General features: G+C 39.1%; 2 protein-coding genes, 1 long non-coding RNA gene and 1 pseudogene across 10 annotated transcripts; 1 reads left to right on the top strand and 3 right to left on the bottom strand.

The window, feature by feature from the left end:
- Window positions 1-38,821: 38,821 nt before the first annotated feature.
- Window positions 38,822-95,612, bottom strand: LOC112587417. 4 transcript variants are annotated; one of them, XR_006542331.2, is made up of 5 exons: window positions 94,418-94,575; window positions 93,878-93,988; window positions 60,100-60,203; window positions 41,287-41,412; window positions 38,822-39,567 (listed from the first exon to the last, which is right to left on the bottom strand). It is a non-coding gene; the product is annotated as an uncharacterized LOC112587417 (long non-coding RNA). The 4 variants fall into 4 exon arrangements; XR_006542330.2 differs by having other exon boundaries at window positions 38,823-39,567; window positions 94,435-94,568; XR_006542329.2 differs by lacking the exon at window positions 94,418-94,575 and adding an exon at window positions 94,583-95,612 and having other exon boundaries at window positions 38,824-39,567.
- Window positions 61,773-63,420, top strand: LOC102404430 (annotated as a pseudogene).
- Window positions 95,613-102,027: 6,415 nt separating the features above from the next.
- On the bottom strand, window positions 102,028-127,314 carry ALDH8A1 (aldehyde dehydrogenase 8 family member A1). 2 transcript variants are annotated; one of them, XM_006059277.4, is made up of 7 exons: window positions 127,116-127,314; window positions 121,817-121,964; window positions 118,802-118,957; window positions 117,018-117,167; window positions 111,853-112,109; window positions 109,658-109,819; window positions 102,028-103,315 (listed from the first exon to the last, which is right to left on the bottom strand). In XM_006059277.4, exons 1-7 carry the CDS (start codon window positions 127,251-127,253, stop codon window positions 102,863-102,865), a joined length of 1,464 nt encoding a protein of 487 aa, XP_006059339.3. In that variant the 5' UTR covers window positions 127,254-127,314; the 3' UTR covers window positions 102,028-102,862. The 2 variants fall into 2 exon arrangements, with proteins under 2 accessions (XP_006059339.3, XP_006059341.3); XM_006059279.4 differs by lacking the exon at window positions 109,658-109,819.
- An 8,958-nt stretch (window positions 127,315-136,272) lies between these two features.
- HBS1L (HBS1 like translational GTPase) lies at window positions 136,273-223,427 on the bottom strand. Of its 4 annotated transcripts, XM_006059276.4 has the most exons (18): window positions 223,246-223,423; window positions 217,625-217,690; window positions 207,422-207,550; window positions 204,432-204,626; window positions 167,332-167,440; window positions 160,452-160,714; window positions 159,829-159,994; window positions 156,676-156,793; window positions 155,614-155,760; window positions 153,692-153,766; window positions 152,884-153,001; window positions 152,427-152,495; window positions 149,186-149,290; window positions 146,110-146,200; window positions 145,586-145,694; window positions 141,543-141,643; window positions 138,850-138,994; window positions 136,273-136,932 (listed from the first exon to the last, which is right to left on the bottom strand). In XM_006059276.4, exons 1-18 carry the CDS (start codon window positions 223,286-223,288, stop codon window positions 136,921-136,923), a joined length of 2,061 nt encoding a protein of 686 aa, XP_006059338.1. In that variant the 5' UTR covers window positions 223,289-223,423; the 3' UTR covers window positions 136,273-136,920. The 4 variants fall into 4 exon arrangements, with proteins under 4 accessions (XP_006059338.1, XP_044780139.1, XP_025150285.1 ...); XM_025294500.3 differs by lacking the exon at window positions 136,273-136,932 and having other exon boundaries at window positions 146,110-146,217; XM_044924204.1 differs by lacking the exons at window positions 204,432-204,626; window positions 207,422-207,550; window positions 217,625-217,690; window positions 223,246-223,423 and adding an exon at window positions 202,988-203,011.
- Between the last annotated feature and the right edge of the window lie 64,931 nt (window positions 223,428-288,358).

Here is a 288,358-nt window from a genome sequence, read left to right as displayed (position 1 = left end):
AGAAATGCCTTACTGTCCCATGCTCTGAGGGCATGAAGACTTAGATTCCTTTCCCCCTTTAGCTTTCCTCAGTGAATTTTCCCAGTAATCCACAAAGAGAAGTAGGAGTCACTTTAAACAATTTTTTCAGTTTTCATCTCTCAGTGACCTTGAGCCGTAAAGTTAATCGTTACTATTAAAGAAGCTCTCTATCGCTTACAATTGAGAACAGAACTGAACTTTTTCTCAAAAGCATCTTCAAACCCAGCCAAGTTTTACAGAAATCAGAAAAAGCTTTCCCTTGGTCAGGGGAGAGGAATGGGCAGGCCCAGGCGAGGCAGGAAGCTAATGATGGGCCAAGCAATGTGGGGAAAAGCAGCACCACCATGATTCCAAGACGGGCCCCACTGGTTCTCGAGGCCAAATGCTACTGTGGCAGCAGCTCTGTATTTCCCCTTTGCTGCCATTCCTCTATCTTACCTCTTCTTCCTCTTCCTTGCCCTTTTTATACAGAAGAAAAACAGCAGTGATGAACCATCGCACAGCATCTTATCTTCAGTACTTTAGTTTGCTAACTATGTAGGCTGAGTGCCTGGTCAGCATCCTGTGTGTCGCATCTACTTCCCTCTCCCTGGTTTGGTCTCCCTGGACTTCTCTGATGGCTCAGCGGGTGAAGAATCCACCTGAAATATAGGAGACACAGGAGATCCACGTTTGATCCCTAGGTTGGAAAGATTCCCTGGAAAAGGGCATGGCAACCCACTCTAGTATTCTTGCCTGAAAAATCCCATGGATAGAGGAGCCTGGCAGGCTCGAGTCCTGGTGTCCCAAAGAATCAGACCCAACTGAGCAACTAAGCAAGCACAAAAACCTCAAATCTAATCTAACCTAGCCTTTTCCCTCCCAAATTCCTCATTTTCTGTCCTCCACAACATGGAGACCTACTTATCCAGGGTCTAATCACATAACCTCCTTGGTTCCTAAGAGGATGAGTCTCATGAGGCCACATCCAATAGTTTTTAATAGTTTCAGAGAATCTGCAAAACAAGGCTGTCTGATGCAAACAGGGAGCAATTTTATGAAGAAATGTGCTTATGGAGACAGAGAAATCAAGAAGATGTAGCCTTAGGCATCAATACGGGCAGAAGAGAAATCCAACTGTGAGAGCAAATGGCTACTGGAGCATTACCAGTCCACCTGCAGTTGTAAGATATTCAATAAAGAGCAAGGACACAAAAGGGGCCACCACCATAGGTCACACATGCACCAAGTATTTTAAATACATTAATTCAATTCCATTCCACAAATATTAAGAGCTGACAATGAACCAGGTGCTATGACACATGCCAGAGAAACAAAACATATGTTTCCTGTCTTCACAGAACCTGTAGCTTAATGGGCAAGAGACTTATTCTATGGAATGAAAAGTGATCTGATGGGAGAAATGGGTGAAATCAGGATCCCCAGGAGGATTCCTACGTAGCCAAGGTCCTGGAAGCTTCTGTATACATTAACATCTCGGCTGGGAACTGAAAGCTGAGCAGGAATTACCCAAGCAAAACTGAGAGTTTAGTCTTGGCCACAGCCCTGTGAGACGGGTTCTACTTTCCCAGGAAGATAATCAAGCCTTGCAGGGTAAATAGTTACTCGAGCTCCCAAATCCAGTCAGGGGTGGATAAGGGCTGGGTCCTCAGGACACTCGAAGCCCAAGGCTGGGCTGGATCCTTGTACCACACCACACCTCTCACCAGACCTCACTTCTTTATCTCTTCTAGCCACCTGTCAGGATGGGAATATCTGGCGAGAAAGGAAGGGAGGACGAGGCTGACCTGTGGGGATCTTATCACTAAGCAACCAGATTCCCCGAAACAGCATCCTTCCAATCACCTCAGAGTTCCTGAACATTCTCTCTCCCCAGGACAAGTTCGAGTGTTCAAGTAAACATGTTCCTGGAAAAAGGCATGCAGAGGGTTTCCAAAACCAAACAGAAGCTTTATGTGGAGCAGAATTATTCTGAGGCCCTTCAAAGCGAAGTCTTTTGCAAACACTGTAACATCCCTGTTCTTGTAAAAGGAGGTGCACCTGGATTATTGGGAACTGGCTTTTCATATCACAGCAAATCTCAGGAGGTCAGAGACTGTTCAGAGACCATAGGAGAAAAAAAAACTTTCTTAAAATGTTGGCTTTAACTCTGACCTCATTCATAGGCTCAAAATCCGCTGAGAAGAACATAATAAGGTAATTGACGTAAATGCCCACTACTAAGTATATTTATTTAAAACCTGAGTGGCAAAAGGTAAACATTGTAAGATATTAATGAAGAAATAAAATAAATATTTGACTTTTCTTATTCAGTGATATCAAGCTTGTTTGGAAACCTGCTTGCCAGATTTGAGCCCAACATCTTGTAGGTCACATGAAAGTCTGCTGAAGTAAAGAAAATTTTCTTTTGATGTGAAAGAAGGTGAGAGGCAGGTAGCCTGTGTTGGACACATAGATGTAGAGAAGTCATCGCCACTGGAAGTCTGTTTGCTGTGCAGGTGACGAAAAGAAACACAGGCTTTACTTTGCACTCAGAGACCAAGATAGAAATAAATATCCTTGCAACCAGTCTAGGCAAGGAAGTCTTCTGAGGATGCTAGCTGAGCCTTCAAGGAGATTCATGTAAGCTGAAAATGTGCACAAAGCTCACATACCTGCTGACTGGCCTGGATATCTCTGGCAGACACCTGAAAGCCTCATTTTGGTGAGCTGCGTTTCTTTCTCAGCTCTCTGCCCTTCTTCACACAGCAAAGTTCAAAAAGCCTTCTGTTGGGAGAAGCCTTTCTGGCTGTAGCCTTTTTAACTGTTAGCAGGTTGCTACTGGGAGCCTGGCGCCAGGTGAATGCCAACTGCCAGCTCTCTCTCTTTTCTAACACCAGACATTCACCCTGACCTAGTGCTCATCTCACACTTTACTATTCCGACCGAAATTATCTCAAGTCACCCAAAGATTAGTTCCAACTTTCTTAAATCTAAAAAATAAAGATGTTCTTTAGTTCTGCCATTCCACCAGGATTTCCCACATCTCCATTCTTGAAGAGACCTGATCTGAATTCATCCCAAAGTAAGCCAGAAAGAAAAACACCAATACAGTGTACTAATGCATATATATGGAATTTAGAAAGATGGTAACAATAACCCTGTGTACAAGACAGCAAAAGAGACACTGATGTATAGATCAGTCTTATGGACTCTGTGGGAGAGGGAGAGGGTGGGAAGATTTGGGAGAATGGCATTGAAACATGTATAATATCATGTATGAAACGAGTCGCCAGTCCAGGTTCAATGCACGATACTGGATGCTTGGGGCTGGTGCACTGGGACAACCCAGAGGGATGGTATAGGGAGGGAGGAGGGAGGAGGGTTCAGGATGGGGAACACATGTATACCTGTGGCGGATTCATTTCGATATTTGGCAAAACTAATACAATATTGTAAAGTTTAAACATAAAATAAAATTTAAAAAAAAAGAAAAGTAAGTGCTAGTCACTCAGTCATGTCTGACTCTTGGCAGCCCCATGGGCTATAGCACACCATGCTCCTCTGTCCAAGGAATTCTCCAGGCAAAAATACTGGAGTGGATAGCCATTCCCTTCTGCAGGGGATCTTCCCGACCCAGGGATAGAACCAGGGTCTCCTGCACTGCAGCAGATTCTTTACTGTTTGAGCCTCCAGGGGAGCCCCCAATATCAGATACCAGTTATTATTTCTCTCTCCCTCCCTCTCTCTCTCTCATTGCATCCCTCCCCGCCACCACCAGGGTGAACTTGGAAGTATTAATAAGTCAGAGATAAGTCAATGAGCTAAGAAGCCGGCCTGTAATTTATTACATTGAGAGAGCTCACATTTCTATTGTCATAATCTGGGGTTCCCACTGAGTTAAATAGCTTCCCGTTCTCTGCCTTCACCCTCTTTCTGCCTTTAGCTCCCAGTACACTCGCACCCTAGAGCCCCTGACCAGAGAATACTAAGAATGCTGTGTGTCATTTCGGTTCTTACATTTTGTCTATAACTTGCTTCTCATGTTCAACAAGGCTGAGATAGTGACTGGAAATAGATCAAGACTTGAGAGGCAGAAGCCAACTGGCTCATAACCACTCACTTTGGCCCTGTTGCTTCTTCTAACCTAGGGTAGTGGTCAAGAGCACGAATTCTGGAGCTGCATTATTCAAGTTCATATGCCAAAATTGCACTTGCAAGCTTTGAGACCTTGGTCACTTTACCTGTCCTCTATGCCTCTGGGTCCTCATCTGTAAAACAGGGAAAGAAACAGTGCTAATCTCTCAGGGTTGCTTCAAGGATTAAATGATTTAATAGGTGTGAAGCACTTAGCACCTTGTAAGCCACAATAAACTCTAGCGATTGCTACACCAGGCAAGACAAGCTCTGATCTTAGCCAGTAAAGGCTAAGATGCTTTCCAAATTTTTTTTCAAATTTGATGCTTTCCAAAATTTTTTTTTAAAGGAGACAGAATCTAAACAATTTGTTTTTTAAATTTTTCCTTGACACTGCTTTCAAGTGTTTAGCTTAATGTTACAAGGGAGGCCTGGGAGGTATTTTGAGGTAAAACTCATCATAGCATAGCGTAGATATAGAAAAGCTTTGCATGATTGAAAGATTTCACAAAGTAAATATAAAGTGAGATGGATCCTCCCTCTGTGGATGTGGATAAACTCAAAATGAGACAGATTCTTCTGAAATTTCTTTGTGAAAAGATGAATTGTGCAGCTGTATCATAAGCTCTGGTAACCTATAAATAGATCTCTTTCTTCAAATCACGTTGTTGGAAGACAGCTTTTTATGTTGTAGCTTTTCATAGAAATAATTGATGCTGTTATGTTTCTAAAATCCTGCATCCTAAAAAGAGAAGACTTCATCTCTAACTTGCCGTCATATTTACATTCTGTCCCTGTCTAGATGGTATTAAATGTCTAGTCACCAGGAAACAATCAGTGCAAATGCAATCTTCAAGCACATGAAGGCACCATGCCTGCTGAACACGGTTAAATGCTAAGTGAATGAATGAATGAAACAGTTCAACAGTGAAGCACTGAGCTGCTGTAGCAGAAAACCTATTTCTCTTGGGAATAATAAGAAATAATTTCCCAGATGACGCTTAACCTAAGAGTTACCATTTCCACCCTTAAAGCCTAGCAGTTATGGAAAACCTCTCCCCGCCACAGCCATAGTATAATTTCACAGACATTCACAGGCATTTTATAACAGATATCTGAGCAAACGTCTCCCATGGCACCAATTTGCATTGCAAAGAGTTGCCTTTGCAACCTTCCCAGTATTTGCTCAGTCAAGTGGTAGGACAACCATGGTCTTGTTTAATCAGTAATTCTTTTTTTCTAAAATCAAGAAAATTAAACCCTGACTTTTCTAAGCTAATGAGTATCTAAAAGCAAAACTCAAGGACTTCTTAGATATGCTTTCCTTTCATCTCCAATCTATGCTGTTAACCCTTGGGATGTGGATAACCTATAAGTGCCCCAGTTTTCACATTTTTTATGTCTAAGCCTGTCCCTGAAAAGTGCTTCTGCTATTCTGGCTACTGGCTAGGTCTATGGTTTGGCTCAACATATATTTATTCCCTTATGATGGGCTCAGTTTCCCTCAAGCTCTTTTCTTTGTATCCTCTCTGAGAAGCATTGCCTTTGGCTCTTTCCACCTAAAGACAAAATGTCAGGCTATCTGGTCAACCAAAGAGCCCCACCTTGGACTGGACTCCATAGGGTCAAAGTCTTCAGTGATCAACCTTCTCTTTCCTGTTGCTGACTCCCAGATATTCTGGCTGAAATACACAGAAACCACACATTGATCCATTTCATTCCAGGACTTATCTTACATTGTTACCTTCCTCTGGTCTTGCAATTCCAATGGTCACCACTGTCAGTAACAATTATTATCTTTCTGTAGAGTCTGGGTTCAATACTTGCTTGACCTTTGATAGCATAGGTAAAGGTGCTATTTATCTTGTCTCTGTGGATTTAAAGAGGGAAAAAACTGCTTCAGTTCAGAGTCTTATTACAAAGATTATCTGCTCCTTTCTCTGTGGGATTTTTTATTTCCCCATTTCTTTTTACGAAACTTCTCCCTTTACTCTTATCTACCAGTGTAAATAAAAGGCCATCTCTGTCTGTTTCTAACTGAAGTCTATCTCTAACTGACAGTCAGTCTCTAACTGAAGAAAAATCTAATGACACTTTTAATATCCATCAGCATAGTGCAGTCACATCCATTATTATGGATCACACATAAGAAGATGGAGCAGTTTTTGAAAGACATGCTTAGAACCAACCAATAAAAATAGAAGTATCTACAATATTTGACATTTTCCAGACAAATAATAATTGACTCACAATCAAGAATGAAACAGTTTCTAGTCCATGTTCTGGATACGCTTCCTGGTTTTTTGTGTGTGATTTTATGCAAGAGTGTAGAAGATCTCAAAAGTCAGAGAAATCTTCTAAAACCAGATGCTAACATCTGCCATTAATGTGCATGGAAGAAACTGAAATCAAACAGATTTTTTTTAGACTTGCAAATCAGACACCTCAAAGTGTACCTGAACTAGTTTGAAAAGAGACTAGATTCAGCAACTAAAAGGCTAATGCTGTCTCTAAGATGCAGTCAATTGCAAATGAATCTTGCCCTTCCACTCCATTTTCCACTATTTTTTTTTTGCCAGTTCTGAGAACTCTTAGGATACCAGTGTCAGTGTTGGAAGCCCAATACCATGAAGAGTCTAAAGAGGAAAGATAGGCCATTGATTAATAACAGTGACTCTTTAAAAGCCAAATGCTTACTTAAAACATTCCACAGGAATGCAGTGGAGTTCTCTTTTACATACTACTCGAATTTAATACTTAACCATATCATGGTCCGGTGCTTTCAGATCTGTCCTGCCCTGCAGCATGTACCCAAGCTTCACAAGTTAATGGGTCATTCATCACAATGGATTTTTCTTAGCTCACCCATTTGCTTAGAATTCAGGATATACTGCCAACTTTCACTCTTTCATAAAATTAATATAGTGCTATTAGGACTTGGTGTACTCTGAAAACATCTAGCAATCTTAATTCCACATTCAAACCTTTGAATCCAAGAAATTTATCAAAAAGATAAGAGGCAGAGCAAAGGAGAACACTGTGTATAGTTCCAGTTAATCAATTTTAACTGTTTTCCATTTACAGAAATTTAAAGATAGCGACTCAATATAAATTAAAATATTAGAAGACTAAGAAAGAAATGACCTTTTAATGAAGGCTTGTTTAATTCCAGTGGCTTTGCTAAGTTATCCAATTTAAATCTCCCAACAAAACTGCAAGAAAGGCATTATTATCCTCACTTTACAGATAATGAAATTGAAGCTCAGAAAGGTTACCTGCCCCAACTTACATTTATTAAGTGGCTATATAAGCATTAAAAATTATATATGGAATCAGAATTCAAATCCAGGAACACCCACTAAACACATACTGCCTTCCTAAAATCAATAGATGGTGCCATTATTAGAACCATCAATCAATATTTTCTCTTTCATGTGAATAACAAAGTTAAATATACATTATTGAGAGTGGTCACTCATAATGAAGAAATTTTCCAAGACTAGTAGTTCCAAATCTGGCTAATCACCTGGAAAGCATTAAAAGTAAATATTTCCTAGGTCCAGCTGCAGACCTACTGAGTTGGTAGTCTCCATAAACACCAAGTATGAGGCAATTTTTATAAGCAGCCCATCAGGGAACTATTGACTCTTATGACAGTAATAATAAAAAAGAAAACACTACCACCTGGAGACACAACATCAGTGTTTTCAAATTATAGCAACAACCTTTGTTTCATTTAATCCCCATGTCAGGTACACTTTCTGGGTTGGTTGTGGGGTTTTACCCTTTATGAATGTAAGCAGAAATCAAGTCTGATGGGGGAGGGGAACTTGAAGGAGCTTCCTGTACTTTCTTAGGTAAATATGAACCACCTAGGAAAATGAAACCAGGTTTCTATAAACACCATTAAGAATATACATTTCACTTACGAGATGTTCCTCCTTCCCCCCTTTCTCCAGGATCACTCTTTGGAGAGTTTTAGGAGATGAATTGTCTTCACACAAAATTCATATCCTGATGTCCTAACCCCAGACTTCAGAATGTGACCTTATAGGTTGTTGCAGATGTCGTTAGTAAGATGAAGTCACACTAGAGCAGGATGGACCCCTAATCGAATATGACTAGTGTTCTTACAGGAAGGAGAAATTCGGACACACATTCATGTACAGAAAATAACATATGAAGAGGAAGGCAGAGATTGGGGTTTTCCAATAAACCAAGGAAATGCCAAAGACTGCCAGCAAACCACCAGAAACACGAGGAGAGGCATGGAACAGAGACGCCCTCATTGCTTTCAGGAGGAACCGACTCTGCGGACACGTTGATATCAGACTTCTTCCCTCCAAAACTAAAAGACAATACGTTTCTGTTGTTTACACACCACCCTGTTTGCGGTACTTTGTTATGGTCGCCCTAGCAAACTAAGAGGTGGGAAACATCCCCCACCTGATGACTAGATTGCTTTTTAACATTTTCATCAGAGGAACAAAAAATTCAAAAAATCAATAAATACATTATTAATAGATTTCTGAAAGGCAGTTATGATAGTCATAGCTCTTAGGAGATACAAGTATCTTCTCTATAATGAATTAACTCAGAGAAATTGCTAACTTAGTCTAAATGTGTTTTTTGTGTGTTTTTTTTTGGGGGGGGAGGGTGTTTTGGTGTTTTGAGGAATAAAAATACTAGCCAAAAAATAATAAAATGGAAAAAAAATGTCCTCACCCATCCTACCTTTAGGCTTTATCTCCCCTCTAATTCGTAGATAAATACCAGTTTGTATGGCAGTCATATAAGATAATATACAACAAAGATAATCATGATCCAAAGCTTCATTCCACCTAGCCCCAAATGTTATGCCCTCACACTCCCAGGATTCTAGGATAAGGGGGCTTCACACCGTTTCCATCATCTTCATGGGGTGTAGAAGTAGTTACTTTTCAATTATTCAGTAAACATCATATGATGTCCCAAAGCCCATGTAGATATTTCAGAAAAAAAACTTGCTCCAAGATGCAAATAATTTAAGGAAATAAATTGAGCCTAACATGTCTTGGTCTTTCAAACAAAATCACTGCAGAGTAAGAGCTACAGGGCTTGGTCATGTATTTACCAAGTTCTACCTCAGATAGTTCATGATACATCCTGGCAGCCACACACCCTTTTTTTGGTGGACAAGTCCTTTGGACTAGTTTTTCTTCAACTAATAAGCACACTTTCTAGTTTTGAGTAAAAGATTTTGTAAAATCAGTCATGTATACATACTGTGATTGTTCATATTATATAACCTCTTTTAAAGGGCACATCTCATGGGTGATTTTTATGATGCAAAGATAGGGTATGTGACTAATTAAAAGGACTTACAAGAGTACAAGCATCATGTCAACATAACTAGTGTTCAGTCAGTTATGTAATATTTCCAAATATCTGAATATTAGGCCACATATTGACCAAATATACATGTGTCTTCTCTTAGTGTGACATATCAAGGTTATGCTGTATTTCAAAGGAACCCAACATGAGTTACTAAATCAAACACATGGTCCACGCAATTCAGCATTTGGTCTGAAATGGTAACCCTGAGAGAGGATACATAGGAGTCTGAGAGCTAAGCTGAAAGTCTGAACTCACTCTCCTATCTACTTCAGCCCAAAGTGCATGGATGGTACTTCATGCTTTACACTTACCTGTGTAACAACAGATCAAGCCCAAATTAGGAGAACATAGAGAGGAAAAAACCAAAGAAATACTCTGGAATTATGCCACAGATTTCACACGCAGTTGACTGAACAAGTAAAACTTTCCCATGGAGAAACGAAGGCTGTGTGTATACAAGTGCAGTTAAATCAAACAGAATTACATTTTTGGGTTTTGGCTGATTCACTACTGCTTATCTACAAAGCCACAGGATGGCAATAGAGAAATTCCTGTTGTGCAACTATTGTCCAAATGGTTTTATGGAAAAAAAAAGGGGGGCCAAGTGCTTTGGTTCCAGTCCAACTTGCCTGAGATCTGGGCATAAGTGCATTTTAGGGAAGCCCTTGCTCTTTCTGGCTAACATAGCCATGGTCTTTCATGATCTGACTCTATCTTTTCAGCCCCCACTGCCACACCGACAATCACCCCACTCCTGTTCCAATCTATGGTCTTCCAAAACTAAAGAAAAACAAATACAAATATTCATTGGAGACCTACCTGAAGCCAAAAACCATTGTTGGTCCCAAAGTTACAAGAGGGAAAGAAACAGAAAGAGATCCCTTTTCCACAGCACTTACATTCTAACAAACGGACACTGACACCAGACAAATAAATGGATAGTATGTGTGGCAGAGATGGCCTTCTGTCCAGCAATATTTCCACTGGCTGTTGATCCAAACGAGGATTATATTTCCTGGCTTCCCTTCACCCAGCGGTGTCCATGTGACTAACTCTTGCCAATGTCATGTGAGCAGAACTGATGTTTGGCACTCCCAGAACAGAATTTTTAAGAATCTGGCACACATTGGAAGGACTGATGCTGAAGTTGAAGCTCCAATACTTTGGCCACTTGATTCAAAGAGCCAACTCACTGGAAAAGCCCTTGATGCAGGGCAAGATTGAGAGCAGGAGAAGAGGGTGACAGAGGATGAGATGGTTGGATGGCATCACTGACTCAATGAACATGAATTTGAGCAGGCTCCAAGAGATGGTGAAGGACAGGGAAGCCTGGCATGCTGCAGTCCATGGGGTTGCAAAGAGTTGGACACAACTTAGTGACTGAACAACAACAATGCCTTCTCCACTTATTATTCTTCTTCTGGTTCCTGTTGGATGCAGAAGACCCTGAAGTTCCAAAGGCAAAGCCCCAGGATAGAAGGGTCTGGGTCCCTGCCTCCAACATGAAGGCGACTCTTTGCAGCTTCCTCTGATCCTCCAATTTAAGATTATTGCTTTATCTACTGTGTCCCTATAATGTGTCTTATTCACCTTTCATATGAAACTACCACATTGTATCATCATTCTCTGTTTACAAGTCTGACTCCCCACAGCATGTGCTCTTGAAGAGATGAGATAATATTCTACTCACCTCCATGTCCCCAATTTACAACCAAGAGACTGGCTCCTAGTAGTCTAATCACTGCCTCTCCAGGGCGGCAGGCACTCTTGCCTAATCTAATCCATTTTCCAGACTCCAGTCAAAGTAATTTTCTTAAAAGTGTAAATCGGATCATGTTATCCCCTGCTTAAAACCCTTAATAGACTTTCCAATTGCTCTTAAGATAAAGACCAAATTCTTTCCATGGACTCAGCTTGGGCTTTCCTCTCTACCTTCATGGCTCACCAGTCTCCCTCCACCCTTGACCCTCGAGCTACCTGGCCTCCCTGTCCTTCCAGAGTGCCAGTTTTCTCCTTGAAATCAAGCTCTTCTCTTTCCCTCATCTGACACTCTTCCTGACCTTCAGATATGAGCTCAAATATCATCTCCTCTGGGACACCTTCTTTGACCTCAAGCTACTTGGGAACAACTTATGAGATGCTCTCAAAGTACCCAATCTTTTTTTCATAGCACTTGTAGCATCTGTGATTACCGAGTCACATGCCTGGTTACTTAGTTAATGTTTGTTCCTATTTAATCTGGAAGGCCTACAAAGACACAGACCACCACATAGCTTTGTCTTTACTATATTCACAGTGCTGACCACAGCATCTGACTCATAAAAGTACTCCATAAATCTTTCTTCACTGAATGAATTTCTGAAATTAGTAGTTTGATGGTTCAAAAGTTTTACTTAATATTCTGTAAAATATAACCAGTTCGGTTCCTCCATATACTTATATTTCCTGCACAAAAAGAGAACACTAACAAAAAAACACAGAAACACACAAACATATATACACACAAAACCAGATGTAATGAGTTTTCATACAGATCTTTAAAATACATAACCAGACACATCAGGTTGTGGTTTGTAACTTCAAGCTATACCTAATCATTAAAAAGAAGAAGATGTATATGTAGCTAAGCCAAGGGCTATTCCCGCTTGAACATGAGTTATCAGGATATCTTGCTGCCTGAATATTTCAGAGTGCACTGTGGGGCTGGAATCGATGCTCATTGAAAATTTCACCAAGATAGTGAAAGGCAAGTGTGTGCAATTTTGTGTGTGTGGATTCAACTAAGAATCATTTCTTAAGCCTATCCCACAAAGTGAAAAATGAACTCTAGCTGTCTACTTGCTATATCTTAGTGGAATTTTTTTGACTATAAGTACCATGAACTTCCAGATGTTCAAGCTGGTTTTAGAAAAGGCAGAGGAACCAGAGATCAATTGCCAACATCTCCTGGATCATGGAAAAAGCAAGAGAGAGTTCCAGAAAGTCATCTATTTCTGCTTTATTGACTATGCCAAAGCCTTGGACTGTGTGGATCACAATAAACTGTGGGAAATTCTGAAAGAGATGGGCATACCAGACCATCTGATCTGCTTCTTGAGAAACCTGTATGCAGGTCAGGAAGCAACAGTTAGAACTGGACATGGAGCATCAGATTGGTTCCAAATAGGAAAAGGAGTATATCAAGGCTATATATTGTCACCCTGTTTATTTAACTTCTATGCAGAGTACATCGTGAGAAATGCTGGGCTGGAAGAAGCACAAGCTGGAATCAAGATTTCTGGGAGAAATATCAATAACCTCAAATATGCAGATGACACCACCCTTATGGCAGAAAGTGAAGAGGAACTAAAGAGCCTCTTGATGAAAGTGAAAGAGGAGAGTGAAAAAGTTGGCTTAAAGCTCAACATTCAGAAAACGAAGATCATGGCATCTGGTCCCATCACTTCATGGGAAATAGATGGGGAAACAGTGTCAGATTTTATTTTGGGGGGCTCCAAAATCACTGCAGATGGTGATTGCAGCCATGAAATTAAAAAACGCTTACTCCTTGGAAGGAAAGTTATGACCAACCTAGATAGCATATTCAAAAGCAGAGACATTACCTTGCCAACAAAGGTGCATCTAGTCAAGGTTATGGTTTTTCCAGTGGTCATGTATGGATGTGAGAGTTGGACTGTGAAGAAAGCTGAGCACCAAAGAATCGATGCTTTTGAACTGTGATGTTAGAAAAGACTCTTGAGAGTCCTTTGGACTGCAAGGAGATCCAACCAGTCCATCCTAAAGGAAATCAGTCCTGGGTGTTCATTGGAAGGACTGATACTAAAGCTGAAACTCCAATACTTTGGCCACCTCATGCGAAGAGTTGACTCATTGGAAAAGACCCTGATGCTGGGAGGGATTGGATGCAGGAGGAGAAGGGGATGACAGAGGATGAGATGATTGGATGGCCTCACCAACTCGATGGACATGAGTTTGAGTGAACTCCGGGAGTTGGTGATCGACAGGGAGGCCTGGCATGCTGAGATTCGTGGGGTCACAAAGAGTCGGACATGACTGAGCAACTGGACTGAACTGATTAGTGTGGTAAGGGAAAATATATAGTCTCTTTAGGGAAAACACCCACTTGCTCACTTTTCCTCTCTTACACTCTAGAGAAAAACAAATATAAATGGGCAAAATGGGCAAAATACTAGGCATATATAACTAAGCATGCATATTTCTCTTTTTAAAGTTGGTTTTCAGGAATTCCCTAGTGGTTCAGCTGTTAGGGCTCTGTGCTCTCACTGCCAAGGGCCTGGGTTCGATCCTCGGTTGGGGAACTAAAATCCCACAATCTCTATGGTGTGGCCCAAAAATAGTAATAATAATAATAAATTAATTAAATAAAGTTGGTTTTCATTAAGAAAACCAATAAGAATACAAAAATTCTTTACATTGTTTTCTTTTTATTAAAAAAAAGTATTTCTAGGATACACTTTGAAGAAGTATTTTAACTTTTATAATAGACAGTTTTAAACAAAAGTAAAGATAGTATAATGAACCCCCGTTTCTACCATCAAACTTCAATAACTGTCGCTATTCTACGTTATTCTTTCCTCAGAAGAAATTTCAGGAGGGTATAATACACGTCAAATTTAAGTTGTCCACCAGATTTGCCCCAGTTGCCTCACCATCGGCACTGTCCACTCCTAGCACTTCTCTGGTCCAACCAGAGATCACTTGCTTTTTGTGATCTAGGATAAGCTATACTGCCGTCATCATGGCAAATGGCAGAGAATTTTTCAGTGACCTACTCAAGAGGATTCCCTAATTAGAACATCTCCAAAGTAATCCCACTCTTTAGTACTAGGCTCACATCAGAAGCATCCTGAGATGACGCTGACATGAACATACTCAAGATCAATTTTTAGAAATCAATGTGCCACTCAGAATCTGACACAAACATGTTCATGACTCATAATCTCTTTTTGCACAGGCTGCTTTATAAATCATGCAAAATGTAGTTCAGTTGCAGCTATTAAAATTTACAATTAGACTTCTTTTTTATGATGCTGGGTTTGGACTTACACTGGTATACTCTCCTTGTTTTTCTATTCAAGGAGCAGTCTAATATTTTTATACTTTGTCTTGTATTTTAGAAATTACTCCGAACCTGGCTATCATCCTGGTTTTTCAATAGCTTTGAGCCAAGCACATGAAAAATTTGGCTTGACTAAAGGAAGACAGAAATGAATGTTTGAGTCATCCACCATTAAAGCAACCCAGGGAATAAATGGACTTTCTGCCTTGATCCAAGATAGAAGAGAGGTCTTTGGGTCTCATCTTGAACTTGGTCTAGTAACCTTGATAAAACACCAATGGCTTTGAACCCTGCACTCAATCTCCTAAGGAGTGATCTTGCTGGCAGAAACAAAGTTTCAGCTTGCTGCTGAAAGACTGGGAGCTGCATTCCAAACCCCACAGTCTCCCAGCCTCTCTGCCTCCTTCACTTTAAACACATTTACAGAGATGACCTCCACTGATTCGCACTTAGACATATCTTCAATTGGTACTATTACATCTGCTTTGCTTATGCACACATGTCCTTACCTATTAGAAAGTATTGATATGATATACACTCTCTTGAGGTGCTATCCAAATTTTCTACTTTTTAAAATACTACCACACACAAAGCTGAGCTTTATTACCTCTTGATGTCTCCTTGGACTTGACAGATACAGTCAATTCCACCAGCTTCCTAGTCTTGGATAACAGGAAGCTCAGAAAGTCCTAGGTCCTTATAAGGCCCTTCTAGTCTCTGCTCATTAATTAATTCAATTAATGGTAATATGTTCAAGGCACTAGATGTTAGCTGTTCTCCACCTGACTTTCCTTTAGTGACAAGGCCTCTTTCCCAAGGACCTTTCTTCCTGCAGCCTTCTGACTAAGGCCTGGCAGTGCCATTTTGTCTAGAAATAATTGACTGTTCCTGTTTCAGATATCTTTAACTCATCAAGTATAAAGCTCAAGAAATGACACCTGAAGTGGCAGGTGTCCCCTCCACCTGGCATCCCCAGGAATGTCATAAACACCCATCTTGCCCTGAAATCGCTCCTCCCAAGTGTTCAAATGTCCTCTTGTGCTGTGCTGTGCTTGGTCACTCAGTCATGTCTGACTTTTTGCAACCCCATGGACTGTAGCCCACCAGGCTCTTCTGTCCATGAGATTTTCCAGGCAAGAATACTGGATTGGGTTGCCATGCCCTCCTTCAGGGGATCTTCCCAACCCAGGGATCGAACTCAGGTCTCCCACATTGCAGGCAGATTCTTTACTGTCTCAGCCCACCAGAGAAGCTCAAAAATACTGGAGAGGGTAGCCTGTCTCTTCTCCTCATATGTCTGCTTAGTCATAGAGAACTCAGGCATATTCTTAATTTCCCTGAACCTCAGAAAGCAGGGACACATCTTCCCATACCTACAAGACAGGCGGGGTGTGATGAATGAACCAGCCAGTGCAGAGTGTCCCCTGGATTTCAGAGAGGCAGTGAAGCTGCCTTCCTGACAATGACCTTGGTCCTAGTGAGACAGGAACGTCAAAAGAAATTCAAGGCAGATTCTGAGAAGCACCGTTATTTAACCTCTACTCAAGACTGTGAAGGACGCACTAACCACACTAAACTCTGCACCTAGAATGTGAGTAGAAGACCAGCCTCTAAACCCTCTCCCCTTCTGGGCTTGAACTCTCCCCCAGCCATAGCAGTCATTGTCCCCAAAACTCCCTATGCTCCCTGTTGAGGCAGGGAACCAAGCAACAAGGCAAGTGACTAGTTTTCCAGAGCTGCTAGTTCAGTTCAGTTCAGTCGCTCAGTCATGTCCGACTCTTTTCGACCCCATGAATTGCAGCACGCCAGGCCTCCCTGTCCATCACCAACTCCTGGAGTTCACTCAGACTCACGTCCATTGAGTCAGTGATGCCATCCAGCCATCTCATCCTCTGTTGTCCCCTTCTCCTCCTGCCCCCAATCCCTCCCAGCATCAGAGTCTTTTCCAATGAGTCAGCTCTTCGCATGAACCTGGGCTAAAACAATCTCTGTCACCTTAAGAGCCCTCTCTAGTTCACACACTTAGAAAAACGCTGCCAAGTGCATACAGATCTCTTGGATCATTTTCAGTTACTAAGGGAAGGTAACAATAGTTAAAGAAAACTAAAAAATACCCAGGGCGACTGTGAAATCTTTTCCTTCCCCATTCTCTTGGTAATTTGTTCTGATTGCAACTATTTCAAAAGACAAGATTACACACCAGGGAATCAAAAAGATAAAAAAGAGAAAGCTGTTCCCTGCTGGAGCCCTATCAGAGCTCAACTCATGTTTGGAAGCAAAGGCAAAGTGTTTTTTCATCCCTAATGAAACCTTGTTAACTATGAACACAGAGCCTGAACTGATCTAGTAAGAGGACTTGCTGGGTCACAGGGAGGTTGTAAAGGGGGTCATTGGTAGATTCAGGAGTCACTGCATTCATGTCTATTTTTTATTAAATATTTACTAAGAACTTCTTCATTAAGACATATAAAAAATGGAAGAATAAAATTGAAATCCATCATCTTTCTCAGGTAGAAAGCTATTTCACTGATATTTATCAGACAGAGACTAAAACATCTGAGTTTTCAAACCTTGTTTCATTTGCCCTATTTCGCCAATTCTCTTTCACAGTCAGCAACTCCCTTGTCCTACTGGGATGATGTTTTGACAGTGGTATGTAGGTTAAGGGTATGCTATTTTGTTTACAAGAGATAAATTGTTGTTACAATTACTGTAGGAGACAGCAGACCAATGACCTTGAGGACTCACCAGGAAAAGTGAGCCCTTCTGTGCATTAAAATGATCTGGGTTCCACTTATGGTATCAGAGACAAAACCATGGAGCTGGGTACTTCCTCTGGGTTTGGGGGGAAGGGATGGACACAGTTATGGCACTTGACCCACCACAATCTTCTGGACTTGCAGTTTAATTTCCACCTAACTGAACACCTGTGAAGCAAACACAGAGCAAAGCACTGCTTTATAGAGCCCTGTTCCTAGAGTAGGCAAGGAAAGAAGCTCAAACACAATAGCTAGGTGTTCTGTGTCATTCATTTTATTCCATGATCCAGTAAGTCCTAGCAGAGCTTCAAAACCCATGTGCAATATTGAATAGACTACACAAGAGAATGAAGTTCAGAGCTGACCTGGAAAATAGGTACCTACATCCAGAGCTACGGCCCCTAAAAGGACTGATAATGGGAAAGATTACAATTCCACCATTCTCTCCCCCAGAGGAATTTATGCTTAGACATTAGATATGAAAAGTAAAGGCTAGAAATGTACACCCTCTAAGATTCTTTCTAGCTCTATAAGTCTTTGAGTACAGAAATAAGTTTCAACAGGAGAAATGTGGTCTGGGCCCAGGAAGGCTCCCAATCCACACAGGTGCACCATTGTTCATTTGATTCCTGCCCCATATCTTTTACCGAGTTTAAGCATATAAATGAGATTTAGTTAAAGAAGAACTGGTATGTCCGTTCAACGAGTATGTTTACATAAAGGCATTGCTGAGGCTTGAATTCTAAAAATGAAAAAATTTTTAAAGTAATTGGAGAGACTTCGGACATCATCCAATCCAGGATTTTTTTGTTTTACAAATGAGAGATCCTGGCCAGACTCAGAAGTCTTTTCCTTCCAGGCCTCATTCTCCTGCGAGACCGAGCTGGAAGCAGATTCCTGGCCCTAAGGCCCTAAGGCCTCTGTGGTGCAGGACACCCGAGTGACAAATCCCATTTGCCTAATGAGGAAACAGCGTCATCTAGTGGCAATTTATCCTTTTTCTAGGTGAGCTGCACTTCAGTTCTTATACAAGGGGATGAAAAAGTCTCCCTCTTCTGATTGCTGCTGTCCTTGATTGCCCAGGACAATATTTCTGGACCTTTTGCCTTCTCTATGTTTTCCAATACCCAAGAATTTCCCAGTGAACTGACATATATACACTATGCATTAATATAAGATAGATAACTAATGTTCTTTAGTTGCTAAGTTGTGTCCAACTCTTTGCAACTCCATGGACTGCAGCACGCCAGGCTTCCCTGTCCTTTCCCATCTCCTGGAGCTTACTCAAACTCATGTCCATTGAGTCGGTGATGCCATCCAACCATCTCATCCTCTGCCATCCCCTTCTCCTCCTGCCTTTAATCCTTCCAATCGTCAAGGTCTTTTCTAATGAGTCAGCTCTTCGCATCGAGTGGCGAAAGTATTGGAGCTTCAGCATCAGCATTCAGTCCTTCCAATGAATATTTAGGGTTGACTTCCTTTAGGATTGGTTAGATAGTTAATAAGAACGTACTATATAGCACAAGGGATTCTACTCAGCGCTCTGACCTTGCTGCTGCTGCTGCTAAGTCGCTTCAGTCGTGTCCGACTCTGTGCGACCCCATAGATGGCAGTCCACGAGGCTCCCCCGTCGCTGGGATTCTCCAGGCAAGAACACTGGAGTGGGTTGCCATTTCCTTCTCCAATGCAGGAAAGTGAAAAGTGAAAGTGAAGTCGCTCAGTAGTGTCCGACTCTTCGCGACCCCATGGACTGTAGCCTACCAGGCTCCTCTGTCCATGGGATTTTCCAGGCAGGAGTACTGGAGTGGGGTGCCATTGCCTTCTCCGGTAGTGACCTTAATGGAAAGGAAATATAAAGAAGAGTGGATGTATGCATATGTATGACTGATTTACTTTGCTGTACAGCAAGAAACTGACACAATATTGTAAAGCGACTATGCTCCAATAAAGTGCTCACTTTGGCAGCACATATACAATGCTCCAATAAAAATTAATTTTTAAGAATCTATACAAACAAGAAAACACTGGACTTGAGTTTTGAAGGTAGGTAGGCCTTTGGTTTGTGAAGAAAGAGAGGTGGGAATGGGAACAGCAAGAACAAGGGCCCAAAGTCAAGAAAGTACATGGTATGATAAAGGATCAGCAAAGAATCTACAGTATTCACAAAATAAAAGGTCCAAGAAGACAATGAGAAGTGATGTAGAAAGGCACTTTAGGATTAGAGTACAAAGATGCTTAAGATGCCATCCTAGAGAATTTGGACTTTATATGCAATAAGATACCATCAGAGTATCTGCTATATACAGCAAAGAGAGAGTGTTTTGCGAATCCCCAGGAAATAAAGTACTTTATTCATTCCAGCTATTTTGAAGCTGTTTTCCTCATAAAAAAATAAAGAGTTCCCTCACTGAACCACTGGTGGAATGGAAACCCTGTACATGAACTATTTGCCAGTGTTGGGACAAGAACTCAGATCTGTTGGCTCCTGATCTATTTCTTCGTAATAAAGACAGCTATAAGCATGAAGTATTTATCGAAAGGAAAAAATAATTTTAAATTAGAAACTTTGGGGGTTTTCTTTCTATTTTTTTCCTGTATAAATTCTCTTAAAAGTACATTTAAGTATTCACAATCATCCATTTTAATCACCTCATTCTCATTCAACAAGGGGCCTGCTTTGTAAATGGGGAAATAACTTGATACGCATTCTATTTCAAAGCACTCAGAAGAAATAGGCAGAAACCTTGCAGACTACAAGATGTAATAAAACAGAATAAGGCACATGTAAATCATCATAGGCTGAAGAATAAAGGAGTAAGAAAGGCCACCTTAAGAAGCATCAGAAAAACAGAGTGGTGAAAAGATTTCTAGAAAAGTCCATCAGCTTTGTGAGGACATCAGCCTCATTGGTATCAGAGAAGATAATATACTAGCAGGAGTTATTGAAAGACAACCTTGGCAACCCTTTCTAACTTGTAAGCTAGAGACCAACATTTCTTTTTAAGAACTTTCCGTTTCTGAACAATGGTCAGTGTTTTCTATTTCTGCATTGCTTATACAAGTAGAGAATCTACCTACCAAATATTGCTTCAAAAGATGCTACTGCTGTTATTTCTGCTTTGAACTACATTCATTCAAGTATCAGGTCTTACAAAGCTCTACCCCTTTATCCGTGCCTTTGCCTTAGATGATATAAGATATGTGTCTGAGCTGGCATTTCTCTCCCAGTGAATGTCAGACATTTCACATAGAGCTAAAAGCCAAAATCATATGATACAATGATTGGCCAATGCCATTATCATAGTATTTTATGTCAAGACTGACATTCCAGTCATCAGGTGGACAACCAATGGGATGGAGAACAAAACGGACAGTCATGCTTCGGGAGCTGCCAGACCACAAAGAGTAATTAGACGCGAACGCAGCTTCACCTTGGCCCAGCTCAAGTCAGCTTATAGATTGCGGTGTGTCATGTCTAAATTTCCCTCTCAGAAGAATGGTAACTGGGTGGAGCACAGAATGTGGGAATGACCCAGGGCCACCGAGAGCTGCCACCAAGACTTCCCTCTCTCACACAGCCAGCTCCCTTGGCACTCCGCTCCGCTAGGAGCTGCCTCTGAGGCCTGGAGCTTTCAGCAGGTGGATTATGGAGCTGTCAGCCTGAGGCCCTGTTGGCTTACCTCTGTCAGTGTAAACAGAGCCATATGTTCACTGATGCCTCAGCTGGACAATTTCCTATCCATGTCTAGCCTTCTGAAAAAGGATGGCTACTTTGTGGTTATCACTGCCTAACAATAAAAAATGAAAATTCTAAGCATTCAAAAAAGAGGGCGGAACTGAGGAGATTGAGATTCTGTGTCTGTGGAGAGCCCTGGCTCCTGATGCCATCACACCACAAGGCAGAGCCTCCAGACCTCAAGGGGGCCTGTGACAAGGTGGTTGCCATCCCTAAGTAGAATAGTTCACACTCATTGGGGCCAACAGTTGTGAGAAGAAAAAGTTCCCACAACTCTTTAGACTCTCTCTCTATATAGACAACTATGTCTCTCTATGTATAGACAACTCTCTATACATACTCTCACACGTATAGAGAAAGAGTTCAACTGAACAAATGTAAAAAATCTCAAAGCATAAATGGCCACCGACCACAAGCCTAGCACTGGGCTATGGAATGATCTAGTTCCCCTCTTATGGAACTTACAGGGACACAAAGCAAAGAGAGCTCATCAACCCTGGGTCTGAATCAGTAAGGGCCTCCCAGAAGAACTGGAATTTAAACAGAAATTAAGAGAAAGAGGTAAAGGAAACCAGAGAACTTAAGGCATAGAAGTAAAAAGATAAAGTTCAGAAACAATTGGATGTTTTTGATCTATGTAGGAAGGACTGTCCTTCTGAAGGGGCTTCCCAGGCAGTTCAGTTCAGCTGCTGAGTCGTGTCCAACTCTTTGCACCACATGGACTGCAGTGCGCCAGGCCTCCCTGTCCATCAGCAGCTCCTGGAGCTTACTCTAACTCATGTCCCTTGAGTTGGTGATGCCATCCAACCATCTCATCCTCTGTTGTCCCCTTCTCCTCCCACCTTCAATCTTTCTGAGCATCAGGGTCTTTTCAAATGAGTCAGCTCTTTGCACCAGGTAGCCAAAGTATTGGAGTTTCACCTTCAACATCGGTCCTTCCAATGAATATTTAAGACTGACTTCCTTTAGGATGGACTGGTTGGATCTCCTTGCTGTCCAAGGGACTCTCAAGAATCCTCTCCAACACCACAGTTCAAAAGCATCAATTCTTCAGCACTCAGCTTTCTTTATAGTCCAACTCTCACATCCGTACATGACTACTGGAAAAACCATAGCTTTGACTAAATGGACCTTTGTTGGCAAAGTAATATCTCTGCATTTTAATATGGTGTCTAGGTTGGTCATAACTTGTCTCCCAAGGAGCAAGCATCTTTTAATTTCATGGCTGCAGGCACCATCTACAGTGATTTTGGAGCCCAAAAAATTAAAGTCTGTCACTGGTTTGCATTGTTTCCCCATCTATTTGCCATGAAGTGATGGGACCAGATGCCATGATCATAGTTTTCTGAATGTTGAGCTTTAAACCAACTTTTTCACTCTCCTCTTTCACTTTCATCAAGAGGCTCTTTAGTTCTTCTTCGATTTCCACCATAAGGGTGGTGTCATCTGCACATCCAAGGTTATTGATATTTCTCCCAGCAATCTTGACTCCAGCTTGTGCTTCATTCAGCCTGGCATTTTGCATGATGTACTCTGCATATAAGTTAAATAAGTAGAGTGACAATATACAGCCTTGACCTTCTCCTTTCCTGATTTGGAACCAGTCTTTTGCTCCATGTCCAGTTTTAACTGTTGCTTCATGACCTGCATACAGATTTCTCAGGAGACAGGTAAGGTGATCTGGTATTCCCATCTCTTGAAGAATTTTCCACTATTGTGATCCTCCCAAAGGCTTTGGCGTAGTCAATAAAGCAGAAATAGATGTTTTTCTGGAACTCTCTTGCTGTTTCAATGATCCAAAGGATGTTGGCAATTTGATCTCTGGTTCCTCTGCCTTTTCTAAATCCAGCTTGAACATCTGGAAGTTCACAGTTCATGTACTGTTGAAAACTGGCTTGGAGAATTTTGAGCATTACTTTGCTAACCTGTGAGATGCATGCAATTGTGCAGTAGTTTGAGCGATCCTTGGCATTGCCTTTCTTTGGGATTGGAATGAAAACTGACCTTTTCCAGTCCTATGGCCACTGCTGAGTTTTCCAAATTTGCTGGCATATTGAGTGCAGCTCTTTTACAGCATTATCTTTCAGGATTTGAATAGCTCAACTGGAATTCCATCACCTCCACTAGCTTTGTTCCTAGTGATACCTCTTAAGGCCCACTTGACTTCGCATTCCAGGATGTCTGGCTCTAGATGACTTGATCACACCATCACAGTTATCTGGGTCATGAAGATCTTTTTGTATAGTTCTTCTGTGTATTCTTGCCACCTCTTCTTAATACTTCTGCTTCTTTATTATGCCCATCTTTGCATGAAATGTTCCCTTGGTATCTCTAATATTCTTGAAGAGATCTCTAGTCTTTCTCATTCTATTTTTTCCCTCTATTTCTTTGCATTGATCACTGAGGAAGACTTTCTTATCTCTCCTTGGTATTCTTTGGAACTCTGCATTCAAATGGGTATATCTTTCCTTTTCTCCTTTGCCTTTCACTTCTTTTCTTTCCACAGCTATTTCCCAGGCCACTGGAGAAGGGCTTGGCAACCCACTCCATTATTCTTGCCTGGAGAATCTCATGGACAGAGGAGCCTGGTGGGCTACGGTCCAAAGGGTGGGACAAAGTAGGACACAACTGAAGCAAGTTAGCACATACACCCTTCCAGAACAGTTGATGTCTTGTCTTTCTGCCATCATATGGCCTGTTTACCTTTACAAAACACAGCCTGAGACTCTACTCAAGCCTGACTAGCACATTTCTCAGAGCAGCCTGGAGTATCTCAGCAATCTGTAAACACTGGCTCACCACCTGAGTTTGTAAATAAGTTTTACAGGAACACAGCCACACCCAACTTTTCACATATGCTCTATGGCTGCTTCTGTTCTCTAGCATCAGAACCGAATAGTTGCAAGAGAGACAGAATGGCCCTTAAAGCCTAAAATATTTACTCTGGTTCTTTATAGAAAAAGTTTGCCAGTGCCTGCAATGGCTCATCCACACTGGGTGAACCAAATTTGTGAAATAATAGTCAGGGATTCCCAAGAAGACCACCACCTTTCAAACTGGGAGCTCACATGCCAAACATTAAGCTTAAAACAGTCAAGGATGAGCAAGAGTTGCATGTTGGCTCTAAGAGACAGACAGCCTGATGAACCCCCTCCATGAGCTGGCATACATATACCAGTGGAGGCCATTAGTATCAGATTTGGAAGAGTACATTCCACTCAGCAGAAAAATAGCCTATAACACCAGTGTGATTTCACAATAGCACTTCTGACAAGGAATCGATTTTCCTTCCTCTATAACAGGAAATGCTTTTTTGTGAGGGGCACGCTTAACTGGAATCCCTGGCATGATGGCTTCAGAAAGGCTGGACGTGGCCTGGAGACAGAAGCACCACTGATGACAAAAGGTGACAGTGTGATAAGACAGCTGGGTCATCAGAGGGATCAAAGAAATACATGGGCAGCTCGTGACAAAACACTGTGCTGTAGGCCTCCTGCAGGCCACGGCTTTCCTCAAGCAGGAAGCAATGGGGTCCATGCTGACCAGGAGCTAGGAAGCTGTCTGACTCAACAGACCTTGGTTGATGACACCACCCAAGTCTCACACTTCAGTGCAGTGGAACACAGTTTTCCCAGGTTAAGAACTAGAGTATGATCAGGACAGGAGCCAATGGGGTAGGGAAACTGCCGAGGGCTAAGCCATAAAGGAAGACCCCTTACCTAGCTGAGGCTGGCCACCCAGCATGGCGATGGGTCCATACAGTGGGTGTTGGAAGGCTGTGGACACTTAGAGCCAGGAAGAAATCCCCCCCTGTAAGAGGGAAAGGAGCAAGGAATCACCATGTCTGTAGAGGATAGATCAAGAGGGTCAAGTGGGGCCTTTATTCATTAAATATGAGCTTTGGAAAGGCTGCGAAGTCCACAGTGTTGGGCTACTCTCCAAATTTTTCTGAGGTCTTTCCAGGGTTTTCCCTGTGGTCCCAGCTTGTACTCTGTTTTTACTTCAAGGCTTGATGCCATGGTAGTGCATCCACGCAGCCCCTGATGGAGCCTGTGGATGATACTGTTGGCCTTCTCTTGCCAGGTGGAGCCATGGCATTTTGCAGTCCTAGGGAGAAGCTGGCTTCCCAGTAACTGAAGGCACTGGTAAACCCCTGACAGCATGAGTCCCATCCTCATCTCTGGCTGACAGTGGCTGCTATGAGGAAAGGACAGTGGGGACCATGCCCACCATGTTCCCTTGAGCTTAGAATACTCAGCCATGTGGGGAATCAGCCAGGGTGGCAGGTGGACCCCAGGGAAGGAATGCCATAGCAGCCCAGGGACAACATTCCAGCCACAGTCAAAACACGGACAGTAAGTTATAATAAATTCACAGAAATGGTGATTCAGGGGTTGACTGTCTTCCAAGACAAATAAGGATCTGGATTGTCTGACACAGGCCAGGTGGGGCTAGCAGTGATTTGGGATTAGCCCACAAATTGGGGAGCTGAGGATGACCCTGGGGTAAAATGAACACTAAGCAGATGGTTCACATGAAACAGCAACTGAAATAGACAAGGAAGAAGCATGACCCTTAAATATCCAAGGCCAAAGTTTAGAGCGCAGAGAAGCTAGACAAGTGCTAGAGGGGAGAACTGGGAGAGAGACCAAGGGCTGCAGTGCATACCTGTGGCCTTTGCTAGAGGTGAGTGGGCAGGCTTTAGAAGCAGGGCTAGTCAGAGACCTGGGTGAACCATGATCTGCTAATCCCACCTGACATCATGAGTGTTAGTGAGTGGTTAAACTACAGCTTACAGGTGAGTATGTTGGGCAATGTTGGACAGAGATCTGGGCTGGGAAGATCAGACGCACCTCAGGAGGAGGCCGGTCTCACCTTGAAACTCGAGAAGAACTCCAGGGGTCATGCCACTGTTCGAAAAGACCCCAATGTCCCCGTCCACTCGAGATAAGGCCTCATTCCCCAGAGACTGTGAGTGTGTCACTGAACAATTTCTGAACCCAATCTTAATGGTCTCTGACCTAGAGATTCAGCCTCATTGGTGAAACTTCATAGAAGATACTGCCAAGAATATCTGAAGGACACCTGTAGTGAGCTGCTTGGGGAAATGTTTTCTGTTATTGACCTGTCAGATTTTCACAGCTGTATCTAAGATACAGATTCTGTTGATGAAAGATTCCATATACGTTTAGTGGAAGGCTTTGCAGAAGGAGTCAGAACAACTGACCCTGGCTGTGCCACTGATGAGGTCCTCCAACTTCCAATCTGTGGTTACTTCCAAATCTATTATCCTACAATTATTCAGAAATCAAACAGTATATCATGATGAAGCATGCTGGCAAAAGACAGATCCATGTGGACTTGTACAACCCTGCTAAAATCAATTATTAATGAAGTCTTTGGCTTGCAGGCTCTGTATACAGGGATTGGTCTGGTGCCCACAATGTAATCATGTGTACCCATGTACAAATCAAGGCTATTGTGATCAATAAAGCCTTGTTAAACATTACTGAAGGAGTGGACAAATGGCACAAAATTAATAACCTATTACCCGTGCTATTGTTTTTCTCTTGATCCAAAGTGTCCCATTTCCTTTGTGCTTGTACTACAGGATTGCACTAAACATATTCTGATTCATTTAGCTCTAAAATCCAGCACTATTTATTTATTTATGTAAAAATTCAGACAGAGAGAGAGTCATTTCACACTGATTTCCTGAACTGGACCCACTAAAATTATAATGAGAGTTTAGCCAACATGAGTAAATTGGAAAGCCTGACATTTTAGTTAAGACCTAGAAATGCTAACTGAACTGCTTATGAGCTTCTTGTGAAAGCAATTTTTTGAGTAAAAACATCATATATTTTGATATTTGTTTAGTCAGAAAAATCACCATCAACTAATACTACAAAAAATTCTCACATTAGGTGTTCTGTATTCAGTCACAGACAGCTGAGGATTAACTTGGACCAGCCTTCACAGTAGACTCTCATTCATCAGGACTCCTCAGTATGAATATGTGGTTATTTTACTGCAGTTAAGATACTGTTAACTTAGCACCACGGGCTCTCTGCATCCGTGGATGCAAAACTCATGGATAAGGAGAACTGGCTGTATTGCACCATTTTACACAAAGGATATGAGCATCCCTGAGTACTGGTGTCCATGGGGTATGCTGGAGCTAATCCCCCGTGGATACTGAGGGATAACTGTCCAACCAAGTGCCCAGCTGATAAGAGTAACAGATAACCAAACTAGAGGGCTTACTTCTATCAGGCCCTGGTCTAACATCTTTACATTATTACCTCATTTAATCCTTATAATAACCCTATGAGATGCATTCTACTACACTCTACACATGTGAAAATTGAAAGCATATTGTCTCATAAATAGGAAATCCAGCCAGCCTAGTTCCAGAACCACAGAATTACTCCACGTGCCTCTGTTATGTGCACCTCAACTGTTTTTGTAAGGAGTCTATTATAAGTGAATCTTGGCATAATTAGAGATATAGAGGATGTATTCCTTTTTACTACCAGAAGCAGAGGATCTCGATGTTGAAAGGTTCTGCCAAGACTGTCCAGTTCAATCCCTATGGAATCTGCCAATGGGAGCAGCCACCCTCTCTCTGCTCACTCCCAGAGAAAGGGAGTCACCACACCTTGTAGCAGTCCCCTCCCACTTCAGAGAGTCTAGACCACTGGAAGGCTTCCTTTCCTTAAGGCCAAATGTACTTTTCTATAAATCCACCTGCTGCCCAGAACTCTGCTGTCTGAAGCCAAGGTAGCAACGTATATCCCCTTCTTCTCCCAGTAGGGCCGGCAAACATCTGGAAGAGTAACTGTGCACCAGCCCAGATGGCATCCTTCCTTCCCACCTTCTTGCTCAGCACTCAGGAGCCACTATTTCAAGTTCTCCTTCTCATTCAATCATCCTTCTCATTCAAGTTTTCTCCAATCATCGTTCTCATTCCACAGTGGGCTTTCTAAGTTTGGGGCAAATTCCATTTGAACTGTGTGTGTGTGTGTGTGTGTGTGTGTGTGCTCAGTTGTATCCAACTCTTTGCAACCCTGTGGACTGTAGCCCGCCAGGCTCCTCTGTCCATAGGATTTCCCAGTTAAGAATACTGGGGTGGGTTTCCGATTCTGTAAGACCTGGCAACAAAGACAGTTGCAAGAAAGCCTGAAGATGCCACAGTGATCTCCCCGAGACACCCCTGCACGCCAATAGGACCCCCAACAGTTCACTCACAACTGGCTCGTAGCCCACTGCAAGTCCAGAAGGACAATTTTTCCCTATGAAGTTCATTAAATCAAATCTTCCCCATTGTATACTTTTTGCTACTTTCTTAAACATAAACTTAGTATTTAATATTTTTCACTAATGAGTTGGACCCCTCCGCAAGTCCACAGACAGAGAGAAATAGAGATTACTTGGTATTCATTCCACCCCACAGATTATTTCTATGGACAGTAAAGAAATTCAAAAGGCCTGTTAATTAGCTCACTAGACATGAGTTATTTTAGAAGAAAAAAGAGGGGAAAAAGATGATATTAGCACAGAGCTAAGATAAAATATAAAAATATTTTATACTCTAAAATACATAAAAGCCAAACCAAAAAAAAAAAAAAAGAGAGAGAAAGCTTCAAGAGTGTTCATCCAGAGGCTACTGCTTCCCTTGATGGAAAAGTTACCAATCAAATGCTTTAATTTCATTTATTGAAGCAAGAGTCAGGCCAAACGTCATAGAGGCTGTTTGTGGCCTGTGGGTCATTGTTTCATCACATATGACACTGTTTTCATGAACAACGGGTTGAACCTGGGGAAACTTACTAATTGACTCTGTCAATTTCAGCCAAAATTCTAACCAAAAGGCAAAGCAGAACAATAGGTTTAAAGCAAATAAAGGATTCCTTCATAATATCCACAGTACCAGTGAATTTACAGCACCGAAGGAAGAAAATGATTATTTATATTTTTTGACAATTGTTCTTTATGTTGCATAAACTTTGTTTAAATAATTCATAACCACAGAATCAAGATCCCACACACAAACTCAATAGATTTTATCTGTGCATACCAAAGGGGTTTAAAATATTTGAAATAGTGTGTTCAAAGATGCTTTTCTTTTTCCTTCCAAATCTCTTCATATTCTTTGTCACAAAACAGATTTCAAGTTTAAAAGTCAACAAAGGAAAAATTGAACACAGACTTCGATAAGAAATAAACTGTCTAACATGGAGAACAGCACCCCCCATTTTTTGTTGCAGGATGGACCTGGTTTGTCACAAACTAGAGAGCAAATGATTAAATTATGGTGTTAGTGGGTCTTATTCGATGCTTTGAAATTCAATGAAATGATAGGAAAAGTGAAATAGACTTTATAGGAAAGATCTTACTATTGTGTTGACTGAGGTATCAAAGACATCTAGGTGGACCTTAGGTCTCCGTAACTCTTACTTTCCCCAAGCAAAAGGGAAACTGAGTCAAATACAATAACATTTTCCAAGGACATTTAAAAGGTTTGTGGAAGAATTATGAGAATCTATTATTTTCTGACACCTCGCTCCCTTTCTTCAAGGGCATTTTGAATAAGGAGTTAAGAAAACTTAACATTTCCTTGATATAATAATAAAAGAAATGAGATCACAACCACTGGTGAGCTGGTAATCAGGATGGAGTTGTGGGGCAGGGCAGAGGCAGTTTTTCCCATGTGTCCCACAGCGATATTGACTAAGACATCAATCTCCTTGGCAAAGATGGACAACCTCTGTTTTCTATTTCCCCAGGGCACAAAAGCATCCATATCTGTGCCATCCCATTGGTCACAGGAATAAAAGAAAGAAAATGAGATTAGTACTTAACACACATGATTTATTGTAATCAATTTTAATGCAGTACCCACAAATGGAAGGAGGAAAAAGGAAAACTGTCTTGGTATTATCTAGAGAATTTAATGATCATTACATGGGAGAAAAGACATGCTGAAAATTCATGGTATTCAACAAAAGGCATATAAGCAGACTTTTTTTCATGAATAATCTGTCCATGGACAATAAATATATCTACCAGCTAAACAGCAGTGTGTTTATGTGTGTACCTTCTATTTAAGGTTACCCAACCTTCTGTCCTGCTTTGTTCTATCCAACCTTTCCTCAACTTCTATATCTACTAATTCCACAGGGCTGTGATTTTCATTTTATATACATTTTGAGTATCCAAATACTATCCTAAAGATGCAAATCAGAAGTAGTCTACGAGTTCAACTAACACAGTCTTATTTTTTTAATGAGTTTGTAAACCCAAAAATAGTAAAAACATGTATTCTATTCATCTTCTTGTATTTAGCAAACATATCTCCTTGAGATTGATGACCTACAAGAAGTTTTGTTTGCTGTTCACGAGTTAGGAACCTAGGAAGGAATGCCGTTGGGGGAGGTTTTGGCAAGGATTTTTGAGTACAAAACATAAAAATACACAATGGAAGTCTGAAAATATTTAGAAAACTCAAAAACAACAGCTTGTGCTAATTCTCAGTTGATTTGTGGCTAGCGTTCACTTTTCACCTCATTGAGAATGATGGCAAACAAGCAAGCCAGACCCCGTGCAGCTTTGGCTGTGGACATTTTATTCTAATTCCATTGTTAAGAGGAACATAGACCATTATGGGTGTAATGTATGTTTCTTGGGAAACAGAAATATGTGGCAATTAAAACAATCCTATCTGCAATTAAAAACAATTGGGCTCAATATACTAGATTTATGAACAAGATTTATCCCCTGACATGATCTCCATTTTTCAAGATAGAAGCAAACAATAAACAAGAACAAAACAGAACAGAGAAACACCTTACAACACAGAACTGCAGCCAAGCACTCACATTTAAGAAAACAGATTGTATGAGTTACTGATCTTTATTTTTTTTTTCTTTTTTTTTTAATTTTATTTTATTTTTAAACTTTACATAACTGTATTAGATTTGCCAAATATCAAAATGAATCTTTAGACTTGAGATTTCAGTGGTAAGTAAAGCTCTTTCCCCAGTGGAAGTCCACTGTTAGGACAAGTAAGGGTGCTGCTGCTGCTTTGGGTGCAGCCGAGAGTTGGCCAGACATCTGCCAGCCCAGGCCTTCCTTGTTCCTAGGAGAGGACTCAGGCCATAAGACTCTGAAGAACCTGGGTCAAAGAAACAGAAGCTTGGAGAGTTCGACTCCATCAAAAGGATTTTTTGAAACATATCTCTGATGCCAAAGTATTTAAATATTTAAAAGGCAATACATGCAAAAAAAAAGAAATTTTTAAGGGAATGATTTTATTTAATTCAATGACTACATAAAAAGAAAATTCTTTTGCCTACTGTTGTATCCAGATCATTATTTCTCCAAAGGGGATAGAACTGTATACCCCAAGCTCAATCAATGGCACAAACCTTCACTTATCTTCTTCTGTATCTCTGTTCAGTGATGGCCTCTCATTTATTCAATTATGAAGTTCTGTCTGTTCTATCCTTGAGGATCTATCAGATCCATCCCTTCTTATTCATTCACTCAGCAGCTGTCTTAACTTAGTCTCTTATCAATTCTCTTCCTAAATCTTAAGGTAATCATTCTAAAAGCCAACAATACTGATGACTTTATTCATCTGCTCAAACTCATCTACTGGTGCTTCAGTGTTATGCAGTAAAGCCCACAACTTACTTTTGGAGTACCCCCAAATCTGTCCAGACCTGGACATTCACTGCTTCTCCAATTCTCCCCCACTGGGAACCGTCCCTAGCACACCTTGTTCCCCTGCCTCTGTGCCTTTGCACCTATGTGTTTGTTGCTTCAAATGCCCTTCATTCTAAACACTTACACAACTCTGAAATCATTCCCCACCTTACCTTTTCTGCTTGGCCTCTATGCTTCCTTCAAGATCCAGCTCCTATGTCCTCTTGTAGAAACTCCCTTCTTTATACTGCCTTCCTATATTACATAAAACACTTTTATAGCATATATCTCAACATATTATAATCATCTACTGATATGTATTCATTATACATCTATATTGTGACCTCTTCAAGGATAAGAATTATTTTTATTCACCTTTGCAGTCACGGAATTTAGCTGGGACTTAGTAGCAGTCAAGGCATGTTTAAAGAATGAATGAATGAGGGAATGAATGAATACATGTGCTGGGAAATCCAAGGAGGAAGTTTATCAGATAAGAGTTGAAGATTTGTGTCAACTCATTTTGGTGAAGCTGATGAGTCTGTTCAGCCCTGACCCTGTTCCCACACTTGATGTGTTCATTTGCGTACTCATTCATTGATTGAACAAACATTGGTTGAGCATCCGCCAGGTTTCAGGTACTAGACCAGGTACTGTAGGTCATAAATAATAAAACATACTTCTGCTTTCAAAAACTATATTGCCCAGAGCAGGCATCAGGTGTGTAAAACATAAGCACCATCAAGACCTGTAGGAGCTGCAACAGAAAGGTGGGGCAGGATAGAAGTTGAAAAAGTGCCTGGTGTATCTGACCGGGGCAGGTTTCCTCATGGAAGTGCTTCCTGAGAAGTGCCCTGAGAGGCAGGCATGAGGATGAGGTGGAAGACATAGCCAACAAAGGAAAACCGTTTGTGCAAATATCGGGGAGGTAAAGAAGGGTGATATAATTAAGTGAAATGGACAGAACGCAAGGCAAACCCAGACTCTAGAAAGCAACCTGTGAGAAAATTTCAATTCTGTACCTGTGTGACCTTGGGAACACTCCACCTGCCATCAAGTGAAATAGTAATAAGAGTATCTACCTGGTAGGAGAGCTGTGAAAATTAAGGCAAATCAAGCGAAAAGCAGGTGAAACAGTTGGCATGGTATCTGGGGCTTGATGACAAGGATGCTGATTGTTGGTGCTACAGCACAGAGGCATCAAGCAGGATGAGTCTGAACAGCAAGAAGGGCCCAACTAGAGGACAGTGGTCCACAACACACCACAGAGTGGACCTGAGTCCATAGTAGCTGACAGAAAACCATGGAAGAATTTTAAGTATTAAAGTACTTAATCATCAGATTTGCATTTTTTCTTTTTTTTTCTCTTTTCTTTTTTTAATATAAATGTATTTATTTTAATTGGAGGCTAATTACTTTACAATATTGTATTGGTTTTGCCATACATCAACATGAATCTGCCACGGGTGTTCACGTGTTCCCCATCCTGAACCCCCCTCCCACCCTCCCTCCCCATACCATCCCTCTGGGTCATCCCAGTGCACCATCCCCGAGCATCCTGTATCATGCATCGAACCTGGACTGGTGATTCGTTTCACATATGATATTATACATGTTTCAATGCCATTCTCCCAAATCATCCCACCCTTGCCCTCTCCTACAGAGTCCAAAAGACTGTTCTATACATCTATGTCTCTTTTGCTGTCTCCCATACAGGGTTATCATTACCATCTTTCTAAATTCAATATATATGTGTTAGTATACTGTATTTCATTTCAAGATTTCTTAAGTAGCTGTATGAAATGAAAGTGAAAGTGTTAGTCACTCAGTCCTGTCCCAACTCTTGCGACCCCATGGACTGTAGCCCGCCAGACTTCTCTGTCCATGGAATTCTCCAGGCAAGAATACTTGATTAGGTTGCCACTTCTTCCTCCAGGGGTCTTCCCAACCTAGGGATCGAATCTAGGTCTCCTACGTTACAGGCAGATTCTTTACCATCTAAGCCACCAGGGTAGCCCCCAGCTGTATGAAGACAAAATTAAAAGTAGCACAAGATGACCAGTGAGGGCTGGATTAAGACAATGGTTGGGGGTGGGGGGTGGATGGTGAAGAGAGGACAGACTATCAGATCAGATCAGTCGCTCAGTCGTGTCCGACTCTTTGTGACCCCATGAATCGCAGCACGCCAGGCCTCCCTGTCCATCACCAACTCCCAGAGTTCACTCAGACTCACGTCCATCGAGTCGGTGATGCCATCCAGCCATCTCATCCTCTGTCGTCTCCTTCTCTTGCCCCCAATGCCTCCCAGCATCAGAGTCTTTTCCAATGAGTCAACTCTTCGCATGAGGTGGCAAAGTACTGGAGTTTCAGCTTTAGCTTCATTCCTTCCAAAGAAATCCCAGGGCTGATCTCCTTCAGAATGGACTGGTTGGATCTCCTTGCAGTCCAAGGGACTCGCAAGAGTCTTCTCGAACACCACAGCTCAAAAGCATCAATTCTTTGGCACTCAGCCTTCTTCACAGTCCAACTCTCACATCCATACATGACCACAGAAAAACACCATAGCCTTGACTAGACGAACCTTTGTTGGCAAGGTAATGTCTCTGCTTTTGAACATGCTATCTAGGTTGGTCATAACTTTCCTTCCAAGGAGTAAGCATCTCTTAATTTCATGGCTGCAGTCACCATCTGTAGTGATTTTGGAGCCCACAAAAATCAAGTCTGCACTATTTCCACTGTTTCCCCATCTATTTCCCATGAAGTGATGGGACCAGATGCCATGATCTTCATTTTCTGAATGTTGAGCTTTAAGCCAACTTTTTCACTCACCACTTTCACTTTCATCAAGAGGCTTTTTAGTTCTTCACTTTCTGCCATAAGGGTGGTGTCATCTGCATATCTGAGGTTATTGAGATTTCTCCTGGCGATCTTGATTCCAGCTTGTGTTTCTTCCAGTCCAGCGTTTCTCATGATGTACTCTGCATATAAGTTAAATAAACAGGGTGACAATATACAGCCTTGACGAACTCCTTTTCCTATTTGGAACACTTGGTCACAGACAGCAGATGGGAAACAAGAAAGATAAAGGGTGGAAAATAACCCTTAGATTTATGGCTGAAGTAAACAAAGTGGAAGTGCCATTGGCCAAGAAAGGAAGCACAAGAATCAGAACCAAACTGAGGAGGAAGTACAAGTTCCACTTTAGATGTCAAGTCTCCCAGGATATGGAAGATCCAAGCGGAGCTGCACGACAGGCTATTTGGTAGACAAATCTGGTGCCGGCTGGACTTATCAATGAGAAAAGCAATAGCATATTATTAACTGCTACTTGGAGCTACAGAAATAGACATATTCATCTTAAAAAAAAAAAAGTAAAAAGCCTGAAGAGAGGAGAAGTTTAGTTTCCCAGTGAATAAAAGAAGTTTACATTATACTGTATTCTACTAATTATGCATTAGCACAATGTCTAAAAAACAATGTATGGACCTTAATTAAAAATACTTTATTGCTTAAAATTGTTCATCATCATAGGATGCTTCAGGAAATTGTAGTAGTAATGTCAAAAACCACAGACCACCATACCAAATATAATAACAATGGAGAAGTTTGAAATATTGTGAGAATTACCAAAATGAGACCCAGACACAAACTGAGTAAATGCTGTTGAGAAAATGGTGCTGGTAGACTGGCTGGATGAAGAACTGCCACAAAGCTTCAATTTATCATTTAAAAATGCAATATTTGCAAAGCACAATATCACAATATGTCTGTACTTTTATTGCCATTTATACGTCTTAACTATTTTTTCCATTCACCAGAAGATACAGATTTCAGAGACAGGATAAGGTTCCCATGAAATCCAGCCCAACACTATAGAGCCATCAGTTCTGATTTAACTGTATTCATGGAAGGTCTCGCTTTGTTGAAAAATTTTTTCAATCAGGCCTAATCAAAGAAGACTCAAGGAATAAGCAAAGTATTAGTGGCATTGGACCTTGCTTGTTTTGTCTTAAATGAAGGTTGTGTCTCCATAATATTCACCTGATATGTCCATTCTTAGCCAAATCTTTCATGTCCCAGAAGGGTAAACTTGTTCAGAAAAAAATAGACGTAACTTCTGAGATAACATTATTCAAGTACTATATGGTAAACAGCTCTCTTAAGTGTCAAAACACACTTTTGAGGTAGGTTCTTTAGGTTCTTATTTTTAATCCTTCGTTTTACAGATGAGGAAACTGAGGCTCAGAGAAATTAAATAACTTACCCCAGGTCACACTGCCAGTAAATATCAAGGTCAGGATTTGAACCCAATCAGTCTGATGGCATCAGAGTTGCAAATGTCAACTATCAAACTTAATACTTTGTGTAATATCATTAATGCTCATTGGTTAACAGTCATTTTGCCTTGTGCTCCCAATTTCTAACTGTCCCCTCTGTGGCTCTGATCGATCGGTAGGAATAGTAAGAGGATGGAAGGAAGAAGACAGCATGTGAAGTAATGAAATAAATTTCCCAGACTCCAGCTCCTGGATTTCCAAGAACTTGCACAACCTTGTATGCTTCAAAATGCAGAGTGGTTTATCTCCTAATTTACTTGCCCTTCACATTAGTAACTCACCTATTTTGTAAATATTATTGTTTTAAAGTGGCCACTGCAGATTAAGTCTCCTGAATGAGTCTGAGATAAAACTCAGTCACTCATCTCTAGAGAGACAGAAGGCAGTTGCAGCCGGGAACAGGTTCAGGATAAACTGATGAATTCACATACTTGGAATAGAAAACACATTTGTGCAGTGAGAGAAGAAACAGTCAGTTTGTTTCTCTGGAGAGACCTTGAACGACATTGTAGCCTCTGCCTGGACCTGCTGGCTGAGACTGAGATGTATCTGGACCAAACAAATGTAAGCAAACTCCTGGGGCCCTTGACACTGACGCATGAGGTCAGCCAAGCAGCCCCGCGGTACAGCTTTCTGGAGCCCCTTCTATGCACACAGCACTATGCTCAGAGTCGGGAACTCCATGGTGAACAAAAATAGACAAGAACTTCCCCCTTCTAGCATAACCATTTTGTGTCAGAGACAGAAATTTCATTAAATAATCTCACACATGAATGACTAATCCAAATAAGTGCTATGAGGCAAAGAAGCAGGGCTTTGTGAGAAAATGAAACAAAGACCCTATGAAAGAACTGACACTTTAATAGAAACATGAACAGAAATAAATCTGTCAAAGGGCATTGAACTTCCAGGAGGAGGGAACAGCATGTGCAAAAGCCTCATGACAATAAGGCTGCCACTGGCTGCAAAGCATTTTTGCACAAATTAGAAAAAAGACACCACTTCCTCCAGACCTTTGGCCGCAGTTAGAAAACTGTTCTAATTCACTGATTTTGTTAGAACAAGCCTCTTTATTGATCAACTTCCAGAAATCTTGTTTAAACAATGCTACATGATCTGGAATGCCAATGGTACAATTCCTAATATCATAGTAACTAGTCACATTTGACTACTGAGCACTTAAAATATAGCTAGTCTAAGTCAAGATGTGCTGTAAATACAAAATATTCTGGGTTTTGAAGAGTCCATGTGAAAATATATAGAGAGAGTACCTCAATTATTTTTATTTGATTATATTCAAATGGTACTATTTGGGCCTATTGGGTTCAATAAAATATTTGTATTAATTTCACTTGCTTCTTTTAATTTTTTAACATAGCCACAAAAAAATTTAGAATTCCATGTGTGACTCAAGCCTGTGGCTCGTGTGGCATTCTTACTGGCAGCGCTGGCAAAGCCTTTGGTGGAGTGGCCTTGTGTACAGCACAGCCTGGCAAACCGTATCATGTGCCCTGAGTGGCGGGAATGGACCTGATGAGCATGGGAAATGGAAAGACAGCAGGGTCATTGCCACCCAGAGGCCAAAGAGGAGTGACACAAGATAAGACAGAGGCCAAGTCATGCCAAATCCTGCCTTTAATGACTGGAAAGTTCAATAAGGTTCATCCTTTGCTTCATATTCATGGATGCCTCCTTTGCTATGAAGTTGATCTCAGTAGTAATTTATTTTAAAAGCATTTATTGAGCACCTATTGTGTCAGGAAGATCTCCCAGAGGAGGAAATGGCAACCCACACAAGTATTCTTGCCTGGGAAATCCCATAGACAGAGGAGCCTGGTGGGCTACAGCCCCTGGGGTTGCAAAGAGTCAGACATGACTGAACACACAATTGTGTGTGGTGCACTGGGATTGGAGTCATAGATGTAAAGGTAAACAATAAAACCTCTATTGACATGGGGCCTACATTTTATGGGAGACACAGGCAAGCAAGAAGACCATTCAGGAGTGTGGAAGTCTTGTTTACTGTGCTGAGCCCTGAATGCTACATAACTGGATGCTGCTGATGAAATGCTGGGCAAGCGAATGTGGAGAATTCATCCAAGACTGAGGAAAGCATATGCCCAACTGCTCATGCGCTCCACATCCAGAGTGCAGCTCAAGGAAGAGTGTGGCCCAGAGAAACAGAACCTTATCCTGTTCTGCTTCCTAGGGCTCTCTCAGTGTCCACATGGGGATGCTCCCTTTCAATAGGAAGCCTGCACAACTCTCTTTAGTATTCTAGATGAGTATAATTTATGCTTATCATTGTATTTTCTAACGAGAGAAAAAATGAAACCAGTAACTTTAGGAATTCAGCAAAAGGAAGCTAATGAAATTTTCGCCCGAGAATACTGAGGACTAGAGTTGGGCTGTATGTAGTCCATGGGGTCGCTAGAGTCGGACACGACTGAGCGACTTCACTTTCACTTTTCACTTTCATGCATTGGAGAAGGAAATGGCAACCCACTCCAGTGTTCCTGCCTGGAGAATCCCAGGGACCGGGAAGCCTGGTGGGCTGCCGTCTCTGGGGTCGCACAGAGTCGGACACAACTGAAGCGACTTAGCAGCAGCAGCAGCAGAGTTGGGTAAACCAGAAAGGAAGGATTCTGGAGACCCAAGACTATGGGATGTGGTGTCTGTGCATTCTCAGTCACTCAGTCACTCAGTCATGTCCAACTCATTGCGACCCCAAGGACTGTAGCCCACCAGGCTCCTCTGTCCATCAGATTTTCTGGGAAGCAAATCCTTTGTCCCCAGTGCTATCCCCAAGTGTTTCCACTCATATTAAAAGGAGTCCGGGGACTTTCCTAGTGGTCCAGTGGTTGAGAATCTGCTTTCCAACTCAGGGGACACAGGTTTGATCCCTGGTCAGGGGAACTAGATTCCACATGCCACCAAAACAGATTCTGCACACTGCAACTAAGATTTGATGCAGTCGGGGGGAAAAAACTGAAGAGCAGTAATAATAATAGCGTTATCAACTATACTAACTATACACCAGACATGAAATTAGATATATTTATATTTGCTCATTCCATCCTCTTAAAAACCTTATGAAATGGGTAGAATTGCACTTATTTTATAAGTGGGGGAGCTGATTCACAGAGAATTTAATGGATTTGCCTAGTCAGCTAGTAGATGGCAGAAAAGATGCAGCAAAAACTTGAATATAGCAGAGAGACAGCTTAGCTGTAATCCCAGAGAGGAGGGCATTTTGTGTGCTCTTTATGAACCTCTGGCTTTATATAGCACTGCAGGGGACTGCTGCTCCCCATACCTCCCTCCCCCATACCTGGAGAGGTCTTTCCAAGGGGCCACTTACAGATCAGGGAGAGGAATAATCTATTACTTGGTTCTCATATAGTCCTGGGAGCACTCGAAGTGAGTCTTCACCTGTGAAGTCGAATTGGTTCAAATAGAAAGATGACCAGACTTGGAACTAGACCAATATATTAGATTCTTAGGTTTTAAATTTACTTCTTTAGCAGAATTAATAAAGTCATACCAGCTCTCTGGAAATGTTTCCTAATCCATAAAATGAAGAATTAATATTGATTATCCTTAATATTGCTATTACTGCAAACAAAGGCTTCGCTTGTGGCTCAGATGGTATACAATCTGCTTGTAATGCAGGAGATTCGGATTTGATCCCTGGGTCAGAAAGATCCCCTGGAGAAGCGAATGGCTACCCACTCCAGTATTCTTGCCTAGAGAATCCCATGGATAGAGGAGCTTGTTGACCTACAGTCCATGGGATCGCAAAGAGTCAGACACGACTGAGTGGCTAACATACACTTTTTTTTTTACCTTAAACAATCTATAATCCACAAACAAACACAACAGAACAAGAGCTGGAAGCTGTGGAACTAACTAGAAGATGGGCTCTGGCCTCAGCTTCTTTTCCTCAAATAATGCATCTTTATTATTTTATCTTTAAATATTATTCAATCTAAAACATATCTTCATTTTTTAGAATTTCTCACTAAAAATTAGTGATAAATGATATAGAAAAATTATTTTCAAAAATACATAAAACTGGTTTAAGAATAAGGAGAATGAGCTCTAGACCAAGTTAAGACATTAATTCCTTGTGGAATCCTAAAGAGATACTTTGCATTTCCCCTTGTGTTAAATGGGGACCATCTTAGCATGCAAAAGACAGCAAAGGAAGCATGCTGTGAAGTTGGCCAGGACTGGTACAAATACATGACTTCCTGATGCCTTTTTAATCATTAATGTATCAGACTGAAGTTCCCAGATTTCATATAAGTAAGCACAGTGCACGCCTTGTGCTGTCTCCTCTCTACGTGCTTTCCACTGGTTAGGCCATTGAAACCTCATGCCACCAGTATGGGGTAGGTGTTACGATTGTCCCATTACATGCAGGAAACAGAAACACAGAGATGCTAAATATATCTCGGAGGGTGGCTGCTACAAGGCCAGGCAAGACTTCCAACCCAGATAGGGAGGTCTTATCCAAATCCACAAGTCTTAGAGCTCTAGGTGCCAAATACCTACCTGCTCTGCTCAGGTGCTCAGTCATGTCTGACTCTTTGTGATCCCATGGATTCTAGCCCTCCAGGTCCCTCTGTCCACGGAATTTTCCAGGCAAGAATACTGGAGTGGGTTGCCATTTCCTACTCCAAGGAATCTTCCCAACCCAGAGATCGAACTCCCATCTCCTGTGTCTCCTGCATTAGCAGACGGATTCATTACCACTGCATCACATATCTACCTATGTTTCACTTATTAGAAAAAAAATACTTCTAAAGATATATTAAAACAGCAAAATTACATGTTTTAAGTATTTAACAAAATAGAAATAACTAGATCCTTATGTCTAATGCATTATTGATTTAAAATGAGGATCATTCTAAGATATCCAAAGTGACTCATCTTTTTCTTCATTGAGAGATCAGTATGCTTGATTTTAAAAGCATAAAATAGCAGGGACTTCCCTGGTGGTCCTGTGGTTAAGACTCCGCACTTCCACTGCAGGGGATATGGGTTCAAGCACTGGTGGGGAAATTAAGATTCCGCATGCCACTCAGTAAGTGCAAAAAAAAAAAGCATAAGTCAGTATGCAAATTTGCTTTAAAAGTTATTTCTTACCAAAGACCTAAGTTGGATGTTATTGTGTGCACACATAACACACAGGGTCACAAGCTCTGAGACTGTTGACAGTATTGCATCAGAAGCGAGCTCCAAGCTTCCTCCATCTCGCCCATTGGGAGGCATCTGAAAGAGGACAGACAAGGTGTGTCCACACAGACCAATCTACAGCAAGTGACGCCTGTGTCCTTTGGGTCTGAACAAACAGAAGCCAGAGGGGGCTGACGTCAGTTCACAAGGTTGGCACGACAGCCAGGCGAACTAATCTGTTTGTGCAAATAACCTCTGCTGGAGGCCCATCTTGTGCCAACATTCAGACTGGGCCACCCTGGGCTCCTGCACATGCATGGCCTCTCTGACTGTTTGCTGATTCAGTGCCCTGCAGTGACTTCGCTAGAAACCAGGCAGGAGCAAAGCACTGGGATACAGGCTCCAGAGCCAGACTGTCTGGTGGGGAGACTGGCTCTGCCATGTGTGTGACCTTGAACAAGTCACCTGTCCTCCCTGCCCCTCCATCACCACATCTATAGAGTGTGAGTGACGACAGCACCATCTCAGGGCCTGCTGTGAGGATGACATGGGTGAGCAATCGTCGGGCCCTCAGAAGAGAGGCTAGTGCATGGCAAGCATGAGATGCAGGTGTCACCCAGACCTCGGCAGGATCTGCCCTTGTCACTTTCCACCAATCCTCATCTTAAGATGACACACTATATGCTTTTTAATTGAGACATAATTCCCATACCATACCATTTCAAAGTAGACAGTCAGTGTCTGTAGTATATTTGCCATGCTGTGCCGTTATCACCGCTACCCGATCTGGGATGTTTCTTATCAGCCCAGAAAGAAACCCTCCCCACGGGTTGTGTGTGTTCAGTCGCCTCAGTTGTGTGCGACTCTTTGCAACCCCATAGACTGTAGCCCGCCAGGCTCCTCTGTCCATAGCATTTCCCAAGCAAGAATACTGGACTGGGTTGCCATTTTCTCCTCCAGGGGATCTTCCCAACCCAGGGATTGAACTCGCGTCTCCTGTGTCTCCTGCATTGCAGGCAGATTCTTTACCCACTGCGCCACCTCTCCTTGAACCCCTTCCCCATCCCCTCACACCCACGAACCCACCTTCTGTCTCTCTGGATTTGCCTTTTCGTGATATTTCCTATAAAAGGAATCTTAAAATACGTGGCCCTTTGTGAAGATTACACACTCTAAAAGAAGCCCTTACACTTCAGGAGCAAAATAACAGGATCCTACCAACCTCCCTCCGCAAGACAATGCAGCATCAGCCTCATTTCCTTGTTGTAACAGCCTCTCAGTGGTCTGCCAGGAGGTGGCGCAGCTTGATGTGGGCTTTTGAAACGGTTTAACCTCTGAAGTTCGTTTTCTATTCCACATCACACAGCACAGACGCAGAGCAGTGGATCTATTGTTCCAGCCTCCTTTTTTCCTGGTTCCTCTACAAAGATCAGCAGGGTAGCCTAAGTGTCACTGCCAATCAATTACCTCGCCTGGCAGGAGACTTCAGACTTCCACACCTGACCAACAGGAGGAGACTGATGACAGTTTCTTAAGATGACAAATTCTTCCTTAAGCTCACAGAAGCCCAGGCTAAGAAGGCCTCTGGGCTTAAATCACACCAACAATGTCTCCTGCTTTAAAATATACTGAGGTCGCCCTTTGGCCTGAGAGGTGCTACTTAACTGTTTATGAGGAAGAAAACTCCGACACAGCTCTAGAGAGAAACAAATAATGCAGAATAGCTCATGCTGGCTGTCTCATACTCATTCCCAGTTTGAGAAGAAAACAAAGGTACATTTTATTCATTTCTCAAATCTCTTAGATTTTATGGCATATATTACTGGCAGGTGGAGAGGAGGAAGTAGATTAATACACTCAGCCATAACGTCACAGAAGAAGGCAGCATGAACCTCTGGACTCTCTTGGTGGCCAGTGAGCCTCAAAGAGCTGTGAGGAGCAGCCCACCAACCCAGGCATTGCAATCAACTAAGCGGTCTGGTTTGAGGAAAACCCATTAAAGATGTATGTTCATGGAAACCATGCTAAACTAAATTTCTATTTCGTAGCTGAGTCTTTTGGACACCTGGGTATAACTTACTGTTAATAATGACTGCATTATGATGATTGCATTATCCACGCATGGGACTAGATAATTTCGTTCAGAATAGCTTAGTAAAAAGAGCTGTGAACCTGGCCCTAAACACCTCAAGAGAATCTCTTTTTAAGTTGCTGTTCATCTCTGTTGTTATATCTCTTTCTCTGAAAGTATCTGTGCTTTTGCATATTTTAATGGACTGTATATCTTTTATTGTCGAATTGAAGGAGTTATTTATATATTCTGGATACAAATCTTCCGGCAAATATATTAATTGTAAATACAGTCTCTCAGTCAGTGCTCGTCTTTTTATTTCCTTTTTCTTTTTAAAGCTTTTATTGTTGTACACCTTAAATTTACACAATGTTATATGTCAAACAGATCTCAATAAAGCTGTGGGAAAAAAAGATTTTCTAAAAAGAAAGCATTGTTTGGAGAAACAGGAGGAAAAGGTTTATTGAGGTATGAAAGCAAAAGTGTTAGTCACTCAATTGTGTCTGACTCTTTGGTGACCCCATGGACTGAAACCCGCCAGGCTCCTCTGTCCATGGAATTCTCCAGGCAAGAATATTGGAGTGAGTTTCCATTTCCTTCTTCAGGGGATCTTCCCTACCCAGGAATCGAACTCTGGTCTCCTACATTGTAGGCAGATTGTTTACCATCTGACCCACCAAGGAAGCCCATTATTGATATATAACTGGTATACAAAATTTGCACACGTTTAATGTACACATCTTGATGAGTTTGGACTTTTGCATACTCCCATGATACTTTTCAAGGTACTAAATATCTCCATCAATCCAAAAATGTCCTTGTGTCATTTCATGAGTAGCTTGGTGCGGGTTGGGGTTTTTGTGGTCCTTTTTGTGTGTGGCTTGATGTGGGTTGGGTTTTTTGTGTGGTAAAAACACTTAAGATGAGCTCTATCCTCTTAACATATTTTAAACTGCAAATCTTACTTTCCTGCATTCAATATCCTTGTGAGTTTAGATAACGACTCCTATTTCTTTGTCTTGGACTTCTTCAAATGTAAAACAGTGGTGACCCCAAGACGTCTCCAGCTCTAAGGATCTGACAAAGTTTCTCTCAATAATCCATTAACATGAGAGTGAAGCACTGACACCACCAAGATAGCTCCCAGAACTAAGCGCTTTCTTGTAGTCAGACTGAATTTCAAGGAAAAGTAAGTGGTAACTTCTGGCTCACTGAGCTCCTGCTCATCGGTAAGGGGTTTGACAACTGATAAAAATTCTGGACCGTCACTGGTCTTCAGTCAAGCAAAGGTATGATTAAAACAGAAAGTACTGTTTTGAATGTCACAATGGGAATAAAGAACACAGGTGTACTTATCACCCTTACTTTTAAATTGTGGCTTGTGAAAATGTTCTAACATCTCTTATAGAAAAACCAACATCCTAGTGAAGGTGTTAAGCTCCAAGCTGGCTAACAGTCAAGCAGCAGGAAAGAGCACAGAACATCAGCTGGGGAATAAGGCCCTGAGTAACAGAGTGCTAATTATATAATACGCCCAGTGTTGGGCCCCACTGTTACGGGTTACTCGCTGCCTTCCCTATTGGATGACCTGGGAAAAGCTGCTTTGTTACCAGAGCAGGTTCTGCCTTCTGTGCCAGCAGCTAAGTGTCCTAGTGCCCATGTGGTTTCTCTGATTACTTGATTTCTCAAGCTGGCTGGGATTTCTTTCTTCTAGATCAGTTCTTTTCATCAAAGGACCCAATGATGATCTCTGAACATTCATTCCTTTAAGGTACCAAGGCTATCAAAGCAGTGAGATCACATTACACTCTGGCCAGTCTGAAATGAGATAAGAGGTCTACCATATGTACTGTACCTACTTCCGTGGCTGGGAGTTGTCTTATGAGTTCTCTAGAACTGAGACTCAAAAATGCACTGTAAAAATTCAGGAACAGATCTGTAAATCACACATGTGCTAAAACCACCTTTTGGAATTAAGGCAGCTTACATTTCCAGTTTATACACAGTTACCTGTATCAGTAGAACTCACAAATTAAAAGCACATCCTAATCCATTTGGACTTCTTTTCTAGCCCCAAGATTTTCACATGGTTTTATTTCCCAACCCACTTGAGCTAAACAGGGTAGATCAGCTTTCGCTGTAGTCAAAACATTTTGCAGGAACTGACAAAAAATTATCGTGAGGCAGATAAGAGGGTCCACAGGATGTCCAAACAAGGTCAAGCAAACTTCAAGTTAAGCACATATGCCTCCTGTTTTGAACATCCCTTCTTGCTAAGTTTAAGAAACAGTTTTCAGTGCTCTGTGACAGCCTAGAGGGGTGGGATGGGATGGGAGGTGGGAGGGAGCTTCAAGAGGGATGGGACATATGTATCCCTATGATTAATTAATTCCGATTTATGACAGAAACCAAAACAACATTTTAAAGCAATTATCCTTCAACTAAAAATAAATAAATTTTAAAAAAGAAACATGGTTTTTAATTTTCTAATTTTTAAATTGTTTTCTAACTTTCAGTTTTTAATTCTCCTCCTGAAAATTCCTCTAACCTGAATGTCTTCTTTTCTTTGTTTATGTTTATAAGCTTCTTGCTATTGGAGCAGCCCAGGTGGACCAGGAGAAAACACTGATCGTGGTTAGAGGAAAGGGAATGGCGGAGTCAGGGAAGAAAGTCTGCCTGAAGGCAGTCCTTCAATAATACTTACCAATCACCCACTAAATGACACCTTTTTTGCCACCTGCAGGGCGGCTGTGGCCACCGCTGCTGGAAAGACATAGCACAAAGGTTCTCCTTGAATCCCCGAAGGACAGGGCTTGTGGATGGGTGTTACCGTTTACACTGGAGCAGGTGGTGGGATTTTATGTAAACTGGTCTCTGTTTTTCAAAGAATCAAGGTGATCATTTTTTATTAAGTATCAGATGAGCACTGTCAACAGTGCCACAGTAAAGGTCGATGGAGGAAAAATGTGAAGCCCCAAATAGCCTTTTATCATGGTATCCATGAATCTGCCATTCTCACTGTTTAGACATTCCTTGATCAGTATTTTCTGCAGTCCATGGGGTCGCAAAGAGTCAGACATCACTGACCAACTGAACTGAACTGAACTGATCAGTATTTTCCCTTCCTGAGAAAAGTTATTTGCAAGGACTAGAGGGACTTGATTCCAATATTTTAAGAATATTTTCAAGAGGGGCAGCATTTATCATTTGAAACTAGCCTATATACTTGCCTGAAAATTTCTCTGCTGAGGTTGTGGAGGCTATTTCTCCTATTTTCAAAGCAAAGACGGCATTGAAAGATGGACAGTCCAACAGATACCAAATGCAAAATGAGCCCGGATAGATCTATTTAGAGCAGGATTTCTCAACCTCAGAACTGTTGTTATTTGTTGTTGCTCAGTCACTAAGTCATATCCGACTCTGCGACCCCAACGACTGCAGCACGCCAGTCTTCCCTGTCCTTCACTATCTCCCTGAGTTTGCTCAAACACACGTCCATTGAGTCAGTGATACTATACAACCATCTCATCCTCTGTTGCCTCCTTCTCCTCCTGCCTTCAGTCTTTCCCAGCATCAGGGTCTTTTCCAATGTGTCAGTTCTTCACATCAGGTGGCCAAAGTATTGGTGCTTCAGCTTCATTTGGGGCCAGACAATGTTTTGTTGAAGAGAAATCTCCTGTGCATTGTAAGCTATTTAGCAGCATCCCTATCTCTCCTCTAGATGCCAGGAGCACTCCCCCAGTTGTAACAAACAAATGTCTCCAGACACTGACAAATATTACCCAGGGGGCAAAATCACCCCTGGTTCACAGCTACTGACTGATCTAGATGAAAAAAGATTGGGGTTTTCTTTGTTAGTTTTTTCTGGCGAGGGGATGGGGGACAGTATGGTGATTAAGTCTGCTGCTGCTGCTGCTGCTAAGTCGCTTCAGTCGTGTCCGACTCTGTGCGACCCCATAGACGGCAGCCCATCAGGCTCCCCCGTCCCTGGGATTCTCCAGGCAAGAACACTGGAGTGGGTTGCCATTTCCTTCTCCAATGCATGAAAGTGAAAAGTGAAAGTGAAGTCGCTCAGTCGTGTCCGACTCTTAGCGACCCCATGGACTGCAGCCTACAAGGCTCCTCCGTCCATAGGATTTTCCAGGCAAGAGTACTGGAGTGGGTTGCCATTGCCTGCTAAAGGATCTAAAATGGATTTCTAGTAATCAAAATGACATTCTAAATTATACAAACAAAAGGATACTGAAGTTTGTATAGAAAGCTAGGCGTTTCCAACCTGAAGCCTCTGTTAACATACCTCAGTCTTGTTTGGCAAGCTCCTGAGGAAGCAACTGACTTATCCATAAGAGTGAAATAAATTGTACTTACTCTTTAGAAGATATAGTGTTTTCTAGACTAAAGAATCAAGTAAATAATAATTAAAACTAAATTATAAACTAGTCAAGCTGGTGCAACTTTTGCTCTGGTGTTCTAGATCATATTGCTGATAGAAATGAGAAAAATTAAAGCATTCATTTCTGAGGTTTCTGCTTTAAGCCCAACAAGTTGATGGCTAGTTTGTGACTTTCTGAGAATCTATACAATTTATACAACTGTGTTTCATTTTGTGAATTACAGATTTATAATAGATAAGATTCTATAAGCAGATATGTTGGCAAATCAAATGATCTTTTTATATCACCTCTCCCTCCTTCCTTCTTCCCCCACCCCCAAAACACAAGCGCACACACACATTCTGAGCTTTCTTAATCTAATTTGGATTTTCTCTCTGACTAGTCATTTTAACCTAAGACAGTAATTTTCTTTATTAAAAAAAAAAAATCAGGGAACCTCTTTCTTCCAACAATTTTTAGGCAGAAACTCAATTCATGAAACAAGACACCTCCCTTTCTCTCCCTCTGGAGCTATTCCTGAAGCTCCAAACTGACCTAGGGAAGGAAATTAAACTTGTCAGTTCTTAGTTATTATGGACAACGTGAGGCATAATTACATATGTAAGTTTCATAAGCATTTTAAGGTTATGAACTGCCTTTATATGTGGTAAATTTTCAATCAGCCTCAAAAAAAAATGTGTAGTTTCCAAAGACAGGCATAGATTAATGTTATAAAGGAAGAGCAATTCTCTCAAGTTCTTATAAGAGCAAAAAGTACTGCAGTGAAAATTCTGTTTATTGTACAAAGTTCTTGGTTCACGTATTCAGTTAAAAGTCTTCATTAAACACCAGTTCTCTGCCATGAGAAGGTGTCCCTCAATTCAAAACGTCACGAGGTTTTGAGCTGAATTAAGCTGAATTCATATTCTGCCATTCCACAATCCACTGACCTGTATTTCTGCAACTTCTCCGGCCTCAAATTGGTCCCACCTCTTTAAACAATCCAGCCACCACGCTTTGGACATCCTTACAGATGTTCCTGTCTAACAGAAGCCCCACTTCCTGATCTCCATCAAGTTAACTGCTTTGTTAACATCAACTTAACAAGTGTTGCTGTTGTTGTTGTTTTAATTTAGCTTCAGAATTCACCTGAAGCCTCTCCTAAGTGTTTGTTTCTAGAAAGAGCTCTGCCTCTCTTTAAGACTCCTTGGAATATCTGCATTTGAGTTCAGTCGTTGCTTGGCCTTTGAACTGTCCAATCTGGTGAATGAGTTCTTTCAATGAGTAAGTTAATCACAGGGTTACTCCTAAAGGACAAATTCTTCAAAGACAAGACCCTATTTCCTCCTTTTCTCTATTCCCTATCTTTTTTCCATAGGACATAAAACAGATTTTCAAAAATCTGTCCTAAAATGGAACTGCATATATAGTTTAAAAAAGGAAAAAACTATTAAGAACCCGGATATAAATAGGCCAGTCATGGAAATAACAGTTCACTGGTAAAACAGCTCAGCTGGTAAAGAATCCGCCTGCAATGTAGGAGACCCTGGTTTGATTCCTGGGTTGGGAAGTTCCCCTGGAGAAGGGTAGGCTACCCACCACAGTATTCTTGGGCTACCCTGGTGGCTCAGATGATAAGAATCCACCTGTAATGTGGGAGACCTGGATTCGATCCCTGGGTTAGAAGATCCCCTGGAGGGGGACATGGAAACCCACTCCAGTATTCTTGTCTGGAGAATCCCCATGGACAAAGGAGCCTGGGAGGCTATAGTCTGTGGGGTTGTGAGGAGGCAGACACAGACAGAGTATCTAAGCACACACAGCTAACAAAATGTGCTTAATTTTACATGCCAACTTGACTAAGTCGAAGGATACTCAGCTATTTGGCTGAATATTATTCTAGAGAATTCTGGGAGGATGTTTTGGGATGAAATTACTATTTAAACTGGTATACTGAGTAAAGCCAAATGCCCTCCAGAGTGTGGGTGGGTCTCATCCAATCAGGTGAAGGCCTGAATGAAACAAAATCAGACCTACCTCCAAATAAGAGAGAATTCTCCTGCCTGATGGTCTTTAAATGGAGATATCAGCTTTGCAGATTTAGGACCTGCTAGCCTCCAAAATGACATGAGCTAATTCCTTATAATCAACCAATTTCCTATTGGTCAGTTTCTCTGAAGAACACTGAGTAATACACAGAGAAAACTACAGAACTGTTAACAATTATCACAGGGCCCTATCTGAGCATGAAAGGTCTGTCAGCCTAACCCAGCTCCCAAGAAAGGAGCAAGACTAACAATGCACAACAGGTTTCAGCTTCCTAGGTCAAGGGAAGCTGGCAGTATTATGGAAGGAAAAATGACACACAGGTCCAGGGTCACCCACATAGCCACAGGGGCAGAGACAGACTCAGGGTTTGTGGGACTTGAATTTTAGATCATGGTGTGTTTTGGAAAAGAGGGAGGAAAGGATGCTTTTTAAGAAAAAGAATATGAAATTAGAAAAATTCAGAAATATATAAATTCAGGAGAACATGTGAACTTCTAACAACATTGGGAAGATTGGACCCTAAAGCTTAAGCTTCATTTACTTCTCGGTAATTTTTCCAGTAGTCTTATAGAGATGTGAGAGTTGGACCATAAAGAAGGCTGAGCACTAAAGATTGATGCTTTTGAACTGTGGTGCTGGAGAAGACTCTTGGGAGTCCCTTGGTCAGCAAGGAAATCAAACCAGTCAATTCTAAAGGAAATCAATCCTGAATATTCATTGGAAGGACTGATGCTGAAGCTGAAGCTCCAAAACTCTGGCCACCTGATGAAAAGAGCTGACTCATTGGGAAAGACTCAAGCTGGGAAAGATTGAAGGCAAGAAGAGAAGGAAATGACAGAGGATGAGATGGTTGGATGGCATCACTGACTCAATGGACATGAGTTTGAGCAAACTCCAGAAGACAGTGAAGGACAGGGAAGCCAGGCATGCTGCAGTCCATGGGGTCACAAAGAGTTGAACATGACTTAGCGACTGAACAAAACCCAAATCTGCAGCAGAAAACTCAGCTAAATGATCCAGAATCACCGTCTATCTGAAGGTTCTGGTTCAGTGCTCACCCAACTTTAAAAGTGTTGAGACAGGAAAAGAAAAATACAAACAGAAGGGAGAATGAGGGCTGCTGACAAATTTGACAGCTAACTTTTGAAATTATTTCCAGATTCGAATTAGCAGATGCCCTCCTAAAATAAAAACAAGTCAGAAGTAAAAAAGATGCAAGCATTTTACAAAGAAAAAAATCCCCCAGTAAATAAAATATGGTCAGTAGATACAAATGAAATAGCAGCTGCTTACAATCTTGGCACTGGGTCAGTCTGCAGTCAATTGAATGCTGAGGGTACACGGAGTGAGTGCATCTCAAATCTGAGACAAGGGCACTCAGATTGGCTCACTTCAGAGTTGCTCAAGCAAGCATAACCATTCATGCTGGCGGAGTGTTGATAGATGCAAGCTGCGTAGGGAGAGAATGCTAGCTTTTTTGTTTATAAAGCTTGTTTTCTGGAACATCTGCAGGGCTAATAAATTTCGTGTTTATACAAATGAAAGACAGTTTTACACTGGGAGTTAATTTTGGTGAAAATTGACAATACTTCTTCAAGAAGCAGCAAGCTTCCATCCAAATCTCTAACAACACAGGTTACTTAGTGTGAAGGGGAAACAGCTATTTTGACCTCTGCTACAGTCATACAGATTATATGATTACAGATTCCATTTCTTTATTTCAGTCTTCAGACTCTTACTGTATGAATAAAAAATTCACAGCTGCCAAACCCAGTCTTGATTCTTGACTTGATTCCTCTCAAAGATGAGGTACTCTGAGACAGATAGAAATGACAGCCTGGCTTATTCCCAGGGACCTGGCTCCCCTATCCTGGCTGCTGAGCTAATTCACAGAACCGAAGACCACCGGGCCCTCGGCTCATCTGCTCCCAACTAGCACAACCACAATTACTGAAAGAAGAGCAGGCAAGTCCTACCTTCTCCCTAGAGAATGTAAAAAAAGGCAGCACTCTGTTGGAAAAGGTTATACCATTGAAGAGTGATGTGTTTAGCTTTGTTATAAATCTCACTGGGGAACTTTCCTGGTGGTCCAGTAAGAATCCACTTTCCAATGCAGTTGACACAGGTTTGATCCCTAGTCTGGGAACCAAGATCCCACAGGCCTTGGGGCAACTAAGCCCACGCGCCACAACTACTGAGCCGGAATGCCACAACTAGAGGAGCCCACAAGCCACGATGAAGACGCATCAGAGGCATAATTTAAAAACAAATAAATCTCACTGGGATCAACCTGAATCACAGATGGCCTGCCGTGCTTCTGTATTTAGTAAGCACTCTCAGGCATACTTTCAAAGTGTACACTATCAGGGAATGTAAGAGAAAAGAAGTAGTGCTCAGAGCTAGAGCCCCAGAAGCCTGAAAGGAGAGAAGATATATACAAATGAAATTTACAGCAGTGACCACCGGCCAATAGAAAAGGTGACTTAACTTCCACTAGAATCTCCCCTCGCTTCAGTGTCACTACACATCGCCTACTAAAATCAGCCCTTCCCCTGCCTCAGATAGCAGGCATGGTGGACTTGTAAAGTGAAGAACTTGCTCATACACCACACAGATTTTGTATACACACATTCACAGATTTTACATACACATTCATGCATATATATATTCTACACATATGTGCAAGCATATGCAGTTGATTCCCATTATTCATGATAGTTATAGTCTATAAAGTCATAGTGAGCAATGAATTAGTGAATACTGAAGCACTGCTCCTGAGGAGAAATACAGAGTTTACAGGGTTGGGTTCCCGCAAGCCTCAGGTTACATTTTCATTGACTGATCAACATAGAACCTTGTTTTATGGTGTATTTATTTAAAGATGCCTTATTTAATATTAACTGTTGACTCATTAACATTGAACCCACAGCCAACAGCACCAATTGCATGAAGCTTATCTGACTCATGTATCTACTCTGTAAGGCACATTAGCCTTCTTGCACCTTAAAACACTAAATGTTTTAGCACTAATATTTCACTGTTTTAAACAGTGAAATCACCAACAAAAACATGAAAAATATAGCATTAAATAGACCAGGCAAAGGGCCCTGTATATAGCATGAGAGCTGAAGCCAGAAGGCAGAATTCAGGCTTGTTCCCTCTCAATGTGCATGATCCCTCTCAATGTGCATGATGGGCAATCTTAAATTTGTCACCATGCTCTGCAGTCCATAAATGACAACGGAAGCACTGGGAGTGTTGATCTGGGGATTACAAACAAATTTTAGTGAGTGGGTAAATTCATAAATATAGAGAATCTTCAAATAATGATTAAATATATAGTGTGTACGTGTGTGCATATGTGTGTGTATCAATGTCACTACTTTACAGGTTATGATTCAGTCAATATTTATTGATGCCTACTATTGGCTACACATACACATACATACACTGTGGTAGATGCTTAAAGAATGCAAAAAAATAGACGGCAGCCCACCAGGCTCCTCTGTCCCTGGGATTCTCCAGGCAAGAACACTGGAGTGGGTTGCCATTTCCTTCTCCAATGCATGAAAGTGAAAAGTGAAAGTGAAGTCACTCAGTCGTATTCCACTCTTAGCGACCCCATGGACTGCCGCCTACCAGGCTCCTCCGTCCATGGGATTTTCCAGGCAAGAGTACTGGAGTGGAGTGCCTTTGCCTTCTCCAATAAATTAACAATAGCTTCCCTCAAAGGAATCCATAGATTATTGGGAAATCAGATAATTTGCATATAAAATGATAACCACTAAAGCCAGGAGATCCAACCAGCCCATTCTAAACGAGATCGGCCCTGGGATTTCTTTGGAAGGAATGATGCTAAAGCTGAAACTCCAGTACTTTGGCCACCTCATGCGAAGAGTTGACTCTTTGGAAAAGACTCTGATGCTGGAAGGGATTGGGGGCAGGAGGAGAAGGGGACGACAGAGGATGAGATGGCTGGATGGCATCACTGACTCGATGGACATGAGTCTGAGTGAACTCCGGGAGTTGGTGATGGACGGGGAAGCCTGGCGTGCTGCGATTCATGGGGTCGCAAAGAGTCGGACACGACTGAGTGACTGAACTGAACTGAACTGAACTGAAAGCCAGGAGAAAGCCAGTGCTAACTGAGTGATGGAGATAGTGCATGTTATATAAAAGCTATTCAGATTTTATTCCTGTTGTGGATATTTCATGAGTTATTTTCTACATAGTTTTAGAAGGAAATAAATTGAGTTTAGACCTGCACTGTCCAACTGTTGTAGACACTAGCCACCGGTGGCGATAAAAATTAAATCAAACTAAATTAAAAATTCAGTCTCACAAGCCACATTTCAAGTGCTTAATAGTGACATGTGACTAGTGGTTACTAAACTGGACAGTATAGATATAGAACACTTCCATCAATGAGGAAAACTCCACTGGACAATGCCAATCTATATTCTATTTATATGTGTGGAAAACAGTGGCAAAAAAAATGAAAAGGAGAGTTTTAAGCTTATCATCTTTTATACGCTAACATTATTGTATGGTAACAGCCCCCAAACACCACAAACATTCCACAAGTTCTTCGGATAACAATGATATATGATAGACAGCAATCTTCTGACATTGTGTGCTCAATGAAGATTTATTACATCAAAAACATACATATTCTATTTTTCTATTTCCCCTCATTTATGCTCCTTAATTCTCTCAGAGAGGCACTAAAAGTTCACCTGTACTGATAAGCCCTGTAGAACGAAGCAGAAGAAGATGTGAACTTTGTCAGAAACCAGCTAGAACTCCAAACCATTATGAACTTACTATAGAAACAAGCATTTGTAGCTAAATCCACATGCATTAGAGCCAGGAAAATAACTGAGAATTCTCTACATTGATTTCTTTGTAAAATACAATGTCTATTAAAGGACAAGTAATAATAATATAAGCAAATTTGCAGCTAATATGTAATTAACACTTGGTTGTAACTATAAAAATTTAGAACTTAAATCAACAACTTTTTTTTAAGATTCATCATTGACATTGCTTAGAATTACTAGCACATGATTGTGATGAAAAGCAAATTAACCAGTAGTCATTTTAATTACTGTTTTTAAATTCTCTATAGATAATGCACTTCTGTACTGCTACACAGAGGGCTGTCTATTCCTAGCGACCCATCATCAGGACACTACTGACTTCTAATAAAGCATCTAAAATAGCATGTAATTGCAGAAACCCAATTTGCACACAAGTTTTAAAATATCAAAATAAATTCCCAATGTCCTATCCATTCTTCCTTTGGATTTTTGACAATTTCATGTAATGATACAACATGCAGGAGATCGAGGCTGGCACCTATTTCACTTCAAGATTTTTGGTCTTAACTTGAAAATACAGCTAGTTTTCCATAATAACTTTGGTACTCCCTTCATACCAGGATTTTTCTGAACATTTTTGAAACCTATTTATATTTTTATCATGGTCCATGTTAGGGGTTTATACATACTGTCACTTTAATACTTGCTATTTACTACTTCTATGTATTGTTCTCTTTAAAGTTATTCTTTTAAGCTTTAAAGGCTGTCACCTGGGTTCTGGATTCCAAGATTCAGTTATATAATTTTGGTCACATTTCCAGCATACGTTCAGAGAACTTCAAATGAAACCATGCTGGTTGTTCTATTATCTTCAGATAATTTTTCACCCTCCCACCTCATGTTGCTAATTAAAAATTAAACATAAAACTGGTTTAAGAAAGAAGACAACTAAACTCTCCAGCTATAACAGAAGCTTGATTTGCAATAGTAAGCCAACACATTCAATAGTTTAGAAACCATGACAATGTACCAGGATCCTGGAACCATGAGGCTGCCTTCATCTGCATTTGAAACCTGGAATGCTTGAATGGCACTGTACCCTCCATTGAGAGGGTACACAAACACACCTGTGCTTCCTATTTATATTCACCTGCTAGCTAATTAACACTCCCTTTTTGACTTACAATAACTTTCCCGAAAAACTACTTCACTATAGTGTTTTAATCTATTAAATTCCTGCTGTCATATAAATGTGTTCATCCCAATCTGCCTATGGCTGGATAGAAACAGTGGGGTGCTGGAGCTGGCTTCTGCCAGCTTGCTAGAGATGATATTTAGATGGCATGCATGCATGCTAAGTTCCTTCAGTGTGTCTGACTCTTTGCGACCTCATGGACTGTAGCCCGTCAGGCTCCTCTGTCCAAGGGATTCTCCAGGCAGGAATACTGGGTTGCCGTGCATGTCCTTCTCCAGGGGACCTTCCCCATGCACAGATTTCTTAAGTTTCCTGCATTCTCAGGCAGGTTCTTTACCACTAGCGCCACCTGGGAAACCTTACTGAGATGGCATCTCCTCCCAATTTTTATTCAACATTGTCACACTGGTGTTTTGAAACTGGCCCTGGCAGAAACATTTACACCACAGAAAATGGCAAATGCCACAAGTCTGGACTACCCCCAACAAGAGAGCTGGTTTTTAAACATTTCCCAGCACAACTAACTGTTATTACTTCACAGAGGTAACTTTGTCCTCTTTCCTTCTAGTCTGCATTTCCACCTCCAGGGGATCTTCCCACCCAGGGATTGAACCCAAGTCTCTTATGTCTCCTACTTTGACAAGTGGGTTCTTTACTACTAGAGCCACCTGGGAGACTCCAAAAATGCATGCATATACATGAATGACTAAAAAGGAACAAGCATTCACTTAGAGATCAATGAAGGTGTCCATCCCCTCTCAATACGGTATGCTGAAGGAAAAAGTATGCCACAGTTCATCAGAATACATGATACTGTTTTAAACATCTAATATAAGAAAGCAAATGTGCTCTGATCCATGAGTCTGTATCAGCCAGGGTCTTAGCACTGGCATACTTAAATGCTTACCTGAGAACAATGCAATGAAAAAGCTATTTGCTCGAAAGGGATATATGTATATTTATAGCTGATTCACATTATTGTACAGCAGAAACCAACACAACATTGTAAAGCAATTATCCTCCAATTAAAAATAAATTTAAAAAAGAAAGCTGTTTGTGGAGGGGTGGGCTCCACTCCTAGTTTATCTTGTCTTCTTCTGCTCTTTTCCTGGTGCTCTTTTTATCAGTGGGGTGTGGGTAATAGAACAGTCATAGGCTTTTGAAGACTTTTAACTGTTTTGTTAATTCCTTTTCATTTATAAAAACACTGAACATTCCATTTCAGAGAACAAATAATCCCATACTCTCAAATTCTTTCACACTCCTCCACTGGGAGTCACAGTCTGTGACTGCTTCAACCAATTGAGTATGACACAAGTGATGCTATATGATTTCTGAGGCAAGGCCAGAAAAGGCCATGAAGCTTCCTCCCAGTCCTCAGGATGTCTGCTGAGGGAGGGGGTGGGAGTAGGGGTATCAACCACCAAGTAAGAAGTTCAGCTTCTCCCAGACCACCATGCTCAGGTGCTTTGGTCAACAGTCCGGCTGAGTTCCTATCTGACAACCAGCCTCAACAGCCAGAATGTGAATGAGACATCGTAGACATTCAGCCTCAACCAGCTATTATGAGGTGAATAGTGTCCCTCCAAAAGGAATGTCAAGTCCTAACCTCTGGAACTGTGAATGTAACCATACTTGGAAAGATGGTCTTTGCAGACATAGCCAAGTTAAGGTGAAGTCATACTGAACCAGAATGGTTCCTCCCATCTAAGTACTAACCAGACCTGACCCTGCTTAACTTCTGAAATCAGACGAGATTGGGCATGTTCAGGGTGGTGTGGCTGTAGACCAGAGGGGTTCCTAATCTAATAACTGGTGTCTTCACTAGAAGAGGGAAATACGGACACAGTGACAAACAGAAGGAGAAGCCTACCCTGTGAAGAGACAGACAGGGAGAAGGTCACCTGACAAGAAAGGCAGCGACGGACGGGATTCATCTATGAAGCAAAGACTACCGGCAACCACTGGAGGAATCGGTGAAGAATCTGCCTGCCATGCAAGAGACTGCCTGCAACGCAGGAGACCGGGTTTCGATCCCTGAATTAGGAAGATCCCCTGGAGAAGATAATGGCAACCCACTACAGATTCTTGCCTGGGAAATCCCATGGAGAGGAGCCTGGCGGGCCACAGCCCATGGTATTACAATGGAGTCGGATAGGACTTAGCAACTAAACCACCACAGGAAGCTAGGAAGAATCAAGGAATGATCCGTTTTTAGAGTCTTCAAACAGAGTGTGACCCTGCTGACACCTTGATTTTGGACTTCTAGCTCCAAATTGGTGAGCCATAAATCTCTGTCCTTTAAAGCACCTAGTTTGTGATACATTGTTACAGAAACCCTGGAAAACTAAGGCAGCAGCCTTCAGGTGACTGCAGCCCAGTTGCTATCTGGCTGCAAACACAGGTGAACCTCCAAGTAAGAAATGCCCAACCAAGACCCTCCCCTGGTCCAGTGGTTAAGATGCCACACTCCCAGTGCAGGGGGCAGAAGTTTGATCCCCGGTGTGGGAAGACTTCACATGCCATGTAGTGTGGCCAAAAAAATAAAATTTAGAGTTAAAAAAAAAAGTCCCTGCTGATTTCCCAATTGTGAGCAAAATGAAATGGTTGTTTTAAGACTAAGTTTTGAGGTAATTGGTTACATAGTAATGATAATGGAATGCTTCAGTTCAATTAGTTCAGTCGCTCAGTCATGTCCGACTCTTTGCCACCCCATGAATTGCAGCACGCCAGCCTCCCTGTCCATCACCAACTCCCTGTTCACCCAAACTCATGTCCATCAAGTCGGTGATGCCATCCAGCCATCTCATCCTCTGTTGTCCCCTTCTCTTCCTGCCCTCAATCCCTCCCAGCATCAGAGTCTTTTCCAATGAGTCAACTCTTTGCACGAGGTGGCCAAAGTATTGGAGTTTCAGCTTTACCATCATTCCTTCCAAAGAACACCAAGGACTGATCTCCTTTAGAATGGACTGGTTGGATCTCCACAGTCCATGGGCCTCTCAAGAGTATTCTCCAAAACCACAGTTCAAAAGCATCATTTCTTCGGCGCTCAGCTTTCTTCAGAGTCCAACTCTCACATCCATACATGACTACTGGAAAAACCATACCCTTGACTAGACGGACCTTTGTTGGTAAAGTAATGTCTCTGCTTTTTAATATGCTATGTAGGTTGGTCATAACTTTCCTTCCAAGAAGTAAGCATCTTGGATCATTCCCATTCACCCTTCAAGTTTCAACTCAGCTTTCACAGTATAGGAAGCCTTCTCTGACCTCCTCCTATCTGCGTTGCATGTCCCTACTCCAAAATCCCACAGAATCTCTATTTACCCACCTTGTTACTCTGCACTGTCCATGGAACCCATATGTCAGTTCAGTTCAGTTAATTCGCTCAGTCATGTCTGATTCTTTGCGACCCCATGAATCGTAGCACGCCAGGCCTTCCTGTCCATCACCAACTCCCGGAGTTCACCCAAACCCATGTTCATTGAGTCGGTGATGCCATCCAACCATCTCATCCTCTGTCACCCCCTTCTCCTCCTGCCCTCAATCTTTCCCAGCATCAGGGTCTTTTCCAATGAGTCAGCTCTTCGCATCAGGTGGCCAAAGTATTGGAGTTTCAGCTTCAATATCAATCCTACCAAGGAACACCCAGGACTGATCTCCTTTAGGATGGACTAGGTGGGTCTCCTTGCAGTCCAAGGGACTCTTAAGAGTCTTCTCCAACACCACAGTTCAAAAGCATCAATTCTTCAGCACTCAGCTTTCTTTAGAGTCCAACTCTCAGATCCATACATGAGCACTGGAAAAACCATAGCCTTGACTAGACAGACCTTTGTTAACAAAGTAATGTCTCTGCTTTTTAATATGCTGTCTAGGTTGGTCATAACTTTCCTTCCAAGGAATAAGCGTCTTTTAATTTCATGGCTCTGATCACCACATGCAGTGATTTTGGAGCCCATAAAAATAAAGTCACCCACTGTTTCCACTGTTTTCCCATCTATTTGCCATGAAGTGATGGGACCAGATGCCATGATCTTAGTTTTCTGAATGTTGAGCTTTACCCACCTTGTTACTCTGCATTGTCTATGGAACCCATAGGTCGGCTATCACCCAAAGCCAGTCTTTCCTTTTGCCATACACCCAACCACTTCTTCACATTCACTCAAAACATGAACTCACCTTTTTCACCTCAGAGTTTTAGTAAGGGTTTTGTAGAGGAGATAGAAGATAAAAATGGTAATACACACTAACAAAGCAGATAACTGAAACACTCACCATTAGATATCTGTTTGTTTGTTGTGCTTGTTTGTTTAATCTGAAGTTTTCCAGGGGTTCTTTACTGCAGAAGTTCTCAGAACTCATCAGATATCAGTGACACCCTGTAAGGAAAAGAAAGTATTGAGAGTGGTCTCCTAAATTGATGAAATCACAGAACTCTTTCATGGAGTAGTTTCAAAGGCACGGGCTACTCCTAAACATGATTCAACTATAAACACTAATGGTTATTCTACATTCCTTCCAAATAATATATTATTCTTTCTTCAAAGTTATGGACTCTTTGAAAAAGGAGCATGACCCTGGGCATGTTACTTTGACTTCTTTACCATCATTAAGAAGTCTCAGAATAAGTTTCGGTAGAGATACTTGAAGATTCCCATCACTCTGGCTCGTGTTTAATGAACTTCATATCACGAGTTTTATAGAACAGCTAAAAATTCTCCCATCTCTGGTGTCCAAAGTCAAGTAGAAAGCCATCTGGGGCACACTGAATACTTAATTTTCTTGTTCTTTTTTATTTTTTTGAGTCATAATACTAACAGAGTATTAAGTTCATGGCTTCTACATACACGGCACAGAGAAGGTCAAATCAAGCCAGAAGTTTTGACGGTTCTGCAAACACCTTCAAATACAGTTCTTTCAGCTCCCAAATGACTGTAAGGGCCAAAGCCTTTGATTGTGTGGATCACAAAAAATTGTGGAAAACTCTTCAAGAGATGGTAATACCAAACCACTTTGCCTGCCTCCTTAGAAATTCAAGAAGCAATAGTTAGAACCGGACATGGAACAACAGACTGGTTCCAAATCAGGAAAGGAGTACGTCATGGATGTATATTGTCACCCTGCTTATTTAACTTATATGCAGAACACATCGTGCTAAATGCCAGGCTGGATGAAGTGTAAGCTGAAATCAATATTGCTGGGAGAAGTATCAATAATGTCAGATATGCAGATGACACCACCCTTATGGCAGAAAGTGAAGAAGAACTAAAAAGCCTCTTGATGAAAGTGAAAGTGGAGAGTGAAAAAGTTGGCTTAAAGCTCAACATTCAGAAAACGAAGATCATGGCATCTGGTCCCATCACCTCATGGGAAATAGATGGGGAAACAGTGGAAACAGTGACAGACTTTATTTTCTTGGGCTCCAAAATCACTGCAGATGGTGACTGCAACCATGAAATTAAAAGACACTTGCTCCTTGGAAGAAAAGCTATGACCAACCTAAACACCATATTAAAAAGCAAAGACATTACTTTGCCAACAAAGTTCTGTATAGTCAAAGCTATGGTTTTTCCAGTAGACATGTATGGATGTGAGAGTTGGACTTTTATAGTCCAACTGAAAGCTGAGCACTGAACAATTGATGGTTTTGAACTGTGGTGTTAGCTAAGACTCTTGAAAGTCCCTTGGACTGCAAGGAGATCAAACCAGTCAACCCTAAAGGAAATAAGTCCTGAATATTCATTGGAAGGACTGATGTTGAAGCTGAAACTCCAATACTTTGGCCACCTGATGCAATGAAGTCACTGACTGGAAAAGACCCTGATGCTGGCAAAGATTGAAGGCAGGAGGAGAAGGGGATGACAGAGGATGAGATGGTTGGATGGTATCACTGACTGGATGGATATGAATTTGAACAAGCTGTGAGAGTTGGTGATGGACATGGAAGCCTGACATGCTGCAGTCCATGGGGTCGCAAAGAGTTGGACGCAAGAAGTGACTGAACTGAACTGAACTAAGAGTTTTCTTGTGGAGAACAAAGCTGGTGACATCATTTTGTAGCCACTGACAAGCGCGGGTGAATTATGTATGCAAGCAGCAGCACAGCCTGTTTGTGAGCCCAGGGCCCAGGGATGGATGATGCCAAGGACAGAGGAAGGATCCTGATAGGCAACTCACATATCCTGTTACTCAGTGTTGCAGCTCCGCGTGATCCATGATCTCCGTCTGTACAGTTTTCCTTAATCATAAGAGCTTGAAATGCAAGAACTGTGCATACTTGACCTCTTATAGGATCGAAAGAAAATCAAGCACACCCTTTTAATAACTGAAATTTTGCAACGATAAATAAAGATTTTGGCATCCAGTCAACAAAGGCAGGCACAGTCAGGGGGCCTCAGTGCGCAGGCACCCTCAGCGCGCAGGCGCCGAAAGGCTGGGGGCAAGGCTGGGGCGGGGCTGTGCTTAGGGATTGGGCGTGGCTGGGCGTGGCTGGGGCGGGGGCATGGCCGGCCTGTGTCTTTTCCTGGGTTGCCAGTGCTGGGAGCGAGCAGCAGGACCGCGGGCTTCGGACATTGGCACCTGCGGCCCCGCAAAGTACTTAACTATTTCAAGCTTTTGCTGAACTTGTAAAAGAAGTACTTGGGTAATGGATTAATAAGAACACTGAAATTCCGTGGAAGGTTTCAAGTTGGAGAATCTTGAACTTTCATCCTCATCCAGCAGTTCCACTTTTCACGTAATTTCAGATGAAGACTTCATTAAGGAAGATAGCTGACCAGTGGTCCAGAGCTGATGCAGATATCACTGGTGTATCTGCTAGCATAATGAAGAAAAGGACGACTCACGCAAAACATCGGAGCAGTGTGGGATCCAGCTCACTTGTTTCTCAGCCAGAACAGAGTATCATAGGCTGCAGGATTCGCCATGGGTGGAAAGAAGGTAACAGCCCTGTCACCCAGTGGAAAGGAACCATTCTGGACCAGGTGCCTGTAAATCCTTCTTTGTATCTTATAAAATACGATGGATTTGACTGTGTCTATGAACTAGAACTTAATAAAGATGAAAGAATTTCTGCACTTGAAGTCCTCCCTGATAGAGTTGCAACCTCTTAAACCTGTGATGCACACCTAGCGGACATGATGAGTAGCAAAGCAGTGAAGCACCTGTTTGAAACAGAGGATGGCTCTAAAGATGAGTGGAGGGGAATGACCCTAGCACGCGTCCCTGTAATGAACACGGGTTTTTACATCACCTATGAAGAAGATCCTGTCTTGTATATGTACCAGCTCTTAGATGATTATAAAGAAGGTGACCTTCGCGCTATGCCTTATTCTATTGATTCACTCCCAGTACAAAGGGAACGAGGAGAAGTGGTAGACTTCTTGGTGGGTAAACAAGTGGAATACACCAAACAAGATGTCTCTGAAAGGAATGGCATGATCATCCATCAAGTAAAGGTCAAACTGTCCATCTGCTTCATCAAATTTGATGATGATTTCTATATTTATGTCTACGATTTGGTGAAAGCATTCTAGATGTCTTCATGAATTTTGTCAAATTTGTGAAACTATTAAATGTGTAATCTGTAGATGTAAAGGTTTGATTGCTTTCCATTTTAATGAGAGCTTAAATGTCCCTGGGAACCCACAATTTGCCAGCAGGTTTGATTTTGTTTTGAATAGTATAGATGTATGTGAAAACAAAGTGTTTTTTGTAAAGAACTCTTTCCTCTTAAAAGAAGTCTGTCTGTTTGGAGGGGAGTTATAGACAAGTTTGGTAAACAGTTGAGCTAGGATCACAGTTACATAAAACTAAAAGATTTTATCTGCTTTCCCCTTCACTCTTAACATCCTCTTATTGTGCTGTCACAATGCAAGCACAGTTTGGTGTTTTTGCCTCTCTATATCTCTACACAGATATACTGTGTATACACAGTATATACACAGATACCTCTCTATCTCTGTGTGATACATATATATATGCACGCACAGATCTGTACACACACACAGACACACACTTCATTGGCAGTACTTTATGGACTGGAGTGAGTGAGTGAGTGAAGTCGCTCAGTTGTGTCTGACTCTTTGCGACCCTGTGGAATGTAGCCTACCAGGCTTCTCTGTCCATAGGATTCTCCAGGCAAGAATCCTGGAGTGGGTTACCATTTCCTTCTCCAGAGGATCTTCCCGACCCAGGGATCGAACCTGTGTCTCCCGCATTGGAGGCAGACGCTTTAACCTCTGAGCCACCAGGGAAGATTTTATGGATTGGAGTGGGGGTTAAATAATTTTCTCCAGTTCAACAGGAATTTTTGAAGGAAGTCAGTCATATTTGTTACATGACTGCTGCTTGTTTAAAACTAAATTTGGGCACAGAAAGCACATCGGGACATTCAGCTTGGTTTGAAAGTCATAACTGCAAAGCACCTTTTCAGTCTGGAAGTCCAAACAAGAATAAATTGTGACCCATTAATGACCCACATTAGAATTTAACCATTAGAAATCTGGGTAAAATGTTGACTTTGATTCTAAGCTTTGCAAAATGTTTATTTACATTTTTGGTTACATTTTTTTAATATATTTTACTTTATTGGGGGATTGGGGGTCAAAGCCCAGGTATTTTAATTTGGTCCACACAGTGAAATGCAGGTGTATTTTGGTCAGTACTTTTCATCCATTATTTGTACAAATCAGTAATTTGAATTTTAGTACATGATTTAAAATTCAGTAGTACATCAGTGGTTTGTGTGTATGTGGTAAGTTCCTGGGAGAACACAAATATTAGAAATGTAACTTTAAGAATAGTTTTGTTGCTTTTTAACACATCTTCTGGGACACTTTTTTATTTTTATTCCTATTTTACTGATGGTATGATTATGGTCAGAAGGCTTTTTCTCCTGGGCTTGTCCTAACGAAGAGTGTCTGGGCAAGTAACAGCAGAAACCCTCTGCTATCTTAGTGGCACTGCGTCTTCTTGCTGCCTCTATGCGGCTGATGTGGATCCATTCCACAGAGTGGACCCTGCCCTGTCAGGGTCAGTCACCTGCGCTGGCTCATAGATGTAACTGACACCAGCCTCCAGCCGCAGGCTCCTTGTGTGGCTTATTCTGCAAGGTTGTTTTAATCAAAATAGAATCTCAAAAGTGGTTGGTCTCACAGCGAAATGGCCATCTGTCACTTTGTTTCGGAGGAGCCCTGGCATTTTGAAAGCTAAGAGAAAGGCATTATGTGGAACCAGTCTCCTGGGGAAATTAGAAATCCGACCTGAGATTTGGTTGGAAGATGAAATGCCTACGTAGGCTGTCAATCAAATATCAGAGGTCCCTACAACATCCACGGTGGCTGCTCTTGGTGTTAGAGATTCTGTAGTTTCAAGGCCTGGCTGTGAGTGGTTCGCATGATGCACATTTCTGCCTGCAGGAAAGCTGTGTCTTGAGCTTTTGGCTGGTAACCCCTTGCACCCCGTAAATACAGCACCCCATTTTCTGCAGTGTGCCCAGTGCCTCCTGGGTTTCAGCCAGGGGAGAGCTTCTCCACGCAGTGAGAACCCAACCTAGGTCTGAGATGCTCCTCCCTGCTTGAACAAGGTCATGCTGCATGTATGTCATCTGCTTTCCTGGTGGCCCTTGTAATAACCCCTCCATGAGAATCTCAAGGCTGAACTGGCTCCCGGAGCCCAAGTAGACATGTGACCCAGAGAGTGAGTGTCCTGCGTTCACTACACAAACACCATAGGGTGACTTCAGGATGAAAAATCAAGTTCTTTGGAAGCACACAGAAAGTTGTGTCAGTTAGAACATCTCTGTCATCACTGAGTGACTTGAACTGTGTGTGGTTTTTCTGCAAGGACCTTTAGCAAATTTAATACCTTGTAATTGGCCAGTCTCTCAAATGTGACATGTGATTATTATTATTATTTTAATCATTGTTCCTTTTCTTGCCTTTAGGGTAAAGGAAGGGGAAAGAGGGTGTTCCTTTTCCATTTTTTTCCCCATCTTTTATTCTTTTGGTGGATTAAACCACACTTCCTGACTCCATGACTAACTCTGCTCCACAGCAGAGTATTTCAGGCTTCATTTAGGCTTGTGTTTCAGATCTCCATGCATGGCTTGCCTTTTCCTGATATCTAAAAATTGGTTTCTTGTTCTTGGAATCCAATGTGAATTTCCAACATTATCATTGTGGGACTTAACAAAAGACATCTCTGCATAGAAGAATCTCTGTAAAAAATTTATCGGCCTTTCTCACTGACCTGCTAGAGTATTGTTGTATTGTGTGGTGTGTGTGCACGCCTGTCTGTGATGTCTGGGTGCTCATAAAGCTTCAAAGGAAAACCTTAAAAGCAGACCATCCTTTTTTGCATGCTATTCCAAGTAGAATGTTCAATGTAACTAGCTAAAATTACATGTTAAAGATATTTAGGGTTTTTTATCTTGCGTTCTTTGTTTTTCTTTGTTTTCAGTTTTCTGTCTATTTGCCTACCATGCAGTTTTAGTGGTTGTAAAATAAAATGCACTATTGAAGCAAACAGTACCAACAGAGGTGGTTTTCCAGTTGTATGTTCCATGCAGTATTTGAAGGGACTGCAAATTCTGAGAACAATCACAGTTACTTCTCAACCAGGTTTCAATCCTATTACTGTTTTACAGTAATTGTAAAATGCCAGGCTGGATGAAGCACAAGCTGGAATCAAGACTGCTGGGAGAAAGATCAATAACCTGAGATACGCAGATGACACCACCCTTATAGCAGAAAGTGAAGAAGAACTAAAGAGCCTTTTGATGAAAGTGACAGAGGAGAGAAAAGGTTGGCTTAAAGCTCAACATTCAGAAAGTTAAGATCATGGCATCCGGTCCCATCACTTCATGACTATAGGTGGAGAGACAACGAAAACAGTGGCTGACTTTATTTTGGGGGGGCTCAAAAATCACTGCAGATGGTGACTGCAGCCATGAAATTAAAAAACACTTGTTCCTTGGAAGAAAAGCTGTGACCAACCTAGAAACCATATTAAAAAGCAGAGACATTACTTTACCAACAAAGGTCTATGTAGTCAAAGCTATGGTTTTTCCAGTGGTCTTACATAGATGTGAGAGTTGGACTATAAAGAAAGCTGAGCGCTGAAGAATTGATGCTTTTGAACTGTGGTGTTGGAGAAGACTCTTGAGAGTCCCTTGGACTGCAAGGAGATAAAACCAATCAACTCTAAAGGAAATCTGTCCTGAATATTCGTTGGAAGGACTGTTGCTGAGACTGAAACTCCAATACTTTGGCCACCTAATGTAAAGAACTGACTCACTGGAAAAGACCCTGATGCTGGGAAAGATTGAAGGCAGGAGGAGAAGGGGATGACGGAAAATGAGATGGTTGGATGGCATCACTGACTGGATGGACATGAGTTTGAGCACGCTCTGGGAGTTGGTAATGCACAAGGAAGCCTGGAGTGCTGCAGACCATGTGGTCACAAAGAGTCAGACACAACTGAGTGACTGAACTGACTGACTGTTTTACATGCCAAACCCCAAAGTGTCTTGAGCTTGAATCTCTGAATGCTGTGGACCCATTAGAAGACTATCTTGATGGTCATAAATTGTAGTGCCTGAAAACATTCTTCATGACCAAGATAATCATGATGGTGTGATCACTCATCTAGAGCCAGACATCCTGGAATGTGAAGTCAAGTGGGCCTTAGAAAGCAGCACTACAAACAAAGCTATTGGAGGTGATGGAATTTCAGTTGAGCTATTTCAAATCCTGGAAGATGATGCTGTGAAAGTGTTGCACTCAATATGTCAGCAAATTTGGGAAACTCAGCAGTGGCCACAGGACTGGAAAAGGTCAATTTTCATTCCAATCCCAAAGAAAGGCAATGCCAAGGAATGCTCAAACTACCGCACAATTGCACTCATCTCACATGTTAGCAAAGTAATGCTCAAAATTCTCCAAGCCAGGCTTCAGCAATACATGAACTGTGAACTTCCAGATGTTCGAGCTGGTTTTAGAAAAGGCAGAGGAACCAGAGATCAAATTGCCAACATCCACTGGATCATGGAAAAAGGAAGAGAGTTCCAGAAAAACATCTATTTCTGCTTTATTGACTATGCCAAAGCCTTTGACTGTGTGGATCACAATAAACTGTGGGGAATTCTTCAAGAGATGGAAATACCAGATGACCTGACCTGCCTCTTGAGAAACCTATATGCAGGTCAGGAAGCAACAGTTAGAACTGGACATGGGACAACAGACTGGTTCCAAATAGGAAAAGGAGTACGTCAAGGCTGTATATTGTCACCCTGCTTATTTAACTTCTCTGCAGAGTACATCATGAGAAACGCTGGGCTGGAAGAAGCACAAGCTGGAATCAAGATTGCCGGGAGAAATATAAATAACCTCAGATATGCAGATGACACCACCCTTATGGCAGAAAGTGAAGAGGAACTCAAAAGCCTCTTGATGAAAGTGAAAGAGGAGAGTGAAAAAGTTGGCTTAAAGCTCAACATTCAGAAAACGAAGATCATGGCATCTGGTCCCATCACTTCATGGGAAATAGATGGGGAAACAGTGGAAACAGTGTCAGACTTTATTTTTTTGGACTCCAAAATCACTTCAGATGGTGCCATGAAATTAAAAGACACTTACTCCTTGGAAGGAAAATTATGACCAACCTAGATAGCATATTCAAAAGCAGAGACATTACTTTGCCAACAAAGGTCCGTCTAGTCAAGGCTACGGTTTTTCCAGTGGTCATGTATGGATGTGAGAGTTGGACTGTGAAGAAAGCTGAGCACTGAAGAATTGATGCCTTTGAACTGTGGTGTTGGAGAAGACTCTTGAGAGTCCCTTGGACTGCAAGGAGATCCAACCAGTCCATCCTAAAGGAGATCAGTCCTGGGTATTCTTTGGAAGGAATGATGCTAAAGCTGAAACTCCAGTACTTTGGCCACCTCATGCAAAGAGTTGACTCATTGGAAAAGACTCTGATGCTGGGAGGGATTGGGGGCCGGAGAAGAAGGGGACGACAGAGGATGAGATGGCTGGATGGTATCACTGACTCGATGAACATGAGTCTGGGTGAACTCTGCGGGTTGGTGCTGGACAGGGAGGCCTGGCGTGCTGCAATTCATGGAGTCGCAAAGAGTCGGACACGACTGAGCGACTGAAATGAACTGAACTGAAAACATTGTTACTAGTCTTTTAAAACATAAAAATTCTCAAAAATATAGGAACAATGATTATAACAAAATAATTATAGCCAATATGCTTGTGATTTTTTGGGAAGTGTTGCCGTGTTTATGTTTTCTATCATGAGTACAGTTTGAATGAATGTGTATAGCTCAAGAGGTCTTCATGCCTGCATTTTAAGATTAGGTAAATGACCTCATCTTTCAAGCTTGAATTCATTTTTAATTTTATTTTAATTTTAGACAATGTGTAAATGGTTCCTTGGTCTCTGCATTTAGAAGTATAAGTGATATAAATCTGTTGATTCTGTATGTCATTTTTATAATTATGGTGAAACTCTGTCCTTAAGATGTTTAAAATAAACCTTACGTGTGCCAGAAAAACAAATAAAAGTTGTAGCATGTATTGTATTCCTTGGTAACAGTGAGGTCACCTGAAGCTTGCCTGTCTTTAGGCTCAAAGCCCTTCATCCCCTACACTGAAAATATACCATCCTCATTCCTCAACACATTCAGATTTTCTTATACACACATTTTTGCATAACCGTGGCTCCCCTGTGACTACACTCCCTTGTACACTTCATTCTACCTACTGAGTTTCTAAAATAAAACTAGAAGCCACTTTTGATTCCTTCCCTTCTCTGTCGCTCAGCCTGGGCAGCTGCCACTGGCTGCAGTCTATCTTTTTACCAACCCTGAACACCACCCTCTCCCCTGCTGCCTCCCACAGATCTCCTGCAGCACTCAGTCCTTTGCACGTCATCAGGCAGAGGCAGAGACACAGACCGCTTGCCTGTGTCTTCTGTAAAGACACAGACACACCTTCCCATGGCCTTGTGACTTGGCCCATGACAACATCAGCTCAGTGCACTTCAGTCGCTCAGTCATGTCTGACTCTTTGTGACCCCATGGACAGCAGCACACCAGCTTCGCTGTCCATCACCAACTTACGGAGCCTGCTCAAATTCATGTCCATCAAGTTGGTGATGCCATCCAACCATCTCATCCTCTGTCGTCCCCCTCTCCTCTTGCCTTCAATCTTTCCCAGCATCAGAGTCTTTTCCAGTGAGTCAGTTCTTCGCATCAGGTGGCCAAAGTACTGGCGTTTCAGCTTCAGCATCAGTCCTTCCAATGAATAGTCAGTACCCATATCCTTTAGGATGGACTGGTTTGATCTCCTTACAGTCCAAGGGACTCCCAAGAGTCTTCTCCAACACCACAGTTCAAAAGCATCAATTCTTCAGCGCTGAGCTTTCTTTATAGCCCTACTCTCACATCCACACATGACCACAGGAAACACCAAAGCTTTGACTAGATGGACTTTTGTTGGCAAAGTAATGTCTTTGTTTTTTAATATGCTGCCTAGGTTGGGCTCCATGACATCATACTGCCTGGCAAATCACACCTTCCCATGGTCTTTGTGACTTAGTCCATGACAATATAGCGCCTGGCAAGTCACATTATTATATTAGGTGAAGTAAGTCCAACGGAGAAAGACAAATATCATATGATATTGCTTATATGTGGAAACTTAAAAAATGATACAAATGAATTTAGTGACAAAACAGACTTAGAAACATAGAAAACAAACTTATGGTTACCATAGGGGAAACAAGAAGGAGGGATAAATTAGGAGTTTGGTATTAAAATATACAAACTATTTTATGTAGAGTAGATAACAAAGACCTACTGTATAGCACAGGGAACTACATTCAATTATCTTGTAATAACCTATAATGGAAAAGAATCTGAAAAATAATATTAACTGATTCACTTATAATTGATTATACATAATTGATTCAGTTTATATTTGACATTGACATTGAAGTCACTCAGTCGTGTCTGACTCTTTGCGACCCCGTGGAGTGTAGGCTACCAGGCTCCTCCGTCCATGGAATTTTCCAGGCAAGAGTACTGGAGTGGGTTGCCATTTCCTTCTCCAGGAGATCTTCCCGATCCAGGGATTGAACCTGGGTCTCCCGCATTGTAGGCAGACGCTTTACCATCTGAGCCACCAGGTAAGTCCCAGTTTAAATCACTTTGGTGTGTTCCCAAAACTAACATAATATTGTAAACCACCTATATTTCAATAAAAATGGTTTTTTAAATGACATGTGTCCTCTAAGATAAGAATTATCACTTCAGATTAATTTGTTTAGTCAGCTAGCAAGATTAAGAATGGAATACAGAATAGATGAGTTTTGATGGCTAACCAGGTCAAGTGAGATATATATCATAAAACATAAAATCCCTAAGGAGGGGCTGGGTCTAAAGGAAAAAATCACAGAAATAAAATCCGAGACATTTGGGCTTTGCCTCTAGAATGAGATAAATCACAAGAAAGAAAAGCGAATACTTCGTGCTTGAGTCAGAAACAGGAGAGGCTGTGTTTCCTGTCTTGGGCCACAGCTCTTACGCTCTGCTTCCATGTAGAGCGATAATTCTCCTTTGAGACGTGAATTTAATAAAACCATGTGTTTGGGTTTCCTGGAATTTTTCTGACTTTGAATATGGACTTGTTCCCCAAAACTTCCATGTCCCATCTGCTGTCATGAATGGGCAGTTTCCGTAATGTCTGCAGACGGGACTCAGGAAGCGGCCTAATGGCTGCTGCGGCTGCTGGATGTGACACAGCGGCCGGTGGAGATTTATCCTCCTTGAGATCTACACACCGCTGAATTCACCTTTTAATTTATTGCCCGCAGCAAAACAGAATGAAATAAGAGCTAATAAAATAACCCAGTTGGCCAGAAAATGTTTTCCATCCTATTTCTTCAGAGTGCTCTAAAGGAGCGTGAATCATCTCCACATCTATCAGACGCGGTGGGTGGTTAGCGATGCTACAAGTCTCTGAGCTCCCCGTCTCCAGCCCCCTCCTTCTCCTTTTCTGTTCCCTTTCCCTTACTTCTTTCTGTTCTTTTCTTCCTTTCCTCCCTTCCCTCTCCTGTAGCTTTCCTTCCTTTCTTTCTTCATTTCCTTCCATCCTTCATTCATTCAAAAAAAAGGGAGGGCTTACCCCAAGTAAGGTGCTGCAAAGAGAGTAATAAAATTATTACACAGAATCCTTTTCCCGCTCTCTGTCTCTCACACACACACACACACACACATACATACAGAGACACGCACACTCCTATTTGGGGACGCCCCTGGTAACTCCTGAGCATGAAGTGGATACTGGCGTTGTCACGTTTCACTTGGTGGCAAGGCGTAGCTGATGCACACCCACAGCCCGGACAGGATGGGACCGCGAAGGCGACTGACGGGAGACCTGGGTTTGCCTCCTGGCTCTGCCTTTGCTTCCAATCTGGCCCAGGAATCTGGGCCGTAAGATCCTAGACGGTCTTCTCAAGTCCTCTCGGTCTCCTCAACTGGTTACAAGATCCGAAAGACCTGAAGTGTTTGAGGATAATAATGAGGAAACTGGTCTTTCAAGGTCAGAAATGTTCAAATGAAAATCATTTTTTAAAACCTGACTTTTTGATATCCTTGTTTATCAGGGATTATATAAGAAATGGAAGCAATTCCTATTTCCCCTAAGGTTGTTGTTGTTTGGTCACTGAGTTATGTTTGACTCTCTGCAAACCAACAGACTGTAGCCCGCAAAACTCCTGTCCATGGGATTTCCCAGTCAACAATATTGGAGTGGGTTGCCATTTCCTTCTCCAGAGGATCTTCCCGACCCAGGGATCAAACCCGTGTCACCTGCTTTGGCAGGCAGATTCTCTACTGCTGAGCCACCAGGAAAGCCCCTCCACTAAGGTAAAATATTCAAATTGTTTCTTAGGGTCTGGCCTCTGCAGTAGCAATGTTGTGTGAGAGGAAGGCTGATGAACCCATCAAAAAAAACTTCTGCAGAGAAGCAGCGCCACCTGCTGGGATATTATGGTGCTGCATGTGATAACACAAATCATGAGGAATGGTGGCGTCTGAGGTTTCACTGAATACAAAATCCGGAGCATTAGTCTTAATCAGAAGCTGAACCTTTAAACTTTGACAAGACCATCAGACTGTGGAAAGATTGCTCCACAGGTTAATTTTAGCCATGTCTTAGATATACTTCCCTGGAGGAGGAAATAGCAACCCACTCCAGTATTCTTGCCTGGGAAATCCCATGGACAGAGGAGCCTGGCGGGCTAGTCCATGGGATCGCAGAGTCAGATACAACTGAGCGACTTTCACTTCACTTCACTTCACTTAGATATACTTCTGTATCAAACTGTTCATGCATGCTATACGTCTTTCTTTATAAATCAACCTCAATAATACATACTAATAAAACCACTTAATCAAAATTGATTATTTTGAGTATATAGCTAGGTTCAAAAGTTTAAAGTGTTCTTTAGTTCAGACTCCATTAATCGATCAACCAGCTTGTCAGGTCTCCAAATCTCCATCCAGCTCTAGAATTCTACCACATGGAGAAAACCCTGTGTCTGATGAGTGCAATTTCACACAAGGCATTTTCAATACTGAGGGGTATATACAGTGTAAGACAGGCTTCCCAGGGGGCTCAGTGTGTGAGGAATGCACCTGCAATGCAGAAGTCACAGGTTTAATCCCTGGGATGGGACAATCCCCTGGAGGAGGGCATGGCAACCCACTCCAGTATTCTTGCCTGAGAATCCTATGAACAGAGGAGTCCAGCAGGCTGTAGTCCATGGGGTAGCAAAGAGTCAGACATGACTGAAGCGACTGACCACACAGACATGCACAGTGTAATATACATTCCTGATCTCTCATTGTGGAGAATTGGCATGAAAACATACAAACATAAATGGCAACTATAAAAAATAAAAAAAATCAGGCTAATCAGCAAACAACGTAGGCCCCAGAGTGAAAAGGACCTGATTGCTTTGAGAACCAGGGCTGCAGGCAGGGGACCAGAGAAGGTTTTATGGAAAAAAGATTTCTGGAGTTACATCTGGAAAAATTGCTAGAATTCAGATAACATTCAAGGATGATGGGGATAAATGGAGCAAACATAAAAAATAGAGGCAGAAAACATGTTAAAATTCTTTATTTTTAAAGAAAATGAAATGCAATGTGCTAATAAACAACAGGAAGATCAACTTAACCTGAGTAAGACTTTTTAGGAGAATAGAGTGAGATAAGGCAGGAAAGGGAAGTTGAGACATGATTAAATGATTTCATAAATGCAAGAATAAGGAGTTTGAGCTTGTTCCTGTAAGCCATTGAAAAGCATTGAAGATTTCTGGGAAGGAAAATAAAATGATAAGAACTGGGTTTTAAGATGACTCACCTGGCAATCAGACACAGGACGAAATGACACTAAGATGTGAATAGATGTCCTGAATGTACAAAAGACACATAAGTAAAAAAAGAAGGGTTTTCAAGATCACAAATGTATACACAAAAGCCGAAGAGGAATCTGACTCTGCAACACTTTTCTGAATCAAGGCATATATAATAACTTAAAATAACTCTCAATATTAAACCAAGAGAGGCCCACAATACAGGAAAGCTTAAAATTTAAAAAAAGAAAAGGATATACACCCCATCCTCACCAAAAAGAAGGTACTTCAGGGGAAAGAAAGTGATCCTGACCCAAAGCCTGAGGGAGGCAATAACAGTGTTAAGGCCCCAGAGACATCTAGATTAACAAGAATTGAGAAACGAATCCATTAGACATGGTTCCACGATGTAGACAATCCATAAATAATAAATGGGTTAACTGATTGATTAATTGTTTAATATGTTGCTGAAGCTGAAGCTCCAATACTTTGGCCACCTAATGTGAAGAGCTGATTCACTGGAAAAGATGCTGATACTGGAAAACACTGAAGGCAAAGGGAGAAAGGGGCGGCAGAGGATTAGATGATCAGATGGCATCATCTGCTCAGTGGGCTTCCCTCGTAGCTCAGTCAATAAAGAATCTTCCTGCAATACAGGAAACTCAGGTTCGTTTCCTGGGTTGGGAAGATCCCCCGGAGAATGAAATGGTAACCCACTCCAGTATTCTTGCCTGGAGAATTCCATAGACAGAGGAGCCTGGAATCACAATTCCAGTCCATGGAATCGCAAGCGTTGGACACAACTTAGCGACTAAACCACCACCACTCAATGGAACTGAGTTTGAGCAAACTCTGGGAGATAGTGAAAAACAGGGAAGCCAGCATGCTGGAGTCTATGGGGTCACAGAGAGTCAATTTACCTGTGTATCCATACAGTGGAATAGAAATTAACAGAAAAAAAAAAAGAGTAAAATATATGTACTGTGGTATGGATGAACAGCAAAACCATTATGCTCAATTAAAAAAAAAAAAGCCAGATACAACGTACAATATGTTATGTGATTCTATTTATATGAAATAGAATAGTGTGCTTGAAAGCCCCACCCCCTCATTCTCTCTCTTTCCCTCTGTCTCTATCATTCTCATTTCCTCTCTTTTCCCACTTTGAGTTCCATTATAAGAACTCTCTTCTGTTATGCTTTGTATGTGCCCTGCCTCTCTTGGGAGAGAGAAATGCTTTAGGAAGGGAAAACTGGAGAGGAAAACCCCCAAACCATCAGGCCACCAAAAATGTAGATTTACGGTATTGTTAAAAACAAAATGCAACCAAGTAAAATTGAAAATGAAATTGGCTTAATTCAACAATTCATGAATGAGGCAGTATCCCATTGAGCAACTGGAAGAGCTCTCTGAGAAGCTGTACAAACTGGAACATTTGTAGAGAGAGAAGGATAGGACAGGGAACTATTAGAAAAAGAAAGGATTATTTGTGGGCCAGGACTTTTTTGCAGGGAGAAGAAAATGGCAAGGGTTTTAACTTACTAACTGATTAACAAATAGCAAGTAAGAGTTCTGCTCAGAAGTAATCACATTGGACAGAGGAAAGATCTGTTTTTATTCTTTTGGGGGCTGTCTTTTGTGTCTTTTGGGGGCTATCTGTTTGTGGCTGTTGCACTTTCTTTCAGCCAAAATTAGTCAGGACTGTGTCTCTTATTTCTCAGAAGCCACACCATTAACTAGCAAATCTGGGACAGAATCCAGTTGGTGTGCTCACGGGAAGGTCTGTGGTGAGAAAGGGAGTACACCCAGGGAGTATTTTAGAACTTTTCCATCCTTGTAACACATTTACTGTTAATCTGCTTTGCCCACTGTGTCCTCTCCCCTCCACCCTGCCCACCACTAATCTACTTTTTGTTCTTAGAGCTTTGCCTTTTCTGGATATTTCATATAAATAGAATCACATAACATGTCATCTTTTGTATCTGGCTTTTTTTTTTTCATTGAGCATAATGTTTTTGCTATTCATCTATGTCACAGTACACATATTTTACTCTTTTTTTTTTCTGTTAAATTCTATTCCACTGTATGGATACACAGGTAAATTGACTCTCTGAAACCCCATAGACTGCAGCATGCTAATTGCCTGCCAGTTGCCTCTTCTTCCTCAGAGTGGAGGTGGGGAGGTTAATGGAGAAGACTTGCATGACGGATCACCTCATTAGTGCTGACCAGAACATTCCAGATTGGTTGATTAAGATGACGTTTCTGGAGAAGATGGAAGCTGCAATAAGGGCAAGTATTAATGTGGTTTTCTCTTTAACAGTGTTCACACTGCTGCATTGCCTTTTTGTTTTCATATTATACCACAAACATCTTTTGCTGTATTAAAACTCATCTTTTGTTCTAGCAGTAGCTCTCACATCTAGCTTTTCTGGTTGGAAAAGGATGTGACAGGCTAGGAACCCCCTACCTTCATCCTTCATAAGACCATAGCATTAGACTCCCTGGGCCATACAGAGCAGCATTGGAAGGGCAGTAATCACAACATTCATTTTAATGGTTGAGTTGCATTTTATAAACTATGGTTCAACATTCAAAAAATGAAGATCATGGCATCCGGTCCCATCACTTCATGGCAAATAGATGGGGAAACAATGGCAACAGTGACAGACTTTATCTTTTTGGGCTCCAAAATCACTGGAGATGGTGACTGCAGCTATGAAATTAAAAGACACTTGCTCTTTGAAAGAAAAGCTATGACCAACCTAGACACCATATTAAAAAGCAAAGACATTACTTTGCCAACAAAGGTCCGTCTAATCAAAGCTATGGTTTTTCCAGCAGTCATGTATGGATGTGCAAGTTGCACTATAAAGAAAGCTGAGTGCCAAAATATTGATGCTTTTGAACTGTGATGTTGGAGAAGACCCTTGAGAGTCCCTTGGACTGCAAGGAGATCAAACCAGTCAACCCTAAAGGAAATCAGTCCTGAATATACATTGGAAGGACTGATGCTGAGACTGAAACTCTAGTACTTTGGCCACCTGATGCGAAGAACTGACTCATTGGAAAAGACCCTGATGCTGGGAAATATTGAAGGCGGGAGGAGAAGGGGATGACAGAGGATGAGATGGTTGGATGGCATCACCGATCGAAGGATATGAGTTTGAGGAAGCTCCAGGAGGTTGTGATGGACAGGGAAGCCTGGCATGCTGCAGTCCATGGGGTCACAAATAGTCCGACACGAATGAGCGACTGAACTGAACTGATAGCTTACGTGCAGGTTTTCATTCTTCTAAATAAGGCTGTAGGAAGCAGCATGTAGCTAAATCATTGTGCATATTTAAAGCATTTTCTGAAATAAACTCCTAAAAGTGTTACGGCTGATTCAAACTTATGCACACGTGTATACAGGTTGAAAAATTACACTCTAAAAGTTTTGTCCCAATTAAACCATAGCAGTAGTATATAAGAAGGCTTGATCCCTTAGTCATCAGATTTTGTTCTTTTTTTTTTTTTAATATCCATTAGGCTTATAGGTGGCAAGTTGTATTACTTGTTTAATTTGCAAATCTGTGGATACTCGTGCAGTTGCATAATTTTTCTATTTTTATTAGACATGTATGTTGCTAGGTTGTTCTGTGCTCATTAGCTCTTGGTTTTTAAATTCACAGTTTAGTTAAATTCTTTGAGAAGAAAGCCTTAGAACAGCAGCTTTCCTGGAGCTCAGGCTCAAAGGAGAGTATGAACCCAAGACCAGCCAGCAAAACAGAGTCCAGGACTGGATTCCAGGCCAGAAGTCTGCAGTTCTGGATCACTCTCTGCCACTCTCAAACTCTTGACCACCTCTTGAAGTATAATAGACGGTTTGGATACAGATAGCCCTTGTTCATAATTTCATAATAAAACCTCAAAGAGTTCTCTGTGCTACCTCTGAGGAGACAGACAAGCTCAGAGGTCTTGGAGGCTTTAATCAGACAGGTGCTTCCTTATTGAGCTAAGAATCTGGCTTGCAACAGACTCTTTGCAAAATAAATTTAAATAACAATAAACTCTTTAGTGTAAAGTTAAAGCTGAGAATGAGAGCCCAGCTCCCTTCTGCTCAGTCCTGAGGGTCCCATTGTCATTAAATTAATTCCTATCCTGCTTTCCTTCTTTTCTTCCTTCCCCGTGCCCCCTCCCTCCTACCTTCCTTTCCTTCCCACCCCCTCCCTCCCTCCTTCCTTTCTTCTTTCCTCCCTTCCTTTCTGTCTTCCTGCCTTCCTGCCTTTAGCATGTCCTATTTGGGAATAGGTACAAGGTCTTTGGAATTTCAAAACAAAGAAAGTTAGATAATATATTCTATTCCAAAGGTAACCATAGAACACACATTCAGGAAATAATTTTTAAGTTGGGTGGGGAGGAGGTTTGAAAGGAAGTCTTTAGCTGTTTTGATACACTTGCTTTCCACAGTTTAGTAAAAGGGAGCTTCCCAGAAGAGAGTTATTCATGTTTAAATTTTTGTATATATAAAAGTAGAAAAGGTTGTTTTCAAAAGTTAAGCAGTATAAAGCTGTGTAATAAGTGGTCCATGCATGTGCATGGGGGATAGGAAAGAAGCCAAAATGTTTCACCTCCCAGAGGAACAGTGTGAACATGCCCTTGGAGACATGTTTCCATGTCCCCCGCACATTTGTGACGTTTATGTAACAGAATGCTGCCTGAATTCTCTCCCTTAGTCTTGAATGGCTAAAGTTCCAAAGACGCACATTGTAAACACAGCTGCTGAGGAGCTGCCCGGACTCCCTTCAGCCTTCTAAAAGGTTGGCCGAGAAGAGCCCTGACCCTCAGCCCCACATCCATTCTCCAGAAATGGAAGGCAGGCTCAGGGAAGGACACAGGGAGTCATCCAGGTAGTGAATAAGATCATATCCAGTTAGCGTGGGATCTTAACCCAATACGACTGGAGTTCTTATGAAAAGAGGAGAAAAGACACAAGCACAGGGAAGTAATGGGTTCAGGGCTGGCCGCCCCACGGTATGCTGCTCTAGCATGCACATTTCAAGCTGAAAATGACAGCGATCCAGAAGACTCAGGGAAAACCTTCGGAGTTTCTCCTCCTTTGGAGGAATCCTAACTGCCTTGAAGAATGTAAGACAGGAGGCCTGTGCCAGGAGGAGCTTTGAGACCCTGTAGATTGTAGTCCACCAGGCTCCCCTGTCCATGGGATTCTCCAGGCAAGAATACTGGAATAGGGTTGCCATTTGCTCCTCCAGGGGATCTTCCCGACTCAGGGACTGAACCCGCATCTCCTGAGTCTCTTACATCACAGACAGATTCTTTACCCACTGAGCCATCAGGGAAGTCCCCATAGACAACTACAGTAAAGTATTAATGTCAGGTGTGGGGGACAGGGAGGAACCTGGTGAAGCCCATTTGATCCAAGTCCTCTCCGTGCCTCATTGTCTTTGAAGGGCCCACAAACATTCGTTTACATTAACTCTTTTTATCTTCCTGTGAATAACTTTGTGAAAATGAAAGTGTTAGTTGCTCAGTTCAGTCCAGTTCAGTAGCTCAGTTGTGTCTGACTCCTTGCATCCCCATGGACTGCAGCACGCCAGGCTTCCCTGTCCATCATCAGCTCCCAGAGCTTACTCAAACTCATGTCCATTGAGTCGGTGATGCCATCCAACCATCTCATCCTCTGTTGTCCCCTTCTCCTCCTGTCTTCAATCTTTCCTAGCATCAGGGTCTTTTCCAAAGTCAGTTCTTGTGACTCTTTCCAGAGTCAGTTCTTAGCATCAGGTGGCCAAAGTATTGGAGTTTCAGCCTCAGTATCAGTCCTTCCAACGAATATTCAGCACTGATTTCCTTTAGGATTGACTATCTTCTTGCAGTCCAAGGGACTCTCAAGAGTCTTCTCCAACACCATAGTTCAAAAGCATCAATTCTTTGGCACTCAGCTTTCTTTATAGTTCAACTCTCACATCCATACATGACTACTGGAAAAACCATAGCTTTGACTAGATGGATCTTTGTTGGTAAATCTCTACTTTTTAATATGATGTCTAGGTTGGTCATAGCTTTTCTTCCAAGGAGCAAACGTCTTTTAATTTCATGGCTGCAGTCACCATCTACAGTGATTTTGGAGCCCCCAAACAGTAAAGTCTTTCACTGTTAGTTCCTCAGTCATGTCCAACTCTTTACGATCTGTAGCCTGCCAGGCTCCCTGTCCATGAAATTTTCCAAGCAAGAATACTGGAGTGGGTAGCCATTCCCTTCTCCAGGGGATCTACTTCTGTTGCAGGGAGGAAGCAATTCTGATTCCATGTTGGAAACTGTTTCTTTGACTTGCTTTCTTTATTATAATTATACTCCATGGCTGCCTGGAGGACCCTGTCCTCTGCTGACTGTAAACTGAAGTGCCTTTGTTCAGCTCATAGAGAGAGAGTTTGTCCTGGTCACCTGTGAATAGAAGAGATTAACACACCCCTTCTGAAGGCTGGACATTCCCTTGGAGATGTTTTGCAAGACTGAAGACCCTTTCACTTTACTTCCCCACTGCATCTCCGCCTCTATTCTGCCTTTTGACTTTAGTCCCTATTTGCTACTTTCTCTCTAATCTATAAAAGAATCTGGCATCCAGACCCCAATAAGATGGTTATTTTGAGGCACTATTCTGCCATCTTCTCGGTCTGCTGGCTCCCCGATTAAAGTCTCTTCCTTGCCTTCACATCTCATCTCTCAGATTAATCGGCCTGTCGTGTGGCAAGCAGAGCAAGCTTGGACTCAGTAACACTCCTTAGTCCAGAAAAGTATTCTTTGCCTTACCTTGCTGTCGTCAAAATTCTTCACCGTTATGCAAATTCCTCATGCATACATAATAAATTTGATTTTTTTCCTATTAATCTGCCTTGTGTCATTTTTAACGCCAGCAAAAGAACAAAGAAGGGAAAGAGGGGAAGTTTGCCCTCCCCCACAAGAGAACACCACATCGTAACAGAGGCAGAGAGTAGAGTGATTCATCTGCCAGTCAAGGATGCCGAGATGACCGGAAACTAAGAGAAAGGTGCGAATAGAGTCTCCGCTAGATCTTCACAGAGAGCATGGCCCTGATGACACCTTGATTTTAGACTTCTAATAAATCTCTGTTGCTTTAAGCCACCTCGTTTGTGGTACTTTGTAAGAGAAGGCTTGGAACACTAACACAGAGGCCAATTGATGTGTGGGTCAAGAAGGAGAAGAGGGACATCCCTGGTGGTTCAGCGGTTAAGACTACATGCTTCTGACACGGGGGGCACAAGTTTGAACCCTGCTCAGGGTACTAAGATCCCACATGCTATAGGGTGTGGCCAAATAAATTTTAAAAATTAAAAGGACATCAAAGTGTTAGTCACTCTCTGACTCTTTGCAACCCCATGGACTATAGCCCACCAGGCTCCTCTGTCCAATGGACTTTCCAGGCAAGAATACTGGAGTGGGTTGCCATTTCCTTCTCCACAGGATCTTCCCAACCCAGGGATCGAAACTGGGTCTCCTTTATTCTTTACTGTGAGTCACCAGGGAAGTCCCAAAGGACATGAAATGCATTACCAAATTGCACTATTTAAAAAAAAAGAATAAGAAGGCAACAGAGGGATCAAAAGTGACCTAGATATGCCTGGCTTGGACCAGGTGTAGAGGCTAGAGGCTACTACTGGATAGAAGCTAGTACTATAAGCAGATAGGGTAGGGGGTCCCAGAAAGAGATCAGGCAGGGCTTTCTTGACTTAAGAGAAGCCATTTTTTGGCATAAGCCTCTTTGTGATGTAAGCCTCACTGTAACACTTGTCCTTTAACAGGTCTCAGTAATTAACCATCCTAATAGAATGAAAGAATGCAAGAACAAACCATTGTTTTCAGGCAAGAGAAGTAACAATAGCAAAGATATTTTTGCTATGTTAATCAAAGTCTTTAAAGACCCCCAGTTCTGTTTCAATGTTAAAGATCAACTGGAACCTAAGGGATGATGATGCTGACCATTCCTGACCCTCAGTGACATCAATCAACTACAGCTATGTACCCTGTCGGCCTTTGCCCCAACTCTATGCCCCTCTGCTCATTCCTCATCACAAATAAGCATACACCACACACTCCCCTTCATGAATGGGCATCTACTCTTAGCTCAAAACTTTCTCCAATTTTGCTGTTTGGGAGGACACCACTTTGGGAAAGATCTCCAGTGTTCTTCTTGCCTTCCTTCTCCTAATTGATCTCTGGCTTGGCTGTCTTTTGGCTTAATATCCTCCAAGAAGTGAACCCAGATTTCCTCACAGTACCCTGAACTGTAGTAATGGATATAGAAGATATACAAGGAGAGTGGCAGGGCGTGAGCAATGAGTTTGGTGTCTGACATGGTTTAAGTCATAGCCCCATGGTCCACCTATTTAGATATGCCCAGGCTATGTTCAGAAGGAGAAGCTAAATTGATCACAATGAGCCTAGAAGTAGACGTAATAATGGGAACTGTCAAATTCATTTGAAAAGTGTCCATGTTCAAACTGGAAAGCCTTTGTTCAATTAAATTGGCAGACTTTGCTTTGGGGTAGAGACACAAATTTCTTGGCAGATTTATACCCAGAACTGATCTGGTGAGTTCTGGGAACTAGCTTTATTTCCCACCCAACAAGCGTCCCTACTTTGAGCTGATAACTCTAGAGCTGATGTAGGTCTGCATGGGCTCTGTCTGCCTCCGCGTGACACAGGCAGCCCAGTGGCCCAGACTGTGTGGGACTCACTGCAAGAAGAGTGGGAGGTGGGGAGCGGGGGGACCTGTCCCTGACCACGGGGGCAGCCCTGACCGGGATGCCTATCTCTCAGAGCCCCGTTTCACAATGAGAAACCACAGTGGGCCAACAGATAAAGGAGAGTGAGAACTGAAATCACCTCACAGTGGGTAAAAGCAGGTTTTTTTTTTTTACAGAGGAGGAAAAAAACAGAGAAGTTCAGTGGTTTATTCAAGGTCACCAACAATCAGGTTTCCAAGCTGAAGCTGGAAAGCATTCTTTTCATTACAGCATTTCTAAGGTCTCTTTCAGCCTTTAAAACCTATGCTTTATAAAGGCAGTTTATAAATAGAATGGGGGTGCTAGAAGTTTCTAAATAGCACCACACACCAAACACTGCTATTTAAAAGAGAGAACTAATTGGAATTCATCAATCTCACAATTCAGACGCCTCACATTAATTTTGTGCATTGGAGCAAAACTCAAATGACAGATCATTTGAATGCTGGTCAGTCAGATAGACTGTGTTTTCAGATCTTCCAGAACATTCAAGAGCTCTTTCACACATGTGAGATTTTCAATGATCTTCTCTGGGACACAGCAACGGGGATGGTAAAAAAAAAAAAATTCCCCAAGATGTCCCCAGCTCAAAAAGGAAAAACAACTGTGGTAATATAACACATTTATAGATAGATAAAGCCATTGTCTAGAAATGGTGAAAAATAGCAACTGATGACTCCTCTGGCTGATATATTCACTGGAAAGGAGCTTCCCTCAGGTCACACCAAGCCAGGCTTCCAGAGCTGGACTTGGAGTGAATCAGAGAGATGAAGGGTGGGGTCTTGAGAGGACCAGGCTGAGAGGCTCTCACCTGCCAGCTACCGCCTGCAGATGCAATCACAGACCCAGACTCGGCTGTGGCTGGAAGCTGCCAGCTATAGAGCCAACAGTGAAGCTTCCAGAGAACAGGAGACAGGAAGGCAATATGTCCCTCCCTGATCCCATCTCATTTCCTCTCTTACTCTTTTCTCTGTCTGGGGTCACCTAAATTTCCCCTCCATCCTTTTCCTTTGTCTCATTCTTATTCTTCCTTCTCTGCCCCTCTTTCCCTTTCTTTTCCCCCTTTGCCATGCCTCTTCTCCCAGTCTTCTACTCCAACATCACGCTCAGGCGCTCAGTCGTGTCTGACTCTTCGCAAGTCGACAGACTCCTATAGCCTGCCAGGAGCTGTCCATGGAATTTTCCAGACAAGAATACTGGAGTGGGTTGCCATGCCCTCCTCCAGGGGATCTTCCCAACCCAGGGATCAAACCCATGTCTCTTGTATCCCCTGCATTGCCAGGTAGATCCTTTACCACTACACCATCTGGGAAGCCCATTCTCTACTCCAACTCTGGTCTATTACTGGATGCATAGAAATGAAGTTGCTTTCAATCAGTATAACTCAATAATGTCAATGTCTTCAAAAGACTAGCTTTATGGTAATAAGTGAGACCTGTTCTTCCCTCCTAAAAGGCTCTAATGACTCCAAGTGATCATGAACAGAGCCACCAAGGGATCAGGGACCACCAGCCCTAGGAGGACACACCAACCTCTAGAAAGAGCACCATCTCGGTTCCCTGGTTGCCTGGATGGCCAAGCATCAAAATCTTCAGAAGTTACTAATATGGATTCCATGCTCCATTCTTAATTGAGATGGTAAACTAGACATATACAGGAACTACCCCTTCCAACACATAGAATAGGTAGAAATACTGGATTAAAAAAATACATCTATTGTTGTTTTTGTTTAGTAACTAAGTTGTGTCCAGCTCTTTGTGACCCCATGGACTGTAGCCTGCCAGATTCCTCTGACCATGGGATTTCCCAGGCAAAAATACTGGAGGGGGTTGACATTCCCTTCATATATATATATACATACATATATATAATTTGCTATATAACATATGTATATGCTGTATAATACAACCAGATTCAAAAGAAAGAAATAAAATCTTGAGAACAAGACCTCTAAGGACATAGCTATGGAAAGATGTTTGACTCAGGTAATCCTCAGATGCTTGGGAGGATTTATGTATCTCAGAACTGTTGCTCTAGAGTTTTAGCCCCAAGCCCTTATTCAAAAGGTGGCTAGAACTGGGCTCTTTGCATAAAGCCAAGAGTAAAAAAGCCAAGTGCCAGCCCTGATGAGTGACCAGAAAATTCTACCCCAAAGTGATAAAGCTGCTAGTATTTCTTCCAATCACTTTTAAGGCTGATCAATCCGTAACTCTATTAATGGGCCCTCTCTGAAAGTTTTAACCTATGCAGATGACAGAACCAGAAGAATCTTGCAATGAAACCTGCTTTAATTCTGTACTTTACGTTGCATGGGCTTCCCAGGTGGTTCAGTAGTAAAGAGATGCAGGAAATGTGGGTTCCATCCCTGGGTTGGGAAGATCCCCTGGAGGAGGAAATGGTTACCCACTCCAGTATGGAAAATCCCATGGACAGAGGGGCCTGGTGGGCTATAGTACATAAGGTCACAGAGTCGCAACTGAGCACAGCACAGCAACATACAGCAGTCAGCAAATAAGCAGTTAGAGAAAGGCGCATGGATGTCTAGAGCCATAGCCTTAGAATATCACCTGGGATCAATCACTCTTTCATTTGCCCAAACCCTGTACCAGACACAGGTCATGTGTATCCAACAGACACCCCTTACTGGGTTTTATGGATGTTAATTAAGAGCTTCTTTGGTGGCAAGCCATTCAGAGACACTCAGCTGGAAAGAGGCAGCTTCACTGAGGTTGTAAATGTGTCCGAGCTGCCCACGGAGACTCAACAGAGCAGCAGCATGGTAGGATGACTCGGGCACATGGTGATTTTGCAGTATATCTGTGAATCCAGATCATCCAGGTCAGTGAAATATGAATTTACAATAGGCTTTTCCATCCCCTCAGGTAGTAATGCCTTCACGGTAGAATTCGTGGTAGAATGCCTTTGTGGTAGAATTTTATGAGTTCACTACTTACATACTTTCACAAGATAAGCCAGTTCCTCTGAGGTAGAACATGGGGTCCTGGTTTCTAACCACAAATGAGAAGAAGAGGACAAGGAGGCTTGGTGACTTGTTCACCAAGAGCTGGGCTTGGGTCCAGGTTTCTGATTCACTACACCAGGTGCCCAGATGGCTTTTGCTTCCAATGACCATGACCTTCTACTATCCTTCTCTTGATACGTTAACTTTAGCTATCCCACACTTGTTTTTTATTGTAGTAAAATATACACAGCATATTTTAACCAGTTTTAAATGTGCAGTGAAGTAATATTAAGTACATTTCCACTATTGTTCAACCAACAGTACCATCCACCTCCAGAACATTTTTCTCATCCCAAACTGAAATCCTGTACCCATTAAACAATAATCCTCCATTGCCTCATCTCCCAATCCCTGGTAACCACTGCTCTACTTTCCATCTCTGTGAATTTGATGATTCCAGGAGAAGGCAATGGCACCCCACTCCAGTACTCTTGCCTGGAAAATCCCATGGACGGAGGAGCCTGGTAGGCTGCAGTCCGTGGGGTCGCTAAGAGTCGGACACGACTGAGCGACTACCCTTTCACTTTCCACTTTCATGCATTGGAGAAGGAAATGGCAACCCACTCCAGTGTTCTTGCCTGGACAATCCCAGGGACGGGGGAGCCTGATGGGCTGCCGTCTATGGGGTCACACAAGGTCGGACACGACTGAAGCATTTAGCAGCAGCAGCAGGAGCAGGTACCTCATGTAAAATCATACACTGTCTGTCCTTTTGCATCTGGCTTATTTCACTTTGCATCATGTTTTCAGTTTCATCTATACAGTAGCAATGATCAGAACTTCCATCTTTTTTTAAGGCTGGATAGTATTCCATCCTATGTATAGACCACATTTTATTTATTAATCTGTTTAAGTTGCCCTGGTAGGAGAGGCACCCTACTACTTTCAGCTGTTTGCACTGCCGCCCCCTCGTGGCCATTGCCACAATGGTGCTCTCACTTCCTACCCCAGCTCTGCGAAGCATCTGGCCCTTTAATGCCTGCCCCACTCTTTTGGGGACAGCCAGTGCAGGGTCCTACTCTTTCTAAATTTTGACAATTAACCAGGCCATGCCTCAACCATACCTGATCCTGGCTGAACTATACAGCAAAACCACCTCTCCTTACCGCCTGGTCCAAGCTCTTCTCAAGTCCCTATACGCAGTAAATAAAGTTAGCTATGTGCCAAGAAAATCCCATGAACAGAGGAGCCTCAAGGGTGGGGTCACAGAGAGCTGAACATGACTGAGCACACACACACGCATGTGCACATGTTAACTAGGATTTGTGAACTCCAATTTAGATGTAAAAAATAATTTATGATTAGAGAGGAATTTTCCTTTCGTTACTTGAGAAGCACTTTTGTTCTCAGTGTATATTTCCTCAGCTGGTCAAGAAACATTCATAATGAAGCCATCTTCAGCCTGATGAAAGTCACACTGTCCACAGACTGACAGAGACCAGGAGCCATAAACCGAGTGGCCAGATCTCACTCACTTCCCCTCCCTGAGGCCCACCAGGATTCCTGTGAGGACAGGCTACCTGGAGCTGCAATGCCCACCCAACTCTCCCACCAGGACCCTCAAGCCAGCAGAGAAATGAAAGGCATCATCTCTTCCTGTATTCCTGATACAGAGCAGCCCTGTGCAGAGAAACAGCCAGCCCCAAAGGAGTGCATATTTCCCCAGACACCTTCGGTCACTGCACCGGGAAGGCATTCAGTGGACATCAGCTCATTGGCCAGGTCAATGCCAAGGACAACCAGCCAGGTTGGACTTTCCTTTTTTTTTTTTTTTTTTTTCTGTTCCTGCCCTTGAGCACAACTTGAAGGTACAGTGAGTTTCTCCTCATCCGTCCCCATCCCCTGCCAGCAACCAGAACAAAACCGCTCAGCCATTTCCTTGAAAACTGCACAGCCTGCAGAAAGGCCAAGTTCAGAAACCACACCAGGGAACATTAGTTGTCACGCCACCTCACATGCTGTCTCAAGGATCTGTAACCTAATATGAGTCCCCATAATCTTCACATTTCATCTGACTTAGCAATACTCAGTGACAGATATGCATGTACAGATCACAGGGGAGCCCGTGATGTGAGCTCTGAGCACAGGTTGTTCCGATCCTATCTGAGAAATACCTAAGGATGGGGGAGGTGGATGGAGGGGAAACTGCATGATGATGCAGATCTAAAAAAAAAAAAAATCCAGAGACTGGCACACATACAAAATTACTCTATAAAACACACCAAAAATAAAAAATGAAAAGAATGAGGTGTTCTACATCCCCAGTCCTGGATGAGGGGCTCCCAGTGGCATCACGCGCATGAATGCAGTTCCCACTGCAGGCCCTCTGTCTGGTTCTATAGAGACGGCTTCATACTGTTTGTAACAGGAGCCACCCCTACGTCCTCGTCTCTGGTGAGCAGACGCCACCAGGCCGGGAATACAAATAATTATTATTTTGTTGTTGATGGTGGTGATCATGCAGCCCGCAGGATCTCAGTTTCCCGGGAACTGAAGCCAGACTATGGCAGTGAAAGCTCAGAATCCTAACCACTAGGCCACCAGGGAACTCCCAAACAATTATCTCCCAACAAAATTAAACTCTGAAGGCAAACGAAGGTGAGCAGGATGTGGTCCCAGAGCCCCCATCCCCGCCCTGCCCCCTACCACAGTTGTAAAGCACAATTCACTAATATCATTCCTGCTGAAGAGGATTTGGGGTTGGGGATAACTAGGTCAACTCTGGATTCTATTTCCCCATGTCCTTAAAGCAGTGGTCCCCAACCTTTTTGGCACCAGGGACCAGTTTTGTGGAAGACAATTTTTCCACAGATGGAGGAGGGGGCGGGTGATTTGGGGATAATTCAAGCCACGTTAGATCTCAGAGGTTGGGGACCCCTGCCTTAAAGCCACCTGCTTATTGTTTCAGTACATCCCAAACCCAGATAAACAAATCCCCTGCGAGCCAGCCACAGGGCTCCCGGGCACCACCTCAGCGTCAGTATTTTCCATCCATCAAGTAGCAGAGAGAGCCAAGTGGGACTCAAGGACTGAGTAAGGCCAAGTAGTACTGAGGCACGGTGAGTCCGTAAATCTGGCCAGTTGCAGTATATACAGCATTTCACAGCTCCAACAGAGGGCGGTGGGTACAGAAATATTTGCATCTTAAAATCCCACCCTAACATCTTTGAGGTAAACCCTGCTAGAGAAATGGAACAGTCTACGAACTTAGGCTACAAAGGACTTACCAAGTTGTTAAAAGAAAGGAAGTTTTTCTTATGAAACGTGCACTTTCAGGGATGCAATTATTTAATTCAGGAAATCTCCATTCAGTGAAAAACATGAGGTCAAGAATAAATATCCAAATGGGAAAACTCCACACCATAAAAGTATCTAACAGACCAAGTGAAGATTAATGGAAAACCAGAAATTCCTAGAGGAAAGGAGATGAGGATGTGAAAGTCATCATGAACCAAACAGCTCCCTGGAAGACAGCAAGTGTCCCCAAATTAAACAGAGATTCCCAGGACCAAGATGCATTGCTTCAGTTAGCCCGCCCCCAAGGACCTGGCTTCTTTTAAAGAAACTCACAGTGAACACAGTCCACTCACAGTTACCTCAGGCTAAGAAAAGGGATAAGAGAGACGTCTGTTTAGAAGCATCTTCTAAACTCACCAATTCCTGAGGAATGGAATCATCCTAAGGAAATGGGTAACAGCAATGCTTTACTAAACTGTCTCCATGCTCAGAAATACATTTCCTTTTCTAGCATTTCAGTGTCCCACCCCTCAACAAAAACCTGTGATTTTCCAGATCTTCTTGATGGTTTCCCTTGAGGAGAATACCGCCTTGTGATAATATCCACCTTGCTTTGTACTGTATTTATCTACATGAGTTTGTGTTACTTAATTTTGTTTCTGTTGTTTAGTCATCTTTTTTCATTCTCCTTCACTTAAAACCTCTGTGAAATGAAAGACTCAGAACATGTTCTTTTTGAGTTCCATTGTATGACCCTACAAATAGCAAGGGCGTTCAAAATATTCCCATTAAATATTGAAAATATAACACACTAAGCATTAAATCCTTGATGAAATCACTGTTCTAAGTTATTACTGAAAAGATTCCTTTCAGATACAAAGTCTTGAGAAAACTATGAAAAAATGTCCACTTCCATTTCATACTCAGGACCTGGACTTCCTTACCACTTTTATTTTACTAATAAAATTTTGACTTGGTCAATCCCTGTGGGTAAATTCAACTCCTTTTTTCATAGATCTTCTTAAAATCATGATTCTACCCACTAGAACCTACTTTTTTCATTTCTGTTCTTGAACAAGCCTGGAACCCAGAAGTGCAGAATCTGTACTAGCCTTTGCATTTTTTTGTTCAGATGCCACTCTCTGAGGACACGGGGCCTTGAAAACCCAATTTAAAAACCCCAATTATTCACAGTATCTACATCACTTGCCCTCCAACTGGGTATGTTTTTCTCCCAGAATGTTCTCATCCAAGCATAAATCCAAATATTTCTTCACTTAGCTGTAATGGGCATATTTTTCTTTAAGTGATGGGAAATATACAAAATAAAGGGGAGGGACTTCTCTGGTGGTCCAGTGGTTAAAAATCTGCCTTGCAATGCAGAGGACCAGGGTTCCTTCCGTGGTCAGGAAACTAATAACCTACATGCTGCTCCACAACTAGAAAGCCTGCACACTACGACTACTGAGCCTGCATGACACAAAGATCCTGTGTGCAGCCCAATAAATAAATAAATAAGTAAAACAAAGGTGATCAATATATGCCAGGCTTCCCTGGTGGCTCAGATGATAAAGTATCTGCCTGCAACGCAGGAGACCAGTGTTCAATCCCTGGGTCAGGAAGATCCCCTGGAGTAGGGAACGGCAACCCACTCCAGTGTTCTTGCCTGGTTCCATGGACTGAGGAGCCTGGCAGGCTACAGTCCATGGAGTCGCAAAGAGTCGGACGTGACTAAGCGACTAAGCACGGTATATGCCACGCTAAAGTACACTGCTTTGGTATAGGGATTATTTTGAACTGCAAACAAAATATTTACAAAAAAAAAAAAAACCGGCATAAATTCCTGTGTGAAGGTGTCTCCTGCCCTCTTCCAAACCAGAAAGAGAAAAACCTCCATCACAGAGACAGAGACTAGATGAGTCTGCCTGAACAACCTTACGAAATAACCCTCATTCACCGTTCACTTCTGGAGGAGGAAATGGCAACCCGCTCCAGTATTCTTGCCTGGAAAATGTCAAGGACAGAGGAGCCTGGGGGGCTATGGTCCATGAGGTCTCATAGAGTCAGACACGAATGAGCGACTGAGCACGCACACACTGTTAGCTTCCCCCCATGTATTTCCCTCCCCACAACTCGCCATTCCCAGAAGCCCTGACTCTCTTTCCTTCTTCGCTCAGTCCTTTCTCCACAATTTATCACCTTTGTTAAGATGGCATATAAGCCCTTCCCCCCAAGTATAACTGCTGTTTAGAGGGCTTCATTTCTTTTCTCTGGAGCCCTCATACTCATAAAATTCAAATTGTGATGCCTTTGCTCTTGTTAATCTTTTGTCAGTTCAATATACAGGCCCCAGGTATAAACCTAAGAATAGAGAGGAAAAGTGTTTTTTTTTTCCTACGCTACGGAAATAAGGTGAAAAATTTTATTTCTCATCCATGGATGGAATTCAGAATTTTGCATTTGTCACAATAAAGGAACCATCATAGGAAGAAAGGGTTGAAGGAAGGAAAATAATGGCTTTAGGGTTTTCAGGAGATGAAAGTAGAAGTTGTGAATGACATGTCCAAACTCTGGCCCCAGGGACTTTTCTGGTCCATGATGTCACCTCTTCATTGAATGGCCAGATCACCCCACCAAAAGGCTTCATTTGGTAAGGTACAAATTATTGCTTTAGTGAGTTTAACCCAAAACACTTGAGTCAATACATATCTGATTTTAAATTCCCACAAAACCGTAGCTCATGCTGCCAATTTAATATTTTGTCATTAGATTGACTTATCAGTACCTACACTCTCTCTTATGTCTTCAAGTACAAAGTGTTTCTTCCTCCTTCAGATCCCAGACACACATTTTGGAGAGCATTACAGAAATTCGATGAGTCATTCTAGGGGACCTAAGGCAATGGTGGTTTGACCATTGCCTTTCAGCCACCCAGTGAAGCCTATGCCCTTCCTGAGCGGTGGTCTAGAGGTCACATTTAATGAACTCTCTGAATACTCTGCACCGGAACAAGACCTGGGCCGGGCCACACCTCTGAGTGGTCTGAGGGCCTGACTCCATTACCCACCACTTGGGCCACAACCCTCTGCCAAGAAACAAGCAGCCTGGCTTCAGATTTTACGTTGTCTGATGGGCCAGGACAACTGGTTTCTGTACTTGTGTTTGTGGGATGGACGGGCCTACCCAGAAATCAGTCAAGATTAGCCTAACTATTACAAATCAGTCTTAGCCTCACTGTAAACCATGCATTATTTCTCCAGAACAAAAGACAGTTGATATAGTCATATAATGATCCTTATTTTTATTAAATTCAGTCTAAGTACAGTAAACTTGTATTCAGTTTCCACGCTGTCAAAGGCACTGATCTAGGATCTGCAGGAATAAAGAAAAATCCTGGCATTCATCTAACATAAAATACGATCTCTGCCTTCCAGGAGTTTACACTCCGCAGAGAATGAAACAATGTTGAAACTCATCTTCAGAGCACTGCCTGGAAAACACACAGAGGACCCTTACATATGTTTCAAAATACATAAATGATGAAAAAAAGGGGCAGGGAGGAAACAGGACTGGGCTACCTTCGGATCCTACAGAACTTGAAAATTAAATGCTGCCTTCTGTATGCTTGACCTCTAAAGCAATCCACATAGGATATACAAAGCTATAGTTGCCAAGATTTAAGTCATTTTTCCAAAATGGATTGATGAAGACAGAAGCAGGATTTTCCTGTAACGGAGGAGAGGTGAATGACAGGGTCAGTGTGCCGAACAGTCTGGAGTAATCACAGCATTTATTTAGGTTTCTAGGGCTATGTGGCTACTTGTGATGGATAACAAAGCATAAAGAACAGTCAAAAGGCAGAAATAGTAATGGCTCACCTTATCACGCCAGGGGACTGTCGTATTTTTTTTAATAAACAATATGGTTCAAAGGTTCACAAGAGTGAGAAGTCTGGCATGGGGCAATGTTTTCACTACTCATCTCATTCTGACAGTTACAAGAAATCTAAGGAAGGGATTTTCTTGTCTAATTGTTTCTAACCTTAAAGTTCATGGAGTTAGTCTTATTCAAGATTAGGATGCACTAAGAACATCCTGAGGAAAGGGTGCAGTACATTCCCTGCAACCACTGTCCAGGAGATGTGAACTCTCTGGCTTTATTTAGGCCATTAGAGGAAGGGCAGAGGGCGGAGCGAGTGTGGTCACAGCTCAGGGCAAGTGCTTCATCAGCGCTTTATGTTGCTTCCACCGGGAACAGGGCATGTCCATCCTGATGATGGAACCGCAGTCTGACCGCAGACCGCTAACTCAGCCCAAGTGCCGGCCAGGGGCCATGGGATCCCGAGGAGTTATAAATAACCCCTTAGAACTGCTTCCTGGTGATTTATTACTACTGAGTGCGAGAGTGTATTTCCCCGAAGATACCTGAACTGAATGCAAAAGTGAACTCCAGAAGCATGTATTTTGCTGAACTTGAAACATCAGAGAAATGGTTTAAAAATCCAACCCCACTCCACCCCCAACCCAAGAGATAAATAAGATGATCATCAAGTTTTTACCTGTCTTGATGATTCTTGCACACTTTGATTTCACAGGGATGTTGCAGGAAAATCAGATTTCTTCTGTTTAGAGACTCACCCGTCCCTGCTGTTCATTTCCCAGCGGCAGACCTTGTAATCAGATAAGTGGACCCCTTGAGAGGTTGTGGGGAGGGCACTCAGGGCCCACTCAGCCACACAGGCAGCGGGCACCTGGTGCACAGGGTGCTGCCCTTGCCATCAGACATTGTGCAATATCGTCCAGGGCTCCCCCACCTCACCCCTGCCGCTCATCTGCCCCTGACAGGGGCACCACCCTTGCTTAGAGCCCAGAAAGGGGTCCCCCCCCATCCTCCACCGTTCCTTATTTCTGAAAAAGAAACATTGAAATGAAGTACTTCTTTTACATAAAAACTCAAACTGTTATTAAGAACTTCCCCCCGCCCCACCATCCCCATATCTTATCCTCAGTGGAGACAGAGGCCAGCTGCTTACTATCTGTTGGAGGAAGTACAAAATACTTATCAGAACTTGCAATTATTTCCATTGTCCTCAGAATACCTCTCCCTCTCCCATACTTGTATCTCTGTATGTCCAATTCCACTGAGAGGCTTTGTTTGCTGTTAAGATCTTTGGCAAGTCAGGTAATCCCCCCGTGCCTCAGTTGTCCATGTGGGAGGAGAGGGGAGCTGGACACAGTGAGCTCAAGGTCCCTGGCAACTCTACCTTGTTATGATTCAATGACTCCCCCAGTCCTTACTGTTTCAAGGAGTATTTTTCAGTGCTTCGTTGGATATGGTTGAGTCACACTGGAATGGTAATTATATGAGATTGGAGAACAATGATATCTCCTGAAATAAAGATTGGGCCGAGGAATGTGGATGAGGAGGCAATGAGGTGTGGGATGGGAAAGCTTAATCAGAGCAGGGAGATGGCATATCCGGGGCCAACAGACAAGATTAGGGCCAATTCCAGACGCTTGATGAATGGGCAGCTGCAGTCAGAAATACGACTCTTCCCAGAAGAGCTACCTAGCGTTTGTTTGGCAGCAGCCTCAGAATATTGATGCCAGTGGTTTGCACAAGGCCCCTGAGTGAGTCAGAACTGATGGTGGCACTGACAAGCGTGGCAACAGAAACTGACAGTGTAGATGCTGGGGCCGTTAGACGAATGAACACGGGGCACGTTCCAGGGGCTTGCTTTAGACACACATGAACATAACGTCTTCCTCAAAGCACACCCTGAAACAGGTCATCCGCAAAGCCTGCTACGAGGGGCTCATCAATGAGACATTCTGGGGTGGATCCACCCACTGTTAATGAGGGTCCCAGGAAGCTGCAGACACCTCCAAGAAAAGGATTAAGCAAATTGCCAGGAGCTAAGCAAATCCAAAAGAAAGGACCACAAGCTTCGGAGATTTCTTTTAAGAGTCTGGGCTCTGGCTTAGGGGAACATTCACTACGGAGGGCCAGAAGGGCCTCTCGTCCTCCTCGTGTTTGTAGGAGGGAAGGGACGGGGGAGATGGAAAGAGGGTTCTCCTAGGTCGGCCTCTCTAGAACCTCGTGCTGGGCAGACAGGCAGCACTTGGGGCACTGGAGGACACCTTCCAAGCTTAATTTAGTTAAGTTTCCAAAATAGTTTGACTTTAAAAATTGAAAACCAGTAACAGATATTGAGATATTCAAAATGTTGTTATTCAGTGGCTAAGTCATGTCCGACTCTACAACCCCATGGACTGTAGCAGGCCAGTCTTTCTTCCCCGTCTTCACTATCTCCTGGAGTTTACTCAAAAGGCAATGGCACCCCACTCCAGTACTCTTGCCTGGAAAATCCCATGGACTGAGGAGCCTGGTGGGCTGCAGTCCATGGGGTTGCTAAGAGTCGGACACGACTAAGCAAATTCACTTTCACTTTCCACTTTCATGCATTGGAGGAGGAAATGGCAACCCACTCCAGTGTTCTTGCCTGGAGAATCCCAGGGATGGGGGAGCCTGGTGGGCTGCTGTCTACAGGGTCACACAGAGTCGGACACTACTGAAGCGACTTAGCAGCAGCAGCAGCATGTCCACTGAGTCAGTGATGCTGTCTAACCATCTCATCCTCTGCCACTCTCTTCTCCTTTTGCCTTTAGTCTTTCTTATATATTCAAAATATACAAATATTAATTTTAGTATTAAGTAGTGTGTAAGGCCCATAAAGATAGAAATGTGATTTTTATGTTACCGAAAATTTCCGTCCAAAAAAAGATGGATAAATGGATTCTTTTTACACTTACCCCTTCAATTTTTCCAAGTCATGTCACATTTAAGTTTGCCTTGTCTTATCATGCTATCTAAATAGCTTTTTGTTTCTTTTATTCTAATGGATAGAATAGCCTACATGTACTTTTTTACATGTCTAAGATCGTCCAGATTATTAAACATATTTTTAATCAATGTTATCCAGTCACTATCTCCAGTCTTCCCTGTTCTAATTTGGGCCAACTGCTTTCTAGGCTTGATTAACAGCTGATAATGTCTTTCCATTTTATTCCTCAGACAGTTCTGCTCATTGCATTCAGTTTTATTTTTCTATATCCCCAAGTCATTCCAGGAGGAGGACATAGGAGAAAATTTCTGAGACATTGGATAACTTACTTTGCCTTAATTCTGAAGTAACAGTTTGCTGGCTATTAAATGAGGCTCAAACAATTTTCCCTGAGAACTTTGAAGTCTTGCTCCACTGTCTTCTAGCATCAATAATATTAATGTAAAGTATGATGACAGTCTTCTAGGGCTTTTCTTTGTATTTTTTACTTTGTGTGGCTTTTTTTTTTTTTTTGGTAGGTATCTTTGTAATTCTCTCCACAAGCTTTATATTAGGAATTTCAGATTTTCAACAGACTAGTTCTTTGCACTTGGTGAATATTTTCCATCTGAAAATCTTTTTTTTAGTTCAGGGAAATTATCTTTTCTAATTTATTTCATTACTCATTTTTGTTCTCTGAGTGTGGATTATTTACATATTAATAAGTTTCTAGATCTATCTGCCATTTCAGCTTTTGGACATTTTCCTTTTCAGTCATTCTGTACATTCTGAGCTATTTTCTCAACTTCATCTTCCAGATACTAATTTAGTTTTCAGTCAAACCAGTGATTCAATTCTACTGATTTTTAAAATGTATTTGGGGAATGTTTAATTTGTCGTGGCTTCTTTCCTGTTTTCTGCCTGCTCTTTTTTCATAGCAGCCTATTCTTTTGTGTGAATCCACTGTTGTCTCAGACCTCTCTGAAGATGCTAATTCAATTTTTTTTTGGTCGTCTTCCTTTTGTGTTCCTCCTGTGGTCTGTCACTTTTCACACATCTTGATATTTCTCTTTTACCAAATATTTGATGATCCCTGATTGGTCAGTAATATTTTTTAATAAAAAAGCATTCTGGCTGATTATTATAGGTGATTGGCAAAGTTATTCTTTGCAGTTTGGAAGGACAGTTTACCCATGAAACTCATCACTGAATGGGGGACTAACTTTACACGTCTGTGTGTGAGGGGATCAGAAACAGGCTTCTTTTTAGGGTATGTGGACAGTCCAGCTTGTATCCTCATAACTATAAAAGTGAGGAGGACTTCACCGTGGGAAGTGAAATTCTTTGGTGGATTTCACTGCTAGGTGGGGTTGCCTTTCCTTCCGCCTCCTCTGAGTTGCAAGCAAAGGGCCCAAGTTATCTCAGGCTCTATGCCAACATCTCCCTTGATTTTTTATTTCGGTTTTAAGCAAACCCACCCCACCGCCCACACCCCACCCCCACCCCACCCCACACACACACACACACAAAGGCAGCACTCCGCTCAGGTGGAACTCTGTAGTGGGGTGGGCACAGACACAAATGGTACCCTTAGCGGGTATGAGATGGCTGGAGAAGGATAAGGTCTTAGAACTAAACTCACCCACTTGGGACAGATCTGATGAGGAAAGGTCTAACAGGGGTGCTAAGACATTGTATCTAATGGTTTGAAGGACTGAGAACCAAGGCATTGGTGAGTTGAGGGAGAATGGCCTTTGGTCAAATCTGCATCCATGAGACTGACATGTGAGACCAGGGGAGCTTCTAGGGACCACAAGAGACACAGAAGCAGCAAAAGGCCCCCAGGATGTCTGCCAGCAGGAAGCAGGCACCTCCACAAGGCAGGATCCAGATCCTGGACAGGGCTGACTCCAAATTCCAGAGAGGACAGATTCCTGGACAGAAAACCAGCATGTTGGGAGATGGGTATTCAGGCACCAGGAGCTAAGAGCTTCAGTTGTCAGAATTTGGACTGAAGATAGGGCTTAGGTATTAGAAATAAGGATGAAGCTTGGGCCAGATCAACTACAAGAGTGAAGATGTAGATTCTTAGACACTGGAGCTACTGAATTTCTTCCTGCCGACACTCAGAATTGGTCCTAAACTTACGTGATCGAGGTCAAGGGAGCTTAGCCAGGGAAGAGGGAAAGCGAGGAAAGGAGAGGGGGTAGAAGGTAGAAGCTAAGAACCAGGTATAATCTGACACTACCAGATCAGATCAGTCGCTCAGTCGTGTCCGACTCTTTGCGACCCCATGAATCGCAGCACGCCAGGCCTCCCTGTCCATCACCAACTCCCGGAGTTCACTCAGACTCACGTCCATCGAGTCAGTGATGCCATCCAGTCATCTCATCCTCTGTCGTCCCCTTCTCCTCCTGCCCCCAATCCCTCCCAGCATCAGGGTCTTTTCCAATGAGTCAACTCTTCGCATGAGGTGGCCAAAATACTGGAGCTTCAGCTTTAGCATCATTCCTTCCAAAGAAATCCCAGGGCCGATCTCCCTCAGAATGGACTGGTGGGATCTCCTTGCAGTCCAAGGGACTCTCAAGAGTCTTCTCCAAGACCACAGTTCAAAAGCATCAATTCTTCGGCGCTCAGCCTTCTTCACAGTCCAACTCTCACATCCATACATGACCACAGGAAAAACCATAGCCTTGACTAGACGAGCCTTTGTTGGCAAAGTAATGTCTCTGCTCTTGAACATGCTATCTAGGTTGGTCATAACTTTCCTTCCAAGGAGTAAGCGTCTTTTAATTTCATGGCTGCAGTCACCATCTGGAGTGATTTTGGAGCCCCCCAAAATAAAGTCTGACACTGTTTCCACTGTTTCCCCATCTATTTCCCATGAAGTGGTGGGACCAGATGCCATGATCTTCGTTTTCTGAATGTGGAGCTTTAAGCCAACTTTTTCACTCTCCACTTTCACTTTCATCAAGAGGCTTTTGAGTTCCTCTTCACTTTCTGTCATAAGGGTGGTGTCATCTGCATATCTGAGGTTATTGATATTTCTCCCGGCAATCTTGATTCCAGTTTGTGTTTCTTCCAGTCCAGCGTTTCTCATGATGTACTCTGCATATAAGTTAAATAAGCAGGGTGAAAATATACAGCCTTGACGAACTCCTTTTCCTATTTGGAACCAGTCTGTTGTTCCATGTCCAGTTCTAACTGTTGCTTCCTGACCTGCATACAAATTTCTCAAGAGGCAGATCAGGTGGTCTGGTATTCCCATCTCTTTCAGAATTTTCCACAGTTTATTGTGATCCACACAGTCAAAGGCTTTGGCATACTCAGTAAAGCAGAAATAGATGTTTTTCTGGAACTCTCTTGCTTTTTCCATGATCCAGTGGATGTTGGCAATTTGATCTCTGGTTCCTCTGCCTTTTCTAAAACCAGCTTGAACATCAGGAAGTTCACGGTTCACATAGTGCTGAAGCCTGGCTTGGAGAATTTTGAGCATTACTTTACTAGCGTGTGAGATGAGTGCAACTGTGCGGTAGTTTGAGCATTCTTTGGCATTGCCTTTCTTTGGGATTAGAATGAAAACTGACCTTTTCCAGTCCTGTGGCCACTGCTGAGTTTTCCAAATTTGCTGGCATATTGAGTGCAGCTCTTTCACAGCATCATCTTTCAGGATTTGAAACAGCTCAACTGGAATTCCATCACCTCCACTAGCTTTGTTCATAGTGATGCTTTCTAAGGCCCACTTGACTTCACATTCCAGGATATCTGGCTCTAGGTCAGTGATCACACCATCGTGATTATCTGGGTCATGAAGATCTTTTTTGTACAGTTCTTCTGTGTATTCTTACCATCTCTTCTTAATATCTTCTGCTTCTGTTAGGTCCCTACCATTTCTGTCCTTTATCGAGCTCATCTTTGCATGAAATGTTCCTTTGGTATCTCTGATTTTCTTGAAGAGATCCCTAGTCTTTCCCATTCTGTTGTTTTCCTCTATTTCTTTGCATTGATCGCTGAAGAAGGCTTTCTTATCTCTTCTTGCTATTCTTTGGAACTCTGCATTCAGATGTTTATAGCTTTCCTTTTCTCCTTTGCTTTTTGCTTCTCTTCTTTTCACAGCTATTTGTAAGGCCTCCCCAGACAGCCATTTTGCTTTTTTGCATTTCTTTTCTATGGGAATGGTCTTGATCCCTGTCTCCTGTACAATGTCACGAACCTCATTCCATAGTTCATCAGGCACTCTATCTATCAGATCTAGGCCCTTAAATCTATTTCTCACTTCCACTGTATAATCAGAAGGGATTTGATTTAGGTCATACCTGAATGGTCTAGTGGTTTTCCCTACTTTCTTCAATATAAGTCTGAATTTGGCAATAAGGTGTTCATGATCTGAGCCACAGTCAGCTCCTGGTCTTGTTTTTGCTGACTGTATAGAGCTTCTCCATCTTTGGCTGCAAAGAATATAATCAATCTGAATTCAGTGTTGACCATCTGGTGATGTCCATGTATAGAGTCTTCTCTTGTGTTGTTGGAAGAGGGTGTTTGTTATGACCAGTGCATTTTCTTGGCAAAACTCTATTAGTCTTTGCCCTGCTTCATTCCATATTCCAAGGCCAAATTTGCCTGTTACTCCAGGTGTTTCTTGACTTCCTACTTTTGCATTCCAGTCCCCTATAATGAAAAGGACATCTTTTTTGGGTGTTAGTTCTAAAAGGTCTTGTAGGTCTTCATAGAACCGTTCAACTTCAGCTTCTTCAGTGTTACTAGTTGGGGCATAGACTTGGATTACTGTGATATTGAATGGTTTGCCTTGGAAACGAACAGAGATCATTCTGTCGTTTTTGAGATTGCATCCAAGTATTGCATTTCGGACTCTTTTGTTGACCATGATGGCCACTCCATTTCTTCTGAGGGATTCCTGCCAGCAGTAGTAGATATAATCACATGACCTCAAAGGGACTTATAATTTTCAGCATTTGTAAACAAGCCAACATATGCTAAATCCTACACAAAATGACAAAGATTATTCTGTACACCTGCCCCAATTCCCCATACATCATGCAACCAATACACTAGGGCCCCAGGAAGACCTCGTTCCATCTTGTGACTCATTCTGGGCACCCTCTGTGCACAGCCAGGCACTGGACTGTGACTCTGAGACTTCAGAGGGGAGGAATGTCTGCCGTGACCTGTGGCTACTCCCGTCCCATCAGGAAGAGAGACAGGTGAACAGATAGTCTTGGTCAGTGTGGGAAGAACCATACCAGAACTTGGGAAAGGGCTGGCTGCATAGATTGGGTTGCATGGCTGAGTGGAGTAAGGCAGGAGAGAGGAGGGAGAGGCAAAGCAGGAGGGAGACACAGAGGGGATACCCAACATGATGTGTTCTACAAACCACTGAAGTGTGAAGTGTTAGTTGCTCAGTTGTGTTCAAGCCCTTGTGACCCCATGAACTGTAGCCCACCAGGCTTCTCTGTCCATGCAATTTCCCAGGCAAGAATACTGGAGTGGGTTGCCATTTGCTTCTTTGGGGGTCTCCCAACCCAGGGATCAAACCCAAATTTCCTGCATTACAGGCAGATTCTTTACCATCTGAGCCACCAGGGAAGCTCTAAGGACTTCATTTTTCTGAAATATCCAAGGCAAGCATGAAATGGCCAGAGATCATAGGGTATGGCGTCTGAGAGCCCTGGATTCAAGTTCTTCCTTTCCCCACATCATTTGTGGGACCCCAAATGTGCTACTTAATGTCTGTAAATCTCAGATTTCTCCTCTGAACATTGTGAGATTCAGGAAAAAAGAGCTAAGAATACCACTAATACTTGGTAAAAAGTCTACGCTCCTAAGAGGATGAAGATAAGAATAAAGGACAATTCATGAAGAAGGTGACTGCTTGCTAAAATTAACATTTATTGTTTCCTTTAAGATTAGTAAAGTTTTTAAACTTTTTATTTTATACTAGAGTATAGTTAACAATTCTGTGATAGCTATAGGTAGACAAGCAAAGAGACTCAGCCATACAGTATTCAAAAATTTTAAGTCTCCTGAGATACATACACTTTGAATTGGAATTGATTAGACTCCATAGTAGGAAAATATCGAACTCCTTGTTCTGAGTTTCTTCCAAAAGTAGTCATTATTTCATTATTCTTTGTCCTCATAAAGATATATTTAGTAGGACCTACCATATACGGTTACTCTGACAAATCCCACATAAATTATATCATCAACATGCAAAGCATCCCTTGCATAATGAGGTACAGTCAATTACTAATGAGCCATGCCAGTGGCTGATGGATGGAGAGACCATTTCCGCAATCTCCCCGAAGTTAGCGATTATGGTGATGTGTTTCTCTTTGGCTTTGTAGATTTTTTTAGCATATACTTGCAAATGAAAAAAAGAAACTAATTATCTGTGAATTTTCAAGAATTGAATCAAAACGATGAAAAAATACAATAAAAACACAGCCTAGGAGGAGCCCAATGTTTCTGTGGCTTCCCTTGTATGCCTTCCTACTCAGGGATCTTCTCTTCTTTGACTCCTTACTGAAAAGAGCAAACATCTTTTCACCAGTTGGTAAAAATACTGAGTACAGAGAATAAGCTATAGAGAGAATCTTCTGCTGAGTCAAGACTTGGCTGAAATTTATGCAGGGATTTCTTTTCACCACACTAGACGACAGATTCTCTGCAGCCAGGCATCAGCTTCTGCACTGGCCAAGGTCAGTGTTTAACAGTGATGGTTTTGACTTCAGTGAAGAATTCATAAGAATCTTTGGCTCCTTCTCTGCCCACCCCAGAAGTCTTCATCCCCCCAAAAGGTAGGTTCAGCTCTCTAATAAGCCAGCAGTTGGTCCAGACCAAGCCTGACTGTAACTTCTTGGCCACCCGGTGGACACGCCCCACATTGCCTGACCACACGGTAGCAGCCAGTCCATATTTAACATTGTTGGCTCTTTGAATCACTTCCTCTTCACTATCAAAGGGGACGACACACGTCACTGGACCAAATATCTCTTCCTTCATGCAGCAGGACTCATCCTTAACATCTGTTATCACCGTGGGAAGCATGAAGTACCCTGCCTGATTTCTGGGGGGAAGGTTCAACTTATCCACTCCCTCACCACACAGAATTTGGGCCCCTTCCATGCGAGCTTTCTTGATGTAACTTCTGACCTGGGCAGATAAAAAACATAGTAACAACTTATCATTTGTCTTCACATAGCACAGAGAAAATTCAATATTTTTCAAGCACCTAGGAAAGACATATTGGAGTAGGAAATGGCAACCCACTCCAGTATTCTTGTTGGAGAATCCCATGGATGAAGGAGCCTGGCAGGCTACAGTCCATGGGGGAGCAAAGAGTCGGACACAACTGAACATGCACACACAGGAAAGACATATAAGGTTATTCCCCCCATAATATCTAAGGTTGATTGTATTTTCACTCAGCTGCTAAGCCTGAGGGCAGACATGCTCTAACCATCATCTGGCCAGTCAGCCCTCACAGGTAAGAAAAGGAGAGTTGTTTATTTAAGGTCTAAGAGCCAGGCATGTGGATAAGTGCTTTTAACACATTCTCACATAATTCTCTCAAAACTCTATTAGCTACATATTACTGTTCTCTATTTGCTGATGACATAAGTGAATCTCCGAAAGGGTACATAGTTCATACGGCTGATAAACAATAAAGATAGAATTCTCTTTCTCCTGTTCTCTTGCCCCTATTGAAGCAGCACACTCACATTAATTAAAAGATGCCAAGAGGCAGCGTTCTGTGTGAACAGGGTGTGTGCAGGTGAGTCTCCAGAGGCCCGGCTGGATGCAGAGCCAGGACTTTCAGCAGCCATTCAAACAGTGCAAGGAGCACTCTGCCTTCAGATGATCGTGTCTAAGCAAAATTACCCAATTCTCTCTTCGAAGCTTTTAGGATAATAAAATGTGAAGGGAAGTGTCGGTTTTCAAATTGTGAATTCATCTAAGTTAGCATATAAGGTGACTCACACGAAACTGAACTTTCCTAGAGAAAATATCCCCAGATGACACAATGATATCTACACTCCTAACAACCTTGTGACTGATAAAGGTGATACAAAATGGAATGAACTATTCCTCTAAGACCTTTCCTTGAGTGGAGAGAGCAGAGAATCGTCAGCACTTGGTAATTTTGGACATAAAAGTCAAAGCCTGGAGGTTGGAAGAGCGGGCTTAGGAGTCCAGTAGAGCTCCGATCTCAGGTCCTTACCAGCTGAGGGATTCAAATGCTCTAGGCCTCAGTTTCCTCGTCAGAAAAATGGGATTGACTGTGCCACCTCTTTCATAGGTTCTTGCAAAGACTAAATAAGATAATATATGTAAAGTCCTTAGCGTGACACCTGACACATAGTAAAACTTCTGAGGGTCAGATGCTGCTGCTCGTGTTGATGGTGATGATGGCAGTATAATGCATAATCGGACATTCGCAAGCTGTGAGACTTCAAGGATGTCTCTACTCTGTATGCCAGTTTTCTTAACTGACAAAGGAGGACAGGAAGCTGGGTTTGGGGGAGAATGATGTATATGTATGACTGAGTCCCTTCACTGTTCACCTGAAACTGTCACAACGTTGCTAATTGGCTATACCTCAATATAAAATGTTTTTGGTTTAAAAAAAATAATAAAAGAGTAGACCTTAGTTAGACCCAAAGCTTGGCCTTACTGGGGGATAAACCCATGAACTTCCTCTGTGCTTCCTCCAGACTCACTGTCAACATCCAGCATTCTCTCTCTCCAGTTACTTGCATCTTTGGGAGGCTGGCCTAGAGCCAGATTCTCCAGACAGTCATGTAGGTGAGGATTCCAGAGAGGAAAAAAAAAAACAAAAACAAAAGGCAACCCTGTGAAAGAGACAAGGGAGACATTTCTGCATCCCCTGAGGATAATATCACCTGCCGTTTCCCGTGCCTCCCCTGCCATCACTGGGAACCTGGGATGCCACGCCTGCACCTAGGAGCCCTTTGCCGTTACAGAGCATCCGTCACATGCTCCAGTCGGGTTCTTCTGTCACCGCATCTCCATCTGTTGTGACAATCCCACAGAAGTAGGATGGACACAAAGACCCCCCTGGCTAAGTTGGTTTGGAGATGTCAGAGACCCACTGCAGAAGAGGAGGGTTGGAATGCCAAGATGGCAGCCGGCCTCTCCTTGACTCGCAGCCCCACAGCTTCCTGGTGAAAGGTGAGGAAACACGACCACCAGTGGAGCATGTCTGCTGCCTCCTTGATCCCAGACTAAGGTTTGGCAGACTGAACTGAGAAGAATCGCAGCCTGAAAAAGACACATATATGCTTCCCGAGCTGCTTCCACTGGCTCCCTCTCAATGGGCAGAGACACACAGAGTCCACTCACAAGACCTGAGCTGGCAAAGCCCCCGTCCAGGGGCTCATGGGGTGAGAGACCCAGAGGGCAAAGCTGCGGCTCCTGGCATCCAGGCACACATGTTCTGGGCGGAGTAGTGAGGATGGCAGGTGTCCAGGGACCCTCTGAACCTCAGCAGGATGGTTCTGAGACTTTGAGTGTGTGTTGGGGTGACTACAAGCCAAGCTGAGAGATCTGCGTGTGGAACCACAAAACAAGGGGAACCCCACAGCTACCTGCACTTCTGTGTGCATTAGAATAATGGAAATATCATCTGTATGTTCTTTCCTAAAGTACAAAAATAAATGGCTGATGATAAATACTATTTTTAAGTTCTTAACTGTGAAAAAAATTTTTTAACACTGTAACATCTTCTAGTAGAACCTCAGAACTTTTTGAGGTGTGTGTGTGTGTGTGTGTGTGTGTGTGCAGTCACTCAGTCATGTCCGATTCTTTGCAACCCCATGAGGTACCCTCTTTTCAAGATGGATGTCTTAAAAGGGAAGTGTGTTTGAGCTTAGCACAACCAGACTTTAAGTGGCCTCCTCTTGACTGTCTTGTCATCATGAGGCATCATCTAAAGGGCACCACAGGGTCCAGACTCTGAAGCTGGGAAAAACTGAGGGCAGGAGAAGGGGGAAATGGGATGAGATGGTTGGATGGCATCACTGACTCAATGGACATGAGTTTGAGCAAACTCCAGGAGATGGTGGAGGACAGGGAAGCCTGGCGTGCTGCAGTCCATGAGGTCGCAAAGAGTCAGACACATGACTGAGTGACTGAACAGCACAACAACAGGGTCAGAAGCTGCTTTGTTTACTCTTCTCCTCTGAATGGAACCAGGGCTCAGTAGACAAAGGTCCTGTTGCCCACGTGGGGTAGAGTAGCTCACACAGCCTGAGGCTGCTTGTTGTTGGAGAGCAGAGGAGAGCCTGTGGTGGAGTTCAGGAGGGTGCAGGGGGGATGGGGGGCTAAAGAGAGGGCGGGCCCCTTTGAGCCAGCAGGAATACGCTGAGCATCACAAATATTGCATTAATGCTCACAGGACCTACAATACGGGGAAACCCAGCAAGTCTGTATTTGGTCCAAGTTCACGATATAGGGCAAAAGGGAGAAATAATCAGAATATGACCAAGAAAAGTCGTAACAACCAATAGGAGTCTGTGAATGGTGTCGGTTTCTCTCACACACAAAAGACAGTTTGTGTGTGTGTGCATGCATGCGTGCACGTGCACACACATAGAGGGGCTACACATGATTCAACTGCTACAGGAAAGTCAAATACTTTGATTTGCTTCACTGACGTACCTCCCCTCATTGGAGAACTTAATGATTATGACAGTGCCTAGGACAGAACAGTTTCTCTGCTGCGTTGATGAAGAGAGCTTTGAGTCTCCAGCGAGTTGGTGAACTGCACAGGGGACCTTAGATGGTGCCATGGCCTGAGCTTCCCTGGTGGCTCAGACAGTAAAGAATCCACCTGCAATGTGGAAGACCTGGGTTCGATCTCCAGGTTGGGAAGATCCCCTGGAGGAGGGCATGGCAACCCACTCCAGTATACCTGCCTGGAGAATCCCATGGACAGAGGAACCTGGTGGCTACCTCCTGGTGGTCCATGGAGGTGCAAAGATTCAGACACGACTGAGCGACTAAGCACAGACAGCACATCAGTTCAGTTCAGTTCAGTCACTCAGTTGTGTCCAACCCTTTGCGACCCCATGAATTGCAGCACGCCAGGCCTCCCTGTCCATCACCAACTCCCAGAGCTTACTCAAACTCATGTCCATTGAGTCAGTGATGCCATCCAGCCATCTTATCCTCTGTCATCCCCTTCTCCTCCCACCTTCAATCATTCCCAGAATCAGGATCTTTTCAAATGAGTCAGTTCTTCACAGCAGATGGCCAAAGTATTGGAATTTCAGCTTCAACATCAGTCCTTCCAATGAATATTCAGGGCTGACTTCCTTTAGGATGAACTGGTTGGATCTCCTTGCAGTCCAAGGGACTCTCAAGAGTCTCCTCCAACACCACAGTTCAAAAGCATCAATTCTTCAGTGCTCAGCTTTCTTTATAGTCCAACTCTCACATCCATACATGACTACTGAAAAAACCAAAGCTTTGACTAGACGGACCTTTGTTGGCAAAGTAATGTCTCTGCTTTTTAATATGCTGTTGAGGTGGTCATAACTTCTTTTCCAAGGAGCAAGCGTCTTTTAATTTCACTTGGCCTGAGCTTAATGAAAGATGCTCCTGGAAAGGTAACTTTTCTCCATAGGAATCATTTGGAAAGAGGCAAAAGTTATTTTTCACCACTTATTTGCATGTGTGGGTTTACAGCATGGATCCCTGAGTTCAGAACAGTCAGATGAGAGAGAACCAGGGAGCCTCTTACACCAGGAGACACCTTGCTTCACAAGATGGGAACATCCACAGCTGTGGGTCCCCCAGCGGCACTCTGGGGACTGCTACCTCTGTGCCTGCAATTGTGCAGGTGAATCTGACTGGAGGAAGACACAGCCATGCTGGCTGGCCTCACTTTAAATCAATGACCATATGCTTTGTTAGTGTGACCACAAGTGATCACAGCTCCGGGGGGAGCCCTTGGAGCTGCCCCGCTGACAATACTGTCACTTCAAGTCCATTTCTCTCTCTCCTGATTTCCCTGAAGACTATCTCAGAACTCTTCCTCCTCCTTGAAACCTTCAACACCATCTCCCCTCCTCACTTTGCTTCCTATTTTACTGAGAAAAGAAAAGAAATAAGAAGAGACTGGGAAGACTGATGCTACATGTTCCTACCTGTGGGAATCTGTGCTTCACAGTATAGTGAAAGTCAAAGTTCAAATGTAGCAAGCCTGCTGAATCTATGTAAAGGCTCTGTCCCTCACTGGTTAACCCCTGGGGGCGTACTACCATTACCCTTGCTTGGTCTTAGTTACCATAGCTCAAAATGAGATCTTTTAACTCCAAAATTCTATGACTTATTGTGGGAGTTTTATCAGGAAATGAAAATGATCTTAAAGACCCAAATTCCACAAAGCACCCAAGAACACCTTCTTCAGTGGCTTTTCCCACAAAGACCCCACAATCACCCCACCAGCTAAAGTCCACATTGTTCAGACTGGATGCGTACTTCCAGAACCCCTGTTTGCTATCACCCAGAGGCAGAACCTCACGGCCTGAGAACTGACTGGGAACATTTACCTGTGGAAATCCCTGCCACCCTCAGCCCACAACACTCTCATCAGCTGACCTTTATGCTTTGAAATTTGCTTTCCTCACTCTGACTGGCTCTAAGGAAGCCAGACTCCATGCTGACTTCCCAAGTTTATTTATGTCATGTAGGTGCTGCTTTAACTTGATTACATTTGTGTATCTATCTTTAACATTTTCAGGCTTGGGACCCAGAGACAATTTCCCACAGATCATAATTTTTAACAAAAGAATAGGGTAGTAATTTAACAGTATTTCAAAGATGGTGCTATGCCTTGGCACTGAGTTTCTCTCCCCATAAGAATTCTTTCTGGACTCACAGATTTAAGAGGACAAATTTACGGTTGCCAAGGGAAGGACCAGGGAAAGGGATAGCTAGGGAGTTTGGGATGGGCATGTACACTCTGCTGTATTTAAAATGAATAATCAACAAGGACCTGCTTTATAGATGGCCAACTCTTTGTGGCTACCCCAGCAACTGTAGCTTGCCAGGCTTCTCTGTCCATGGGATTTTCCAGGCAAGAATACTGTAACGGGTTGCCATTTTCTCCTCCAGGGGATCTTCCTGACCCAGGGATCAAACCTGGGTTTCCCGCATTGCAGGCAGATTCCTTACCATCTGAACCACCAGGGAAACCCCGCATAGTACATGGAACGTAGCTATATTTAAAATGGAAAACTAACAAGGCCCTTCTGTATAGCACAGGGAACTCTGCTCAATGTCATATGGCAGCCTGGATGGGAATGAGTCTGGGGGAGAATGATACATGCATATGTATGGCTGAGTCACTTTGCGGTTCACCTGAAACTGTCACGACATTGTCAATTGACTACACCCCAATACAAAATTTTTGAAAAAAAATTTTTTTTAAGAATTCTTTCTGAAACTTACACAGAGGGTTTTACTTACTTTCTCCAGATGAGCTTTACTGATCAGAGCGCCCATGTCAGCCGATGGATCAGAAGGAATACCAACTTTCCACATTCTGGTCGCCTCTACAAACCTCTTTAAAAATTCACTATAGATGCTCTTCTGGACAAAGATTCTGCTGGTACACAGGCAGATTTCACCCTGCCAAGAATGACTCATGAAGACAAGGACAAGACAGGGGGCTCCACGGCATGGACAGATCGCCCCGCACTTCTGAGAGCCTGTCACATATCCAGCACTGGTCTAGACAATCGGGAACAGCAGTCAACAAGACAGTCCCACCGTCTGGAATACATTGTCTTGTGGGGAAGACAGGCAATAACACAATAATGCTTAATAAATAACACAACTTCAGGCCATGACCAAAACAATACAAGAAAACTAAGCTGAGGATAAGAGTAGAAACTAGTGGGGAGAGAGAACTTTTACTCCCTTTTATTAAAGGGAGTCCCGGATGACGCCAGTGAACAGGGAATGTTTGAATTGACCCTTGACTGATGTGAAGGAGCCAGATGGAGAGAGGTACAGAATTCTCAGCAGTAAGTGAGAAACGAGCTTGGAGTGTGTGAGGAAAGCGAGGAAGGTGAATGGGGCTGAAGGGGGTGGGGGAGTGGAGGCAGGAATGGGGGTCAGAGCAACATAGAGATAAAGGCAGGAGGTGAGGAGCGAGGCAACATCATGCAGAATCTTATAGGTTCACAGGCTCACAAGGAGCTTGCATTTTATCCTCAGTATCATGAAAGGATCATGGACAGCTTCAAGCAGCAAGAAGATGTGGTCAGGATTTACATTTTTAAATGATCATTCTGGCAGCTGTGTGGAGAATAGAATTGGAGAGAATGAGAGTGGGTTAGGAGAGCTTTTCAGACACTCGGGTAAGGGGAGGTACCTTGGACCAGGTGGAATCAACAGAGATGAGAGACGTGAAAGGAATCCACTGAGGTCAACAGATTCTTAAAGGGGCAAGGGGACTCCAAAAGGGTAAAGAAACTGGCAAAGGTGCTCCCAAGAAGATTGCAGATATACCTTAAAGATAGAACCAATTGGACCTATTGGTGGATAAGTGAAGTGGAAGGAAAAGAGCAGGTTAGAACAAGGATGAGTGCCAGATTTTTGGCCCAAGCACACAGTGGATGATAGTCTTTTCTTCAGAAAGGAAAACACGAGGCAGGGAGAGCAGAGATGGTGCAGGGAAAGGAGGGAAATCAGAAGTTCTGCTTTGTTCAGGCGAAGTTTCAGATGATACTGGACATCCAAACAGAGACACTGGGTGTTCCCAGGAGAGGCACTAACAGGTTTCTGAGTGAAAAGCCATCCTTACTATTATTTGAGCATAACATGTAATAGTTTACAAACTACATTCTGGATTTGTCAGCATTGTGTGTGTATGATTGCACCTGTACACATAAACACATATTTTCATCACATTGATACTGGACCTTCACAATTCTTCCAATGATCAGGAAATACAAAGTTGCTTGAGGCTCCTCCATGATTTTAAGGTAAGAAACCCGCTTGAGACTGATTCAAATATTTATTTCTAAGTGTGTGAATGCATTTGAGGTGCTTTTGGGTGAGGGCAGAGAATAAGCTTTCCAAGAGATAGGACTCTTGGACAGCAAGAAAAGACTGGGAAAAGTATAAATAGAGGAATGGAGAAGCTAGAAAGCAATCATTTGGCCCATGGCTGGTCCCCCATAAAAGTTCTGAGGGCAAGAGGAGAAGAGGGTGACAGAAGATGAGAAGGTTGGAGGGCATCACCTACTCAATGGATGTGAGTTTGAGCAAACTCCAGGAAATAGTGAAAGACAGGGAAGCCTGGATGGCATCATCAACTCAATGGACATGAGTTTGAGCAAACTTCAGGAGATAGTGAAGGACAGGGAAGTCCATGGGGTCACAAAGAGTGGGACCTGACTGAGCAACTGAACAACTGGAGAAGAAGAGCTCGCTAAACAGGAGCTGTGATGCCACAATGCCACCAAGCGACATTAAGATTGAAGAGATAGTCGAAAGAGTAACACAATATAACCATTCTCCTTTCACTGAAATAGCCCTGCATTGACCTACTCACCCTGGTTTTCACTGTGATGCAACAGATGCTGTTTGACAAGGCTGCCGAGTTAAAAAACAAGCAAAAAAACAAAAGGGGAGAAAAAAAACAGAGGACATACCTGGTTGGCAAAGCTGGACCTGACAGTTGTCGGAATGCACTCGGCCAGGTTGGCATCTTCAAAGATGATGGCAGGATTCTTGCCCCCCAGCTCCAGCGAGAGCTTCTTGCAGTGGGGGGCACTCAGCTGTGTGATGCGCTCAGCGGTGGGCTGGCTCCCAGTGAAGGAGATGAGGGGCACCTCTGGGTGGGACACCAGGGCCTCGCCTACCCTGGGCCCAGTTCCAAACACAATATTTACCACACCTGGGGGAACACCTGGATGGGAAGCAGTACCGGTTACAGCCATTCTTCTCAGCGAGTCAAGGGCTTCAGGTTACACAAAGATTCTCCTTCACAGTGTTTTGTTTGTTTTGGGGGTGGTGTTTTTGGGTTTTTTTGGCAAAATGATTGCTGTCAATGTTGTGTTCGTTTCTGTAGCTTGAATGGGGTGAGAAGGGATGTTAATGATTGTCTCTAGTCAATAGCAAAACAGACAACAGCATCATCTCTGCCTGTATTATGCCCCACGTGGAATTTCTCTGGGTGCTTTGCCCTAGAAAATGCAGGGTTAAACGCCCTACGTAATTCATTCCAGAGTATTGAGTAAGCCTCAGGGGCTGAGGATGCAGAGATACCCTCAGGCAGGTCAGGCCCTGTGAGAGAGGACAGCAAAGGTTAAGTTCAGGGAGCATCCACACTGCAGAAGCCAGAGAAGAGAGCGGCTACCTCCCTAGGAGAAAGAGGGAGGGTCCCCTGGGGAAGGTGACTTTTGAGATGAAGGTCCTGTTCCCCATGATCTGGATGCACCATCACCCTCTAAGACTGAGTGTCCAAGAACACCCCCACGTAGGTGCTCCAGGCTTTTCTATTACAAAACTTACTGCCCTATATCTGCACGTATTCATTGTGTTTTATGGATTTACCTGTTCATTACACATCCACCACTAGAAGGGGCACCAGCCAAGGGCAGACAGGGGTTTGTGTTTTGCCCTCTGTTGTATCCCTTGTGCCACGGCCTACTTTGCCAGATAGAATGAATACTCAATTTAAAAAACATCTTTTTTTGGCCATGCTGTCGGTATATGGGATCTTAGCTCCCCAAACAGAGATCAAACTTGGCACCCACTACATTTGAAATGCAGGGTCTTAACCACCAGACCGCCAGGGAAATCCCTAGAAAAATATTTTTAATGCATCACATTTAAAACAGATCAATGAGAAAAGAAGATATAATGCTACGCATATATGTTCTTAAAATAATTTTACTAATAATAAAAATAAAAATGTAAAGAGATAATACCAGTAAATGCTCACATTTATTGGGTGCTCACTGTGAATCAACTGTAACTATAAGTGGGTTACACCCTTTAGATCTCCCAATAGCTCCATGAGATACATCATATTAATATCCTCACATCACTCATGAGAATATTGAGGCAAAGTGAGGTTAAATAAGAGCTTCCCAAGCGGTGCTAGTGGTAAAGAACCCACCTGCCAATGCAGGAGGCGTAAGAGACTCAGGTTTAATCCCAGGGTTAAATAACAACCAATAGAAGGCAAAACTAGGTGTTGGTTAGTAAGTAACTATTAAGTCAATGAATGCATGAATGTGTACAGTATCCGATTCAGAAAAGGTTCTTGACTTTGGGAAGATTTAAGTGTTCAGAAAAAAAAAATCTATGTGCAATCGATTGAGTCCAGGAAACTCTTAGGGTTTGCCTGGAGGTAGCTGAGTATATTCCCTGTGTTTGCAGGTTTGAACAACAGGAGATGCAGAGATGCTCTTTTGTAAGGTAACTACTCTCTCGCTCCTATCATTGTTCCCTTGCTCCGACTTACACATACTCTCTTGGATTAAAATCATCTCTTGAAGAACATGCTCTTAAGGTATACATGATAAGTTCTCACTGATGATCCGTGACCATCAAGAACCCCTTCCCACAGAACACAGCCTTCACCATATCACCTTGAGGCCCTATCCAGGTGAGCCCCTAAGGAGACAGGGGTCTGGCAGAGTCTCCCTCTAATGGCCCCACCTCTGCATTCAGCCTGCATACTTGTTTGAAATCCAGCTCAAGTGCATCCTGGCTCACAGACACCATATGAGAGCAGCTAGGCCATGGGTTGGACCAAAGAGGAGGTTTGAGGGAGAGGTCCTGCCAGCTGATGATAGGGGAAAACAAGGACAAAGTTTCCCATCATTCACATTCTCATGAGTCCTGCATCTCCATCACTAGCGAGCTTGTGGATATTTGCCCGGTATTCAGATGGAGAGTTGAGAGCCAGAGAATGTGGACTGTTGGACTTCGTGAATCCTGAAGGCAAAAAAATGGCTCAAATCACTTCGAATGCTTATTTTAGCATTTTTTTAAAGGGTGAGAAAAAACAGAAATACCACATATTTATCATTACAGGAAAATGAGCTCATTTCAGCAGGCAGAGTGCCTTCTACACAATGGAATTTACATTTTGATTACATTTCCTTGAACTCCAATGTTAATAAATTGAGTTATGTATCTAGTGGCTTGTATTTCTCAAAACCATTTTGCCATTTGATCCAGACATTAATGAAATTTTTCTAGAGACATTCACCCTTTACCCTTAAGAGATTCTGGTTATAAGAGAGGAAAGACAGTTTAATTGGCAAATAACAATTCACTAAAACTCAATGTAGGTGGCTAAGAGACAGCGAAGCAAAGGGAGGCTTGCCAGTGCCAGGATATGGCTGGATGGTGATAAGGAAAATTTTAAGCTTAAATAGAGCAGAACAAAAATTAATAGGAAGGGCCAGAAATCTACCAGCAGTGGCCACTTCAAGAATAAGGGCAAACATTTGGTGCACCCAAGATAAAAACAAATATTCTAAGATTTGCAAAGAGGTATTCATGGGGTACTTCAAAACATCTTAAATGATTTTTTATTTCAAAGGAAGTTCATCTTCCAAGTCTGTTTGAACACTCAGGACTAGCGGAGCTAGATCTTGCAATATCCAGACTGCATTAGCAGGTGGTTTTAGCTTTCTTACACAGTTGGAAGTTTCTCTTAGAGTGCTCTAAACAGAATTAAATAGATGAGATTGACACCCCTATCCCAGTGGAGAAACTGAGGGCTCATATCAGGTGTGATTGGATCATCACACTCTCAGTGTTTGTTGGAGGAGAAGAGTTTGGCAAAACCAGCCCAGAGTGGGAGGGAGGGAAGGACCATCTTGGTATAACAGGTTTATTCACCCATAGGAATAAGAGTGCAGTGCTGTGCAAATAAATGGAAACATTAAACTCTCATGCAGACTGGGTTCTGGGTTATTTGAAAGGGGAGGGTGGTTAGACAAGAGCAATCCTCATAGATCAAGACGTAGCTGATTTTAGGACAGGGAGGTGTCTAGGATGTGGCTCTGTGGTCCCTCCCCACCTCCTCATGCATCCTCCCAACACAGGATGAAGCAGAGCAGAGGCCCCGCCTTTTGTCTCACACCAAAGAACCAGCGGGCAAGAGACAGGGAAGAAACCCCTTGGACCTTTGCAGATACTAGAGTCAGTTTTGCAAAGAAAGGGATACAACACGGTCACCTTTGTAAGGAAAGGATGACACATTCTGGGATGCAAAGAAGGTAAGGATGTCCACTTCATCCTTACCAGTTTGGTAAGGATGTTTCCAGAGGTCCAGAGCAGCCATTGACGTCAACCCAGAGACCTAGCCTGGGTAACCTCTTTCCTCCATAGGATACGAGGGAAATAAACCAGGGTCACAAGGCCCCATGTGCTTCCCTAAACAAGCACCACTTAACTTGTCATCTATACCCTGGAGTAAGGAACTGGCTTAGCTATGCTGGAAGCCAACATGTATGTTTTTGCTTTGAGAGAAAAGGTGTTTAGGAGAACAGAGACAGGCTTTCAGCAACTGCCCCCTCTATGGTCGTGAGTGAGCAGGGAAGCACCTTCTCTGGGGGCTGGAAGTAAGCGAGCGCAGCAGGGACTGACAGGGCCCGAAAGACAGCCTGTTCCCCCAGCCCACCTGCGGGTCATTCCAACCCAGAGATATGAGCTCAGGGCCTCACAGTGAGGGGCTTCCTCGTGGGTTACAAGCTAGAGCCTCCTGCCTGTGACCTTCCAACCCCAGCAGGGTGTTGGCTCAACACTCTGGAATGAAGCCAGGAACACACGTGGCCATTAAACCATCAGCAAGAGAAAGACAAGGAGCCACAGTGCATCATCATCCGCACGGTAGTGGGTTCCAGTGCAGGGAAAACTAAGGGGTGTCTATTCAATTGTCTTGAAAATGGGCTGTTTGTCTCAGGCATTCTGTTCCTATGCAAATCAGAGTGGTATCTAGCAATATTTTCTTTTCATCAAGATCCACTCGTGGTGCCAATGCAGGATTTAAATTGATGATTGGAGTCACTGTCTGGGGAAGACTAGTGTCGGATTTGGTCAGGCTCTTGTAGCCAGCCTCTGTGCCGCTGTCCTTTGCTCTGGCTGCTGTCTGTGGAGCCCCGCAGGGAGGACTGTCCCACAGAAGTGCGTTCCGGGCAAGGATAAAGAAAGCAGTGGGAGCGAAGCCCATGGATCCGCTCAGAAGAGTGTACTTCTCAGAAAAGGTTAAAGAAGACAAATAACCAAAGATGTCCCTGGGATCTGCCGAGCATATTTCTATTAAAAATAACTTTTCAGATGTCAGTGGCCCCAGACATAGAGAACAAATGTATGGACACCAAGAGAGGAAAGGGAGGGTGGGATAAATTATGAGATTGGGATTGACATATATACACTCAGTCACGTCTGACTCTTTGTGACCCCATGGACTGAAGCCTGCCAGGCTCATCGGTCCATGGGGATTCTCCAGGTACAAAAACTGGAAAGTGTTGCCATTTCCTTCTCCAATATATACACTACTATGTATAAAACAGATAACTAATGAAAACCTCAGCACAAGGAGCTCTACTCAATGCTCTGTGGTTACCTAAATGGGAAGCAACTCTAAAAAAGAGATGTATGTATGTGCACATCTGATGCACTTTTCTGTACAGTAGAAATGAACATAACATTGTAAAGCAACTATACTCCAATAAAATTTTTTTTTCATTATTTTACAAATGTCAGTGACCCTACAGTGGCTGAAGCCTACAAAACATACATCTCCAAAGCCAGTCATGTGCCTCTCCTCTGACACCCTAACACTGATTACCTGCTTTCTCCAGGAGTCTGCACATCATCCACGCGGTCACGGAAGTCAGCTCGCTGGGCTTAGCTATCACTGTGTTGCCAGCAGCGATCGCTGGAGCAATCTTCCAGGTCAGCAGATAGAGGGGCAGATTCCAGGGACTGATCAGAGCAGCTAACAGAGGAGAACAGAAGCATCGCCAGCAATGACATACCCTTCAAAGCAGATGGGCCAGACATGCTTTACTAATGAAAACTCCTTCATGCTACACCAAATGTCAGCTTGCTCTTCCAAAATCCCAATCGTTTGTGGAATTTCAATGCTTCAAAAAATTCCACAAAAGAATCTCCAGTCTTTTGTAGAATTTCTGTAGAATTTCAGAGAAATAAGTCTAAAATATATTACAAACTGCCATACCTTTAAAACTATAATCAATACCGCTTACTCTTTTCTTGATGACTTTCAATTATATTTATGAACAAGAACAATAGAAGTACCAGGGCTAAAATGCTGTCTGTCACCTCGCCCTAAACAGTCTCAGAATATGATCAGTTTTGAAGTTTGTAAACTGATCTTTGCACTGTCTCAACAATCTTTTTTATCTTTAAATGGTCTAGGCATTATTTCTTCTAAATTTTTCCACCTGTTTTTCTAATTAGTTGTGGATTGAGACATAAGATCTTAAATTGTTCACAATTATTTGTAATAAATAAGAGCAAATAGGTTCTGAGATGTGAAATCCATTTTAGCTAACCCAGGGAATTTTGTAATAAATAAATTATCTCTAGGTTCTCACCTGTATCCTAACCAGATAGGTTTGCTGGCTAAGTAACATCTATAACATTTAGAATGTGTCTTCATGTAAGAAGCCATCCAGACTTCCGACCACAAAATGCATAAAAATAAAACCCATGTTATGAATAAGTAAATGGAGTCACTTTATTTTATACTCTACCCTCAAACCTGAGCTATGAAAGTAAATATGCTTTATATATTATTAAATTTCCCACTGAAAAATCTGCTCTTCAGGGAGTAAGAGAATATTTTTGCAGCATAGTGTGTTAGTATACTTCTTGGAGACTAAAGTTTTGTTATACTGCCTTGAAAATGTTATTTCTGAAGGGTTCAGATAATAAAAGTGGCAAAATGTCCATTTTCTTTTCTTTAACATCTTCTTTTATCCTATCATAAAATGGAACTAGTAAAATGGAACTCGTGAAACAGTTGATGGTTTTTTCTCAGAGGAAACAATGACATCTAGTGGACATCTTTAGTCATTGCATATATTTCTGAAATGCAGGAACCACAGAAATAAGTATCAATAGATAATACAGTCAAGGCTTATTTATCACAGTACCAGCCACTGTTCTAAGTGCTCTAAATCTGTTAATTTATATAATTCACATACAACATATATAGACAAAATTAAACTATTCTCCCAATTTCCAGATAACAATACTGAAGCACACAAAAGTGACGTTTACCCCACTGTGATCTTAACCGCACTACTTTCCTGAAAGGTTTTGTTTTGTTTTTTTTTTTTTTCATTACAAGGCACAAAATGTCCTGGTTTATGAATTTATTCTCAGTGTCATTCCTTTCCCTGTGATTCCTCAAGAACAATTTAGGGATAAGTAGGGAATTTGACACAAACAAAATAAACTAGATTTAGATTTTTAAGGTCAATTCAATTTCAGATAGAGCAGAAGTTTCTTTTTTTAAAGTCTGTTCCCTTAGATCACTTCTACAGGGCGGACCAAGCATCTCCACGTGCTACTGTGGCCCAGCTGTCATTGCGCGGCACCTACCGATGCCCACGGGGGCCCGCACTGTGTAGTGCAGACAGTCCAAGTGGTCCATCTGTGTGCATTCAGACGTGTGGTGCAGGATGGAGGAGGCGAAGAACCGGAAGTTGTGCACAGCCCGGGGAATGTCCATGGTTCTCGCCAGGGTTATGGTTTTCCCTGTAAGAAGTCAACAGCAGAAGGCACTGTCAGCGTACTTCACCTCGAACTTTGAGGAGACGCTACCGCACACATATCCCAGCTCCCTCTGAAGCAGCTTCTGCTCCTTCCAGCCTGGGATGGGCATTGCTTGATTACAGAGAGTGTTGATCATGGTTTAATAAGACCATGAAATAATTAAATGTGAGATTATAAGATGAAGTAGAAGTGGTTAGAATTGAGTCAAATAATCTTTGCTTATTAGAATGAACGATTCATAGCTATCATCATTCCAGATGCTACCGCTTCACCCGAACCAGCGCTTTCAATTCAGAATCACCAAGCTTTGGACATGCTGCAGAGGGGATGGAATAATGGGTGTTAAGACAGCTGTGTTTGCACATCACCAAAAAACATGTGATGATATTAATTAACTCCTCAGCACACAGTGGAGCCATTAAGATGAGCATGTGGCAGAACGATGATGGGAACCAGCAGAGGATGCTGTGTGGCCCTTGCTCACCGTCACGGGCCCCCTGCACTTCCTAGACACACACTTACCTGAACTGTCCCTTAGTTATCTTTAGTGATGCTGGGAGACACTGCCACATCAGGAAGCATTTTCTACTTAAGGGTTTGGGGTCAAGATGCTTTCTAACTTTAGGCCACTTTACAGCCACATATACATACATACATACATACAGGGCTTCTCAGGTGGCACTAGTGGTAAAGAACCTGCTTGCCAATGATTGAGACTTTAAGAGACGCACGTTCGATCCCTGGGTTGGGAAGATCCCCTGGAGGAGGGCACGGCAACCTACTCCAGTATTCATGCATGGAGAATCCCACGGACAGAGGAGTCTGGTGGGCTATGGTCTATAGGGTTGCAGAGTCAAACACAACTGAAGCAACTTAGCAGCAGCAGCATACATATACATATATATACATACATGTATATCCTAACCATCTTTACAGAGATTTGCAGACATTTACTCCATTATGATGACTTCTGGGAAGCAATTTTAAAAATTGGGAAATTGTGTTGGGAGTGGAACAGTGACTGACATATTGGAAATCTTTCTACATTACTTGACTATGTGCCCTTCAAATTATCTTTGCTTTTAGGAAACAAACTTGGGTTACCAAAGGGAAAAGGAAGGGAAAGAAATAAATTAGGAGGTTGGATAACATATACACACTACTGTATATAAAATAGATCACCAACAAAGACCTACTGTAGAGCACAGGGAACTATACTCAATATCTTGTAATAACCTATAAAGGGAAAGAATCTGAAAAAGAATATATATATATATATATATATATATATATATACATACACACACACACACACACACACAGACCCTTGAGAGTCCCTTGGACTGCAAGGAGATCAAACCAGTCAATCCAAAAGGAAATCAGTCCTGAATATTCACTGGAAGGACGGATGCTGAGGCTGAAGCTCCAGTACTTTTGCTACCTGATGCAAAGAGTTGACTCTTTAGAAAAGACCCTGATGCTGGGAAAGATTAAATACAGGAGGAGAAGAGGATCACAGAGAAGGAGATGGTTGGATGGCATCACCAACTCAATGGACATGAGTTTTGAGCAAGCTCCGGAAGATGGTGAAGGACAGGGAAGTCTGGTATGCTGCAGTTCATGGGGTCGCAAGGAATCAGACATGACTGAGCAGCTGAACAACTAATACACACACACACACACACCACACACATATATATATAGGCTTCCCTGGTGGCTCAGAAGGTAGAAGTATGCCTGCAATGGGTTCCATCCCTAGTTCAGGAAGATCCTCTGGTTCGGGAGAAGGGCATGGCAACCTATTCCAGTATTCTTGCCTGAAGAATTTCATGGACAGAGGAGCATGGCAGGCTACAGTCCATGGGGTTGCAAAGAGTCAGACATGACTGAGCAACCAACACACACACACACACACACACACAAGACAATTTGAAGAGCAGTCACATATTTATATGAATGTGTATATAGACGTATATAACTGAATCACTGTGCTGTACACCTGGAACCAACACAAAATTTTAAATCAACTATACTTCAATTTCTGTTTGTTTTGTTTGCTTTTAACTTTTTATTTTACATTGGAGTAAAGCCGATTGATGATGTTGTGACAGTTTCAGGTGCACAGCAGAGCAATTCAGACCATACATACACATGTATCCATTCTCCTCCAAACTCCCCTGTCATCCAGGCTGCAACATAACATTGAGCAGAGTTCCTTGTGCTATACAGTAGGTCCTTGTTGGTTATCCATTTTAAATGAAGCAGTGCAACTATACTTCCATTAAAAAAATATAATAAAAAACGAATAATGCAGTTAAAAAAAAAAAGAAGAAACAAAAATTTTTTTTGGTTTGAAACTCTGTACTTAGAACTGCTGGAGGGCTGCACTCTCAGCCTTCTTGTTCTACCTCTTCACCAAATCCATGCCCTTTGCTATAACATCTTTGTAATTCCTTCTACCAACAGTGTGTTTATTTCCCTGCCTCTTGAACTTGGGTTCAGCCTTGACTTGCTCTGACCATCAGAATGAGGCAGAAGTGGGCCAGTTGCCAGCCTCAGCCTTCAGAGGCCTTGGCTGGTCGGGCTTTCCAAGCTTTACCGCTGCCATGAGAAGCACTGGGTGGGCGGGCCTGATGGGCCCACAAGGGGTCACGTGATGAAAGAGTCTGGAGTTCTATTCATATGATTAACAGGCAAGAGATCAACTGACAACTTGGAAGGAGGGTGTGAACGGCCAGCATCTGAGTAAGCGCATTTCCATACAGGACAGGGCACTAAACTTGGCTCCACTAGACAGCGGGCAGGAGAAAGAGGGAAGAGGATGGCACAGACCCCTCTCACCTTGGTCCTTGGACTCAGCCTGGGCCAGCTCCTCCAGGGACTGTTCCAGCAAGTCCGCCAGCCGCTGCAGCACCTGTGAGCGCTCCTGGGGGCTCCGGGAGGACCAGCCTGGAAAAGCTGCCCTGGCAGCCTCCACCGCAGCTTCGACCTTGCAGGAGCAAACAGAAGAGGGTCACCTTACCCCATCGCTTGAGGAGCAGAAGCTAAGAGCTTCTAGTAGTCACGTACAGATGTGAGAGTTGGATCCTAAAGAAGGCTGAGTGCCAAAGAATTAATGCTTTCAAATTGTGGTGCTGGAGAAGACTCTTAAGAGCCCCCTGGACAGCAAGGAGATCAAACCAGTCAATCCTAAAGGAAATCAACCCTGAATATTCACTGGAAGGGCTGATGTTGAAGCTCCAATACTTTGGCCACCTGATGTGAAGAGCTGATTCACTGGAAAAAATCCTGATACTGGGAAAGATTGAGGGCCGGAGGAGAAGGGGATGACAGAGAAGGAGATGGTTGGATGGCATTACCGACTCAATGGACATGAGTTTGAGCAAGCTCTAGGAGAATAGTGAAGGACAGGGAAGCCTGGCATGGTGCAGTTCATGGGGTCACAAAGAGTCACACACGACTGAGCAACTGAACAACCACTCGAGGGTTGGATGAGTCCAGAACCCAGGTCTGTATTTATCTCACTTTTTTTCTGCCTACTTCCAAATATTTGACATTCTTCAGTGCTGAGTTGCCCATGAAGTGTTGTTTACTTAACCAGCAAAGCAGGGCACCACAAAAAAACCCCCAAATTCTCCATTTCAATCAAGTTATCCAGAATGTGGTGACAATCGAAAGAAGCTATTTCAATAGCTGGTATACATTTTCAGTAATTTCAAAATACCGAAGTTTTTGAATATCATGTGAGAGAGGAAACTTAAGGGTGTACTGAATCCCTAAACTCTTAAAGAAGTTTTAACATACTTGATTAAGTCTAAAAGTTTGAAATCACATCCCAGACTATCATTCTGACTTGGAATGACTTGTCATATTAGTTATGTATTGACTATTTTTTATACATAAAGGAAGGTGCTAAATGCTTTGCACAAATTATTTCATTAAACCCCCTTTAAAGTTCTGTAACATGAGTATTGTTAAGCCCATTATACAGATGAACAAACTGAAGCACAGAGAGCTCAAGTAACTTGCCAGAGGTCACACAGCTAATAAGTGGCAGAATCAGGATGTAAACCCAGGTCTTTGTAGTTCCCAAGACCACAGCTGGCCTGCTATGGCCACAGTCCCTGCCTCTGCCTGGCTCCACCCAGTGGAAGGGTCCTCTGTTGGAGAAGAATTTGAACAGATGGCTTGGGGACCAGGTTTTAGAGTTAAATCCAAAGCAAACAATGAATGGGAAGATATGAGCAAGGCCAGTTCATGCAGGCGGAATGAATTATCGGGGCATCTTCTGCCCCTTCAGGGCTTCCCTGGTGGCTCAGTCAGTAAAAAGTCCACCTGCAATGCAGGAGACCACTTGTGATGCAAAAGATCTGAGTTCGATCCCTGGGTCTGGAAGATTCCCTGGAGAAAGAAATGGCAACCCACTCCAGTATTCTTGCCTGGAGAATTCCATAGACAGAGGAGCCTGGAGGGCTACAGTCCATGGAGTCACACAAGTTGGACACAACTAAGCAACTAAACTACTGCTGCCTTTCTCCTCCCTTAAAACTGACTGAGGGGTCATTATACAACTTGTGACTTGTTATCATTCACATTTTGCTTCCCTGGGTTTTTGTTCCAATCCTGTGTATGTTATAAATTTTCAAAATTTAAAATTTTCCAAAAATGATGCATTGTGAAATTCTGAGTGAAGAAAAAATTTTTAGTGAATTTTATACAGTGTCAGACTTTATTTTTTTGGACTCCAAAAGCACTGCAGATGGTGACTGCAGCCATGAAATTAAAAGACGCTTACTCCTTGGAAGGAAAGCTATGACCAACCTAGATAGTATATTGAAAAGCAGAGATATTACTTTGCCAACAAAGGTCCATCTAGTCAAGGCTATGGTTTTTCCAGTGGTCATGTATGGATGTGAGAGTTGGACTGTGAAGAAAGCTGAGCACTGAAGAATTGCTGCTTTTGAACTGTGGTGTTGGAGAAGACTTTTGAAAGCACCTTGGATTGCAAGGAGATCCAACCAGTCCATTCTAAAGGAGATCAGTCCTGGGTGTTCTTTGAAAGGAATGATGCTAAAGCTGAAACTCCAATACTTTGGCCACCTCATGTGAAGAGTTGACTCATTGGAAAAGACCCTGATGCTGGGAGGGATTGGGGGCAAAAGGAGAAGGGGACAACAGAGGATGAGATGGCTGGATGGCATCACTGACTTGATAGACATGAGTCTGAGTGAACTTTGGGAGTTGGTGATGGACAGGGAGGCCTGGCGTGCTGCGATTCATGGGGTCGCAAAGAGTCGGATACGACTGAGCGACTGAACTGAACTGAATACAGATACTTTGTTTGACTGTGTCTCAGAAGATGACAGTTCTTCAGAATATAGTTCTGATTCAGACGATGTAAATATCAGGCCAAGAAAAAGACAAATATCCCTGTGATCCAACATTCACTCATCTAACAAATCACCAGCCACAGGCACTATGTGTGTGTGCTCAGTTGTGTCCGACTCTTTGCAACCCTGTGGACTATATCCCACCAGGTTCCTGTGTCCATGGGGTGTTCCAGCAAGAATACTGGAGTGGGTTGCCATGTCCTACTCCAGGGGATCTTCCCGACTCGGGGTTTGAACCTGTATCTCTTGCCTTTTCTGCATTGCCAGGTGGATTCTTTACCACTGAGTCGCCTGGGAAGCCCACAGCCATAGGCGTTAGGTTCTGTAAAAATCCCCGGGCAATAATGTGTTAGGCAATATCTGAGCCATGCCCTGTCCAAAGATGGCAAATCCAGAGGCTGTGTCTCACTCCTCCTCTCTCACCTGCATGGCACTTATAATCACTCACCTTTTCTTCCACCAGGGGACCCATCTCAATCTCAGAATCTTTTCCCACAGTCATCCAGCCATCACAGCATCTTTCTTGCCATTTCCTTCTCCAGGGTATCTTCCTGACACAAGGATCAAACCCACATCTCTTGCATTGGAAGGCCCCTTCTTTACCACTGAGCCACCAGGGAAGCCGTTCTTGCATCACATGATGTGACAATTCAGTTGCCCTCTCACTCCAAATCTGATCTACATGCCTTCCTGTTTTCTTTACGTAAACAAGGTCACTTTCAGATAAGCTAAAGGTATAAAAAATGATTCTCATCTTAATTATAAATTTCTGGGAATTGGGTGGTTTCACCTCAAAAACCAAATCTCAAATCTCCATCAGGAGCTGTAGCCTTGGGGACACCCTACTGCCAGCCAACAAGAGGAGAGTCAGTGTCAAATCTGGTCTTCCTCCAATTGTCCATGTAAAACTCTGATCTTTTTGAAAAGCAGAAAATTCAAGTCCAGTCATATTTTCTAAGTTGTCTTCGGTCACACGTCCTATGTCTATTTAATATAGAGCACGTATTAATCCACTATATACAATAATAACAGCAAAAACTACTTGGAAAGCTTTTACCCATCCTAGACACAAAAGGCTCTACATATGTCAGTCTGTTTAATCTTCAGAACAACACTGAAGATGTTATTATTATCCCATTTTATAGATAAAGAGACTGAGGCACAGGGAGGTTCAGCTCTAAGTTCAGACCATACATAGTAAGTGGTGCTGCCGATCTTTGAAGCCAGGCAGTCGAACCCCAATCTGTGCTTATGACTGCAACACTACAGTGCAAAAGCTACGAAAGTGTGTGCCTGCGTGTGTGTACGTGTGATCACTGATATAAGCACGTTGTCGTCCGTAAAATAAGGATGATGATAGAGTCTCGTTTACAGGTGTTACAATGCTGATTTGGGACAATTTTTGCTCCATGGCTTAGTGAATGCACAGCACAAGGCAGATGCTGAAAGACCACGAGCCCCGTCGGCAGCATCGCAGCACTTTTTGTGAGTGACTTTTGGGGGACACTGGGCTTGTAACCTGCATGACAACCATATTCTTCAAGCCAGAAAAACATGAGATTTGTGGGATCAGATGCAATGTCTGCAAGCTAGATTACTGGGAAATCCAAAATATACATTCCTCTACCAGCAGGTGTACTGATCCCTCTCTCTCATCTGAAAAGGCTGAGTCATTAGCTGCAGAAAAGATTTCACCTGAATTTGATGTACTTGTCATTTTTAACTTTATTTCAGAAAGGACTGAGACAAGCAGAACTGGAAAACACAAAGCTGGATTTTCCCCATGTAATCCCAGGTCATTTGAAACAGATAAAACTGTGGGTTACAGTTTAACCAACAAACTAGTCAATATTTGCAAACTTTAATCCAGAAGTCTAAAGGTTTTTTTTTTTTAATACAAAACAGATTTACAATATTATTAACAATAGAGAAAAAAATCTTAACCCTTTTTTAAAAAAACACCTTGCATATACTACTTATTTGTTAATATATATATATAGACTACACATCTTTTAAATAATCTAGTTCTTTGTGCTTTACAAAATAAATTAAAATCTATTAGGCTTTAGATGAGTATACATTCATCAGCCACATTTATCACCTCGAATATATTTTTCTCAGTGCAATAAGATACTAATCAAATATATCTTAAATATCTTACAAAACTCTTGAATAATATTAACTCTACATCACTGAAAAAAAGTTTTAACGTGTGTGTTTCCTTTGAGTAAGAAAAAGTAATGTTAAATTTAAATCCAAAAATATGTAGGAATTTGATTTTGCATTTCATCATTCAAATGATCGGTTTTTACTTTATTAGATAATTTGAAGACATGAAGAATTATTAGAGGATAAATAATTCCTGGGTTTAAAATTTTTGTTTAGTGAAGTAACAGGTTTTCTGGAAATCCATGAATATAGTGGCAAATTCAGGCAAACTTGATCGAGAAAGGGAACACTTAGTAATATGATAATGATTACAAACACTACGTCTTACTAGCAGCCACTGAGGAATGTCTGAGAGTTGTGGCTCTCTGTGAGGTTATCTAGATTATTAGTCACTTCTGCATATGATCACCTGAGATTTGTTCCATACATCATATACACCCAGCTACAAAATAAACCTTCTGAGAACTAAAAATCTTCCTTCGGCTAATATTTAGCCATCCCCTTTGCTCCTCGAAAATTAAGTACCATAAGTCACTGCCAGGCTAAGCAGATTTCAGTCTCCTCCAACTGAATGTACTCACCTCTTCTTTCCCACTGTTTGGCACATGGCAGTACACTTCCCCTGTGGAGGGATCATAGGAATCTAGGTATGAGCTACAAGGTAAAAATTTTCCACCTATGAAGTTTTCCAGCATCAAAAGACCTCCTCTTCCAGCCATAGTAAAGGATTCGCCGGCCCTTGCCCTTGGCTTTGCTGGGTGAGGTTACCGCCCCCCACTCCCTGACTCCTGACTTAGTCTCCTCCTCACTTCCGGCCCCAGTGCCTCATCTGCCAATCACTGAAAGTGGGCGGCGACCTTACAGTCTGAGAGTATTTCAGTCTCCAAGCTTTGAATGAAGAGTTTCCGAATATGTCATAGCTGACCAGGACATTATGACAAATGGATAATAAAAATATATTAAAGTAGCATCAGCTATGGGTTCATGATCCTTCAAAATGGCCAAAAGGCATCTCTCTGTATCATGTTATTGGGTGCCAGACCGATAGTGCCAGGCCCTGAGGCAGGTCGTTTACACGAATTTACTCATTTGTTCCACACAAAAACCTATAGAAAGCAAATTTCCCCTCTTTTGTAGAAAAGCCAGCTTCAGAGAAGTGAAGTCCCAAATGGCATAGTTGGTAAGGGTAAACAGTCATTTCGTCTCCAAGTTGCCTGCTTTTTCCTCAGTGCATCCGTCACTGCCTTCACCATCAGAGGTGGTTGAGGGCAGACTCTCTCTTTCCACCACCCACCATCTTCTACCTTGACTGTCTTGTCACTACACTGTCCATCCTGAAACCAGGGTGGTCGCTGCAGCGACATCTTCCCAGAGGTGCTACGAAGATGATGACATCAGCCAAAACGATGTATGATGTGTATAACACAACCAGGATTCATGTCCATGATGTAAGAATTTCTGCAAATAGGTAAGAGAAATGAATAACCTCATAGAAAAGATAAGCAAAGGATAGTGTGAAAGTGTTAGTCTCTCTGCGGCTGCTGCTACTGCTGCTAAGTCGCTTCAGTTGTGTCCAACTCTGTGCGACCCATAGACAGCAGCCCACCAGGCTTCCCGTCCCTGGGATTCTCCAGGCAAGAACACTGAGTGGGTTGCCATTTCCTTCCCCGGGGGATCTTCCTGACCCAGGGATCAAACCCAGGTCTCCTGCATTTCAGGCAGATCCTTTACCTTCTGAGCCACCAGAGAAGCCCCAAGCAAAGGAAAGGAAAAAGCAATTCACAGCAAAGGGAACAGAGCAGGCTAATGAGGGTGTGAAAAGATGCTACATGTCACTGTTGAGCAGGGAATGTGAGAAACTAAGAGGAGCTATGTTGCCAAGCCGCCTGGAGAAGAGTTTTTTTATTTTTCTAATATGACATTTTTCTTACTTATTTTATTTATTTGATTTTTGGTTGCTGGGTCTTGGTTGCTGCATGCAGGCTTTCTCTCGTTGCAGTGCATTGGCTTCTGGCATCAGTGGCTTCTCCCATCACGGAGCACAGGCTCTAGGCACACGTGCTACAGTAGTTGCAGCTCTCAGCCTTAGTTCCCCACGGCATGTGGAATCTTCCGCAACCAGGGATCAAGCCCATGTCCCCTGCATTGGCAGGCAGATTCTTATTCATTGTAGTGCCAGGGAAGCCCCCAAACAGTTTCTTTTTATGTTGAAGTAGAGTTGCTTTACGACGTTGTGGTAGTTTCAGATGTATACTCTTTTTAAGATTATTTTCCCTTATAGATTATTATAACATACTGAATAGAGTTCTCTGGGCTACACAGCATGACCTTGCTGCTTATCTATTTTATATTTGCTGCTAAGTAGCTTCAGTTGTTTCTGACTCTTTGCGACCCTATGGACCATGGACCACCCCTCTTGTATATGGGATTCTCCAGGCAAGAACACTAGAATGGGTTGCCATGCCCTCCTCCAGGGGATCTTCCCAACCCAGGGATGGAACCTGTGTCTCTCAAGTCTCTTGCATCTCCTGCATTGGCAGGCAGGTTCTTTACCACTAGCGCCATGTGGGAAGCCCATTATGATCAAATTGCCAACATCCACTGGATCATCGAAAAAGCAAGAGAGTTCCAGAAAAACATCTATTTCTGCTTTATTGACTATGCCAAAGCCTTTGATCACAACCATCTCTGGAAAATTCTGAAAGAGATGGGAATACCAGACCACCTGACCTGACTCTTGAGAAATCTGTATGCAGGTCAGGAAGCAACAGTTAGAACTGGACATGGAACAACAGACTGGTTCCAAACAGGAAACGGAGTATGTCAAGGCTGTATATTGTCACCCTGCTTATTTAACTTATATGCAGTGTACATCATGAGAAACGCTGGGCTGGAAGAAGCACAAGCTGGAATCAAGATTGCTGGGAGAAATATCAATAACCTCAGATACAACCATTATGGCAGAAAGTGAAGAAGAACTCAAGAACCTCTTGATTAAAGTGAAAGAGGAGAGTGAAAAAGTTGGCTTAAAGCTCAACATTCAGAAAACTAAGATCAGGGCATCCGGTCCCATCACTTCATGGCAAATAGATGGAGAAACAGTGGAACCAGTGACAGACTTTATTTTGGGGGGCTCCAAAATCATTGCAAATTGTGACTGCAGCCATGAAATTAAAAAGCGCTTACTCCTTGGAAGGAAAGTTATGACCAACCTAGACAGCATATTAGAAAGCAGAGATATTACTTTGCCAACAAAGGTCTGGCTAGTCAAGGCTATGGTTTTTCCAGTAGTTATGTATGGATAACTACTGAGAGTTGGACTATAAAGAAAGCTGAGCGCTGAAGAATTGATGCTTTTGAAATGTGGTGTTGAAGACTCTTGAGAGTCCCTTGGACTGCAAGGAGATCTAACCAGTCCATCCTAAAGGAAATCAGTCCTGAATATTCACTGGAAGGACTGATGTTGAAGCTGAAGCTCCAGTACTTTGGCCACCTGATTTGAAGAGCTGACTCATTGGAAAAGACCCTGATGCTGGGAAAGATTGAAGGCAGGAGAAGGGGACAATAGAGGATGAGATGGTTGGATGGCATCACTGACTCAATGGACATGAGTTTGGATGAACTCTGGGAGTTGGTGATGGACATGGAGGCCTGGCGTGCTGCAGTCCATGGGGTCACAAAGAGTCGGGCACAACTGAGCGACTGAACTGAAGTGTGTATCTGTTAATTTCCAATTCATCCCTCCCCCCCTTTCCCTTAAGTTTGTTTTGTGGATCTGTTTGTAAATAAATTCATTTGTATCACTTTTTTAGATTTCACATGAGTGATATTATATGGTATTTGTCTTTTGCTGTCTTATTTAATACTTCACTCATCTCTAGGTCCATCCGTATTGCTGCAAAGGGCATTATTTCACTCTTTTCTATGGTGGAGTGATATTCCATCATGTGTGCATACCACATCTTTATTCATTCATTACTCGATGGGCATTTAGGTTGTTTCCATGTCTTGGCTTTTGTAAACAGTGTTATCATATTTATTTCATTTATTTCACTATTAATTTAAGTGGTTTCAATATAAGAGAAGTGGGATCTTCTGAAAGCTAAAAGCTGACCTGGCACTCACAGCTGGGCCATGGTGTTCTCCTATTGGACACTGCTAATTCTTAAATCTCTGACATCAGACAAGGTTATTCTGCGCTCCTGATGAAGTGAGTTAACCAACACTAGACACGCCTGCTGGTGGGCTGCAGTCCATGGGGTCGCTAAGAGTCGGACATGACTGAGCGACTTCACTTTCACTTTCACTTTCATGCATTGGAGAAGGAGATGGCAACCCACTCCAGTGTTCTTGCCTGGAGAATCCCAGGGACGGGGGAGCCTGGTGGGCTGCCGTCTATGAGGTCGCACAGAGTCGGACACGACTGAAGCGACGCAGCAGCAGCAGCCACGCCTGAATAGATTAACGCCCTCTTGTGGCTAACGTGGATGACTGCTGCTGCTTTACCTTGTTCCTTTCTTCTACTCCTTGATGCAAGTTGATCAACTACAGAATTACTCTCCACTTTCTGACAGTGCCCAACCCAGAAGAAACCATTGTTCACTTGAGCCCTCCCTCCTAATTACCTACATGTGCTCAGTTATTTACACATTCTTATTGTGAAGTACCTAGACTCCATAGCGTGTGGTCTCTGTGACAAGTGTCAGTAAAATAATTTTGAGTATAGTTGTGTCCTGTGGCCTTTGATGACATCCATAAATGATGGGCATCAACACATGCTTGCTAAGGAATTGTCTACCATAATATCCCCAATCTAAGTTGTGAGGTACTTCTTTATGATCTCAGCATTTTAAATCCTGCCTCCCCAATCCCTCATCCCTCTCCCAGGACATCTTTTGAGATTCTTACCTGAACCTATAAATAATGTCATAGCTGAATAATCAATGTGGAGGTTACAGTCCCTTTAGTTTTATGTATTCAGCTTCTGTGTCCTTTATTTTGGAATTTAGTATTGTAGGAAAATCTAAGGCTAATTTTTTGTTTCTTTGAAGATGAATTTTGGGAGAATTTTGTATTGTTCCCAAGGCTTGTTTAATCTGGTTGTAATTCTTTTGTGATGTTTTACATAAAATATGGTGCAATCTTGGGTTTCCCTGTTCATTATTTTCACTATCTGCATTCTAGGAGTGGTTTTCAAGGACAACTTCTGTACTGTCAATTTTCCTGCAACTGTTATCTATTTTACAGCCTTCGTTGAATATTTAAATTTTACTATTATGATTTAGGCTCCATGTAGTCTCTTCTAACCTGTCCTGATCCTTTTCTCAACTCATCAATATCTCCTTACATCTTATAGACACCGTGTACCAGTTACTGAAAGAAAACTTTTGGGTCCTGCAATCCACCTGAAAGGTTTTTGTCTGCATGTGCTCAGTTACTACAGATTTTAACTGCAGGTCTGTTACATATTAAGCATGATTTTTGAACCATCTTTAAATAGAAATATACCCAAGCCCAGAATTGAAAAGTACTAACGTGTCAGTTACCCACCCCATCTCACAGTCCACCTGAGAGCTAGGAGAATCCTCAGCAGCCAGTTGATTGCTCATTATTACCTTTCTGAAATGCAAAGCACATTAGAATCTTCCAGGCTCAAGAGGGTCACCCCAGTTTAGGAAAGACATCAAATTTGGGCTGTGGTTCACCAGGCAAGATGGCAGACAAGAGCAGCTTTAAAGTTTGCTTCTAACAGATTTTCTTTTTCCTTCACTATATAAAAATAGCCCCTTCATACACAGCATTATAATAGAAATAAAAGCTTGTAATCCTCTGACAATACAGATGCAAAGAAATGAGAATCACTGACAACATTACCACCAGGATAAATTCTTTTAATTCATTTAACAATTGCACATAAGCAGCACCACACTAGTTGCTGAAACAGAATCAGAAGGAAAACAGGTCTCTTTCCTCTTGGAACTTACCTTTCAGTGGAAGGAGAAGACAATAACTAATCATACAAACCAATATACAATTGAACCCTGAAAGTATCCTGAGAGACAGGTCCCATGGAAGCACATATTAATAGTAACCCATCTTCCTTACACTAGTCAGAGGCCAGGGGCTCCCTGAGAAAGGGGCGATGAGCTGGAACACAGGATCAGGACCTAATGTTCCACAGTGCTCTGATTAATTATTATCATATATGGTTACATGGTTCATCTCATCCCTAGTGAGTCTATATATTTTTCCTTTTAAAAGTTCTGAATACCTTTGGAATTTTCAAAGAACCCGGCTGTAAATTACTTGATCCATTCTACTTTTGCTCTGCCAGTAAGATCCTGGGCCCTCTAAGAAGGGCTTTAAGTATCTTCAACGAGGGTCATTGCTGGCCTCCTCGTCTTGCCACTTGGACCGTCCATCACATCAGGGTGGTTCTGCTGACTTGTGCCGGCTGTGGCCCCACTGTTAAGATTCTCACTGGCGTGGCTCTTGTTCCTGGAGGTGGGTGGGTTCTAAAGGATGGTTTTCAGTGTTGGTGGGATCCTAAGTTGCTGCTGTGTGTCTAAAAGCTGCATTCTTGGATGATTTTGCCAATGCAAAACATGACCTGTTTCCCTCCACTAATTCTGAACTGGTCATAGATTGTGATTTACGGGTTGGGATTACTTTAACACAAGAGGCTCTCTTATGTTAAGTACAATCTTACTTCAATGTTAACGGACTCCCCTCTTCACCTAGTCCCTCCTGCATTGTCCTTAGGGTGCATTCCTCCTAAATGCCTTCATACATTAATTCTCACTTGCAGTTTGTAGTACCAAGACCCCCTGGCTGAACTGTCAGCCCCACAAAGACCTAAGCTGCAGAGCTCTCTTCTGTGCCTGGAATAAGGCAAACTCACACCAGGGAGGAAAGAAGGAATGTTTTTGTATTTACAGATTTTTCTGGATGTTTTAGAGGGAAGTTGGAAAACAGTGACCCAGTAATTTTTATTGAGTATTCTTATCTAGAAGCTTTTTATAACTCTTGACTGTTGCTGAAGCTCCAATACTTTGGCCACCTGATGTGAAGAGCTTCCTCACTGGAAAAGACCCTGATGTTGGGAAAGACTGAGTGAAGAAGGGGGTGGCAGAGGATGAGATAGTTAGATAGCCTTAGCAACTGAACGCACATGAATTTGAGCAAACTCTGGGAGATAGTGGAGAACAGAGGAGCCTGGCATGCTACAGTCTATGAGGTTGCAAAGAATCAGACACGACTTAGTAACTGAACAAGACCATAATCTTGACTAACTCCTATACATTGATGTTTGTAATTTTATATTTTTAAATAATTTTTAAAGTTATATTTCTATCAAAAAAAATATCCTGATTACGTTATAAAATGAAAAGAGCCTGACTAATGATCACAACTCCAAAAAAAGTATGCATGAGAGACAGAAAAGAAATACATCAAAACGTTAGCAGCAGTAATATTTAGGCAATACTTATGGAGAAGGCAATGGCACCCCACTCCAGTACTCTTGCCTGGAAAATCCCATGGAAGGAGGAGCCTGGTAGGCTGCAGTCCATGGGGTCTCGAAGAGTCAGACACGACTGAGCGACTTCACTTTCACTTTCATGCACTGGAGAAGGAAATGGCAACCCTCTCCAGTGTTCTTGCCTGGAGAATCCCAGGGACAGCAGAGCCTGGTGGGCTGCCATCTATGGGGTCGCACAGAGTCGGACACAACTGAAGCGACTTAGCAGTAGCAGTAGCAACTATGAGTCAATTTTATTCTTCCTTCTACTTTTCTTTATTTTCCAAATTTTCCAGAGTGAATGATTACATTTTAGCAATGGTTAAAATTACTAGTTTGTGTATTCACAGGAGAAAAAAAGGACTATGTCCATAAGTTGTTTTCTAAACCAATATTCGAGTTTCTAAAATTCAAGAATGAACATGTGGAAAAACACTATCAAGTCAAACTGTGGATCCAAAATCTTTTCAAGCCCAGTTACCAAACAGGCAACTGATCCAGTGGAGACCCATGAAGAGTTGAGATAAGAGGATAAAGCCACTTATGTGAAGAAAGAGTGACCATAAATAGGAAGGAGAAGCAGAGACAAGAAGTACCTGAAGCAAAATGACCCAAAATGAACATACTATTTTGTATGGGTAAATCTCAGGGGAAGGATTTCAGACCAAACCAAGCTTGAGCATGCTTGCTGGACACCCTGTCACTAACCTGCCACAGTGGGTCCTCTTAATATCACCACCCCCTCAACAATTCATATAAACATAATGTAAATAAAAGGATCACTCTATCACAACTGAATGAAGAAATAAACTCATTTCTACTACCGTTACGATTGTTTTATGCTAAATTCTTACTTAAAAATCTTAATGCTATACTATCGTGCCCTTATCTATGATACAGAGCGGATGTCTGTTTTTGCATCCCACCCCTCCCCCCGCTCCCCAATCCATTTCCCCTTCCTCATAGCATCCTGAATTTCCTTCCATCCCTTCCACAATCTTCAGCTATGTGCTTTGGATGAGATTTACATCATATCCAAAGGATGCTCCAAGGAAAGAAATTAAACATAATTACAGTCAATGGTAAGATGTTTTTAGGCCTTCTGGAAAAGACATGTTTTAGCCTGTCTGTGTGCTTGATGGAGGGTCTGAGGATCTAAATGTGGAACTACAGGGGTTCCGTATGGAGTCTGTGGGTAAAACCCACACTGGAAAAGGGAGAGTACATATAAGTTTTTGTATGACTCTGTGACTCAAGCAAGGCCAGGGCTGAAAGCCAGGGCTACTGCTGAAAAACCAGGGCTCTGCTAGTCTTTCTTTTTTGCTTGATTCACTTAAAGTCAGGTTTCCATCAGATTATCCATAGTGTGCTTAGTCACTCAGTTGTCTGACTCTTTGCGACCCTTTGGACTGTAGCTTGCCACGTTTCTCTGTCATGGGATTTTTCAGGCAAGAATACTGGAGTGGATAGAAATTTCCTTCTCTAGGGGATCTTTCCAACCCAGGGATCAAACCCATGTCTCTGGTGTCTCCTACATTGCAGGCAGATGCTTTACCTGCTGAGCCATTCTGTCAGATGTATCTGTTAAATTTCTGATTAACATAGTGTATAAACAAAACACTTTCTTGCCTTAGTTAAGTTTACTCTCGTCACAGCTACACATATATTTTTCAGTAAAAAATTGTGCCCATCTTATGATGGTCCACAAGCAGCACATTTATGGTCTGTACATCTTACCAGACTTACTCTTCAATTAAGAAGAAATGCTATTGAATATGGTAAGCCATCGATATACAAATTACATCATTTCCCAGTAAAAAAAAAAATTCTATCATATGGTCCATCAGATCAGGGTCCCAGGCTCAGCTGAGGACAAAATGTACTCCAAAGCAATTGTACCCAGGAGGGAGCTCAATGAATACTTGCTCACTAAATATATCTTGGAGTCTGCTCAAACTTTAAAGAAAAACATGACTCTTACTCATAGGGGACTTATGATCTATAATATATACAAGATGAAGTCATTATACATGGAATTATGGAAGTGAGAATGGGAAAAATAAAGTTATGGTTAGAAATGGATGAGATTAAATTTGCTCTGTTAGGATAAAAAGCAAGAATTCACATGAAAGAGTCGGGAAACTCATAGGCAAAAAAGATCCCCATGAAACCCAAGCCCTACTTGGAAATCTCATAAACATCAATGAAACCAGAACACGTTTTGTTGTTATGCTTAAACTAAGACATTTTATTAGCTAGCTTTACATCTTAAATATTATTTCTGTTACCAAAGGAACTAATTCCAAACTAAGCTTTCAAATGGTTGCTTGCTGAAGGAAGAATACTCTTATGCTCAACACCAAATACCTTAATTATAACCTTCAACAAATCTTTTCTTAGAGTTAACTAAAAAACTATTCAGTTCAAATATTAACTACCTCAATAATCCATTTTAGCTATTTGTCCTTAAAAACATGTCTTGTAGAGTTGAAATCAGAAGAGAAAACTGTAAACATTTGTAGTTTGGCTGAAAGTAGAGTTCACTTCATGATGATTCAATGTCTTCTAACATACTTCTGATGGCTTCCATAAATCTCAGTAAGGTAAATCCATTACTAATATTTCAAAGGAAAAAGCTAGTTTTTAAAATCAAAGTGCAGTATTAGCCTTTCTTTGTCAGTTGGCAACTTGAAATTTTTGTAGGGCTGATGAATACTTCTTTGTGGTTGATCATAGCTTTAATTTTCTCTCTCACTTTAAAAAAAATATCAATTGCACATTGTTGCTTTAACTGAGTAACTGGATTCTTTCAAAACAGAGGTTAACTATCTCATTACATTTAGAAACATGGTAGAAATTCTGACCCATCAATCTTTTATCTGTAAAAGAAAAAAAAGTATTTGCTATAATTTAACCAATCACATTACACAAAAGGAACCACCAACAACAAAACAAAAGGAAAATGGCAGTGGAGTAATCATTATTACTATTATTATTATACTATTACTATTATTCTATTATTACAGATAGAACTTTTGTTTTTCCTGCAACTTTTCTCCTTTCCTAGTCATGTTATTTGAGATTTTCTATCTCTCCATTATTTTTTACAAGAAACTCCACCTTATTTTTAGAATGCTCTTTTATAAAGAATGTTTTGACAAATTAAATGACAACGATATTAGGTAACATTTACTGAATTCTTTCTAAATGCCAATCACTGTGCCAAGTGCTTTATACAGATCATTTCATTTCACAACTCCAGAAAGTAGATTCTATTACCCTGTTTTCATAGATGAATCAATGACAGGAGAAATGCTATGCTTCTGCAGCTAGGAATTAGTACAGCAATAACTCAACTTGGGCTTATGTTTAACTCCAGAGCCTTCTATCTGACACAGGTATGTATAACTGAATTTTGATGCAACATGAATCCCATGTCAAAAGTATCCATCCAGTTAAATGAGGTGAGTAATTTTTATGCAGAAAACAATCATATGAAGTAATGAAGCCCCTTTTAAAAATACATGCGTACCTCAGAGATATTGTGGGTTTGATCTCAGACCACTTCAATAAAGTGAGAATCACAATAAAGTGAGTCATGGGAATTTTTTTTGGTTTCCCACTGCATAGAAAAGTTACATTTATACTATGTTATAGTCTATTAAGAGTGTAATAGCATTATGTTAAAAAAAAAAATCTACATACCTTAACTTAAAAACACTTCATTGCTAAAAATTGCTAATCATCAACTGAGCCTTGGGTGAGTCATATTTTTTTTTTGTAACAGCAACATCAAAGATTACTGATCACAGGTACCCATAACAAATATAATGCGAGTGAGTGTTGAAGTCACTGTTGTGTCCAACTCTTTGTGATTCCATGGACTGCAGCCCACCAGGCTTGTCTGTCCATGGAATTCTCCAGGCAAGAATATTGGAGTGGGTGGCCATTTCCTTCTCCAGAGGATCTTCCCAACCCAGGGATTGAATTCAGGTCTCCTGCATTAAGGCAGATTCTTAACCATCTGAGCCACCAGGGAAGCTCAACAAAGATAACAAATAATGCAAAAGTCTGAAACATCTCAAGAATTACCAAAATGTGAAACAGAGACATGAAGTGAGCAAATGCTGTTGGGAAAATTGTGCCTATAGACTTGCTTGAGGCAAAGTTGCCATAAACCTTTATTTCTAAAAGAATGCAATATCTTCAAAGTGTAATAAAATGAGGCACGCTCATATTCATAAGATCTATATTAACATATCATACTGTGGAAGAAAATTAAAGTTAATGAAATTCTGGTTCATTTCTGGCTATCTTCTCCAAAACTCAGCTGTACCTTACCTTATCCTTACAGATTAGGTATGTTTCAGAAACACTACTGGTATGTTAACTGAACTTCCTGAATGAATGCATTAAGAGCTAGTTATTTAAAGAAAAAAGTAAGGAGGGTGCTTCTGTTAAACAAAACCACTACCCCCAATTAACTGACTCTTAAAGTCTATATTTTCATGATTTGTATTGCATACTTACAGATCTATTTTTCAATGGATTTCCTTTAATATTGAGCAATAATTTTACTGGTGGAGAAGACAATCTGGAAGTCTTATTATGAGAAGATCTAAGACCAAATATTTTCTTCTCATCATTCTTTTAATTTTTAATATAATTTTTAAAATGCTGTTCTAATATATCATAACTGTTCCCCTTAGGCCATAAAATCTCAGGAATCATTCTTAAAAAGTAGAAAAAGAAAAGACATAATAACCATGGACACATAATCAGTCACTTTAAAATACCTCAGTCACTACACCAGCAGCTATGGTAGAACCGCTGTAGCGCAGCATAAATCTCCCCAGCTCTTTAAAGTCTTTGTACAGCTCAAGAGCCACTGGTCTTTGTGTCTGTAGCTCCACTAATGCATTCTGGCCTTTGGTCAACAATCTATCATGAAAAATAAAATAAAATAAACCAATGGGTATCTAATAGAGGTAAAAAATGTAATTCAAACCTGCAAAATAAACATTTCACATTCCATCTATAAATCAACTTAGTTTTTTAAAAAACTTAAAAAGAAAAAAGGGATTTTCTTTAAATGAAAATATATGCTTTTAAATTTGGGGTGGTTAGTTGAAAAAAATGAGAAGAGTAGTTCTAGATTTAAGAATTATTAGCTAGTTCATACATGTGTATGCACATATATATACACACATACATACATATACACATATTTTTTATAAACAATCCTCCAAATACAACTCTCTACCCCTTCAAGGATCCTATACTCTAAAATGCTCAGGACCTCTGCACAAAAGCCTTCTCTTTCATTTCCTCATGAAATTAAAGAAAATGATGCATTTGCATTTTAAAAGTGGAATGCAATGTCCTATGTCTTCCCCAGTAAAGTCCTAATTGGTAGATTATGTGTTAAAAAGTTATCTTTAAAGAGGACACTTTCCTAGTGCCAACACACTACCTGAGCGTTCTCTCTCCTTCCCTATTCTCTCTTTTCTCACCTGGGAAGAGTGGTTCTTTAACAGAGGTTCAAGATAAAAACACATAAGATTTTCCCACAACATGCTGTTTGTAGGAAATGAAGGCAGATGAGGCATGGGCCTGACCATAAACAGCTCCACACAAATAAGCAAACAAATAAAAATCCTTGTGCATGGGCCCCACCAGCTTACTAAAAGAAGAAGAACCCAAAGGGGACATTTTGAAACATTCTCTAATTCAATTTTGATGTATTCTTGAAGGCTAGAGGACAGCAATCAAAAACTCCCCTTCTGAAAGACTGCTTTAGGGACAGAAAGATAGAATAAACCAAGGTTTCCAAAAAAGAATGCCAAAAATTCTAAATACTGGTTTTGGGCAATTTCAGCTTAAGGTCCCATTTGTTAGGATGGTGAACATTTAACATATTCATAATTTGCAGTTAGACTTGGTTCTAGAAAGTCCGACTCCATCCCATATAAGTCAACTGAGTCTACAACATGCCTGAAGTGGAAGAAAAGCAGAAAGCCTAAATGATGTTGGTGCAAAGTAAAAGGACAAAGCTACAGATATGGTGATTGGAAAAACTAGCATGATAATATATTAAGACCTAGTGCCAGCATCACTGAGCTAGGACTCTGCAGCAGGAGCAGGGAGAGGAAAATTCAGGATTAGATCTGATGAGTCAGTATCAGATTGAGAACTTTCCAAATCACTTATATCTCAGTCCAACAGCCTAGTTCCTGCCAAAAAATATAATTTATGTGAACAAACTGACTGGATTAGAATCTTGAGCCTGCCACTTGCTAGCTTTATGATCTTGAACACGTTATACAATCTAAGCCTCAGTTTCCTTACCTGAAAAATGGGAAACATAGTAATAATTATTCACACTGTAGCTGAGAATGTAAACCACACAAAAGCACTTATGACAGAACCAAGAAAAAAGTGGTCCTCAAGAAACATCAGTCATGATTAGTTTTATGACAATTCTCAGTACGTTATGGCAGGCGCTCACGCTAGAAGCTAGAGACTCAGGTTAAAAATAAAGAACTATCTTTAAAAGAGGCGGTAAGTAGCCTCCTTTTTCTAACTAATGGAGAACAAACATGGGTGTTAGAGTAGTGTGAAGTTCTATCTTCTACTTGCAACCAACCCTAAATTAACCCTCTAACCACCTTGGCCTCTTACACAGGTGCAAATGAGGAGGAATACCCCAGGACTTAAAAAAGGGGATTTTCGGTGGGATTCCCCATAGGGCTGAAGTAAGGAAAACCCCAATGCTGAACCAGCCAAGCCAAACTGTGGTCAGTCTTTAGTTGAATTAGAGTAAGAAACTCAAGGTTCTCAGGAAGCACGTCTTCTGAAAAATCCCAAGCCTATCCCAGCCAAAGGGGAATTGTCCACACGTAGACACAGATACTAACGGTAATCAGAGGGGACCGACTTGTGATCACCTCAGCCCAAGGCACCAGGCGAATTTAAGGAGGAAAAAAGGACACTTCCCAGGTGGGAAAAAAACAGTGTGTAGGTCACTCTCTCCTTGAGGTATTCTTAGCACAGGGCATGATTCTCACGAGGGGGTACCAAGATAGTATAGAAGAACAATCAAGTTGGAATTTGGGACAAGTGGCTAGGCATAAATCAAACTCATCTTCAAAAATGTAAGACTGATTTTTTTAAATGCCTTCATTTTTACATCATCGGTATCTCAGGCTTGATAGTTAAAAACTTATATTTACATTTTTATTTATAATTCACACCCATCACTACCATATGTAACAGAAATTATATCAAGCATTCCTACCTAAAATAGGAGCTTAACTATTTGTTTTTGTGTTTTCATCCAGTCCTTTAAAAAAATGATTTCTGGAACAAGTTAAAATAGACTTCTCATAAAGAGAATTCACTTATCACAAAGAGAAATATTATACAAATGAATTCATCTGTAAGAAATGTACTTATATTGTGTTTGTTATTTACACATTAAAACACTTACTTAGGCTTTTTCTTTGTGACTTCACCAGTGCTTTTGTTTAAGACACTAATCAATCTTTTAATAACAGCGGGTTCACTGACGGTTTGGTAGTGTAACAGCACCTAAAAAAAGAATTGTAACACAAAAAAGTTGTTGGCTGCAGCATCTCTGGCCTTCTACTCTAGCACTCACAGTGCATCACATCAGCCTCGGAACTATTGCCAGGAGTCACGGGATCTCCAGCTGCTTCCCTGAAGCCCTATCACTCTCATCAGGCTGTCCCTTAACTCACGAGGGGTAAGGTCATGGGAAGCGGTTCCAATTGCTCCTCCACCACTATGGTGGAAACTGGGTAAATTACATAACCTTCCTTACATGGTTATGATGAGAATGAAATAATATCAGAGACAGTGCCTGGTACAGTGGATGTTCAGCAAATGTGAACTATTTCATCATAAAAACGAGGGAAGGGAAACTGTGTAACATTCAGCAGTAATATTATTCATTGTTGGATAATGAGACTAAAGTATTAAATGGATGTTTAGACAGGCTTTGAAGTCAGGCAGACATGAATTTGAATCCTTACTCCATGCTTTCTAGGCATGTGAGCTGGGACAAGTCCTGTAGTAACCCTTCCCACCCTTCTACCCCCAATACCCCCAGCCTCAGGTCCCTTGTCACGAAGTGAGGAAAACCAGACAATGTTATTTCAAAGTGGTGCCCAATACACGGTAAAGCTGAAATTAACTGATGACCTTATATATTAGCTATTATTTCTCATGTTTCACATGTAAGGAAATTAGTATCAAATAGGTTAAGCAGCAATAATGGTGCCAAAACCACTAACAGAAAAGAACAGTCTTTCCAACAAATAGTGCTGGGAAAATGGGACATCGAGATCCAACAGAATGAAGATGAAGCTTTATACCATATACAAAAATTAACTCAAAATGGTGCACAGATCTAAATAAAAGGACTAGAACTATGAGACTCTTAGAAGAAAACAGAAGGGGAAATCTTCTTAGTGTTGAATCTGGCAATGACTTTTTGGATATGACACCAAAAGTAAAGCAAAAAAAGAAAAAGAGAGTGTTAATAAACTGGACATCAGCAAAGTTTAGGGTTTTTGTGAATCAAAGGATATAAGAGTAAAAAGTAAACCCACAGAATGGAAGAGGGTATCTGCAAATGATACACTGATATGGAATTAAAACCTAAAATATATTTTTAAAAAATGAAAAGATGCTCAACATCAATAGCCATCAGGGAAAGACAAATCAAACACCACAATGATACAACCCTTCAAAATCATTAGTTTACCTGTTATAAACAACAAACAAAAAGTCGTCCCCCCACGCACAAGAAAGGAAAATAAATGTTGACGAGGCAGAGGAGAAATTAGAACCCCTGTGTACTGCTGGGTAGGAATGCAAAATTGGTACAGCTGCTGTGGAAAAGTTTAGTGGCTCCTCATGAGTTAAACACAGAATTTCCACATGATCAAGCAATTCCACTCCTAGATTTATACCCAAAAGAATTGAAAGCAGGAGCTCAAACAGATACTTGTATGCCGATGTTCATAGAAGCATCATTTACATCTGTCAAAAGATGGAAACAGACCAAATATCCATCAACAGATGAATGGATAAACAAAAAGTGGTATATACTTACAATGAAATATTATTCAGTCTTAAAAAGAAACAAAACTCTGATACATGCTACAGCATGGATGAACCTCAAAAGCATTATGTTAAGTGAAACAAGTCAGACACAAAAGGACAAATATTGTATAATTCCACTTACACGAGGGATGTAGAACAGGCAAATTCACAGAGAAACAAAATAGAACTGTGGTTTCCAGAGGATGGGAGAGAGTATAATAGCAGGAGTGACTGTTTAATGGGTCCAGAGTTTGGGATAAGGAAGAAGTTCTGGGGGTGGATGATGTCGATGGTTACACAACAAGGTGAGTGTACTCTAATGACACTGGACTGTATTAACAACGGTTAAAATGACAAGCTTTCCATTATAAATATTTTATCACAATAAAAAAATAAAAATCAAAACATTAAGATATAAAGTCTAATCCATTCGTATGTTTTTTCCTTCTTAAATATATAGAGTTTACCATATAAACAAGAGGAACAAAAAATATGTATTAAAGAACTAGTCCCTAAACAGTGGTATTTTAATTGCTCAGGAAGCCTTTTCTTAGTTAAACTTTTAAAAATTGTGAGTTTCTTCCCACCGAGAATGGATTATATGACAAAACGTGACCATTGTTTTGTGAGACAAATTTCATCCTGGTATTCGTGAATCAACATATGTGAGTGGAATCTCATTAAGCGGCACTGAAAAACGTTTAATTCATAAAAAAAACTACAGCACACAGGAAGACAATATTACTATTCAGAGTAATTACTGACTTCCTGAGCGCTCTACCTCTCCATTGGCAAAGACTATTGCTGCATGAGTAAAAACACAGTAACCAGCCTCTCCAGCTTCTCCTCACTGGGCATGCTGCTTTCTAAGAATGAGTGCAAGTCACTCATAGCAATTTCTTTCCTATCAACACGTGAATTCTGAATATTTAAAAATCAAGTATTTGGAAGGAAACTTTTGCCTATGTTTTTTTTTTTTAGCTTGGAGAAATGAAATATGATTATAAAAGTAAAATGCTTAAATGATACCTTGCAAATATTCTTTCATAAGATCAAATTTACAAAAAAATCATTATAAAGAATTATAGCAAAGCATATATTTATCTCAAATAAAGGTGCAGAGGTATAAAATAGATTTAAATGAGCTAAATAAATTTATTCCCAATCTTTAAAATACTATCACTAATTTAAATAAAGTTTAAAGGTCAATTACTATTACTGCCTTACTTTGATTTCAGAGATGCATCAAATGGAGAAAATGATCTGTCTACATTTTCAAAGGCAAGCCATTTAATTCCACCGAGAAACACTTTTTATTGTCGTGGAGAACCTGTACTATATAAGCTGATCAAGAAAAGAAAGGTAAGTCTAGTGGGAAAAATGTCCATTTGTTAAACAGCAAAAGCAAGGTACCAAACTATAAACAGAGCATGGTCCCAAATATCTGAAAAAAAAAAAATTACACATAAAACAAAGACCTTTCCTGGATAAGTAACAATATAGTATATTGATCCATGGTTTATACACACACACACATGAGTGAGTGAGTGAAAGTCACTCAGTCATGTCTGACTCTTTGCGACCCCATGGAAACCCTATATATACATACACACACATATATAGATCCACCTATACATATACAGATCCATATATACATAATTTATGGATCCATCAATATAATATATAAATCCATAGTAAGATCCGATTTTGGAGAAAGAAATGGCAACCTACTCCAGTATTCTTGCCTGGAGAATCCCATGGACAGAGGAGCCTGACAGGCTACAGTCTATGGGGTCGCAGAGTTGGACACAACTTAGCGACTACACCACCACCACCATCCCTCTTCCCATAAACGTGTATGTCCAAATGGTGCTAGTCAATGATGACCCTGCAAACCAACCTCACAGCTTCAGCACAAAGTTTACCTTATGTCAAGTATCCCCAGAATATACCAGATACCAATGTACACAAAAAAAAAATACTCTGAAATGTAGAGAGTAGATATTTATAGGTTATGCAATTATAGAATGTTATTGTTTTTATTTTTGTGTTTTCCAAAATTTCAAAAAAACAAAGACTCAATCTAAGAAGTAATCTTTAGAACTCAGCAAAAAAGTATCTACTAATTTCCTTAAATGAATTTTTTTTACTATCATCAGTTTGTATCCTATTGATTATTAAATTTCTTCTCACTGCCTCTTTGAAAATAAATGCCAGACTTATGGATCAAAATAAAAAGCAAGACATGATTTTCAAATTCTAATTTCATGTTTTTCTGGATTAGAGTAATACAATGGTAGCTGGAAATAACAATAGCATCATCAGTTATAAAGACAGTTACCACTTCTTAGGACAAAGTTACAGTGAATTTATAAAAACAGTAACAAACATTTTGAAACTTACGGGAAATCCTTTAGTGATAGGAATTTCAATATTAAAGATGAGGATTCGGGCTCTGAAACGAGTGCAAACCTTAATGGGTTCTTTGGGGACACAAAATATGCAGCCAACACTGTAATAACAACAAAACAAAACCAAAAAAGGAGAGTAGGTAGTTAGAGGAATAATTAAATACATAGCAAATACCTCTAAAACCATTTACAAAGTAAAACAATCAAGTAAATTAGGGACTTTTAAATATTCTCTTCTAGGTTAAAGCGTGGCTTTACACCATTATTAACCTTTTATCATTTTCACACACTACAGTTTTCCCTCAAAGGACATGTCAGGTATACATGCTGATTTGTATTAATTTAAATTTTAGTAAATTTTACTTATTCTTATACCTCCGCAAGTGCCTGTTTTTGGCCAAAGAAGATTCAGAATTAACACTCATTCTTTCATTTGAGCTGATGAACTGCAAACTTTACGTGTTTTGAGGTTCTATATCCAAAACAATGGCTGCTTAAACTCATTTTGTCACTCACTTGATTTTGATGATATCCATTCCAACCAACGTAAGACTAACATGATCTCCTGCTGCCGCCCAGTCGACAGGTTCATCGTGCAAAGTGATTCCTGGAAATGAGTAAAAACTAAAGCATACAGTGAAACACCTCAATATCAAACCATAACAACCAAAGGAGTCTGGCTGATCTGTACCTCATCAGTCACTACTCATCATTTTCAATATGAATGGATTGAGAGTGAGAAGTGTTAACTGTGAGCGTTGAGGAAAACACACTTCCTCCAGACTTGACTCTTCTGGACCACCACCCTAAACATAGAGTGACTTGCATTTGTCCATAAAAGGCTGATTTCTACTTATTTAACCAAAAATTTTAAAACTCATTTACACAACTAGTATACTCATTACACAGGCCCCACTGCAATACGTTAATGGATACAGGCATAAAAGTACAGTTCCAATTATTTTTAATAACATAAAAGATGAGACTGGGGGAGATGCTTAATAGTATTTTATTCTCTTGAACACTGCTTTGGACAACCACGTCAACAATCTCCTGTGTTCTCTGAGTAACCTACAGGGCGCCAGCACTCAGTCAGATGGTACCCTTAGCATGCCCCCTCACTATTCCCAGCTCAAGAGAACTGCTTCTCAGAGAGAGATCCACAGCAATAAACAGTTATACGAAAAGAAGATTCATAGTGTAAAAAAATTTTTTAATGATCCCAGTTGTTGCTATATGCCTTTATTACCTAGGAAAAATCCTGGAGTACAAATGTAAAGGGCAATAATACTCAGGTATTTAAATAAAGGCTTTTAAAAAGTTGTTCATATTTTCTGATTCTGTGGGGTAAATTCCTTTCCATTCTAACTTGAGTCTTCTGCAGAAAAAGTATGTAGGCCAACCACTGGGGAATGGTTCTTGATTGACATGTTTTTAGTAAATTACAATTCACCCATCTATTCCTCAAAGTACTTAACTTTTCCCATGTAGCATCCTCTTAAATGAGTTTTTTTTGAGACTCTCTGGGAGTTCAAGGAGAACTTTAAGGGCTCTGAGACAACCTAAAGCTTTATTCAAAATTTCATGTAGGTGTACATCTGCATTAATCTGAGAAAAGGGGCCATAACTTTCATCAAGGTATCAAAGAGGTTCCTGACTCCAAAAATGTTAACAATTATGATATTTTTAAATGTTGGTTACAATTTAAACTAATTAAATTTAGTTTTTTTCATGTAAATTTAAAATGACCATATGTGATTTTTGGTTTGAAATGTGGAATTGAAATCAGGAGCTACTCACATAGACTAAAGATTGCCTTCAGCTTAAGATTTAAGAGTTTTCATACTAGAAGTTCAATTATAAAATTTTCTCAAGATAATATATAATCTGATTTCCTTACCCCAAACATGTTATACTGTCCTATACCGTGATATTTACTTTCTTAAGAACAGTCTTCATAGTTCTTTTTTAACTCTCTAAGTGAAAATGTAATTTAGAATTTCCATTTGTTAGTAGCAGATTCAGTCAGTTCTCTTTTTTAGGATATTACTGGTTAGTGAGCCACAGCTGTACCTAAAGTGTTCGGATAGAAGGTGCATTAAACAATCAAGTAAATCAAGCAAAAGCATTAGAGTGAGAAACTGGGTGAGAAGTGTGATTTTCACAAAGTGAAGTGGTGCTTCTGACATGGCTTCCCTTTAAGAACCACTGGATTAAAGATAAGTGGTTGGAAGTTTTCTGGTGGGGTAGAAACAGGATGGAAAGAACCAAAGAACATGGAACTCTCAGAAGTGATCAAATTATAATTTTGGAGTTCACAAAGGAGCCAATCTGTAAGGTCCATGACCATGGTTTATGATCATGGTTTGAATTCATGTCTAAATGATTATACAAAAAAATTTCCCATTCTTAAAAAGCTCCTTAACATATAAAGAAATCAGTATTTCAAAAGTATTTCAGCTCTTGATCACTTTAAGAGACAAAAGCAGAGATTTAAACTTGCAAATAACAGGATTATGAAAAATGATTCCTTTTTAAAAAGTGTAAAATAACTTTGGCTTTCATTCTCTTATTCATCTTTAAATTTAGATTAAACTCTGTTACCTAGCAGATATTCATTAATTTCTTCTAATCCTTAAGGAAGCAGTTTTTAAAGTAAACAGAGCAATTCAAAAAATATACATTTGAATTCATAAGCTAGTTAAGTACAACTCTGGTTATAAACTATAAATAAGAGTAACAGAAGGACATGAGCAACTGAACAACAACAAACAGAAGGAAAAGTAGAAAATTTTTTTAAAATTTTAACATTACCAGTAGGTTATAATTAGCTTAAAATTGTTACAAATATTTACAGTATAAAGATCTTCAGTTTAATGTTGAAGTCAGAGATTTAGTTGGAAGCTAGATTAAGGTAAGAACAGAATTATAAACTTAAAAGCAGAATTCAAAAAAGAAGAATATGTACATATGGTCAAATGATTAGAAGAAAGAAACAGTTACTAGCTATCATGAAAGGTCATGTGTGCAAAAGCAATAATTACAGCATTTAAAACTAGCTCAATTTCTCTTTACAACATCAGGATTCTCCGTATTTGCATCTTATTTTCTTACTTAAGTCTTCCTGTAAAAAAATTTGGGGGGTATAAACATGATATAGGTTGATAACATAGTAATTCTGAAATACACATTTCAAAACAACAGACTGTAGCAGTCTGCTTTGCCACTAACTGTTCAGTGCCAGGATGGGCTCAGACTTAATTTCTGCTACTGAATACTATTTTAAATGCATCTGACAGGTGTCTATACATCTGGGTTCAGTCCTATCCAGGCTTCTCAAATCAATGTCAAGAAAAAAGAAAAATGCTACCACAGTAAGAATGTTATATGTACATTTATACACACATAGTCACAACTGAAAAAAATCGTTTAATGTTTTCACATTTTTATCTTCAACAGTTAGTATCATTCTGACAGTCAGTTACAATTTCAGTAAGAGGTTATTTACTCTGGAGTTAATAACTAAACTACTTTTAAAAATCTGCTGTCTCAATATAGGGTTGTTTAACAAAAGAATTTTGCAGAGGAATACCTTTTGCAGTACAAGTTTCATTAGGAGGCATTGCTAGGAGTCGGTCACCAGTTTGGATATAACCAGCTTCAATTTTACCAGTTACACAAAATCCAGATCCTTGATCTGCAAAACATGCCAAAATTTTGTTATGGTTTACTTAACAGTATCATCTGATGCTTAACACTGCTAGCTATATTTAGTTCCCTGTATGCTGTGCTAAGTCACTTCAGTTGTGTCTGCTTCTTTGTGACCTATGAACTGTAGCCCATCAGGCTCCTCAGTCCATGGGATTCTCCAGGCAAGCATACTGGAGTGGGTTGCCATGCCCTCCTCCGGGGGATCTTCCTGACACAAGGGTTGAATCCGCCTCTTTTCCATCTCCTGCATTGGCAAGTGGGTTCTTTACCACTAGTGCCACCATTTCCTACTAGTTATATGAAAGCAGTAGTTCAATGAACATTAAGCAATGATCATTTCAGAATTTTTAATGTATCTACTAAATATACACCACATTCTATTTTCTTATAAATAAAAATCTTTATATTAGAAAAAGTAGGAATTCCTTCTTCAAATATTTATTAATGCTTACTAAATACCAGACATTGTGCTAAACTCTGGGAATAAAGAGATGAAAATACAAGCCTCTACCTAGAAGGAGTTTACACCAGTGAAGAGAAAGCAAAAACAATTACACTGCCCCAAGACAAAGTTATTTATAATGTGCAACAGAAACAAAACAAGGCACATCAAAGAATCCATGATAATGGGCAATGACTACACTTACGCCAGGCACTTAGAAGAAGAATCAGGAGTTTACCAGGCAGCCTGTATGCGAGTGCAAAGGCATAGTCATAAACGAATGTGGGCTGTGCTAAGACCCATGTGTCATTTATATGGAATTTCTAAGGGACCATATGGAATAATGAGGGAAAGCCAAGAGAGGAAGCAAAGGATGCAGACACAGAACAAATAATATTGGTGCCTCATAAATCATGCTTATGGTTTGAATTTCATCCTCAGTTAAGTAACTGGAAACTAGTAAAGAATTATGAAATGGAGAAGTGACATGATGGTATTTCTGTGTCAGAGTGGAGAGGCTGATGGAAATGCATATGTTGACTGCAAAAAGAGAAGAAACTCAAGAATCTGAGAATAAGGTATGACAGATTTAAGGTGATAAGGTAAGTGGGGAATAATGGCAAAAATAAGAGAAATCTGAGATGATGTGTATTAACCATGAGATAGAAAATTAAAGAACAAGATTCATTTTAGCCTTGGTGAATTTGAAGTGTCTGCAAGGCAGACAGGTGAAGAAGATGCGTTCAAGGGGGCCCCAATCATACCAAATCCATGAGAATGGAACCCTGGGAGCACACTCCCTGTGGAGATGCCCAGCAGCAGTTAGCAGATGTATCTTCAGGGTGAGAACAGGTTTGGGTTGAAAATCTGGGGTGCATCAAGATGTAGGAGATAGAAGAAATCATGGCTGTTGGTCAAAAAGAAGCGTGTAGAGTAAGAGAAGTGAAGCGACGGAACCCAAGTGAAAGGACAGAGGAAGAGGAGGCCCGAGGAGATGGAGAGGGGTGAGACAGCGGAGCAGGAGACAGCGGGTCGCAGAGACCGAGGGGGAAAAGTTTCAGGGTGGTTGTGGCTAGCAACCTCAGAAGAAACGCCAACTTCAGGGAGATGGGAGTAAGACAGAACTGAAAAATGCATACTGACATTGGCAACAAAGAAGTCATTTGATAATCTCAGTGGGAACACTGAGGAGAGCAATGCAGGCAGAAGCCAGGAAGCAGCCTGAAGAAAGAAGAGGAGGTAAAAAAGTAGAGTCAGCAAATGCTGTTAGTCAAAAAAAGAATTAAGCACATCTTATTTTTAAAATAGATAATAGTAGCATTTTGAAAAGCATTACCATCATTTCTCTTCTACTAGAATGCTGGAAGATGATAATAATAAATTTCATTGAATGATTTTTGTGAAGCACCTTCATTTATTCATTTATTAAACATTTATTAAGTATGTGTTATGTGCCAACCACTGAGCTAGGTCCTGCAAATATTGAAATACAAGTGACACTACTTGCTTTCGAGGAGTTCACAATCTAAAGGAAATAAACAGCATAGACAGGTATAACACTGCATGAAAAATGCAATGAGAGCACATAGAGAGACCATGGAGGAACACCTTAGGGTATGTGTGTGGATGACCTCACTTATCACCTCCAGATTATCAATTTATTGCTGGGACTTCCCTGTTGGCTCAGATGGTCTACACTTTACTGCCCACTCTGTGGTAATGAAAATTTGGGCAACAGCTGACATCTTTACCATACTGATTATTCCAACATATTAAGTACATTATATTCTTTTATTTATTAAGACCTTTTATTTCATCTCCATGTTATATTTTTTTATGTAAGGCCTTGTAAACATTAAATTAGATGTATTCTTAGATATTTAATACAATATATCCTCTAACACCTCTTCTAAGTTTGTCCTTCCTTGGGTTCACTTCATCAGTCCTAGGGTGCCATACAGTCCCTGGTATCTTATAGTCACTCTTTTTTATCATATTAATAACTCTCTATATTAAACTTCCTATTTTACCTATTTGTCATATCTATTTCCTGACCGAAACTGCTACATATGGGTAGGAAATGAACAAGTGAAGAGAGAGAAGAACACAAGATAGGTAGATACAGTGGCGATGAAAACCCTGTATGATTAATAAACACTGAATGATCCAGTTTGGCTGAAGGATACAGAAACTAAAGGAATCTAATGGGAGAAAAAACAAAACTACAAGGCTAGAAAGATAAAAGACTAGGTTTTTTTTACACTTGGAAGATGAGTAAAATATAAAAGTGAAAGTGAAAGTCACTCAGTCGTGTCTGACTCTTTGCAACCCCATGGATTTATACAGTCCATGGAATTATCCAGGCCAGAATACTGGAGTGGGCAGCCTTTCCCTTCTCCAGGGGATCTTCCCAAACCAGAGACCAAACCCAAGTCTCCTGCATTTCGGGCAGATTCTTTACCAGCTGAGCCACAAGGGAAGCCTGAGTGGGATATGAGGCAATGGTAAGTAAATTGAAGATTTTTCTGGGCGGGGGCATTAAGTAACTAGAATTATGTACCACTAGCATAAAGAAGGGAGAATCTGAAGACAACATAATAATTTTGTCCAACAACAGAGGTCAAGAGAAAACGAAAAGGCAGGGGCCATACTAAAGAAGGCCAATAGAGGTAGCACTTACCTTTGAAAACATCAGATACACATAGTCTAAAAGGCTTATCTATAGATCTTTGAGGAGGCTTGAAGGAATCTGGGAAAAAATGGTAAAAATAGAAAGGTTTAATTTAAAAGTAATTTTTGATTCATGTCCAATGAGTCCACTATACTCCTATGTCTCCTAGAAAATACTAATAGCAAATTGACTGTGATTCATATAACACTTTGTAGTTTATGAAATGTTTTCACATGTTTCTTATTTAATGTCACAGCAGTCTGTGAGGTAAGTAGAGTAGGCATTAATTAAACAAGAAAAATTTGGCACCAATTGGAATATTCATATAATTCTAAAACTGGTAATCTCACTCCTGAGTGTAAACGCTATCCATTTTCACATAAATCACTGTCCTCTATAAAGAACTCTAAATAATAATTACTATCAAGTTTATAATGTATTAAAATTAGTATGATAGTAGTCTTACCAATTTGTTCTAATAAACATAGTCCTTTATACCATTTTGTTAATTCACTTGATTGAGATCTTGTGATTAGATTTTCACCACTGAGACCACTTGTAGGGATAAAAGCTACATCACTTTCCTATAAAAAAAGGATTGAACACATGAAACTCAACACAACACTGTTTCTCTTTTTTTTGTTTGGCTGTGCACAGGCATGTAGGATCTTAGTTTCACAACCAAGGATTGAACCCATGTCCCCTGCACTGGAAGCAAGGAGTTCTAACCACCAGACAGCCAGAGAATTCCCAATACAACATTATTTTTAAAAAGCTAAAAGGTTCACTATCACCATAACTGTACCAAGTATGCAAAAGTAACAATGTACTTTTCAAAAAGTAACTTAAATCATAGAACTACTGCCCTGATGTTATCTGTTCCAACATTTTCCAACCTTTTTTATTTTGTGGGAAACTTACAAGTCTGTTCCAAAACACTCAAGCATTTTTACCTAGTAACATAGGTATATTTCATACTTTTGCTGGAGAAATTTCTCTCTACTAGTTTCTATACTCCTTGGTAATCTCCCTAAATCTATACATTTAGTAAGTGGAGAAAAAGTCTTCTACTTATACTAAATCCAAGCCAATTTATGCAATTTTCTAAAACAAAGTAATCCAAAGAACATAAGATACATTTAAGACCAGGAAGAAATAAAAACAAAAAGAATTAAACATACTGAACAAGACAAGAATACCAAAGTAGCTTTTTCTCTCATATCAGTAAGATGAGACTTAAGAAAAGTAACCAAATAAATTTAAAACGATCTTACCTTAAAACCTGCTTGCTTAAGAAAGTGCCCAAGTTTTCCAGTAATCTCTTGAAACCTTTCTTGTTGCCAATTAACCTGACAAAGATCCAATTTATTTTTAAAACTGTGCTTAAGACCATGCTATATATAAAAAATTTTAATTTCTGAAATAAAATATAAATTAAGACTATGAAATATAATTATAAAATCTATGAAAATATGAAATCTATTTAAAATTAAAGCTCAGAATGTCAGATCTCACTATTAAAATGATCTAAAAGTAGCTTTTCCTACAACAGAAAGCCTGGAAACAAACACCAAAACATAGAATTTTTTGTGTATGCTAATTTTGTTTTTGTTTTTCAGTTGCTAAGTCATGTCCAACTCTGCAACCTATGGACTGGAGCCCAACAGGCTCCTATGTCCATGAGATATTCTAGGCAAGAATACTGGAGTGGGCTGCCTCTAAAAGTAAATTCAAAAGTGAGGAGAAAAAGTGAGATATTTATTAAATTTGTGCTTGGACCAACTGAAATAAGATAAAATTACTGACACCTACTCAAGTCAACTAGACTTCTTAGTATATGTAATGTTCATATGTGATATGAATTCTAGATAACTATTCCCATGCTACAGTATTCAGGGGTAAATGTAAAAATGACTGTAACTTGTAAGTTACATAGAAAGTCATGTCAAAATAAGATGGATTAATGGATAGATACAGGGGTAGACAGACAAAAATGAGATCAAGCAAGGCGAAGAATACTATGTAGGAGGTATAATTTGGGTGTCTACTGTAAAATTCTTCCATCTTTGCTTTATGTCTGAATATTTTCATACTAAAATGTTGGGGGGAAAATAAAAGGTATATGTAATCATGATACCATAAAAGAACCATGTAGAAAATTTAGGTGAATATGTATTTGATCCCAGGATAAGAAAATACCTAAGCATAAAGAAAGAAGTTAAAAGGAAATGATGTCTTTATTTTGCTTACAAATTACTCAGTTTTAAAACTTAAAAAAATCAAATTATATAAATTCAAAAAAATACAAGTGATATATAAATACACAAAGAATGTGCGTTCATGTGTGTGTGCTAAGTCACTTCAGTCATATCCAACTTTTTGCAACCATGAGGATTGTAGCCTGCCACGCTCCTCTGTCCAAGGGATTCCCCAGGAAAGAAAACTGGAGTGGGCTGCCATGCCCTCTTCCAGGGGATCTTCCAGACCCAGGGATCAAACTCACATCTCCTATGTCTCCTGCATGGACAGGCGGGTTCTTTAGTACTAGTGCCACCTGGGAACCCCTTCTGATCATGTACAGCAAGACTTAAAAAACATATATATCCTTAGGCCTAGAAATTTCCACAGAATAAACTATTTCTAAATACCTGCACAAAACTGAAAATATTCAAAAGTAGGGGGCTGTTGAATAAAGTATATCTTCAAAATATACTAGAATAAAGCTGTAAAAACCTCTTTACATAAAAATTATTAGTTACTTAGAAATAAAAACAAGAATATTGCCAATTTTTTGAAAAAAGTAAATAATGAAGCAGATGAGAACCCAATGTTATAAAGAAAAAGATTTTTATGTGCAAAAATAAACTGAATGGAAGTACAAAATGAAAAGTTAAAAATCTGCAGGAGGGGGAGGCTGGAAATATAGTTTATTTCAAGTTTTCCTCATACCAGAATAAATAAGAATTTTTATAACTAAAAATGATTTTAAGATTTATAAGTTAATTCTGAAAGTAAAAATTTATCTTCTTGCTTAATACTACTAATACCTCATTTAACATCAGCATCATGTATTTATTCTTTAAAATATGACAACTGGGCTAAGAAAATGTATACTAGTCACATCTGAGGTCATCAATATGGCAGAACATCATCTTAATCAGCATCTAAAATGAATACTCAAATAGCTTTTAAATACCTGATCCATTTTATTGACTGCAACTGCGAGTTGGGTCACTCCAAGAGAACGAACCAAGAGTCCATGCTCTCGTGTTTGTCCCCCAGTCTCAAATCCAGCTTCAAACTCTCCCCTGCTGGCATCTACAACTAAAACAGCTACATCTGCCTAAAAAATGAAAAAAAAAAAAAAAAAATCTAAGCTAGAAACAATGTCACAGCATTTTAATTCAAAGGACAGACTACTGAAGTAATTATGTAGGTCAGATTTTAAAGGAAGACTCTAACTTGACACCAAACACAAGCAAATCAAAGGAGTCACACGGATGGATTAAAATTTTAAATAGAAGAAAGTACTAGCATGTGGTCAAAAAAATAATGACATAAAGAACAAAACCTTCCCGTATTTGATTACATAACAATTATGATAACTGGGCAAAGGAAGAAAAACATAAAGTTAAAACCTAAGTAAACAGGGACAAATAATTGTGTTATGAACTCTCCATATTTTCTAATCATCATCTATTATAGAAGAAATCAATGTTCCATATGTCTAATGCTATTTTCATTGTTTTAAATACTTAAAGTTATTATCTTTGAATTTTTTTTTCAGTATCCTTATTAAGAATCACGTACATTTACAAACTACAATTGTTTTCTTAATCCCATTAAGACGACAGGGGGAAAACTCCCAAGGTTCCCTATTTCTGTATAAATAAGCTCTTTAAAAAGATACAGGACTCGAATACGAATATAAATGTAACAAAAATGCTTATGTTGAAATATTCACTCCAATTTATTAATAAATGAAATACAAAGCTATGCCTTATCAAGCCCCTACCATTATTTTTACTAAAGAAACTCGTGGCTTTTATACATTTGCTACTTTGTAATAAATTAGAATTCTAAGGTTTTATAAAGTACCAATAAATAGACAATGAAAAATATAGTATTTCTCTATTTTTTTAAATTTTTTACAAGGCTAGAACTTTAGTATTTTAAGTTATAATCCTAGAATTATAACCTCAGCATCAGGAAATTTTATTTACATTCACTGTACTTTGGTTAAGGAAATATCTGGTACCTGGGCTGCTCCTGTAATCATATTTGGAATGAAATCCTTATGGCCTGGAGCATCCATTAATGTAATAACTTTGGTTTTGGTCTCAAACTTTGTCATACCAACATCCATTGTTACCCCCCTTAAAGAAAACATAAAATGGTTAGAACAACTATAGAAATAATCAAGTTTTAGAGATTAAGTTATTTAATAATATAGGAAAAATAACAGTCTAAATTCTTAAGTAATAATGAGAATTCTATCATACAGTCTGTTATTTTGAATAATTAGGGTATCTGGAATTTCTGCTGGTATGGCTTCAAAACAAGGTTGTGGAACAACAAAAGCTTAATCAAAATGATTGATGTTTCCCATTTTCTTTCTTCTTTTTTTTCAGTAAGAAGCAGTATAAATTGCGAAGGAAGAAAGAAATACAGGGACATCTCTGGACTGGGAAACAAATACTGCACAGGAAAAAAGATAAAAATGAAGAATGAGGTACTATCAAGAGGAACTTTTCCTTATCTTCTTACATTTATGTTTCATTAATTATAGAAATAAACTTGTGAAACTTTCATTTGCAAGGCTGGTGAGCATGTTACACATATATCAAACGAGACATAACAAAGGAGATGCACAATTTCTTAAAAATTGAGAGACGAAGAGCAGAGGTTTTGCATCCCATGTAATCTTCTTGGGAGTCCAACGCAGTACTCTTCTTAGCCACAAAAACAGAGTTAGACTATAAGAAAGTCCAGGAGTGTCTACAAAAGTAGCAAGTCTTTCTAAACTTTAGGAGTTTAGAAAGTGAAATCAAGTGGGCAATAAATTAGGTAATTACTCATCCTGGTTTGCCCTGAACATTCCAGAATAAGGAATGAGCACTCTTTTACTACCAGTATCCCAACAATTATGCTGGTAAATTACATGTTCATCTTAGCAGTAAGGTAACAGTGGGTCTCCTCAGTCACATTATTCTAGTTTAATCTGAAACCATGGGCCATTTAAGCTTGTAAAAACGATACTTAATTCTCTTTAATAATCCCCAAATAATTATCTGAGAATAGTGATGAACCAAGACTGAGCCTAAGCTCCTCCTTGGATCGGTTTGACCGTACGCTTTGGACCTATCTTTACTCTGCATGTGTAACCAAAAAAATATGAAAATGTCACTCAGGCTACTAATTTCTGTTCAACACATGAGCAGAACAGAGGATTTACAAGCATTTAACATGGTGGGATATGCAATTCACTGCATTTTCAAAATGTTACTAAGGAATATAGTGGTAAGTTAAAACTCCCATTATGTATATGGAAGCTTCTACGATCTACAGGAGGAAGGAATGTTCTAAATATTTTAGCATGCTGAGCAACAGAGAACTACCAGTAGCAAAAGTATAACAGCCAGCCAGCAGGTTTATTATTTAAAAACATTAAAATTATTAATTATTCTAAGAAAGAGAAAAATTATTACCTCAATTGTCTGCTCAACTCACATATGAAATAAATTAAAACAAGCCACTTCTCACTTAAATGATACAATTCTCAATCTCTCTACCTAGTTGATAGACGGTATAAAGAAAACTAAAAAGCTATCTATATACTTCAATAATATACTTGATATGCTGACAGGTAAAAATTATTTAGTCTCCTAATGCAGATATCATACAAAATTCCACTGTTTTCCAATATTCATTTTCCAAAAATCTATAACTGTCCAACTACTTTTTCTAAGTTGAAAAACAAGCTTGTCATACCTCAAGAATAAAAAAGACAACAAGAAAAAACAAAACAAAATTCAAACCACTATGATGTAAAATTCTACTTATCAGAAGAGGTAAGGAATATTGTGACCAGCTTTATTGAAAAATATCTTATATATTATAATGTAGATTACCCAATACTCCAAGAAAATAAACACACATATTTTTAATACTTTCTAATCATATTCAAAATGAAGACATCACAGGACACGGAGTAATTTCTTAGTTGATTTATGACTTTCAGAAGGCTGTAGAATATTAGTGTGAGATGGTAGGTATAATTGCCATTTCACTTAATTATAAGGTATCCTCTTTCTTTCCAGACAAAGGTGCCACTGGGTCCCTCATCCTTAACAGTTCTAACATGAAATATATTACCACTCTAAAAAGACTTCAAAAGAAATACTTTGATCAGAGGGATATGAGTGGCCATATTCTCCTAGAATCATCCCAAAGTTAGCATTAAACACAGTTACACATTCAGCAGCAATCCACTGGATTAGATGTGCATAGCAGGCGATAGGTTTAACTAATTGTTTGTTGACTGTGTCTCATAAAAACATAGTAAGAAAGTATAAAGATGAATTAAATCTTGTAATTGAATTTACTAGTCATTTTGATTTCAGACAGAAGATAGTATTCTACAAAAATTTACTTTTCCTTTATAAACTGATTTTATAATAACTCTGCTGCTGCTGCTGCTGCTGCTACTAAGTCACTTCAGTCATGTCCAACTCTGTGTGACCCCAGAGACGGCAGCCCACCAGGCTCCCCCATCTCTGGGGTTCTCCAGGCAAGAACACTGGAGTGAGTTGCCATTTCTTTCTCCAATGCATGAAAGTGAAAAGTCAAATGAAGTCGCTCAGTCGTGTCCAACTCCTAGCGACCCCATGGACTTCAGCCTACCAGGCTCCTCCGTCCATGGGATTTTCCAAGCAACAGTACTGGTGTGGGGTGCCATTGCCTTCTGCAGTAATAACTCTACATATATATAAAGAATATATATATATATATAACACTATATATATTAATTTTAAATTAAGAGTCTTTCTCATAATGTTAATTCAAAATCAAGACAATTGACATATACTCAGGGAAGTAACAAGCAAAACCTCTCCCACAGAATAATTAACTAAGAGATTTTACTGCCTTTTGCTGTGTATATATGTTTTTCTTTCAGTTTCTTTTAATAAACATACTTTTAAACTATTTCCATAGAATTTAAAGGAGTAAAACATTGTATGTAGATTACAACCAAAACTACAATAAAAATATTTCCCTGATAACTGAAAGTTTTCTAAAAATAGTGTCTAAAATATTTCATGATTTGTTTCATGCATATTCAACACATATTACACAATTATTTAAAGACTATATACAATTTCAGAATGAAAATTTTATATATAATGACTACCTTTCCCTTTCTTCGCCGGTCTCATCCAAGACCCATGCATATGCAAACGAAGCTTTGCCAGCCTTTTTAGACTCTTGTTCATACTTATGCATAGTTCTTTTGTTTACGTCACCCAGAAGATAAAGCAAATGTCCCATCAGAGTACTTTTCCCAGCATCAACGTGACCTAAGGAAAATTGATTCAAGATTTAATACTAGGTACATTTTCCAGATGTTGTTCACATTGAGGCATAGCATGAATTTGTAATTCAATAGTTTAGAGCAATAAACACCAATTTTTATTAAATAATAGTTTGCCAAGTAAGTTGTTAAAATGGAAAAAAGAGCATATCTCTTTAGAAGGGAGAAAGTTTCCTTGATTTCTGGAAATCAAAATGATCAACAAGACATGCCATTTTCCAATATTCACAAAATGAAAAGGCCACAACAAAGTCTAAAGACCTCTTTGGCAACTTGGCATTATTTCACCCCAAGTGACCCTGACAACTCAACGTTATGGTACAATGCCCTCTTGCTTCATGTCTATTTACACCTACACAGAAATTCAGAGTGGAGTGTATTCCCACGCTGCCATGAGACAATTATTGGGCTGACTGACAATCCAGAAGAACAAAAGGCATTACCAATGACCACTAGGTTGAGGAGCTGCTTTCCTCCTTGCCGCTTCTCCAGTTCCGCTTTGATATCTATTTGTTGCCTCAGCTTGCCAGACTTTTTCACTGGTGTTGGTGTTGAACTCTGCTCTTCTGATGCTTGAATGGTGTGGGATGGAAGAGCTGATTTAGAAGCACTCTCAAGTACATCAGAAGAAACAAGGCTGGTATCTTCACTAGAATGTCCTTTTTGAGGTGTATGGAAACTATGACCATTTTCTTCAGCAGTTACTCTACAGAAGGCAGAGACAGGAATAAAAAATATTTAAACCAAGTCTGGCAACCACCCTGAAGAGCTGCTGCTTTCCCAGAGGTGCTAGGATATTTCTTGGGAGTGCTGGCAGAGAATCTAAGTAGTGAAGTCACACGCCAACACAGAGAATAATCCGAGATCAAGCCCTGAGCCTTTGGAGTGCGAGCACTGATTCCAAGACCCTAGACTACCAGAGAACTAACCCTAAGGAGTATCAAATAGTGAGAACCCACAAAAAGGAAACCACTTGAATACAAGACCTGGCATCCCCCAACCATCAGTAGCACCTTGAAATCATTCCCCCTAAGATCAGGAACAAGACAAAGGTGTCCACTTTTGCCACTATTATTCAACATAGTTCTGAAAGTCCTAGCTATAGCAATCAGAGAAGAAAAAGAAATAAAAGGAATCCAGGTTGAAAAATAAGAAGTAAAGCTCTCACTGTTTGCAGATGACATGATACTGTACATGGAAAACCCTAAAGATAGTATCAGAAAATTACTAGAGCTAATCAGTGAATTTAGCAAAGTTGCAGGATACAAAATCAATACACAGAAATCACTTGCATTTCTATATACTAACAATGAAAATTCAGAAAGAGAAACTAAGGAATCAATCCCATTAATCACTGCAACAAAAATAATTAAATATCTAGGAATAAACTTACCTAAGGAGACAAAAGAACTGTATACAGAAAATTATAAGACACTGATGAAAGAAATCAAAGATGACATAATCAAATGGAGAGATATTCCATGTTCCTGGGTAGGAATAATCAATATTGTGAAAATGACTATACTACCAAATGCAATCTACAGATTCAATGCAATCCCTGTCAAATTACCAGTGGCATTTTTCACAGAACTAGAACTAAAAACTTCACAATTCATATGAAAATACAAAAGACCCCAAACAGCCAAAGCAGTCTTGAGAAAGAAGAATGGAGCTGGAGAAACCAACCTTCCTGACTTCAGATTATCCTACGAAGCTACAGTCATCAAGACAGCATGCTACTGGCACAAAAACAGAAATATTGACCAATGAAACAAGATAGAAAGCACAGAAATAAACCCAGGCACCTATGGGTACCTTATTTTTGGGGCAAAGACAGCCTCTTCAATAAATGGTGCTGGGAAAACTGGACAGCAACATGTAAAAGAATGAAATTAGAACACTTCCTAACACCATACACAAAGATAAACTCAAAATGGATGAAAGACCTACATGTAAGACCAGAAACTATAAAACTCTTAAGAGAAAAACATAAGCAGAACACTCGATGACACAAATCAAAGTAAGATCCTCTATGACCCACCTCCTAGAGTAACGGAAATAAAAACAAAAGTAAACAAGTGGGACCTGATTAAACTTAAAAGCTTTTGCACAGCAAAGGAAACTATAAGCAAGGTGAAAAGACAACCCTCGGAATGGGAGAAAACAGCAAATGAAACAACTGACAAGGGATTCATTTCCAAAATATACAAGTAGCTCATATAACTCAATGTCAGAAAAACAAACAACCCAATCAAAAAGTGGGAAAAAGACCTAAACAGACATTTCTCCAAAGAAGACATACAAATGGCTAACAAACACATGAAAAGATACTCAACATCGCTCATTATTAGAAAAATGCAAATCAAAACCACAATGAGATATCACCTCACACTGGTCAGAATGGCCATCATCAAAAAGTCTACAAACAATCAGTGCTGGGGAGGGTGTGGAGAAAAGGGAATGCTCTTGCACTGTTGAGAATGTAAACTGATACAGCCACTATGGAAGGTGGTGTGGAGATTCCTTAAAAAACTAGAAATAAAACCACCGTATGACCCAGCAATCCCACTCCTAGGCACATACCCTGAGGAAACCAGGGTTGAAAAAGACACATGTATCCCAATGTTCATTGCAGCACTATTTACAATAGTTAGAAGATGGAAGCAATCCAGATGTCTACTGACAGATGAATGGATAAAGAAGTTGTGGTACACAATGTAATATTACTCAGCCATAAAAAAAGAACACATCTGAGTCAGTTCTGATGAGGTGGATGACCCTAGAACCTGTTATACAGAGTGAAGTGAGTCAGAAAGAAAGATAAATATCATATTCTAATGCACATATATGGAATCTAGAAAAATGGTACTCAAGAATTTATTTACAGGGCAGCAATGGAGAAACAGACATAGAGAACAGACTTATGGACATGGGGAGAGGGGAGCAGAGGGTGAGATGTATGTAAATAGTAACATGGAAACTTACATTACCATATGTGAAATAGAGAGCCAACGGGAATTTGCTGTATGGCTCAGAAAACTCAAACGGGGGCTGCTTCAACCTAGAGGGGTAGGACGGGGAGGGAGATGGGAGGGAGGTTCAAAAGCGAGGGGATCTATATATGTATACCTATGACTGATTCATGTTGAGGTTTGACAGAAAACAACAAAATTCTGTAAAGCAATTATCCTTCAGTAAAAAAATAAATTATAAAAAAAAGAATATTTAAACCAATTTGACTGACATCCTGTAATGTCAGAAGGGCAGAGACATCTCTTTACATTCTTACATCTGCAGACCAAAAAATGATCTCTGCTAAGTGGCTAGAGTCTGTTAAGGTGGAAATGATAAGCAGTTAGGCCCAAACCACACAAATACAGACTTAGAAGATTCCAGGAGAAAAACAGACTGCTAAAAACTAAGATAAGAAGAAAATATCCCATAAAGTAACTGAAACTCAATGTCTAAACCCATAGCTTAGCCATACAGTCCTATCAAAACAGGTGGCATAAAGGAGATATTTTGTAAAAATTGGTACCAAATGTGTTCCAGCAGATAAATTCATAAAAAAAAACAACAATAGCTTTATCAGTTTTTAATCCCTAACTCATTCTTCCAACAGCACAGAGACACAATCTTTTTTTGCTCAAACACTGTCCTTAAAGGAAGAATCTCTAAATGTCTACATTTTTATTACTTTTGGCAAAGGAGTTTTAATTCATTAATTCAATAAATACTTGATTCACTAAAAACTGTAACATACACTAGTCACTGCTGCTGAGAAGAAAAGATATAGAAATGAAAAAGTTATCAATTGATCCCAAAAGTTTACAATCTAGTGAGGAACTCAGATATGTAAAACAGAAATAAGACCATCTGGCTTTTTTCCTCCTTGACAATGACAGTGCCTCCAAAAGTAAACACTGATCTTACTTAGTTCTTCATTAGCTCTTTGACTGTGCTCCATGGAAATCATACCAGTGCTATCCTGTGGATAGCTATGAAAGATGTAATGTAATCAAACAGACTATGATGTGCCTTACCTTTCCTTCAATGACACAAATAAACAGACTTAGGACAAAGAACAGGTTATTGCAAGTTATTAGAATGGACTTTCCTGGTGACTCAGATGGTAAAGCGTCTGTCTACAATGCAGGAGACCCGGGTTCGATCCCTGGGTTGGGAAAATCCCCTGGAGAAGGAAATGGCAATCCACTCCAGTACTATTGCCTGGAAAATCCCATGGACAGAGGAGCCTGGTAGGCTACAGTCCATGGGGTCGCAAAGAGTCAGAATGAAACCAATTATACCCATCTTAATGTGGAGGTGGCAGAAAAGAATTACATATAGAAAGAAGTTTACAAACATCACTTAAGGATTGTAGTGTGATGAAGATGTGTACGAACAGTAAATCTCTTTTCTTCCTGCCCAGAGTAACAAAAACAGATTCACTGTTCTCTCTCTTGGTATTTTTTAAATGCTCAACACTGACTCTCATCCTTCGCCTCAGGAAAGAATCACATTAGTTATATTTTCAACTTTATTATAAGCCTCTTATCCATTCCTGTTTTATTTTGCTTTAGCAAATCTCCACTAACCACCTTGAGCACTCACTGCTTAGACAGATTGGCTTCATTTCAAACTACAGGGAAAAAATTTAAGTATGTGGAAACCGTTTCCACTCTTAAAAGAGTCCAACAAACCAAGCTAAGTAAATCGAATTTAAACTGAAATTTTCAAACATTTATTTGAATGTCCACAATTAGTTCTCAAAAACAAAAACATGACAACTCTGTATTTAGAGGAGTAAAGAAAAACAACAAACCCTACAAATTACAGTCAAAGTATTCAAACAGAATAACAGAATAACTAGTCATAGACTCTAGTTCTGATCAGACCTGGGAAAAAATCACAATCTCTGGCTTCAGATCTTTCTGTTTTTAGTGAGGCTTTTCTTCAAAGGAAAACTCATGGTAACTTCAACACAGAAAACAGACAAAAGCACAACAGCTATGACTGACACAGTGGGCTGAGGGCTGAAGTTGGGCTCACCCACAAATTAGGCAGCCCTATTCAGGATAGGAAGAGCAACACAAAACACGGTCTGTCTTGATTATTTCATTTACAGTTCAGTAACATGGAAGATTTGCTTTTCTCTAACTTTCACAACATTCTCTTCAAGTAAATTTTAGAAAAACTGCATTTTAATTCACTAACCCGTGCAGTGTTAGAGGAAAGGGCCAAAGTAGTTAGAAAAGCATTCTAGGTAAGTCGGTCCTTAGTAAAAACTTCTGCATATTATAAAGTAAAAGTTAATGTATTAAGATTTTGAAAAATCTCTTAAGATGAGGTAAAGTAACTTTACAAGTTCAGAGCTATAATTACTGACTGAAAGAAAGAAAATATGGAAGAATAAGTTTGTGAATATTTTTTCAGGTGCTTTATCATATAATTGTGCAACCGTATCTATTACTATAAAATGACTGGTCTGCTTTTTTAAACCATCTTTCCAAAATTGGGAATATTTCCACATGTATTGAGAGGCTTCATGTTTCTTTGCAAGTTCTTTAAATGATACTGGAAAGTTAATAATTTAGATTGAAGAGGTTAACCACAGAGTTATTTGTTCTCTACGCAATGTTCTAATGATTTTTACTTAATTTTATTTCTCTGTGCTTTCTTGAGACAAAAACAACAGCCTAAGTATTATCCTTATTATAAATTTCCCCAAAACCCTAAAAAAAGTATTTGATGTAAATATAGCTTGGTACCTGAGCAGTATTTATGCATTTCTGAGTACTTTCCATCTGTACCTGTAGGCCTTTCACTTTCTGATGACTTCTCCTACAGAGCCACATCAAAATACCGGCTCACAGGTCTGCCTTTTACTATTTACAGGTGTTTTTTTTTTTTTTTAATGTATTTTCCCAAGGACTCTGACCAATAAATATTTAAACAACTATTCTATGAAAAGAAAATAATGATTAACATTAATGGTCCCTGTCCTCATGAAGCATATAGTCTTATAAATTCTGAAAAGCATTATACTTATAAAGCATAAAGGTAGTATTCTAAGAATTACTACCTGAATTAAGCATTTTTTCTTGATCATTAATTACTATATTAATAATTTCAATTAACAATAATTTAATAATTTTAACTAATTATTGAGTATTACTGTTATAAATACTCACAAACATAACTATGTATTTACTTCTAATATATAGTACCCCATGGGCTGTAATATATAGACAAATATACACAGACAAGTCTAGAATCAAGCCCATTTTCTCATTCTCTTTTCTTTGTACTAGGCTCATTTGCATGTTGCTTTCTAAGCCTCTAAAACCTTTTGCATAAGATTTTAAAATCCTTAGAACAAGGAATTGCATATTCTATTTATTTTTTCCTTGCTCAATGGAAATAATTCCATAATAGGATTAAATGGCACTTAAGACAGGAGAATAAAAAGGTATTTATGATTCTGACAACCCAAATATTTTATTTATAAAATAAAAAATAAAAATAAATAAAATGAACAAAATAATCATTAACATTCGTCCCAACACTCATGAATATTTCTATTAATTTACATAAAGAAATGCTATAAAGGAGAAAATAATGGGTGCTGAGTTTGTATTTCCTGAAATTGAAAAAAATATATATTGTTTATATTTGATAAGTGCTTCTTGTCTAACTAGTAGACAAAATATATATAATTAAAGTTATGACTCTGCTGTTATGTCTCAAGTAACCCACTTTCCTCATCTATAGAAACTCTTGACAGAATTCTAAAGATTGTGAAAAGAAAGAATAAATGAGTAATACCTACATATGACTTATTATTGTTTCTCATTAGATATCTGCGAGTCTAGGAATGCTTTATTTTATATTTTGTCTTTGTTATACCGATCCATGTTATTCAGTATCAAAGTCTAAAAGAGTTTAACGATAATAGTAAAAAATTTTAATTAATGATTGCATGATTCACCAGCTACATTTAATTCCCAAACACTGCTTGTTTATGCCATCTAGTGGCATAAGGATGCCCTACCTCACAGTGCTAGATTTCACAAAATCATAGGCTTTTTACATTAAAGCAGCTATAATTTGTATGAGGAAATTGACAATGAGGTAGATTAACATACATAGATGAGTTCACAATCAAGCCTAATTTCTCATCCCCTTTTCTTTGCATTATGCCATACTGAGGACCTATTGTACTTCAATGATTATATTATGCAAAATTGAAATAGATTCTTATAGTCTAACAAGGAGACAATACTTATTTCAAAAAAAAGGAGGAAGGGTTAAAAACGTTACCTGGGCACTTCAAATCCCATAGTTTGCTTCTTTCCAGATACAGTCATCTTAGTAACTTTTGGCACAATTTCAGATTCACTTTGAGATGACTGGGAATCTATTGATTTTCCTAATTAAAGAGTAAAATATAAAAAGCTCATTAATTCAAGTTGATTCCTAGAAACATTTATTGTATATTAAATACGTATTATGACAATTTTCACAGAATCACATCTTTAAACATATTTTTTTCCCTCTAAAAAAATTCAGTGAAATATTAAAATACTGAAAGAAATTCTTCTGTCACCCTGTTCTGGGAAATCCCCTCTTGTCAGGACTCTTCTACGCTTAACCCTCCACCAAATCTCTTCCTAATTTTGAACTGACTCTTAAGTTTCAATATTAAGAGGTCACAAGGTGGTTTCTGCACTGAGCCTCGTTCTGACATTATACCTAGACCATCTCTTTCTCTCTCCTACCACGCCCTTTCACAATACTAAAATTGTTCAGTCAGTTAGCAGATGGTTAAACTATTTTTAATCATGATACCTACAAACTGATGAGCAAGTTGAGAGTCTGCTGAATTGTACTAGACACTGCATATATTTTACTTGGTCATAATACTAGACTTAGTAAGATACTTGATTTGTTGTTCAGTCACTCAGTCGTGTCTGACTCTTTGCGACCCCATGGACTGCAGCAAGCAAGTACAGATACTTGATATCTATATAGAATATGGGGGAAGAGGTCAAAATTGAAAAATTAAGAACATGAAGGAAGATAAAATTATGAGCTAGGTCAAAGTAAGACTTTTATGCATCTGAACTTTTAAATATATATATATATTTAATTCATGGAATTCTTTAGAATGAACTTTTGTTATTTTCAGTAAGAGGACCGTCAGGACTTTGTCCACATAAAACTATAGAAACTGCACTGCTGCACGGTAAGTGTATATACATAAATTATGTTTAAAAGTTGGAAAAGGTAAATTAATGTATATAATTCATTCAAAACATTTGTTATCTACCTACTGTATGCCAAGCATTATGCTAGACATATAATGTTGAACAAAAGCAGACACAATCCTTGTACTGAGAAAGCTTATAGTCTAGTGGAGAAAATGTACCAACTGATCACAAAAATATAAGTAAAATTAAAACTGTCACTAGTGTTATAATCCATATATGATTTCGTGACAAGGCACATGAAAACAAGAGTTAAGATGCAAAAAAAAATGTATAGGAATAAACTACAAAGAAGAGCATTTCAAACAGAGAGAGCAGCTTATATATAAAGGCCCTACTGTAGGAGGCACCATGGCCTTCAGAGAGTGAGAGTAGAGGGGAGAGGGAGCAGAGTAAAATGAAGCTGAAGAAGGAGGCAATGGTCAGGCAATGCAGGGCCTTTAAGTCACAGCAAAGATCCCAATGTTCGTTCTAACACAACTGGAAGCCCAGAAAATGATGTAAGAACGTGAGGGGGAAGGGAAATAGAGGAAAAGATAAATGGTCGCTCTCAAAGAAGTCTGGGCTGGAGTATATATTTGTGACTCATCAGCACATAATTAGTTGCTGAAGGCACTGACAAGTGAGATTACCACAGCAGAGAATACTGAGGAAGAAAACAAGTGGTCTGAGGACAAAGCCGTGGAAGAAATGCAACTTTTAATCATTGAAACAGAGGACAGTAAGAAAGAGGAAGGACAAGGCCTGCAAAAAGATGACAGAGGAAGGCTGGGGGAGAATGGTGCCCAAAGCTAAGGGGATTTGGCATCACCAGAGTCTGAGGCTGCTGTTCAATCAAGTGAGACGAATGAAAACATTCACTAGTGACGCAAGCCCTTTAGATAAAGGTCATTAGTAGAGTTAGCAAGAATCATTTGAGAGACATGAGGGGAGGAAATGTTAGAATGAGTTAAAAAGAAAATGAAGGTAAGAAAACAGAAGTAGCTGCAAGTGCATGTCCACTATCTCTCACGCATGATTCCAAAGTCCAAAAGCTCTAAAAAAAAAAAAAAAAAATCAAGTGTTTTTTTTTGTGTTTTTTTTTTTTTTAAACTCGTTTGGAAGTAAAACCTGACCTGGACTGAAGTGAAGCTTTTTGCAGCCCTTACTTACTCCACTTAAAGTGAAAAGCCACACATTCCAGTGCAGAAATAACAATGTGATGATCATAGGGTGCTGCCCCAAATCCCATCGGGGTATCACACCACAGGTGTTAATGCTTTCTGAAATCCAAAAACTTCTGATTTCTGAGTCAAATCTGGTCCCAAGGGCTTAGATAAGCAATTGTGTATATATATGGACCAATGACTCTTAAAAAAAATCTGACTGGAAACAGGAGGAATGTGGTAGAATGGTAGCAAAAATGTTATATGGGATCATCTGATGGAGAAAGCAAAGCTGAGAAGGCCTGGTTCAAAGTATCAAGAAGAAAAAAGATCATGTCAGGTGTTTTAGAATTTCTGACAATGCAGAAAGGGATGGGTCATAAAGCACAGGTAGAAACGGAACTAAAATAGGAGAAAGGCACTCTTACTACAATAGAAACCAGACTGGTATGTTGAGAATCCTGAAGATGAAAACTCCTAATAGTTCCTATTTTCTCCATAACATAGCAACTAGTTATCTGGTGAGACTGAGGGTGACTGAGAAAAGTTAAAAGACTAGTGAAGCGAATAAGGCTTTCAATAATTTTTGCACAAAGAATGAGTTGAACACACACCAAAATAGGGGAACTGTTGGACAGTACTGAGATTTACAGTATTTAAAATTGAGATTTGCCCATTTAAGATTTGCAATAATGAATATACAGTGGAATCAATCTGCCTGTCCATATGACTTTTTCTAGCAATGTTCAGTCATTCAGGAAGAGGCACAAAGAAGATACTGACTGCGTCATTCAGAGGTAGGTTTCTACTCAACAGATACAAAAAACAAGCAAAGAAAAAAAGGTGGTTGAATGGCAACAAAAGGGGGGAGTTACTGAAATTATAAATCACGAACTCTAAACTGGATTAAACAACATGATAAAGCAAGAGTGCTGATGCACTGAAAGTTGGGGTCCAAAGGTCAAGACAAGTTCATGACAAGAAATACAACGAAGTGGTTGTGGTCAGAATGGGACACGTGATTTCATGATTTGAGGGGAGATGAAGTTGAAGGGAGGGAATTCATCAGTGAATTTCTGATGGAAGGTGAAGGTCACTGGAAATGAGCTGGTCAAGGAATTGCCAAGTTCAGAGCACTGGACTTGTTTTCCCACGTGGATGCACAAGCTATGATCATGAAGAGCTCAGGGCATAAAAGAAAACTGTAAATCAGCTGCCAAAGTCTTAGTGATCAAGGAACAGTAACTATGACATCGTTCAGGAGATGACATCAATGAAGGCTGGTTAGGGCAAAAGACAGAAGCTTCAAAGGAGCCGGGATTTAAGGGGGGAAAGAGAGTGAAGGAATATGGTTGGAAATGGCAGAAAAGAAAAGAAAGTTGACTTTCTAGACCTTGGAGTTTGAGAGGATATACATGAACACAGGAAAACAGGTTGAGAATTCTGGAGGGGTTTGATTTCCATGATAAAAGAAGTTTCAAAATTCTAGCAAACTTAGAAAGGGGTGAGTGAATTAAAAGGGAGGAAACTGAGAGCATGATGATGATGATGATGGGGGGGCGGGGGGAGGGGGGATGAGGGAGTGGTGTGTGTAGGTGGGGAGAACACTGGATAAACAGGAACAGCAGATTTTGGACTCTGTCAAAATAGAGGAAAAGACTCAGAATACATAAAAATGTCTCAATCCAAGTAAGACAAGGTTAATTCCCACTTCTGCCTTTTTTTTTCCCCTGATTATAAAATACTTATTAAGGTATACTTTAGGGAATACAGTGAATATAAAACTTAAGATAATTAAAACTAATTTTAATACCTTCTATTTTGTGTATAAAAAAATCCCTTGACTCACTCACACATTTAGTACATTAAAATACTTTAATGGTGACTTTTATAAAAATTAGTTGGCTCATAAAACAAAAGGTCTTTAAGCATAAAGAAAAGTCACAATATGAACTCATACTATTTCTGGCTGTGCTTAGTCACTCAGTCATGTCCAACTCTTTGCGACCCCATGGACTGTAGCCTGCCAGACTCTTCTATCCATAGGGATTCTCCAGGTAAGAATACTGGAGTGGGTTTCCATTCCCTCCTCCAGGGGATCTTCCCAACCCAGGGATCAAATCCAGGTCTCCTGCATTGCACATAGATTCTTTACCATCTGAGCTACCAAGACTATTTCTAAGAATGCAGTAAATATTTTTCATTTCTGGGGATTTCTATCTACAGGATATCAAACCTCAAACCAAAGATGCAGTATTTCAAAAATTTGGTTATGTAAATGAAAGTCTTATTTAGGAAAAAAAAAAAAACATGAATCTGAATATCAACCATTAAAGCAATGGTTCATAAACCTTTTTATTTTGGTCAGATACCCTTTGAAAAAGCTAATGAGAATGGGACACTTTTGACAGAAAAATACACAGCACAGAAAATTCTGCATGCTATTTCAGCGGGTTCAGTAATTCCAACCCTAGAACTCTCCCCTTGAGAGAGAACCTTGCTTCCGCCTATTTTGGAAATACGCTAATTCAATTTGATGTTATCCGTAACCGATAAAAGCATATGCTCAATACATTTTCTATTAAGCTGTTATTAACAGCAGTGTGATGTGGTTTCATTTATCCAACCACATTACACAGTTCCCTTCATAACTAGCATCAAGCTGATGACAAGTAAAATTTACTGACACAGGTCAGAAATGAACTAATAACTAAAATAACCAGTCATGGATCAAGAAGAGATACATATATCCATCACATATAAATGTAAAATGTTTACTGTATTCCCTCATCTTCCCCAACCAACTAGAAATTCATTTTCTGTATAACAACCTCAAGAAATTGAGCATTACATTTTCAAAGTCCCAAAATACTGGGAGCATGGAACGAGTCCTGGATGGAAAAAAGGAGCTTGGATTCTGTACTGCTCTGCCACGAATTAAGTGTTGTCTACCTTACAGCTTAAACAGTCTGTTTAATTCCACCAGCTTTAGTCTTCCCATCTACACAATGAAGTAAATTAAAAGGTTTCTAGTTCTGTGAATGCGTCTATTATTCCCAAACCATTAAGATATCCCTTAAATCAAACAGCTCCTTAGGAGGTAAAGAAAAATGTACCACTCCAAAGAAAAATTGTCAAAGTCCTCCCCCAAGTCATGTAAAACCCATGCACCAAATCATGCTCACCAAAAAGAAACATATTCTGAAGATTCATATATTAGTGATTAGTGTTTGGTCTCTAGCAGGATGAAGAACTGACCACCTTTTAGATTTTTTTTTTCAATGAAAATAACAGCTATCCGGTTAATCAAGTCCAACCTGCTTGTTACATAGACCAAAAAAAAAAAAAAAAAAGTCCCCAAAACAAAAACAAGGAACAAAGAAGTTACCACCTTAGTGGCAGGGTCTGTACTTCTTAGTCAGCCCACCTACTTGTCCAGTTCAACTCTATCTCTAAAGCAAAGCCTTCTTCTGTTCCTAGTGGTTACCCCTTGCTGGGCTGCTTCCTCCAGAACTCGACTGCTTCCACTTCCTTCCTTCCTAGTAGATTTTAAGCTACTAAAATCTAAGTAGCAGAACTATTTAGATCTGTCTCTTGAACATGCAATTACCCAGGTCTCTCGACTGAAGACTTTTTTCAATGTATATTCCTTTTGTAAAGGATTCAAAGCTAAATCTCCCTAGCTCTACGCAACTGTAAGACTTGCTAAACTTAATGAAACTTGCCATTTACATATCCACAAGATTTACCCTCTTCTGATTCATTCTTTTGGTCTTTAAAACACAATCAGTATTAGAATACTACACCTCTTTGAGGGTAGGAACGGCCTTATACACCTGTCCACATAGTACCCAGCACATGACACAGTGCTCTGCTCACAACCAGCATTCAAGAAAAAGAGTTTAATGATAAACCCTTGAGGGTTTAAAATTTCAAACCATGAGTTCCTCCCTATTGCTTTTGCAAGTGATCTTAGTTCTCTTCTTCAGGCAATAACCTCAGTTTACTTTCTACCTACCTCTTGCACTTAACACCAGCCACCTCCTAATGCTTAGAGATCTGGGCTCTAGAAGCCATTCTGACTCTTGCTATGTGTGCTCATGTAGGCTCTTCTGCCAGGGGTTGTATATGCTCTTTTACCTTCACAACAACCATGCAAAGTGAGTATAATTATTCCTACTTTAGAGAAACTAAGGTTCAAAACAGTTGCTTTAAAAAAAAAAACAAAAACAGTTGCTTTGTCAAAATTATAGAACCTTGGGCAGTGACACAGCTAGATTAAAAAAAAAGATATGTATCACATGGTGATTAAAGAGCTTATACACTATTCTGAGACAATTATAAAAGCTGTGGAGATTAAGTTGTAGAAACAATAAGCAACAGAATTCTAAGTATGCATCTGAGTAATTAGGAACAACTTAACAAATGAAATGCAATTTGACTGAACCTGGAAAACAACACAAGAAAAGTCATTGTTAAGTGTTAATGGGGCAAAAGTTCTGAAAAAGAATGGGCAGTGACAAAAGACATTTTTAAAGACTATATAACGCTGAAGTTTTGAAGGAAAGAGTTCTTTAAAAAAAAAGATCTTTCATAGATTTATTTTCAAGGGCTATTTTCTCATGCAATAAGTAGAGAGTAAAACAAATAATATTAAATATATTAAATTAGGGAGGATAATTACTGTTTAAAATGGGAAAAGCTAAATTAAGAGGTAAAACAAAAACCATAAAAACATATGTAATAATGATTTCTCCATAAAATATGCTGCCATGTCTCATCTGTTTATAATTCCTTAACTTTCCTCTAGCCATTAATAAGGCATCCTCTTCTTCATTCCTAGGACACTTTAAACTCTATAGGTATCTTCCACCTCGGAGTAATCAATTCTAGTAAGTCTAGCATGGCTAGAAATCTAAGGCTCTGCCACCAGAAAATTCATGAACTTGAGCCTAGACTGAGTCATCAAATACTCCAAAGACTGAGTTTATCCCATGGGCAAAATAAGGATATCACTACCTACACCCTCTGCTGCTGCTGCTACTAAGTCGCTTCAGTCGTGTCCGATTCTGTGCGACCCCATAGACAGTAGCCCACCAGGCTCCCCCATCCCTGGGATTCTCCAGGCAAGAACACTGGAGTGGGTTGCCATTTCCTTCTCCAATGCATGAAAGTGAAAAGGGAAAGTGAAGTCACTCAGTCCTGTTCCGACTCTTCGCGACCCCATGGACTGCAGCCTACCAGGTTCCTCCGTCCATGGGATTTTCCAGGCAAGAGTACTGGAGTGGGTTGCCATTACCTTCTCCCACCTAAACCCCCTACCTGACAACAATTTTGTAATAAATACTGTATTTGTCAAAGCCTACCAACTATTTTAAAATACTGTCAACTATAGAAAATTGTCAGATCTTATTCTTTGGAATTATGTCATCATCGTTCATAGAACATCCTTGCCAGAAAATTTCTACATCAAAAAAAACTGCTGAAATTCGTGGTCAATACATATTTACTGTCAAGTATCTTTAGTTTCACTGGATACTGCTGTACCCATTAACCTCTTTTATTTTTTTAAGTGATTTTAGTCAATTATAAGGTCAGAAAGTGCTGGAATAAACATGTACCTAGTCATAAACAGGAACACAAAAATTATACCTCAACTTGGCTTGAACCTAGTGTGTTTGGTTTTTTTTTTAATTTGCTTAATTGTCTTCCCAGGTGGTGCCATTGGTAAAGAACCCATCTGCCAATGCAGGAGACATAAGAGACCTGGGTTCGATCCCTGAGGTCAGCACGATACCCTGGAGGATTGCATGGCAACTGATTCCAGTATTCTTGCCTAGAGAACCCCATGGACAGAGAAGCCTGAATGGCTACAGTCCATAGGACTGCAAAGAGTCAGAAACAACTGAAGTGACTTAGCACATAACACATACAAGTCAGTCTAAAGAGTACATTAAAAAAAAAAGACATGGTATTACAAAATCCAATGGGACTACTGTGCGGGAAAACATGCTAAGCTAATGTTCACCTGAAAGAGTAATGTGAGAGAATGACCAATAAAATTTTTTAAATTAAAGATAATTATAGTTGACTGGAACTACCAGATATCAATCATAAAGCTGAAATAATTAAAATGTGGTAATGGCACAAAAACAGCCTGATGAATTAGAATAAAGCACCTGCAAATGAACCAATAGGAATATATTTATGTTCGAGATACATAAAAATAAGAATTAAATGTATGGAAAAATACATAGGAATATATAGGTTACAAGGGGCTTCCCTCATGGCTCAGCAGTAGAGAATCCAGTTGCCAATGCAGGAGACACAGGTTCGATCCCTAGGTCAGTAAGATCCCTTGGAGAAGGAAATGGAAACATGCTCCAGCATTTCTGCCTTGAAAAATCCCATGGATAGTGGAGACTGGTAGACTATAGTCCATGGGGTCACAAGTCGGACATGACTTACGTGACTCAATAACAAAAATACAGGTTATACACAGTCCTCTAAAAAAGTAGGAATTTAACATATGCAAAGAAATGTTTCAAATCATCAGGAAAAGAATGGGTTATATCCAATATTGTATTAGGAATACTGGCTATCCATTTGGGAAAAAGACCCTATCATAGGTTTAGAGTGTATCATATATAAATTCCTTAATGACTAAAGATATGAACATAAAGAAAATATAAAAATATATTTAATTTTCAGGTAAGGAAGACTGACAAATTTTACATAAAAATTTTAAAATGTTTCCAAAAGATACCAAAAGCAAACATAGTGTATGTGAGGAAATACACAGGAGGGGTTAATATACATAAAGAGCTCCTAGAAACCAATAAATGAAAGTAAAAGTGAAGTCGTGTCCGACTCTTTGCGACCCCGTGGACTGCAGCCCACCACGCTCCTCTGTCCATGGGATTTTCCAGGCAAGAGTACTGGAGTGGGTTGCCATTTCCTTCTCCAGAGGATCTTCCCAACCCAGGGATTGAACCCAGGTCTCCCGCATTGTAAGCAAGACACTTTACTGTCTGACCCACCAGACAAACCAATAGACCAGTTCAAAATACACAACTCAAAGAAAGGTGTGGCAGAGGAAATGGAGTAGGGAGGGATGAGCAGAAGGGAGAGGAGGACTGAAAAGAGGAGATGGTAAAAGAAGTGGGGCATAGGGTTAAAGGGAGCAGAGGAATAAGTAGGATTTCTACTTTTTTTATTAGCATCCAGCATTGCAAAGGAAAATGGGAAAAGAGCACTATCTGACACCACTGGCAAGAGTACAACCTTTGGCAGGGTTATCTGATAAAAATAAAAAAGTTTACTATACACATTGTATTTCTGGAAATGTGTCCTACAAAAATACGAACGCTACTGTGCAAACAATATATAAACAAGATTATTTACTGTGGTGCTGTTTGTAATGGCAAAATGATTGTAGATGTACCTCAATGAGGAAATGGTTAACAAATTATGATGCATCCAAACAAAGAAAAAATTTGCCTCAGAAAAAATAGTAAACCTACATGTACGGAAAGAAAACCATGAGGCTTTGCTTTCCGTACAAAGGGAAAAGCAATTGCAATATTATACAGCAAAGACGCTATACCATTGTGCTATGGCATTAAAATGTCTACAAGAATGTAAATGAACTTTTAAAGTGATTACTTCGAAAGACAATATTAGGAAAGAGGAAGGACTTTTCATCTCAAAATTTATATACATCTATGCTACAATGACTACATATACCTTTTATAATTAAAAATGTTTAAGTGAAAACCATACATATCAAAACATTCAAAACATTAAAAATTCATTTCTATACTATTCTTCAGAGATGCTCTTGATTTTTATTTCATGTTTTGAAACAAAGGTACAAAGTTCACCCAATCAATCATCCAATGATTACTTTATATTCAGAATGCTCCAGTAAGGTTGAAAGTAACATTCTAAAGAGTTTTGTCTTTTTGTGTTAAGTAACCCCTTGTTAGGTTCCAAGGCTTCCTGACAGCAAGGACTGAATCTTTTGAATTTTTCTATTTCTACAACTGAAGTATTTGATACAATGCATATCACTTATACATGTTTGCTGAATGCTGAACTGAACAAACAAAATCATTTCCTAGTAAATTCCTAAAAGGAATGAAGGTGAAAACTAAAGGGAATTATAAATGGGACATCTTTGAACATGGAATCTTTTATTGGTGAAAAAAAAATCATGGTAAAATCTATGCTACACTCTTAAATTTTCTAAAGCAGGATTTCTCACTCTGAACTACTGACATTTTGGACAGGATATTTTTTTGTTGAAGGTGAAGCAGTGTATTACAGGATGCTTAACAGCATCCCCCAAATGTCTACAGAGCCAAATGTCTGCTGTGGGGCAAAATCACCTCTGGTTGAGTACTGCTCTAAAGAGTTATTAGCAAAGGAATTAAATACTTATGATACAGCCAATAACCATCCCATGTCAAAATCCTCCAGTCGACTCTCACTTGAGAGTATAGTAAAGGAGGAAGTCTACCTGCTGCCGGGTAGTCTGGGTTGAATCCAGGCCCTGAAACTTTACTGACTGACTTCAAGTGAATCACTTCACTTCTCTCTGTGCCTTGTTTCCTTGTCTATAAAGTGGTAACAATATTAAAACCTAATAGATTGAGAATTTAGTTAACACATGTAAAGGGTTTAGAGCAATACCTGGCATATATTAAGTACTCAATGATTCATACCACACTGAATCTATAGACACAAAGTAATCTCTAACAATCATGTATTAATTCATGACAGAAAGGAGGGAAATGTTGGGTGACTCTCTCTACTAGGTACTAGAATAGAGAGATCAAAGACATGATACTTAGGTGGCGCTAGTGTCAAGAACCTGCCTGTTAATGCAGGCACATGTAAGAGAGGTGAGTATGATCCTCATGTTGGGAAGATCCCCTGGGGAGGGCATGGCAGCCCACTTCACTGGGTCCACAGGGTCGCAAAAAGTCGGACACGACTGAAGTGACTTAGCATGCACACATGCATAGCCTCAAGAAACTTTATGTGTAACAGAGATACCACACAAACATTATTACAATATGAACTGCTATAAAACAGACACAAAGACAATGCATAGGAAAGGTCCTAACCCACTATATTGGAAGAATTAGACAAGTTTCCTTCAAAAGATTCCTAGTGAATCTTGGAGGGAAAAATAATAATAGGGACTCAGAACCTGACACAATGCATACGACTGACAGCAGATCAGCATGGTTGGGAAATAAGAGATTAACTGGGTGAGAAGGACAGAAAAATTGGCAACTCATTAAGACCACATGTAACATTTAGGTATTTAACTTGATTTTGAAATATAAGAGCCACTAAAAGAATTTCAACATTGGTAAGACATATCATATTGTGAATTAAAATGAATTGTGGAGGAAAGACTGAGGAAGAGCAGTTAGAACACTGTTGTACTGACATGCGTAAGAAATTCTATTAACTGACCTAAGAATGATGGAGATGGAGAAAGGGTTATTTAAAAGCTATTACAAGATAAAATTAGGGACATTTGCTGCCTGAATGTATGTAAGAAAGTAAGAGAAAGAACAGCCGCCAAATTTTCTCGCAAGGAAAAGTAGATTGCTATTACCAAATAAATATATGACAGAGAACTAAAAGAAGTCTACTAGTCAGGATCTTGCTTCTCTTGGATGGTCTCTTATTCAAGTGCAAAATTAAGAGCAGTCCATTCTAAATGGACTACCTCCTAAATAGAGAGATTGCCTATTTCATGTTTTTTTTTAAAAAACTGCTTAGACACCATCTCAGGTCTTTAGAGTTTTTCCAAGTTAATTGTATCATGTACGTGGCACTGGAGACACAAAGATGATTAACAGTCTCTGTTTTCAGGTAGCTTTCATTCTAGATGTGATGGACCTGTAAAATGACAAGGCTGACAGAAAATATAAACAAAGAAAAGAGAATACTGCAGGTGATCACAAGTGCTATGACTATAGCTGAGTACCAGAGCACATGAAATAAGAGGGGACAAGCATGAAAGATAATACATTAACAAAATATGGTGATGAATTAAATGTTAGGGAGGCAGAAAATACAGATGTTAATCCCTATGACTCTAAATTAGATATGAATATAGAATACACTGGATCTGATATTTTCTTTCAAGACAAATAGAAATTGGATAGAAAACTCGATAATCAAGTTTGCAAAGCCGAATGAGAGCGCTATTAAAACACAAGTAACTTGAGATCTGGGAATGGATGAAATAACTTACAGAAAGTGAAATGAGAAGGTAGTGAAGGCCCAATGAATGTACACTAATAAAGGGAGAAAAGAAGCACTCACATTCCTTGTACAGTCCTTACATGAACTAAGGTTCATACAATCATGCAAATTTGCTGGTTGTATTATTAGAGATCATTTGGTCTGTCCATCATTTTATAGGTGAAAACTTAAGTGGATTTCGAAAGATCATATGCCTGATAAATGAATTTTTCTCCAGGATATTTCACAGGCACCCTCTCCTTTCCACCCTGTTTCTGACTGCACATCCTCAGAACTTCATGGAAGTACATTTTCCAAGGTAACCAAATCAGATCTGTTTTGAAGTTAATAAATATACAAAACTTGCTAAGTCAAGCACCTCTATAAAATCTTAATGCTCTGTCTCAGTTCAGTTCAGTCGCTCAGTCGTGTCTGACTCTTTGCAACCCCATGAATCGTAGCACGCCAGGCCTCCCTGTCCATCACAAACTCCCGGAGTTCACTCAGACTCACATCCATCGAGTCAGTGATGCCATCCAGCCATCTAATCCTCTGTCATCCCCTTCTCCTCCTGCCTCCAATCCCTCCCAGCATCAGAGTCTTTTCCAATGAGTCAACTCTTCGCATGAGGTGGCCAAAGTACTGGAGTTTCAGCTTTAGCATCATTCCTTCCAAAGAAATCCAGGGCTGATCTCCTTCAGAATGGACTGGTTGGATCTCCTTGCAGTCCAAGGGACTCTCAAGAGTCTTCTCCAACACCACAGTTCAAAAGCATCAATTCTTCGGGGCTCAGCTTTCTTCACAGTCCAACTCTCACATCCATACATGACCACAGGAAAAACCATAGCCTTGACTAGACGGACCTTTGTTGGCAAAGTAATGTCTCTGCTTTTCAATATACTGTCTAGGTTGGTCATAACTTTTCTTCCAAGGAGTAAGCGTCTTTTAATTTCATGGCTACAGTCACCATCTGCAGTGATTTTGGAGCCCAAAATCTGACACTGTTTCCACTGTTTCCCCATCTATTTCCCATGAAGTGATGGGACCAGATGCCATGATCTTCGTTTTCTGAATGCTGAGCTTTAAGCCAACTTTTTCACTCTCCTCTTTCACTTTCATCAAGAGGCTTTTTAGTTCCTCTTCACTTTCTGCCATAAGGGTGATGTCATCTGCATATATGAGGTTATTGATATTTCTCCTGGCAATCTTGGTTCCAGCTTGTGCTTCTTCCAGTCCAGCGTTTCTCATGATGTACACTGCATATAAGTTAAATAAGCAGGGTGAAAATATACAGCCTTGACATACTCCTTTTCCTATTTGGAACCAGTCTGTTGTTCCATGTCCAGTTCTAACTGTTGCTTCCTGACCTGCATACAAATTTCTCAAGAGGCAGGTCAGGTGGTCTGGTATTCCCATCTTTTTCAGAATTTTCCACAGTTTATTGTGACGCACACAGTCAAAGGCTTTGGCATAGTCAATAAAGCAGAAATAGATGTTTTTCTGGAATTCTCTTGCTTTTTTGATGATCCAGCGGATGTTGGCAATTTGGTCTCTGGTTCCTTTGCCTTTTCTAAAACCAGCTTGAACATCTGGAAGTTCACGGTTCACATATTGCTGAAGCCTGGCTTGGAGAATTTTGAGCATTACTTTACTAGCATGTGAGATGAGTGCAATTGTGCGGTAGTTTACAATTTTAGTTATCTACTTAGATACTTCTGATCATGTTAAATTAGTAATTCTGATTTCACTAAATATTTGCTGTTTCAAAATCTGCTAATATAGAGCCTAGAATTTAAATCATTCTCAGCTTAACATAGACGTTTCCAATTAGTAGAATTTTAATTTTCAGTGGGAAACTAGAAGGGTACGCTAGTCTGCCTCTAATAACAAACATCTGGATACAGTCTTCTTAACCTTTTGCTTATGCTCATTTTAGGTGGGGAATGGGATATTTAGGGTCTAAAACATACATTATAGCATAATGCTATCAAATTTAGGTCACACACAATAATCCCAAATTCTTAAAAATGATAATTCCAGACCAAAGTGATATGACTTGAAATAAAAAACCTTTATTGTAAATCTTCATGTAGCATATATCATTTCTCATCAGTCTATCAGTATAAGTATGTGCCTTACCTCTGCAACTAACCTCTGAGCTCCAGAAGGATATTTTTAAATTTCTTTTCCACAAGAGCAAGTCCAGTGGCCTAATATATACTAAGCACTCGAATATTCACTAAGATTACATAATCTTATATATGGAAAGAAGTAATAGGTTCCCTGACTCAGTGATTCTCAGCTTGCGAGGAGAAGGTAGGTGCAAGCACATCCTTGCCCTCTTCCCCTTTGAAAAGCATTGTCACTGACAGGTACCGATCCTGACAAGAAAGTGGTACATCTCAGGTGTCCTGGGGCAAAAAAAAAAAAAAAAATTACTGTGAATGACTTGTCTAGTGTAAAACTAATTTTATAGATGAAGAAGTGAGGTTCATAATTTGTCCAACCCTGGTTAACATTCTTTGCAGATTATATCAATCTACCTTTTGTTGACTGGTTTCAGGTTCATAACTAAAAATGTTTGAAGATGTCTCAAGTCAGGAAATTAGTTCAGATGACCTTTTACTGTTGCCCTCATACAATTTTTAAAAATAACTACTTAGCCTGCTCAGTGAGAATCTCTTCCCCACATATGCTGCTGCTGCTAAGTAGCTTCAGTTGTGTCCAACTCTGTGCGACCCCAGAGATGACAGCCCACCAGGCTCCCCCGTCCCTGGGATTCTCCAGGCAAGAACACTGGAGTGGGTTGCCATTTCCTTCTCCAATGCAAGAAAGTGAAAAGTGAAAGTGAAGTCACTCAGTCGTGTCCGACTCTTAGGGACCCCATGGACTGCAGCCTACCAGGCTCCTCCGTCCATGGGATTTTCCAGGCAAGAGTACTGGAGTGGGGTGCCATTGCCTTCTCCACTTCCCCACATACATATATCATTAAACCTCTAAAATGTTTGAACATTTTAATACTATTAACCACATCAAATAGGATACTAGGTAATGAAAATCTGTTCTCTAGGAAGTAATATTCTTAAATTCAATTAAAAACAACCAAGGTTTGTTTGTTTCATATAAAATCTATAACTAAACATGAGAGGTATTACCAGGGACATTTTAATAGGCTTATTTATCTGCTGATTGTGTTAAGTAATTTCAAATTTAAACAGGACCTATAAAGATGTGAAAACACTGTAACATTAATTTGTTTTAAATTTTATAATTTTTAATAAACATTTTTAAAGTATTCTCTGAATCAAACTGGGATTAAAAATTGACTCCACTTTTAAAGATGTGTGCAAGTAGATAGGAAATGAAGAGAGGGAAAACACAGCAAACAAAATTGTATGTAAACTTGTATGTACAAACCTTACTAACATAAAGAATAAAAATGCGTAAGGAAAATCCTAAAAGGATGTGGCAAAAATCAAGATTTTGTCTTTGGGTAAGAAAATCGTAAGTGACTTTTTCCCCTTTTACTACATTAAATATTTAGGAAAATAAGTTAGTGGAGATTCGAGAAACTTAAAAAGGAAGAAATTATTTTTCATATTTATATGATTAAGACAGAAATTTACAATTTAAAATCATTCAAATCAAAACATCTAGAGTTTTAAAATATATATATTTTAGGTTTTTTTTTAAACTGAGGTTTTCCAGGTAAATACATTTTTTGCCATGAATCATTATAGTTCCTCTAAGTGTTTCAATACAGAAACACATGCAAAAAAAAAGATTTTCAAAGAAAGAGTGTTAAATTTTCAATGAAAAATTACTTCAAATAGAAAATCATTTCACTGAATCTGAGTACACATATAAATTCTAGTTACTAGATATACATTTAGAAAGCACAACTAAGCTACAGAGAATAAATCACTTTCTTCAATATTACAACCACACTGTGATTTGTTCAGTATAAATTATTTTTTCATTTTAAGATATCCTTCATATAGCATAACCTGCCTCATCAAATCCATCACTCTGTATCCATCTCCTATGATAAAGAAAAAAATGTTTTATCATAAAAAATATTCATTGGGATCAGCTTTCAATTTTCTATAAGTATCATTGAGCCAGTAATCTTAAAAATTAAAAACTTTTGATGAATAGATTTCAACTTTATATTAGGCTGTATTATATGCTTTGAAGTAGTATTCACAAAATTTTATAATCTAATATATGCAATTAATTTAAATTATATTAGGAGCAATAAGTTCTACCCCCTAGAAGAGAAAATGGCAACCCACTCCAGTATTCTTGCCTAGAACATCACTGTACAGTACAGGGAACTATACTCAGTATCTTGTAATAATCTACAAGGAAAAATAATCTGAAAATGAATATATATATATACATATATATATATAACTGAATTGCTTCGCTGTACACCTGAAACCAATGCAACATTGTAAATTAACTATAATTTTTTTTTTTAAAAAAGATACGCAATGAGTCATAACCATCTCCAAACATCATCGTGAATCCAAAAGTGGAGCAGTCATTCCTAAATAAGAAAACTTGGTAAAATCCAGTATTATCCAATATCCAGAAATGACTCTATAATAATGAATGTAATGAACTTTCAAGCAATTAGCAAAGGAAAGGAAAGGGAAACTAATGTTTTAAGAGACTGCTACATGGAACAAGCTGGGTTAAAGATGAATCATCTTAATACTTCAAGACAGAGAATATTTTTACCATTTCAAAGAAAAATTCAAGTCTCAGAGAAATCCAGTAATTTTACTAAGGTCATGCAGATACCAAATGAAAGACCTAGGTTACAAAACAGTATTAATTTAATTCAAGCGCTATCATCCTTTTCTGCTATATCCCATGCTACCAGTCAGAGCATACAATCTGATGAATCTTTTCAATTCTAATGAAAATCTGAAAGAAAATACAAGTTCGACTATTTTTTTACACTTCACATAAAGACAAATTTTAGAGGAATTAAGTCTTAAACTCATATAATTTTCCCGAAAGAAAACAGAATATATACAACTTAGGCTTGATTTTTTTTTTAATCCAAGACTGCAACCTGTTTAAACAGAACCATATGAAGTTTTAAATTTTTCTGTAGAAAGAGACCATAAATAAAGAAAATGAAAAGACTGGAAACATTTACAATGTATATGCTAATAAAAGATTAATATCTGTAACATAAAAATATTTTAACAAGAAAAAGACGACCTAATTAAAAATGGGTAAAATATACAAAACTAGCAATTCATAGAACAAGTTTAACGGCAAGTGAATATATGAAAACATATTCAACTTCATTAACAAAGCAATGAGACATTAATTTCTTACCTGTCAGACTGTCCAAAATCAAGATAAATAATGACACTAACTGCTGAGGGGAGGGATGAACCATACCACCACTCATTTAGCAAAGGCTGTATCTATTGGAAAGCAAGCAGTATACCTTTAAACCCAGCAATTCCACCACAGGGATCTCTCACAGAATCAAGAGCCCCAGTTTCTAAGGATAAGTACACAGATGTTCTATAAACAGAATAGTTCACAGAAACAAAAACTGGACATAAAATTAATATCCTTCAGTATGCAATATACTGACTAAATGATAGCATAGCAATCCCAGAGAATATGACGTAATTACCAAAAAGAATGGGCTTCCCTGGTGGCTTAGTGGTAAAGAATCCACAGGCCGGTGCAGGAGACCCAGGTTTGATCCCTGAGTAGGGAAGAAACCCTGGAGAAGGAAATGTCAACTCACTCTCGTATTATTGCCTGGGAAATCCCAAGAACAAGCAAGCTTGAAGGGCTACAGTCTATGGAGTCACAAGAGAGTCTGACATGACTTGGCGACTAAACAACAACAACAACAAAAGACTACATTGGAAATACTCCAGTTAACAGTGCATGACAAGGAAAATGAAAAGTATAGTACTTCTTTTCTTTTTTATAATAGTAATGAAAAATCCCTCTATGTATGTGTTTATTTTTATATATGATTATGTGAAAATAAAGAAATACATGGAAGAATTTATATCAGGCTGTTAAAAATGGCTAAGAGAGAAGATAAGTCATCTCCCAAAAAGGGCTTACATAAAAAGTAAGGGCTTTACATAAAGTCATGAATGACTTTAAAAAACCAAAAAACTCAGCGGAAGTAAATATAAGTCCCTAATGAATTAGACTTTAATATATAATCACTTTTTAAGGCACTTGTTCCTTAGATAGTAGTAAGAAAACACTTTATTTCTTTGAACCAAGTTCAATTATCACTTGTTGAGCATTCTTTATGTGCCAGACACTGTGCCAATGTTATTACATGGGTTATTTTACTTATGAGTGTGTGCTCGCTCAGTCATGTCTGACTCTTTGCGGCCCAATGCACTGTGACCCGCCAGGCTCCTCTGCCTGTGGAACTTTCCAGGCAAGAATATTGGAGTGGAGTGCCATTTCCTACTCCAGGGGATCTTCCCGAACCAAGGATTGTAACTGTGTCTCTTGCATCTCCTCCACTGGCAAGCAGATTCTCTACCACTGGCACCATCTGAACTTCTAAAGTTAGGTACTGTCTTCTTATGAGTGAAAGTGAAGTGCAAGTGTTAGTCACTCAGTCGTGTCCGACTCTTTGTGACCCCATGGACTGTAGCCTGCCAGGCTCCTCTGGAATTCTCCAGACAAGAATACTGAAGTTCCTTCTCCAGGGGATGATCCTGACTCAGGGATCAAACCCGGCTCTCCTGCATTGCAGGCAGATCCTTTACCGTCTGAGCCAACAGGGAATAAATGACATTTTAGACACATGCACCATGGATACAATTTTTAGGGACACAAAAATGACTCTCATCACAACTCCCCCCTCCCACCAAAGGAATAATCTCTCTCTCTTATCTACTCTATTAATGAATGAAAACATCAATAAGAATATAAAATCCTTCCTTTATACAATAATGCTATCAATGCTATTATGATTAACAATTAAATGAAATAAATAAATTAGTATAATCTTCCTGAAAGTAACTTCACACTATGTACTAAAGCATCGAAACTGTCTATACCTTTTTATCCAGCAATATTACTCTTAAAAAACCTTTTATAAAATAATTGAAAAAAAATGCACAAAAATGTTTACTGAAGTATTTTTGGTAAAATTACATTGAAAAACTTAAGTCCTACAATAGGTGTTTAGTTAGATAAAATAATAATATTATGCAGCCTAAATTTATTGGCATACCAACAAAGGTCTGAGTAGTTGCTAGGGACTTGAGAAGGGGAAAATGTAGAGTTGTTAAATGAGTACTGAGTTTCAGTTTATAAGACGGAAAAGTTCTGGAGACTGGTGGCGTAACAATGTGAATATACTTAATACTACTGAACTATATGCTTAAAAACAGTGAATAAATTTCATGCTATCTGTATTTTACCACAATTGAAAACAGAATTTACCAAAGTAAAGAAAATTTTTAAGTCTGTAGTACATGATTAAGTTAAATGGGTTAAAAAATGAAGTGGCCCCATTTTTTTTAAAAAAGAACTAATATGTCCTATATGAAGAAAAACATACACAAACTATAAAAGAGGACTTTAGTATATTAGAAGCATTTTATTCTGAATTTTGGCTCCACCATTCACTAGTTTTATGGCCCTGGGTACGGTGTTTAGCCATTTTCAGCCTCAGAGCCTCCTGGTGACACTAGGATTAAAAAAAAAAGAACACCTCTACTTGACATGATTTATTAAAAACTGAGTATATTAAATGTGATAAATAAATCAGTATAAAGAGTTTAGTACAATATTTGGTGTGTATTAAGTGTTTTTCAGTGGTCATGTATAGATGTGAGAGTTGGACTATAAAGAAAGCTGAGCGCAGAATTGATGCTTTTGAACTGTGGTTTTGGAGAAGACTCTTGAGAGTCCCTTGGACTGCAAGGAGATCCAACCAGTCCATCCTAAAGGAGACCAGTCCTGGGTGTTCATTGGAAGGACTGATGTTGAAGCTGAAACTCCAATACTTTGGCCACCTGATGTGAAGAGCTGACTCATTGGAAAAGACCCTGATGCTGGGAGGGATTGAGGGCAGAAGGAGAAGGGGACGACAGAGAATGAGATGGCTGGATGGCATCATCGACTCGATGGACATGGGTTTGGGTAGACTCCAGGAGTTGGTGATGGACAGGGGGCCTGGCATGTTGCGGTTCATGGGGTTACAAAGAGTCGGACACAACTGAGCGACTGAATTGAACTGAAATGTTCATCAATATTGCCTACCATTACTGTGTAAATGCATCAAAATACGAATAGTTCTGAATTCTGAATAAAGGGATTAAGTATCCACTGGCTCATTTGGACTTTCTAGTTTTACTCAATAAACACTATCATGTATTATTTAAGCATGTGCTTAAAGATGGCACCAAGCTAACAACTATTTAAAAAATAAAATTCTTCAGGATTTTTAAATCAAACAGAATTGTTGGTTTGCTTAAGGAATCAAAGACAACACAGTGACTTAAAATTTAATGAACTACAAAAGGACTTCATATTATATGACCACTAATTTACAAGGATTTAGAAACTGTTATCAATTCTCTATATAGCTATGCCAAAACCTCTAAGTAATATAGTAGAAAAATAGTTGAAAATAATTTTGAAGTACCTCACTAATGATAAAGCTGATTCCCCCAATAAGAGATTTAATTTTATTCTTAAGTTACACAAAGAACCACAAAACAAGATTAAGTTTACAATATAAAAACTTGTTGCAAGTAATATATAACAATGAAAAGTGTGTTCAACTAACACAACACTGTAAATTAACTATACTTCAATTTTAAATAAATCAAAATAAAAAAAATTTTTAAAGGATGTCCAAGTCCGAAAGAACTCAATTTGAGTTACAATTTGCTCTTAATAGCTGTGAAGTATGGCAAATTATTTATTTCATATAAGCCTCAGTTTCTTCCACCTACCTCACAGATTCTTATAAAAACCAAATAAAATATATACAAAGCCTGACACAAAGTTTACCTTCAATGCATTAATTCACTTCCCTATCTCCCCTTGAGAAGTGGCAGCTTCCAGAACAGAACACGTTTAAACACAGCCAAGGGAAAACACCTTGACTATATCTGGTGCTTCTATTAAATCAGACTTAGCTCCTTAGGGGCTACTATAAAATTCTAGGGAAAAGTCTAGGGTATAAATCTATGTCCCCAGTGGCTACCATATTTTTCTGACAAAAAGTGAACATGCAATAAATGCTAGCTAAATTGAACTGTATTTATCAGTTCCCATTCTAATCCATCCTAATCCCTAGCTAAATACTTAGCAATTCTTTCACCCAAAAAAAATATTTAAAAGGATTTATAACTGCCTTGGAATGAAACAAGAAAGTATATACAAATATATGTAATCTGATTATAATTCTATGGTTTAAAAAAAACAAGGTAATTAGGATGAAAAGAAAACTCTATTTAACATTCATGCAATTCTTACATGGTACTGGCTATACAAAGAAGACAGGCTGTTTTGAGAGTCTAAAGCAAATTATTTTTAAATTAAGCAATTAGTGCTTCAGTTTTTCCAGTGTAGGTGTATACACAAAGAGAATCTTAAGACATATCTGAGAACATTCTGAACTACTTAACTTTTTAACTGAAATAAACCACTTCCTTTAGAAGCCCACATAATTTTAAAGCAGAAAGCCAATTAGTTCTGAAGCTTTCTGTGCAAGTATAAAATTCTTCTAACTGCTTCAATAAAATTACTCAGTGAAAAATTAATGAGAAGACTTTTCAAAGAAAAATATACTTAAAAGAGGAAATCAAAGAATTCTAGCTAAATATAACTCCCTATAAAGAGATTAAAGCAAAATAAAATATATATTTAAGTACATTCGTGAAAAGTTCATATAGATTCAGAACTGTTCATAACATGCTGTATTAGTAATTTTTCTTTGTAAGGTACACTTTTTCAAGTTAATCATAGTCTTTACTTCAAGGATTAAAATCTCATAATATATTTGACCTGACAAGGGAGAAAAAGAGGTTACATAGCCTCCTAAAAATTTAATATCACTATTATGTCTATTTACTTAGGTTATGCTGAAGAAAGAAACAAATAAAGCGCAGTAAGTTTAAAAAAAAAAAAAAGGCCTTTATTGCAAGGGTCTACAGCTCTGCTTTATCTTTAATTTCTTGCAATCTTCTCTAGGGAACAATTTGCCACTGAGAAGCAAGGCTAGACTATGATAATCATTATCTGAATACAGTTACAAATAATACTTTATAGATATTCAAATAGTAATATACACTATAGTAGATATCCACTATATGACATTTGTTTAAGAGACTATTAATACTACAAAACTAGCAAAACAATGCCTGCAAATTAACTATATCCTCATGTAAAATTAGGCTCTATTTTGTAAATGAAAACTTCACTTGAAAGGTAAAACCAGAATAAATTCAAAAGGGAAAGGAAAATGATATATAAGAGGTTTCTAAACAGTATGAGCAAACCAATTCTACTCAAGACAAATTTTAGTATTCAAGTATATTTCTCCAAATAAGGAAATCAAATATATTTCTCCAAACCCTCCAACACTTGTAAACAATGACTTTTCTTAAAGCTATGATTAATGCAATGGACATACCAATTCTAAGAACCATATAAATGCTAAATGTATTTTTTTGGCCACATCACATGGCATGTAGGCTCTTACATCTGTGACCAGGAATCAAACCTGTGCCCCTGCAGTGGAAATGTGGAGTCTTAACCACTGCTTGGCCAGGGAAGTACCTAAAATGTTAAATTTAAATTATGCGTGATTCCTTCCTCCGTATTTGTGGACCAACTACTTTTTCTTTAATGTTTACTTTTTTTTAGATCAAGTATTTTTCTAAAATAATCTAAATAAACCCAGTGTTAGAAAAAGCCTCAATAGCAATCAAAAGAGTTAAAATGCTTAATTTTACAAAGAAGCATTCATTGTGTCAAAAACTTTCTCTTCTAAGTTGGTTGACTAATTATAAAATTTTAGAGCATAAATAGTAAGATTCTTCTGCCCAGAATTTTCCTTTCAAACAATAATAATATGTGCATTTCAATTTCTGGATTTCTTTGTGGAAAAAAAATGCTACTTAGTTTCATAGTTTTGGTAGTGAATCCCTCCCCTCCTGGTAGGTTTAAAGTGACAAAAAACTATCAACAGAAAACAGATTGTCCCATGATTTTAATCCCTAAATATATACTCCTTTAGCAGTTCACCCATACAAATGTATAGCAAAATTACATGATAACCTAGTCTAAGGTTATTTATACTTGCTATAATGGTTCAATATTACATATGCTTATAAAATGAACTCAAATGTTATCTAAGTTAAGGAGACACATAAATATTTAATACATCACCTTAGAAATTGAAGAGTTCTAACTTATTACAGGATAAAAGGTTAATTTTCACATAGACATTAAGTTCTCATTCCAAAATTCTAAGAATACAAATATACTGAGGGATTTCCCTGTTAGTAGACTGGTTAAGAATCCACCTTCCAATGCAAGGGATATGGGTTTGATCCCTGATTGGGCAACTAAGCCCATCATTCTCAATGCTACAACCACTGAGCCCAAGCACGCTAGAGCTCAAGTGCTACAGCTAGAGAAGGCCCGGTGTGCCGCAACAAAGCGCACGCACACCTCAGAGGGCCCAGTGCAGCCAAAACATATGTGTGTGTATACATACTCCCAAATAAGCGTAATAAAAAAAAGCTTTCTCCTAGACTTCAGTGGTATGTCACCACAAAGACAGGATGCTATGGTCAGGGGAATTATTATACCTAAGCATCTAAGCTTTTGGAACAAGGTCTGTCCTATCAGATACCCGAAAAGAAATTATTCACAAACTTCTCAGGTTATCTAGCTTCACAGCTGTTTGGGGCATTTAATCTAATCAAGTGTTGCTGGGAAGACTGTTGTTATTTAGTTGCTAAGTCTGACTCTTCTGAGACCCCATGGACTGTAGCCCACCAGGCTCCTCTGTCTATGGGATTTCCCAGGCAAGAGTACTGGAGTGGGTTTGCTGGAAAGATATATCCAGTTAAAAAGACAAAGTAAAGCTGTTTCTCTCACTTTTCCCCTCAAAAAACATACCCTCCCTACACACACACACACACACACACACACACACACACAAACACACACAATAAAAGAAAAGATGATAAAAAACAAACAGAAGAAAAAAGTAAAAAATAAGCCAGCAGAGCTTACAAGAAATACAGATTGAAAAAAATCAAAACAAAAAATACAACTACTTTCAGAAATTTAAAAAGCCATGCTAGAAGTATATATGATAGAAAACTGTAGAGCAATGTCTGCAAGACCCTCCAGAAAAAAAAGACAAACCAAGGACTATTACTTCTAATGCAGATATAGGTCACAGAATCATTTTAATATATTCAACAACTTGGGGAAAATTTCAAATGAATATTTTGGGAAGAGGGGAAGGTGAGAGATGGAAAAGATGTCAAATAAGTGATAAATAGAGGCCTAACCACGAGAAACCAATCAAGCTTAATGTAACTACAGTTGGTTAAAAATTAAGGAAAATTTGAGTACAAAATCTAAGGAAAGTGTTAAAATTTTTGGCACTACATTAAATAATATGACTAAAATCATCAGGAGATAAAGGGAGAGAAGAGGTCAAGTATGAAAAAGTATAACTCTGATGAGCTCAACTTTTAAAGTAGGGACTCATCAAAGAACTGATTAAAGTTAGTAATTCAGTTAATAAGGTTTAAAAAAGAGGTATAAATACTTCCCCTAAAAACTTAAAATATTAATAAAAATTATAAGAGGAGGTGAAGTATGTGTGTCAATTTCTCCATCTTTCATGAGAGACCAGCACATACATACTGTTTAAAGTTGACAAATTTTTTTTTAAATGGTAACGTTATTATTCTGTAAAATTTGAAAAGTAACAGAAATATATTTTGGATTAGTCAGACAGAATTTATATTACTGACATTAACCTATGAAATAACGATAAAACTACATTGGACAACAAAGAAAAACTGAATAAACTTCAAAAAGTAAAATGTACCAACCACATTCTCTGATGACAGCACAATGAAATCAAAAATTATAACAAAAATGGCAAATAAAAATCCCACTGGGATTTAAGAAAAAAAGAACACTTCAATTCTTGGCTTAAAAAGAAAATCAAAATTAAAATGGGAATTATCCAGAAAATAACAATAGCTCTAAAAGAACACAGAAAATAGTAACTAAAAGAATCCACGTTATAGCAAATACAGTTTTCATAAGAAAAACAGTAGCTACAGAGACAAAAGTTAAGAAAGAGAGAATGGAATCAATGCATATCAACTTCAAGGGAGTAGGGAGAAACAAGAAAAGTGCAGGACTCGGATTTCAATCTAACAATATATTTCTTAGAACAAAGACAAACAAATACCAGAAATGTGTAATGCAAAATGCTACCTTCTGTTGAATCTAAATGGCAAGTTCATAAGTACTTGATACATTATTCTCTGTGTTTGACATTTCATAAATGACTACTAGTAGACAATGTCTGCTACAGTGCAAAACAAAATCATCTGTCAACCAGATGAAATAGATCATTTACTCAGAAAATTAAAACTTCCCAAGCTGACCTTAGAATATTGAGAAAGATAATTCCTATCATAAAACAAATAATTTCACTGCCCTTCAAATTATAAGAATAAAGAAAATTCTAAATTCTCTAAAAAAACTATCACAAGAGAAACCAAAACATGACAAACAACACATACACACAATTGTATAATTTTATGAACATACAAAACAATTTTAAATAAAATATTTTCAAATAAAATACATTCCATTAAAAAAAAAAATTTACCACAACCAATTAGGAATGTTCCAGCATTACAAGACTAGGCCAATACTAGAAACTCCATTTAATAATGTAATGTTTAGTGCCTAATGAAGACAGTTTATTTTTTTCTCACCTTTGACTGTGTGGATCACAATAAACTGTGGAAAATTCTGAAAGAGATGGGAATACCAGACCACCTTACCTGCCTCCTGTATGCAGGTCAAGGGGCAACGGTTGGAACTGGACATGAAATGGACTGGTTCAAAATTGGGAAAGGAGTATGTCAAGGCTCTATATTGTCACCCTTATTTAACTCCTATGCAGAGTACATCATGTAGGAATGCCAGGCTGGATGAATCACAAGCTGGAATCAAGATTGCTGGGAGAAATTTCAGCAACCTCAGATATGCAGATAATACCACCCTATGGCAGAAAGCAAAGAGGAACTAAAGAGCCTCTTGATGAAGGTGAAAAAGGAAGAGTGAAAAAGCTGGCTTTTATAAGTCAACATTGAAAAAAGGAATATCACAGCACCTATTCCAATCACTTCTTGGCAAATAGATGGGGAAAAAATGGAAACTGGGACAGACTTTATTTTCTTGGGCTCCAAAATCACTGTGGATGGTGGTGACTGTGGCCATGAAATTAAAAGACACTTGCTCCTTGGAAGAAAAGCTATAACAAACTAGGACAATGTATTAAAAAGCAGAGACTTCACTTTGCCAATAGAGGTCCATATGGTAAAAGGTATGGTCTCTCCAGGAGTCATGTACCGATATGAAAGTTGGACCACAAAGAAGGCTGAGCGCCCAAGAATTGATGTCTTCGAACTGTGGTGCTGGAAGACTCTCAAGAGTTCCTTGGACAGCAAGGAAACTAAACTAGCCAATCCTAAAAGAAATCAACCCTGAATATTTATTGGAAGGACTGATGTTGAAGTTGAATCTCCAATACTTTGGCTACACGACGTGAAGAGCCAATTCACTGGAAAAGACCCTGATGCCGGAAAAGACTGAAGGCAGGACAAGAAGGGGATGACAGAGGATGAGATGGTTGGATGGCATCACTGATTCAATGGACATAAGTTTAAGCAAACTCTGGGAGATGGTGATGGACAGGGAAGCCTGGCATGCTGCAGTCCATGGGGTGACAAAGAGTGGGGCACGACTTAGCAAATGAACAACACTAAATGAAAAAGAAGACTAAAAAACAAGACAGGCTATATTTAAAAATTAACAGTAATATAAAGCTACAGTAATTGAAAATTTGATACTGGCACAGAACAAGACAAAGAAATAGAACAGCACAGAGTCTCAAAACATGCAAGAGAGATGGAGAGAGGAAAATTTAGCATACATCAAAGATGGCATTTCAAATCAGGTTAAAAAAGAAAAAGGACATGTAATACAACAAAAAGTAACTGTGAAAAATTGAGCTATTGAAGAAGAAAAAATGTTGGGAACTATGTTTCTTCCTTACCCACTGTAGCAGCTAAATCAAACACTCAAATGTTTTTTTTAAAAAAGAGAGAGAACCTGCTAAACACAAAGAAGCAATTTTTTTAAATTATCTTGTAGTAAAGTAGAACTTTCAAACAAAAACCCATAAAAGATTAGTAAACTTTAATATACTTTAAGTTTACTTTTTAATATACTTTATTATTAATATTAAATATTATATATTATGAATATCAAATTATTATTTAATAGTTTATTAATTTGTTATAAATTTTAATATGAATTAGAAACTTTTAATATAAAATTTTAATATTTATATATATAAAATCAACAATTTGTCTTATAAATGATCTAAAAGATGACAAAGAAAAAATATTTACCATGCACATAACAAAAGGATTAATTTTCTTAGAATTTAAATATAAAAATCAAATATATTAAATATACACACACATATATTCCTAGAAGTCATTATGAAGGAGAGCCCGCAGAAAAATCGTCAAAGATTAGGAATAGGTAGTTCTAAGAAATACAAACAGATTCAAATGTGTGACAAAGTAGTCAGTTTTACTCATTTAAGACATATAAACAAATGATAAGAATACTTTCCAATTATCAGGTTGGCATAACACCCAAAAGAGCAATAATCCTATCTGTGAGAATTTGAACAAAATGCACTCATAAACTTGTGTGGAAAGGAAATTAGCACAGGTTCTATTAAGGACAATTAGACAATATCTATCAAAAATTTTAAAGTACATACTTATGGGCCTAGAGAATCAATCAGTAGAAACATAGGATGTTCATTCAGGAGTCAGTAGTGATAGCAAGAAAATGTTAACAGGGACTATTTAATGCATAAACATATGGAATTCTACACAGCTTTTAAAAAGAATGAGATTGATGTCTATATGCTGGTAAGGAAAAACCTGCAATATACTTGGCATGCTAAGTGATACAGATATTGAAGTGTTACAGTATCCTCCCATTTGTATAATGATATGTATACAAATTTGATATGTCTAACACACAAATAGTTCCAGAGAAATATAAAATATTTTTTTACAGATTTGCTTTACAGCTTCCTCTCGGGAATAAGATGTGGGACAGTATTTAAAAGTGAAACTCACTTTTTACTTTAAATTCTTTCCTACATGTATGTGCCAGATATATTCTAAGCTGGGAATATAGCAATAAAGATCTTACATTCATAGAAGTTGCACTGTGGTAGGGGGCTAGGGGGATTACAAAGAAGAGGGAAATAAAACTGTGTGCACACACAATGACAGATGACATAAGGGTTGTGAGGAACAATAAAGCAGGGTTACCAGAGAAAGGGGCAGAGGTTATGATTTTGCATGAGGTGGAAATAAAAAGGAATACGGTGAATAATGGGTACACAAGATGGTTCCCCTATCCCAGGATTAGGAGTAAAGTGATATATAAACTACAGCCTCAAGATCTAATTGCCAGGAGGGGAAAGGGCAAAGCACTATAGAAGCAGAGGAAACTCAGGTAGGTGTTCTTGGGTGGATTTGGGTAGTGGGTAACACAAAGAGAAACCAGATGACAAAAGGTCTTAAAATAAAATAAAGGGTTTAAACAGGGCAACAGAAAATTAGAACTACAATTTGGAAAATTCACTCTACCTATATTGTAGAAAGTGTCTGAGAGAAAATTAACTGAGAAGTAAAGAAGCCAGTTAAATATTTTAGGAATTCTGCCCAAAGCTAATAGTCTTTAAGAGAAAAAGCAGTAATAAGAGCAAAGAATATGGATCAAAAAATGGACAATCAATCCGTACTTGAGGATTCCATACTCATGGATTCAGCTATCACTAAAACCCATGACTTTCAGCACTTTTGCAGTCTTTTGTGGACAGTGTAGAACAGTAAAAAATTTTACTAGCCCAACATGCATGTTCCCAACTGAGGTCAAATAATATGCATTCTGCCTTCCTGTTTCAACTCTCATAAAGCAGTATCCTTTTTCATGACCTCTTAAATGCCACATTTTTCACCATGTGATATCAGTTGGTGATTTTATGTTTAAAATGGTCCCCAAGAGTAGTCTGAAGCACTGTCTAGGGTTAAGCACAAAGCAGCTGTGATGCACCTTACAAATTAAACAGATGCATACAGATAATGTTAGTGTTAGGCATGAAGTTACAGTGCTACTGGCTATGAGTTCAATTTCAATGAATCAATAATATATGAATAATATATATTAAATAAAGTGTCTTTAAACATATATAAAACAAGGTCATGTATTGATTGTTTGACAAAAATGTTGTGACCAGAGGATCACAGGAACCTAACCTTGTATTTCTTATGGGAGCAATGGTTCAGTTTTTGCTAAGTCAGTGTCTGCCTTTCATTCAGTGTTCACTCATTTATGACTTTATAAAATATAACTACCACAAACAAGAACAATCAACTGTATATGTACACACATATAATTACTTATTAGTAAAGAAGAAACAATAGGACTGGAATTAATTACAGGGCTTCCCAGGGGCCTCAGTGGTAAAGAATCTGCCTGCTAAGGCAGGAGACTTTGATTTGATCTCTGGGTCAGGAAAATCCCCCAGAAAAGGAAATGGCAACCCACTCCAGTATTCTTGCCTGGAATATCCCATGGACAGAAGAGCCTGGCAGGCTATATAGTCCATGGGGTCACAAAAGAGTTGGACACGATTTAGCAACTAAACAACAATCAATTATAAGAAGTAAATGAGGGAGCAAAATCAACGATGATGCTACCTAGGTTTCTGGCTTGAGCAACTGGGAAGATGCTGATATTGCTAATAAAGAGAGGAAACAGGAGGAGGTCGCAGCTTGGATAAGGAAGACAAAGATGTCAGCTTTGGAGAGTGTAATGTCATGCATCCCATACACACTGCAATAAATATAACTATGTGTTTAAGTACCCATTTTCCCATCCCATTTGAGAATCACATCTTTGATCATCTCCAGTTATGTCCTATAACTAGAAGGATGCTTTCCTTTAAGTCATATAAACCAGGCATGTCAACATCAGAAATGTGTACTTTATCAAATGTTTTATTTTCCACTGCCATCTTTGCAATTATATTATCCATATTCACCATTATCTATACTTTAAGAATGTTTCTATGTGAGTCCTCAAAAGTAAAAATACAAATTCTACCTTTTGGAAAACAAGAATTCTAAATGACAAATATCTTCAAAGAAAGTCTGCACAACCAGGTAGTGCATTTTTCAACTTGTTTACAGAAACCTTTATCATAAATTATTAAAATATCACTCTGAAATATTAAGCTTATATAAAAAATCCTAATGGATAAATTGTGATGTTCTCACACCTGATTTTAGAAAACCCCAGAATTATAATTTATTCCAATGTGGCTTTTACAAAAATGTATACATACATTCAAAATGTGACAAATCTTTTGCAGCCTAGAAATTAAAATTACAATATACAACTGCATACACTGAGCTTTATATAATTACAAAAGAAAATTAATAAAGGATTTGTATCAATCCCTATCTAGTCAGCATTACCTTCATTTATAAAAGTAATAGAAAACAATTTCTAGGCTACTACTAAACTGATTTTACAAGTAAATATACACTTGTATGAACACCAAACAGAAACCTGATACACAGTTATTCCTCAATGTATAACTGTGTGCTTGCTAATTTGCAATGGTCCACATATTTAAAAGCACTGGACTAGTTTTACTCTTGGTATGGCAATTAATTGTATGATCTCCCACTGACCACAAGAAATTAAATATAGTACACTGGGAACAGTTATTACTATTTATATGAGGGGGAAAAAGGCTGAAAGAAAAGTTCAAGAAAGAAAGATTCAAAGCTAAAGTGGGGGTGGGGGTGGGAAGAGGTTAGAATAACAGTTCAGTAACTAGGAAATAGGAAAAAGATAGAACAACTAACAAAGAAATGATAAGCGAAGTGTTCTGTACAGAAGTGATACCTTGTTCTTTGCAATTAATGGGAAGAAGCATAACCAAAAAGACCAACCAAATGCAAGACAGAAAAACATCTGTGAACAGCTCTTATAAAAAATCAAAAAAAGTGAAGAGGAAAAATGGTCATTTCAAACATCTTGTATTTTGTATCATTTAGAATACAATTACATCATTATTTCTATTCTTAAAGTATACTATTAATATTTGAGCATAACACAAATAAAAATGGCTCTGCACTTGGAAAACGGACCAAAAACACTTAGCATACCTGAGCTACCAAGACAGCAGTCAATCAGTAAACAGCAGCTGGTGCAGAAGATGCACTTAGTGCAAGCAACTGTCCTCACTAGGAAAATATCCATGAATAAGCAGGCACTAGTCTCTTTACCACCTGGAGAAGGAAATGGCAACCCACTCCAGTATTCTTGCTGGAAAATCCCATGGACGGAGAAGTCTGATAGGGTACAGTCCATGGGGTCTCTTTACCAAAGGCTAATGGCCAAAGACAGAAGGGACAGTGGGTCTTCTTGGTTCCACTCTCTGAATCTCAGAGATTGTGACACTTGCTTAGTCAATGGGGCAAGTGCCTGTCAGTATGTGCCTGACGGACCAGTAGCCATCACAACAGAAATACAGAGACCTATTTAAAAATTGTTACCTTCCCTATCACCTTGTAATATAGAATATTTTTCCCCTAAAATCATAACATCATAAATAGAAGTCACAATCCTGATCATCCAACAAAGGGAGATCTAGTTCACGCTACAAGATCTACTATATGGCTTTAAAGTATTGTATTTCCACTTGAAAATTAGTTTGTTATAAAAGATAATATAAAAGTAATGCTGTTCGATTTCAATATGGATTAAATATGTATTTGTGGATTTATGTGCAAAGGGACCACTTGGGCAGCATTTAATCTATCAAGAATTATTGTCAGTTCTAAACAAACACTTGGAATACAATTCACTTCTAAACTGGAGACTGCCTACAGTATATAAATCTAGTTGATGAGTCATAGACTAATAGTTCAAAATTACTAAAATATCCAATTAAAGTTCAAGACTAGAAAAACAAAATCAGCAGTTGGGGTAATTCAAACTTCAAAACTGATCACAAAATATAACTTGTAATTCATATGATCTAAGCATCAGTAGGATACGCACTGAAATCTGCAGTTAGAAACAAAAAGTGAAGATATCACAAAGTGTTTAGTCAAGAACAACAAGGACATAAGGCTGGCTTAAGCTTTCCCACCAAAACACTGGATATAAAAACATCATATACAACTAAAAATATTGGGTTATTGGGATGTCATTCTGAAAATAAACAGAAACAAGAAATATTTTAAAAAATTATCAAACACAGATTAAAGTAGTAGTCAGAGAAAATATTTTTGACTGGGAAAATATAGCTATTTTGTTCTCATTAAGAAACAACATTTTATAGACTACTTTTTTCCTGCAAGAAATAACTAATAACATTATCTTCTAACAAAAAAGGTGCTAATTCCTAATCTGCAATATTCCTTGGTATTCCTAATTACTAGAAAATACAAATTAAAAATTCAAGTTGGCCAGGTGTTATTCCTAGCATTAGTAATTCCTTTCATTCTACTGATTTCTTTAAGGGAGCGATTCTCAAGTAGAAGTAACCCATCAGAATTAACTGGGGACCATCCTGAAAATACACATTTCCAAATGTCATCCCTCAGAAATGACTCGCCATGTCTGGAGTGAAGTCACAATAGCTACATTTTGAAAATAATTTCCCCAGTGATTCTGACTGCTAGTTGAGGACGACTGCTTTAAGAGATGAATTACCTACTTGCTCTACTCACTAGAAGAGATCTTACTAGGTCAACTACTGCTGAAACTTTGTCATTATAGTACACAGAGCTGTCAGTAGCAAAAAGTTAAAGTCCACACTTCATTACTTATAGTAAAAAGAAAAAAAAAAAAAAAACATGAAAGAGATCTGGTAGATTACTCAAGGAACATGCAACCATACTTGAAAAGACCTTCTACATATTTATTTTAAAGTGTTCATTTAGGACAAATGGTTTTGTAAATGTATAAAAATAAATTATGTATTAATCCATCTTCAATATGTACATGGTCCCTTAAAAGGATTTATATTTTATTATCATGAAAAACGTTATTTCAACAACCTAACAGTATTCTTAAAAGTTAGGAATTTTAAGATTTTCTAATAGAAAAGTTTTAGTATTCACTGGCAGAAAAATAATGAAACTTGGAATGATTTCATTAATATTTCAAAATATAATACTGTCTTGGCTATGCTATGCCATATATCACAAGAAAAATCTTTATCACTAAACTATACTAATCCCAAGTGGTGGCATTTTCATTTAAGAACAAAGCACAAAAATATTTTATAAAAGAAAATGTCTCATCATAAAAATTTTCAAAGCTGAATGCTTTAAACAAAAATAGCTGAGGTTTGATTTCACAATATCAAGTTACCATAAGCACTTTGTAAACATACACCTATTACAGGCTATCAACTTAAAGCCAGTTATCACTAAAAGATATAGTAAAAAGAAATTTCAGTGCAAAAGCATGTATCCACTAAATTTATCAACTGACTTAAGACAATTTTAATATAAATTTCACAACTTAAATCCCATAATATAAAGTAACCCTATAAAAGCTTAAAATTAAATTAATTTAAAAGAAAAAGCTCTACAACAGTTAGCAAGTTTTCCTTTTGTTACTATTCTCTAGTAAAAGCTTTCTTTTGATTAGCTTTCACAATGTCATCAGGAGATGCTGATTTGAAGTCAAACGGTGTTATTGCTATAAGAGGACTTATTTCTTTGTCTTTTACGTCTTGGACTTGTCTACTATAAAGAAAAGCCTTATAGAGATCAAAGGTACGTCGCTTGCAGCTTTTCAATGGGTAACGAAGACACAGGGTTGAAGCGAAAGCTGAAGGTCTGGCAGCAAGGGCCTTGGTCCAAGAGAGAGAAAAAGGCGGTTTCCTAGGCAGAGAGCTTTTACTGTTTTTCTTATTATCCTTAGCAGAATTGGAATTTTTCCCTAATTTTGAACTTAGAACTTTAGTTTCTGGTATTGGAGCAACTGATTGGTCTACTACAGGTTTGGGAACAAAATCTGGGGCTTTTATGAGGACACTAAGATCAATATTTGAGTCTATTCCAGGTGACCTCATTTCAGATAAACTGAGCATACAGGAATCTTTCCTAATCTGAGGGCTGTCTATATCAATCGTTTCTGCAATCAAATCAGAAAGTGACAAATTCTCAAGGTCTCTTGTCGGAGAAGCTTTACAAAATGCCAAAGATGATAGAGATCCTGTTAACTCTGATATTCCAGTTGAAGACGGATACCGATTTGCTAGTTGTGACAAGGGAAAAGATCCCAAACTGAGATCTGTGAAACTGGAAGATGGTTGGTGACAAAAATCAGGTAAAGTAAAGCACTGGCTTGGATTGTTTTTTTTGTGTTCCTCAAACAGTTCAGCTAGGGATGGACTTTCACACTGAGAAAACTGCAAGTTGTCACTCTTTAATATGCAATTCTTATTACTTTGTTCAACTGAAGAAACAATTCCAACTTCAGTCGTTTTACTAGCATTTAAATTATCAAGAGCCATATTTTCCAATGAAGGATTATTTAAACTTCCTAAACTGTTCTGTACTGGAATGTTTTGCAAATCAGGTACTGAATCATTCTGAATAGTTGATGAGTTATTAGGTGCTGTGTTTTTTATCATTAAGGATTTTAAATCTGGTATGCCTTTGAAGGCAGAATCATCTTTGGAAATACACTCAGACACATGAGGTCTTAACAAATCACCATCTAGACTCTTTGAAGGTAGACTCTCCACACTACCTGTGGGTGGTAATCTGACTGATGGCTGACTTTTATAAGAATCTCTTGGCATATCATTGATTAGGTCAGCTAGGGACAGCTCTTTTGTTAACTTACATGATTCTAGTTTCTTTTCACTTTTAGGTCTGTCAAGTTTCTTTTTTTTATGGAGTAAATAGTGACTTGGTATAACAGAGGAATTATGATATAATCCATATTTTGCTACTGGGCCAGAAAAATCAAAGGATTTGCTGCTGCAATCCAAATGGTTTGCAGACTGAGGACAAGAGCTGTGAACATTATCAGCTGAAACTTCAGAGGAAGATAATAAGACTCCTTACCTTACAAGAGCCATTAATTTTCAGATGAATAGGTTGACATATGCAGAAGACAGTCACAGCAACCAAAAGGAAACATGAAATGAGGCATTTAATTACTAAATGTTTCTTTTTGATTATGACATGAATAAAGTGATACTTGATCATTATTTAATAAAAAGTGAACATTCTAAAAAAAAAATAAAGGATTTTACCTTCCTTTAACCATCTTAAGTGACCTTCATACTTTGTTCACTGATATATACAAAGGTAATTACCAAGTTAGTAAATGTGCTAATATTTACAAATTTATGTGAGGTTTTAAGTTATTCATAATCAGAATTTCTCAAATTCAAAACATCTAAAATATCAATGGAAAGAACTAGGTTCATCTATATTTTTAATGTATTAAAAACAGGTAAATAATACCATGTAACCTCTACTGTGATCTGGGTAACCTATTAATACAGTTGTCACATTATAGACTTATACTACAGGTCAGTTAAAAGAGAATCCTGGTGCCCCCCCCAAAATGAAAAAAAATTTTAATTTACAAAGAACAACCCTTATTTCATAGTAACAGGCTGCACACAATTTCACTGTGGCAAAAATCTAGACTCCAGGTTATAAGAAATATCAAACCAGTTAACAAATCACCATGCTTCTACTGACAGATATTATACCACTTAAGATAATTAGTTCCTTTCTCATGTGGCCTAAGTTATAAATTTAACTCAAATTCTAAACATTTAAAATTAAAGATCTGGCTATGAAATGAAAGAGTAGTAGAATTATAATACTTAGGATATTTAAGTAAAACTAAATTATATTCATAAAATACTATAAGCATAGAAGCGATTTTTTTGACATTGTCTGGCTATTAATTTCCATCTCCCAACCCTTTAGTTAAAAAAAAAAAAAAACCACCAATAATTAAAAAGATCTTCAAGACACTAACAAAAAGCAAAAAGTGTTTTGCCTTGCTTTTATCTAATTTTATTTCCCTTATATTCTGTCAGTTGCAAAAATAAGCAGGAAAATGATCAAAAAATAGGCTTTAACAGATTGAAGAGAACACAGCCAATCAGCTTAAAAATTCACAAACTGCAAAATCAATTGATAACAATCAAGAATTACTGTAACATGTAAAACTTTCTATCCATTTTTCTTAACAGTTCGATCAAAATCAAAGCCTCTTTTAAAGCATTAACTGTAAAACTAAAAGAGAACAAGTAAAAGCATACCTTTTGCTATCTTTCCTGTAGATATTGCTCCCTCACTCCTGACTTTCAAATTCTGCACTTTATCTTGCTCCAGAACCACTGACAAAGCCTTCTGCACATCAAACTTGTTCTTCAGAACTGCTTCAATCAATATGTCATCTGGCACAGCATCTCCAAGTACCTCTCTCATGTGATCAAGGCATGAATAAAGACGAGCTAGAACAGACAACAATAATTAAAAGCTATACTCAGTGGTGTCATGAAAGATTCCTGAATCTTCGAAACTGAAACAAAGGATTTGAAATTACAGTAGGATGTTCATTTCTTGTAATCTGCCTTGGCAAAAATGACAATGACTATATTTTTATCCACAGTATACCTAGCTTCCCTGATTAGAGGAACAATTTCAATAACCACTATAATAAATGTCTCCAAAGTAATACTGATTAACGCTTGAAAAAAGTGTCAATTGTGAATCTGCCTGCAATGCAGGAGACGCAGATTCGATCCCTGGGTCAGGAAGACCCCCTGGAGGAGTGCATGGCAACTCACTCCAGTATTCTTGCCTGGAAAACCCCATGGACAGAGAAGCATGGCAGGCTACAGTCCATAGGTAGCAGAGTCAAACATGACAGAAGCAACTGAGCATGTACCCACACACGTACAAAGTCTATTTCAGTCAATGAGGATGATGAGGTCCATACTGATGATTTTTTACATGTGTAGAAAGGGTTAATTTTGAAAATATTTCTAACTTACTAGTGAATGGACAAGATAACTTGGTACAAAAATGCCATAAAAATTAGGAAATCCAGTAGATTAATGAGGAAAATGAACATTCATTTTAAACACAAACATTTAAATCTGGGTGACTAAAATCTTTAAGGATGTTAATTTTCTGATGACTATTTTATAAAAAGTAATTACTAATAATATTCATTAATAATGGAAGTTCCATGAGAGCAAAGGCTTTATATCCCTAGATCTTAAAATAGTATGTGAGACTACTGAATAAAAATGCATCAACATATTAACTTATATTTGCATAGTAGGTGACAATTTTTAAAATACTTTATACACATACACATATCTTCTGTAATCCTCACAGTAACTCTATGACTTAAGATCTATCAAACTACAAGTCATAAAGAGGACTGAAAATCATGGCACTACTTAGTTTAGCAGTAATCAAAATAAAACTCAAGTTTTCAGATTCCCTAATCCATGAAATCAGTCCACAGAATGCATTTTACATTGCATTTTACATGCTTACATACTGAACAAGGAATCTACTGGCAATATCCTTTTTTCCCCCAAGTATATAATACTTTCTCCGCTGCTCTTTTTTAATTATTAAAAGTAAATTCTCCAACTATTTGGGTAATTCTGCTTTGCTTTAGTCCAAAATTAATTTTAGGCTAATAAGCTAAACTTGAAAAATTATACCTATTTCATAAAAACATGAATTACTAAAACTGGAACAGAATACTTAGTATATAGCTAGCATCATGGTCTATTCTAATTAATTATAGCAACTGTTGTCCACACATACACAAAGGGTAGAGATATGAAGTCAGGCTATGTTGGTTCATATCCAAATGCCACTTACTAAGCAGTACAACTACCCCCAAGTGACTTGGTGTCTCATTTTCCTCCTGTATAAAATGAGGACAATAGCTGGCCTATCTCATAAGGCTGTCATGAAGACTAAATATGCTAATACATGAACAGCACTTAGAACAGGACCCAGAAAGCAATTAGTAGAGGCTAGTTACAATCACTACTATTGTTACCATGCAATTTTTTTCATGCAATTATTAATACTTACATATGTCAGGTGGGAATGATTGACTTTTATTCTCAAACATAACTCTGAATTTCATACCTCCTTAATCATTCTGAGGCACAGCAGAGAAAGTATAAGACTTCTACTTTATTCCTACCTTCTCCCCCCCTACAATGACAACTGTACACACTCTTTGAAAATATAATCAAAACTATGGAAGAATTTATACAGCAGTTCGTCTATGAACTTTTATCCCACTTGTCAAATGTATCTGCAAAGTTGATATAGAAATTTTTTAATTCTCTGTTGTTTCCCTTTCTGCTTTCTAATTTTGTCTGTCTGTGCTTTCTCTCTATTTTTCTTGGTTTGGGTAGCAGCTGACATATATTGTACCAATTTATGCAAAGATCAACTCAAAGATTTATATACTTCCCTCCTTCCTGTTTTCAAATTGTTATAAATTTTCAATTTAAAAATATTCATAGAACAAAGCCAGAGAAAGAGTACACTCCAGAGAAGGAGCAAACAAGCTGAGCCCGGCTCAGCACCAACAGATAGCACTACTTTTATACCTGATGATTTTGGTTCTACAACACTATTCATCAACCTATGACTGGAGCAGTATGTCTGAAACTGTCACATTTGAAATTTATTTATAAAAGATGAAAGCCAAAATATAAAATATCTTTGTTAAAATGTTTAAGAGAACTAAAAAGCAGCAAACTCAGAACCAAAGCCATTACCGTTTACAAGTTCTATCTTGAAATTTAATTTATATGACTGTGACCAATCAGGACATTTGTATAGTGTTACTCTGAACTTATTATTATTTTTAATAAAAACCAGTCTTTTGGAACCTAACATTTTCCAAGGAAATGAGCTTCTGTAATCTAACCATAAGCTCTACATACAGCTTATAAAACAATAAATACTGATAAAAGAAAACGAATCACAGAAGTTTCTCTCCTAAGGAGATTTCAATCACAAATTCCAGTTACTGAATAACAGCCACACAATCAATTTTTCAACCATATAGTTAACCATATAGTCTTCACAAAACATAATTAACAAAATGTAAATTTTCCTTGAAGATACAAGATATAATGGTAGTTCGTACCATTACTACCCATGATTAATATTATGAACAATAAAACTAATAACATTGGTAAATTTCAGTAAATTATTAATCATTTTCAGATAAGAAACAGACTAATTCTTACTATACCTTGATCAATTCCACTTAGCTGATGATTCACAAGAGAACTGGAGAATTCTTTCAAATCTTCATAATCATATTCTTCTACGGGTTCAACAGCTGAAGGTTTGTCACGTCGTGAGTAAATAAACTGAGCAGCTAGAATATAAAATGATGGAAGAATGCTGTGCTATAACCAACTTCCCATTAACTTTTTTTTTTAACAATACAAAGTAAAAATTAAAGATTCTGACCTCCTACCTAAAGTCATTTGCCCACAGTCATAATATTGGATGAAAAGAGAAAAAAACTAAGACAAAATATATCATACCCCAAATGTCCTTCTAACCATTTGCTAATCTCTTCTAATTGTCTTCATTCTTCTCTCCTATCTCATAAACACTGAGCTTACTTTCTCCACAGTTCTCAAAAATTATCTTTCCTAATATCTCATGCTTGCCTACTACTCTAGCTTCCCTGAAATTTTCTTTTCTATGGTACAAACATTTTAAACTCATATCAAATTTGCTCATTTGCATAATTAAGAATACTAAAAACAGACTAGTTCAATTTTCATTTTCCAGGAACTACTAATTTTGCTTGAACCCAAGAGCTGACCAAAATCATAGGCCTTAACTTTTAAACAATTTACACTTCAATCATACACTGACACTGTATTAGTGCCACATACTTAACTTTCAGACAGAAGTCTGTGCGACTCTGCAGACTGGCAGTGTAATCACTCAACGCATAACTGCACATCATATATTTCATTAAGAGGCAGAAAAACAAAATATCAAAGTGATAACATATGTTTGAATATCATATACAAAAATACAAGTGACCAAAGGAGAAAAGCATCAAGCATGCCCAAAGTGTTCACTCTTTTACATCAACTGGATGCCCACTGAATTCAATTCTTCAAGTGTGTGTTCACAGTTGTGAAGGAATAAAATTAAAGTATTAAGTTTAAGAAGGATAAAAACATCAATATAGTATTCTAAGGCAAGGTGTCATCAGAGCTTTTATATTATTTAGCTTTCTGGAAAAGCACATAACATGCATTTCTATTGCTCAGCATTCCCACATTTGACTTCTGGGCATGCCCATAAATGTAAGGGAATCTAACTACATTCAAAAGTTATAGATAATGCATATATAGACAATAGAAAATACTACAGCTTAGTGTAACACCTACACTCAGAAAACTATGGTGTAAGTGCTATTTATTCATAGTATAAATCAACAATGGCCTTACAGATAGCAGGAAAGGCAAAAAAAGAAAAGGCAGTGACATATTTTAAAAAGCCATATAAGTAGTACAGATGACAAGTGTGACAGAAGCACAAAAGATTAACTGATCATTGAAGACTGGAGCACTTACAATAAAGAAGGCAAGAACAGAATAAGAAAAATACAGAGCAGCTGAGAGAATTTAATCTATTCTGCTGTAATGCATGTTTCCTTAACATATACTGCTGCTGCTGCTGAGCCGCTTCAGTCGTGTCTGATTCCGTGCGACCCCATAGACAGCAGCCCACCAGGCTCCTGCGTCCCTGGGATTCTCCAGGCAAGAACACTGGAGTGGGTTGCCATTTCCTTCTCCAATGCATGAAAGTGAAAGTGAAGTTGCCCAGTCATGTCTGACTCTTAGCGACCCATTGGACTGCAGCCCACCAGGCTCCTCAGAGGAATGATGAAGGTATAACATTCAAGATGCTTTGGTTCATGAGATTCTCCCCACCTGCAACACTTTGTAAGGCAAATACAACGTTCAACCGCAGAGCATTATACTGTCATTGGAATTGTGCTGTAAAGTTAGATAGCCCCACACTTGTCCTCTTGGCTCAGTTTGGCCCTGTCCCTTTCTGTGCTTGCTTCCTGCTTGGCTCTCTAAGACCTGTCAGCATTTTGCCTTTGCAACATTATTCATTAGTTTCAACTCTTCCTACAAGTTTATCAAGCTTTCACCTTACAAACATGAAACAAAAAGTAAACATTTATCAAAAATATTTTGTTAAATGTAAAAAAATACATTTTGTTAAATTTAAACATTTAACAAAAACATTTCCTTGAATGTAACTTTATTTGGAAATTAACATAACTTTCTAAATATGCAAGTATTTTTATGAGATGATTTTTGGTTTTATTAGTACTTTATGGGCTGAGTGATCTGTCATGACCCTGTTCTTCCCCACAGGCTTTGTTATCTTTTAGTATACAAATTTGAGGACCACAGTTTTTCAAGAATGCACATATTATGCTGTATATATATCACCATTTCCCCCATCCTGCACAAGTAAAACACAATACTGCCATTATAAAGTCAGCATGGTTAAATGGTAGGAAAAATATCCTATTTCACAGATTTTCTAAGATGATCACTGTTTCACATAAAAATATCTCAGAATGAGGGACATGTCTTATAATCAAGTGGTATCTTGGTATTATGTAATACTTAGATTGACAGCTGATTTTTTAAGTGGTATGCAAAATAACAGTATGTCTTATAATCCATGGCATTTTAGATACAATAAAATGTGGTAGTATTAAAAAATGTAAACCAGGCCATTTTGTGCTCGATGATTTTCAAATTACTTTCCTGGCTGTAAACTGTACTCAGTTTAGCCTAAAGGTAACAAATATACTTTCCTCAACTTCCTCTCATAGCTCTGAACTGTAAGGAAAAACCTAACACAAATCAAAAATTAAGTGAGAGAAGAAATCAGATACTTCCATCAACAATTTTCACTTAGAAAATATTGACAAAGAAAATGGAAGTTGTCAAAATCCAGGCTTCCACTCTACCTCCAAGGAGCTATTCTTCCTGGAAGGTTTTCCTACACTCTCCCAAACATAAATCCAACTCAGAAATCTATACTGTGGCCACTGTTTTAGAAGTAAATGATGGCTGGATTTGTTGAAGAGTGGGGAAAGAGAGTGGGCAGGAAAATTCCCCAGGGACAATAGCTACCAGGAAAAGAGAAGCATCCAGACCTTTGAAATTGAAATGAGAGTCAAAAGGCAAAAAAAAAAAAAAAAAAAGTGAGATAAAAGCAATAGAGAGAAAAGGATAAATATAAGATGCTCTTCTATTAGAAAAATTTAAATCACAAACTTTGATAGAAACGCTTTCTGAAAAATTAAACACCATAATGACTTGCAAATTTTTCAAGTATTCTGATAAACATAAAAATTGAAAGAATTCAAAACCTTTACAGTTTATGAACTGTACAGTTTTGAACTGTAACTGAAAAAGTTAGTTTTCCTGTAACTGCCTAACACTGTTTCCTAAATATAAAATAAAAATCATGTGAGGCACTCATTAAAGATACAGCTTTCTAGGCTTCTTCCCCTGGAGATTCTGGTTAAGTGGTGCTAGAACGGGGTAGGGAATCTGTAGTTTTATAATACAATTACTCAGCTGATTGGTATCATCAGAGAAGGTAGGAAACAGCCTACAAGTCTCCCCTTTCATCCAAATGTAGTCCACTTTGCTTACCGTCATCAGTTAATTTCCTACAACATGACCCCTTAACTCAAAAACCTTCAATAAACTGACATTACACAGCTAAAATTAAAAACTGCCTTCCACAATCTGGCTATTTCCTTTCCAAGCCCGCTTTGTGCTCCAACTGCATTCACCGTGTGTCTTCCCAAACTCACCTCACTAAGAGACCACTGCTCAAGCACTGCTTTTCCTTTCTCTAGGATGCCACTCTTCCTCCCAAATTCACCAGTTCCAATTCCATCTCCTTCCAGAAACCTTTCCCGCCTTCTTCATGCAGGACTATCTCTTTACCCACCATATTATCATTTGAAGGGAATTTTTAACAAGCTTCTTTACAAGTGAAAGTGAAAGTGAAGTCGCTTCGTGGACTGTAGCCACCAGGCTCCTCCATCCATGAGATTCTCCAGGCAAGAATACTGGAGTGGGTTTGCCATTTCCTTCTCCATCTTTACAAGTTAACTGATGCTCAATAAAGGTTCTGAGTTGGAATGGACTGAATAAGGATATCTACCGTTAAAGTAATCACACAAGGAGGTCATGAGACTGAAGTGGCTCTAATGCCTTAGCTGCAAAGGGAAAACCAATCCAGAGTTAATTCCTGTAAAGGCCTCAGGATTAAGAACATCCAATCACAAAAAGCCAATTATTCTCTCACAAATAATGTGTTTTAAGCAGTAAGCCAATCAAATAATCTTCTTGCTTTGTTTCATGTCTTCTCTATAAAAACTCTGCCCCAACTTCTGTTGATGAAGTGCTCCTAACCACTTCCCATTTGGAGCTGATTCAAATTGATGTTTGCTCAAATAAACTCTGAAAAAAAAATGTCAGTATGCCTCAGTTTATCTTTTAACACTTCTAATTATATTAGTTGAAACAAGATTAATAATTGTAAAGTTCTATTTATAGGCTCTTTTTGCTATCCCTTTTTTGCTATCTTTTTGCAGCTCCCTAACGTAAGTTAAATATTCAGCATCAAAGCAATATTCAGCCAATCTTTCTAAAGAAAAAAAAAGTTGTAACATTTAGAAATCATCTTACCATCAAGAAAATTGTATTTAGTAGAATTTTTTAAAATATATGATAAATTTTAGAGAAATTCCTATTAATTGATAAAGTCATTCAATTACCAGAATTCATTAGACCATGAATACAATCATTTCTTCAATGAATGACATTAGCTGCTTCTTTAAGAACAGCAAGTATCCTTCTAAAAACTATTCCTTTTTAATTGAAAATTCCTCGGAAGAATACACCACTAAAGAGGAATATTAATTGTCTGATCTGATATTACTGATTTAATTTAGTAAAATTTAGAAAATTTTAAAAACCTAAACCATGCACTTTTGTTAAAAATACCAGTTTGTCACAGAAGAAAGTCAAAACTATTTAACTATCTCCTGCTCTAATAAAGCCGATTTCACTTCCTGGAGCATACAAAGGTAACTCTCAAATAGTCAGACTGTCCTGAATATGAACCATACACAATACACATATCAAGAGCTGTGAGAGATAAGGGATAAACTATGACCTCAAGAAAGGTAGGTCACAAAAGCAAACCTCAGAAAAACACCTTCAGAATGCCTGATCCTTGTGTACTGATGGCTCATTACTCAAGATTAAGCATGATTTAGTTAAACAATCCTAGATAGATGAATGCATTAATCTGCAATATGAAGATGTTTTTCAGTAGTCTCTCCCTCCATGAAGCTTTCCTGTGCAAGTCATAGTCAACCAACTTCCAAGTCCAGTAGTCTTTAGCTCCTGTAATTATCTCTTGAATCTATTTCCAAATCCACTGCTATCACCTCTATCCTAAACAAATAGTTTTCAAAGCAGTACCTGTGCCCCACTGAATATGAGATGGGGCCAAGAACTACTTTTCTAACAAATTCTCAAGTGGTGCAAATGGCACATGGACCACATTTTGAGAACACTGTCCTGAGATATTTCTTCTAGATTAGTATAATAGTCTCCTAACTAACTATTCTAAGTACACCCACTTAGGTACCACCTTTAATCCAGTCTCTACAGCATATATTAAAAAAAAAAAAAAACTCAAATCTAATCACCACACCCATATTATCATCAGTCTCATGAACATGCCATGATCTTTACTTCATTCATAGTACTAACTAGTGCTACCAGACACTACTTCATCACCTAGTCAACTGATTATGATGAACTGTAGGCACCCCAAAAGGTTAACCCACAGAGTTGTTTTTTTTTTTAACCCACTGCAAATGACAAGTGCTTGTGAGACTCCTCAGAAAAACTGAAATTTCTTTCATCCCTAATCTCAACAAAATATGGCATTTTTGAATCACTGAATAATAAGGCTGACTAATCAGAGCCCTTCCTCTCTTTCTTCAGTGTTACACCATTATCAGTCACGATTTTGTTAGGAGATAGAAATTGCACTGGTTATTTTGCCAGAGAGATTTTAATATAAAAAGTTACGTAGGTATTAGAGAACACACTAATTAAGCCACCTCTCCACTTCTAAGCCAGTCTTCTTTGCTTTGTGATGCTGAGGCTGAAGTCTCTGCAAAGCACATTTCTTCAGACAGCTGGTTCCCTTTTAGGATCAGCCAACAGGGAGATAATAAAAGGAGACTAGGCCAGAAGAGGAACACAAATGTTCCTTTCCTTTTTGCTTCTTCTCTAGTTACCATCACCCCAGCAACATTTCATCTTGCCAAAATCATTTGTTCCAGTAATCGTAATCAATATCAGTTTTTCCAAAACTCCCAGAACCAATTACAACCATGACCAGACTGCTGGATAGAATGCCTTTTTAAAAGGCGGAACCTCAGCTTCCCAGTGTCCCTACAGAGTATCTCTATACCAACCACACAACATTCCCCTTCTCAGGTCTGAGCCCCGGCTCCACAGTCCCTTCTCTTAACTTCAATGGCAAAGCAACAAGGCAGAATCTTCCTGTCACACCCCTAGGTCCTAGCTCCAAGGAGCCCCCCAAAAGGTTCTAAAAGGTTGGTTCCAACCCTGTCTGCCGATTCCCCTAGGAACTAAAAATGATAAATGCTTCCTGACGTTACTACGTCCTTGATCTTTTGGTTTGCATTTTGTGTTCTCTAATACCTAGTTAACTTTTTATACTAAAATCTCTCTGGCAAAATAACCAGTGCAATTTCTATCTCCTAACAAAATCGTGACTGATAACGGTATAACATTGAAGAAAGAGAGGAAGGGCTCTGATTAGTCAGCCTAAAAGAGCAAAGTACCCATAAAGAGCTAGATGCATTAGAGTAATAAGTAATAGGACAAAAGATGTAAGGCAGAGTAGGGGTGCTAAGACAACTTCCAAGGCCCCTATGCCTTTGTAAAAAAGAAGAAATTCTAAAAAGTCAGAAGGGACATATTTAGTCTTCAGAAACTATGAAGAGGCTTAAAGCAGAGAAAGGTTTATAAGACAGTTCAACAGACTGTAAGGTATTAAAGACAAGGCAGACTGATAGAAATTTAAATTACTATATTAAACCTTCAATTTGTGGAAAATGAGTTCTATGAGTTTATTTATGCTGTTCCTAACTATATTTAATTGGACCCACTTTTATGACATAGTAAAATTCAGCAGAGCATTTTAACCAGTTGTTTATAGAGTAGGATAAAATTTGAAGATAAATGCACTGTTAGAAGGATTAGTAAGAAAAAGGTCTGGATCAAAGACACTGTCTCTGCCGCCAACACAGGAAATGCTTTCATTATATGATTGCAAAGAAGTTTTTCAGCAAGAGACAAAAGGTGTAGCTCTGATGTAGAATCCTACAGGAATCTGACTCTAAATCATTTTGCAGCTCCATCAGAAGTTTAAACTATGTACTGGGTTTATTTACAGTAGATAAAATACTGTATGAAGGGAAGTCTATGCATAACTTGTGTTTTAATATTCAAGATTTTCCTGGATATAAAACTAACTGCTCTCTGTCTTTAGAAGTTTAGATTTTCATTACTGACTAAATTATCATTTTAGTCAATTTAGATTAATTGCATACTGCAAAGAATACTTGAAAACCATAGTTTTGAGAGTTTTCTTCAAATTGTATAAAGCCTAATGAAGGAATCAAAACTTTAAATTCTATTCATAAGTAATGAAATTATTTTATTTGCTTTTAAAGTTAACAATATGCTATTTAGGTTGGTCATAACTTTTCTTCCAAGGAGTAAGTGTCTTTTAATTTCATGGCTGCATTCACCATCTGCAGTGATTTTGGAGCCCAAAAATATAAAAGTCTGACACTGTTTGCACATCTATTTCCCATGAAGTGATAGGATCAGATGCCATGATCTTAGTTTTCTGAATGTTGAGTTTTAAGCCAACTTTTTCACTCTCCTCTTTCACTTTCATCAAGAGGCTCTTTAGTTCCTCTTCACTTTCTGCCATAACGGTAGTGTCATCTGCATATCTGAGGTTATTGATATTTCTCCCGGCAATCTTGATTCCACCTTGTGCTTCTTCCAGCCCAGCGTTTCTCATGATGTACTCTGCATATAAATTAAATAAGCACGGTGACAATATACAGCCTTGACGTACTCCTTTTCCTATTTGGAACCAGTCTGTTGTTCCATGTCCGGTTCTAACTGTTGCTTCCTGACCTACATACAGATTTCTCAAGAGGCAGATCAGGTGGTCTGGTATTCCCATCTCTTTCAGAATTTTCCACAGTTTATTGTGATCCACACAGTCAAAGGCTTTGGCATAGTTAATAAAGCAGAAATAGATGTTTTTCTGGAACTCTCTTGCTTTTTCCATGATCCAGTGGATGATGGCAATTTGATCTCTGGTTCCTCTGCCTTTTCTAAAACCAGCCTGAACATCTGGAAGTTCACGGTTCATGTATTGCTGAAGCCTGGTTTGAGAATTTTGAGCCTTACTTTACTAGCGTGTGAGATGAGTGCAATTGTGTGGTAGTTTGAGCATTCTTTGGCATTGCCTTTCTTTGGGATTAGAATGAAAACTGACCTTTTCCAGTCCTGTGGCCACTGCTGAGTTTTCCAAATTTGCTGGCATACTGAGTGCAGCACTTTCACACCATCATCTTCCAGGATTTGAAATTGCTCAACTGGAATTCCATCACCTCCACTAGCTTTGTTCATAGTGATGCTTTCTAAGGCCCACTTGACTTCACATTCCAGGATGTCTGGCTCTAGGTCAGTGATCACACCATCATGATTATCTGGGTCATGAAGATTTTTTTTGTACAGTTCTTCTGTGTATTCTTGCCATCTCTTCTTAATATCTTCTGCTTCTGTGAGGTCCATACCATTTCTGTCCTTTATTGAGCCCATCTTTGCATGAAATGTTCCCTTGGTATCTCTAATTTTCTTGAAGAGATCTCTAGTCTTTCCCATTCTGTCGTTTTCCTCTCTTTCTTTGCATTGATCGCTGAGGAAGGCTTTCTTATCTCTCCTTGCTATTCTTTGGAACTCTGCATTCAGATGCTTGTATCTTTCCTTTTCTCCTTTGCTTTTCACTTCTCTTCTTTTTTTTTTTTTTTTTCACTTCTCTTCTTTTCACAGCTATTTGTAAGGCTTCCCCAGACAGCCATTTTGCTTTTTTGCATTTCTTTTCCACGGGGATGCTCTTGATCCCTGTCTCCTATACAACGTCACGAAATTCCGTCCATAATTCATCAGGCACTCTATCTATCAGATCTAGGCCCTTAAATATATTTCTCACTTCCACTGAATAATCATAAAGAATTTGATTTAGGTCATACCTGAATGGTCTAGTGGTCTTCCCTACGTTCTTCAATTTAAGTCTGAATTTGGCAATAAGGAGTTCATGATCTGAGCCACAGTCAGCTCCTGGTCTTGTTTTTGCTGACTGTATAGAGCTTCTCCATGTTTGGCTGCAAAGAATATAATCAATCTGATTTCGGTGTTGACCATCTGGTGATGTCCATGTGTAGAGTCTTCTCCTGTGTTTTTGGAAGAGGGTGTTTGCTATGACCAGTGTGTTCTCTTGGCAAAACTCTATTAGCCTTTGCCCTGCTTCATTCTGTATTCCATGAAATTAAAAGATGCTTACTCCTCAGAAGGAAAGTTATGACCAACTTAGATAGCATATTAAAAAGCAGAGACATTACTCTGCCAACAAAGGTCCGTCTAGTCAAGGCTATGGTTTTTCCAGTGATCATGTATGGATGTGAGAGTTGGACTGTGAAGAAAGCTGAGCACCGAAGAATTGATGCTTTTGAACTGTGGTGTTGGAAAAGACTCTTGAGAGTCTCTTGGACTGCAAGGAGATCCAACCAGTCCATTCTAAAGGAAATCAGTTCTGGGTGTTCATTGGAAGGACTGATGCTAAAGCTGAAATTCTAATACTTTGGCCACCTCATGTGAAGAGTTGACTCACTGGAAAAAACCCTGATGCTGGGAGGGTTGAGGGCAGGAGGAGAAGGGGACGACAGAGGATGAGATGGCTGGATGGCATCAGTGACTCGATGGATGTGAGTCTGAGTAAACTCCGGGAGTTGGTGATGGACAGGGAGGCCTGGTGTGCTGCGATTCATGGGGTCACAAGGAGTCCGACATGACTGAGCAACTGAACTAAACTGAACTGAACGTTAACAAACAATTATCTTTCTAAATGGTACATATTATAGTCTTCTGGAACACACTAGTTCTAGAATGACAATAATACTTACTTAATATCTTTAAATACTCAAATAATAAAAATCAAATTTTTTTTAAAAACTCACCTGTTGATGGCGAAATACAATAATCATCCTCTACAGACTGGCCATAGAGGTCATCATCTTCAAAATCTAAAATAAAAATATAAGAGATAAAAGTATTTACAAGTTTGTTTTCTATTCTTAGTTATTAATGAGGAAGCATCTGAATTCTCTCCAAAATAAATACTGTTTACCTAAATTAAAGGAACTTACAATGTCTACTTTTCTCAAAACAATTCCAAAAATTGTACCAAAAGTAGGTATTAAATGACTTTACATATTTAAAAGACATACTTGTTTTTAGATTTTTAATTGACAAAAATCTGAAATAAGCCAACCATCCATTTTTCTCACCAAGTTCCTGCTCTAAGCAAAGCATTTATTTTTCATACAACTGACTAACGCAGGGTATACAATCAGACCACAAAGGCAGTTTCTCTTCATGTAAAGCAAGGCAATGTACAAAACCCAGCTTATCCTAAACTCCTCTCTGCTCTAGCTGATTGGTCTTTTTTCCTACTGATTATAATATGGTCCTTGCCTAGATTTTCCTAAGGCTGTTTCCTTCTCCCACTTCAGGTTCCAGTTCAAACATCATATATTTGTAGAAGTCTTCCCTGACCACTCTGGGTAAAGCAGCAAGCCTCTCCCCTACTGTTTTTATTCTCTAGCACTCTCCTCTAATTGAATGTCTTCAAAGCACCATACCTGGTTCACTCCATGAGACTATAAGCTCCTTGAGGGCAAGACTCTCTAGACAACTACATGACACAGGTCTGACATAAATTAATATCTGACATAAATTACTACTTGCTTTATTATAAATTAATGAATCAAACAATATATTAACTAAAAGTCCATAAGGAACATAAATATGTTTACGTAAGTGTATTTAGTCACTTGACAAATACTAACACTGTGACAGGGGCTATTAGAGACATCTGGGGTGCAAGACTGAGTGACAAGTACATTCTCAGATCTCTACAAACCTAAAATGTAAGAGGAAGACAGACAAGAAACCAGATGATTACAAAACTGTATAACAAAGTGTTTGACACATGATAAAGAATGACTCTGAAACACACATAAGAACAACAAAAACAGAAGTGGGAGCAGGGTGGCTAGGGAAAGATCCCCAGGAATATCATGCTGTGAACCAATTCGGAAGGAAAGTTAGCTAATTTCTGAGGGTACTCATGTAGCAGCAGCAAGAACTGCATGGTCAAAGGCTGAGACCAAATACATATGACAAATAAAAATTACATAAATGTTATTATTCAATTAAAACATGTAACATCCAATAACATTAATAATTTATTAAATTATTAAACAATAATCACCATCCTGAATTAATAAAAATTATTACCAAATAAATGAGAAGTCAGTCACAAAAAACTTGGATATTAAAGAAAACAATTTCTTTTTATATTGGGTCAGTTTTTTTAACACTGAAATGGACCCTGAAATTGTTACAATTATCAAAAGATAAAGAGAATCCTTTCCTATGATCTCTGTAAAGTGGTTCTTTTCCTCAACAATATTCTGGAGTATTTACTGCATAAAAAGCACTGTGCTGGCCAGCGGAGTAAATTATAAAATATAGGCTTTGCCTTCCTGGGATTTTTATTAATTAATGGGTGAGACCAGAGATCTCTTCAAGAAAATTAGAGATACCAAGGGAACATTTCATGCAAAGGTCGGCACAATTAAGGACAGAAATGGTATGGACCTAACAGAAGCAGAAGATATTAAGAAGAGGTAGCAAGAATACACAGAACCACACAAAAAAGATCTTCATGACCCAGATAATCACAATGGTGTGATCACTCACCTAGAGCCAGACATCCTGGAATGAAGTCAAGTGGGCCTTAGAAAGCATCACTAGGAACAAAGAGGAGGTGATGGAATTCCAGTTGAGCTATTTCAAATCCTCAGATGATGGTGTTAAAGTGCTGCACTCAGTATGCCAACAAATTTGGAAAACTCAGCAGTGGCCATAGAACTGGAAAAGGTCAGTTTTCATTGCAATCCCAAAGAAGGGCAATGCCAAAGAATGTTCAAACTACCGCACAATTGCACTCATCTCACACGCTAGCAAAGTAATGCTCAAGATTCTCCAAGTCAGGCTTCAAGAGTAGGTGAACAGTGAACTTCCAGATGTTCATGCTGGATTGAGAAAAGGCAGAGGAACCAGAGATCAAATTGCCAACATACACTGGATCATAGAAAAAGCAAGAGAATTCCAGAAAAACATCTATTTCTGCTTTATTCACTATTCCAAAACATTTGATGGTGTATATCACAACAAACTGTGGAAAATTCTCAAAGCGATGAGAATACCAGACCAACTGACCTGCCTCCTGAGAAATCTGTATGCAAGTCAAGAAGCAACAGTTAGAACTGGACATGGAACAACAGACTGGTTTCAAACTGGGAAAGGAGTACGTCAAGGCTGTATATCATCACCCTGTTTATTTAACTTATACGCAGGGTACATCATGCGAAATGCTGGGCTGGATATAGCACGAACTGGAATCAAGATTGCCGGGAGAAATACCAATAACCTCAGATATGCAGATGACACCACCCTTATGGCAGAAAGTGAAGAGGAACTAAAGAGCCTCTTGATGAAAGTGAAAGAGGAGAGTGAAAAAGCTGGCTTAAAACTCAACATTCAAAAAACTAAGATCAGGGCATCCGGTCCCATCACTTCGTGGCAAACAGATGGGAAAACAATGGAAACAATCAAAGACTTTATTTTCTTCGGCTCCAAAATCACTGCAGATGGTGACTGCAGCCATGAAATTAAAAGACTTGCTTGCTCCTTGTAAGAAAAGCTATGACCAACCTAGACAGCATATTAAAAAGTAGAGACATTACTTTGCCAACAAAAGTCCATCTAGTCAAAGCTATGGTTTTTCCAGTAGCCATGTATGGATGTGAGAGTTGGACTGTGAAGAAAGCTGAGCACAGAAGAATTGATGCTTTTGAACTGTGGTGTTGGAGAAGACTCTTGAGAGTCCCTTGGACTGCAAAGAGATCAAACCAGTCCATCCTAAAGGAAATCAGTCCTGAAACTCCAACACTTTAGCCACCTGATTCAAAGAACTAATTCACTGTAAAAGTCCCTGATGCTGGGAAAGACTGAAGGCAGGAGGAGAAGGAAATGACATAGGATGAGATGGTTGGATGGCATCACCAACTCGATGGACATGAGTCTGAGCAAGCTCCAGTGGTTGGCAATGGACAGGGAAGCCTGGCGTGCTGCAGTCCATGAGGTCGCAAAGAGCTGGACACGACTGAACGACTGAACTGACTGACTGAGGCAGTCATGTAAAGTACTACCCATATAACAGAGAAGAACAAAATCAAAGTTAAGTAGAGGAACCTATAAGTTTGGGAGCACAAAATCTCTGTAACAAAGTTACAGTACTTTTGAGAATTCTTAAATTATTATCTGAGAGAAGAGAAAGCTTAACATGGAAGATGAGAAATAAACCAGACACTTAAAGTAAGTAGAACTTTTACAAACAAAAAAGGGGATGAACCTCTGATGCTATAGGAACAGCTTGGTTATGATGTCAACAACTGTTCCAAATAATCTGACAACCAACCACCTGATCTGGGATCTCTAAGGTGAGAAGATACTTGGCACTCACTCCCTCCAGTCAAGCACCTCTCCTTCAGGATGCCTTCCTTCACACAGAAGTTCTGCTGAACTCCTCCCATTCATTCTCAACAGTGTAATCACTTAAGTAGCTCCCACAGCACTTCATAAGCACACTCCGAAGCATTTCATAATCATCTACTACTTATGTATTTTCCACTTTAGACTCTCTCAAACGTCTTACTGTTGGTCCCCAAAACTCTTTAACAGTTTTCTAAGCACTCAGTTAATGTTGATTGAGGACACAATATCTATTAAAGAAATGAACAACTGTGATGACCTAGAGGGGTGGAATGGGGGGAAGGGAGAGAGGCTCAAGAGGGAGGGAATATATCTAATGACTGATTGGCATTGTTGAACAATAGAAACCCACACAACAGTTCAGTTCAGTCGCTCAGTCGTGTCCGACTCTTTGCGACCCCATGAACTGCAGCATCCCAGGCCTCCCCGTCCATCATCAACTCCTGGAGTCCACCCAAACCCATGTCCATTGAGTCGGTGATGCCATCCAACCATCTCATCCTCTGTCCTCCCCTTCTCCTCCTGCCCTCAATCTTTCCCAGTATCAGGGTCTTTTCAAATGAATCAGCTCTTCACATCAGGTGGCCAAAGTACTGGAGTTTCAGCTTCAACATCAGTCCTTCCAATGAACACCCAGGACTGATCTCTTATATATAATGACTGATTGGCATTGTTGTATGATAGAAACCAACACAACACTGTAAAGCAATTTTTCACCAATTAAAAAAAATTGTAAAAAGAAATGAAGAAGTAGTAATGAGGCCTATTCATGTCTTTTACAATGTATTTGCAAAAATATCTCCCAGGCTAAAGTCATTTCTCAGGTAAACAGTGCTCCACAGGCAACACTTAACATCCACTGCAATATTTAAAACGACTTCTTAAGTGATCCCCAGGAACCTCACATGTGCCAGGTTGACTGGATCACCGTATGGAAATGTAGCACAGGGTATTAGCCTCCCTCCACTATGATTAGCATAGTGATGTTCTAAAATAATTTGCTGGGAATGCTAATAACGACTGCCAATATACTAAGCATGCTTCACACTCTGTACTCAGCAAAGTGATTGCTCTTTATTCGTTTGCATTCCTTCATATTTATAATTTTAGCTTTTATGATGCTAGGTGATGCTGGTAACTATCCACTGCCTAGAAATGTTTGTCCCTAACTATCTTTTTAAACTCCTGGACAACTTTCACATTTTTTCCCCTTTACTTCACTTTTAAAATCAGCAAGTCCTTTCCAAAACCCCCTTTCTTCTAATGCTACTTTTTCCCCTCTAAAGTATATTTATATTGAGCATGACCAACCAAGAATTAAATACATGCGTCAAAATCTGATCAACTTACTCTCTGGGCCTTTTTAATACGTATTTTCTTCTACCATCTCCTAAGTTTTCAATTTAATTTGAAAAGCATAAAAAATAAGTTAGCTAACTCAAGCCAGATTCTGCACTAAGTGTATATGAACACATACACAAGATTTACCAAGTAAATCTGACAGTTACAGCAGAACAGCTGAATATAAGCATTAAGTCAATCCGGGTTCTACAAATAACAGTCTCATGGGCACTTCTGAAAGAAGGGTCGAGAGGAGCTACATAAAGCCATGTAACCGACCTGGGAGGAAACAATGGGGGTGGTGATAATGCTTACGTGTGTTAGTATCACCGAATCCCAGCCTCTTCAAATGTCCTTCCGAAATGAGGCCCAGCAGCACCTCCCCTGCCCCAAATAAAATCAATCCCAAAGGACAAAAATCACGACTTAAAAGAACGCCATGTAACAACGCCATTCGCTAGCACTCAGACGTCCTGTAACTTTCCCCAAATAAGCCTCCTCTGAACTCCAGCCTGGCACCACTGACGAGAAGCTAACATATGGAAGGTGGTGCCAACCGTCTGCGAGCCCGGCCGGAACGGTGAAGATAACGTCCTGGCATGATCCTGCCACTTACCTTCATCGTAGTTATAACCTCGGACATTCCGATGCCGGGCCATGACAGCGGAGAGGGCGTTTGCCACAGCCCCTTACAAACTACCGGCTCAGATACTGGTAACACGCCAACTGCGGCCCCAAACACACGTATACGCCATCTTGGCTTCCCGCAGGCCACAGCCCCTGCGCATGCGCGGCGTCTTATCTGAGTACGGCAACCTCTCAGGGTCAGCCACCTCCCGGAGGACGCGTGCGTACTACTGGAACTCAAGGGAGGGGTAGGTTTCGGCGTGGCCCCGCCCACAGATAGCTTGATTGACGGGACTTTCGAAAGAGAAGCAGTCCACCAAGAATAGTTTGTTGTTTTGAACCGTGTGTTTCGCCCGGGATTCTTTCACCTACACCAGCGTTCCCAGTTATTTTCCAAATTTGGCTTCTGATAATCTAATAAAAGATGACTGTGTGCTCAATAAGAGCAGAAACCTTGTCTTATCCAACTTTCATCTTTGGGGCCTATTTAGGCTCTGATAGGAGTTAACAAACTTTAGGTTTGGTATAAGAATTAGTTAAAACTTTAAAGACGAAAAAGACTCTTATTAAACGGCTGTATTTTCATTGATAACCTAGCTATGATAGGTCACCATGCATTTGTATATGTAATTCGTGTTTTCATGTATATGCCCCAGTCTGCATTAATACTTCTGATTAACAGCTATCTGTCTTTAGCTTTGGATGGAAAGGATTATCATCAGCGTCATAAAGGATTTATTGACCGTTCATTGAACACAGTTACATGCTGAGTATTCAGTATAGCTTTAAGACACGGCACTGATCTTAAATGGTGATGAATGTTACTAATGAACAAATCTATAACCTATTATTAAATGTCATTTCTTAGATCACAAAGTGAACGATGCTATGTAAAAAACCAACCTTTTTATTATACTGAAGAACTACACTTAGTTTTTGAACTGGTGATACTTTACATTAAATTATAGAAATAAAAAGCTTACTTTCAGCTTTTTATTATCCATAACTGAAAGAGAAAAGAATGATACAAATTCAGTTCATATTTGAAAGTGGCTTGAATGGTAATTTTTACATGTGTTTGACAGTGTCTATCAAATCTTTCAGTTCAGTTCAGTCGCTCAGTCGTGTCCAACTCTTTGCGACCTCACGAATCCCAGCATGCCAGGCCACCCTGTCCATCACCAACTCCCAGAGTTCACCCAAACTCATGTCCATTGAGTTGGTGATGCCATCCAACCATCTCATTCTCTGTCGTCCCCTTCTCCTCCTGCCCCCAATCCCTCCCAGCATCACAGTCCTTTCCAATGACTCAACTCTTCACAAGAGGTGGCCATAGTATTGGAGTTTCATCTTTAGCATCAGTCCTTCCAAAGAACACCCAGGACTGATCTCCTTTAGAATGGACTGGTTGGATCTCCTTGCAGTCCAAGGGGCTCTCAAGAGTCTTCTCCAACACCACAGTTCAAAAGCATCAATTCTTTGGCACTCAGCTTTCTTCACAGTACAACTCTCACATCCATACATGATCACTGGAAAAACCATTGCCTTGACTAGACAGACCTTTGTTGGCAGAGTAATGTCTCTGCTTTTTAATATGCTATCTAGGTTGGTCATAACTTTCCTTCCAAGGAGTAAGCGTCTTTTAATTTCATGGCTGCAGTCACCATCTGCAGTGATTTGGGAGCCCAAAAAAATAAAGTCTGACACTGTTTCCACTGTTTCCCCAACTAATTCCCAGAAGTGATGGGACCGGATGCCATGATCTTAGTTTTCTGAATGTTGAGCTTTAAGCCAACTTTTTCACTCTCCTCTTTCACTTTCATCAAGAGGCTCTTTAGTTCTTCTTCACTTTCTGCCATAAGGGTAGTGTCATCTGCATATCTGAAGCTATTGATATTTCTCCCAGCTATCTTGATTCCAGCTTGTGCTTCCTCAGGCCCAGTGTTTCTCATGATGTACTCTGCATATAAGTTAAATAAGCAGGGTGACAATATACAGCCTTGATGTACTCCTTTCCCAATTTGGAACCAGTCTGTTATTCCATTTCCAGTTCTAACTGTTGCTTCCTGACCTGCATACAGATTTCTCAAGAGGCAGGTCAGGTGGTCTGGTATTCCCATCTCTTGAAGAATTTTCCACAGTTTATTGTGATCCACACAGTCAAAGACTTTGACATAGTTAATAAAGCAGAAATAGATGTTTTTCTGGAACTCTCTTGTTTTTCAATGATCCAGCGGATGCTGGCAATTTGATCTCTGGTTCCTCTGCCTTTTCTAAAACCAGCTTGAACATTTAGAAGTTGACGGTTCACGCATTGCTGAAGCCTAACTTGGAGAATTTTGAGCCTTACTTTACTAGCGTGTGAGATGAGTGCAATTGTGTGGTAGTTTGAGCATTCTTTGGCATTGCCTTTCTTTGGGATTGGAATGAAAACTGACCTTTTCCAATCCTGTGGCCACTGCTGAGTTTTCCAAATTTGCTGGCATATTGGGTGCAGCACTTTCACACCATCATCTTCCAGGATTTGAAATCGCTCAACTGGAATTCCATCACCTCCACTAGCTTTGTTCATAGTGATGCTTTCTAAGGCCCACTTGACTTCACATTCCAGGATGTCTGGCTCTAGGTGAGTGATCACACCATCGTGATTATCTGGGTCATGAAGATCTTTTTTGTACAGTTCTTCTGTGTATTCTTGCCATCTCTTCTTAATATCTTCTGCTTCTGTTAGGTCCATACCATTTCTGTCCTTTATTGAGCCCATCTTTGCATGAAATGTTCCCTTGGTATCTCTAATTTTCTTGAAGAGATCTCTAGTCTTTCCCATTCTGTCGTTTTCCTCTATTTCTTTGCATTGATCGCTGAGGAAGGCTTTCTTATCTCTCCTTGCTATTCTTTGGAACTCTGCATTCAGATGCTTGTATCTTTCCTTTTCTCCTTTGCTTTTCACTTCTCTTCTTTTCACAGCTATTTGTAAGGCCTCCCCAGACAGCCATTTTGCTTTTTTGCATTTCTTTTCCATGGGGATGTTCTTGATCCCTGTCTCCTGCACAATGTCACGAACTTCCATCCATAGTTCATCAGGCACTCTATCTATCAGATCTAGTCCCTTAAATCTATTTCTCACTTCCACTGTATAATCAGAAGGGATTTGATTTAGGTCATACCTGAATGGTCCAGTGGTTTTTCCTTACTTTCTTCAATTTAAGTCTGAATTTGGCAATAAGGAGTTCGTGATCTGACCCACAGTCAGCTCCTGGTCTTGTTTTTGCTGACTGTATAGAGCTTCTCCATCTTTGGCTGCAAAGAATATAATCAATCTGATTTCACTATTGACCATCTGATGATGTCCATGTGTAGAGTCTTCTCTTGTGTTATTGGAAGAGGGTGTTTGCTATGACCAGTGCGTTCTCTTGACAAAACTCTATTAGCCTTTGCCCTGCTTCATTCTGTACTCCAAGGCCAAATTTGCCTGTTACCCCAGGTGTTTCTTGACTTCCTACTTTTGCATTCCAGTCCCCTATAATGAAAAGGACATCTTTTTGGGTATTAGTTCTAAAAGGTCTGGTAGGTCTTCAGAGAACCATTCAAGTTCAGCTTCTTCAGCATTACTGGTTTGGGCATAGACTTGGATTACTGTGATATTGAGTGGTTTGCCCTGGAAATGAACAGAGATCATTCTGTCGTTTTTGAGATTGCATCCAAGTACTGCATTTCAGACTCTTTTGTTAACCATGATGGCTACTCCATTTCTTCTAAGAGATTCCTGCCCACAGTAGTAGAGATAATGGTCTCTGAGTTAAATTCACCCATTCCAGTCCATTTTAGTTCGCTGATTCCTAGAATGTTGACGTTCACTCTTGCCATCTCCTGTTTGACTGCTTCCAATTTGCCTTGATTCATGGACCTAACATTCCAGGTTCCTATGCAATATTGCTCTTCACAGCATCGGACCTTGCTTCTATTACCAGTCACATCCACAACTGGGTATTGTTTTTGCTTTGGTTCCATCCCTTCATTCTTTCTGGAGTTATTTGTCCACTGATCTCCAGTAGCATATTGGGCACCTACCGACCAGGGGAGTTCCTCTTTCAGTATCCTATCATTTTGCCTTTTCATATTGTTCATGAGGTTCTCAAAGCAACAATACTGAAGTGGCTTGCCTTTCCCTTCTCCAGTAGACCACATTCTGTCAGACCTCTCCACCATGACCTGCCCATCTTGGGTGTCCCCACACAGCATGGCTTAGTTTCATTGAATTAGACAAGGCTGTGGTCCGCGTGATTAGATTGACAAGTTTTCTGTGATTATGGTTTGTTTGTCTGCCCTCTGATGCCTCTCGCAACACCTGCCGTCTTACTTGGGTTTCTCTTACCTTGGACCTGGGGTATCTCTTCACGGCTGCTCCAGCAAAGCACAGCTGCTGCTCCTTATCTTGGACGAGGGATATCTCCTCACAGCCACCCCTCCTGACCTTGAACGTGGAGTAGCTCCTCTCTGATGTTTCAGTTTATAAAAGTTTAGAAAACCCATTTCAGCATCAACTCCTGGTATGGGAAGGACTCTTTCTTCATAAGCAAATTTTATGATGTGCTTTTAAGTGGAAAGGAAAAAGTCTGAGAGCTTTTCTTGGTGTTTCTCAAGTTACTTCAACTCAAAATAATCAATATACCAAAGAATATTTTTGGGTGACATGCTCTGAACTCCTTTGGTAGACAGTAAATGCTAGTTCTTTACACCACTAATTGGAATGCTTTATATCTGCTTCTTCAACACCCTAATGTCTGGCACTTTGAATGTTTGCCAAATAAAGTAATGAATTTTGGAGAAGGCAATGGCACCCCATTCCAGTACTCTTGCCTGGAAAATTCCATGGAGGAGCCTGGTGGGCTGCAGTCCATGGGGTTGCTAAGTGTCAGACACGACTGAGCGACTTCACTTTTCACTTTCATGCATTGGAGCAGGAAATGGCAACCCACTTCAGTGTTCTTGCCTGGAGAATCCCAGGGACGGGGGAGCCTGGTGGGCTGCCATGTCTGGGGTCGCACAGAGTCAGACACAACTGAAGCGACTTAGCAGCAGCAGCAGCAGCAGCAGCAGCAGGAATAAGTGCCTACTTCAACTGTTTTAATGATGGCTTAAATATTACATTTTTGCAAATAAAACTCAACACTGAGAGCTGCAATACTTTGTTTTATTCTTGGTTGGGATCCCCCAGTTCTTAGTATGGCTTCTGATTTAGAGCAAGTAGAGGTTAATAAATGTATAAATGAATTAAGAAAAAAAAAGAATTTTAAAAGACAAATATAATATCTTTTTATTATATTTATATAATAAATATAGCTATATAAATTATATAAAATAGCTATGTAAATATAACTATATAAATTATTATTTATATAATAATTTATAGCTATGAGAAATTTAACAAATACCACAAACTATACAAATGATTTATTTTAATATCAATTTTTTTAAAAATTAAAAGTGAAAGTAGCATAATTACATGATAAAGTTTTTAGAACCTTTATTGAAGAGTCGTTAACAAAAAATAAGCTGCTTTTTTTTTTTTTTTTTTTTGGCTTCACTTTGCAGCTTGCAGTTTCTTAGGATTCATTTGGCAATACGTCAGTATTTCCTGGAGCGCATTTTGTTTTCTGTTATCTATTCTAAACTGATCATTTTAAACTTAAATTTAAAATTTTCTCGTGTTTCTGAAACAAAACTGCTCTTGACAGCTACTGAAATACTTAAAAGGAATTTTGGAAAATACATTATGATGACTTCTGTACGCTATAATTCTTTTTTGGGTTTTTTGTTTGTTTGTTTGTTTGTTTTTTGGTCTACATCTTGAAGTGGTTTGCATGATTTTAGTTCCTCCACACAGATCAAACCCATTTCTCTTGCAGTGGAAAGTGTAGAGTCCTAACCACTGGACACCCAGAGAATTCCTCATAATTCTTAAAATGAAATAAAGGAATTGATCTTAATCATTAAGAAAGAAACAGCTGGAAAAGAGGGAGAATCATTGTAATTCTGACAGTCGACACAGCATACAAGAAAAGTTCTAGAGTTTTCTAATTAAATGCCTGTACTCCAAAGAATATAATGAGATATGTAGGTAGAGGTTCTATTTGGGGGGTCCTTTGCAGTTCTGTGATTATGATTATACATTAATAATGTACATGTATAGTGATCTTTATCATTTCTAAATATATGTAATGCCATAGACAAATGACTTAATTTTCTTCCTGAGCTTCTAAATTAGTTCTATAACCCTCTGTCTGACCTAATAAAATTCTTACACTGCTCTTTGGAATTTCCTCGGACTACCTTCATGTATAATTCCTTTCTTTCTTTCTGTCTGTCTGTCCATCTCTCTCTCTCTCTTTTTAAAAAATCATTTAGCTGAGTGAAAACTGGCAAGATCCAATGAATAGGTCCTTAATCAAGATAGAGTTTTGCCCCCAGAGGGCTTGAGGCTGTCCAGGCGTTCCATATTCCACAGAAGCACTGACAGCATAACTAAACAAACAAGAACGTACTCAGGGAAGCTGAAACAGATCTTCAAAGGAATTCGGTAGGTGCTTTTTAGATTTCTGTGTGGTATTATAGAGCTTAATGCAGAACATATAAAAACTTTGAAAAGTCAATGGTAGGGTCATGAACTTCATAAGGCAGAATGACTCTACAAGAACAAACTAAAAGTCAAAGTGTTCTATATTTAGATGTGAACTACACTTGATAGGGAATACCAGAAAAGTAATAATGCCTGGGCAAAACCTTCTTCCTACACAGATATATTCTTTCAACCACCAATCCTGGGCTGTCAAGCACTTTGTCATGAAATACGATTATAAATATGGTTCAGGAATTCTTTATAAGGCTCACTTTTTCAAAGTTCATGTTATTCTAAGTGTTCTAGAAGTAACTAATCCTCCAGTTTAAAGTCTTTCAACGGAGCCACATTGCTTACAAAATAAGTTTGAATCCTTGGAAAGACAGCAGCGTCCTTTGTAATTTCACTGCTGGTTGATTTCACGCCTCACCAGATACCACTCCACCACCCTGCCTGAGGCAATGTATGCCACAGTTCCTACTTTTAGTGTTTCAAACTCTTCCTGTCCCAGGACATTTGCACATGCTATCCTTTCTGCTAGAATTCCCTTCAATCTTCATGTCCCCTTTTCTTACTCAAGAGAGTCACAGTAGCATCACACACTCTGTGATGCCTTCCCTGACTCTGACGGAATAAGCACCCCTACTCTGGACATTCAGAGTACCCTTTGGTTGTTTCTGCTATAATATATGTTAATGATATTCTAATTGTTTATGTTCTATATATAAATTCCTTAACAGCAGAACATCTTTTAGCTTATTTTGTATCTCCAGCATCCAATATAGTAGCTAATACAAAACTCGAATAAATAATATACATTTTGTTGAATGAATTTGTAACATGTAAAATATATTTGTAAGGTAGAAGAATTTCATAACTTTGGAGACATCACTATCAATAGGATTCTGGAAAAAGAAACTGTTGGCAAGGTGAGAAAGAGAGAGTGGGTAATATGGAAATATAGGCTGTGAATAGAAATTTCTACATTACAAATATCTGTTTTTGTATACCTCCAAAAAAACAAAACATTTGTTCACAGAAAAAGTTGTACACAGATGTTCACAGCAGCATTATTCATGATAATCACAAGTCAGGATCAACTCAAATGTTCATTAACTGTGGAATGATTTTTTTTAAGTGGTAAATTTATAAAATAGAATATTATTCGACAATAAAAAGAATAAATACTGATGATATGCTACCACATGAATGAATCTTAGAAACATTAAACTAAAGAAGTCAGTAGCAAATCAAATATTGCATGACTCCATTTTTATGAAATGTCCAACAAAGCAAATCTAGAGGCAGAAAGTAGGTTAAGGACTGCATAGGGCTAGAAATATTGGGGGCAAATGGGGAGTGACTGCTAATGGGCAGTGGGTTCATTGGAAGTGATGGAAATGTTCTAGAATTGATTGTGGTGATGGTTACACATCTCTGAAAATACACCAAAAACCACTGTAAAAATTGTACACTTTAAATAAATAAAATGTATGATATGTTAATTTTATATCAATAAAGGTAGTTTCTTTGCAGAGTCTCTTTCAGTGAAATCCAATCTCTTTCACATATTTAGTCAATTTGAAGATGAGAATTTCATCCTGTTGAGAAACATGGGCGCAGTAAAAAGTTTCTGCAACTTCTCAGCAGAGAAAGAGAAAATATTTAGCATGGTGGCAATTACTACAGTGGTTAAGAGCTTCCTGCGTGAAAAGCCTTATTCTTCCATTTATCAACTATGCAATCTTGGGTCAATTGCTTGTCCTCTGATGCCATATTAACTATGCTGTAAGATGGTAAATAAAACTAGAACAACTTAAAAGGACAGTAAGGATTTAAACGTCCTAATTCAAGAAAACATCTGAAATAGCCCCTGACACATAGAAAGCATCCGAAAAATTATTCTAAGGCCCCCACTGACTTCCATTGCAGTGGATGGAGCACATTTGATCCTTGAATGTTATGTTGATCCCCATTGAGACGGGATTGGTCTGGTTTCGTGCCTTGGTGCTGCCATCCATCACACTGACACCCTTGAACTTTTCCACTGTCTCCAATGATATTGTCCCCATGAGGCTTTTGCAACTTTACTTCCAGGTGTCTTGGTCCATCAGAACATTTAGTACTTTATTGCCCTTTGGCAGGGCTGATGATTCTCAAATGTTTTCTCAGCTCTGTGCTGTAGCAAGACAACTTCAGGATTTTTTTTAGGGAGTTCTCTGGTGGTCAAGGCATTAAGATTTCACCTCTCAATGGAGGGGATGCAGGTTCGATCCTTTGTCGGGGAGCTGAGATCCCACATGCCTCTTAGCCAAAAAATCAAGACAAAGAATAGACATAATCTTGTAACAAATTCAATAGCCTTTAAAAATGGTCCACATTAAAAAAAAATGTTTAGACATATCTTTATTCCACAGTGATCAATCCCTTAGCATTTAAACAAATTTTATGTGAAACTATTTTGTAGTTACACATATTCAATGGTTAATATGTGTACTTCATTGCCTTATGACAGACGTGATGCTTTTAATTAGACCTGTAGTAACACAATGGCACCCCACTCCAGTACTCTTGCCTGGAAAATCCCATGGACAGAGGAGCCTGGTAGGCTGCAGTCCATGGGGTTGCACAGAGTCGGACATGACTGAGTGACTTCACTTTCACTTTTCACTTTCATGCATTGGAGAAGGAAATGGCAACCCACTCCAGTGTTCTTGCCTGGAGAATCCCAGGGATGGGGGAGCCTGGTGGGCTGCTGTCTCTGGGGTCGCACAGAGTCGGACACGACTGAAGCGACTTAGCAGCAGCAGCAGCAGTAGTAACACATATTTGGTGGTTAATATGTGTACTTCATTGCGTTATGACAGAGGTGATGCTTTTAATTAGACCTGTAGAATTCTACAGCAAAGCATAAGTGCATTTGAAAGATGTACATTGAACAAAGGTGGAAAATGCCAAAAAATCATAATTTAAAGTAGGTTTTCAAGAAATCTGAACTCACCAAACTATAAAAAAGATTCAAATTTGTATACCATGATGCCAGGCACATACTAGAATTTTAAAATATTTGTTGAAAATTTATATGATAGAAAGATTGAATTATATTATAGGAATGGGAAGAGGTGATCAAACTGCAGGCAGGTAAAAATGTAGGAAAAAGTAAGATGGAAGCGAGATAGGCAATTCATAGATGTACTATGTTATTTTTATAGATTTTATCATAATAAAATTGTGCTACTTGTCAGCTTTTTAAATGCATTTGTCATCTTCTGAGATTATTTTTTTAATATAAATACATACTTACTTTTCAAAATAATTTTTAAATCATTTCTTATTTCTTTTCCTAGAAAAGAACTCCAAAACTGAATAAGCTACAGACCCCACCAAACTTGAGTCTACTTTGATAAGCAAAGTCAAGGCTAGATAAGCTGATTAATATGCTAATTTCCTCCATTTTATGCCTCTTTTTCAAGCAGTGATTAACAATTGCAGCTTAAAAGTCTATAGATTCTTCAGTTCAGTTCAGTTGCTCATTCCTGTCCAACTCTTTGCGACCCCATGAATTGCATCACACCAGGCCCCAGGCCTCCCTGTCCATCACGAACTCCCGGAGTTCACCAAAACTCATGTTCATTGAAACTCATGTTCATCGAGTCCATGATGCCATCCAGCCATCTCATCCTCTGTCGTCCCCTTCTCCTCCTGCCCCCAATCCCTCCCAGCATCAGGGTCTTTTCCAATGAGTTAACTCTTCACATGAAGTGACCCAAGTATTGGAGTTTCAGCTTCACAATCAGTCTCTCCAATGAACACCCAGGACTGATCTCCTTTAGAATGGACTGGTTGGATCTCCTTGCAGTCCAAAGGACTCTCAAGAGTCTTCTCCAACACCACAGTTCAAAAGCACCAATTCTTTGGCACTCGGCTTTCTTCACAGTCCAACTCACATCCATACATGACTCCTGGAAAAACCATAGCCTTGACTAGACGGACCTTTGTTGGCAAAGTAATGTCTCTGCTTTTCAGTATGCTATCTAGGTTGGTCATAACTTTCCTTCCAAGGAGTAAGCGTCTTTTAATTTCATGGCTGCAATCACCATCTGCAGTGATTTGGGAGCCCAAAAAAATAAAGTCTGACACTGTTTCCACTGTTTCCCCATCTAATTCCCATGAAGTGATGGGACCGGATGCCATGATCTTCGTTTTCTGAATGTTGAGCTTTAAGCCAACTTTTTCACTCTCCACTTTCACTTTCATCAAGAGGCTTTTGAGTTCCTCTTCACTTTCTCATAAGGGTGGTGTCATCTGCATATCTGAGGTTACTGATATTTCTCCCGGCAATCTTGATTCCAGCTTGTGCTTCTTCCAGCCCAACGTTTCTCATGATGTACTCTGCATATAAGTTAAATAAGCAGGGTGACAATATACAGCCTTGATGTACTCCTTTTCCTATTTGGAACCAGTCTGTTGGTCCATGTCCAGTTCGAACTGTTGCTTCCTGACCTGCATATAGGTTTCTCAAGATGCAAGTCAAGGTGGTCTGGTATTCCCATCTCTTTCAGAATTTTCCACAGTTTATTGTGATCCACACAGTCCAGGGCTTTGGCATAGTCAATAAAGCAGAAACAGATGTTTTTCTGGAACTCTCTTGCTTTTTCGATGATCCAGTGGATGCTCTTAGGTAAGGAATAAGTAGAGCCATGGGGAAGATAACCAAATAAGTAAAGAATGATCAGGTGGTTTGATTGTTGCATTGTCTGAAAAATCATGACCAAGGTGAATGTATTAGTTCTGATTAGAAATCTGAGAAAAGTTGGATAAGAAAGATAGTTGGTTGAAAATACTTCACTGAGAAGATGAAATACTTATCTGTCCATTCTTGTCTCAATTGAGGCTTTCTGGACTTACATTGTTAGTGCACACATAACTTCTTGGATCTACAGCCTGTCCACTTCCATGTATCATCTTGAATGCTGCCTATGTACATTTAGTTTAAGGACATATACAGTTCCTTCTGTCCATAGTTCATCAGGCACTCTGATCTAGTCCTTTAAATCTATTTCTCACTTCCACTGAATAATCATAAAGAATTTGATTTAGGTCATACCTGAATGGTCTAGTGGTTTTCCCTACTTTCTTCAATTTAAGTCTGAATTTAGCAATAAGGAGGTCATGATCTGAGCCACAGTCAGCTCCTGGTCTTGTTTTTGCTGACTGTATAGAGCTTCTCCATCTTTGGCTGCAAAGAATATAATCAATCTGATTTCAGTGTTGACCATCTGGTGATGTCCATGTGTAGTCTTCTATTGCACTGTTGGAAGAGGGTATTTGCCATTACCAGTGCGTTCTCTTGGCAGAACTCTGTTAGCTTTGCCCTGCTTCATTCTGTACCTCAAGGCCAAATTTGCCTGTTACTCCAGGTGTTTCTTGACTTCCTGCATTTGCATTCCAGTCCCCTCTAATGAAAAAGACATCTTTTTGGGGTGTTAGTTCTAGAAGGTCTTGTTGCTGGGAGAAATATCAATAACCTCAGATATGCAGATGACACCACCCTTATGGCAGAAAGTGAAGAAGAACTAAAGAGCCTCTTGATGAAAGTGAAAGAGGAGAGTGAAAAAGTTGGCTTAAAGCTCAACATTCAGAAAACTAAGATCATGGCATCCAGTCCCATCACTTCGTGGCAAATAGATGGAGAAACAGTGGAAAACAGTGTCAGACTTTATTTTCTTGGGCTCCAAAATCACTGCAGATGGTGACTGCAGCCATGAAATAAAAAGACGCTTACTCCTTAGAAGAAAAGTTATGACTACCTAGACAGCATGTTAAAAAGCCAAGACATTACTTTGCCAACAAAGGTCCATCTAGTCAAGGCTATGGTTTTTCCAGTAGTCATGTATGGATGTGAGAGTTGGACTGTAAAGAAAGCTAAACACTGAAGAATTGATACTTTTGAACTGTGTTGTTGGAGAAGACTGTTGAGAGTCCCTTGGACTGCAAGGAGATCCAACCAGTCCATCCTAAAGGAGATCAGTCCTGGGTGTTCATTGGAGAGACTGATTGTGAAGCTGAAACTCCAATACTTTGGCCACCTGATGTGAAGAACTGACTCATTGGAAAAGACCCTGATGCTGGGAAAGATTGAAGGCAGGAGGAGAAGGGGACGACAGAGGATGAGATGGTTAGATGGCATCACCGACTCAATAGACATGAGTTTGAGTAAACTCCGGGAGCTGGTGATGGACAGGGAGGCCTGGCATGCTGCAATCCATGGGGACACAAAGATTCGGACACGACTGAGTGACTGAACTGAACTGAACAGTTCCTTAGCCATGGGAAAGGTGTGTATCCACAATACAAAATGCTCTAAGGCACCAACAGAATATTAATAACAAATCAAAGGGCAAAATATTTTTAAATCCCAAGGGAAAATTCAGAGCAAAGAAACTTTGCAAATCAAATTTAAAGGCGTAAAAAGCATAAACATAAACGGTAGGGTCTGAAAAGGTAAAATGGGCTCTCATTAGAAGTCATTTATAACAGTGAACTGTTTTAGGAATTTCCCCATCCTTGCCTTGTCATGCTCTGTTTTCTTTGAAAAAGCAGAAGGTGAGGTATGGTGTCAGTGGGTTGTTATGGAACCTAAATCTGGAAAAACTCTGAGAAGACAAAAGTAAATAATCTAAATAAAAACCATTTAAGCCATTTGGGATCCTTATTCTTAGGAGGGGCAAGTTAGAAAACATTTTTTCCCCTCATCTCAATATGTGTGTAAGCCTGTAGGTAATTATCATCTTGGAAAACTGGGCTATGGGACAGTCAAACAGCAGTGTTGCCTTTATATTGGGCCACTGATTTTGCACACTATCCCATAAAAATCTGTTAGCAGTTTTGAAACAATTACACTGAAAAGTCACTTGTACTGATTAACTTTTTATGTAATTTGACCAAAGATAATTTAGGAGATTTTTAGCTCCTAATTTTTACTTGAACCAGGAAAGGTTGCAATGTGATTAGTCATTTTCTCCTTTTTTTTCCTTATATACTAATTTTTGTTTCTAGGGTATAATTTAAATAAGCAAGAGTTACTTTGACTCTGGTTGAAATGCATATAATTACACTGATATGACTGCGTTTATAGCCATGTTTGTGTTTAGATAAATAATTGAATAGGCATTAATTCTTTTCAAGTAGAACTCTGAGCAACAATTAGCCCTAATGGTTTCCCATCACCACTATGGTAGATTATACTTTCCTAAAACGTCTACACCAGTATATTCCATCCAACTACTTTCCTTACCATGGAATGCTGGCACTCCTCCACTGAGAGATAGGGGGTTAAATAACCCACTTAAAACTAGGTAGACCTGTGACTACAGTGGAAGCAACATTACATGTCTTTTCTCCCCTGCCATAAGAGTTGACACAGCTTCCACCTTATCCTCTTGGGATGCTCATTCTTGGACCTTAGCCACTTACTGTATTGCTGTTGTTCAGTCGCTCAGTTGTGTCTGACTCTTTTCAATCCCATGGACTGCAGCAGGCCAGGCTTCCCTGTTCTTCACCATCTCCCGGAGCTTGCTCAAACTCATGTCGATTGAGTCAATGATGCCATCCAACCATCTCATCCTCTGTCGTCCCCTTCTCCTCCTGCCTTCAGTCTTTCCCAGCAACAGGGTCTTTTCTAATGAGTCCACACTTCACATCAGTTCACCAAAGTATTGGAGCTTCAGCTTCAGCTTCAGTCCGTCCAATGAATATTCAGGATTCATTTCCTTTAGGATTGACTGGTTTGATCTCTCTGCAGTCCAAAGGACTCTCAAGAGTCTTCTCCAACACCACAGTTCAAAAGCATCAATTCTTTGGCACTCAGCCTTCTTTATGGCCTAACTCTCACATCCATACATGACCACTGGATAAACCGTAGCTTTAGCTATACGGACCCTTTGTTGGCAAAGTAATGTCTCTGCTTTTTAATATGCTGTCTAGATTTGTCATAACTTTTTTTCCAAGGAGCAAGTGCATTTTAATTTAATGGCTGCAGTCACCATCTGCAGCAATTTTGGAGTCCAAGAAAATAAAGGCTGTCACTGTTTCCATTGCTTCCCTATCTATTTGCCATGAAGTGATAGGACCGGATACAATGAACTTAGTTTTTTGATTGTTGAGTTTTAAATCAGCTTTTTTACTCTTTTTTCACCTTCATCAACAGGCTCTCTCGTTCCTTATTGTAAAGACGTCAAATAGCCACATGGAAAGACCATGTGTCTGAGTTCCAGCATCAGCCTTAGCTGAAGTCTCAGATGACAGCCAGCATCCACAACCATAAGGCTCCAGGTGATCCTGGTCCCCAGCCTTCCAGATGCCCAAGCTGATGCCGAGTGGGATAGAGAAAACCTGTCCTCACCAATCCTATTCATATGGCAGATTTCTGAACAAAAATAAATGATACCTTTGTTTTGAGCCAATAAATTTTGAAATGATTTGATATGTAGCAACAGATAACCAGAATAATTATCAACCTAAAAATATTTCACTGGGAGATAACAATAAATGCTTCAATGTTTTAAGAAAGACTTCCATGTACCTACAGACTGAGAATTCATAAAAATGTTAATGATAAAATTAATGTTCAACACTATCAATTATGATAATTTGTATGACAAAGAATAAAAGTTTTGACTGTCTATTTTAAATAAGGTTTGGGTTTAATAATCACCTTTTAAATAAGGTGCTTTGGGTTGATTTTTCTTCTTTTTTTCTTGGTCACTAGCCACAATTCTGAAAACTGCTTCCTAGGTATTCTATGAATAATTACAAAAGATCTCTTTATTCCATTTCATTGATATTTTATACTAAAATTACCCAGGAAGGCTAGTGTAACAAGGTCTCAGTTTTCTAATTTAAAAATATATATGATGAAATTCTGTAGTCTCCACTCTTTAATGTGTTACCCAACACATTAATTGCCTGAAAGGTATTAAGGAACAAATGTTTTATTCATTGGTGTATGTGTGTTTAAAAAAAAACACAACTCAACAAAGAAATGTTTGATGAAATGTCCCCTTCCCAAGTAATTTAATGTGAGTCATTTATGATTTTTTAAAAAATATTATTATGTTATTACATTTTAACTATGCTGATAATTGATTCAGGCTTAACTTAAAGACTTTTTATTCGTTAAGTCATTTTCTGAGTAGCAAAAGAAAAAGAGGGCAAGGAATTAAGCAAGGTGCCACTCTCCATGTCACTAAAGTAGTCTTAGTTTCAATAACACACAACATTCTCTAAAAGAAGTTTAAAATTTTAGTAAAATCTTCAAGAATGAATTGTTCCCCTCCAGGTGTTTTAGACCAGACAAAATGTTAGGCAATGTTTTTCTCATACTCAGAACATATTAGTGTACACATATCTGTTTTAATGTACTGGAAAGTATAGGTAAGTCATAGCCATTGATGGTATAAACAAAAAAAAAACAATAAAAAACTTAAGAGGAAAATGATATTGGAAATTGTAATTTTTAAAAACTGCAATTTGGCTGGCAAGGCCAACAGGAAGAGCCAAACATAGACTGAGCTTTATATTGGCCCCTCTTTCTTCTTCTCAGCCCTGAATCCAAGGGTTTAACTTGATGGATTCTGAACTGCTTGTGCATAAAGAGACTTCGCCTTCTGGCTGGCTCTTTCTACTTCAGGTAAAGAACCTTTTGAGAGTGTACTAATGTTCAAGGAGGGAGTAGTCCCGGGGGAGAGATATTTAAAAGCAGTTTTTTGCACTTTACAATAGGCATCCTAGAAAGGTGTAAGTGGGGAATGTTGAAAGAATCTAGATTGTTATGAGCTATGGTCGGACTGAATTCTGGAGTCCTTCATGTCACAGCAAACTTATAGCATTTAACTTGTGTATCAGAGAAATTAAGTATAGTGGTTCATTTATCAATAGAAGCCGTGGCTAGAGAAAACTTTGTGAAGGAGAAATGCATGGAAAGACTCCTTTGCAAAGTACTGCAAGAGAAAAAATAACTGTCACGTAGGAAGGAGCTCTGGGTCTTGTCCAGCTCACTAATCAAGAGTAACTGTGAGTCTTATGCTAACTCACTTTACCCTTATTTGTTTTAAACATTTACTACATGACCTCTAAGTTTCCTTCCAGTTTTACATTTCCGTGATTTTTGATTAACAATACCAGAATCTGTCTATTTTCTTTTGGCCACACTGCATGGCTTGCAGGATCTTAGTTCCCTGACCAGGGATCAAACCCAGGCCCTGGCAGTGAAAGTCCTAACCACTGGACCACCACAGATTTCCCAGCATCTGTCATTCTGCCATCTTTGAATGTAAAAGAAGAAAGTACATATACAGTGTTCTTCACTAGATTTGACAATAAGAGCAAGATTCTAGCTTTAATGCTGATATGATCTGTTCCCTCCTTAAGGAACTCCTTATAGATTATAGCATATTATAACTATGTTATAGATGCTGACTTCCATGTGTAGGAAGCTGTTTGAAACGTCTCATCCTGACATCTACCTTGATGATTATTTCATTTTTATGACCTCAACATGTGACTTGCAGGATCTCAGTTCCCTGACCAGGGATTCAATCTGGGCCAGGGCAGTGAAAGTTCAGAACCCTTCTTTAGAGAATTAGAACAAATAATTTCACAATTTGTATGGAAATACAAAAAAAAACCTCTAATAGCCAAAGCAACCTTGAGAAAGAAGAATAGAACTGGAGGAATCAACCTGCCTGACTTCAGGTTCTACTACAAAGTAACAGTCATCAAGACAGTACGGTACTGGCACAAAGACAGAAACATAGATCAATAGAACGAAATAGAAAGCCCAGAGATAAATCCATGCACATATGGACACCTTATCTTTGACAAAGGAGGCAAGAATATACAATGGAGAAAAAACAATCTCTTTAACAAGTGGCGCTGGGAAAACTGGTCAACCACTTGTAAAAGAATGAAACTAGAACACTTTCTAACAACATACACAAAAATAAACTCAAAATGGATTAAAGATCTAAATGTAAGACAGGAAACTATAAAACTCCTAGAGGAAAACATACGCAAAACACTCTCTGACGTAAATCATAGCAGGATCCTCTATGACCCACCTCCCAGAGTAATGGAAATAAAAGCAAAAATAAATTGGACCTAATTAAACTTAAAAGCTTTTGCACAATGAAGGAAACTATAAGCAAGGTGAAAAGACAGCCTTCAGAATGGAAGAAAATAATAGCAAATGAAGCAACTGACAAAGAATTAATCTCAAAAATATACAAGCAACTTCTGCAGCTCAACTCCAGAAAAATAAGTGACCCAATCAAAAAATGGGCCAAAGAAGTAAACAGACATTTCTCCAAAGAAGGCATACAGATGGCTAACAAACACATGAAAAGATGCTCAACATCACTCATTATCAGAGAAATGCAAATCAAAACCACAATGAGGTACCATCTCACACCGGTCAGAATGGCTGCTATCCAAATGTCTACAAATAATAAATGCTGGAGAGGGTGTGGAGAAAAAGGTACCCTCTCACCCTGTTGGTGGGAATGCAAACTAGTACAGCCACTATGGAGAACAGTGTGGAGATTCCTTAAAAAACTGGAAATAGAACTGCCTTATGACCCAGCAATCCCACTGCTGAGCATACACACTGAGGAAACCAGAATTGAAAGAGACATGTGTACCCCAATGTTCATCGCAACACTGTTTACAATAGCCAAGACATGGAAGCAACCTAGATGTCCATCAGCAGATGAATGGATAAGAAAGCTGTGGTACATTTACACAATGGAGTATTACTCGGCCATTAAAAAGAATGCATTTGAATCAGTTCTAATGAGGTGGATAAAACTGGAGCCTACTATACAGAGTAAGTCAGTCAGAAAGAAAAACACCAATACAGTATATTAACGCATATATATGGAATTTAGAAAGATGGTAATGATGACCCTATATGCGAGACAGCAAAAGAGACACAAATGTAAAGAACAGACTTTTGGACTCTGTGGGAGAAAGCAAGGGTGGGATGATCCGAGAGAATAGCACTGAAACATGTACATTATCATACGTAAAATAGATCACCTGTCCAAGTTCGATGCATGAGACAGGGTGCTCAGGGCTGGTGCACTGGGATGACCCTGAGGGATGGGATGGGGAGAGAGGTGGGAGGGAGGGTCAGGATGGGGAACACATGTACACCCATGGCTGATTCATGTCAATGTATGGCCAAAACCACCACAATATTGTAAAGTAATTAGCCTCCAATTAAAATTAAAAAAAAAAAAAGTTCAGAATCCTAACCAACAGGCCGCCAGGGAATTCCCTGATAATGATTTTAGAATTAAAAAATTTGCCCATTTCTCTCTGCCTTTTAATATGTGTTATACAAATGCGATGTAAGAAACAACATAGTCTCTGTTTTAAAATTGCTTATAAGCAATGTATACCAGTCTGGACATTAGACAGAATACTAAAATTATGCCAAATAATCAAATAACTGTAAATATTGAAATAAATGCTTTCTCAGAAGTCAGTGAAAGGGAACCATGGGAATAGGATGACTTTGCCTGGAGGACATAAAGACTGAGAGAGAAAGAGAGAGAGACAGACAGACACACACACACAGAGTTATGGACCAAGATAATGTAAGAGAATGAATACCACACCACAGGGGGAAAAATGATTAAATAGCTTGGAATTGATTAGCCTAGAGAAGAGAAGACAAAAGGAAGATATAAATGCTATTATAAAATATATTAAGAACTTCCCTATGGGTAATGGAATCAATTTATTTGGGGTTGCCCTAGAAGGGTAGACTTCACAAGGAGGAAAGTTTCAGTTGAATGCAAAGACAATTTTTTTGGATTCTCTTTTCTAATTTTTAATTTTGTATTGGAGTATAGCCAATCAACAATGCTGTAATAGTTTAAGGTGCACAGCAAAGTGACCTAGCCATACATATACATGTATCTGATGAGGACAATTTAAACAGTATTTCAGGAATAGAATGAAAGGCCTTAAGAGATAGTGAATTTCCTATTATAGAGAATATCCTATTGGAAAAATTATAACATATTTCTTCATATTGGAAGAGATTGCACTAGTTGTCTTTTCAAAAGCTCTTGCAACTCTGGTTTGTGATTCAATTTTTAATCAAATAGCAAGCTAAAGTAAGAAATATTTTAGCGAATAATAGAGATTGAAAGAAAGTAATAGAGATGTAAATGGGGAATTAAATAGAAGAGAAACTACAGAATAAGAAAAAACAGAATCAGTAAAGAAATTTAGCCAGACATAATAAAGCATTTTGACCTTCAGGAAGATGTTTGGGACCTTGAACCAGAAATGCAACCGGAAGTTGACAGATTAACCAGAAGAGAAAGGGGAAGAATCAGAAAGTCGATGTGATGCTTTAGAGGAGGGCTGTTAAGACCCAGTGCTAAAGGTACTTCAGGCACTCAATAACTTTGAAAATATAACAATTTAGTGGGAAAATTCTAAACGGGCTCAATTCTTGACCATATATTTTTGCATAACATTGCAATACATACCCAAGGGTCACGTGGGAGGGCGTAGTGGGAGGTGGGAAGTTGGAAGAAATGGATAGAAAAGGAGATGTGAAGAATTTGTGTGGGGGTGAGACAGAGTACTTTGCAAAGGACCACAGATATACATAATGGTTTTATTTTTCCACCAAGCAAAAGAGAGTTATTTTCTGAAAAATAAGTAAAATCTAAGCCACCTACACATTTTTATTTGCCAAAGATTACATACCACTTAAAGAGGAAGGTGTGCTCACATCTCCACATCCTGGTCAAACTCCACATCAAATCATTTCATTTTCTTTATCTGAACCCTCTGCTGCTTACTTGAGGGAAGTCATACTTCACTTCCTTAAAAACTCATAAAACATGTCTGGAGTTTTTCACACCATTATACTATAAGGTAGAATGTGACCCTTAGATTTCTAGAAGTCCATAAATTCTTTATATCCCTTAGAAACACTCATTAGATTTAGGTTGTCAACATTTTTTCCCAGCAATAACATTTTGGATCTTTATTTAGTTACATATGTCTTTATTATGTTAGTAATATATGTTTTGAAGGACTGATGCTGACAGGGGATGAGATGGTTGGATGGCATCATTGACTCACTGGACATGAGTTTGAGCAAACTCCAGGATATAACGACGGTCAGGGAAATCTGGTGTGCTGCAGTCCATGGGGTCGCAAAGAGTTGGACACGACTTAGCAACTGAACAACAGTATATGCCTATGGAACATCATGGTTAGGAATTTAATTTAATAAGATTATTTTCATATAGTAAGATGGCATATTTCCTAATATTACATGATAAAAAGCAACTTTCAACTTTTCTTGTCTTTTTTCATGGTTTTCTTTGGAAGGTTTTTTATACTTGCCATAGAAATGCAAGAAAGCATCAACTTCTGCCTGCTTCTTCACTTTACCTCTTAGTTGTCAGCTTTTCTGAATTCTCTTTCATATTAAGGCAAGACCTAACTTGGTTTGGTTATTGGAAAATCCTAGCATTAGAGGAGGGTGGAAACTTGGCCCAAATTCAATATACTTTCATGATAACACTCTTTCAGCTTCGTTTTGGTGGATTAATCTGATAACCAGAAATAAAGGAACTACTTAACAATATGACAGCTTACTATCTAGTTTGTGTCACATGTCTGAAGTGTAAAATTCTATCACCCATTGCTAGGATAAATGTCATATCTTGAAAAGACTAATCTTGTTCAACGGATGCACTTTTAAAATGCATAAATCTACTTGAAAACCAATCTGATAACAAAGACATGCCTGCAGAAGGATGATTCAGTTGTATCAATGTACTTGTCACTTAGAACTCACCCCCAGAAAAAATTATGTGATGGGGTTGGGTGGGTGTTAAAAGCATGCAAAGTCTTGATAATAGGAAAACATTAGCCACAAGATGAAAAGAAGAAACATTTAAGTTCCAGGCAAAAAAAAAATTGTCTAAGAAGGTTTTTTAGACTTTATTACATGAGCACAAAGAGACAAACTCTCAGTTTGCCTGAAAAATTAAAAATCTTTAGAAAGGTTATATTTACTTTGACCATTATCTTTATTTTAAAATTGAGGTTAAACATATTGTCCTGACTCATTCTTAAATGATATGTTTGAAACTAGGAGTAAAATTCTTCTTTGCTTCAAACATTACAGTCAGTTTTGAATTCTAGTAAGAGGGAAAACTCTCTCAGAAAATATTCTCAGTCTCCCCACCATTTCCCAGTTTCCCCTATTTTCTTGTCCCTGAATCTTTATTTATTTATTTGTAAATTTATTATAATTTTATTTGTAGAAGCCATTGGCCAAGTCCAATAGCCTATAATTGAAGATAAAGATTATTTTCTATATAGTCATTAATAATTTAATAGGGCACTTTATTTTAACTATGTACAATTTCACATGAGAAACTGTTCCTTTAAAATTTAATTAAGCAAGTTTAAGCTAGAAACATTTTTAAAATTTCACAAAGTCCAGCCCTAAAAAGCCACATTTTCCTAATAATTTCAATCCCCCCTCAACCTCAGAAATCATATCTGTGCATGCATAGTCAAATAAGGCTATTATTATTTGATGTATTCATCAGGGTTCTCTTTTATTCCCAGAAATTTTTTAAAAATATTTAACTACAGAAAATTATGATCTCTATTTTTACTTTGTGAATGGCTAATTAATTGCTCATCATCTGACTTTTTCACATCTATTTGACTTCATTTTACCATTTTACTATGATACTAGGTGTCAGGAATATAAGTTATCTTTTCTTCCTTGCCTTCCTTCATTCCTTCCTTCTTTACTTTCTTCTTTCTTATTACTTACTCTAGTTAAGAACTTGGGAGTTTAACTAAAGCACTTTATTTTTTTGCTTTTTAATATTTTTGTTTTGTTGGTTATTAAGTGCTTGTGCTTATTTCTTTAGTCTAATTAGAAATTTGATTATATAGATCTGGGGAAAATTCATGTTCTTCTTATTATATTTATAGAGTAACATCTCACTCTAATATTTTTAAGAATTTTATTAGAAAAGTTCACATACAGAATAATACAGCTATTTCTATGTTCATATAAAGTGCAAACATAAAAAATATTCAATGAATTAGATGCAATGTTTTTTAAACTGTATTTTAGAGAACTGAGCAAATAATATTTATATTTTATATTTAAGTTTTTTAGGTAAAGCCAAAACATCTGATTTCCCCTTTGAGATACTAAACCTCTAAATTTCTTTCATGAACCCTAAAATGCTAGTATTATCTCAATTTTTTTTTTTATTGAATGAATATGAGTCAAGATATTATTTCTTTTTAGGGCATGAGACATTAAGATTTTAAACTGGGCTTTCTAAAACCAGATGCCTAAACCTTAAGGTTTAAGTATCTAATTATTGGAATCATGGTCACCAGAAAAATCAGTGAGGTTCAGTATTTTGGGAAAAGAAAAAACACATTCACTCATATATTTTTCATTCATTTATTGAACACTTACCATTTGATAAGCCTTTCATTAGAAACCAGAGATACAAAATGAATTAGGAAAAATAATATAAAACTGTAGGAGAGGTCAATCTAGAGAAAATAATATTGTCATTGAATATGAACTATTCTCAACCTGGAATCCTCTTCTCCAGTCCCCATTCCCTCGACTCCTCACTTCGCGCACAACGCCCCACATTCCTCCTTCATTTCATCCCACTTTCCATCTCTTTTTCAATACCAATACCTATTCCTCCTTCAGGTTTCAACTTAAACCTTGCTCCTTGGAGATGAGGAAGACTTCCTCCAACTCCATACACATAGATATGTGGGCTATAAACTCACAATTTTTCCTTATAATAAAACTCAGGCCTTGTGCCAACAGGGACTTTCCCAGACTGCTGCTGCCAGTGCCCCCATCCCTGTGGTGAGAGCCCTTGCCACCCCATGCCTCCACAGGAGACCCTCCAACACGAGCAGATGAATATCAGCCTAGGAGTGCTCAGAGTTATTTCATCTGAAATATATGCTTAGTTTTGGTCACTAGCTCCCAATCCAGGTTACTCTGGACACCCTTAGGCCACCCCCTCTTCCCAGAAGATGTCTCTGCAGCAGTTCATTTCAGCCCTTTTCCCTTGAATCTTGGTTTTGGCCTTCATGGAGGTCCATAATGATTGTGGCTGAGGATAAGTGGAGGTGAACTTTGTCCTCAGATTATTTTTCCAAAGGCGAAGAGTCTTTTTCCTAAGGCAAACTTTGGTGCAAGCTGCAGGTTAATATATTGCTAACCTCGGAACTTCCCTGGTGGTCCACTGATTGAGAATCTGCCTGCCAATGGAGGGGATACAGGTTTCAATCCCTGGTCTTGGAAGATTCCACGTGCTGAGGAGCAGCCACAGCATGTGCTGAGCCCATGCAGCCACAACTAGTGAACCCATGTTCTAGAGCCTGTGAGCCACAACTCCTGAAGCCCTCAGGCACCTAGAGCCTATGCTTCGCAACAAGAGAAGCCACAACAGTGAGATATCTAAGTACCGCAACAAATAGTAGACCATACTCACTGCAACTAGAGAAAGTCCATCTTGGCACAGCAACGAAGACCCAGTTCAGTCAAAAATAGATAAGATAAAATAAAAATTATAAAAAAATAAAACTCAGCAGTTTTATTATATTACTTGCTTAAGGTCTATCTTTAGATGCTTAACACAGGAAACATCTGATTTTTTTTTTCTCTTGCTATTATATCCTTAACACCCTGCACTTTTTCAGGCTCATATGTACACAATAAATACTTTTTGTGTGAACAAATGAGTGAAAAGATGCAATTCAACACTCAAAGAAAAAAGTGTTAATTTAACAAATTGGTTGAGTAAAATAAAAAATATTTTTAAAGCAAAGATTAAAACATGATAGTATTATGACCTCAGTGCTATAACTGTGCTGTTCAGAGTTCATATGCACTTTCAAGTCTTTCCACAATATGTTACAGCTAAGTTCTACAACTCCATTTTTACTACTTTCTAATTCTTAGTTTTAGATTATAGAACTGTCAAATTATCTTGAAAAGTATATGTTCACATATAATTTTTGCTAAATGAAAGTTAGTAATGAAATAATAATGTACATTTCTGTATATTTACTCAAGATAAAAAAAAATAGTTTTTTATTTTTTATACCGTGGAATGCCTCTTGTCCTAGTGAGTAACATAATACATTGATTTCCTAATACTGTCAGAAATCCAGGTGAGGTCACTAATATTTAAGAGCAATTGTCAAAACTATGTGTACCAATTATAAAGCAATTATCTTTCAGCTCTAAATCCACCCTTTCTGCTCTGTTTTGTGATACTGGGCCGAGACTCTGCAAAGCACATTTCTCCCTGGCCATCTGGCTCCCTGCTGGGCTCAGCCAATAGACGTTAGAGGAAGGCAGCAAGGTTGAGGCTGAAAAAAGGGCTTGCTCCTTCCTGTTTGCTTCCTGTTTCATTGGTCTTGTCTCAGCAGAAGTCTCTCATATTGGCAGAGGTAATGATTCATGTCTCGTCAGCCTCAAGGTGTCCCCACATTGGTACAGCCAGGGGCCAGTCAGGAAAACAGAAATAACACCAAATTAATGAAATGAAAGATTGAATATATACTTGTTGTTTTTCAGTCACTAAGTGATGTCTGACTCTGCAACCCCATGGACTGCAGCACACCAGGCCTCCCTGTCCCTCACTATCTCTCAGAGTTTGCCAAAACTATGTCCATTGAATTGGTGATGCCATCCAACCTAGAAGATTGAAAAAGCAGAAAGGAGACACTGAGATAAAACAGATAAGCACTCCCAGGAAGTAGTTGCCACCCAAAGGCTAAAAGAAAGAACTGGTAGTTATCAGAACCTAAATGCGTAGAGGAAGGACCCTGCAGAGCCTCTGCGGAGAGTCTTGCCTGGTTGGAGCTGAAATCCAGAGGAAGAGGTTCAGAGGAAGGGGTTCATGGAACTGGGAGTTGGCCGTGAAAGTTGGGCTATCTGGTTGGCAGAATATATAGAGAAAAATACCTCAGTTTGAGCCTAGACTGTGTCCACTATTGTGATTCAAAAGTGTCTAGGCATCTTTACTGAGCTTTTGAGATTGGCCTAAGAGAAATTATTTCAGTTGATATATTTATTTGTTTGCCTTTTTTTTTTTTTTTTTGTCTATTTCTTTGTTTTGGCTCAAGGAAGAGGAAATAGGTTCTAATGATCAAGTGGCCAGTGAGAAAGACTGAAAAATAAAGAATATGTATGCATTCAATTCTCAGCTTGGTCTCTTTGACAAATATGGAATCCTGTAAAGAGAGAGAGAGAAACTGTAAACAGGATTAAGAGATCATATTCATGAAGTCCTTGTAAAATGCAAGGCACTAGGGATACCTCTTAGATTTCCCCATGGCAGAGTGTATCACAAACTGCAGGCAAGGAGTTCTTTGCCCCCCAATTTCTGGCAAAAGCACAGTGCCACAGTGGTGTGATAAGAGCTAAATTGCATATGGTGAAGATCAGCACACAGTGGTGTCACTGCAATGCAGAAAATCAGAAAATGCAGGGGTCAAAGTTAAAGACAGCTCAGAAGGGAAGTTCTTCCACAAATGTTAGATTCTTCCCTCATTATTCTCTACAATACAAAGAGATTTTGAAGTAACATTTTTATTTCTCAGAGAGACATTCTTTAGATGGCTATTGGCTTTTTCAGCTTAAAGCACAAACTCTTGTATGAGGTTCAGAAACCTTTGTAGAATCCTATTGATAATATATATAGCTGGTGTGAAATTTTGATTTCAGTTCAAGTGTGCCAATTAAATTAGACATTACTAATTATGCAAATTAGAGACACAAATCACAAATATTAATGCTAATTTAGTACCATGCTTGTATGTTTTATTTTGAGGAGGGCAGTCTCTCTCTTAGAGTCTCATATAAAGAACCCCAAGAGTCAGTAGCTTCCATGCATTAAATATGTGTTTTGCTATGAAAAGTAGGATGCTAAAATGTTTGAAAAAAACATGAAAGCTGTGCCACAAATTCTAATAATGAGTTTCCTTTAGAACCCTTTAATCTTAGATTAGATGAAGTAAGCCTTTATAGATGCTTTTCATAGTCTCTTCAGAATTTTTGTTAATTTGAAGAATATTAAACATTAAATTATGCTTTGGGGTATACACAAAAAGACATCAAATGCAATGGAACATTTTAAAACATTATGAAACATCACCACTCCATATGCTGAAAGGCATATTACAGAATTACAATGAATTGTTGGGGGCGTGTTTCACTATAGCACTTTTTATACTAACAATGATATATAAGCAGACAATCTGTTCAAGACTTCTGCTGACCCAATTGCTTACTCTCTGAGTCTAATGTAAACATGACACATTTACTTGCTGTGAACAGCAAGTATTTTGCTACAGAAAGAAGGTGTTTGTAAGCATTGCCACATGGTCCTTGAGACGTCTAAGTATAGTAAGACAGGCATTTTTAAAGAATTTGAACACAAAGATAATGTATAGACTAAAAAGAAGCAGTGTTTATTTTTGCTGTTTAAAAACATCTTAAGAATTTGTACACTGCTTTCAACTTAAGACACAGAAGGTATACGGCATAAAAAGTAATTCATTTTTTTACATAATAAAAACTCCCTGACTAAGGTTGAAAGTATACCTCAACCCACATGCATACACACATGTGTATACACACACACACACACACACACACACAGACCCTGAGTAAAGGGTAGAATATTAACTAGTTGAAGTCAGTGAAGGAAATCACTGACTAATTTCCAACTTATCACTAAGCTACCCAGAGACTTTGGTAGCTACATACAGTAAAATATATAAACCTTGTAGAATTAGTTTGGAAAGTCATTCAACAAACAGACAGCAGTAGCAACAACAATAAATCCTTGGATTTCTAGATTTCCACAGTTGCCTTATTATATTATCTTAAATGTCCATTTTCAACATCAAGATTATAATACACACAAAGAAACAGGAAAGTATGGCTCATACACAGGAAAAAAGTGGTAAATAAAAACTGTCACTGAGGAAACACAGGCATGGAATTGCCTAGACAAAGACTTAAATCAGCTATTGTGTGTATCTTTAAAGAACTAAAGGACTAATACTAAGGGATTACAGAAAAGTATGAGAAAGATGTTTTCTCAAATAGATAATATTAATAAAGAAGTAGAAATTATAAAAAATAAACCAAAGGCTTATTCTGGAATTGAAAATACAATAACTAATGAAAATTCCACCAGAAAGGCTCAATGTCAAATTTGAACTGACAGAAGAAAAAGAAAAAGAATCAGAGAAGAATCAATGGACTTGAAGATAAATAGATTGAGATTATCCAGCCTAAAGAACAGAAAGGATGAGAAAATGAAAAAAATAAAAATAAACAGAACCTCAGAGACCTGTATGACGACATCAATTTTACCAAGATAAATACAATGGCAGCCCCAGAAGGAAAGGAGACAGAGAAAGAAGCAGGAGGAATATTTGAGCAAATGATTGTTAAAAACTTTCCAAATTTGATGTAAAACAATCTGCACATTCAAAAAACTCAGTAAATCCCGAATATGATAAACTCAAAGATATCAAAGTCTAGACAAATCATTGTCAAACTGTAGAAAAACAAAAATAAAGAATTTTGAAAAAAGAAAAACAAGAGAAATGTGACTCAACATTTACAAAACATACTCAATAACTATTACATTCTGACCACTAATTGGAAGCTAATAAGTCCAAAAGGCAGTATGAGAATATTTTCAAAGTGCTGTAAGAAAAAGACATTCAACCAAGAATTTTACATCCAGTTAAACTATACTTCTAAAATGAAGAGAAAATGAAGACATTACAAAATAAACAAAGTCCAAAAAATATTAAAGGTAGACCTTCAAGCTGAAATTAAAGAACACTAGGCAAACACTGGACTGGAAGAATCACAAGCTGGAATCAAGATTGCCGGGAGAAATATCAATAACCTCAAATATGCAGATGACACCACCCTTACGGCAGAAAATGAAGAGGAACTAAAAGCCTCTTGATGAAAGTGAAAGTGGAGAGTGAAAAAGTTGGCTTAAAGCTCAACATTCAGAAAACAAAGATCATGGCATCTGGTCCCATCACTTCATGGGAAATAGATGGGCAAACAGTGGAAACAGTGTCAGACTTTATTTTTTGGGGCTCCCACATCACTGCAAGATGGTGACTGAAGCCATGAAATTAAAAGACGTTTACTCCTTGGAAGGAAAGTTATATCCAACCTAGATAGCATATTCAAAGCAGAGACATTACTTCGCCAACAAAGGTCTGGCTAGTCAAGGCTATGGTTTTTCCTGTGGTCATGTATGGATGTGAGAGTTGGACTGTGAAGAAGGCTGAGCGCCAAAGAATTGATGCTTTTGAACTGTGGTGTTGGAGAAGACTCTTGAGAGTCTCTTGGACTGCAAGGAGATCCAACCAGTCCATTCTGAGGGAAATCAGCCCTGGGATTTCTTTGGAAGGACTGATGCTAAAGCTGAAACTCCAGTACTTTGGCCACCTCATGTGAAGAGTTGACTCATTGGAAAAGACTCTGATGCTGGGAGGGATTGGGGGCAGGACGAGAAGGGGACGACAGAGGATGAGATGGCTGGATGGCATCACCGACTCGATGGACGTGAGTCTGAGTGAACTCCGGGAGTTGGTGATGGACAGGGAGGCCTGGCGTGCTGCGATTCATGGGGTCACAAAGAGTCGGACAAGATTGAGCGACTGAACTGAACTGAACTGAGACAATAATTGAATCCACATGAGGAAGTAAAAGTACCAGTAATGAAAAATACATGGTTCAATAAAGAAGATTATATACATGCATTTTTTTGTGATTCTTTTTTTCTCCTATTTGATTTTAAAAGTAACTGTATAAACAGCAATCATATAAATGTATTGATGAGCTTATAATCTCTAAAGATGTAATTTGTATGACAATAGTAACACAATGGAGAGGGAGGAAACAGAGCAATATTGGAGCAAAATTTTTGCATACTATTGAAATTGTTACTCTTAATACAAATAGATGGTTTTAAAACTTACATGCTAATAATAATCCCAAGAAAACCACTAAGAAAATACAAATATTATATATGCATATAGGAGACCCAGGTTCAATCCCTGGGTTGAGAAGATCCCCTAGAGAAGGGAATGGCTACCCACACCAGTATTCTTGACCAGAGAATTCCATGGACAGAGGAGCCTGATGGGCTATAGATCATGGGGTCGCAAAGAGTCAGACAAAACTGAGAACATAACACTTCCACTTCACTTTTTATACTATATATAGTATATATGTGTACACTCACAATAGAAAACTAAAATCTTACATAAATCTCTACCAATTTAACATAAAAGCAGATGATTATTATTAAATTCCATTCAACATTTTTGTTTAATGTGGAAAAATTAAACCACTGAGTTCTTATTTATCAAGATGACCATAAAGTTCATCATTGAAATCAAAATAGCTTTAAGAGTGACAGAGGATATTATTAATAATTATCTAAGGACAAAAGGCACAAATAGGAACTGTCTCTGGCTAACTAGTAAGTAAGATCACCCTTTCTACTTTTAAGAGAAATGCTTATGCATTTTAAGCAATCAGTTTAATTGTCCTGTATCAAACATCATTTGATATTCATGTTTGATTACTAACTTATAAGGCAAATTGACTCTATTTTAACATTCTAGACATCTGGTTATGATAAATTACTTTTAGTGATTTAAATATGGCTACTACCACCAAATAATTATTTTGCTTTGGGTTGTACTGGTTATAGATCAGTTTGAGAAAATACTTTTCTAAGTTTTCATTATATAGGTCTTGCAATAGATACAGCTAAACTCACCCCTAAGTAAGACTGCTATTGTAATCTGCTGTTTTTAACTTGTTTACTGCTAATAGAAAGGTATAGAATTGATTTTTGTATATTGACCTTTTTATTCTACAACCATGATAAATTCACTTACTTGTTCTGGTAGTTTTTAATAGATTCATTTTACCCTGTCATACTAGGCTAAAATTTTAAAATATTAATGCTTGCTACTGATAGGATGTATCCAGTAGAAAAATGGTATTTGAAGAAGCAAATTATAGACGTCTTTTTGGAAAGCATTTTGATAGCATCTATTAAAATTTAAAATAAAATATACACATATTTTTAGCTCAGCAATCTCAAAGATATACAAAGATATGTAAAAAAGATGTTGATTGCAGCTCTCATTTATAGTGATAAGAAATTAAGTAGATATAACCAATAGGTGAGTGGTTAAGTGGTGGTATATCCACCCCTTTCTTAAAAATTTTAAGCTAGCTTAAATGAGTTTCTCAGACGAATGGGGAAAACCTATTTCATCAAAGGACTGCAAAATACTCCAGTATTATTTCATTTCCACATCCAGTTATGTATTTACTGAAAATTTTTAAAGATCTGTTACTATTCAGTGAAATCTTTTTTATTCTTTCTGAAATCTTGCCTTGCTGTGAGAAGATATATTCACAGGTATTTATTTCTTTTGAGTTAGCATAATGGACATGTAATTTTTTTATTCAATTGCCAGTGAATATTCCCATAAACTTATTCAGTAGAACTTACTCAAATACAGGAATATGTTTTGACCTGTTGTTAACTTAAAAAAAAAAAAAACTTGTATTGATCACTCCTCCATCATTAATTACTTAAAAAGGAAACAAAGCAAAGAAAATTTGATTCTGTTAGATCATATGACCATGATTTCCACATACCTCCTTGTACCGCATTCTTTTATGCACACTTTTAGTGTTCCCATGCAATCTGAATTCATTCATCATATCACTGTGTATCATATTAAATGCCAGTTTTTATTGCTCCATAGACTTTATTGCCTTTTGAAGAAATAAACAAATACTTTTCAAATAAAAGTAAAAGAAGTGAAGTTAAGAGGTGTTATGGTCAGGTCTTCTGCAAGGTCATCAACAGCAGAACATGGTTATCTTCCAAGGCTTGACATATGAGCGACTGATTTACAGCAGGTTCTTGGAACAACTACTATCTGGACAACCTAGCAGAGAAAATAAAATAAAAGACATGAAGAAACTCAAAAATAAGCCATTTTTGCAAAGTCATTAACTGCAGAGAATATGGTGTGTGCTCTTAGGAAGAAATTATTTGAAACATCCAATGAAGGGAGGAAGCCAGAATCAGTGGCAAATGTTTCAAAGAGGGGCTGAGATAGGGTCACACAGAATGGATTGGGGAAAACAGGCTGACTATTTCTTTTTTTGTGTTTTAAAGATCTATAATTTTAATAAAATCCCTTTTGCTTTTTTCTTTACCTAATATCCCATTGCCTGAAATGTCCTTATTCTACTATAGTATCCTGAATTTCTCCAGTTAAACTCAGCTCTCAGAAATATTATACGTCCTCATCTTTTGCCACAAACTAAAGAATTCATATAAGAATAAACTGAAAATTAATGCTAAGTACATTTTTTAGAGATAAATAATGTGGTTAGAAATTCCAGACTCCAACATACTCTTATAAGAGCTCAAAATTGTTAGAACTATCTGTGTGGCTAATAGTCAAGGAAACGCAGCCTAAGCCAAAAATATCAGCTTGGTTCCTGCTATGAAGGACATATACAGTAATAGTTTTATCGAGTGCTTTCTATCTTTAGATTAGTATAGCCAACTAATTTCAATAAATATAATGGCTAAGAATGAATATTTCCTTTAATATTTTGCAGATTTTATTTATAGCTGTTCAACCTTTCATTTATTCAGAGGGAGGACCCTAAATAAATATTTACTGAAAATCAATACATTTTATCTATAATGTAACAACCATGAAAACATCCTAATTAGAAGAAGTATTTACAGTATTAGTCAAATTAGGAAACTACAGTTTGATGAAGAGTGGTAAAAATAAGTGAATGAATAAGTGGATGAATAGATAGATAGACAGCAGTGTCTAAAATTCAGTCTTCACTCTAACCAGCCTTCTGAGAGTAGAGTGCTTGTTGTAAATTTAAAGCACGGTCTCCAAAAACAAGACCAAAATTAATGAAACTCTTGCAAACTTAGTGGAGATAATGCAATCATCAAAATAAGTAGAAGTAAAATCACCTTAACTCAAGTGAAACAAAAGTCACTCAGTCATGTCTGACTTTGTGGCTACATGGACTATACAGTCCATGGAGTTCTCTAGTCCAGAATACTGGAGTGGGTAGCCTTTCCTTTTTCCAGGAGATCTTCCCAACCCAGAGATCGAACCCAAGTCTCCTGTGTTGCAGACGGATTCTTTGGCAGCTGAGCCACAAGGGAAACCCAAGAATACTGGAGTGGATAGCCTATCCCTTTTCCAGAGGATCTTCCCAACCCAGGAATCAAACCGGAATCTTCTGCATTGCAGGCAGATTCTTTACCAACTAAGGTATCAGGGAAGCCCCTAACTCAAATATGCCTTTTACTAAAATGTATTTATTTTTTAATCTTTTGCCTTATAACTCTGGGCTCCCTGTGGCTCAGCTGGTAAAGAATTTGTCTTCAATGCTGGAGACCTGGGTTTGATCCCTGGGTTGGGAAGATCCCCTGGAGAAGGGAAAGGCTACCCACTCCATTATTCTGGCCTGGAGAATTCCATGGACTGTACAGTCCATGTGGTCGCAAAGAGTCAGACACAACTGAGCAACTTTCACTTTCACTTATTATAACTCAAAATATAATGAGCCACATATAAACAAAACACGAGACAGTAAGCTATCTAATGCCTTTTTTGTGACCCTTTTATTTTGTAGTGGGGTACAGCCAATTAACAATGTTGTGATAGTTTCAGGTGAACAGTGATAAAATCTCTATGAAGGAAATATTTTGCCAAGAAAACTCTACAAAAGAATAAGAATCTATGTGATAGACTTTGGGTTGTCAAAGCAAAAATTGTCCAGGATAAATAAGAGGTGGAGCATGATGTTTACAATCCATTTTTTAAAACTGTGACATTGGTATATATTTTTCACAAACAGATTAAGCCAGGCTTTAAAATTACTTCCAGTTAAGCTCTTGGCTTAGGCCTGGGGCTTAATTTCAGTAGATCTGATTTATCCTTCCTTGGGACATTCAGGGGAGTTTAGCACATACCCAGAGGAGGGTGTCTGGGGTGATTTGACATCCCTGGCTCACCTCTTGCCAAAATTACCCATAACTACAGACAGACAGACCGAAGTGCTGCTGCGCACTGACTCTAAGGACGGCCTGATCAAAGTCACCTAATTCAGGCTGATGCCTTAATGTGTCCTGTGTCTGCAATCATATGGTAGGAAGACAACTTCAGCTGCTTTCACTTTACTTCCGCAGAGGTGGTTCTCTTAAGGCATTTTCTCTTTTTGTTATGCAACAATTTCCTCTGGGTTGGCTGGGTTCTAAATATATTTTGATTTTGGTAAAGTTTCTGAACTTTGTGTTTCTATATTACAAACCTTGTGTCTGTTGCTACTGTTGTGGTTGTACGCTCTGGACTTGAATGTCTCAAAGATAATTACAGTAAGTCAATATCAGTGGCTCTGTTTAAAATATTTCATCAGCAGGCACTCAGAACAGGTAACTTTCACTTGAACATCCTAGACTCTCAGAAATCCTTAAAGATCTTTATATTTAAAAGATGTCTTTTTTTTAATGTCATCTATTTTTACTTAATTTCAGCAGCATTTGAAAGAAGATAGGAAGTTTAATATGAATCCTATCACTTGAATATTATGGTTACTTCAGTGCTAAGACTAGAAAAAAATTAGTCTGATATTTGGAGACAGCACTACATAATTTATTCAAAATTCTCATGCATAAAGACTAGAGTATGGGGAAAAAAAGAAATAAAAATAGTTTGAACATAGTAGAAAGAGCGTAGGCTTTACAGCCACACATAGACATGAAACCCTAGGTAAGTATATCTATATATAATATAGATATATAATACATTATATATTATAATTATATTTTATTTCTTTCAGCAAAAAGTTCTGACATTCCACATACAATTGCATTCCACACTTAAGTTCCACTGCTTTAATATAATAATGATTATGTGGCTGTGTGTGTGTGTGTGTGTGTGTGTGTCTGTGACTGTTTTTCCTTAAGGGAATTTTACCTCCATAAGCCATGTTGCAAAGGGACAAGACAGAACATGAGTCACCGTGCTCATGGAAACAAGCAGCCAGACATGAAGACAGACGGCGTCACAACAACTCAAGAAGCTGGCAGTTTTTGGACTTCTAAAGTAGAATAAATTTTTTTTTTTAACTAGGCAAACCACAGCTACTTGTGTGGTTGGTGTGTACCTAAAGGCCATGCCTCTCCTATCATATGATCTCACACAGAGCTGGGGTGCTTCCAGCAAACAGGTGCCAACGGTCCCTGAAAGCCAGTTTTTAAAAGAGACCAAAGAAGGGACAGAAAGACCTCCAGCTGTTGTCCCAGAGTGACACACTTTTAAAATCAAAAGAAATCCAGGTTTCCCAGGAAATTGGTATCAAGTTTGAACAGAAATTCCAGTACGCAAACAGGCAATTTATCCATTTACCTTTACTGAGCTCCTCCTGTGAACTGTGCACCTTTCCATGTTTGTTTATTTAAATCCCACTGTTTCTTTCAATCTTAGTGAATCATCATTTAGTAAGGACTTTCCTTCTTTCCATGAAGAGGTCAAATCCTCCTTTTATACACGCTGGAAATACTATTTATCTCACCTTCACAGCTCTTACCACAGCTGAATTTTACATTTACATTCTCTTGGGTTAACATCAATTTCTTCCAACAGTTGTAAAAACCATGAGAGCAAGGGACTGTCCCTTACTTGAGTCACCTCCACAGTGTGTAACAGGCACTCAATATAAATTTGTTAACAATTGCAGATCTTTCTGTTGCCTGTAGTCTTGCACATGCTTAAGGGAATAGCTCAGTTGACCCGGCGTAGGGTCAGTTGGGATAACGCAAGTAAAAATTGAGAAACTCTGTGTTTCTTCCTTTGGGAGACAGAAATCACCCACACCAGTGGTGAGCTGATAAGCCAACTCCAAATTAGTAAATAAACAAACAAACCTGATTTGCATTGTTTGCCAATTTCCACAATATAAAGAATCCTACCATATCCAGTTTCAGGTTACCAACATGAAGTCATAGAAGTTGAGTAGGGAAGAAAAGAACACAAGCAGTTCTCATGAGCCAGTTTGAACTGGTCCCGGTCTACTTCTGCCTCACACACAAGGACGTTCTTGATATTCTTAAATATTGCACTGTTGCTTTGGTTTGTTACATCTATAGACAAAAGAGCAACCTACAATCCTTTGTCCTCTGGTAGCATGCAATTAGAGAGCTTATGAAATAGTCACATGCAAATGATTCACCAAGAAAAGTCAACACCATTGGGAACGAAATGTTAATTTTTTTTCTTTTGAACTTTTTATTTTGTATTGGGGTATAGCCAATTAACAGTGTTGTGATAGTTTCAGGTGAACAGTGGAGGGACTCAGCCATACATACACCTGTATTCATTCTCCCCCAAACCCCTCTCCCATCCAGGCTGCCACATTAACATCGAGCAGAGTTCAATGAGCTATACAATAGGTCCTTGTCCTTTATCCATTTTAAATATAACAATGTGTACATAACTATCCCAAACTTCCTAACTACCTCTTCCCCCCATCCCCAGTAACCATAAATTAATTTTCTAGGTCTATGAGTCTCTTTCTGTTTTGTAAGTAAGTTCAGTTGTATCATTTCTTTTTAGATTCCTCATACAAGGGATGTCATACACAATTTCTCCTTCCCTATCTGACTGACTTCACTCAGTATGACATTCATACTCAGTGCTGTTGCAAATGGCATTATTTCACTCTTTTTTATACAATTTTATGTATTTATTTTGGCTGTGCTGGGTCTTTGTTGCTTTATGGGCTTTTCTCTAGTTGCAGCAAGAAGGGGCCGCTCTAGTTGCAGCGCACGGGCTTCTCATTATCGTGGCTTCTTTTGTTTCGGAGCATGGGCTCCAGGGCACATGGGCTCAGTAGGTGCAGGTCCCAGGCTCTAGAGCAGTTTCAATAGTTGTAGCACATGGATTTAGTTGCTCCACAGCAAGAGGTATCTTCCTGGATCAGGGATCAAACCTGTGTCTTCTGAATTGGCAGGCAGATTCTTTATCACTGAGTCCCCAATGAAGTCCTATTTCATTCTTCTTAATGGCTGGGTAATTAGAATGCTAATTTTTTAATCTGCATGGGATTAAAATTATAGTTAGGATCCTTTGTGATGGATATGGATTCACATTTAAACTCTGTAGACATGGTGACTTGGGAACACGGATTCTTTGTTTAGAAGGTGACTTGGGAACACAGATTCTTTGTTTAGAATGTTACTAATCTAATACAAGCAAAGTAATGTTTCCTCTATAAACAGACTTTGTTAGGGCCCCAATAAATGGGAGCAGAAGTATTGAAAGAGAAATTGGAAATTTACATAAATGGATTCTCTTTTTCACACTCCTTATTTATTTATGCACAGTTGAACCAGCTAATTCTCCTTAGGTTTTGGCAGCATCTAATATTTTAATTTTCAGTCACATATTTATGCTAACATTTATTGAGCAATCACATGTGTTGAGAAAATCTATAAGGATTTAGATCTAAATTATGGTTTATTTTAGTTACTTGCAGCCCTCACACAAATATGACTGAAAATTGACGTTGATTTTTGCTAAATAAAAGTCCAGGAGCCAATTATCTATATAACTATTGCTTTCTTAAAAGCAGTTGCCTTGCCTATGTATCATGATATTTCTAAAATCTACCAGAGCCATTGGAGCTTTCAATAGCCTCCACATTAGCAGGACTGGAGGAGGATTGATTGCTGTAGTCAATATCATGTAGAGCTAAGTCCAGACTGCTAGGAACAAATAAAGCCTAGCTTGCAGTAAGGGGATATATGCCTCCTGGACAAACTCAGGATTAGATGTGATATGCTGACACATGTTGAAGCCTCTAGCACAGTTTTGGCACAGGTAGGTACTATGCCATTACTGTGTTAATTAAATCTTCCATTTAATTAACTATAAACCTAAATATATGAAACAAGACCTCTGTAAAAGATCTTAAGGTTGAGAATATATTTTATAACAGGCACAACATTGAAGCAGTAAAGGGGGCGATATGACAATAGAGTCTTTGATGTTGATAGAAAGTCAAACTGGAAAATATTCATCCTTCAGAAGCTCAAATCCACCCACACTGGAAATTGTCACTAACGTACTCTTGCCCAGGAATAACACATATTCTGACTGATAAAGCTTGTCTTGTTCTTTCACTCTTAGATAGAAAGCAGGCAAGAAGCAAAGAGAGGACAACTTTCAGTTCTAACAAAGCCTGTTTGATATACATTTGGAACTTAACAGGGCAAGAAATGCTGAACTAATTCAGACCCTAAAACAGTGAGAATTTACAAGGCTTAGACTTTATACAATCTAGAAAATCATTATTCTTCTGATATTCTAAATCTCTACAAGGACCATCTCCTGGCATTGCATTATTTTATATCCATTCTGATGGATTAGACAATTTCCCTTTCACCTAGTTACATTGCTTGACTTGTGATAAAATCTCCTGGACATATCTCAATAATAAAGCATAATATGGCTGCATATTCCTTGTGATAATTTCCTATTTGGGGTCCTGTAAAATACTGGTTGTTGCTTTGTGAGAAAATATGAAGATCGGTCATTTCTCAAAAGACAAATTATTGCTTTACCCAATGTGATAAGCAGAATAATGACCCTCATGGACATCCAAGTCCTAATTCCTGGAAGCTGTGAGTATATTAGATTACATGGGAACAAAGGGGACTTCACAGATGTAAGATTAAGAAGTAAAAATGTAAAGATTAAGGGTAAGGACCTTGAGATGGGGAGATTATCCTGGATCATCTAGGCAATTCTGACTGAATCACATGAGTCTTTAAAAGCGGAGATTTCCCAGCTAAGGTCAGTCTCAGAGGGAGATGTGAATATAGAAGAAGTGTTAGAGAGGTGTGATTTGAGGAGTTAACCTACTGTTGCTGGCGTTGAAGATGGAGGAGGAGATCCAGGAGCCAAGGAAAGCAAGCAGTCCAGGGGACCTGGAAACAGATTCTCGCTTAGAGTTTCCAGAAAGGAATGCAGCCCAACCAACATCTTCATTTCAGCCTGGTGAAACCTGTGTCAGACATACAGAATCATAAGATAATAAACATCTATTGTTTTAAGCTACAAAATTTATGTAAATTTGTTATACAAGTAATAGAAAGATAATATGAAAAGTGAAAAGTGGAAGTGAAAGTCACTCAGCCGTGTCCAACTCTTTGCGACCACATGGACTATATAGTCCTTGGAATTCTCTAGGCCAGCATTCTGGAGTGAGTAGCCTTTCCCTTCTCCAGAGGATCTTCCCAATCCAGGGACTGAACCCTGATCTCCCACATTGCAGGCAGATTCTTTACCAGCTGAGCCACAAGGGAAGCCCAAGAATACTGGAGTAGGTAGCCTATCCTTTCTCCAGTGAATCTTCCTGACCCAGGAATCAAACCAGGGTCTCTTGCATTGCAGGTGGATTCTTTACCAACTGAGCTATCAGGAAAGCCCAGAAAATTAATATAGCAAATATCAAAGGTATGCCCCACTGCTTTGTTTACATGCCTTATTTTGTACAGTTACCTTCACTTTCAATGGCAAATAATTGTATACTCTTTTAAAAGACATCTTTTATGACAATTAAACTCAGTACAGTAGTATCAACATGCATGTAATTAAACTGAATTGACCATAGCATAAGCGGCTATGACAAGTTCATGCATGCTCAGGCAAGAATAACTACATTACAACTGCCACCTCATTGATAAGGACTAACAGAATCTATACAATGTGGAAGCTAGGGATTATGCTTTCCAGGTCTTCATAGCCCCACTACTCCCACCACCAACTCCCTAGGCTCACAGGCACTACTTGCCTGGGGCCTGGAGACCCTGGCTTAACCTCTCAATTTCCGCTTTTGTAGACAGGAAAAATGATATCCATTCCATAGGTTCATCGTAAGGGTGAAGGGTGAAATGACATTATAAATGTGGAGAGCTGTGGACATTACGGAATAGCGTGCAGAAGACCAAGATGTTCTGTCTACTTGTCACCAGGCCAGATCCCTTCACACCCTCTTTTCCTTTGTCTTCTCAATTCGTGTCCAATAGGCCCTCAGATCTTTCCATCTATCTTTTCCTTTTTCACTGACCATTCCACATGCTAATGTTTAATTATTTTAATAGCCTCCTAATTGTTCTAACTCAAGCTGCTATTTCTTTTTTTTTTAGTCAGTTTTACAAAAACGAAGTCTTTATCTCTGTTTTTCTTGAAGGCAATTCCAAGCTTTCCATGAGCACAAACCCTTTAGCCCAACCTCCAGGGTGCATAGAAATAATGCTTTCCATCAAAACACATCATATACCCATGTCTCTATTGAGAGTGTTTTTCTGGCCCTTCTTTCCTCCTCTATGTATATCTAGGTTCTAAGATTTTACGAGAATTGAGCTGAAGATACAGCTCTGTCGTGAAATTTTATTAGCCAACCCAGGGCCTTGACTGCTCTCTCTGATCCTTCATATCATGTGTCAGATGCCTCTGAATTTTCTGACATATCCAGCACCATGCCCTAAATCATGTAAGATGGCAGATGTTAATGGTCATGAAAATCCTCCAGGTTTTTATTGTCCCTTGACTTTGTTATGTTTACCCCTGTATTGGCAATTTACTGATGTATTTCACTTTGTCTGAAACAACTTTCCCTTACAGGTAACTAAATCCTGCCCACGTATTAAGGGCCAACTCAAAATTTCCACCTCTCCTAAGAACTTTACTGCTCTAGCTCATGCCATACACACTATTTGTACAACTGAGTTTGTTCTGTGCTGTGTCTCTACTTATCCAGTTGATGCATGTAACTCATGGTTTTTCTTCCAACCAAATTTTATGCTCTTTAAGACAGAAACTTTTATCACACTTTTTGGATATTAAAATTCCATCCTTGCCTCTTATTTGCAGTGTGACCTTGCAAAAGTCATTCAGTCTCTAAAAGCCTCATTTGTAAACTGGAGAAAATGTATGAGAAGGGACCTATCAAAGTGTCTGACACATAGTAAGTCCTCATTAAATGTTTATTGTTTGCATAATGTTGGTTTATAGGCTTCTATCCTACTCCATTCCCCGCCATGCTGTCCACATATACATAAAGCTACTCATTAGACTAAGTATTTCATCCCTAAACCGGTGTAAGTCTAATCTTTGGGATGGTTTGTTGCTCACCACAATGACCACAACTAATGATATGCTATCAAGAGGATAGACACTCTAAGAGGTCGGGGCTTTGTTAGTGAGATATTGACGAAAAACACTGTCATCTTTTGATCCTGAACCTTATATTTTCCACCTATAATAACACTTGTCTTTTTTACAAGAGTTTTACAAGGTTCAAATGAGATAAATATGTGAAACTGTTTTACATGTTCTATAAAGTATTATTAACATACATTATTATTCCAATGTCCTTATTGATAATTTTCTTTTATTCAAATTGCTTTCCCAAGTCCAGTAAAAGAGGTAACAAGATGCAAACTATTATATACAGGATGAAAAAACAACAAGGTCCTATTGTAGAGCACAGGGAACTATATTCAATGCCCTGTGATACATCATAATAGGAAAGAATACGAAAAAGAATATAAATATATGTATAACTGAGTCCCTTTGCTGTAGAGTGGAAATTAAATCAACTATACTTAAATAAAATTAAAAAAACTTTTTTTTAATTTAAAGAGGCTCCAAACCATCCTCAATGATTACTCATTTATCCATTCACTCTCTTTGTCAACAAATATTTACTGATGTCCTATTATGGACAGGATAACTGCTATAATCACAAGGAGAGGACACAAAGAAGTAATATATCCACCCTCAAAAAACTTCACATTATCTTTTTTTTCCTTCTCACCTTTCACCTTAAACCATCCTGTTTATCAACTGAACATTTTACGTATCTGCACATGAGACAGGATGGGGTGAGGAAAGAAGCTGAGTAGGTGATACTGAAGGGGACTCATCTGTATAATCAACTCTGTTGTACCATGTGAACCACAAGAACTGTATTTATAGTGTAGTGAATCTTCTAGAGATGAAAAGTCTCAACCCCAGAAAGCAATGTCAAATTATGAAAAATCCGGAGGCAGGAGAAAACCACCAAAGGGTATTCTTAAAAAAAAAAAGTCTACCTACTAAAGACTCTGATCACATATCATTATGACTCATAGTAAAATGGTCCTTGGTGATTCACTGCTACTTATTTTTTTTAAGGGTGATAATTATCTTTACTGCTTAAATTAAGCTTTTCTTATTTCCAAAAACAATTTTTTAAACCCTTGAGGCTTTGTTGGATTTTTATCCCATTGTTTAATGTAAATACGATTAAATACTCTGAGTCTTTTAAGTCTACATAAGAATTGGTCATACTTTTGTAATATAGGATTATTCTGAGTTTCTATTCTAGATCATTTTTTTAAAGAATAAAAGATTTTTTCTAATTGCAAGTTAGCTATAAAGTAGAAGCTTTAAAGCTATAATATAAAATGCTATTTTAATGTATTTCAAATAGTGAAATGTTCACTCAAACAGTGAGCATTTCAAGATAAGCAAAGGAAGACAGAAACAGAGGTAGGGAAATGTCTATGGTATATTTCACTGGCTATACTTAGACAAGTATTAACCTATTTCAAAACCTATATCACTTAATAGTAAATGAGTTTTGACATGTGCATGATTATGGTTATAGTTTAAGTGAAAATAGCCTGGCCTGAGGCTGAGAATTTTCCAAGATACTAACCACTTCATATATTCTCACTACTGCATTTGTTCGTTAATGAGTGAATTCATCTGATAGGTAGACTGGATGCAACTGAACTCTCAATTAAGTGATTGAGTTTATCTTTTTAATGTCTGATAATTTATGAATAAAGAAATAACCTGAAATACTCTAAGAATATCAAAAGCATATCTTCCAAAGACCAGCTCATCTACTAAATATGGTCAGTCCTTGTTCTTTGTTATTCTTTGAATTGCAATGAAGTCATAGAAAAATAAACCAAACTAAGAAAGGAAGTATGCATTTCTGCGTATGCAGTTTAACAATCTCAGCTGTCTTAGCAGAAAACTGTTCTTGCCAAGAGTTTATTTAATTAATTAGTACTGATGTTAATTTACATTGCGTGCTTAAATTAACCAAGTCACTTACTCCTCTGTTTCTTCATGTTTGTTTAAATAATTCTTCTATTATTTATGAAGTTAGACTATCTTTTCTGACTTTATCAATGTATGAATATTATATTCTTGAATATAATATATAAATAATATATATAATATATAAATAATATATTCTTGAATATTCAATTATATATTGAATACATTCAATGTATATATATATAATATATATTATATATATACTTGCCAATAGGCAAGGATACATATTCAGAATTTTGTATGAAATCACAAACTCATTAAAAGGCTAGTGTTCAAGCCTATTGAAATACTAAAACAGGACTTACACCTGATACCTACTCACAGAATTCTGTGAAATTTTAGAAAAACATCTATAACCAATGTCTGGCATGTCTGGAACATATTTAAAAGAAGCAGTACCTCAAACACTTAGGAACTACGGTGTTGTGAGTGTTCTTTCTAGATTTGACCCTAATTATGATTTTTAGTCAGATTTTTATCTTCTCTTAAACCTCTGTATTTAAAGAAAGCGACTGAGAAGACAACTGACTGATCCATAGTAATAATAAGTACACATTTTGAGTATAATTTTTTTTTCAAATTTCTTGTATTTAATCTAGCCAATAAACTGCTGAATTTAGTGTTATTCCTGATCTTATTTTTCAGATACGATACTCAAGCAGAGGAGCAGGTAGTAGAAAAGCATAGTTCAGTTCAATGTATGCATATATACATACAGGGCCATTGCTCAGAATTGTGAATGTGGCTTGAAGGAATTATAAATTCGAAGAAGTAAACCAGTAGCTCTATTAGTGAATACTAACAACATTATATGATTAGCCACAATAAAATACAAATTAGTACTTTAGCAAGTACCAAACACTATTCTAAGCACATTACATATAACTCTCTTAATCCTCCTAAATAAATTTCAGGTAGGTATTATCATGGTTCTCATTTTATGGATTAAAAAAAAGCTGGGACACAGTGAAGTCCAGGGTCCACACAGATAGCAAGTGAAGGACCTGGGATCTAAACCCAGCACTCTGGGTTTTAAATTTCTACAGAGGAAGGATCATTTTCAACAATCATGTGCTTCTGCCTTAAAGAATGTAGTAGATTGTATTTAGAAGTATTTAGTAAGTATTTGCTGAATAGAATTATGGCAGTAGTGAGAGTGTTTTGGTCAGGGGAATTTATTGGGTCTTTCTTTGTAAGTCACCGCCTCTAAAGTAAACCAAAGTTAACGCCTTTAATAGGTTTTTATTGGGGCAATCAGGGCTTTAGTGAATGAAACAAGCTGGAAATAATGTCACATCTTTTTCTGCAGCTAGGAAGTTGGCTAATAGCTGGCTTTCTGAACCTGAGTCTCTTCAACAGTAAAAATAAGAATACTTAATATCCTGAGAAAGAAGTTGTAAAAATTAGATAATAAAGTGCTGTGGAAACTAATATACAGTTATAAAGAGGTTAATAATAATGCCTATAATTATTGTTATTTTTCTCATTAGTTCCAAAGCACATTCTAGCTGAAGAACCAAATGGAACTAGAAGCTGGATCTTCAGATTTTTAATCTAGCTTGCCCAGACACTCATTGTTATTCTTCATCTTTGTAGTTATTAGGGACAAATTAATTCATTTTCACATTCACCTAACTCCACCATCATGTTTTCAGGGTACACCATTTTTAAGTTCTTTTTCAAGCCCGATGGGGAAAATAATTTTGTGACATTGCAGGAGAACAAAGCAATTTGGTCTTTCTGATTAAGGAGCTCGACTGACACTACATCAGGATTAAATTCACCCTAGAAAGCAGATGTTACTATATCAAAACCACAAAATGTTATCAGGGCGGTTCCCTCAGAAGACACTTACTGGCAAAAACTTCTGACATTTACTATCAAAAAATTTAACATTTTTCTCCTTACAAGAGTTAATGGTAGACAATTTAGAAAGTACAAATTAAAAAAAAAGAATAAAATAAAAATTTTCAGAAATGTCATCACTGAGAAAAGCACAGGCCTATTGGGGCAGAGTACATGCAATATTTATATAATTTGCATGTTACTTCTACGATAGATATTCTTCATGTCATTAAATAGTCTTGTACAACATCACCTTAAAAGGCTATGTGGAATTCTATTCCATTGATACACAGTAATTTACTTAACTGAAGATATGATTGCTTACAATTTATTCACTATTATATGTACTGTTGCTATAAAAATTCCTGTGCACAGATACAGTTCCATTATTAGGATAAAATTCTGGAAGTGGAGTCACCTGGTCAAAGTTTTAAATACTTTGAATTCTCACCAAAGTACTTCCATCAATGAATAAACCTTTCCCCAAACAAAAAACATCACTAAAAACAATCTTTGTCTGACTGTTGTTGTTTTTCTTTAAATGATAAGTTTGCTGGGTTTTTAAACCCTTGTATTTTTTTGGTTACTCCTAATATCCAATTTTTAAAGTATATTTGTCTGTCTTTTATATTCTTCTTTTGTGAAATGCCTGTTCATGTTCTTTGTCACTTTCGTATTGGATATTTTTATTATTTATTTCTGTGAACTCTTTATGCAGTAATCCTTTGTTATTGATGCAGCAATAGGTTCATCAGTCTCTTTTGATTTTGAATCTTTGATGTTTTTACCAAAAAACCTCAAAGTTTTCACTCTTACGTAATTTAATCTGTTACCTTTGGCATTAAACTTGGAAATTTTCACTCTATACAGAGATTGTAAGAATATTAGCAGTTATTCTCTGGCATTGAAAGGTTTTGATTTTAACATTTAGGAACACAATATCTCTGGCATCTGTTTTTGGACATTACTTAAGTTAGAAATACACATTTACATAGAGACTCCTGCATCAAAGGACAGGTATAATATATATTTCGTATTTTCTGCCTTAAATGATTAGCTATTTGTTACAACATCATTTATTGAATAATTTTGCTTTTCCTTATTGATCTGAAATGCCACTTTGTTCACATGCTACACTCTTGTTTCCATTTGTGTCTTGTATGGATCCAGCCTCTCCACAGCAGATTGCAAATATGCTATCAGCTCCATGCCACGGAGACAGAGCACAGTCAAGATGCGTTCGTCTAGGGTCACTTTCAGTCCTGTGATTCCATGTTGTTTTTTTTTTTTTTTCCCCAAATTATGCCATCTGTTTAATAGTAGTCATAATTTTATTACAATTTTGCACTAGTACTTAAAAGTTATAACACTTGTTTGATTAAAAATAACATGGCTTTCAGAATTAATCAGCACTGATTAGCATTGTGTTGGTGTACATCACATAGGAATTTTCATTTTGCAGGGTTTTTTTTAAGAGTTCTAGGAAAATATTGTAGAATAAAGCAGGATCACAGAATCTTCCAAGCTCCTCAAGAAAAGTGAATAAACCTGGACTACAGAATTTGAAAAGGGGTGAATAGGAGGGAAAATTTTTTGACGGGGCATAGTATGACAATTCACTTTCATGCATTGGAGAAGGAAATGGCAACCCACTCCAGTGTTTTTGCCTGGAGAGTCCCAGGGACAGGGGAGCCTGGTGGGCTGCCGTCTCTGGGGTCGCACAGAGTCGGACACAACTGAAGCGACTTAGCAGCAGCAGCAGCAGTATGACAATTATAGCTTCCAACTCTTCCCCAGATATAATCCGTAAGGAGAAAAAAGATGAGCTAAACATTTTTACAGAGCAGGCTTAAGGAGCCTCTTGTTAGCTATGGGAAAAGTCAAGAGAAATTCTTCAAGAGTAGAAGCATCTAAAATTAACTCAGAAGTTTGTCTTAGGCAGAGGGCCAGTAGTACTTACCATCTTACAGGTGCTGTGCTATCTTGGGGTAGTATGCCAAAGCCCATGGATGAGATATACCTCTGGCTAACTGGAGTGGGCCATGAGACAGGACGTGAAACACCCCAGGAAGACTCTGCAGAACAAGATTTTGCAGCATGGACTGTACCAGGCCAGGAGTCCAGGTTAAGCTCACTTTCTGTCCCTTCTTTCATCTCTGCTGTTACATTACAGAGAAAGCAAATTGAAAGAATAAAACTGCTGTGATACATTAGCCCAGAGGGGAAGAACAATTAGGCCCCAGAGATAAGTGGGAAGAGAATTAGGGAGAACACACCCACACTTCATTATAGAAGACAGAGTGTTTGAACTAAGCCTTCTAAGTAAATCTGGACAAAAGGAATGTCACAGCAAGTAGACAAATACACTAGAAGAAGGAAGGAAGAGAAAGAAATAAAGGTATGATTCAGCAAATTTTTCTCTGAAATGAGGAAAAACCGATTTAACGGGTCAAATGGACACATTGTTTACTAGGAAAGATTGATATTGATTGCCAACATTGGGCATATATGGTCAAGTTATTGAGTCTCAACGTCAAAGAGAGAATTCTTCGAAATCCAGGCAGACAGAAAAGTGAAGTTATCTACAGGTGAGAGGGTGGGTAAGTATCAGTGAGGCCTCATTGTTGTTGTTGTTCAGCCGCTCAGTCACGTCTGACTCTTTGCAACCCCTTAGACTGTAGCATGCCAGGCTTCCCTGTCCTTTACCATCTCCCGGAGCTTGCTCAAACTCATGTCCATTGAGTCAGTGATGCCATCCAACCATCTCATCCTCTGTTGTCCCCTTCTCCTCCTGCCTTCACTTTTTGCCAGCATCAGGGTCTTTTCTAATGTCTTCATAGCAATATTCAATGCTGTAAGACAGCAGAGCAATGCTTACGATGCTCTAGAGACATTACTTTGCAAATAAAGGTCTGTCTAGTCAAGGCTATGGTTTTTCCAGTGGTCATGTATGGATGTGAGAGTTGGACTGTGAAGAAAGCTGAGCGCCGAAGAATTGATGCTTTTGAACTGTGGTGTTGGAGAAGACTCTTGAAGAGTCCCTTGGACTCCAAGGAGATCCAACCAGTTCATCCTAAAGGAGATCAGTCCTGGGTATTTATTGGAGGGACTGATGTTGAAGCTGAAACTCCAATACTTTGCCCACCTGATGTGAAGAGCTGACTCATTGGAAAAGACCCTGATGCTGGGAAAGATTGAGGGCAGTAGGAGAAGGGGACGACAGAGGATGAGATGGTTGGATGGCATCACTGACTCAATGGACATGGGTTTGGGTGAACTCCAGGAGCTGGTGATAGACAGGGAGGCCTGGGGTGCTGCGGTTCATGGGGTCACAAAGAGTCGGACACAACTGAGTGACTGAAATGAACTGAACTGAAAGGAGAGAAAATATGACTCAAGAATATTGTTCCCTGCCAAGTAGACATTCAGGTGCACAGGTGCATGCATTCTTCAGTGTGAAAGCATTCAGGGAAAAGAACTCTTCTTAAAAAAACACTTTTAACAATGAAAGCTAACCAACTTGGACGGGACTCAAAACTAAAGTTTCAGCAAAAGAGACTGTAGGGGAAAAGACTGATGATGGTCATTAAATCTGTTTAAATACATAAATTAAGACTAAAAAATTTGGGAGACTGTATTTTCAGAATAGAATATAAATACTATAAATTCTAACAAAGTGAAAATAGTATAAGGAACAAAAATTGCAAGACTGGAGTGAAAGAGGTGAGAGTGTAGGAGTACTAATCACCTTTCTTTCATTGCATGGAGTCAATCCATACATTGTCTAAAATTGAAACATGTAGCTTAAAAATAAAATTCCATCCTCTTTTCTTAACCAATTGTCTTCCTGAGATAAAAAGAAACATTTCTCTTAATTTCAGTAATTTCTTCAGTTCATTTTCATTTTTTTCTTGCATTATATTTTCAGTCCATGGGGGTCACAAGGAGTCGGACACAACTAAGCGACTTCACTTTCTTTCTTTCTATAGTTCCTTTTGGAGAAGGAAATGGCAATCCACTCCAGTGTTCTTGCCTGGAGAGTCCCATGGATGGAGGGGCCTGGTGGGCAGCCATCTATGGGGTCGCACAGAGTCGGACACGACTGAAGTGACTTAGCATCAGCAGCAGTAAAGTCACTACCTTTTTCTGATTAAATGATTTTTTTTCTTTCTGTGTTTGTGTTAAAATATACATAAAACAAAATCCATTGTTTCAACCATGCCTAAGTGTACAGCTTTGTGGTATTAATTACATTCACAATGTTATGCAACCATAAATATCACCCATACCCAGAATTTTTCATCATTCCAAATGGAAACTTTGAGCACATTAAACAATTAACTCCCTATTCTGCACTCCTCCTGCCCATAGTAACCACTATTTTCCTTTCTGTCTCTATGAATTTGCCTATTCTAGGTCCCTCTTTTAAGGGGAATCATATAGTATTTGTCCTTTTATATCAGGCTTATTTCACTTAGCATAATGTTTTCAAAGTTCATCCATGTTGTAGCATATGTCAACTTCATTCCTTTTTAATGTCAAATCATATTCCATTGTATACATGTGCGTGCATATATATACACATATATGTATAATATAATATATGTATTACATTTCATTTATCCATTTTTCTGTTCATGGACATTTGGATAGTTTTCACCTTTTGGAAATTGTGAATAATGTAACCGTGAACTTTGGCACACAAATACTTGTTAAAGTGCCTGTTTTCAATTTTTGTGAGCATATACTCAGAAGTAGAAATGCTGGATTATATGATAATTTTGCTTAATTTTTTCAGGAACTGCCATAATGTTTTCCACAGTTGGCTATACCATTTTGCATTCCCACCAGTAATACACAACAATTCCAAATTGTCCACTTCCTTGACAAAGCTTGCTTTTTTTTTTAAATAGCCATCCTAATGGGTAAAAAGATCTCATTGTGGAGATCTCATTTGATCTCCATTTCCCTAATGACTATTATGTTGAATGTTTTTTCATGTGTTTGTTGGCCATTTACACATCTTTGGAGAACTATCTGTTCAAGTCCTTTGCCCATTTTTAATTTGAGTTTGTTTATTCATTGCTGTTGTGTTGGAGGAATTCTCTATATATTCTGGATATTAATCTCTATATGGATTGCAAATGTTTTCTCTAACCTGTGGGCTGCCTTTTCACTCTGTTGTGTCCTTCGATGGATAAAACTTTGCAATTTTGATATCTAATTTATCTATTTTTTTCCTTTGTAGCCTATGTTTTTGGTGTCTTATCTAAGAAATCATTGGCAAGGCAGCGTCATGAAGTTTTTCCTTATTTTCTTCTAGGAGTTTTATGTTTTATCTCTCACGTTTAGACCTGTCATCTATGTTTAGCTAGTTGTTGTATGCAACGTAAGGTAAGACTCCAACATCATTCTTTTGCATGTATAGTCATTACTTTTTAATAAATGCTAACATCCAGCAATATAGCTTCTGACTCTGAAGGCTCACTCAGGAGTAAGTACAATGAGAACCTAAGTGCCCTGATGTACCTTCCTGGCATAGTGACCCAGAGCTGCTGCTGAGCTAGTTTTCCCATTGCTCCCACTCATCACTTCCTGAAGCTGCTACAGACTGGTACAAGAGCTGCTTTTTCTTTTTTAAACATCTAGAGGCACCTGTTCTTTGAAGTGGGTGTCAGCTGCAAATGTAACACCCATCATCACATGACATCTGTTTTTAGTTAGTGGAAAATGCTACAATACTTTACTCTCTTGCCACGCTGCTTGAAAATCCACAAACCAAATTTCCTATAAGGGATCATTGTTTTTTTCTCGAGCATGTTTCTCTTTTACATATCAACAGACATCTTTTTTAGTATTTCAATGTACCATTTAAAATCTTCAGTGTTTTAGCTGGAAACAAACAAAATAGTGTATCTTAAAAAATAACATCTTATATGCCAGTTGTCAGATTGGAAATACCAAAAATTCTTGGCAAAACTGGAATGTCAGATGAATGATCAATTAAAAAGTCACTACAGCAAATAAGGCACATTCCGCAAAAACAGAATATAACAGGTCAATGAAGGTGAGAAATATGGCTTTTTTGTAACTGTTCCATCATAGTTTTTTCAATTGCATTTTTGTAGTAGTTTGTATCAATTGCATTTTTTTCTCTGAATAAATCAAACTGTAAACTAAGAATACATATCACATCCATCCAAAAATGGATCACTTATTTCTGCTTCTAAGACAGCTATAATTACCTGAAATAAGAAAAAGCACTCTTCAAGTAGACTATAGGAAGAATCTTAGTGATTTTTAGTGACCTACCATCTAGTACTAAAGTATCTATTTCTTTTGTTCCAAATTCTTTATATTCTATGCATCTTCCTCAACTGCAATGAGAAAATATGACATGCCTAAGGTTGGCTAGATTATTTGTGGGACTCAGTACAAAATGAAAATGTAAGGCTCCTTGATTAAAAAAAAAAAAATATATATATATATATATTATTACGAATTTCAAGACAGCAACAGCAGAGCATTAAGCTAAGTCAGGGTCATTCACAGAGTCAGACACAACTTAGTGACTGAATGACAACAAGGGTCATTCTGAATGTGTGGCCCTGTGCAACTCCCCAGGTTTCACATGAGAAGTTAGTGTTGAGTGTCCATGTTTCTGTATTCAGCTTTATAGATTTCTTTTTTTTTTTTTTCTCAGCTTTATAGATTTCTGAAGATTCCGTTGCAGAAACTGATTTCCAGATGTTGCCAAGAGTTCATCTTCATTTTTTTCATATTCTAACCATCTTATCTCCTCCCTAGGTTGCGCTAGCCTCATCCCTTGGCTGCTGAGCAAACTTTTCACCTTCTACATAGTTTCTGTGAAACTACGCTGCACCGTCTCCTCTTCAGCCTTTTTTCTAAACATGTATCTAGAATCCACTGAACTGAGTAGTTCATTCAACAATAACAAAATCTTGATTAGATTGGTTTGGGTGGCCCCAAACAGATCCTGAGATGAGAGTTTGAGGCAAAATGTTTACTTGAGAGGTGCAAGTTGGCAGGAGACTGGAGAACTGATACTGAGAGGAGATGGTCGTTGTTTAGTCGCTAAGTTGTGTCGTACTCTTTTGTGACCCACGGACTGTAGTCGACCAGGCTCCTCTATCCATGGGATTCTCCAAGCAAGAATACTGGAGTGGGTTGCCATTTCCTTCTCCAGGGGATCTTCCTGACCCAGGGACTGAACCCACATCTCCTACATTGGCAGGAGGATTCTTTACCACTGAGCCACCAGGAAAGTCCACTGGGAAGGGATGCTAGCCAATAAACGGTGTGTGGTTAAAACAGCTACTTCAGTCTCAGAAGTACTCCTTCTCCCTCAATTCAAGGGCTACAGAGCTGTGGTATTTATGCAGCAAATGTGGAGAATCATCAACTGAAAGTAGCACTTTGATGTTTGGGGAGAGATACCAATCCTCAAGTCAGATGCACAGGTGGACAAGATAGCCTACAGTTTCTAGAAAGCATCCTCAAGCTTGGAGATGCATAAGTTAGAAGCCAGAATTTGGCAAAAGCACACTTAAATGGTACATTCCCAGGGAGGGCCACTGATGATGGTGACTCTTTGGTTTGTCCTGAGTATTGTTGTAAGTGCTAGGAATAGGGACCAGGAACAAAATCTCAGTTCAGACGTTTGTATTCCAATCTGGGAGACAGACCATAAACAAACATATAACAAAAGATGGTAAGTGCTATAAAAATAGAATAAAACTGGTTATGGGAATATGAAAGGGGAACTGGTTTAGAAAGGATGGTTGGGGAAAGCCTTTCTTTAAAGCGATGTCTGAGCAGCAATCTTTGTAAGAAAGCCTAGGTGCAGGGAGATCCAGGCAAAGGGAAGAGTAAGTGGAAAGATTCTGAGATAAGTATATAACAGCATGTTCAGAAAAGAGCAAGAAAGTCAATGTCGACTAGATTCTTGAGAGAAAGAAACAGTATGGCAGCTAGAAGAGTCAGAATAGTCAGTAGGGGTGATCATGTAGGGCTTTGGAGACCACAGTGAGGACCTGTTATTTCTTCATGTTGTGTTGAGATGGAAAGAAAGTAGAGCCTTTCACACAGAGATGTGAATTGATCTGCAGTGTCACCAATAAAAATCGATGGTCATATTTTTTGTTGTTGTTTTCCAGACTATATAGTAATGAGCAACAAACTCTGGAGGCCAAGCCTGCCCAGCTTTTTTATGCTCCCTATAATCTAACTTCAGAAAACACTAAAAATAGTAAAGTAAACACATGGTCACCCATCCATTCATCCATACATTGAGAAAACCTTTCAGACTTGAGTAGTTCCTACTCCCTAGGCCCCAGTGCCATCTGGGACAAGCTGCTGTGGGGTTTGCGGCAGCTGGAAGAGAGCACGTGTGAAGGGGCATAAGGCAAAATGTCAAAGACAAAGGTGTTGTCTAACTTCATCTCCACTGCCTTTCTTTTTTTTCTCTCTTTCTCTTTTCTTTCCTTTTCCTTTTCTTTGAATAATCTACCATAAAGCATGCCAATATAACACACCACAGTCCTTAACACACACACAGTAGTCGCTTAATGTTGATGAATCACAAAAATCTACATCAATATGAGGGAAAAGGACTTCCCTGGTGGTTCAGTGGTTACAAATCCACCTGCTAGGGAATGCAGGGAACATCTGTTTGATCTCTGGTCTGGGAACATCCAACATGCCCTGGGCAACTAAGCCCATGTGCCACAACTACTGAGCCTGTGCTCTAGAGCCTGGGAGCTGCAACAAGAGAAGCCACTGCAATGAAAAGCCCCTGCACCACAACTAGAGAATAGCCCCAGCTCATTGCAACTAGAGAAAGCTTGCACGCATCAATGAAGACCCAGCAGAGCCTAAAATAAATAAATAAATAAATAATTTTAAAATATATGGGATAAAAAAGCAGTAATTACGTCAAATGCACATTAGCATAAGCAGTCAGTTCAGTTCAGTTCAGTCACTCAGTCGTGTCCGACTCTTTGCGGCCCCATGAACCGCAGCACACCAGGCTTCCCTGTCCATCACCAACTCCCAGAGTCCACCCAAACCCATGTCCATTGAGTTGGTGATGCCATCCAACCATCTCGTCCTCTGTCATCCCCTTTTCCCCTGCCCTCAATCTTTCCCTGCATCAGGGTCTTTGCAAATGAGTCAGCTCTTTGCATCAGGTGGCCAAAGTATTGGAGTTTCAGCTTCAACATCAGTCCCTCCAATGAACACCCAGGACTGATCTCCTTTAGGATGGACTCGTTGGATCTCCTTGCAGTCCAAGGGACTCTCAACAGTCTTCTCCAACACCACAGTTCAAAAGCATCAATTCTTCTGTGCTCAGCTTTCTTCACAGTCCAACTCTCACATCCATACATGACCACTGGAAAAACCATAGCCTTGACTAGACGGACCTTTGTTGGCAAAGTAATGCCTCTGCTTTTTAATATGCTGTCTAGGTTGGTCATAACTTCCTTTCCAAGGAGTAAGTGTCTTTTAATTTCATGCTTGCAATCACCATCTGCAGTGATTTGAAGCCCAGAAAAATAAAATCAGCCACTGTTTCCACTGTTTCCCCATCTATTTGCCATGAAGTGATGGGACCAGATGCCATAAGCATTAGTTGGCCCAAAAAAACATAACACAAGGAATTTGCTTGTGCCCTGGAGGCTAAGACCAGAGGCCAGGATCATCATGGTGAGTAAGTTATTTCTCCTTTGCTACAAGATTAGACTGTTGTAATTATTGAAAATGGTGGTGGGGAACCAGGAGAGAGAATTGGGGCTCCTCGTGTTGCTCCTTCCCATTGAACAAGCAGCAGATGAGAAGGAATAAGAAACACTTAGGCCATAAGATCCATATCCTGGCAAGGTCAGATTTCCAGGAAGAGACAGAAATACTGACTCCAGTCCTTTGTTCTATCTGTGATAAGACAACAGATAAGTTTTAAGTGTCTGCCTATGAGACAGATTTCTTTTTTTTTTTTTTTCCTGTTCTTTATCATTCTAGTAAAGGCAGAAAAGCAGAGGAGTCCTGTCTACATCACTGTAGAGAAGCAACCACTGTGGCAATAACAAAGGGCAGTTTTGTCCAGAGTAAAGCTGGGCCTTGAGGGTTGCGCTTTTGACAAAGGAGAAAGGAAAAGCCCCAGAGAGCTTCATGGTGGAGCTGTCTGTGATGTTGGGCAGCTGCCATGCCTGCGGCAGAAAATAGGACTGGAGGACCTCAGGTGGCCCTGCCAGGACTTAGGTGGAAGGGACAATGTGGCCACTTGAGAAACCAGTGCAACAGCGGTGAGAGAGACAGAGGCCTTGCTTGCTGATTGTTTAGGATGGTAAAACGAGATATTTGGGAGACAGCACTCTCCCAAGTGAGTTTCCTGGTGGCTCATATGGTAAAGAATCTGTCTACAATGCAGGAAACACAAGTTTGGCCCCTGGATCGGGAAGATCCCCTGGACAAGGAATTGGCAACCCACTCCAGTATTCTTGCCTAGGAAATCCCATGGACAGAGGAGCCTGGTGGGCTACAGTCCATGGGTCACAAAGTTGGACATGATTGAGCTACTAAACACCACCACCACTCTTCCAAGTAGTTTGCAAAATGTGGCTTTAGAAAAAATTACTCTCTGCTCAGAATAACTAAGAAGCCACATTTCAAGTAAATATCAAGTTTTGAAAGCCAGGAAAGAGAACCAGGACCCAGCTAGTCACCAGAATCTTCTTTCACCACTAACTAAAAGGTGTAAAGACACAGCCCTGTCATGAAAAAGTTTTGATCAATAGAATCTTCTCTGTTTTTTAAATTTATATTTCTTCGTCTCATTCAGAAACTGCAAACTTGGTGTATTTTTACTGAGTTGTAATCTATCTGGTTTCACTAACTGTAGCAAACTTTGCTCTACAGAAACAGTTCTGCATGTCTAGTCTTCAATTTGTGATCCTAATTGAAGGTCAAATTGAAGATCATTCGTTGAGCTAGACTGCAAGCTTAATTTCTTATTTAGACATTGCAGTTATAACACACAGAGATTATAAATATTCTTTACCTACACAGCTATCTATCTCTCTTTTCATAGATATTAAGATTGAGGTAGAAATGGAGTGAGAAATAAAATAAATATTGCCTTGAACACAAATTGTAGGCAGTAGAATTTCTACTAGTAACAATAAAATCCTGTCTAGCAATACATTTTAAAAGACATTGATCATCATCATTTAAGATAGGAATATCATTTCTGGAACTGCCCTGGCTAAGTGGTGTGTATAGATAGTGATTCATTTATAACACAAATGTTCAAACATTTTTTTCTTTTATATGAATGAAAAGCTGAATTATTTTAATGCTTTTAAAAAAGCCTCTGTTTCTTTCACCTAACAAGTTCTAGAACTAAAAAATTTCAACAAAGAAATACAGAGGGGAAAACCTTCAAATCAATTCTTCATGATATTTTTGTTGTTTAGTTGCTAAGTTGTGTCTGACTCTTTGCGACCCCATGGACTGTAGCCCACAAGGCTCCTCTGCCCATGAGATTTCCCAGACAAGAATACTGGAGTAGGTTGCCATTTCCTTCCCCAGGGGATCTTCCTGACCCAGGGACTGAACTCAGGTCTCTTGCTTGGCAGGGAATTCTTTACCACTGAGCCACCTGGGAAGTTGTGCACTCTTCATATTCAAACATAATAAAACTTTCTTAGAAAAGCCAACTTCCCTCAGAGTTTCTATCACTATTTGTAAAGGATCTCAGGTAGCAATAAACCATTTCCTTCCATCAAACAGAAAGAATAATAAATAAGATTTTTATACAATGCAAACAAGAAAACATAAGCAGTATTTGTTTAATAAAGGCCTGAACATTCACCTCAAGTTCGCAATCACTGTGCTCATTGTCTTCACTGTCTTGAAACTACTAGTTTTATTGGGAATAAAGAAAAGGAATTAGGGGGAAATATCGAGTCTCCTCTCAAAATAGTGTGCAAGACCTGAAAGAGATTAGAAAACTAGGAAATGTGATATATATTGACTCACCTGTATGCTTCTTTAGCACAGTGACCCTGTCTTATTCAATTTATACTTTGTCATTTCTTCTAGCGTAGAGTTAATTGTTTACTGAAGAGCAAGTCTTCATTACCACAAGATAATTTGTCTTGGAAAAAGCTCACCTAAAGTAAACCTACATAAAAGAGGAAATAAAATCATATTGTACAGAGTAAATAAAAGATTTATCTTATTTCGAAAAATAAAATCAAAACTTATAAAACTATTCCATCTCATATCTAATGGTATACAAGTTAAAATTGCCATTGCGCAGTAATTACTGGAATCAAGAGTTGATTCTTTCTAGGATAAGTTTTCTGACAAAGATGCAGGCTAGCAAGGTATACAATTTGCTACCTGTCTGACATTTGCAAAATGATCATAGCATGAGTCACTGAAAATTATTCGAGAGCTTTGATTTTCCAAAGTGCTCTCTTAGTACACTGATAGGCAAATAAATCTCTTTGAAATGCCTATTATGTTATGCTTCTTGTCAATTATTTATTCTTTGGTTATTAATTGATCTAGTTCTCCCAGGTCCTCATTTGTCTATAGATTCGTCTATAAATTGGAAGTTTTCCATCATTGATTTCATTGGCTTTGTTGTAAGATTTCCAATTTCACTTCATAATCAATATGCATTGTATTTGATTTACATTGTTAGCTATTTAAGAGAATGGCATATTCCATAGAGAACATGCTGGATTTTGACAACTTCAGCATCCTTAGGCAACATTTCTTGCTTTGGAGTGAGAGACCAAAAAATGAAAGGAAAATCCCTCTTATGTCCTCAGTAAATGCCTACTAGATTTGCAAGCAACAATAAGCAAATATGTAATAAATAAGCACACACCAATATAGAACATATACTAGTTTATGGAAGTTGGTATAAATGGACTGTTGTGAAAAATTTCAAGATTTGGCCACTGAAAGCTCTTTTCATTGAAACTTCATGATCAACAAATGTACTCATGAAATATGACACAGAACTGCTAAAATTATGTGGGCCTATGGAGAAAGAGTCTGCAACATTTAGTCAAATGAATGCTTTACTTTTACTGCAGCTATTTTCACTCAGTGGTTAGTCCATTTTATCTTTACTCTGAAGAAGACACACTCTTTAGGATCATTCTGTATGTTTTAATGTCCCAGTAGGAGAGCAGTCTGGGACTTAATATTAGTTTAACTATAACAAACATTTACTCATCTCTGTTTCTCAGAAAGCATTCAGGCTGTTTGGAAAATGACCAGACAATTTGTGTGCTAGCCATGGGCTCTCTAACTATGTGAGAATGCACAAAAAAATCATATTAAATCCTAGGAATCCAATCCTAAAGGACGATTCTTCATCCATGATGTGCTGTGACTCTAGGCAATTACTCTATTTTACAGTATAAGCAATATATTGGAACCTACCATAAGGAGATGCTCCAGGTTAGACCCAAGGCTAGAGACAGTAAAAGATGACTTAAATGATGAGCAAGGGGTATCACCTTCTCTGAATATATTTATATGGACAATATGACCTCATGTTGGGCATTGCAAGAAGGAGAAAATGAAGAGTCTTTATTTATTAAGGGTCTATTATGTATCCAGTTTGTAACACATCCCATTTCAATTCATTAATTAGGCAAGTTGGAAATCATCTAACCTCTACTTTGCAGTTCACTTTTGTTTATGAATAGCTCCTTATCCCGGAGAAGGCAATGGCACCCCACTCCAGAACTCTTGCCTGGAAAATCCCATGGACGGAGGAGCCTGGAAGGCTGCAGTCCATGGGGTCGCTGAGGGTCGGACATGACTGAGCGACTTCACTTTCACTTTTCACTTTCATGCATTGGAGAAGGAAATGGCAACCCACTCCAGTGTTCTTGCCTGGAGAATCCCAGAGATGGGGGAGCCTGGTGGGCTTCCGTCCATGGGGTCGCACAGAGTCGGACACGACTGAAGTGACTCAGCAGCAGTAGCAGCAGCTCCTTATCCACCTGAAATTTGACTATGTCTACCTGTATGAATTGAGTAGGATATCTAGCCTTCAGTTCAGTTCAGTTCAGTCGCTCAGTCGTGTCCGGCTCTTTGCGACCCCATGAATCGCAGCATTCCAGGCCTCCCTGTCCATCACCAACTCCCAGAGTTCACTCAGACTCACGTCCATCGAGTCAGTGATGCCATTCAGCCATCTCATCCTCTGTCATCCCCTTCTCCTCCTGCCCCCAATCCCTCCCAGCATCAGAGTCTTTTCCAATGAGTCAACTCTTCTTTTTCCAAATCATTTGCTAAATTTTCTAGTAATGTTCATTAACTTTCCCCTTTGGTTTAAATTACCATATATCTGTATACAAATATGGTTGACTTCTGGACTGTCCTGGTCTATTGATCTTTGTGTCCACTTTACCATCAACATTATACAGTTTTCATTAGTAAAACTTTAGGTTGTCATATATAGTAATGCAAGCTCCAGTGACTATGATTTTCCCCTATTCTTTTATGGACATTTTTGCATAATTTTCTCTTTAAATTTTAAGATTATCTTTCAGAGAATTTTTAAAATTAAACTTAATTTAAAATTCTGGTAATATTGCATTTAGGATTTCATTAAACTTATAAATTAATTGGGTTAGAATTAAAGGGTTTTTAAAAATAATATTGTTTTCCCATCTAAGAACATGGCTGATTTTTCCATTTTATTCAAGTCTCTTTGGACAACCTTAAAAAAAAGTTTGATTGTATTCTTCATATGGATCTCACACAAGTATTATTATTATCACTATCTAATAGTTTTTATTATTGTTGCTATTGTGAATAGGCTTTTTTCCTTTTACATTGTTATCAGTTATTGCTTTTATATAGAATACTATTTTTGTATCTTATAGTGTATCTATTGATTTGTTTTTACTTTCCTGTATGGCTATTATATTTCCTATAAGTATTGATTTTGCCTTTTCTCTTTTAATATTTATATTTTAAATTTCTTTTCCTGAGTATATTTTTCAGGGCCTTCACTACATAATAAATAGTAATAGTTTCGCAAAAATTCATGTCTTCGTAAGAATTCTTCCAACATTTCATTATTAGAATGTTGGCTATACGTCCTTGGTGAAGTCCTAGTTTAGTACTATTTCTATTTTTGTGGGTCTTTCTTTAGCAGGAAATTGTTTTTAACATCTGTTGAGAAATTATATGTGTTTTCTTCTTATAGGTTGGGTTCTTACAGCTAAGCAGTTGTTCACATTACTACCAAAGAAGTTTATAACTGATGCTTTTTCTTTTTCCACAGCTCTAAGTTTAGAAAAATAATTGAAATAGGATGTGTATCTTGAAGAGACTAAAGGGGATAAATATATGAAATAAACCACACATATACTGTGTCAGGGAGACTAATATGCATTGGGTTCCACCAAGATTGATGGTATACCTAACATTGATGACATGGTCCCTCACAAATATCCACTGTGGTCCACAGGAAAAAGCCATAGGCGCAGGAATGTAAGACTGGGCATGGAGGGTGTCAGTTGAACTTCTAGGAGTTCTCACAGGGCTCTAACTCTTTGGACTAACTATCTGCAGTTGTACATCTGCCAGTGTCTTCTGTCTGTTATTGGAGAATGCTGTTGGCCTCTTTGCTGTATATCATGATTGCAATAATTTCCTTCTGTAGGTTCCAGATAACAAAATTTTCTTGATTTATCAGGAGGTGTCTTGGTCTGGTTCCTCAGTCCATTGGATCCTACTATTGACATTTATCAACATAGTGGGTAAAAGATCTTTTAATCTAATAAGTTACATAACTATATCATCTAACATTAAGTGATTCTTGCATTGCTAGAACACATTTTATTGCCTTGTGAGATTTTTATTTTTTTCATATACTACTGGAACCAAATCTATTCAAGAATTTATTACATGATAAAGATTATTTAATTCAGTGTGGAAAAGATGGGCTTTGTCAGTTTATGGTGTTATGAAAAGTGGATAGGATATAGAAAAATATTAAACTGGGTTAATCTTTTATACTATACACAAAGGTACATTACAAATGTGCCAATGATTAAATGTAAACCATTATATAAGAAGGTAAAGGTACAGAAAGAAAATTTCAATGTGTTCCCTTACAACTCTGGGTAAAAAAAGCCTTTCTAAACCAAGTCTCAAAATGCAAAAACCAAGGATAAGAAAAAGATTTATAAAACAGACTACATAAAAATGGAAAAGTTCTAGAAGGCAAAAGACAGCAGGAGCAAATCTAAAATCAAATGACACGTAGAGATCAAGCATCTGAAATGCACAGCAGAAGCAGTACTTTAAAGGCTCCTGTATACTTTCTCTAATCCTTAAAAAAAAAACCCTAGATAATGAGAAGAAAAAGAGCAACAACCTAAAAGAAAATCTACAGTTCACAGAAAAGGAAATATAAAGGATCCTTACATATGAAGAGATGTTCAACCTTACTCAGCACAAGAAAAATGCATATTTAAACTACTCTAAGATAATACTGCTCATCTACCAGATTAGCAAAGCTCTCAATAGCTAGTTGGGGAAGAAAGCCTATTCATGTAACTTAGGTAGGCATGCAAAATGGAACAAACTCCATTAAGGATAATTTGACCAGATTTGACAAATTGCAATTTGAATTTTGTTTCTACAGTTTCCCCCTGCAGTTATACCTGCTTGTATGTAAAACTGTCATTTAGAAGGTAATTCACTGTTGCTCATGATAGGAAAAAATTTAAATAGGGCAAAGAGTGTCTATCAAAGGAGAACAATTAAAATACATTATGGTAAATCCAGACAATGAAACAGTAGGCTGTTACAAGAGCAAGTGAAGAAGCTTTCCTTTTATTGATGTGGATAGATCTTTAGAACATAATGGCTTCCCTCATGGCTCAGACGGTAAACTGTCTGCCTGCAATGCAGGAGAGACGAATTTGATCCCTGGGTTGGGAAGATCCCCTAGAGAAGGAAATGGCAACCCACTCCAGTACTCTTGCCTGTAAAATCCCATGGACAAAGGAGCCCGGTAGGTTACAGTTCATGGGGTAGCAAAGAGTCGGACACAACTGAGTGACTTCACATGGTTCATGGTTCATTAAGTGAAAAACAATTAAGGTGAAGATGAAGTATATAATATGTTATCCATAATGCTATTAATCATCAAGACGATCATCACTGACACAGAAATGATTCACAAAGTATCTGAGGACCCCAAAGTTCCTCTGAGGGTCCACAAGGTCAAACCTTGTGGTTTTATCATGAAAATCATGATAATACGAAACATCTATTTGCTCAATTTTTGCCACTTTCTAAAATTTATAAAAACACATTAGTGAAAATGTCCAGAATAAAAGCAGCCTTGGACTTACTGAGATTCAGATCGATCTGGCTGGCATTTTTCTTGCTCTGTCACATATTCCTGTGCCATGATCGATGGCATTTCAGTCAGGTTGTGAAGAAATAAATAGACACTGTCTGGCAAGACCACAGAAACAGCCCACAAAACAGACCAGTTGCTTTTTAAGGCTGTCCTTTTCCACAAAGAAACTTACACACACACACACAAAGAGGATCACAAAAATATTCCCAGAAGTCAAGTCCAAAATTATCTGTCAATATTAAACTCTTCTTTCCTCTTCAGACTTGTAATAATAAAAGAAAACTGAGGTAAATTCTAGGTCATATTAAATAAAAATTTTAATGGATAATTTATTCCTGTTTAACAAATATAGATCTACTAAATACAGGGTTTGTGGTCATTGCTGTATGTAGCTGGAGATCATTTGCTTGGTCACATGGGAAATTGAATGAGTTTGGAAAGCCACCTCCACTATTAAAACAATTCAAAAGCATAAGGCACTTGCTGTTTATGTTTCTCCCTTGTGTAAAACGTTTCTGAACCTTGGTCTCCAGGGCACACACTTTGAGCTGCTTTTTTCCTGGGGTAGCATTTTATTTGCGCAAACCAACCCACATTTTCTTCTGTGATTCTCCATATGACTAATGAAGCATAGTTCTGAGGTTATGATTTAGGGGAATGTATGTGGCCATGGAGTGCATAGAGCTGACTGGATCTATGTCCTTGTTATAAACCTCATTATAAACACTCTCTCATACAACTGGCTTCCCAGCCTCCATTTTCCTCTTTTCTTTCTTTCTTTTTTTTTTTTTTGACTATTTCAATCACTTTATTTTTTTTTTAATTTTATTTTATTTTTAAACTTCACATAACTGTATTAGTTTTGCCAAATATCAAAAAGAATCCGCCACAGGTATACATGTGTTCCCCATCCTGAACCCTCCGCCCTCCTCCCTCCCCATTCCATCCCTCTGGGTCGTCCCAGTGCACCAGCCCCAAGCATCCAGTATAGTGCATCGAACCTGGACTGGCAACTCGTTTCATACATGATGATGACCTATTCAATTCTAATAGTGTGGTTAATAAACACTGTGTTTTCTACACTGGCTCTTGGACTTACATCTTCAAAAAATGTACAGGCCATTAGTTCTTCAGATTCTGTGCAGACTTTTCCCCAACGGATGGCTCCAAGCTTCATGACTTCGTGCGGGGCCAGTTTATCAGCTACCTACATAGCCCAGCTGTCTGAGGCTACAAAATTAGAGATAGTGCAATATGTGCCCTGAGAATGCTTTTCCCTTCCTTTTTGCATTCATCTAACATATCCATCCTTGTATAATAGTTCTTTAAGTAGATATATCTATTTACTTGCATATACCTGTAAGATGAATATATGTATGTGTAAGCAATTTAGGTTCTGAGTATGTTTATTTGTAATATAGTGAAACAACTTGAAGAATAAATGTATTTCAAACTGAGAAATTTTTATATAATACTTTTTAAGAGTATATTAAAATTTTATTTGTATTTCCTTATCTAAAAAATCTAAAAAAAAAACTAAAAAAGTTGATAAATATGAGAAATATCCAAGCTAATGGTTTCCTAAAATGATAGGATGCAAAGAGTCACCTGATATGAAGAGCTGATTCACTGGAAAAGACCCTGATGCTGGGAAAAATTAAGAACAGGAGGAGAAGGGAGTGGTAGAGAATGAGATGGTTGGATGGCAATGTCAATTCCATAGACACGAGTTTGAGAAAACTCTAGGAAATAGTGAAGGACAGGGTAGCCTGTCATGCTGCAATCCATGGGGTCGCAAAGAGTTGGACAGAACTTAGTGACTGAACAAAAACAAAATGATAGCCTCAATTAGTTTCTTACTCAAGTATAAGGATTATATTATTGCAAAGACCTCAGAATTGATTTCACTGAAAGTTTCCTATCAGATTGAAATAATGTTTCCAGAATGCTTCTACTTTTAACTCCTTTGTTGAATCTAGGATTTAGTGATCTGTGTCGAATTTCTTTCTAGATGTGGTTCTAGAAAAAGTATTAGAACTGCCAACACATCTTTAATGTTTATCTGAATAGCTTAGTCAAGATTAGGTTTATAATCTATAGCCAAACAATGGAAATTTTTGAATGACACTGAAATTTGCTGGAGGTGATCAAATTTTCAGAATGAATATGAGCTCTTCATTTACAAAATGTGTCAATTGATTACAGGGAATCCAAAAGACTCAAGAACAGGAAAATATAAGCCAAAAATGAAATTATCAGGTGTGCTAAAGAATATTTAATCTCATACAGTAATCCTGCCTCTTTACCAGAATGGTATTATCCTGAAGCTTTCTCATCTGTAGCTTATTCCTACTATCTTTGGTTGTCACCTTCTTCAGTAAGCCTTCTGTAAATCTTCTAGTTGTTTTTTCTTTTTTTTTTTAAGGCCTTCCTTACTCATCAGTAAACTGAAGGTTGAGAGTGTTGGTAGAATGTGTGCATATCAAGAAATGAAATAAAAACAGGAGTTAATTCTGTGAAACATTTCCACTGTTCTGGTAAGAATGAAAAGCATACAGATGAACTGCAAAACATGAGCTGTGCAATTTCAGTAATTAGGCACACACAATCAATGCTCTTAAATTTGTGTTGAAGACCTTGTGTGAGCAAAATAAAGATGAGCAGTAAGATTTGTGCTAATAAATTCGACTTTAATTTTTCTTCACTTGAAATGATAAGTAGGAAATTAGAAAAACCCATAAGAGGAAACAGACTCCAAAAGAAAAGAAGGTG

The sequence above is a fragment of the Bubalus bubalis genome, chromosome 10, assembly GCF_019923935.1.
Source record: "Bubalus bubalis isolate 160015118507 breed Murrah chromosome 10, NDDB_SH_1, whole genome shotgun sequence".
NCBI lineage: Eukaryota > Metazoa > Chordata > Mammalia > Artiodactyla > Bovidae > Bubalus > Bubalus bubalis.
The sequence above is the reverse complement of the archived record's forward strand: the minus strand, read 5'-3'. Positions and strand labels throughout refer to the sequence as shown.

Coding starts and splice junctions, on each gene's coding strand:
- ALDH8A1 (XM_006059277.4), bottom strand. CDS start 127,253: ATGGCTGGAAGAGGAGGTCTTTTGATGCTGGAAAACTTCATAGGTGGA. Junction 117,168..118,801: donor GCGGGCCCCCGTGGGCATCG/GTAGGTGCCGCG, acceptor CTCCTCTGTTAG/CTGCTCTGATCAGTCCCTGG. Junction 103,316..109,657: donor GTAAAGCTCATCTGGAGAAA/GTAAGTAAAACC, acceptor TTATCTGCCCAG/GTCAGAAGTTACATCAAGAA.
- HBS1L (XM_006059276.4), bottom strand. CDS start 223,288: ATGGCCCGGCATCGGAATGTCCGAGGTTATAACTACGATGAAG. Junction 153,002..153,691: donor TTAAGCAAGCAGGTTTTAAG/GTAAGATCGTTT, acceptor CTTTTTTTATAG/GAAAGTGATGTAGCTTTTAT. Junction 141,644..145,585: donor CTATCACTAAAGGATTTCCC/GTAAGTTTCAAA, acceptor TTCTTTTTTTAG/GTGCTGTTACACTACCAAAC.